The sequence below is a fragment of the Oikopleura dioica genome, chromosome 2, assembly GCF_907165135.1.
Source record: "Oikopleura dioica chromosome 2, OKI2018_I68_1.0, whole genome shotgun sequence".
NCBI lineage: Eukaryota > Metazoa > Chordata > Appendicularia > Copelata > Oikopleuridae > Oikopleura > Oikopleura dioica.
Window position 1 is genome coordinate 2,301,274 of NC_137292.1, and position 227,796 is coordinate 2,529,069.

General features: G+C 40.1%; 44 protein-coding genes, 8 long non-coding RNA genes and 2 other non-coding genes across 67 annotated transcripts; 19 read left to right on the forward strand and 35 right to left on the reverse strand.

Annotated features, from left to right (window-relative positions):
• Positions 1-1,994: 1,994 nt before the first annotated feature.
• On the reverse strand, positions 1,995-2,066 carry TRNAE-CUC (transfer RNA glutamic acid (anticodon CUC)). Its single transcript has one exon. It is a non-coding gene; the product is annotated as a tRNA-Glu (tRNA).
• A 630-nt stretch (positions 2,067-2,696) lies between these two features.
• LOC145697587 (uncharacterized) lies at positions 2,697-3,644 on the reverse strand. The gene is made up of 2 exons (XM_081774808.1): positions 3,412-3,644; positions 2,697-3,063 (listed from the first exon to the last, which is right to left on the reverse strand). The coding sequence occupies exons 1-2, from the start codon at positions 3,642-3,644 to the stop codon at positions 2,697-2,699; spliced, it is 600 nt and encodes a 199-aa protein (XP_081630934.1).
• Positions 3,645-3,707: 63 nt separating this feature from the next.
• LOC145697420 (meprin A subunit beta-like) lies at positions 3,708-6,922 on the reverse strand. 2 transcript variants are annotated; one of them, XM_081774622.1, is made up of 9 exons: positions 6,889-6,922; positions 6,359-6,847; positions 5,300-6,309; positions 4,995-5,222; positions 4,748-4,946; positions 4,377-4,705; positions 4,134-4,317; positions 3,890-4,071; positions 3,708-3,824 (listed from the first exon to the last, which is right to left on the reverse strand). In XM_081774622.1, exons 1-9 carry the CDS (start codon positions 6,892-6,894, stop codon positions 3,758-3,760), a joined length of 2,694 nt encoding a protein of 897 aa, XP_081630748.1. In that variant the 5' UTR covers positions 6,895-6,922; the 3' UTR covers positions 3,708-3,757. The 2 variants fall into 2 exon arrangements, with proteins under 2 accessions (XP_081630748.1, XP_081630749.1); XM_081774623.1 differs by lacking the exon at positions 3,890-4,071.
• A 221-nt stretch (positions 6,923-7,143) lies between these two features.
• LOC145696516 (L-rhamnose-binding lectin CSL3-like) lies at positions 7,144-8,240 on the reverse strand. The gene is made up of 2 exons (XM_081773564.1): positions 7,878-8,240; positions 7,144-7,800 (listed from the first exon to the last, which is right to left on the reverse strand). The coding sequence occupies exons 1-2, from the start codon at positions 8,188-8,190 to the stop codon at positions 7,217-7,219; spliced, it is 897 nt and encodes a 298-aa protein (XP_081629690.1). The 5' UTR covers positions 8,191-8,240; the 3' UTR covers positions 7,144-7,216.
• Positions 8,241-14,190: 5,950 nt separating this feature from the next.
• Positions 14,191-14,523, reverse strand: LOC145700100 (uncharacterized). Its single transcript, XR_014134153.1, has 2 exons — positions 14,429-14,523; positions 14,191-14,387 (listed from the first exon to the last, which is right to left on the reverse strand). It is a non-coding gene; the product is annotated as an uncharacterized LOC145700100 (long non-coding RNA).
• A 2,923-nt stretch (positions 14,524-17,446) lies between these two features.
• On the reverse strand, positions 17,447-20,425 carry LOC145697099 (uncharacterized). The gene is made up of 4 exons (XM_081774250.1): positions 20,098-20,425; positions 19,721-20,033; positions 17,638-19,679; positions 17,447-17,593 (listed from the first exon to the last, which is right to left on the reverse strand). The coding sequence occupies exons 2-3, from the start codon at positions 19,959-19,961 to the stop codon at positions 19,579-19,581; spliced, it is 342 nt and encodes a 113-aa protein (XP_081630376.1). The 5' UTR covers positions 19,962-20,033; positions 20,098-20,425; the 3' UTR covers positions 17,447-17,593; positions 17,638-19,578.
• Positions 20,426-21,994: 1,569 nt separating this feature from the next.
• Positions 21,995-23,136, reverse strand: LOC145697588 (UNC93-like protein MFSD11). The gene is made up of 3 exons (XM_081774809.1): positions 22,299-23,136; positions 22,175-22,248; positions 21,995-22,135 (listed from the first exon to the last, which is right to left on the reverse strand). Exons 1-3 carry the CDS (start codon positions 23,134-23,136, stop codon positions 21,995-21,997), a joined length of 1,053 nt encoding a protein of 350 aa, XP_081630935.1.
• A 184-nt stretch (positions 23,137-23,320) lies between these two features.
• LOC145696280 (glycogenin-1-like) lies at positions 23,321-25,151 on the reverse strand. Its single transcript, XM_081773283.1, has 4 exons — positions 24,693-25,151; positions 24,389-24,651; positions 23,772-24,338; positions 23,321-23,730 (listed from the first exon to the last, which is right to left on the reverse strand). The coding sequence occupies exons 1-4, from the start codon at positions 25,138-25,140 to the stop codon at positions 23,662-23,664; spliced, it is 1,347 nt and encodes a 448-aa protein (XP_081629409.1). The 5' UTR covers positions 25,141-25,151; the 3' UTR covers positions 23,321-23,661.
• Positions 25,152-27,291: 2,140 nt separating this feature from the next.
• On the reverse strand, positions 27,292-27,759 carry LOC145698741 (putative pterin-4-alpha-carbinolamine dehydratase). Its single transcript, XM_081775958.1, has 2 exons — positions 27,593-27,759; positions 27,292-27,551 (listed from the first exon to the last, which is right to left on the reverse strand). Exons 1-2 carry the CDS (start codon positions 27,744-27,746, stop codon positions 27,352-27,354), a joined length of 354 nt encoding a protein of 117 aa, XP_081632084.1. The 5' UTR covers positions 27,747-27,759; the 3' UTR covers positions 27,292-27,351.
• A 1,193-nt stretch (positions 27,760-28,952) lies between these two features.
• On the forward strand, positions 28,953-34,296 carry LOC145698550 (protocadherin gamma-B1-like). Its single transcript, XM_081775753.1, has 4 exons — positions 28,953-29,248; positions 31,727-33,817; positions 33,859-33,941; positions 33,986-34,296. Exons 2-4 carry the CDS (start codon positions 31,752-31,754, stop codon positions 34,282-34,284), a joined length of 2,448 nt encoding a protein of 815 aa, XP_081631879.1. The 5' UTR covers positions 28,953-29,248; positions 31,727-31,751; the 3' UTR covers positions 34,285-34,296.
• Positions 34,297-35,637: 1,341 nt separating this feature from the next.
• LOC145700363 (BAR/IMD domain-containing adapter protein 2-like) lies at positions 35,638-38,129 on the forward strand. Of its 6 annotated transcripts, none has more exons than XM_081777619.1 (11): positions 35,638-35,922; positions 36,364-36,486; positions 36,529-36,677; positions 36,778-36,875; positions 36,918-37,077; positions 37,121-37,253; positions 37,298-37,439; positions 37,480-37,509; positions 37,599-37,637; positions 37,789-37,970; positions 38,013-38,129. In XM_081777619.1, exons 1-11 carry the CDS (start codon positions 35,878-35,880, stop codon positions 38,019-38,021), a joined length of 1,110 nt encoding a protein of 369 aa, XP_081633745.1. In that variant the 5' UTR covers positions 35,638-35,877; the 3' UTR covers positions 38,022-38,129. The 6 variants fall into 6 exon arrangements, with proteins under 6 accessions (XP_081633745.1, XP_081633746.1, XP_081633748.1 ...); XM_081777620.1 differs by having other exon boundaries at positions 37,599-37,613; XM_081777622.1 differs by lacking the exon at positions 37,599-37,637.
• Positions 38,130-38,170: 41 nt separating this feature from the next.
• On the reverse strand, positions 38,171-39,406 carry LOC145700366 (store-operated calcium entry-associated regulatory factor-like). Its single transcript, XM_081777626.1, has 4 exons — positions 39,186-39,406; positions 38,846-39,140; positions 38,402-38,771; positions 38,171-38,356 (listed from the first exon to the last, which is right to left on the reverse strand). The coding sequence occupies exons 1-4, from the start codon at positions 39,327-39,329 to the stop codon at positions 38,275-38,277; spliced, it is 891 nt and encodes a 296-aa protein (XP_081633752.1). The 5' UTR covers positions 39,330-39,406; the 3' UTR covers positions 38,171-38,274.
• A 317-nt stretch (positions 39,407-39,723) lies between these two features.
• LOC145700362 (phosphatidylserine synthase 1-like) lies at positions 39,724-42,595 on the reverse strand. 2 transcript variants are annotated; one of them, XM_081777617.1, is made up of 7 exons: positions 42,437-42,595; positions 41,616-41,844; positions 41,397-41,574; positions 41,275-41,356; positions 40,660-40,975; positions 40,413-40,534; positions 39,724-40,370 (listed from the first exon to the last, which is right to left on the reverse strand). In XM_081777617.1, exons 1-7 carry the CDS (start codon positions 42,560-42,562, stop codon positions 40,113-40,115), a joined length of 1,311 nt encoding a protein of 436 aa, XP_081633743.1. In that variant the 5' UTR covers positions 42,563-42,595; the 3' UTR covers positions 39,724-40,112. The 2 variants fall into 2 exon arrangements, with proteins under 2 accessions (XP_081633743.1, XP_081633744.1); XM_081777618.1 differs by lacking the exon at positions 42,437-42,595 and adding an exon at positions 42,009-42,168 and having other exon boundaries at positions 39,725-40,370.
• A 2,014-nt stretch (positions 42,596-44,609) lies between these two features.
• Positions 44,610-50,624, reverse strand: LOC145700365 (hydroxyacylglutathione hydrolase-like). Its single transcript, XM_081777625.1, has 6 exons — positions 50,151-50,624; positions 49,596-50,106; positions 49,233-49,553; positions 49,103-49,191; positions 48,771-48,953; positions 44,610-45,020 (listed from the first exon to the last, which is right to left on the reverse strand). The coding sequence occupies exons 2-6, from the start codon at positions 49,784-49,786 to the stop codon at positions 44,875-44,877; spliced, it is 930 nt and encodes a 309-aa protein (XP_081633751.1). The 5' UTR covers positions 49,787-50,106; positions 50,151-50,624; the 3' UTR covers positions 44,610-44,874.
• LOC145700368 (uncharacterized) lies at positions 46,073-46,942 on the forward strand. Its single transcript, XM_081777629.1, has 4 exons — positions 46,073-46,212; positions 46,292-46,374; positions 46,508-46,670; positions 46,717-46,942. Exons 1-4 carry the CDS (start codon positions 46,180-46,182, stop codon positions 46,834-46,836), a joined length of 399 nt encoding a protein of 132 aa, XP_081633755.1. The 5' UTR covers positions 46,073-46,179; the 3' UTR covers positions 46,837-46,942.
• LOC145700367 (uncharacterized) lies at positions 47,133-47,862 on the forward strand. The gene is made up of 2 exons (XM_081777628.1): positions 47,133-47,360; positions 47,545-47,862. The coding sequence occupies exons 1-2, from the start codon at positions 47,227-47,229 to the stop codon at positions 47,831-47,833; spliced, it is 423 nt and encodes a 140-aa protein (XP_081633754.1). The 5' UTR covers positions 47,133-47,226; the 3' UTR covers positions 47,834-47,862.
• LOC145697589 (SCO-spondin-like) lies at positions 49,882-57,049 on the reverse strand. Its single transcript, XM_081774810.1, has 5 exons — positions 56,580-57,049; positions 54,940-56,048; positions 53,369-54,902; positions 50,151-50,577; positions 49,882-50,106 (listed from the first exon to the last, which is right to left on the reverse strand). Exons 1-5 carry the CDS (start codon positions 57,047-57,049, stop codon positions 49,882-49,884), a joined length of 3,765 nt encoding a protein of 1,254 aa, XP_081630936.1.
• A 227-nt stretch (positions 57,050-57,276) lies between these two features.
• On the reverse strand, positions 57,277-69,206 carry LOC145696515 (uncharacterized). 2 transcript variants are annotated; one of them, XM_081773563.1, is made up of 16 exons: positions 68,866-69,206; positions 63,860-63,944; positions 62,570-63,796; positions 61,549-61,841; positions 61,394-61,501; positions 60,990-61,244; positions 60,547-60,773; positions 60,398-60,500; positions 60,011-60,169; positions 59,727-59,966; positions 59,437-59,680; positions 59,161-59,393; positions 58,300-59,114; positions 58,134-58,257; positions 57,942-58,082; positions 57,277-57,900 (listed from the first exon to the last, which is right to left on the reverse strand). In XM_081773563.1, the coding sequence occupies exons 1-16, from the start codon at positions 68,881-68,883 to the stop codon at positions 57,679-57,681; spliced, it is 4,494 nt and encodes a 1,497-aa protein (XP_081629689.1). In that variant the 5' UTR covers positions 68,884-69,206; the 3' UTR covers positions 57,277-57,678. The 2 variants fall into 2 exon arrangements, with proteins under 2 accessions (XP_081629689.1, XP_081629687.1); XM_081773561.1 differs by having other exon boundaries at positions 60,362-60,500.
• A 2,101-nt stretch (positions 69,207-71,307) lies between these two features.
• LOC145697590 (cornifelin homolog) lies at positions 71,308-71,827 on the reverse strand. The gene is made up of 3 exons (XM_081774811.1): positions 71,781-71,827; positions 71,475-71,669; positions 71,308-71,432 (listed from the first exon to the last, which is right to left on the reverse strand). Exons 1-3 carry the CDS (start codon positions 71,825-71,827, stop codon positions 71,354-71,356), a joined length of 321 nt encoding a protein of 106 aa, XP_081630937.1. The 3' UTR covers positions 71,308-71,353.
• A 409-nt stretch (positions 71,828-72,236) lies between these two features.
• Positions 72,237-73,763, forward strand: LOC145699305 (F-box only protein 9-like). Its single transcript, XM_081776575.1, has 3 exons — positions 72,237-72,377; positions 72,591-73,103; positions 73,154-73,763. The coding sequence occupies exons 1-3, from the start codon at positions 72,291-72,293 to the stop codon at positions 73,607-73,609; spliced, it is 1,056 nt and encodes a 351-aa protein (XP_081632701.1). The 5' UTR covers positions 72,237-72,290; the 3' UTR covers positions 73,610-73,763.
• A 5-nt stretch (positions 73,764-73,768) lies between these two features.
• On the reverse strand, positions 73,769-75,260 carry LOC145699304 (uncharacterized). The gene is made up of 4 exons (XM_081776574.1): positions 74,988-75,260; positions 74,735-74,946; positions 73,990-74,696; positions 73,769-73,942 (listed from the first exon to the last, which is right to left on the reverse strand). The coding sequence occupies exons 1-4, from the start codon at positions 75,040-75,042 to the stop codon at positions 73,804-73,806; spliced, it is 1,113 nt and encodes a 370-aa protein (XP_081632700.1). The 5' UTR covers positions 75,043-75,260; the 3' UTR covers positions 73,769-73,803.
• LOC145699303 (uncharacterized) lies at positions 75,085-76,619 on the forward strand. The gene is made up of 3 exons (XM_081776572.1): positions 75,085-75,526; positions 75,569-76,205; positions 76,252-76,619. Exons 1-3 carry the CDS (start codon positions 75,331-75,333, stop codon positions 76,607-76,609), a joined length of 1,191 nt encoding a protein of 396 aa, XP_081632698.1. The 5' UTR covers positions 75,085-75,330; the 3' UTR covers positions 76,610-76,619.
• A 981-nt stretch (positions 76,620-77,600) lies between these two features.
• LOC145697493 (uncharacterized) lies at positions 77,601-78,508 on the reverse strand. The gene is made up of 4 exons (XM_081774705.1): positions 78,376-78,508; positions 78,059-78,323; positions 77,843-77,904; positions 77,601-77,801 (listed from the first exon to the last, which is right to left on the reverse strand). The coding sequence occupies exons 1-4, from the start codon at positions 78,500-78,502 to the stop codon at positions 77,683-77,685; spliced, it is 573 nt and encodes a 190-aa protein (XP_081630831.1). The 5' UTR covers positions 78,503-78,508; the 3' UTR covers positions 77,601-77,682.
• Positions 77,930-78,002, reverse strand: TRNAK-CUU (transfer RNA lysine (anticodon CUU)). Its single transcript has one exon. It is a non-coding gene; the product is annotated as a tRNA-Lys (tRNA).
• Positions 78,509-79,239: 731 nt separating the features above from the next.
• LOC145698197 (alkaline phosphatase-like) lies at positions 79,240-81,867 on the reverse strand. Its single transcript, XM_081775398.1, has 9 exons — positions 81,112-81,867; positions 80,700-81,071; positions 80,507-80,646; positions 80,235-80,467; positions 80,023-80,195; positions 79,932-79,982; positions 79,633-79,838; positions 79,448-79,589; positions 79,240-79,403 (listed from the first exon to the last, which is right to left on the reverse strand). The coding sequence occupies exons 1-9, from the start codon at positions 81,347-81,349 to the stop codon at positions 79,258-79,260; spliced, it is 1,701 nt and encodes a 566-aa protein (XP_081631524.1). The 5' UTR covers positions 81,350-81,867; the 3' UTR covers positions 79,240-79,257.
• Positions 81,868-85,143: 3,276 nt separating this feature from the next.
• On the reverse strand, positions 85,144-96,758 carry LOC145697591 (diacylglycerol kinase iota-like). The gene is made up of 12 exons (XM_081774812.1): positions 96,346-96,758; positions 95,972-96,249; positions 95,699-95,843; positions 87,741-87,843; positions 87,530-87,692; positions 87,170-87,485; positions 86,912-87,108; positions 86,547-86,779; positions 86,315-86,459; positions 86,009-86,199; positions 85,759-85,953; positions 85,144-85,716 (listed from the first exon to the last, which is right to left on the reverse strand). The coding sequence occupies exons 1-12, from the start codon at positions 96,402-96,404 to the stop codon at positions 85,555-85,557; spliced, it is 2,187 nt and encodes a 728-aa protein (XP_081630938.1). The 5' UTR covers positions 96,405-96,758; the 3' UTR covers positions 85,144-85,554.
• Positions 96,759-99,510: 2,752 nt separating this feature from the next.
• On the forward strand, positions 99,511-103,835 carry LOC145698196 (sodium/potassium-transporting ATPase subunit alpha-1-like). Its single transcript, XM_081775397.1, has 5 exons — positions 99,511-99,685; positions 99,976-100,624; positions 101,049-101,617; positions 101,688-103,259; positions 103,306-103,835. Exons 1-5 carry the CDS (start codon positions 99,554-99,556, stop codon positions 103,399-103,401), a joined length of 3,018 nt encoding a protein of 1,005 aa, XP_081631523.1. The 5' UTR covers positions 99,511-99,553; the 3' UTR covers positions 103,402-103,835.
• Positions 103,836-103,938: 103 nt separating this feature from the next.
• On the reverse strand, positions 103,939-104,856 carry LOC145699367 (heparan sulfate glucosamine 3-O-sulfotransferase 3B1-like). Its single transcript, XM_081776638.1, has 3 exons — positions 104,531-104,856; positions 104,276-104,488; positions 103,939-104,229 (listed from the first exon to the last, which is right to left on the reverse strand). The coding sequence occupies exons 1-3, from the start codon at positions 104,734-104,736 to the stop codon at positions 104,109-104,111; spliced, it is 540 nt and encodes a 179-aa protein (XP_081632764.1). The 5' UTR covers positions 104,737-104,856; the 3' UTR covers positions 103,939-104,108.
• A 2,053-nt stretch (positions 104,857-106,909) lies between these two features.
• On the forward strand, positions 106,910-110,740 carry LOC145696798 (uncharacterized). The gene is made up of 8 exons (XM_081773889.1): positions 106,910-107,037; positions 107,460-107,589; positions 107,682-107,806; positions 107,865-108,071; positions 108,167-109,426; positions 109,509-109,566; positions 109,607-109,829; positions 109,945-110,740. The coding sequence occupies exons 2-8, from the start codon at positions 107,550-107,552 to the stop codon at positions 110,681-110,683; spliced, it is 2,652 nt and encodes an 883-aa protein (XP_081630015.1). The 5' UTR covers positions 106,910-107,037; positions 107,460-107,549; the 3' UTR covers positions 110,684-110,740.
• Positions 110,740-112,447, forward strand: LOC145696799 (CUB and zona pellucida-like domain-containing protein 1). The gene is made up of 3 exons (XM_081773890.1): positions 110,740-111,804; positions 111,871-112,073; positions 112,134-112,447. The coding sequence occupies exons 1-3, from the start codon at positions 111,464-111,466 to the stop codon at positions 112,328-112,330; spliced, it is 741 nt and encodes a 246-aa protein (XP_081630016.1). The 5' UTR covers positions 110,740-111,463; the 3' UTR covers positions 112,331-112,447.
• Positions 112,448-113,074: 627 nt separating this feature from the next.
• LOC145696754 (stress-associated endoplasmic reticulum protein 1-like) lies at positions 113,075-186,382 on the reverse strand. Of its 3 annotated transcripts, none has more exons than XM_081773841.1 (3): positions 186,376-186,382; positions 113,391-113,479; positions 113,075-113,342 (listed from the first exon to the last, which is right to left on the reverse strand). In XM_081773841.1, the coding sequence occupies exons 2-3, from the start codon at positions 113,472-113,474 to the stop codon at positions 113,217-113,219; spliced, it is 210 nt and encodes a 69-aa protein (XP_081629967.1). In that variant the 5' UTR covers positions 113,475-113,479; positions 186,376-186,382; the 3' UTR covers positions 113,075-113,216. The 3 variants fall into 3 exon arrangements, with proteins under 3 accessions (XP_081629967.1, XP_081629966.1, XP_081629965.1); XM_081773840.1 differs by lacking the exon at positions 186,376-186,382 and adding an exon at positions 175,703-175,712; XM_081773839.1 differs by lacking the exon at positions 186,376-186,382 and adding an exon at positions 113,653-113,809.
• On the reverse strand, positions 114,476-117,546 carry LOC145697159 (uncharacterized). 2 transcript variants are annotated; one of them, XR_014133860.1, is made up of 6 exons: positions 117,499-117,546; positions 117,338-117,459; positions 116,953-117,296; positions 116,460-116,915; positions 116,077-116,417; positions 114,476-114,846 (listed from the first exon to the last, which is right to left on the reverse strand). XR_014133860.1 is itself a non-coding variant. In XM_081774319.1 (5 exons), the coding sequence occupies exons 1-5, from the start codon at positions 117,520-117,522 to the stop codon at positions 116,287-116,289; spliced, it is 1,077 nt and encodes a 358-aa protein (XP_081630445.1). In that variant the 5' UTR covers positions 117,523-117,546; the 3' UTR covers positions 115,217-116,286. The 2 variants fall into 2 exon arrangements, 1 of the variants encoding a protein (XP_081630445.1); XM_081774319.1 differs by lacking the exon at positions 114,476-114,846 and having other exon boundaries at positions 115,217-116,417.
• Positions 118,889-121,092, forward strand: LOC145696527 (carotenoid-cleaving dioxygenase, mitochondrial-like). Its single transcript, XM_081773576.1, has 7 exons — positions 118,889-119,048; positions 119,126-119,420; positions 119,464-119,788; positions 119,828-120,257; positions 120,330-120,541; positions 120,588-120,864; positions 120,911-121,092. Exons 1-7 carry the CDS (start codon positions 118,889-118,891, stop codon positions 121,009-121,011), a joined length of 1,800 nt encoding a protein of 599 aa, XP_081629702.1. The 3' UTR covers positions 121,012-121,092.
• On the forward strand, positions 121,408-122,690 carry LOC145700765 (uncharacterized). The gene is made up of 4 exons (XM_081778092.1): positions 121,408-121,611; positions 122,115-122,300; positions 122,346-122,490; positions 122,530-122,690. The coding sequence occupies exons 1-4, from the start codon at positions 121,516-121,518 to the stop codon at positions 122,616-122,618; spliced, it is 516 nt and encodes a 171-aa protein (XP_081634218.1). The 5' UTR covers positions 121,408-121,515; the 3' UTR covers positions 122,619-122,690.
• On the forward strand, positions 123,356-124,763 carry LOC145699451 (uncharacterized). 2 transcript variants are annotated; one of them, XR_014134020.1, is made up of 4 exons: positions 123,356-123,457; positions 123,720-123,873; positions 123,930-124,159; positions 124,671-124,763. It is a non-coding gene; the product is annotated as an uncharacterized LOC145699451 (long non-coding RNA). The 2 variants fall into 2 exon arrangements; XR_014134019.1 differs by having other exon boundaries at positions 123,930-124,757.
• Positions 125,854-139,110, forward strand: LOC145696703 (uncharacterized). The gene is made up of 7 exons (XM_081773782.1): positions 125,854-125,979; positions 134,786-134,989; positions 135,405-135,539; positions 136,489-136,560; positions 136,629-136,805; positions 136,976-137,451; positions 138,851-139,110. Exons 1-7 carry the CDS (start codon positions 125,950-125,952, stop codon positions 138,921-138,923), a joined length of 1,167 nt encoding a protein of 388 aa, XP_081629908.1. The 5' UTR covers positions 125,854-125,949; the 3' UTR covers positions 138,924-139,110.
• LOC145696887 (uncharacterized) lies at positions 139,885-141,188 on the reverse strand. Its single transcript, XM_081773993.1, has 2 exons — positions 140,278-141,188; positions 139,885-140,235 (listed from the first exon to the last, which is right to left on the reverse strand). The coding sequence occupies exons 1-2, from the start codon at positions 140,471-140,473 to the stop codon at positions 139,940-139,942; spliced, it is 492 nt and encodes a 163-aa protein (XP_081630119.1). The 5' UTR covers positions 140,474-141,188; the 3' UTR covers positions 139,885-139,939.
• Positions 141,539-143,328, reverse strand: LOC145697593 (uncharacterized). Its single transcript, XM_081774813.1, has 9 exons — positions 143,110-143,328; positions 142,910-143,070; positions 142,766-142,866; positions 142,580-142,724; positions 142,433-142,529; positions 142,297-142,373; positions 141,960-142,069; positions 141,704-141,894; positions 141,539-141,657 (listed from the first exon to the last, which is right to left on the reverse strand). Exons 1-9 carry the CDS (start codon positions 143,306-143,308, stop codon positions 141,539-141,541), a joined length of 1,200 nt encoding a protein of 399 aa, XP_081630939.1. The 5' UTR covers positions 143,309-143,328.
• On the reverse strand, positions 146,603-154,216 carry LOC145698815 (uncharacterized). Its single transcript, XM_081776035.1, has 8 exons — positions 154,179-154,216; positions 151,117-154,100; positions 147,719-150,809; positions 147,574-147,677; positions 147,310-147,523; positions 147,111-147,269; positions 146,949-147,069; positions 146,603-146,907 (listed from the first exon to the last, which is right to left on the reverse strand). The coding sequence occupies exons 2-8, from the start codon at positions 154,086-154,088 to the stop codon at positions 146,672-146,674; spliced, it is 6,897 nt and encodes a 2,298-aa protein (XP_081632161.1). The 5' UTR covers positions 154,089-154,100; positions 154,179-154,216; the 3' UTR covers positions 146,603-146,671.
• LOC145697594 (putative cation-transporting ATPase 13A5) lies at positions 156,582-160,555 on the reverse strand. The gene is made up of 7 exons (XM_081774814.1): positions 160,458-160,555; positions 160,278-160,412; positions 157,866-160,234; positions 157,472-157,828; positions 157,193-157,412; positions 156,854-157,148; positions 156,582-156,803 (listed from the first exon to the last, which is right to left on the reverse strand). Exons 1-7 carry the CDS (start codon positions 160,477-160,479, stop codon positions 156,602-156,604), a joined length of 3,600 nt encoding a protein of 1,199 aa, XP_081630940.1. The 5' UTR covers positions 160,480-160,555; the 3' UTR covers positions 156,582-156,601.
• LOC145696477 (putative malate dehydrogenase 1B) lies at positions 161,290-163,048 on the reverse strand. Its single transcript, XM_081773523.1, has 6 exons — positions 162,998-163,048; positions 162,196-162,824; positions 161,907-162,151; positions 161,732-161,865; positions 161,525-161,688; positions 161,290-161,480 (listed from the first exon to the last, which is right to left on the reverse strand). The coding sequence occupies exons 1-6, from the start codon at positions 163,046-163,048 to the stop codon at positions 161,291-161,293; spliced, it is 1,413 nt and encodes a 470-aa protein (XP_081629649.1). The 3' UTR covers position 161,290.
• LOC145697595 (uncharacterized) lies at positions 163,151-163,790 on the reverse strand. The gene is made up of 2 exons (XR_014133887.1): positions 163,396-163,790; positions 163,151-163,348 (listed from the first exon to the last, which is right to left on the reverse strand). It is a non-coding gene; the product is annotated as an uncharacterized LOC145697595 (long non-coding RNA).
• On the reverse strand, positions 163,532-165,527 carry LOC145697596 (glycine receptor subunit alphaZ1-like). Its single transcript, XM_081774816.1, has 12 exons — positions 165,468-165,527; positions 165,308-165,397; positions 165,102-165,202; positions 164,941-165,003; positions 164,825-164,898; positions 164,687-164,775; positions 164,566-164,640; positions 164,286-164,494; positions 164,158-164,200; positions 163,920-164,031; positions 163,788-163,874; positions 163,532-163,587 (listed from the first exon to the last, which is right to left on the reverse strand). The coding sequence occupies exons 1-12, from the start codon at positions 165,525-165,527 to the stop codon at positions 163,532-163,534; spliced, it is 1,059 nt and encodes a 352-aa protein (XP_081630942.1).
• LOC145700123 (uncharacterized) lies at positions 167,966-168,529 on the reverse strand. Its single transcript, XR_014134157.1, has 2 exons — positions 168,406-168,529; positions 167,966-168,362 (listed from the first exon to the last, which is right to left on the reverse strand). It is a non-coding gene; the product is annotated as an uncharacterized LOC145700123 (long non-coding RNA).
• Positions 172,403-172,959, reverse strand: LOC145696633 (fatty acid-binding protein, heart-like). Its single transcript, XM_081773704.1, has 2 exons — positions 172,846-172,959; positions 172,403-172,801 (listed from the first exon to the last, which is right to left on the reverse strand). Exons 1-2 carry the CDS (start codon positions 172,878-172,880, stop codon positions 172,444-172,446), a joined length of 393 nt encoding a protein of 130 aa, XP_081629830.1. The 5' UTR covers positions 172,881-172,959; the 3' UTR covers positions 172,403-172,443.
• Positions 173,392-174,772, forward strand: LOC145699146 (uncharacterized). Its single transcript, XR_014133984.1, has 4 exons — positions 173,392-173,536; positions 174,042-174,345; positions 174,385-174,456; positions 174,513-174,772. It is a non-coding gene; the product is annotated as an uncharacterized LOC145699146 (long non-coding RNA).
• LOC145699424 (uncharacterized) lies at positions 175,833-177,466 on the reverse strand. Its single transcript, XR_014134011.1, has 5 exons — positions 177,399-177,466; positions 177,261-177,347; positions 176,730-177,220; positions 176,337-176,638; positions 175,833-176,295 (listed from the first exon to the last, which is right to left on the reverse strand). It is a non-coding gene; the product is annotated as an uncharacterized LOC145699424 (long non-coding RNA).
• LOC145700369 (uncharacterized) lies at positions 180,144-180,526 on the reverse strand. Its single transcript, XR_014134196.1, has 3 exons — positions 180,452-180,526; positions 180,318-180,404; positions 180,144-180,270 (listed from the first exon to the last, which is right to left on the reverse strand). It is a non-coding gene; the product is annotated as an uncharacterized LOC145700369 (long non-coding RNA).
• LOC145699222 (uncharacterized) lies at positions 181,873-183,572 on the forward strand. The gene is made up of 6 exons (XM_081776485.1): positions 181,873-182,030; positions 182,080-182,303; positions 182,344-182,462; positions 182,830-182,934; positions 182,979-183,273; positions 183,316-183,572. Exons 1-6 carry the CDS (start codon positions 181,879-181,881, stop codon positions 183,558-183,560), a joined length of 1,140 nt encoding a protein of 379 aa, XP_081632611.1. The 5' UTR covers positions 181,873-181,878; the 3' UTR covers positions 183,561-183,572.
• LOC145696753 (protein disulfide-isomerase A4-like) lies at positions 184,062-190,371 on the forward strand. Of its 2 annotated transcripts, none has more exons than XM_081773837.1 (9): positions 184,062-184,327; positions 184,433-184,979; positions 185,021-185,214; positions 186,866-186,966; positions 188,511-188,607; positions 189,017-189,238; positions 189,300-189,455; positions 189,768-190,102; positions 190,150-190,371. In XM_081773837.1, exons 1-8 carry the CDS (start codon positions 184,073-184,075, stop codon positions 190,050-190,052), a joined length of 1,857 nt encoding a protein of 618 aa, XP_081629963.1. In that variant the 5' UTR covers positions 184,062-184,072; the 3' UTR covers positions 190,053-190,102; positions 190,150-190,371. The 2 variants fall into 2 exon arrangements, with proteins under 2 accessions (XP_081629963.1, XP_081629962.1); XM_081773836.1 differs by having other exon boundaries at positions 190,234-190,371.
• Positions 185,234-188,624, reverse strand: LOC145696755 (uncharacterized). Its single transcript, XR_014133824.1, has 4 exons — positions 188,495-188,624; positions 186,576-186,696; positions 185,420-185,503; positions 185,234-185,371 (listed from the first exon to the last, which is right to left on the reverse strand). It is a non-coding gene; the product is annotated as an uncharacterized LOC145696755 (long non-coding RNA).
• A 459-nt stretch (positions 190,372-190,830) lies between the features above and the next one.
• On the forward strand, positions 190,831-194,166 carry LOC145697100 (ras-related protein Rab-36-like). The gene is made up of 9 exons (XM_081774251.1): positions 190,831-191,076; positions 192,129-192,199; positions 192,300-192,367; positions 192,553-192,722; positions 193,058-193,117; positions 193,323-193,362; positions 193,469-193,641; positions 193,691-193,733; positions 194,021-194,166. Exons 1-9 carry the CDS (start codon positions 191,005-191,007, stop codon positions 194,074-194,076), a joined length of 753 nt encoding a protein of 250 aa, XP_081630377.1. The 5' UTR covers positions 190,831-191,004; the 3' UTR covers positions 194,077-194,166.
• A 986-nt stretch (positions 194,167-195,152) lies between these two features.
• LOC145696434 (uncharacterized) lies at positions 195,153-199,539 on the forward strand. The gene is made up of 5 exons (XM_081773470.1): positions 195,153-198,132; positions 198,200-198,588; positions 198,691-199,023; positions 199,072-199,242; positions 199,289-199,539. Exons 1-5 carry the CDS (start codon positions 195,189-195,191, stop codon positions 199,481-199,483), a joined length of 4,032 nt encoding a protein of 1,343 aa, XP_081629596.1. The 5' UTR covers positions 195,153-195,188; the 3' UTR covers positions 199,484-199,539.
• A 12,773-nt stretch (positions 199,540-212,312) lies between these two features.
• On the forward strand, positions 212,313-225,732 carry LOC145698925 (uncharacterized). Its single transcript, XM_081776164.1, has 10 exons — positions 212,313-212,538; positions 218,485-218,597; positions 218,969-219,229; positions 222,706-222,885; positions 223,007-223,072; positions 223,519-223,638; positions 223,710-223,969; positions 224,020-224,396; positions 224,533-224,694; positions 224,791-225,732. Exons 2-9 carry the CDS (start codon positions 218,490-218,492, stop codon positions 224,652-224,654), a joined length of 1,494 nt encoding a protein of 497 aa, XP_081632290.1. The 5' UTR covers positions 212,313-212,538; positions 218,485-218,489; the 3' UTR covers positions 224,655-224,694; positions 224,791-225,732.
• The last annotated feature ends 2,064 nt before the right edge of the window (positions 225,733-227,796 follow it).

Genomic DNA, 227,796 nt, shown 5'->3' on the forward strand with positions numbered 1-227,796 from the left:
TAGAGAGATAATTTGACGCAAACTGGAATTTTGAATAATATATTTCGACGATGAAATACAAAATGTACAAGATTTTGAGAAATATACAATGAATACATAATGAATATGAGTTTGTACAAATTATAATTCGAAATAAACTGGCAAATTTCTCGGATATTTCTAGGAGTTCATTAGAAAAAGAATTTTTTAATAAAATTAACCTTCGTTGCCAATCTTCAGGCTGATTCGAAATGCTTAACTCTGACGATTGACTTTCGTCGTCGATATTTTCCGTTCGCGAATTTGTTTAAATTTTCCACTTTATAGTTCCACACAATTTTACAGAACATTGTAAGACGAAAGTGTCTTTGTACGTTTTTGACAAGTAGAGATTCATTGCAAAATTTCGGGTGTGAGACCCTTCAAATATCCAGAAAATGCTGCTATTTATCCTTTGACCCGCGGTTATAAGATAGACAAGGGGGAGTGAGAGACCTGGTTTGAGTTCTCTGGCCAGTTTTTTGATTTTCTCTTTCACTTCTTCGTAAGTAGGAAAATTAAATTTATGCTTAGCCGCCATATTTTTTGCGAATAACGCTTGCACCGAAGAGATCCGTCTCGATTACGACCTAGATTACCATCACTTCTACCCCCAAGCTACTCTTGAACCGCCGCGCTAGCTCACAGCTGTTATCTCATTTTCAAATCTGTACCTATTTGGACTCCTCACCTTCCATAAACTCGTTTTTTTGACAGCTCGTTTCTAGTTTCTTCCATTTTCTGCAAGCTTGGAAGAAATCATCGTCCATCTTGGCAAATGAGTTTCTAAACAAGCCGATGATATTTTCGACATGGCGAGGAGTCGTGTTAGGTTGAGCACACGTTTTTCTAGCGCGATGCTGATGATGATGGCCGTGTTCGACAAATTTTTTAAATCGGATGCAAGGATGAGTTTTTTGATTTTAGAATTTAACAGCTCAGCAGAAATAAGAGAGCGAACTTTACCTGTTTGACGATTGGCCCAGATATCAATAAATTCAGCTAGAAAGGGTTGACTGCCTTTAACGAGCATCATGAGTTATCATGATAAAGAGGGTGAAGAAACATCGTCGGTAGTTTAAGTTTCATTATGAGAATGCTTGTTGCGGTACATCTTTTCTCATAATCGTCTGAGAAAATACTCAGAGAAGAAGTGTCCCCCGCTCAAGTACCCCTTGCCATGTCTGTCCCTTGCGACTCTTTTGACAAGTGCATACGTTGTACTTTTACAAATTGAGGGTCTCCTTTCTAGGTCATAAAGGAGCTTTTTCCTCTATAACTTCACTGCGGTCAATTTTATTTCGTTGATGTTCAAAGAAAATAGTCGGTAATTGAATCAGAAATTGTTTTCATGAGAAAATAGTTTTAATAGATATTTATTTGACAACTTCTGCTTATTGCCCTGGCGGATTGCCAGATTCAAGCAAGTGACATATCAAATGCCGACTCTTTTGAGACAAGACTTGTTCGACTACCCTTATCAACTCAGATTTCGAGCTCTAATAAGGTTGTCTCTCCATTAATTTTTTGATAAAAACTCCAAGAAAGATCATTTTGTACTGAATATACGTAAGTAACAGTCAGCTTTCATCATCAACTTTACGTATACGGTACTAAAAATAACAAGAATGTCAGAGGCATTCGGCTGATTATATGCAATTACTTATGTTTCCTTCCGCAACTTTGCGGTCTCCGGAAAAAGCAGAAGCAGCTACAATTGCTACCGAAAACAAACAACGTGCCTCTTGTCTGGTTCTAAAGACTCTTAAAACCATCCAGAAAGCGGTATCGCCGAGAGCACCCATTATGCAAAAGACGCGATTATTCAGCAGCCGTTTCCTGTTCTGTATAACTCCAGCTACATATCAACTCGCAAATATTTCCGATCGTGAAATTACCGCTCGTCTAAACAAGCAAAACGGTAATCATTTTCTTCAGAATTCGAAGCCAAAAATGGAGAAAAATAAGAAAAAACCCTCCCGAACCGGGAATCGAACCCGGGCCGCCGGAGTGAGAATCCGGAATCCTAACCCCTAGACCATTCGGGACTTGCCCCGAAGCGAGAGAACCTGGTCTTCATCGAGCTAAGATTAAAATTCGGCTAGATATTATCAATTCTTTGGTAAAAATCAGCCAAAAATCACATGAATCCGAGTTCATTTCAAAGTTTGGTTATTTTGTTTTTTTGGTTGAAAATTCTAGCGTGAACGAAATAATGACGAAAAAATTGTTCGTTGGTAAAAAATATTAACGTTACTTTTTCGCGAAAAATATTCCCCCGACCTTCAGAATTCCGTCCTTTCATTCTCAAATTCCTTCAACTTGCTCGTTAGCGTGGGGCGGCAACCGCGTTTACGTCACTTTTTCACCGCGAAATTGGGATGTGACAGGTCCTGGCTTTCTATGAAAAATTGAGTTCTTCCGGCAACAGCCTGGCTTTATCGGCTTAGATTTCTATTTTCCAACGCATAAGAAAGTTCAAGCTCTGAAATCAAGGAAGACTATCTCTGTGGGCCAAAGACCTTGCAGTTTTTTCTCTTATCTTTTTATAACAAAACTTTAATCATTCGCTTGTACAAAATGAGATCAAGTGATTGCTCTTCGTCAATTCTTTATCTTCTGCTGCTCGAACTAGAAATCTAAAAAAGCTCCTTGACCCATTTCTCTGTCGCATTTTCTCACCTCGCGACGTCTTTCCTGCTGATTCCTTTGGGCTCATTCTTGAAGGCTTCAATTCTATCTCCTGGTTCGACCAAAAAGTCTCCCCCTGTTTTTTCGCCATCATTCAGTCGAGCTGCGCAGCAAATGGTCCAGTTGACTGCCGTATCTGTTTGAAGCAAAATCTGGCGCATCTCCTCCATATCTTCGAAAATATTGGTGAGGAGGGAGAGACCAAGGCGCGTGAAAAAGGGCTCTACAGAAGAAGCGTTGTCGGTCATGAACCAGGCTCCAAGGATGAGAAGTCGACTGATGTTGTTGAAATCCGCGGCTTGGATTATATGAGGGATGACTTTCGCGTAACCTTCCTTTATTCCACCACAAGGACTGAACGAAAACCGATAAAACTAGGAGTGAAGAAATTTTATTCGATACATAAATCAACAAAGACGCGAGAAAAGTAGCAGTAGCAACATGAAAAGAAACGGATTCATTTTTAATGTCATGAATGTTAACACAAAATGTTTATGAAAAAGGAAAGAATGCTAATGATTCATTTTACAACGTTTTAAATTGCAAGCAACCAACGGCAAACTATTCGAGATACCTGTAGTTATGACTCATTTTATGAGAAAAATAATTCATTTCATATTTGATGAATAAAATCTCGGTCTGTCCCTTATATACCCTTAGATGGCCATTTGGACGAAATGCTATCGATAAGATCAGACGCACCTGAAAGATCCGGGAAAGCCGCCCAAAGTACTTATCAAGATCTCGAGATCTGCAAAACCAGCTGACAGACTTGCTGTATTGAAGATATCGACCGCTCTGACTTCTACTCGTCTGTCAAAATTAGTGATTCTCCCATGCCGGACAAAAGCGATAACTGTATGCTTCGACTCTAGAAGCTGGTCGATGACATTTCTCCCTGTAGCTCCAGTGGCTCCAAGAACTCCTACGATCATGATTTTTCTCTTTTAACAACTCTGATTTGAAGCGGAAATGACTCTTTAGAAAATAAATAAATTAAATTCGAATCAAGTTATTATTTCAAAATTGAGCTTTCAGAAAAAAAAAATCAATAATCATCAGGAACTAGTTCTTTTTTGCTTTCCCGCTTCGTTTTCATCTCAGTTCTTTGTTTCCTTTCAACGGGCTACAGTAACAATTCTCTAATATAACTCAAGAATCATTTCGTTTTTGCCCAAGCCTGATAGCACAAGAAAGGTAAATAAGCGCGATTATAACACCAATTACAGAAGCAGTAATCAAGCAACTCCAGAGAATGATCAAACTGTCATTTCCCTGATCGACGTAGCTTTCGATAATCATAAGTAACTCCGTGACGCGAGAGATTTCATTTGAATTATTAATGCCCACAACATTGTCGCCCTGAGTAAGGGTTAGCCCTATCGATAAAAGCGGTAGCTCTCTATGTCTCTCTGTAACCCTGCCTTGATAGTTCGAGCTTCGGGACATCGGCCAAAGGTCATTTCGGATCGGATAAATCTAGCGGTGGCATCTTCGTGGTTCACGATTTCCATGGTGATGTACTGTTGAACTCGACTGTAGTAGTCGTCGAATCCGATGTCAACGAGGAAGTTGTACTCGGTTTCGCCGCTTGGGTAGACTCGTTCTCTAGAATAATTTTATGATAAATTTCTCATTCAAAATCTTTAGGAAATGCTTCGTCATACCTGTACCAGGGGAAGACGGTACCAGCCTTGAACTCAGTTCCGCTCAAAATCTCTCCGGTAATCGCAAAAGTGATAGAGGTAGCGGTTGAAATGGTCACGGACAAGCATCGCTCACCGTATTGCGAGTGGGGGATTGAAGTGACCTTGGCAGTACCACGTCCAGTGATAGAGCCGTCAGACTCGATGTTGAGGTCGTCGTCGTATTCTTGTTTCATCATGCATCGGTCGTACTCGCCGACCTCGGCCATGTCGCACTCAAGCCATGTTCCAGTGGCTTCGGAAATGCCGACAGTGAAGATCATCGAGTTATCGTATACGTAGTTCCAGTCCTGAAATCAACGATGAGAACACCCCTTTTTCGACGATCTTACTCGGTAGAAGAGAAGTCCATGGCTGATGAACTTGCTGTATCCTCGGTTAGTTGAGCCATTCTCAGAAGGATTCTCCCAGCCGCCATGAGAGGGTACGGTCGTGATCATTCGTCGCTGAGTCAGTCGGTCCTTGCATGGTTTACCCTGCTCCAGAATTCCCATTGTGATTTGCTTTCCATGAGCTGGGAAGGCCAAGGAGCTAGAATTTTTGAATCTTGTATAATTCAGGTAACAGGGGGTTTCTAACCTGTCATAATCACCGGCAACCAAGTAAGCATAAATGGAAAGATGTCCGTAGTTGGAGCTTGATGGCTTTGAGTTAGGGTAGACACTGATTTGCCAAGTGTAACCGTCCTTGTCGACGAAAGTAGGGGATCGTCGGGAGTTGCCAGCGTCGAAGAAGGACTGCCAATCGTCGATTTTCCAGGAGAACATCGCTTCATCAGAAGGACAATAGCCGGAGGTATCCATTTCGCTGGGAAAAGGGTTAGAAAAAAGAAGCGAAATGTACGATAGTGATATACCGAATATAAGATTGATAGTTAATCTTACACAACAGAAGTTTCAACAGCTGGTTCGTCCTGAACATGGGGGGCATGAGCTTTCATGCTCGCTTCAAATCGCGGGTTGACATTAAAACTGTTCGAACCACAAGTCAATCTTGAGTCGAGAACTGTATCGTCAAAGGTACTGACGAACTTGGCAGAAGTCAAGTCGGAAATGCAGAAATCAGATGTGTGGAGAATGAATCCTTCGTGCATTTTGGTATTAAGACCTGCGCTAGCTGAGATTTCCCAGCTCTCGCCGTTGAAAAAGATCGCATAGTCCTCGGAGGCGTGGAGATAGTAGGGTCGGTGGTGGACTTCTCCGGCGGCGAAATAGTCGCCGTTGATTTCTGGGTAGCGAGAGTTGCGGTGCATCAAGGTGAGAGAGGGGCAGCATTTTACGCTATCAACGCATCTGCTGACGACACTTCCAGTTTCATACCAGTCACCACCACTGTATTCTCTCCATGTTTTCTCAATATTCTCCGGGCAAAAGGCGACGTCTGGTGCTTCAACACCTCTTGAGCTGCCTCCCTTAGTCGATCCAATGAACCACGAATAGCTGCCTCGTCGGTAGTAAAGCCAGTCGCCACGAGTCTCATGGCCGTATCCGTATCTATCACCGGAAAGAGATCCATTCGCGTCCTTGACGTAGACACCGTTTCTGCCGCTCTGGTAGGTCAAGCCTTTCATTTCGATTTTGTTGCACCCGCAATTGGCTAGGTCTAAGTCGGCATCGGAGTAAGAGTAGAGGTTATTGAGCAAATCATTATCCGCCTTAGTGTAACTCGCTCGCTGGCCAATGAGATCTTGGTAGAAAGGATCTTTTGTGACAATGGTTGGCTTGCTCTTGTCAATCGCAAATCCTCCCTGAGAGTAGTGCATCACGGACATGTATGGGTAAGGGATGCCGAAGGTGGTCCACTGGTCGTCGGACACTTTTTCGAAGTTGTTGTACTTAGTTGGGTCGATGTTGTCCCACATGATTTCTACGTAGTCATCTCGATCTGGGCGGGACTAGAATTGGGAATGAAAATAAGGCTTTACCATCATAATCAAGTGTTACCTGGGCGTGTTTGATTCCAAGAGCATGAGTGAATTCATGCATAATTGTAGCCATGGCAGAGCAACCATCGGCGAGGGAGAGACTTTGTCTTCCACCGATTCTTCCAACTGACGAAGAGCATCCTCCACCAAGATAGATTCTGATCCAATCATCAATTGTTTCATCCGCAGCGCGGAATGAAACCAGGGATTTGGCTTCCATCTCTCGAATCGCCTGGTGTAGGGAGCCGACGACATTCATCGCGACTTGGGGTTCGACTCCGATGGAAATGAGCCGATTGGGCCATCGGTAGGAAAGATCGAGCTGGGCGTTGCGGTCTTTGTTGAGCGTACCGGGCTCATCTGTGATGATGTCTCCCTCGAAAAGATCCAGCCCGAGAAGCTCGTTGAGCTGGAACTCATCGAGATTTCCGTATTCGGCCTCGTTGAGGGTATCGTTGTTTTCATCTACAAGTGCGTACGCACTGGTGGCCAAAAGGCCGTTCAAGAGCTAAAAACTCATGTAAAATAAATATAAGATGGTATACTTACTTTCATGTTGAGAAGAAAACTCTGTGTGATTGAGAAAGAAGACCTATGAATTCTGACAATTTCGACAGATGCAAAAACTCCCGCATGAAAACCCGGATGTTTTTAAATATGTTTCTTCTCATCAAAATTCTTCAAAAATATGTAAATCGTAATCATTTAGGACTTGTCTTCGCCTGCCCTCTGTTTAGAAATTCTTATTTTATCATAATTATTATTGTCATCATTATTTTTTTTATAAATAAAGTAAACGGCAAGTTTTTTTATGAATATTTATTGATTTTTGAAGTATTTTTACAAAACAGAGCTGCGAACAGAAATAAAAAACGAATTAAGCACATGGTTTGTTTTCAACCCAAACTGGATCAGATCGGTCGCAAGTCCAAATGTTTCGTCGGTTTCCAGTTCGGTTTCCGCTTGTGCAAGTGGCAATGCACTTCTTGTTTCCATTGGCTTTGGTTCGGCATTCGACTTCAGAGCCTGCTTGGAAAACTGGCTGGGCATCGAGGTGGTCGCACTCGTTCTTGCATTTGAACTGGACGGTGGAGTATTTGGTGGTTCCTCGGCAGGGATCGCCGACCATTCCGTTGTTGAGTTTGATAGAGCAGGCTCGTTTGCCGTTGCATCGGTCGGACATGAAATCAGTCGCATCTCGGTTGCAGCCTCCATCGGGAACGAGGTAGTGTTTGTGAGAAGAGCCGTTGGGGTTGCAAACGTCCTGCTCTTCTCGACCGTACCAGGCGTCAACGATTTCGAGGACCTTGCCGGCGTCGCAGCTGATTCGTCGGTCATTGTTTCCTTGGTGGGAGTGCTCGCAAGAGATGGATTCTTTGACTGCATCTTCGACTCCCTCAGAGGATTCGCATTTGTAGAGGACCTCGGTGAACTTGGTGGTTCCGACGCAGGGATCCTTGACTGAAAATTACCGTAAGCCATGTCTCTTATCAAAAAATCCGTATTCTTAATATTGGTGCTGGAAGAATTTCACTTACTTTCTCTGTTGTTGGCATTGTAGTTGCAAGATCGTTTGCCATCGCAATCAGCAGCAGCGTGCTCGGTCACATCCAAGGAGCATTCTGGCCAGTTTCCGTAGGCGTTGCCACCGTGACAGGTATCAGCGTCGTTTCGACCGTATGTTGCGCCCATGACCCTGATGACTTTGTTCTTGGGGCAGGAGGCGCCGCCTTCGTTGGTACCGGTGGTGGCGAGGTGGTTGTGCTCGCAGTTGATGAATGACTGAGTCATGAATCGCTCGACAGCTTGGTCAGCGGAAGCAGCGACGAGGAGGGAAGTAAAAAGCTTCATTCTTTTTATTATATTTTTTATCGTTGTATTCACGATTAGATGAATAACCTCGGATTCGCGTTCTTTTTAAGGGAAAGAGGTCAACTTCGCGAACGCGAGGTGGTGCTGGGGATGTGGCCAGGAGATAACAAGCGCCCGGGCGATGAGGGCGCTAGTACTCTACTTTTCACGATTTTGCATTGTTGTGACCTCGTTAGCGCGGGCACTGGGTTAACCGCTGGAGCTCGTTTAAGCGGTTCGAAAATATGCGATTTAGGCTTTAAATTTTGTCTCAGATTTAGCTGTTCGTGGACAACTTTATTTTAAGTATTGCATCTATTCACGTACTAGAAGATATCCGTAGAGCATGAAAAGTAAGTGTTAGAATAAATTGGAAATGAAACCGATCATGTATATGAGTAACATAATGTCACTAACCGCCATCAGTTGTCGTTGAGGTCGTTGAGGAAATTGTCGTTGAGGCCGTTGATGTTTTTGTTGTTGATGGTGTTGTTGATGTTGGTGTCGAATAGCACCAATTCTGCCATGATTTCTTTTTACCAAAAATTTTTAAGGGATGATTGTTATTTTCTGTTACGCACTCATTTGTAGACGCTGTCCTAAATTGCTCCGTTAATGTTGTTCTTAATTACAAAAAAATAGTAACCATGATGCGCTTGTAGAAGTAAACAGAGTAATTCCATCATTTGGCTAAAGTTTGGCTTTATAGCGCACTTTCCAACTTCCGTATATCGTCGGAAAAATTGTCGAGTTTTCGTATGCATCATCTTCTTAAAAATTATTGTTAACCCAGGCCCATCCTTCAGGGCCTGCCTCGAATCGTTGATTTTGGGATTCGATCCATGTTCCATTTCGATTGCGTCGTATCAAGATTGAATAATTTCCTTCAAGGCAATAATAAGTACTTAAATTCAACTCTTTCCCTAAAAATTGGTACTTCTAGCTCCCAAAATTTTTGGACATTATCATTTTCTGCAGGATCGTAAATATATGAGAGGTTAGAGCTGCTACAGTATTGATTCGACATTGCCCATTTGAAAGTGCTATCAATAATCGCTCCATATATAAACTGATTTCTATTACAGTTTCCTGAGCAAGATCGCTGGTAGATTGGATATGACTGGTGACAAGAAGTAACATCAACACCGGTTTCATTATTATCAACTCAACGAATAAAAAATCCAGAGCCAAAGCCAGCTTCGTCATCGCCCTGATCGAGTCCGATAGTCAAAGTCCTCGGCCAATCTCCTTCCGGCAATTGATTGTAAATTCCAGTAAAATTGCTCTCATCCAAACAGTTATTTTCAGTGACCCACAGTTATCTGGATAGCAATCGTATCCATTAGTTGTTGTCTTGTAATTCGGGGTTGGAGGATATTCCATTGTGTTCAAATTTTCTGGCTGAATTTCCCAAAAAAGGCTTCGATCGTGTGTTCTAGAGGAGGGATGATTGCCAGAAAGTCTTGTATAATTTGAGCTTAAAAATGAAAAAACTGAATTCCCTGTCCTGTAAAAACCATTAAAGCAAGGTCCGTAAATTGAGGGAAAAGGCGAAGATGGATCCATATAAACTTCATCAGAAGTCATCTTGTCCTTCAAAAGCATCCACCTTCCAGTCTCGATTTGAAAGCTGAAGTACCAGTCGCCCTCCTCTCCATGACGAACATAAGCGTCCGGTCCCGGTTCGAAGAATTGATTCTGCAAGTACTCTCGATACGGGACCTGATCATTGTACCGAGTCATCATTGGCCGCTCCACATCCCAAAAATTGTCAGGCTGATTATTGTATCCCCAGTAAGCGTATTGAACCTCATCTTCATATCCAAACGCGCAAAGCTTCGGACCAAACGCCGAATTTTGTAACTCATCATCGTCTTACACCGGATAGATAAAATTGCGATCATTGAAAATGCTCTCGTAGCTTGGTATTCCTAGGACGTGAGAATCCCAGCAAAATTCAGGATTACCCCAGTCCACTGTTGAGTGATATTTGGCGACAAAGGTTTGGAACCTAAAGCCTGAATGAGCATAACCGTCGTATGTAGAAATTGTAAGCGTTTTCGGGTATGTTCCGTTTTGGTGAGGAATTTTATGATATTCTCCAGTCCAATCGTAGGCGTCATAGTCGCCATTGCTTGAAATATGGATACTGTCATAGTTGCAGGTATGCAGCGGCATCGTTATGTTATCCCAAGAATCATAAAATGTAGTTGTTGTGGTCGTTGTCGTGGTTGTTGTTGACGTCGTTGTTGTTTGAGGACTGAAGTCTTGGTAGTAGAAATTTTTAAGCTGGTATTTTGCTGCATCATGAAACGGATTCGACACATAAACTTTCAGCGGGCCAGAGGTATACGCTTGCTGGATACGAGCCCACTGCTTTTTGAATTCCATCAATTGTTACTTCATAATGTAGAGTTTCATTAACTGGCGTGACTTCAAGAACATATGTGCTCCATTGTCCTTCAGTGCACATATGATTAATGTCTTTTGCATGCCAACCAGGGTTGCTTGGATCATCGATGTTGATAAGAAATGTATTTCTGTTAAAGGGTTGAAAAAAAAACTGAGTTAAAAAAAGTCTCGTTAATCTCTTTGATTTGCCCACCCTAGCCTGTGTGGATGTCGGAGCATGGCAAAAGTCCTATCACCCGGTTTTCCCCAGTTGCCGCCAGGTGTGACGTGAAAAATATTCACATAGTCGGCAAGAGGAACATCCATTGTATGATTACAAAATGATTCGGCTTCATTATATCCAAAAGCTTCATTTTATCCAAAGCTTCATTGTATCCAAATACTTCATTTGATCCAAAATTTTTTTTGGATAAAATGAAGCAATTGGGTCAAATGATGCTTTTGGATATAATGAAGCCCGATTTCCAAAAACTTCAGAAATTGGATAAAATGAAGCCTTTGTATAAAATGAAGTCATTGGATAGGATGAAGCCACTGTTTTTCGAATCAAAAAAGTGGATAAAATGAATCAAATGGATAAAATGAAGCCGTGTTTTTCAAAGAGTAAATAACAAAGCTCGACTGGTCTTTGCTTTGAAATACTTCTCGACCCCCCTCTCAGAAATTTTTTCGAAAATTTTTCTTTGTAAATTCTTTTGAGATTCATTTTGAACAATAATAATGAATCATCCATCATGAGTTCATTATTAAGAATTTACCAAGAGGCGTCGGCCGCCCTTTTTAAAGCTCGGGTCGGGTCACTTTAAAATGGCTAGAATTATGGTCGGGTCGGGTCTTGTGGAGTCGGCCATTTTTGTAAGAAGGATATTTATAAGTAGGATATAAAATCCTACATTTTGCTTGTTCAAAAACCCACGAACCTAGTCATCAACCCTTTTTCTTTACTGCCCCAAAATTTTTACTATTTAAAAACTCACCAGCCTAGTCATCACGAACCGAGTCATCAACCCATTTTCCTTACTGCCCCAAAATATAGCCCGATTTCAATACTCTGGCAGAACCCACCACGAACCTAGTCACACGAACCTAGTCCTCACAAACTTAGTCGTCATTCCCCGAAAGTGGTCAACTTCATGTTAGAATCGACACTGTAAATAATTTTCCCAGGTCGGGGTCGGTTGGTTTATGTTCGCTTGGTCGGTTTGAGATTGTTTATCACGAAAATTCAAAAAATTTGCTGCAAAAATAATTTTTAATCATGGGGTGTTTCTTTGAAAAAGCCATTTATTTGATCGGTCTCTGAGACAGTTTATCGAAATTCATATTCTCAGAAATAATGCTTCCGAAGCTTCATTTCATCCAAATAAGCACATGAGAAAAAAATTGTCTTCATTTTATCCAGAGGCTTCATTTTATCCGAGGCATCATTCTATCCAAAGCATCATTTTATCCAAAAGCTTCATCTTATACAAAGCTTCATTTAATCCAATGACTTCATTTTATCCAATTTCCGAATTTTTTGAAAATTGGGCTTCATTTTATCCAAAAGCATCATTTGATCCAATTGCTTCATTATATCCAAAAAAATATTTGGATCAAATGAAGTATTTGGATACAATGAAGCTTTGGATAAAATGAAGCTTCTGGATATAATGAAGCCAAATCCACCCGGTTTTCCCCAGTTGCCGCCAGGTGTGACGTGAAAAATATTCACATAGTCGGCAAGAGGAACATCCATTGTATGATTACAAAATACGTCGATTGAAAATTTATAATGCGGAGATGCATTAATAGTCTTCAAATGCCGATTTGGAATCGGATATGACGGAAACTTGTTGAGAAACATCGTACATGATTCTAGCTCTAGATAAGTACATGGGTCTGCAAAACTGCCTGCAAAACGTTCATTATTTTCTGAAACTCTTTCGCCGAGCACAAGTTGAAAAATAAGCCACAAAAATGATCGAAAAAAGGACATTTTTCGAAATAAAAAATGCGAATTTCTTAATCGAGCCGCGTTTGATAATTTGGAGAGCAAAAATGTCCAAGAATAATTCGATGAGAGAATCAAAAATTCTGATTTTAAGAGAGCAATTAATTTTATATTTCAAAAATCATCGCTCAAATGTTTAAAATTACCGAAAAAGTGACCAATTATCAAAAAACTAAAACGGTGTCTCTTAAAAAATGAATGTTTTAAGCCAAAATACGCTAACGGACTTTATAAGTTTAGAAAATATTGGCTTGGATAAGGCTTAAAATATTGTATAAGAGAGCCTGCACTCCCAATATACTTTCGTCCACGTCATTTTATCAAATACAAGTGTCAGAAAATACCTGATAAAGGCGACGCCACACCTCTATCTTGGTCATTCTTGACAGATAGAGGATACTGAAATATTTTAGATAAAAAATATCTGTCGAAAATGCCTAAAATTGACGGAATAGAGGTTTGGTTTTATCATTTTTAAATCATGTATTGAAAAAAATGTTCATAAGAAATGACTTTTTTCCGAAAATAAGACGTAACGAACTCATATGAGTTTACGTTTATTGCTTTCAAGTAGCTTTTGAAAGCACTATTCAGCACTTGCTGCATTTTCCAAGAAAAACCCTTCGTTGCTTTGAGCCTCGAATTACGCCAAGAGGTCGGTTCTCGAGGTCCAAAGCGCTTGTTTTTGCATATCCTGGCATTTTGAACCCAGCATCACGTGTCTAGTAGGATCCATAGTTTGACTCTCTAACGAGCCTGTTATTATACAACTAACGCGAGTGCCGTTCGTAAACTATCCGGTGTAACGATATCAACCATTTTCTAATCATATTTTTAGTTCAACTTCATTATTATTCAATAAATGTTTAAGAGCCAGAGAAGGCTTTTAGATAAACTGGAGACGAATCACTCAACAACTTACCAAGTTGTTTTTATCGGAAGTTATGCTTCAACCGCAGTCCAAAAATAGATTCTGCCCCGGTCATCGGAAGCACTTTCGAAAACCGGAAAGGGTTACGAAACGGAGGAAGATATCGTTGATTCCATTATAGTCGATATTTAAGGCGATAGCGCCCTTTATTCTTAACAGAAAATATAAGTAATTTATGCACGAAAGTATCTTCCAGCTCAACGCGAACACGTGACGGTTAATTTTTGAGCTCTCAACTATAAGTATCCGAAATACCGCTTGCAATTTTTGTAAGTACACCAAAACAACCCTCCGGACGTACCCGTTTAGTGCCCTGAAAAGGTTATGTCAGCGAAAATAAATTCAAATTGAAGAAAGAAGCCATCTTTTAATAGCTTTTGTAAAACGAATGGCAACGCCTTTAAAAGTTTAGTATCAAAATAACGCGACTCCAGATTCTCGTAAGAAGCACGTTTTCTAAATATAATAAGATTAACTAAAGCAACTCAAAGCTGATAATGTCCAAAACAAACAGTTGGTTAAACCACGGATTCTTATGGTTTTAGTAACGTTCCAGCATCATGTTAAAATTCAACGCTGGAAATAACTCAAATGTTGAGGATTGAATTTGACCACAATAATTTGCCGCTGCTGACTATCTTTGAGAAGAGAAAGAAAGCAAAAATTATTTCAATTATAAAATTTTTATTTCAGTATTGTTTTTCCTCAATATTTGTTGGCTGCTTTTGCCAAGATAGCTTCAAGAGGAAAGAGTCGTTTGGAAGGTGCAGGTTTGGCAGCAGCAGCTTGAGCAACAAGAGCGCCGATGTAATCTCGGAAGTCCTCGTCAGCTTCTCTGTCTGCAAGACCACTCGATCTCATCTTTAAAAAAATTGAAAATGAAATTTAAAAAAAAATATTACCTGCATGGTTCCAAAATGTGCGGAAACAGCGACGAAGCAGCTCAAAAATTTCAAAAATTGCATATTATAATTTTTTTCCTTTTCTTATTTATGCGAATCAAATGATGATTCCAGCCTGTGCTTTCCTCACTTTTATAGCTTTTCCACGCGCCTGGGGGCGTACAAGAGGAGGAGCCGCCGAGGAGGTACGTTTTTGCAACCGCGGAGATGTATTATTCACCGATCATTGGTAGATTGAATTTGTAAGAGCTGTCTCTCGTCCATCAATCCCTATTTTATTTGTTAAAAATTTAAATATGGGCGGAGATATGGCAATATCATGTAATGAAATACTGTCGGCTGCTGTGAGACAGTAATTTCTCCCCTGTGGTCTTAAAAAACAGACCGCTACAGTGTTCTTACGGGAAGGAGACCGTCTTGAGGTGAGAGAATTGATAGAAAAGGTACATCTTAACCCGTTTTATTATTATTCTTATTCTTTCGACAATCAAATTCAGGGTTCAGCCGATTTATGGAACTGATGTTATGGATCAGGGTTTTGATTGGCCGGTAGGCTTAATACATCAATCTTATTGATTATCCAAAAATGCACTTCATAAATTGGTAAAATGGTAACTTTCATAAAGGCTTAACCTTAGCCCGCCAAAAGTGGATTTTCTGGGGTACCCGCCAAGAACACCATATATGGTGCATCCTCTATTAAATCTCTGCACCATATTTGGTTTATCATGATTTTATTAAAAATCTTTGCTGGAAAATAATTTTTTAATCAATATTGGTGTTCCAATCATGATACCAAAGTTCATTTAATCGAAAATTCTCTCAGAGAAGTTCATAAATTGAGGATCAGAGAAGCTGACCAAGGTAAACTTTCGTCAAAATCGCTGGGAAAAAGCTGGGGTACCCGCCAAAAACACCATATATGGTGTAGCAACAATTGTAGCTCGACACCATATATGGTGCATGGGCTTTTCGCAAAAATAAGGGTCTACCAACGCTAAGGTCTATCAGAAACAGGCCCAAAATCCCTTAAACGATAGATAATCGATCAAGCATCCTCAGCGTATCCTTAGTTTTCGAAAAAAAAAATCAACGTCCAGCGCAGTGAACAAATACTTGACCGATTCCCGAGTTGTGGTGTACCTTGGCGGGCTAAGGTTAAGGGTGTCAACAACGATCCAATAAGGGTCTGTCTAATGATTCGACCAATTAATATCTTTTTATTCAGCCTTTTAGGATTCCAAATCTTTTTCAGATCTGAAATATCTCATCTGGGTCAGGAGATACGCACCATTCTATAGGCGCGCTAATGCACTAGCGCTCAGTAGAAATGCACTATTAGAAATGCCATTTTTCAACTTTCGTTTTTATATATTAACCAGTATATTTTCTGAAAGCTTAAAAAATTTCCTTTTCAATGATACCCATATCGATAGGATCAGGCAAGTTTTTCAAGGTCAAACAGCGCTACAAAAGTCGCAAACAGCTGCACTTTAGCGCCGGAAAAGGGGATTAAGGGATTAATCAGTACTCAATCTTTGCGCACCGGGGGATTGTGAAGGGATCAAACAATGATCGCTGCGAAAATGAAAAAAATCGATCTGCAGAAACTGCACTAGAATCGACTTCAAAATTTGGATAAATCTTACTTCAAGATAATGCATGAAAAAAGATGCATGCAGTGAAGTTTTCAGAAATCCCTCAAATTTACTTTGTACAAAAGTGTTTGAGCTTTCATATCGTGAAAAAATAATTGAAATTGAATTACGGGAAAGTACCTAAACTATTGTTACAAGTTTGGCGAAATCCTGCATTTGGAGTTTCTTTGAAGCCGCGGTGGGGATTATGGGATTAGTATTTCAAAATTTCGTCAAATTTTCTTTGTAAATTAGGGTTCAATTGAAAAAATGAGAGGAAAAATGAATCAAAAGCGAATCGGGAAGTAACTCAAACTATTGTTACAAATATGGCCAGAATCGTTGTTGACACCCTTAAGTCCGAAATTCACAAGAAGTTGACTCAAGACTTGACCTAGTTTTCACAGAGGAGCCTTTTTGTTATCAGCTTGTTATCTCATCATTGGTTATGAATATTCAACCCCTATGGTATGAGCGAACGCTGATGTTTTTTCAGAATGAACTTCATCATCAGATAACTTCTATTTTTTTCTTGTCAATAATTCTGAATTCTACAGAAGACGAGTGCAATGGATTTTTCCATTGTTTTTCGAAGCTGTAGTTTTCGTAGCGTTACTAATTCAGCTCAAACTCGAGGAAATGAAGTGGTTTGGCAAGTGTTCCGCGCTGACTTTCGCTGATCAGTAGGCATAAGTAGGGATGGGCTTGTCTTTGCTTATTCAGAATAAGACTGTAGAAGCTCAATTTGCGGCATTGGTGACATAAGAGCGTATAAGAGGCATAGTCCACTCGTGGAGGCCGACGAGTTCGAAACGTCAGCAATAAAGAATAATCCATTAGTGCAAATAAGTCTCGATAAAGGAATTAGTTCGGCAGAAAATGACGCAAATTTTTGTTAATAAAAACAATATTAATGGACCTTACTATGCAATCTCCAAAAAACATGATCTTTGATGCCTAAGATATCATTAACTTAATGATTCATTAAGTATAAAACCAGATAAATCAATCAGAAATGCATTACCATCTTCCTCCTTTTTTGAAAATTAATGATTGTAAGAAATATAGAATATTAGAATAATGTCGATTCAAGGCGCCGAGTCGTCGAATCGAACATGAATAGACAATTTTAACGATATTTTTTAACCTGAAACTAGCTTGCTTTGTACCGAAAATTCTCAAAGATTAGGGCAATGTCAAATGCCATCGTATCCTTACAATCATATGTTCACACCCATAATCGGCTCAAACTCCTTCTGGTTGATCCTTTTTTATGGACATGATTTGCTTTTTACATGTGTTCGATAATAGGGATTGATCATAGCCGGCAAGTTGGGATTTGTTTATTGGAGAATCTTTGTTTTACAATATTATCCAGCAATCAACAAGGAGTTCACTCAGTCGTCAGGTAAATCTGTTAATTTGCCGCTTTCTCATTCGTTCAGGATCTTTTTGGGAAAAGATCGGAGACAGAAAATCCATTTGTAGCGTTCTCCATGTTTCTTCGAGAAAAAATCAACATCAGCGTCTTTGAAACATCATTTAACCCACTCTTGACGGAAGCTCGCTTACCTGGAGACAGTAAAAAGCTATGCCAGTCAAAAATAGCTTCATGCATCCAAAGAGCAATCCTGCAATCATCGAGCCAATCGAGAATATCGTCAAAACAGCAAAAAATCGTATTGTGTATAGTAATCACGCATAAACAGATGTGGTAAGAGGAATATTCCCGAGCACGCGCGATAACTTATACTATGGATGACTCTTAGCAGCCTTAGAGTCAAGGTTATGGTTTGGGTAGTATGTAAGCAAGTGCTCATCACCTACACACTACCTAGGGGAAATATAAATGAGCTTATTCTAGGGATGGAGGGCGGGTGAGAATTTTGAGAGTTGCATAATTCTCGGCTTCGCGAGTTTGGATACTCTCAAAATTCTCTTAACTTTTCCCCTAAGAATATTATAGCCCTTGGCTATAATTTTCGGAACTGGTTTGCGTGAGTACCGGACAGCCGCTTAAATGACTCGCTCTCTTACGCCCGTATCACCTCCCACTTCTTTTCTGGGTCATGGCGCTGTCGTTTCCCTGGCTGCTTATCCGAGTCTACTAGCGCTTGCACTGATTATCCGAATCCTATATTCGTATAGTAATCACGCATAAACAGATGTGGTAAGAGGAATATTCCCTCCCCTACCATTTTTGTTATTCTCATCATTTGGAGAAATTTTCTAGCCTTTTTATAAAAAGGAATTTACCAGTTTAACTTTTAAGAAAAAGGTGAGAATGTTTTGTTTATCAAGATGCTAGATTTATTATTTTTTTTTTAATAAATCTGCATCTAAGGAATCGTTTCTAGTGCAGAGCATAGTCCTTTTTTCCTTAGTTGAAAATTCTTTGGCTTCGCCATCTTGCCAGCTCTGGCTTCCGGAAAACGGAAATCAAAATTTTTAGGCGATTTTCTAAAGTTTGCACTGCGTGCGCTTTTTGAACCTGCCTAGATGATGGGCGCTAGTTAGCAAAGAGTTCTCGTCTTCAATGTCACAGATCTTATAATTTGATCGAAGCATGATACTCGGTGAGAAATGCGTCAAGCCGAGTGCAGGGAGATGCAACACGCCCACCGCCAGGAGTTAACTCCTGCTAAGACAGCTGCAGGGCCAAACTCGAGTGAACTGGTGGCAAATCATGGAGCTTTCGGCGTGTGATGACTGAGCCAAAATGGAACTAAATGCCATATGGAGAGGCTTTGTACCTCCGAATTTCGAGAAAAATATTTTCAATCGGTTGTAAAAACCTTGAACTCGGATTTTTAGTTAAAGTCTGCGCAAATTTAACGCGCGACTCTTTTTTTTTGTACTTCACGACTTCTAGCGAGAGTCGCTTTGTATTGCGAGTCTTATTTTTCTCGTTCCTCGTTGAGAACTTCTTTCTACGAGTATCTTAACCGGCCGGAATCAGGCAAGTGGGTCAAGATTTATTTTACACAGTCTGAAAGAATGAACTTGGTGAAGCGGTTCTGAAGGTGTTTTAGAATGAGATTTTTAAATTCTCTTTTGCACCTTGTTCAGGAAGACCTGAAGTTTTTACTTTTTGCCTTCGAATATTTGAAACGAGGCCTTTTAATTATTGTCCCAAAGACTTTCTTTTTAGTCTGCAAAAGACTTCGCTTTCCAGTCAAGAGACTGTATAGTTTAAAGTCAAGAAGACTTAGGTTTAGAGTCAAGAGACTGTTCAGTTTATAGTCTTGAAGAGACTAGGGGTAGAATAAGCGGTAAATCCAAATGATGGTCTACCTAAGAGTGTTTTGAGAGTTGCATAATTCTCGGCTTCGCGAGTTTGGATACTCTCAAAATTCTCTTAACTTTTCCCCTAAGAATATTATAGCCCTTGGCTATAATTTTCGGAACTGGTTTGCGTGAGTACCGGACAGCCGCTTAAATGACTCGCTCTCTTACGCCCGTATCACCTCCCACTTCTTTTCTGGGTCATGGCGCTGTCGTTTCCCTGGCTGCTTATCCGAGTCTACTAGCGCTTGCACTGATTATCCGAATCCTATATTCTTTTAGTAGAATGGCATATTGTGCGGTTTCGTGAACAAATGGCATCACGTAGTCTATTTAATAGAGTTCAAGAAAGAAACTTTGAAAAGTTCACCTTCAGGTAAATCGAGGCCAAGGAACTTTTCCAACGGCTTGACTCCTTCCTTCACATTAAAAACCAACAACCGTTCTTTTGGAATAACAGTCTGAACGTATCTGACCCAGTTGATGTAGAACTGTTCCCAGTCAGAAGACGGCCATGCCCAGAAATTGTCGAGATCGGAAGTCAGCTGCTGATTTTCAGGGGCGGTGGAATTTCCCTTTTCGATGCCTTTGCCAAGCCAAGATCTTGCCATTTTTCGCTGATAAGAGACGGCGAAGACAGAGGCAGGATGAGCGGTAAGGTAGAAGATATTCGTCTAGAAGCCCTAAAATGGGGTAGACAAGCCTTTACGCCGACAAAATGATCAAACACTTTGTTTTTGATCTTACCTCTCTATAATGCTGCATAACTGTATTTTCAAAAGACTCAACCCATTTTTTCGGACTGTCGCGGATTCCGAGAATCACGCTTGCATCTGGAAATGCATCGGCCAGCTCTTTCACCATGAAGCAAGTCGGGATATCCGTGCTAGAAATATACCCTCGATCTTTTACGAATGAAATTATCGAGTCAACATCGTTGCGATCAAGGCAATCGACCCAGAAACCCTGGTCATTTGAGGTGTAGCATTGCGAGCCATGATAGCTAAAAGATTTTTAAAAAATTTGAAGAATATCTCTTACCTGGGAGCAGGGATGTACATTCGCAGAAATTTTTGCTTTGCGCTGCGCTGCGATTGCGGATTTTTTTGTGGGCGATTTTGCGCTGTTTTGCGCTGCGGAATCCGAAAATCGCGCAAATTGCAAAATTTTGCGCTGTTTTGCGGAAAATGGTAATTTCTTGATTTTGCGGAAATTTTGCGGATTTTGCGCTTTTTGTGGAATTGCGGATTGCGCAAAAACACGCAATTTGCGTAATTTTGCGAATTTTGCTGGATTTTCGCGCATTTTGCGGAAATTTGCGGATTTTGCGCTGCAGAATGAAAAATCCCGCATTTTGCGCTGTTTTGCGGATTTTGCGCTGCGAATGTACATCCCTGCCTGGGAGAAAGACCGTTGTCTTCGAAAAATTTGCGAGTCGATAGAGTTCCAGTTCTGCAAAGACCACCTCCGATTACTTTCATTTCTCTCAACTCTTTTGGATAATAGGTCGGGTTTGCATTTTTTACGACAATCAAGATTCAAAGATAATGAACTTTGGCCGAAGTGAGTCATTTTAATGAAAAAAAGCAGAAGAAAAAATTTAAAATCAAAAGTTTTTAATAAGAAGTTGAATCGATCTTCAAACGAGCATTCTTCCTTGATTTAAATAAGGAAAAATATCCCATAAAATTCTTTAAAGTACAGTCAATGAAATTTCTTTTATTATAAACGACATTCAAAGGCAAAAAAATCAGGGTTTTTCGTTTCATTTCATAAAATCATCAGAAAACAGGTTTCATTCACGAAGGATAGGCTGATAAAAAATAAACTTTTTATTCAAATATAATTATTTTTCTCTTAATCATTCGGGAAAAATCTCTATACTATTTGCTTCATTTAAAAAATAATTTCGAGCACATCCCTCATTCATTTATATAAGAGTCATGCAAGATGTTCAACTTTCAAAACATATGTCACTAATGACGGCTGCAGGTGCTTTTAGCTACCTCTATCCCAGCTTGCCTTAAGCGTCGGTTAGGGTAAAATATGAAGATAGCCAGATAATATTCGACGATTGATATTATCTCAAAAATATGTCCTGTATTTACAGAAAAAACTTAAAGAGCTTTTTGCTTAGAGATTTCTTGCTTTTGGTAGTCCTCTATTCCATTTGCTTGATGTTCTCGAGTGGCATGCTGCTGTAAATGATCATGGTGAGAGCTCCACACTTGTTTTAGAATACTTCCGATCACTAAAGTTATCAAAATATATAAAGATTTTTTTATCTCCTTACTTTTTCGCTCCTGCACCTTACTGTACTGCTTTCGCTCTTGAAACAAGAGATACAGAACGAGAGGCGCGATCAAACAAACCAAAAACAAAACTTTTTGAAACTGTATAATTTCTTCTCTCATCAAAAAAGTGAAATATGAAAAAGCCAATTTTAAGTTGAACAATGAACTCGATATCGATCGAGGGTAAATAATGTAGATCCAACAAAAATCCAATGCATTAGCGGCTCAATCTGCGCGATGCATGTTTTTAATTTTAAAGAAAGTTGATTGAAGTTGCCAAAAAACTGCGCACAATACATCAAAAAGCTTCGTTTACGCGTTTTCTTAAAAGCGGATTTATTTGAATACTATTAGGTTTCAGGAGTTTTTGAAAATCGTAGAAGTCTAAGATCAAGTTTTGAAAAGGCCAGTAACGCCAGAACCATCATCGACAACTGTATCAAAAGTTGATTGTAGAGTGTTACGTAACCAGTGTAGTAGAACATCGCAGTCTTAAAAAATATTCCCACTTGTTGTGAATAAAGTTTTACCTGTGCAAGACCATAGTTAACATTCCAAACAGTCATACCACCAGTTGTTTCAGAGCCGGTAGAAAACATCGTCGCTAGAAAAAATAGTTGAATTAGCAAAAATAACCCTTTTCAATAATATTACCAATAGCAGCTTCGGGGAGCATACTGAAAATGCTGTCTGTGATTCCAAACAAAAACGAGCAAGTTAAAATTATTCCAATTGTCGGATCAACCAGCGGATTTTCATAAGCGCTAGAATTCGTGCAATCATTTGGCATGAACAAGAATATCAAAGTGTTGCCCAAAAAGAACAGTCCTCCAGCGACGAGATACAGGTACGCCCTTAGATTCTGCACTCGATGGCTGAGTTGGAAGAAAGCACCGGTTACTTCTCCGACGCCGACGATGATGGAAGAAATGCCGATGAAATGAGGAGAATCAGAACCGAGTGATTTTGAAGCGCCAACACAAGTGGGGTAAATATTCGTTACAAAGCCTTGCTCGATTCCGCCGAAAATCGCTGCAGGAATGATCAGCTGGGCTCGAATATCTTTCCCGGTTTTGAAAGCTGCTTTAATTTTTTCCATTGGTTTCATTTCATCCTCGTCCGATTGAATCTCTTTTATCATCAGCGTCAAAAATGAGCCAAGAAGACTGATTCCAGCGGCGATCGCAATTGTAGAGATTTGCATCGACTTGGAAATCTCATCCGCTCCTCCCCAAGCAAAGAAGACGTAGAAGTTGCCAAAGAGATTTCCAGACTGAAGCCCGATCCAGAAAAAGCAGGTGTTTCGATGGCCGGTTGTTTCGGTGGAATTGACGCCGAGGGTGATTCCAGTCACGACCCAGATGAATGCGGCTCCGAATCCGCCAATGACAGACATGATGTAAAGGAGGATGGGTTGAGGACTGATGTAGGTGGCAATGTACGCAGTTTGAAGAAGACCACCGATGAAATAAGTGTTTTTTCGACCTATCATTGCTTTTCGAGGATTTTAGGATTATAGGACGAATGCCTTGTCTGGGAATGACAGCTAGTGCAACTTTGATTTGTGACTCGTTAGGCGGTTATTGTTATTTTGCCATTATCTTTAATTTGAAAAAGCATTATGGTTTCCCTGATTTGTTGAACTTAAATTTTTCATTTTAAAATCCTGGTTCCTACAACAGGAGAAACGAAAAAGCAGCCAATTGCATTCGCCACGCTGAGAATTCCAAAACTCAAGAAGCTGCTCACATTATCTCCCGTCCTCTCATTATATGCTCTGATAATCGTCTCGCTCGTACCAGCCATGGTAAAGTACCCGGTAAACATAACCATGGCACTTATCGACAACCATATTATATTTTTAAGTTTCTCGTCCATATTTGGCTCTCTTGAATTGAGAAGAGTTTTTTCGTTTATTTTGACACATTTTGAAGCACAAATTTGAAGATCATGAACAAAAGTTTCATAGAAAAGACAAATATCAGAAGGTCTTTATTTATTAAAAATCGTACAAAAATTAGATTCTTATATCAAATTTTGGAGCAGGTTCAGAACTCCCCAGCGCCATCTGAGCATCAAGAGCATCCTAAAAACTGATCTCGAGCCGTTTTCGAGGCGAAAATTTACCTGGACAAGGGCGAAACCGGATTTAATAGATCCATCTACAGGAGTCTGGGCTTCATCTTCAGAAATTTGAGTGATCGAGATTTCAGTTGAGTCTGTTGTTTCAAAAAGCGACCACCATAATTGCCAGTAGCTAGCAAATTCGCTTTGTGGTGCGACTCTAGAAGTCCACGGCTTAGTCGATCCAAGAAAGTGAACAACTTTGACTTGGTCTTTGAACTTCTGAAAAGCTGGTGCATAGGCATAAGTTGCTGCGGCATGGACGTTGTAACCAAAAGGGAGGATTTTGGAAGTAGAAGCGGTAGACCAGTCGGAGAAAAAATCATTCAAGAGGCCTTGATCGCCCCCGTCAAAGCTTCCCTGGTTGTTTGCGAAGTCAAGAAGAGCGGTGAACGTGTCGATCGATGGTTTGAAGACAAAAACGCCAGAGTTGAAGCAACTTGGCCAGCCACAATCAGCGACAGCAGAGAGCTCATTTCGCTGGAAAAGATCGTCGATGTTTTGAAGAACGAGGGTGTCAGCGTCGAGAAAGACCATTTTCGTGAATTGAGTTAATTTCCAGCAGTGGAGCTATCATGAAAGAATGGGTAAGTACAATCGTAAAAACAATCAAGACAAACCTTTGTTAGAGTAACTCCAAGTTCTGGACGCTTGAGAAGTGCGAGCATTGCATCATCATTTGAGTTCAAGACATCGACAATAATGACTTCATCGAATTCTTCTTCGAGTTGGGCTCTTGATGAAGCAGTAAGATTGTTGCTAACCAAGCAAACAAGCTCTGCAGCGGTTTCGACATTTCGAAGAGATCTAGCAAGAACCAAAGCGCCGGAGGCATAGCTGTCAGTTGTGGCGAGGGTAACAAAGCCAAATCGGTCAGGAACAGCTTAATTAGAAATTGTGTCTCTTTAATTTATAACGACTTACATTTTGAGGCCTTAGGAGCTTCTTGGGTATCTTGAGGATTTTGTAAAGACGAAGAAGGGATTACAGAGTTTTCTGGAACTACGGGAGGAGAACTTGGGTTTTCAGGGGACTTATTGTTGGTTTGAGAGGGTGAAGATGAGCTTGTATCTTGAGAAGGAGGAGGACAAATAGGGTCAGAGTTGTTTGTCGAAGAACTTGCAGAGGAAGGAACAGAGTTGTTAACGGAAGAAGAGGGAATTGTTGTAGGAGATGAAGGGGAAGGATTTGTTTGTGGAGCGGTTGGTTCTGTAACAGGGGTTGTTGGGTAGGGATTCGGGTTGGCTTCTTTTGGCCGTAGAGCTTCCGGAAGAACCACTCGGTCTCCAACTATAGTGAGAGAAAAAGGATTGCCACCGAGCTCAGTGATAAGCGCGGATAACTCCTTATTCAAAGCGATCAAGTCGTCCATTCTAAACAAAATGACATATTACATCTCTTAATTGGTAAAAATCTTTGTTGGATATGAAAAATCTCTTGTCAAATGAAAATAATTATTTACGAAAATAAACAACTAGATTTAATTATATAGTCCGGCTGATCGTTAAAAAGATTAGGTGAAACAAGTTGCTTGTGCGTAATTATGTAATCGGAGCATGCTGAAAGAGGAAAAAGATGGACAGCGCATGATATGTTTTATTGTCAGGACTAATTTTATCTCAAAAGAAGGGCAAAATGAAGGAGGAATTTGACAATGGTAAGGTCAATTTTGAAGCACTCCAGATTCCATTAAAATCTGATCCGCGAGCTTCAGACTTTGATCGGGCCTATTTGCATAGAGTGCAATTATCTGAATGATGATGTAGATCGTTGTTACTCCAACAAATATTCCGCCGGTAAAGCAATGCATCTTCTTGACGCCAGTATCGCACATGTTGTAACTTTCTTCAAAAACAATCATTAATTTTCTTGGCCATTATTACATAAAAATCATACCTTCAACTTCTGGACATGACACGGGCATGATCCGGCGATAAAGTGGTTTCAAGAACCTTGGTATTCTCACTGACCCATTTCCGTCACTGAGGTAGAGGTAGAAAATCGCTTCCAGAAATGACCAAAGGCAAATTATCGTAGCATAAACAAAGAAACCAAACAGAATCGGTTGTTTTCCAGTTCCAGATGGAGCCACTCTCTAAAATTGTCCTTGTTGATTTCAAAAGTTGAATCAGCTCGTTACCTGCTCAATCACGCTCAGAAGAACAAGCAAAGCAAGTTGAATAGTGACGACAACTCCTAGTCGCTCCCCATAAGTTGCTTCGATTGGATTTATTTGAGAAGAAGGAGCCTTGGGGCCGAAAAAATTAAAAATGAGATGTTTTAATGACTTATGCTCGCATAAAAATCGAACAAGAGATGTGTATGTTTATCAGAAAAAACTCGGTGTAAAATGTCTTTTCTCGCCATTTATGGTCCGCCCGTTTGCAAGCAAGACATTTTGTTCTAGAACTTTCTTATATCGATCCTTTTCCTGGAATCATAATCGAAACTGCAGCGATAAAGCCCAATAAGTATAGCGGGAAAACGACGTTTTTCATTTCATGGTCGTATAAACGCGCGGCGGAAAACCCGAACTCGAGAAAGTAATCTGTTGAGCCGACGAAATTCATTTGCTCCTCAGTTATAGGATAATTAGGTCGCGCAAAAGACAGAGGAGAATGAACCCACCACTTGTTGTGAAGAGTATTAATAGCTGCTTTGTTCAAAATCGTTTGATTTCCAGTAAGAGGAACGCTCGAATGATGATGATTAAAACCACGAAGAAACCTTTTTTCTACCTGTTGCCCCGCAATTCTAATATGATGGTGCAAATATTATCATCCATTGGATAAAACTGAGAGCGGATGACGCAATAACTTTCGATCGTAAATCTCTTCCAGGCCATGATGTCACCACTCGGCATCAATCGTATTTTCGACGGATTAAAATCATAAGAACTTCCGTCAAAATTGATCAAATTTGCATTAGGAAACCAGATTCTATCACTTCTTATATCAATAGGTTTTGTCGTGATATTTGCTAAGCGATTGTCTCTAAGTCAGTTTTTCAAATTGAAATTTCAAGAGAAAAGGGACTTTTTTCTAACAAACTAAACTTAAACTGTTTCCTCCAGTAAAAATAGATCTGAACAGATCCTTTGAAGGAGTTTTCTGATGGTAAAATGTCATTTATCCATTCCAATAAAGCAGTCACACTCAAGTCGGTTACGCCTGTTTCTTCATCTGAGTCGTAATTCGCAGGCTGATTTTATCTTTTAATTTTTTTCAAATATGTTCACTTACCATTTTCAAAGCAAGAACCGACATATAAATAAGACAAAGGCTTTTCATTTTATGGTTCTCTTGTTTATTGCACCTAGCTTCAATCCTCAGAGTCAGCAAAATAACTCGTAAAATATATCTATGGCAGCAAACAAAAGAAAATGTGAACGGAAGAGTGATAATTGTTCAATTATTTAGAGGTTGTGTGAAGAAGTTGAAACGAACAAGGCTTTTTTGGCCTTTTCAAAAATTCAAAAATTCTCAATAAAACGATGATTATTTATTAATGTCTTTTGATATTGAAACCATGAAAGTGGTAGAAGAATAAAGTCAGCTTTTTTTTAACAATTCATATTTATTTCTCAGCAGGAATCAATGAAAAGCGCCATTTCGTAGTCCAAGTCCGATAGTCCTCCAATGTCGTGAGTGGTTAGAATGACTTCGAGCTTGTTCCAGACGTTGAACCATTCTGGGTGGTGGACAATAGCTTCGGCTTTCAATGCAGCGCGGGTCATGCAGCCAAAAGCTTCGTTGAAATCCGCGAATTCGTGTTTTTTGAATGCTGAAATCGCTTTTTAGAGGTGATTTCTTTCTTTTCTGTACCTGAATCTCGACCATCAACAGCCAATTCCCATCCATTTCTCACCAATTCAGCTCTTTGCTCTTGCGAAATTGGCTGCGGAAGATTTCTAGTGCCAACTTCTTTGCAATTGGTACAAGCCTGGAGAAAAGCGGGAAGGGCGAATAAAAATTTCATTTTTTTCTGTGTGTTCTTTAGATGGTTCAGAAGAGTCAGTTAAATATGAACTTTTATTTGAGTTTGCAGATGCTTTTGTCTCACATTATGTTACGGCGGAGTAACTGATGAGGAAAGATTATGTGAAAATGAAATAAAAGTGGTCTTCCATGATTTCAAACGAAGAAAACTACTACAAAGTCTTCTCAAAAGGTCACTGGTAAGATACCAGTATTAACGGTTGCTGACAAATTGGCAGAAACAATGAAAATATCCGACTATCCCAAAGCTCTTCAAATTCCTTCTGACCTTTTCTTCCTCACGAGAAACGCTTCTAGTTTTCAGTTGAGAAAATAGAGTAGAAAAAAATCGAGATGGCCTATTTTACTGAATCTCCTCTTGATGGAAATATAACAATAACAATAAATACTGAGCCGACTCTCCTTCCGAAAATTCTTGGGAAAATTTTGTGAAGAGTTTTTCATCAAAAAAGATGACCACTTAGTTTGTTTCTCTCATTCACTTACAGAGCATAAAAAACTCGAGATAGCCATTCCAAGAACCGACTCCTCCATACATCTGGGACAAATTCACGAAACCACGAACGACTACAACAAGTTATCAATATTTTTATCCAAAAATAACAATCAAATTTTCAGCCGAATCCACCCTCTCCGATGAGGCCAAGAACGTCTGGATTCCCTCCATCGTTGGAACATTTGCTGCCCTCTTGATTGGGCTGATCATCGTCATGTTCGTCATGCAGTATGAAAGACAGAGTTTCTTACTGTTATTTTTGTTTCGACAAGTAAATTTGAGCTAGTGATATAACTCTGAAAAAGAATCCAAAAACGAAAAAGAAAGCAAAAACTGCTCAAGGCCAACATGATGGCAGAAAAGCTTCTTGAAGCCTAACTTTATGAAAACTCTTGCATGCTCAAAAATGAAATAAAAGAAAAGAAAAATCAAAAAAGGATATCAAGCGAGCATTCTAGCAAAAACCATAACGAAGATTTTTAAAATAAGTATATATTTAAAACTGATGACTTTTATTGAGATTCTATTAACTAAAAGTCAACCATGTTTTGGGTAAATCGTTGAGGACACCCTTAATAATAACCTTCAGGAAAGAAATCTACCGTGTAAAAACAAACAACATGTGTATTCTCAATAACCGGGTTTCCTCGGCGGCGGGTGGTGCTGAAGTATCAAACCCCAGCCGTGTCAATAATCTTCATCCCGTAATTGTGTGGTTTTGTGTGTGTTTTAGTAAGTGCGAGCGCAGCGCCTCCGTGCGCGCAGCCCTGGGGCACCAATTTTCCACCAAGCCTTCTCGGAGCACGAAAAAACACCAAAATACTTATTTTGGGTAATTTTGTTTAAATAACGCATGCGGTCAGAAAGAGCATGAACAGAACCAGATCTTCCTGTTTTTGAAACGTCGAAAAATCACGAAAAAACAGAGATTCACGAAGAAATCGCTCTTCATTTTCATACTTCTGTATAATTTATACAGTATAAAGGTACTGTTATTAAATTAGTTTTGACCATTTTTTAATAGAAGTAGACATCGGAAATATCAGAAAAGTATTGGAAAAGGGTCTTTCAGGCCGTATATGAATGTTGTTACTGAAAATTTCTAGAGCTTGATTTTCGACCATTTTTGTATATTGCTGCCACATTATCTTTTGTCTTGACCTTTGAGATAGATCTTTCCCAAGCATTGAAAAGTATCACTTCCCGCCGTATCAAAAATTCATTATCCAATAATGATCAACACTCCACTTTCAACTTACAAAAAGTTGTTCAATCCACATCGATTTTCGTAGTAATAAAAAGCGCATTATTTGATAAGATAACCCGCTAGGATTCAATTAATCCTTGCTGGGAAACTCCTTCAAGGAGAGTTTTTGTCTTCCTTGACGAAAATTAACAAAAACAGTGGAAGTTAATTTCGCAGTGAAGTGACATCAAGTGATACTCTTCACTTTTTCTCGTAGCTCCTCGAAAACGGCCAAGAAAGGGGGTACAAAAGAGGACGGGATTATGAAGTTAGGCTGCAGATTAAAAATGATAGCAGGGGAAAAACAGGGGCTCTCTTGAGGGATTGAGATTGATACAAATCAAAAGCAAGAGAACGAAATTGAGAATTTCAAATTTCAAGTGCTTATTTTCAAAATTCTTAAGGATATACCCACCTTTTGATTTCAAGCGGAAAAGAGGGGGGTACTAGTAAAAACTTCCATATTAAAAAACCTGATCAAGTTTTTTTTTCTTCGACTCGAAAATTGAGCGATCAGATCATCAAGTCAGTCTGGGTCAAATTTCATGGCTATTGCAATTTTCACATGTCACGCGTTCTCCACAGCAAAAGATGATTGATGCCAGATCAAAATTTCTAAGTTTTTAAGTTCGCCCCGCACGCTCTCAAAGAAAATCGCCTGCTGCATAAATAGAGCAGAAAAACGTGCTCCAAAAGATTCAAAACAGCGATTTTTGACATAGTTCTATACCTTTTAGCCGCTTCCGTGGTGAATCCAAATTACATAAGGGTGGAGTCAACGGAATAACATTTGTTGGAGATCAAAAGGGAGGGGATGAATTAAAGCAATTTAAATTTTGACAAGATAGCGTCAACCCGTAGTTTCCCGCGAATATCTCCTTTCTCGTTCTTTTTTTACTTCATGTTATCTCTAGAAAGCTTTAATTACACCCGGCGCACCTTCCCTCGATCTATTATCTCAGCCGGTAGTAGCTCTTTCAAGCTCCGCTTTCGGAAAAACATCGGACAACCGGTAATCCCGGGTAAGCGCCGCCGGGAAATCACCCTGCCCTGTATTTGTGTATGCAAAGGCGCTTATCAATACAAGATTAAGGTGGTGTTACAGTACCAGTTGCGGACACGCTACGATAGACATCAATTTCCAGGTGCAAACACACTCATACTTCCGCATTATCCGCCCGGAAAATCGTCAAAATAAACACCAAAATAATACTTTTCATAACTTACTAATACTTTAGTACTCATATGTTTTATGGTAAATATGCATGAGTGAGTGAGTGAGTGAGCAAAAAGTCCGTTTTTAAGACATCCGGTCCGACCCTTGAGTAGAAATTGAGTGCTCCAACTTCGTTTTTTTTTCAAGAGTTTCCCTCTTTTTTCGAGTAAAAACGAAAAAAGCGGATCGGATCCTCATTCAAAATTCATAAAACCGCCCCCTGCATACATGAACATATCGGTTTTCAAAAAATAAGAATAAATTGCGCATTTTTCAGGTCTCATTTATTCCAATTATTTTCGCCCTGGCTGACCGCAAGGTGACAATAATGCAGAATTGGTGCACATGCTTCTGGGCACGACGCCAGAAGCAGAACAAGGTAGTTTTGGGCGCAGCGATCATTAGCGGCTCCTTGGCTGCAATTTTTATGAGTCGAGGCGGGGAGCAGCGCCAATTAATAATTCTTTTAATATCCTCGAAAGTCGAAATGCCGTAGTGTCAGAAAGTGGTTCCTTTTATTGCATTGAAAGGGGTGCTTTTGAAATCGATTATTTTTAATAAGCAAAATCCGGTAGTCCATTTTTATAAGAAAAAATTGAAAGAACAAGACGCTGACTCCCTTATTTTATGAGAACAAATCGAGGGTATCCATCAAATCTTGTCACTTTTCCCCTATTTGCCAAACAACGATTTGTCGGCTATCGGGTTATTTCCCGGACAATTTGTAACTCAAGTATCGTGTACCCCGCGCTCTCTCCCACCGTTGCCACTCGATGTTTGTGGCTCAAATTGGATGTTAAATAAAAAATCTGTCTTTTCATGATGACAATATCAAGAGGATACCCTTGAGGCCTGGCAAAGTAATTTGTGGAGAGCTCTTGAGACTTGTCAAGTGAAAAAAAAGGAAGAATGTCTATGATGGAACTCGAGTTCTTTTTAAAAAATTTTTAACGGCCTTCCCTTACGAGCGCTAGAATTGAAATTAACCCTTTGTCTTTTCAGGGAATGCGCTAAAATCCGCCGAAAAATGCTTCTCAACATAGTAACATTCCTCGCCACGCTCAATTCCGCGGCAGAGCTCCAATATACAATTAACGATGGCACCACTCGCGGTTCATACATTGGCAACTTGCCCCAGGATGCGCAGCTCGGTTCGCCGCTGAATGTTGCTCAGCGGGTGTTTAAAATAATCGAAGGAGAGGAGTATCTGGACATTGATGCTTCTTCCGGCGATCTGTATACGAAAAAGGAAATTGACCGCGAATCGATTTGTGGAATCAAGGAAGACTGTTCCCTCGAAATCGAAGTGCTGTCTACTCCTCAAGAATTCTTCAACGTCTTCAACATCAAACTCCTCATTCTCGACCTAAACGACAATTCCCCGAAATTCCCAGAATCTCAATTTTTCCTCACTCTTCCAGAAAGCGCCGAAATCGGCACAATTCTTCGGCTTTCTCCAGCTTCCGACGCGGATACCTTTCCTTATCAAGTGAAAAAGTACTTTTTGGAAAGCGAACAAAAACCAAAGTATTTCGAAATTAAAGAAGAAAAAGGGTCGTCGATCCGAATTCCTCAGATTCAATTGACGAGAGAATTGGATGTCAACAAGCGATCAAGACACGTGTTAAAAATAATTGCAGAAGATGGTGGTGGCAGAAGAGGAGAGGCAGAAGTGATTATTGAGATTGAAGACATAAACGACCACAGCCCGAAATTTGAGTCGACTGAAATTGAAGTGAGCATTTCTGAAAACGCAGAAGTTGGAACAATCATCACCACTCTCCATGCTACCGACGCTGATAAGGGCATCAACGGGGAAATCGTTTATTCCTTCCAAGAAAACATAAATTCTCAATCCACGATGGACAAATTCAGCCTCAATAGCTCAACAGGAGAGTTGAAAATCGCCAAGCCTCTGGATTTCGAATCCGCAGCCGTTTACAACCTCCATATCAAGGCAGACGATAAAGGCGTCGGCTCTTCTCCTGCGTACACAACAGTAGTTGTCAATCTTATTGACGAGAATGACAATTCTCCAGAAATACGCATCTCCTGGCTTTCCAACGCGCCCGGGTCAATGCCTGAAGATGCGAAAATCGGGGATTTTGTTGCGCTGATCAATGTGCAGGACAAGGACAATGACGATGTTCACCTAGAAGTTCAGAATTCATCCGATTTTGAGCTTGAGAGCAATTCGAAGAACCGATACTTGCTCAAGACAAAAAGTTTTCTGGATCGAGAAAGAATCGACGAATACAATTTGAAGCTCATTGCTCGCGATTCTGGCTTCCCAGCGAGAGAGACGGTCAAGAACGTCAAAATCTTGATCACGGACATCAACGACAATGCTCCATTTTTCCGCCACGGGCAGTACAATCTTCAAATTGATGAAAACAATTCGCCGGGAGTCACCGTCGCGCAGATTTTAGCAGAGGATCTTGATGAGGGTCCCAACGCTGAAATTTCCTACAGTATCAACGATCCTTTGGGAATCTTTGACATCGACAGTGAAAGTGGAAACATTATTGTACTAGAATCAATCAACGCAGAAAGATTCAACGAGTCAGATTCTGATTTCCTCAGCTTCGAAATAATTGCGTCTGACCATGGTCGACCCAGCCTATCCGGATCTACGCAAGTGAAAATATTCATCAATGATGTTAACGAGTTCGCACCAATGTTTTCATCTCGAAATTCTAATTTCTCGATCGCAAAGAACGCCAAAATAGCCACTTCGATCGGATACGTCGAGGCAATAGATGCAGATAAAAGTTCAAAAATGATCTTTACCATTTCTCCTGCAAGAGCCGACCTGCCATTTTCAATCAACGACCGTACTGGTGAAATCTCCCTATCAAAGTCCCTCTGGAATCTTTCGGACGTCCCCGTTTACTATCAATTCCAAGTGGTTGTGTCCGACAGCGAGGGGTTGATCAAAGATGGCGATGTAGCTGAGGTAGTCGTCTATGTCTCCGAAAGCTTCAGGAGCTTGGAAAATATTGATGATGCTTCAAAAGCGGCGGTGGTTCTTGTTGGCATTTTTGCTGGTGCAGTGATGATTTTGATAACAATAACGATTTTTATTTGCGTCAGGTAGCTTTCTCAAAATCATTTCTTTGCTTACCTTTTGATAGATTCTACAAGACAAGAAACGAAAAACGAGGTCCGACGATTCCTCCGTCAAACTCCAAAGATGAGCTGTTTATTTCACTCCCTAGTAAGAAAATTTCAATTTTCATCCTTCTTACCTCCTACTTCTAGCTTGCAAACATCATCCCGATTCTCAACCCTACCCAGAACTCCACACAAACCGCTCAGACAACTCTTACAACTCCAAAGAAAGCTACTCCCGCGACTCTGGCGTGCCCGACTCAATCATCATCGAAAACGAAAATCAAAACTCAAATTCTAGAGCTGTTCATATTGCCCAAACTCTTTCACTAGAAAGGAAGAATAATAGTTGTACAGAAAAATTGCCGAAGATATTGGAACGGAAACCGACTTTTTCAACTTTCGTCGGAGATAGTGATAGTGAATCTGTAGTTGTTACTGAATATTGAAAATAAATTTGTTCATTGAATCAACGATTTTGTGAATTTAAAGAAATGTGATCAAAGATAAAAAATAGACAACTATAAAAGCGACTTCAAATCACCGATTTGTCAAAACGTAGTATTTTGTCTCAACTTGAGGAAAATCACCAATTGAGACTCTCAATTTGAGAGATCTTGAACAAAAATTGTGATTCATCTTTTTTTAAATCAAATTCATTTTTGCTCTAAAACTTGGGCAACCCGATAATTTGAAATTTCGACAGGGAGTTTGAAACGAGAAATTATGAAAATACACGTGACTCCGGTTCAGAAAGGAGCGGTTGGGTCATGTAAAAAAATAACTGGTCGGGATGTGTATAATTGCGGTCGTTATTGCGCTGGTATAACAGAGAAAATGGCAATTCTTCCGCAGGAAGGAAAAACTGTTTGTCTTGACTGACAAGGATTTTGAAATGTAAAGTATAAAATATACTCAATTATTCTTTATTTATTTATTCTATTCCTTCCGATAATAAATTAAATCTTACTAAATCCTTTCAATGTTTTGAAAAGGAATTTTCTAAAAAACAGCATTATTTTGTCTTCTCTGACGCAAAATTTGGATGTCCTGGTATGAAATGTGATGTTTCGAATCTTTCGCATCGTGAGTTCCTAAATGTTGCGACGCCGGCAAGAAAAATCAATCAGCAGGTAATGCAATAGATACAGATCAAATATTCTTTTCAATTATTTGCAGATAAGCCTCGTCATTTTTCACTGGTGTTGGACCATTACGAAGAAGCAAAAACGGATGTGGAAAAATTTACTGAAGAAATTAAGATAGCAACTGCGAATCTACAGCGCGCAACTGAAGTTCGTGACAGTATGAAAGACTCGCTCACATCTGCACTTGCCGAAATTTCAGATGATCTCGGAATAACTGGTATTCAACATTGATTTTATTCATTTTCATTTCAATTATTTTTTGCCGGAATCAATGTACCCTCTTGCAAAATTTGCTTCGAAGTATACAATAGCGCTGATCGTCAAGAATGTACCCTTCACTGTGGCCATCTTTCCTGCTTCAAGTGCTTGACTGGTCTTCCTGAGAAGCTCTGCCCGATCTGCCGAAAAGAATTCACAAAAGAGCGAATCATCAGACGCTTCAATAATTAAATTTCTCCTTGATTTTTTTAGATCTTGAATAAATGATGGAAAAACTGTGGTTCTTTTCAAGTGTTGATCAAAGTCTTGTCAAAGCTGAGAAGTTGCCCCTTTGTGCCTGTCATTGTTGATTTAACCATTGTGAAAAGTGTTCCGAATCCAAACACACTCTCGCAGGAAAATAAGGAGAATGATTCCATGCTTTTCTTTCACTTGATGAGTCAAGAACTTAATTTTTGCGGGAGAGAGTAACTAGACATGAGATAAACGCTCCTTCTGGGCTTGTAATAACTGCAAATAGTCAGTGTATCGACGACATCAATCAAATATTTGTCCATATAAACGGCGAGTCCTGTTGACTTTTAGCGAACTCGTTTTTGCGCTATTTTTCTTCCTCTGCAAGTTGCAGTTGCGCCGCGCTGCAAATTCCGAACGTAAAAAGAGAACGCTAGAATTATGGCTGCTCCTGTAAGTCAAATGAGTCACAATGCTTCGAAGACTAAGGAAGGTGGCGAATTGATAAGTGAGGAGATAGATTTAGAGCGCATATAAATTATGCGAGCAGTTTATGATTTGTAAATAGACTTAGTTCTCAATGACTTCATAACTTTAGTCTAACAATTTAGAAATAGAAAGACGCTAGTCCTTGTTGATATCAGACTAAAAAAGCAATCCCAAAATAGGCTCATCTTGAAATTATTAGGCTTATTTTCACAAAAGATAAAAATTCCCTAATTGAAAAATTTCCAAATCTATGATTTTTCATTTATTTGTTTGGTCTAGTCAGAACGAAGCATGAAAATAATTTTGTTTGAATGAAAAAATGACCCGGTCGACGTTTTCTGTTTGCCTAAACTTTCATTTTGTCTGCTTAGGACACGCGTAATTATTTGCAAAAGCGGCTCAAAAGCTTCAGAATTTGATCCTCAATAAGCCACTGCAAAGGACAATTATAACAACTTGCTGAATGGGTATCATCCTGCGTTGGAGCAGCTCAACTCGGCGTTCCGGCAGTATGAGACTGCAGGCGCGCAGATGATTGAGGCGCAAAATGAAATTGCAAAGGTCAGTTTTCAAAGCAAAAGAAACGATTCGAAGGTGTTCTAGAGCCTTGCAGTCCTGCTCAAACACGCAGAAGATTCCTCTGCCCGCTCCGATCTCCCAGACGGAATTTCCGCCGCCGAAGAAATCATCCGAAAACTCAAGGCCGAGCTCGAGCAATACCAAGAAGCCGCACAGGCAAACATCGTTGAACTAGGAAACGAGTTGAGCTTCGTATTTTTCTTCGCATATGAAATTTTACAAGCCGCGTGTCTGAGTTGGCTTTTAGCAAATATTAATCCTAAGCTTTCCTTGAGACTTGAAGATTTCAAAGGATGGAGAGTACCTGAACTCGGAACTGCAAAAGTTGAGAAAGAAGTGGAATGATGGGGTTGATGCTAAAGAAGCAAAAGGTAATTGAGCGCTTAAATGCTCTGCTCAGCTGGTTTATTTAGAAAAGGAAATCTCCAAGCTGGCAAAGAAAGGCAAGTCAAAGAAAGACGACCAAAAGCGGATGCAAAAAGAACAGGAGCTGAAGCAAATCACCAAGAATCTCGACAACTACGCCAGGGAAAGCTTGAAGAAATCAGTCTTGGAACAGAACAAACGCTACGGGTACTTTACATTCTATTTGTGTCTGGTTGATAAAGACTTTTAGGTTCGCGGTTGAATCGCTAAAGAAATCGATGACGAAGCTGTCACTATTCCACGCGCAGAATCAGAAGATTATTGCAGAGCACTTGGATGAGCTGAATCTTGGAAATACTGATTGGCAAGCTGCTGCGGATGCGGTAAGTACCAGAAGTAAAGAAAGGATACATCATCTGTCTGCTAGGCTGTTGAAGAAACTGCTCCAACTCCTCGAAAGTCAATTTATCAGATGCCAGACATGTCCGAAGACATTCACAACATGTCCGAACCATCGATTCCACCAGCCCCTGTTGTCGCAGCTTCTACTGCAGCTACAGTCACGCGAGGTATGGAACTAATAGTTGAACTGATTCTCGACTTGTTCAGATACGTTTTTGATTCCAAGAGCAAAAGAAGGTTAAAACGCTTTTGACAAAATATCTCCACAATCATTTTTTATCGTTTCATCATTTTTCAAGTACCAGTAGTCTCATGAAATCTTTCAGCTGTCTCGCCGAGCGGTAACTCTCCTGATAACTCACCAGGTTTTTGCCGTGGCATCACAATTCTTGATTTGCTTTTTTTCGCTTTTTTTTAACCGGGGCTGAAAAGTAGTGTCGGATCAGCGTTTTTAGCCCCGAGCGTGTGTTTTTTCAATTATTTTTTGAAATCTTCATTCTTACAATTCTATTCTAGCTCCTTCTAAAAAGAGAGTAAAGGCTACCCACCCTTACGCCGGGGATGGTCAAACTAAGCTCCAACTGGATGTCGGAGACACCGTCCAACTTCTCATCCCCCAACCACGTGACGGCTGGCACTATGGAGAGAACGAAAAGAGCGGCCTCCGCGGCTGGTTCCCTATTCAATACACAACCAAGGTGAGGCATTCTTTGTTCTTATATTCTAACTTCTGGATTTAGCTGATGTAGAAGGGATGAGTAAAAGATGCGCTGCTTCAGATTCGATTGTATTTATAAAGAAAAAACCGCCAAAATTGATTCTGCGACTTTTTGTATTGAATAAAAAACCATCAACAACTTGCTTTAACAATCCGTACCCCTGAAGGTCTGATTGCCAATTTCTTAATTTTAAAATAATGGAACATGTTGAACGCATTTTGATTCACATCGACAGTAAGGGTTATGTACAGAGATAGAAGTGACTATTGGCTTTACTTTTAACTCAACGGCGCTTTGTTCCGCCAAATCCAGAAGCTGTTTTTGTCGAGACAGGAGATGAGCTTCGTCGTGGAGAAGGACTTGATCTAAGAAAGAAGTAGTCAGAAATAAATAAAACGTCAGATTCTTACCGTCTACCATCATGAAATCCTTGAGAATAGCTGTTATTCGTTCCCCAATTGTTTCCGCCAAACCAGCTGTTTCCTCCGCCGAACCAGCCTCTATTTCTTCTCCTATTCGCACTCGCAGTTCCTGCTGCAAAACCGGTCGCTGCTCCAGCGGCAAAACCTGTTCCGAACCCAGGGCCATCAGAAGAAGAAGACGAGGAGCCACGACCAGGGCCAGAAAAGTAGCCAGTGTTGTTCGTTCCAGGATTGGTGCCTGCGGGAGGGATGAAATCGGGATTGTAAGGAGGGGGTCGGTCATCAGAATTGGCGTTATTGAAGCTGGTCACGAGGAGGTAAAGAACAAATGCGATTATTATGAAGAGAGCCCAAGAACCTGAATAAATTGATAATCTTCCGTTTTTATTGCAGTCACTTAGGGGCGCAGTCAGAATAAGTTCGGGTACAAACCTTCTTCAGAATCTTCAGAGCTGCTGCTCCAAAAGCTCGTTCCTCCAAAGCTCGAGCTAGAAGTCGATCCGCCAACGCGATCAATAGTGTACTCTAAGCCACAACTACCGGCGAGAATGTACGGGTCATCGGGGTAATCGAAGCCTTCGCCGGTGACTCGAATCTGGCCAAATTTGTACTTCATTTCCATGTCAGCTTTGCACTCCCATTGAATGTCCTGGCCATCTGTACCGCGATTGTAACATTGAACGACGGAGGGAACGAACGCTGAGCAGCCTGCAGAGCCTCCCATACACTGTAAAAATTCATTGATAAAGCATTTTTAGGGACTCAGACTCACCTGAAGCTGAGGAACAGGAGAAGATCTTCGCCCGGTGGTCATTTTACCAGCGTAGAGGGTTAAAACATCCACATTTTTAAGTTTAACCCGTTGCTGCGCGTCTGCAAACCCAAGGAGGGCGACTGTTAGAATTTCCGCAAGCATAACTTCTCTATTTATTTCTTTTGGTACTTGTAATTTAGAATCTGAAAAGAGGATTTTTGGTTTGATGATTTTAGACGAAAAATGGCGGGTTAAAAAGAAAAGGCGACGTGGCCTAAAGCTCCAGGCCTCGTGGCTCAAGTCGTTGATGATTCAGAAGGAGTAATTTCTGATGCAAAAATGAGAGCTAGAAAACGTATGAATCATCCTCTCTTACAAGTTTTAGCGAAGAGTTTGTCAAACTGATTTTTGCAAATATAATTGAAAAATACTATCGTGCTGTGATAATTTCAGAACACGAGTTTTTTCAGTCAAGTAGACCTATTGTTGTCTGAGGATCAATATTTGCTCATGAAAAATGGCTAAATTGAAATAGACACTAGATTGTTTCAACGGATAAATACAATATTTATTAACTTGCAATTCTATCAACAGGTTTTTCAAAAAGAACCTTTGTGGCAGAGAAAAGAAAGAAACAACCCTGTCAAGCAGTCTGAGAAATACTCACTCAAAAGTAGTGAGAAGAAAATCAACTAAAACTTGTAAATTTGGCAAACCAGTGCCTTCGATTTTGGTGCGAATTTAAGAAGTTTTAAACTTTTAATTTTGAAGAAGCGTTTGAGATAAATTTTTGAACTCTAGTGGACCTTGTTTTTGGTTTTTTTAATTATTGGAAAAGTCTAAATGATTATTTAATGATCTGAAATTAATATTATAATAGCGCAACTGTAACGAGAAGATTTTGATGGAGCTTCAAAAGGTAAAGACAGATTTTTAGTCCGAAATTTAGTCAATTTTCGCGCTTCTCTTTGAACTTTGCTGCTTGTTGATATTCACATCGAGCTCGATTTCGTCCTCATTAGCTGGGTAGCCCTTTGGATGGTAGTAGACGCCAGAGTAGACGTTCAGCATGAGACCAACGAAAGCCCCGATGAACATGATGACAACCCATTGGATGATGTAGCTGATGTTGGCGCGGGAGAACTCTTCGAAGCCGAATTTGATTTGGACGAGCGTTTCAACAAGGACAGTCATGATGTACAGCTAGAGAACACGATGAAATGGAGAGTTGTAAGGAGATCTTACCCAGCAGTGATTCCCAAGCCGTTTGCATCGAGGATCCGTGACGTAGATGTACCACTGCTTGATGGCAGGCATTGAGCAGAGGCCCATGAAGAGAATTCGACCCCAACACATCCAATTGTGTCCTGAAAATAAACGGTTAAGAGGTTTCTGATCGTTTTTAGGCTTTGATGGGCTCTGGTCATCGAGGTTTTTGAGGTTGAAAGAGTAAATAAAGACATTATTTCGTGTTAGAAAACAGTTGTCGAACCTGGATATCTGAAAAAGTGCTTCGAAAAGAAGGTGTTGAGCTCTACAATCTGCCAGAGCATCATGATGATAAACAAGGCAAGTGTTCTGCCGATCGGGTGGCGATAATTTCCATGGATCCAGTCCATTCTTCCCCACGATTCGGGCGTGAATTGAAGCAAGCAGCGTTTGAACTTTTTCTTCCGCGAGTCGATTTCGAGCACGCTCTCCCATCGGTAACGGCGTAGTTCGAGGAATTGGCCGACTATCATGCCGAGCCAAATGCCTCCGCCGTTGCAGACAACGACGTCGAGGATCCAGTGATCCCACCAGCATTCCTAAATTTTACTCTTTGAAGGATGTTGACTAATAATCAAAAGAAGCTAAAACGACCCGACCGTTGGCCCCGCTACGACTGTTGCATGGATAAATGCATCCATTGAAAATGGCTAAGAAAAACTACAAAGAGTCTCGTAAGATCAAGTTTATGCTCTTCATCTGTGTTACTATCATTTCAACCAATTTTCATGCGCATCTAGAACAAATCTAAACTTTGGACGATTTCATTGCTGATTACTAAAAACATGGATCTACATAAAATCGTAATAAATACATTTATTGCTACATAGCAATTTACCTTAAAATTTGGCAAAATATGCTGAAACATAACTTCGGTAATCTCCCACGTAACTGAAATAGTCCAACAAATTCCATAGTTCCTAAAACAAGCGTGAACGATCGCCCCAACCAAAATACTACCGAATCATAAGCGCCTTCATTCCCCATCCCCAGAAATGAGCGAAAGCGAAAATGTCTAATGAGGCCCAAATCGTCTCCAAAGTAACGTTTGAGCAGTCCTCAGCGTAAGCTTCGACCATGTCGATTTCCCGCTTGGCATCTTTTAACGAGGGGTCGATGAAGATCATTGCTCGGCGAACTAGAATTCTTTTATTAACATGTAATACTAAATTTTCTTACTTTGAGACATGCTGCAGAAGAGCATAAAAACAAGCGCCAGCATATAGCAAAATAGCGCCCCAAAGACGATTCGCCAAAGAATCGGATGCGGCCGGGTAAAGGGCCCGTTTGGGAAGAGCATGATCGAAATCGGTACTCCAACGACCAAAGCGCATGTTATCAGCCCGTGGAAGATGTTCGATTCTTCATTCTCGTCCGAACGGGTAAGGCAGATGTACCCAAGGCTCACCTAAAGAACAATTTTTATTCACAAGGAACAGCTTCTTGGGAGGATTATTTCTCGAAGCCGCAACGCGGCTTTTCATTCTTCGGAGTCCGAATTTCGACCCTGACTCAAATTTGCACACAGACAGAGCCGAGCTAGAAGCTTATAATAGCCTTATCCGAACTTACGCCAATTAAAAGGGTTGACAAAACGGTGCTTTGCGCAGAAATAATCTCTGCCACATCATTTTTACTTTCTCTCGACTCTGCTTCTTCCATATGAGAAGAAGTTTAGACAGGAATTAATTGATTAATTATATATATGGTCAATTATCTTTCATATGAGCGCTTGCTGATCAAACTATGAGCTGATCAGAAGAAAGCGCCCTGGGAGAGGCAGCTTTTCGCTTATGAGGAGAAAATGCGACAACTGTCAAAATATGGGTCTGTCTGAGATGAAAAAATAAGATCGAAAGTGAAAGTGATTCTAGAGACCTTCGATTTCGATCTTTGATTGTCTAGTTTTGCATTTTTTACAAGTTGACCTTTGACAGTTTTGTGAGATCGTCTGGTCGAAACAGGAATTATGGCCTCATTTTTGATCACCATTTACTTACAGCGATAAGCAGAAGAAATGTGACAGTGTGCGGCTCGTAGAATGCGTTGATGGTGATGTCCTGGACCTTCTTTTCCGAGGGAGTCTCATTTTGCGACCCCCGTTTCAGGGGCCGGTTTGGACTCATTGTCCTCTGAAAGAATATGGAGATGAGTAACAGTTGCTTGAGTTCAAGGAGGGAAACTGAGTTGAAGTAAAATTGAAAGATTCTAGTGTTGGAAAAGGTCGTGAACTGAATTGAGTACAATATCTGGTTGAACTGTTGAGTTATCAAGGTCAAAAAATGGGGTTTTTCCCGGCAAAAAAGCACAATTTCAAAGCAGCTTTTTTTCAACATGTTCATAGTGACGCCCTTATTTGATCGTATCAAAAGATAGTTAAGACACTCTGGATTGCCCTAACTTTACTTTGATAGAATAAAAAAAGGGTGTCTCCTGGTAATTTATAAAAAAAAAAGATTTCGTCGTTTTGCGAAGAAAATAAGCAGTAGTACTACTACTCAGAATTCTTCTAAAACGGCGATTAACTGGTCTGATCCGCGGCAGATCGCCTTTTAGAAAGATCAAAAATGAGAGCCGAAAAACCCGATTCCTTCTCTCTGCGAGTGGCCGGTGAGCACGAGCGCGGTATAAAAGTTTGCGTTTTTGCCGAATTTAATATCAGTTTCAAGATTATCGCCGATCATCAGAGTCGATTCGGGGGCGAGGGACTTTAGCGGCTCAAAGTCGCAGCCGAAAGTGTTCGGTTTCCCAAGTGTTATCTCACATTTCGATGCAGAACAGGTCCCGATCATCGCTACACAGGGCCCGACGTCGGGGATCAGCAGGTTACTTACAAAGCAGGTTCAATTTAGCGCTTTTTTGGGAAAGAAAAGGGAGCGGTCGCACTTTCTTGGTCTGATGTTACAGCTACCAGTCGTGGATACTGGACTTAAAGTCGGTATTCAAACCTTTTTTTACGCCGAAATCGGCTAAATTTCGAACCAAAAAGTTAACATTTTGATTGGCTAAAAATTTGAATTCAAAATTTTCAAAAAACCTTTTTTCCTGATTTTTCTCTATCTTTTCTTTTCTTAGAGATTAACTGATAGCGATAAAACCGCCATCATAGGAAGATATAAATTCTAAGTTGTGAGAAAATGCGTATAACTACTCGTAAAAAACACCCTATTAACGAGTCTTTGAACCTTTTCTTTGAGATGCAAAACCGAGTCCAAGTTCGTCGCCATAAAAACGGCTCCTCTTTTGACATATTCCGCCGCTTTGACAATCTTGTCTAGCGTCACATCTCTATCGAAACTGACGAGCACGTGACTGACATCTTCGTCAATTTCTATTCTTTCTAATTCGTCAAAGCTGGGCAGCTGGAAGGCTCGATCATCGAAAAGAACGCTTTTCTCGTTTCTCAAAAAGAGAAAATTAAAAAAAAAATAAATTATTCTAAAATGGGGCCATAATTAGTGGCCCGGGGTCGAAGTCCATTTTCAAATTGAAGCTATTTTTATTACAGGAAGTTGTATATTTCGAAATACGACAAGAAACAACTTGCACAATCCACATTTTTCTCGCTTGGATACCCTTATTTTCAAAAAACGAGCCTGATATTGACTGCCTCCAATTCTTCCTTCAAACATTTTGGTCCAAGAAAATAAACTTTCTTCCCCCTCTTCAGATTCTTCTCAAAGAACTTTTGCGCTAGAAAACTTGGACATATCACTTCTGATTCTTCAGCACTCTTATGCGGCTCTAAAATTATGCAGGAGAAATGAGAAGTTTCTCTTTCTCCTTCAAGTTTCTTAAAAATGTCATGAGCCGGTCCCTAAAGCCAAGAGATTTCAACTTGCCAGCATATTCCGCTCGCGTTTTCAAAGCATTGTTCGTGAAGAAAATGATTCTTTCGTTTCTCGTTCTCAAATCTTTCTCTCAAAAAGAGGATAGAATTGAAGAATTTTCTCAATAGTAGAGTTTCAAATCGATCGTCGAACGGTGCCTGACTCCGCGCCTCCTTAATTCGGCCACGGTATCGATGGCTCCCGGGAGAACAGTAGACGATTTCCATAAAACCCCATCGCAATCGAAAATCACTGTTTTTATCTGAAATTTCTTTGGAAAAAGATAGCGACTTAACATTTCAAAAACTAACACAAACGTCAAAAGAAGAGGACTCACTCATAATACAAAAAAAACGCTTCCTGTTTTAATTTAGATCTACTGTTTTAGTTAAAAAAAACTAAAAAATGCTAGACACATAAATGCAGCAAATCAATTCACAGTCAGATTTCATGCAAAACACAGATGCAATTACTCTTGACACAAAATTGTCAACCTGAGACAGAGAGAGAACCATTACTGTATATTTTTAATCTGAACCTAAACGATCATTTTAATAACAAGTAATCAAGAAGCAAAAAAATTAATTGGTTTTTTTGCAGAAACGGAATTAAAAGTTATCCTTCATTTGTCGCGTCTTTCCAATCACTTCGACGTCTGTTTTTCCTCCAGTAGCAGTTTTAAGGGCTTCCTCGCGATATCTCAAAAATGGATTGATTTTCTTTTCATCCCCGAATGTCGATGGGGTCGTTGGTTCTATTTCATCGGTTGGAAAATACTCCAAAGTCGATTTATTTTGAATTGCAAAAAATGACAAACGTCGAATCGGGGAATCAAGTGTATCCGATTTTACTTTCTGTCTCGCGCTCTTGGGTTAAGCCCTTGACGATAGTGTTTCGGATTGACCTAGGCCAGCGGCGGCTTGAACTCAGCCTTAGCGGGGCTTAGCAATTCACGTTCTTTCTATTCGAAATTGAGTAGTCAGAATTCAAGCCTTGGCAACTTTCATCAGCATCTTTTTCAATATTTGATGTTTGAAATTGAATACAATACAACTAGAAGAAACACGAAATAGTTAACAATCTCGCCTTCTAAGGCAAGACACGGCGAGGCTAATCTGCTCATGACGATTTGTTCTGATCAAATATCTTTGAAATAATATGGAACCAAAGCTGATGAATTTTCCCTTTTCAAAGTAACCCTACAAAATTATAAATACAGCGAGATGTTGGGTCCATTCCATATTCTGTTCAAAATCCGGGTATGGCAAGTCGAATGAAAATATATTAATCAAATTTAAATAGATACAAGCATTAATAGTTTTCTATAAAATTGGCTATCATAACATTGCTATAACAGTGTTAATATATTTTCATTCGACTTGCCATACCCGGATTTTGAACAGAATATGGAATGGACCCAACATCTCGCTGTATTTATAATTTTGTATGGTTACTTTGAAAAGGGAAAATTAATCTGCTTTGGTTCCATATTATTTCGAAGATATTTGATCAGAACGAATCTCGTCCAAGTCAAGGGTTGGCAATTAGGAGTCTCCTCGATCGAGGTAAATTGATGAAACCCGATGAAAGCAGGCCAATTGTCGTCGATCCCCAGGCTGGGACCCCTATCAATAAAAAAAATGTAAATTGATCCACTGCTGTTTATGCTTGCCTAAATCTACGATTAATACTCGTGAAATTTCATGATCATTGAAAACGTTTTCGCGCGAGCATTCGTGCGAATCCGCTGGTCTTGACATTAACTCCACCTAGTGCCTTGGCTCTCGAAAGATCCCAGCGTAATCCGAGCGCCCTCTCTCCTTTCACGATGCCGTATTTAACGCAGAATACGCCGCTCAGAAATCATACTACTCGAACCAACAAATTCGAGTTTTATAAAAAAAAGCTAGAAAATGAAACTTGTTGCTGGTCTCGTCGCCTTGGCTGTAAGTGATTTTTCAGAGAAGATTGATTCGAGAAGCAAAATAAAGATACCCGGACTTTCGAATAATAAATTTTCTTTAGTCGGCCAAAGAAGTTGTCACCGAGTTCTGCGGGGCTGACCTTAACGCCGCCTACGACACAACTGGTCTCGAAATCAACTATGTGTAAGTCTAAAACCCTTTATTTAAGGGAGTAGTTCTCAGTAATGTGAACTTTCTATGGGATTTTTTCCTTCGAAATTATGGCTACTGATAAGATCCTTTGATATTGATAGAAATTTTAAAAGATCCATTTCAGTTTGACAAAGAGAAAGACCTGGGACAACCGAGACCCTGAGAAGATCCAAAAGAAGCCACGAGGACCCTCTCACTGGCGAGATGTCGTCCGAGTTGAGTGTGCCGCTCAGGGCCGAGCTCGACCACAGAACCTCAATCCCCAGGGTGGTTATCCAGTCCAAAAGGTAAAACAACTACCTTATATTTTCACTCACTAACTATTTTCTGAAGGCTGCTCCAATGGTCAAATGCACCCGAAAAGGACCAAGCGGATCGCAAAAGCTCAAGCCCAACTCCCGACGATACGCCCGATCAAAGATCCTCCAGTGGTACCAGGCAACCTGTATGTAAAATGTCAAGATGAAAGAAAACAACAATATAACCAAATGACCAAATGAAAAATTATATATACGTATATTGATGTTTCATAAAAAATAAATTGAATACAAAACAAAAACCACTCCTTTCTTTCAGAAAAATACAACCCATATGTACATTCTTCATTGCCTTCAGCAGGAAATTAAACCTCTTGAACTCAAATTAAAGAGTAGATTCAGATAAAAGACGCATCAAGGCAGAGTTACCGGAGTTAACCTCTTACCCCCTCTCGCGTTCAAATGAGAGTCGAAGTCGTATCACTAACGGGTTAATCCCCCACCGATTAGCTAATCAGAGTATAAAACCGCTTGCATATACACATTTTCGGTAAACGAAGAAACTTGTCTTCGAAAAAAGAAAGCGATGAAGTTTTTCGCAGGACTCGTTCTTGCTGCGCAAGCAAGTACCAATATTGCACTTGGCACGCTTGTTGACAACTGGTGCGGATTCGACCTCCACGATTTTTACGAGACTACAGGACTTGCTCTTGAATACCGGTAAGGGGAAACTAGAGAATTCCGCCAAAAGAGAACATTTTTGTTATGATTTTATAGGAAAAGGAATGACATATGATATTTAAATTTCCAACAAGGAAAATGAGGGAAAACTTTGAAAACTCTTGAACGAAACTTCGAGATCTTGCTCGATATTGAGACCCCCCTTTGAACCTATCGTATTAAGAGTGAAGCCCCGAAAGACCTGGGAAAACCGAGACGAGGAGAAGATCGCCAAGCGACCACGAGGGCCATCCCACTACCGAGACGTCGTCCGAGTCAACTGCGCTGTCAACACCCGTGGCGGCAGCAACCACGAGAACTTCACTCCACTTGGTGGTTACCCAACCCAAAAGATCGCCCCAATGGTCAAGTGCACCCGAAAGGGGCCAAACGGCACCCAGAAGCTCAAGCCCAACGCTCGAAGATGGAGAGGAAACAAAATCGTCGACTGGTATCAGAAAAACTGCTTGTAACTCATCCTTTTACTTTCTACCTAATAAATATAGCCCTCAAAAAGTGCTCTTTATTCTCGTGAAGTCAGTTGTAAAACTCAAAAAGGAACACGTGAGCCGGAATAGTTAACTGGTCTTTGCTAATCCAGTGACACCGTAATTTAAGAGCTCAGGGAAAATGCAGGTGAAAGCACTTCTAATTTAGACTAATCCCCAGAACCTCTCGGTTTTCCAACGGGAATATAAAAAGCCATACGCGGCGGTTTCAGGAACTAAATCATCATCAGTCCGGGAAATATTCAGGACAGAGAAATATCAAAAAAAAAATGAAACTTGCTTTTGGTCTTTTTGCATTTTCCGTAAGTCTTTAAAAACAGGCAAAGATATGGCTGATATTCTTAATTTCAGGCTGCTGAAGTCATCACTTCCTGGTGCGGAGAAGATGATTTGAACGCATATTACAACACAACAGGACTCGATATTGAGTACTAGTAAGTCTGAAAGCAGAATATCTCCAACTATGAGCGTTTTCCTAAATAAAATCCTCTTAGCATGTCCAAAAGAAAGACCTGGGCAAACAGAGACCCCGAAAAGGTCCAACAACGACCAAAAACCCCTGCTCATTACAGAGACGTCGTCAAGGTCCGATGCGGTGCTCAAGCTCGACGAGGCTACAATTCTGAACCTCTTGGATCCTGGCCCGTTCGAAAGGTTCTTTCAGTAAACACCTAGCTTCTACTAACAACTGTTTACTAGCAATCACCAATGATCAAATGCACCCGAAAAGGACCCGGTGGTGTTCAAAAACTCAAACCCAATGGTCGACGATTCTTCCAGTCCAAGGTTCAACTCTGGTTCCAGCAGACCTGTGCTTAAAATATTCTCCTCTGATGGGATTCTGGTATTTCTCTCTGTTCAAAACAAATAAGAATAAAACATCAAATTTTTAACCGATTGCCTGAGATTTCTCGAAGATCGGACACTTCCTTCTGTCGCGCCTTGAGATCTTCGTTTGATGGATCGACAGATAGAGCGAATCGGATGTTTGAGGCGGAATATTCATGCGCAAAGTACATTTTGTCATCATCGGAAACAGAGGAGAGTATATGTTCGACTGTAGTTAACAGTTCTTCGGGCGTTCCTAAAAGAATGGTTCAAGATTTTTCACGTAGATAGAGGAGATGATTCCACTTATTTCGTAGTTAATCATGGTCAAAAAGGATTATTGATACCCAAAAACTTGAGTTTACTGAAGTTACTGAAGTAAACCTGTTTTTCAAATCCGCTCACCTTCAAATAATCGTCCACAACCAGCATTAAACAACGTATCTCCGACAAAAACAGCCGCTTCACCACTGCTTGACTGGACAATGTACGTACTAAATTCTTTTTCTATCTTCTATGCGGAGTAGTTATTTACCTATGGCCCGTTGTATGACAGGGAGTATGAAGAACTTTAACATCCAATCCACAAACGGACAAGTCCTGAACCGCTTTCTTCTCCAATTGATTAGTTATTCCGTGAATTCTTTCGTCCAAGCCAAAAACTTCTAGCTGTGGATAAAGTCGCTTCAGTGGAATGTTCCCTCCATCGTGATCAGCGTGATGGTGGGTGCAGAGGATTGTCTCAAGAGAAGTTCCGAGGCCGATGGTTTCGTGGGCGATTCGTTTGTGATCGACGGGGTCGATGGCGAAGGCTCGTTTCGAATTGACTGGCTTCACGAGGTACATGAAGTTGTCGCTAGAAAGATTGATTAGGCCCTTCCTTCTTATAGGAAAGAACCTGAGTGAGGGAACAATAGTGACAGTAAAGTCGCCATGATCGACAGTCTTGACTTTCGAGTGACCCTTGATCATATCTGTACTGCTTCGACGACTCATTCTATACTGACTCGTCACCCGTAGAAAGGAATTGGCGACGTCGGAGGCGCCGAACGTTTGAACTGCTTTGTTGCGCAAAAAGCTGATTATCATTTTACAACTCGATTTTTACTGCCGATTTCTTAAATTCTCCATTTGTTTGTTTTTCAGGAACAGGCAGTTGGGATTTATTTAAAAGGATGATTCTATCAAAAAGGCGCAGGAGGGGGTAAGCAATCAGAACTATCCTCATTGTAAGTGCATAAAAGTGAATCTACTCTTCGACAATCATCAGATTCGACAGAAACTAGAGCAGCGTTCACAATCGCGCCCAAAGAATCGCCCTGGCCGAGATCTCCAACGAGAGGAGAGGCAAGTTCTGCGGAAAATTCATCTTCTACTTCCACTGAGCCTTTTTTCTCGATCTTCTGCTTCTTAAAATTGGGTTAAAATTGCAATTTGAAGAGACCGGACGAACCTTTGATTTTCGCATGGGACTTCCTTCAAGATGAATTCGATGAATGCTGTGCTCGGCGTGAATTTCGTCCCACAACGCTGATTCGTCCCTGAAAATCGGCGACCCTGGCTTCTCACTCTCCTCCTCTTGGCCGGTCACGAGTTCTTCTCTGTACCAATCATACAGTCCCTCGACTCCCTTCCCTTTTTCTGGCACAATACCTATCTTTTCAACAGTCTTGTCCAAAATCGTCATGAAATCTTCTTTCTCCAGCGGACTTTTGCGTATTCTAGCGATTTTTTCACGAATTCTTTTGGCACTTTCGCCGAAGTTGTTGAGAAAGAGCTTCGTAAGATCGACAAGAAGGTCAACTGCGTCTTTGTGGACTTCTTCAAAGCCCTGCGCGCGGGCGAGAAGCTTGATCGAGTAGAAAAGGGCAGCGTCAGAGCTTTTTTCGTCGAGATAAAGGCTCTTTTAGGGGATGAAAATGACTGATTACATAATTTTCAAATGAAAAAGACAAAAAAAGCCCTAATTGATGCTCTTGGCTAGGCCTACGCGCTTTTACTTTCAGACTGTGATTCAGGTTTTCTATACAGTTTGCCGAGCGCAGATGCCGCTTGTACGAGACTTTTGTATCCCTAACTCTTGGACAATTTCTTCTAATTCAGACTTTTCTTCGGTGTCATTTTTCTTCTGATTCTGAAAAATCTCATCACGGCTGAATCGCTGAAAGTACTGATCCAATGAACTTTCTTTCGACAAATTTGGAACAGTGTTTTCTTCGTCTTCTTCATCGTCTTTTTCTTTCTTTGGGAATCTAAGTTGTTTTCTCATGAAGCGGCAGGAGACCGGTGGAAAAGAAGAGGTCTGAGGAGAACGGGTAGAAATGATGGTTTCTTTTTGTGGAGAGACTTCGCGGAACTTCGCAGGAATGAGGATTATTGGGACGGGAACGCGCTCGTCAGAGGGTGGTAGTTCTCCCCAATACGGCATTTCTGAATGTTAAAAAGTATTTTTACTGTCTACCAGAAACCCTTTGTGAGATTTTTATTCAAGAAATTACAATTTTTAAGGAAATTCAGTTATTATGAATCTTCAGACTGAAGACTTCAGTATTATGTAAGATGAAATTAAAAAACTTTTTGCAGGGAAAAAAATGACTTCCTCCTTTTTTGGGCTCATAAAAAAGCCCGTAAAATTTTGAGTCGAGTGGTCAAGATTTGGCTCAGAAATATAAGTCGATCACGTCACAGGTGACGCTAGAAGATGGCGAAAATGGCCATTTTGGGCAAACTTTGAGTCACTTTTTGAGCGACTTTCTGATGGAATTTTTCGATGTTAGATAGCTCAAACGAAAGCTTATCAAAAACTGAAGGTTCATTTTTGAGGGTTTTCATTTTCGATGAAATTTTTTTTTCGAAAAATTCTAGAGCCAACTTTTTATTATTTTTTTAAAAAATTCGTCAAAATGTACCTTCAATTTTTCCTGAGCTTTTATTTGAGCTATTGAACACTGAAAATTTCTAACGGAAAGCCTGTTAAAAGTCGACTCAAGGTTTAGCCTTTTTAGAACCTTCTGACGTCATTTGTGACGTCATGCTCTAGAAAATACCCACATAAATAAGGAATTTTCTACTCAGTTTTTCACGCTCTTTCTGATGAGCATAAAAACGGATAGTGTGATTTTTTCTGCTGCAAAAAGTTTTTTAATTTCATCTAAGTTATATAAAATATATTAATATTATTATCATAATATATTATATTAATATACTCATATTAACTAGTTATAAAATATAACTAGTAGTCATTCTAATTATTTTTCAGAAGAATTCAATAATAGACTCTCATGATTCATAAACAGTCGGATGATAGATATAAATGACTTTTGCGGAGATAAATCGTGACCTCCATCGTGCTAAAGGGAGCTAGAAGTAAAGTTTCTTCATTTCATCTCTAATTCATCAATTATTTTTTTTCATTTGTTTTCCTTGAGATAGAATTTTAAGTCACATCTAATTGGCGCGCCTTTTTGGAAGACTCGCGCTGCTGGAAGCTCTTCACATTTCATTTCTCTGCTTCAAGAACTGATCTCAGCGTATTGTTTTTAATTTCTCATTTATGTGTTTTATTTAGATAGTGTTTATTAAATCACAAGAGTTTAGCTTTTTCGATAGTTTGAGGTTCTATTCTTCCAAATGTTCTGGAGCACATTCGATAAGGGTGTCTTCTCTTTTTTCATTTCATACTGAAGTTGCTTGATAACAAGCCAAAAAAGAACCGTCAGAGTTATCAGCTGAACCATCATATATCCAAGAAAGCCGATTTCAAATCGATTCATGCATCGAAAAGGCGCTAGAATTGCATTCCCCTGATAGTCATAATCGAAACATCCTTCAAATCTCCTCCCAAATCTGTCACTGTTTGTTGAACTGAGTTCTTGTAGAGCTGAGGGATGAAGTTCTTGCAAGTAGTCTTGATAAATGGTTCGTGAAGGAACAAGTTGATCAGAAAGAATTGTCGAATTTTTCGTGAAATCGAATCGAGTGATTTTCGGGTTGAAGCTTTCGTATGATCCGGCGAACCACCAGTCAGCGATTGAGAGGACGAGAGTGACTGTATCGAAGCAAATGATGAGTAAGAAAGAAAGGGATGCAAGAAGATATATTCGCCAAAACTTCTTAATCTCCGCCACTGGTTCATAAAAGAACTCTTCTAGTCTTTCTCTTTCCATGATCAGCACGACAATATTTTGCAATGTATATAGCAGGTAGACAGCAATGCAGATATTGGGGAAGATGGTAACAGGAGGAAGGGCCCTTGTGTAGGATAAATACAGTAAGAAGGCTGCTGGAACTCTTGTAACCAACGAACTGCCGAGGAAGATCAAAAAATCAAGGATTGACGTGATTGTTTTGTTGCTTACTTCAAGTTTGTAAATTGTCGTGAAATAAACTGACCCGGAAATAGCCCCGAGTAAGATACACTGAAACGGATACATCCAGCTAAGACTTTTTTGCATTCCGATTAAGTCTGCAGAATGAATTTTCAGGTTGATTATGAAAGTTATAACCAGGCTCAAAAAGCATTGAATGATCGGAAGAAGTAGCCAGAAAATCTGCTTAGAATCATAAACTCGCCGCTGATTAACCATTTGAGAAAGATTTTCTTGAAATCTTTCGCAGACTGAAACTATGGTGAACACAACTGTTCCAAGAATAATCATGACAGAAACAAACAATAGGCCAACAAGAGCTCCAATTTTCGATTCTCTTTCGTAAGTTAAGAAAAAGGCTTCATCTTCGTGCGGGATTGAGAAGTCGAGAAGCTCTTGAACTTCCTCTGTGATATTCTTGGTTTTTGCTTGGAAAAGAATTTCAAAAGAAGAGAATTTCATCTTTCCAGGAGAAGTGAAGATGTTTTGGGCGAAATTTTCTTTTTGCTCCTTGACCCAATCAGGTCGAAAATCGCGGATATCAAGGAGAAAAGCTTGTGTGATATTTTCTGACGCATAACTTATTGAAAGAAGATTCACAGCCATCTTGATCAGTTCGGTTCTGTTTCTACTCTTCTCATTTCCGATGACAATCGAGTAATGCTGAAAATTTGAGGAAAATGGGTTTATTGTCTTTAGACATTTCTTGTTGCTCAACAAAATGTTAAATGATTTCTTCATCGGCTCTGGCGCAAGAGTGGTTAGACTGATATGAGAATCTTCTATTTCAATTTCTCCAACGGTCATATTCCATTCATTATTCAGAGGTATTTCATCAACGAGCAACTCTGAGAGATAGAAAAACAAGAATTTTGGTTCCTCTTTTTTCACATTTCTCAATTCTGCTTTGATGGACAAAGTCGGTTTCTTGAAGAACTGAACTGTCGGATTCCCTCTGGCAGTAAAAGGAACTTGCCACGAAATGTCGCTTTTGAAAATGTTCGCAAAACAAGCATCAATTTCTATCGAAGCCTTTTTGCTTCCAAATCCGATGAGTGCTGGAGCTGAAGGCTGACAGATGTCAGAGCCGGAAACATGATGGTAGTTTGTGTTACAAGCGCATTCGTATGACCCGAGTGTATTTTTGCACTTTGAAGTGTAGAGATTCAACTCGTCTCGGATGTTCTTTCCTGCTAGTTTCCACAATTCTGGCTCGGGACAATCCGCTAGATCTTCTCCGCATTCATCAATGTCAACACAGATTTCATCCTTTTTCTGATGAAGCCGGAAGCCTCTGGGGCAAATACAAAAATAACTTCCTTCAGTATCAACACACTGTGCCGGTGCCTCGCAAAAATGCGTTCCTTTTGTGCATTCGTCAATATTGCGACAGTTTTGACCATTTCCAGAGAATCCAGGGAGGCATTTGCAGATGGCCCCATTTTCAAGACAAACTGCATTTTTTGAGCAATCTTTGCAAGATTGATTTCTCTTGCAGAAGCCTCTTTCATCCCTTTCCGTCCAGCCAAGTGATTTATCACATGAACACGTCTTGTCCGGAACACAAGTTCCTCCCTTCTCGCAAAGGGGGAAGCAACTCTTTCTCTTCTCAACCGGCCCCAAGCAGCCATCAAGACCGACATGTCCATCCATACAAATTCGCCTGGTTCTTCTGTGGCCTTTCCCACATTCTGCATCACAAGATGTCCATCTTGTCCAGCTAGACCATTTTGGGCAAGATTGATTTTTGCATGAGTCTCGCTCTTCTAGTTTTTCTTGCTCACATCCTTTATCACCAGGCTCTCCATTCAAACAGGGTCGTTCGCGAAATCTTAGACCTTCGAAAATAACCAAAAAGAACTGTGATAAACTTACCTCCTCCACAAGTCTTTGAGCATTCCGACCATTCGTACCACTCAGCTGGATGCGGGCAGCCGTTAAAAACACACTCCCTCGTTTCCTCGTACTCCTCCTTGATATCACAACCATCATCTCCCGGATTCCCTCCAACACATGTCTTCTCTCTGAACTGTTTTCCCTTTCCAAGACATTGTGCTGCTTCGCAAACAGACCACTGATTCCAACTCGACCAAGTCGGACAGCTTTGCGTATTACAACTCGCTAGTTCTTCAGCATCTTCTTCTTTACACATATTTTTGTCAATTATTTTTCTTTTCCAGTTCTCCGGATCGCTAGTGAAAGCCTGGCAAGCGCGATACCGATATTTCTGCCCACCACCGCAACTTTTCGAACAAAATGACCACTTGGCCCATTGGCCCCAAGGAGCCCACTGCTTCGGTTCTTCTCCTGGACATAACTGGGTATTACAGTGTTTTGCGTCTTCATCCGCAAGGGGTGGGGGAGTCGGTTGGATGGGCTGAGGGGGTTGAGTTGGCTGCGCATCACTATCTTCTTCGCCTTGAGGAGTCATAATCTGTTTTGCGACTTGATTTGCTTGGATTGAAGACATAAAGGAGTTTGCGTACTGCCCTCTCATGCTCACTTCTCCATTTGCTTTTGCATTGTCGAGCTGTTTTTGATACTCTTCAAGACTCAATGAGCTACAACCAATGTCACCAACTTTTCCATCGATGCATTCTCGATTTCGTTTCATATCCCCTCCACCGCAAAGGTTCGAGCAAGCTCCCCACTCTCCCCATTCCGCCCAATAAGGACAAGGTCCTGTCGCGCAAGGCTCTTCTTCGTTCTTTTCTCCGTCGCATTCAAGAGTCATATCATCTGGCGAAGAACACTCCCTGCTTCTCGATCGAGTTCCACCAAGACATGATTGGGAGCAAATTGACCACTGAGACCACTCGGTAAAATATGGGCATCGTATATTTGTAGCGCAGAACATTTCAGATTCAACATCTCCGGTACATCCATTTTGCCCAATTTCACCATGCTCGCATGAGCGGGAGCGAGTTTTGACGCCATTCCCGCAGGTCACGGAACAATCGGTCCATTGCGTCCAGAAATTCCACCTGTTTTGAGGTTCTTTCATGCGTGATCAAAGAGAAATTTAAATAAAACGAACTTTCAAAACTTTCTACTTGTATTTTTGAGTTTTTTAAAATGAAAAATCTTTTTTTTCGTTTATTTTGTTAAACAAATATATATGATAAATTATCAAAATTTCGTTATCTGGGAGATTTGTAACCTCAACCTTGGACATGGATTCGTCGAGCAGAATTGATCTTCAACCTCTTCGCCGCGAGAACAAGTTCCACTTCCTTTATTAGATTTCTTGATTATGAAATGAGAACACTTAGGTTAGTGAGGAAAATCGGTGCGTTTTAAGCAACTCTTGTTCTGATTCTTATCAAACTGAAACCTTCCTACAGGACCGTGAAGACATTCTCTTCTTCTTACTTTCGAAATTCTTTATTCAATAAAATGAAAATTCTGTTTTTATAGCGGTGAAATTCCTCATTAAAATCGTTGACCTACCCGCATTTTTTAACTGTCATCAGAACATTCAACGCTAAAGAAAATAAAGCCAAATCATAAAGAACATTCCTTGTGAAGCTCTCAATCCCATCGGATCTCTGCAAGTAACGGGGCAATTTGTCCAGTCCTGCCAATGTGCCCATTCTGGACAAGGCCTCAGATTGGTGCATTCTTTTGTCCGACTAGATTTGCCTTCGCACAAGTTTCTTGGATTTTTCGCAATTTCATTCGTCTTCAAATCTTTGCAAACACGCACAGCAAGATGCACTCCTTTTCCGCAAGTTACATCGCATTGCGACCAGTACTCCCACTGCGCCCAGTTATGAGTACAGTCTTTCAAGCGCGTATTACACGGTTCCTCCTGAATTTTTCCATCTCTCGAGCAACTGTTCAAGCCAAAAATATCTCGCCTGCAATCTCTAGTTCTAGTTCTCACTCCTTTTCCGCAAAACACAGCCGAACAAGTTGACCAACTTTCCCATTCTTGCCATTCTGCTTTTGCGAATTGAAGTAAAAGAAGGAAAAAAGCTTGCATTCTCATGAGACTTTTTCATAGTAAAATTGTTATGAAATCGAAATCGGAGCGTTTTCCAGTGCATACCGCCGCCGGGAAACTGACAAAACGGAGAAATTCTGGAAGAATCTTGTTTCCTGCATTTTTTGGTTCAAATTTTCAAGATTTTTACTCGTTTTCATGCTTTTTGACAAATAAATATCGTTCATTTTTCCTGCTAAACTTAAAAACACGCATAAAAGACACGATTTTAATATTTTAGAGGCAGTTTATTGACTTGTTCAAGTTGCAGCATTCAATAAGTAACCTTTATGATTAGCGGTGACTACTAATTAGCATCATTTTCGACTTCGTTTTAGCACAAATGTTTGAACCCCGCTAATACTAACAGAGTTTCCCTGAAAGATTGTTTTTTTACCATAACAGTTTTTTTCGTTTAAATAAATACATCGTGAAAAATATATAAGAAAAGAAAATAAGGAAAAAATAAGAAACTTTTTAAAGTGTTTTTAAAGAATTACAAAAGGGATAGAACTTTGAACTTTGAGTTGAATTAGAGGACATTTAGGACTAGCAAAAAAGTGTTGAAACTTTTGTTTTTCGAAAGCTCTAGAAATCAAAAGGAGATCAAGAGCGCCAGAAAAAGGGGCTTAAGATTTCATCTTCTCGAGTCCGTGCGGATTGGAGGTGGTGGTGGAGACATGGAAGAGAACGTCAGCGATTCGGTTGTGAATGGTAGGCTGCATGATTGAGCTGGAAAAGAGCTGCGCAAGCTTGCACTCGAAGAGGAGAAGGGTTGGATGAGAGGCCTCGTCTTTCGAGATCTCGGCGACGATTTCACTCGCCATTCCTTTCGTGTGGCTCGAAACGTCCTAAAAGGCGAATAAATTCTTGAAAAAGGATGAACCATTACCGGAGAAAGAGTGTCGATGAAATTGACCAATGAAGCGATCGCGTTTGGCAGTTTTAGGACAAAAGTCGTCAGCTCCGTTTCTGGCACCAGGAGCTTGTGGAGCAGCGCTATCGACATTTCCGCCAGGATCAAATTGAAATCCTTGAAGAAAATTGTAACGACTTGATTGATAAATTAAGGCTGTTGATTTACCTGATTGAGGTTTTCAAAGAGCAACTCGACGATTCTCTCGAGCCGGTCGAACGGGCGGGTTGATAGAATCATCCCGACGTTGTCCTCGTTCATGCCGAATTTGAGCAGTGTTTCCAGCGCAAGTCTAAAGGAAGTTTATTTCTTATCCGAGTCGTTCTCTCCCTACCTATAAGTCGACACAGGCTCCGTGACATAATCCGTCAGCGATGGAATATCATTATCCATCGCCTTGTACGCCGCGCAGTTGAGGAAACAGGTGATGATCGGCTCTGGCGCGTCGAGCTCGCTGAGATTGAGTTCTAGCGCAACATTCGAGATGAACACGAGCGCGTCATCAGTCAGCTCCTTCATCAGTTCTTTCTTCCACGACACTTCGATCGGCGTCACGTGGGTGCTCTCAATTAGCGTAAAATCGCCGAAGAAACGCGACCAGTACTCGTCCGTTTCTACCAACCACTCTCGTGGATCCTCAGGAGTCGATTTTTCTTGGTCTTTCTTCTTGACTTCGAGTTTCGCACTTTTTGAACTTTTAGATATGTTTTCATCATTATCATTTTCGTTTTCTGTTTTTAAGTTGGCTTCTTTTTCGTCTATTTTGCTGAGCTCATTATCATTAGTATCAGTTTTAAGTTTCTCGGCAGGTTCTTCTTTGATTTGTTTCTTCAATTCTTCTTTTTCGGTCAAGTAATTCAAGTTTTCGCATTTCGCTGGAGAAGACGGAGTCTCTGTAGTCTCCTCGGTACTCTTGGTGTCGTAAGTTTTCGTCTCCGACTGAGTTTGAGTCTCTCGATCGAGAACGCTTTCGTCCCAGAAGTATCTTTCTGGAAGGACGAATTCAGCGTGGCGTTTGCATCGTCCACGGAGGGTGCGTTCTCGCTCAAGGAAACAGGAGACGAGTGAGATGATCTCTTCGCTCCGAGCCAGGGTCTTCCAGTTTTGAGGGTTGAAGGATAGGTTCCGCAGGATGGCGAAAAGGCAGTTCTATGATATTTTATTCATCATTCTGAATTTTTCGTCAAATTCTTACCAGTCTGGAGGTAAGCATAATCGGTGGCTGGGCGAGATTAAGCACCGGGTCTTCGTCAATCTCGAAGAAGTCCGCCTCAGTATCGTCGTCATCAACTGCCGTCAGAGTTTCTTGAGAGAGCGAGATCTTTCGACGCTTTAGATCTGCAGCCGCATATCCCCAGCCTCCAAGTTTTTCAAGTTTCTTGAAATCTTCTTCTTGCTCAGAAGTAACTGGGATGCGTTTTTCGCCGTCTGGAAATGGAATGAAAATGATGATTCTCTGTCTACTTTTTACCTGTTCCGAGCATGTAGTGTGTCGCTTTTTCCAATTGATAGGCGGGCTTGGTCCATTTTGGAAGAAAATCGGCGGCGACTTCTGTATCAAGAGGTAGAATAATGCTCCTGTCGAAGGAATCGTCATCATCTCCGTCTTTGATCCCTTGATCTTCCTCGTCCGGGAGAAGATGTCGCCCGAACTTTTTCTTTTTAACGCGGACCTGCTTCTTGGAGAATTTGGAGCCCAATTTGGATTGTTGAACCTAGACAAAACGCGTGAAAATGGATAATTAATTGCATTTCCCAAACCTCTTTGAAGTTGATTTTGTAGAGCTGCTCCTCCTCGGGAGTTAAGGGCTTCTGTTTAGGCTGGGCTCTGGCACGTTTGACGCCAGCTTGAGCCGCCTTTTCGGGGAAAATAGCGTTGAGGACGACGCGCAAGTGACTGGTGAGTAGGTTTAGCAGGCCTTGAAGAGTGTGTAGACGCAATTGTGGCAGTGTACAGTCATCCCGTGATAGGACGAGTAATAAATTAAGAGCAGATGATGTCTGAAAACACTTGTTAACCCACTGTTACATTGGAAGGAAAATACCTCAGCGGGTAAGCCAGATTTGAGCGGCATCATAATATGCCTCCAGAAGTCGACTTCCATCTGGCTGCGGCTAGACGTGACCCTGTAAAAGGGCTGCGCTTCCGTTCGCTCGATGCATCCGGCTGGCAGATTAACCTTTCTTCGCCCAGGGCGTAGTGCCTAAATTTTTCCATAGAATGCGGAAAGGGGGGAATAGAAAGATGATTTGAAAATTAAATGACTTGATTTTTAAATATAATCACCAACATGAAGGAAGAAGAAATGGTAAAGATGACAACACCTTATGTTTTTTCATTTGTAAATTGAAAGTTGTACAAATGACACCGATTTTCATGAGGAATCATATTTAACCTGTTCAAGTTCGGAATTGGCTGCAAAAGAATGAACCTGATGGGGGTTTTGTCGAGTTGGCGTGGCATGAGGTTGAGAACCGGCTCCTTGCTGGGGCGGCATCGCTTGGGGATGAGCGCTTGGTCGACGGTGTGGAGCACTAGAGAGAAGAGAGCTTTATGGGATCGAAATTGTATAGAAAATACCTTGGAGAAGCACCAGTTGGAGGACCAGCAGGACGCATTGGTGGTCGATAACCTCCAGGAGGCATTGGATAAGGTCCCTGCCCGTAACCAGGTCTGGGAAACGGACCGGAAGGAAAGCCAGGCCTCATTCCAGGTGGAAAACCGCCCATATGAGGCGGACGTTGGCCCATTTGCGCGCCATGCTGAGACACTTGAGGATAACCAGGTTGTCCTCCCCAGCCAGGGTACTTAAAAATCGGTTGAAAATCAAGAATCGCGATCTCAGAATCTTCATCTGACTCCTCAGAGTCGCTACTGATGATAATAGTTTCGCTTATCGTCAGGTGAGAAAAAGGGACGAGCAAACTTGTGATACGACCCGCGTTTTTCGACATTTTTTTGATAGAGAAACTGGTTCTTTGGCATGGAAACAAAGATTCTAGAGATGATGATTTCAAAATTACCTGTCCAGGCATTCCAGGCGGCCTTGGATACGGAAATCTCGGCGGAAAGCCTCCCTGCTGCGTTGGCTGCCCAGTGGACATCACTTGCGGCGGCGGGGTCATTCCCGGATTCGAGCCAGGCGAGGCCGTGTTCCGTTCAAGCGCATTTTCATCCGCCTTCTTGCTCCTTCGCTTGTCGCGCTTTCGCGTTGTCGATTCAACGATCTTTCGAATTTCTGCCTCATCAATTTGTCTGTGCTCTCGGCGGCATTCAACCTGAAATTCAAATGAAAATCTATCTTTGGCTTTTCTCTCTTTTGATACGTCATTTCTAATCGAACGCTTTTTCTTTCTTTCTCGGTTTCCTTTAGTTCTTTGCGTTTCTCGTTTCAAATTCTTCATTTCAAGATAGTTTAGGAACTCACCTCGAAAAGGTATTTGACGTATTGTTTTTTCAGCGTGAAGCCAGCGGAAGGAGACACTTGGAAATTCAACCCTCGGACGACATCAGTCCATTCCTTCTTTTTCGTTATCTATGGAGAGCGTGATGTTAATAGAGAGACAGAGAAGCATGTCTTACCTCATTCATTCCTCCTCGTTTCTTGACGAGGTTGTAGAGTTCGAAAAGATCGAGGGGTTGCTGATTGAACATTGGCGGGCCCTTGAGTGGCTGACCCTTATCTTCATGAAACTTAATGACAAAGTCGATGAATTCACGACGCTCCGGCGACTCGGGTTGATAGAGAACGGCGAGTTTCATCGTGGCCTTGGCCGTTGATTTACGCGCCACGGGCGTTTCTGATCCGTGTGAGCTGGCGACGCTTGGAGGACGCGGCGGTTGCGGCGAATTTACGTTATTTACAGAGTCATCGCCTAAAATGTACAGTGTCACTACAGTAAATCTGAGATCTATCGTCGTTATCAGGGTGTCTAATTTGGACGGACAAAATCGGATTGGATAGTTGGATTGGCCTATTTTGGAAAATAGCTGGAAATTGGTTGGATCTGGCCCCGGTTTTTGTTGGATATTTCGGATTATTGGGCATTATTGGATAGTTGGGATAAATTGGAAATCGGGGCTAAAAGGGGCAAATTGGCGGCCAAAATATATTTGAATACTGGAAAATTGTAGGGCAACCAGACGAATTAGCCCTTTTGATCAAATTTTTACCAGAAATACTCCTAAATTAACCCGAGTAATGACTACAATTAGTGGAATATGTGTACTTTTGGGTCCAAAGAGCAATTCTTAAAGTCATTTTTTAGTTTGTTAGAGAAGAAATAAGATAATATAAACCGGAAATATTTTTGGAGAGTAAACTTTGTCGGATTTTTATCGGATCCGGATTTTTATTGGAATCGGAAAATAATTGGAAAGTTGGCTAAATTGGGGAATTTCATAATTAGCAAATTATTGGAATATTGGGCTAAATTGGAATTGGATTGGATTTTGGCCGGATCAAACCCGAGAAAAAATTATTGGCCGGAAAATGGCCGGCCAGACCCGGAAATTTTGTCCAATTTAGACACCCTGGTCGTTATTGATCAAACACGCTACTGATTATTTGAGCAGCTACAAGTATTTTGCTTCTGAATCTTACCTAAAGAACTGGCGGGCGACATGGGTCCATTCTCCTTTGGTTCCGTGTTTTTACTTGGAGTGCCCATTCTTGCCAAAGGTGAGCTCATCGGAGGACCGTGTTGCATCGGCATTCCAGGGCGTTGAGAAGGATGACTTGCTGGAGGAAAGCCATTCTGCGCGGGGAAGCCTGGGCGCGAAGGAAACATCCCTGGCGGTCCGCGGTAAAAAGGAGGCCTCGGGTTCATCCCTTGGGCCTGTGCCTCGCGCACTGCGGCTTGCGCGGCGGCCTGTGCGGCGGCTTGTGTGGCTGGATCGCTTGAGCCAGCGGCACTTTGCTGCGAAGACGACGAAGGAGGATTACCCTGCGCGGCGCCTGGCATTCCTGCTCCGGGGTACGGTTGACGGTAAGCTTGGTGGCCAGCGTAAGGGTGTCCGGCTTGAACTTGAGGATGATAGCCGGGGTATCCCTGAGGTGGGTAGCCAGGGCGAGGAGGGTAAGGACCGGGATAGCCGTTGCGATAGGCCGGGTGACCGTGAGGATAGGGCATTGGCTGGCCAGTGGTCGGATGGCGCATGAATCCGTGCTGAGCAGCTCCTGGCTGTCCGGGACCGGGAGCAGAAGATGAAGGCTGCGCTGGAGCTCCTGGGCTCGGCTGGGCAAAACTCATCGGTGGCGTAGCCGCTGCCTGTTGCGATGCGGGCGGTTGCGCGGGCGAAGGCGACTGCGGCGGATGACCGTTACTCATCGGACTCTGTGGCGGAGCAGGAGAGGAGGCTGCTTGCGGCGTGGCCGGACGCGCCATCGGCGACTGCATCATGTGATTGGGAGGCATAGAAACTGTTTTCGGCGACTGAGCAGGCGGCGGTGGAGGGTTTATAGTGGGCGAGCCGTTCTGAGCCGCAGAAGCAGGACTGGATGTCGCTGGAGACTGTGGTCGAGGCTGCCCGGGCTGCTGGGCTTGTTGTCCATGCTGGGGATGACCGATCGGAGCTCCAGATTGACCGGGATGAGGAGCTCCAGGTTGACCAGGATGACCAGGGTAGCCCGGATGAGCTGGGCGACTTTGCATTTGCTCGTGGTGGGATGCGCCGTGATTGTAACTCATTGGGACCGGTCGGCTCATTCGTGGCGAGTTGAACATGTGTGCGCCCATCATGTGACCTTGATGTGGCGGATAAGGCATTCCTGGGTGAGCGGGATAGGCGGGTCTGTTTCCGGCCGTCCATGGCTGTCCAGGATACGGAGCTAAAGGAAGTTTAGGAAAGAGTTAGATACGTTTCTTAAAAGAGCGGGAGGAAGGGCACTTACGTCGAGGGTAACCATTTGCGGGCTGCTGGAGCAGATTATTGAGTGTTGGCGCATGTTCTTTTCCACCTGGCGGAAACTGGGCGCTCTAAAAAAGGATCAACGTTAAAAGTGGATTATGTAATCGACGTGTTTCTAGTAGCAGATTTTGTGACGCTTCTTTAAATGAACGTGAAGTGGGTGTTGTTTTGGTTAAGCGATAAGAGGGCTCTCTGAGGGGCGGATTATGTAAAAATTCCGCCGTCGCACGTTGCGCCGTGTTGGCCAAGCTGCACAGAGCTAATTTATTTAACCGAGGCCCGTTCAACCCGGAATTTATGCAATTAGACTAACATCATTCTTTCGCTCAAGGGGCCAAGTTTATGCAAAGACGAATTATGGTGAAGTAACGATTGGAATTGTGCTGTTTTAGGACAAAATAACAAACTGCTGAAACAAAAAGAAAACTATCAATATCGTCATAATTCCTAACTAGAACGTTTCTTCAATATGAGCGAATATTTGAAAACAAATAAGTAGGTCACTTTGTTCTTGAGTTGAAATGAGGTTGAAAATTTGGTTTTGACCCTAGCTTTTCAAAATTAACCAATAAAATGGTCATTTATTAACAAAAATCGACGTAAATCGAGCGAGATAGATGATTCATCTAATAGCGAACGATGAACTAGACGCGCTTTTAATTCAATCATAAGACTTTAGTATAACTGGACGAGTTTTCAGGAAGAATATGGGAAAGATCCACCAACGAAGGAGCTTTCAAACGATTTGAGATTGGTCTTGCCCTCGTAAAAATAACTCAGTAAAGCGTCTAAATACTTTCCCAAAATAGGAGCCCTCTGCGGAGCAAAATTGCTCAAGGGCCCCTCAGTTTTGGCATCAATTTTACAATATTATGCCTCAAACTTTTGCTCCAATGGAAAATATCAACTCTATAAATTTGTAATCATTTGAAAGCCCAATCGTATTCCTCTTGTATTTGGCTTTTAAACAGCTCAAAATTTATTATGAAGAAACAAAGTACTCGATGCTTTTATTGGAGAAATTCAGTTATCCAATAATTTATGCTCACTAATTACATCCATCAATGAATAAGGATGAAAACACTGTTCTATTACTGTTAAACGTATTTCTTTGTTGTTAGAAGTAACAACTTGGTACACATTTTAAAAGAATAAATTTGACCATAAATTAGGATTAACAATTAAAACCTTAATGATTATGAATCATAATTTATGGTCAATTAATTCTGTTAAAATGTGTATCAAGTTGGTAATACCAACAACAAAGAAATTCATTTAAGGACCCCCGTCAACAATTTTCTAAAAATCTATTTTCGGAACTTCAAAATTTTGACCCCGGAAATGGATTCTACGGGTCAAAAAACGATTTTGAGGCTTCATTTTTTGGGGGTCTATCTCGACTCTAACACCCTCAAAATCGCGTTTGAAAATCGGACTTTTTGACGAAAAATGACGAAAATGACCAAATTTTGGTTAAATTTTAGATTTTTATTGGTCAAAAAGGGCTTCGAACAAGTTTATATGATGAATGAAAGTTCCAGGCACACTTAGAAGTCAAAATATAGCTGTTTTGAAATTTTCGTTTTTTTAGGGAAATTGTTGACGGGGGGTCCTTAACAATAATAGAACACGATTTTATTAATAATGATGATAAAATTCATGCTCCATTAATATCTTGTTAGTTTTCTCAATAATCTATTTAATATGAGTTCTTTTTACTTGAAAATTAACTTAATTTGAGCCTTCTTTATTGACAAAACGATTCTCGACCAACTTAATTAGAGCAAATTTATCCAGAAAAATGTGTACCAGCAACAAAGAGATGATCTAATAAAACAACTCAACATTCAAAGAACAAATGTTCTGTCTTCGTTCGCTGCATCAATCATCTGCTAGGCGAGTTAAATAATGTACAATTTATAGTTCACGTTTGAGCACTTAATTTTTATCCCCTCTCTGACTCGTCTGGATAATTGATGGCTGGATTAGTGAGCCAAAAGAGGCTGGGTTCATTTGCGTTCAATGAACAAACTTGCGTTGTATCGAATTAACGACTTGTTTGACCCAATTCTGCTTGAATTATATAACTCAATAAATCAAGAGCTCATGTTCTCGTGTTCTTGCTGTCGTCTCAAGTGCTCTCTGACACGGAATTAAAATGACACAAGTGGCATTGAAAGTGTTCCTTACCAATTAAAGCTGCCCAGATTCTTGACAGTTGTGAGGGTAGCGGATAAGGTCAAGTGTCAAAATCTTTGCTTAGCAGGTAACGATTAATGCTCCCGATTGGCGTTTTTATGGCCCTGAAAAGAAGCGACATTGTATTTTTGGTAAGAACCAATGTTTCTTGTTTCCATTCAGGGGTAAAATTCATACTGTATAACGAAAAATTATCATATTTCACAGAAAAGAATATATACTAATGATAGTAAACGTATGATAATTTATCGATAATTAACATCATTTATGGCCTCCTTTTCTTGTTGTTGCGTCATAAAAAAGCTGTGGGAAAACTGAAAGAATCAAGCAGTATTCAAGTTCATTTCGGCTGTCGAAAAGTGAGCTTATCGGCGCGATAAGAGAGCTTCCACTTCAAACTTCGGAAGTGCTGAAATCCAAATACATGCTATCACCAATTTCTGAGCGTTTAAGTACGTCAGATATCTACACGTTTATTTGACAAAGACTTTTCCGGAGGAGACGTCTTCTCTAACCTGTTTACGAGAGGCTACCAATTCTTTGGCATTCTTTTTGTGACTCATTTTTAGCTAAACGGTCTTAAATTTGATTTGTCAAAAAAGAAAAGCCGCGGAAAGGCAGCTCAAATCAAATTTAAAGCCGCAAAAAAGAACTTCAAAATGACTCAGAAAAGAAGAACCAAAGAATTGGTTCTCGTTCACAAGGAGGTTAAAAAGTAATGCTCCTATTACTCAGTTGTTTGGCCAAGGCTTTTCGAAGTCATTTTACTCGAAATACAGTAGCTTTGTCTACTGACATTCTGCGACAGTATGAAAAATCAAAAATTTTTTAAAACCAGATTCTCGATAATCTTTTCGCTAAAGAGCTGATTTTATTGAGCTGCGAAAAAACGCGGTGAATTGAGAAAATAGATCAATTAAGCCAGATGCTTACGTTGAGAAAAGGTCATTGAAAAACATTGACCCACATTATCCGCCGCAGACGCTCATCTTGGGACAAAATCAGTCTGGAAATTATCAATTATCGCAGTTCAACAAAGCCACAAGTTTAAAAGTTAATCCCGGATAATGATCCAACCGAAACAAGAAAAGAAATGTGAAGTTTAAATGATCTTTCGAGCCATCACTTCCGGCCGCTTTTCCGGATTGGGCAATAATAATGTTTAAGGGCATCCAGCTTGAAAGAAAATTCGATTGCTAAAAATAGAAATAAGGGAGACCCCCTTATTTTTGAGCTTTAAGGACCCCCCCATCAAGAATCGCGAAAATAGGGCATCTTAGTGAAAGTTTTTCTCCAAAACTATCTTAGCTAGACCCTTAATTTTAATTGCATCCTTTAGATCGAACCCTCTACTGCAACCGTTCCCCTTAAGATGATCTCTCGATGCCAAATTTAAGGTTATACAGGCCGTTAAAGGTAAAGTTGCTTAGTGAACGTTTTTTTTGGGTTTTCGTTGGGGTATACCCTTAATTTTTTTTCATGGTGAAGTAAAGGCCCTAAGCTACGACCGTTTGCTTTTTGAGAGTTTTTTATCTACGAACTTAAGGAGGACAGCCCCTTTTAAATTTTATAAGTCGAATCTAAGTCGAATTTCCAGATTTAAATTTTCAGTAATTATTGCCTAAATTGCCATGAATTACGTTTTTATACTCGTATTTATGATAGAAATAGTTTTTATGGTTGGTATACCCTTAATTACCATTAAAAAATAGCAAACTAAAGATTTTCATGAAATGTACAATGTTAATTTTCAATTTTTTAAGCCAATTTCTGCCAAAATTTTCTGTAAGATCAAAAAAATTTTCTGAATAAAAGTTGTTCCTCGTGGTCTAAACTACCCAAAAATGCAAAAAAATATTGAAAATTTTGACTTTTTTCATCTTGATGGGGGGGTCCTTAACAAAAAAAAAATCGTTTCAAAGCATTTCATTTTTCGAAGAATTAACATATTGACACCCTTATTTTGGAGTGTCATGATAAAAGATGACAATTAATCTTTTTTCCTTTAAAAATATTGTAACGATTTGATACCCTTAGCAAAAAAAAAGTATACTTCGAAGAATGAATCTTCCAAGATTGATTTTCGAGCCAAAAATCGATTTTCCGAGAAATCCGGAAAACTTGACTCTTTAACTTTTTGACGCAAACGAAAGTCTTGAAAAAGGGGTTGATGGAACCTGCGATTACACGTTAATGGCAGCGTCGCGTCTATTACGATTGCATCTTACGGAATGCACGACCGAAATTCCGACCTTGGGCCAGACAAGTGCACTTTTCCAGGCTAACCCACTGCCCCCATTTTGAAATAAAGGGATTGTTAAATGCACAGCCAAATACTGATAAGCGGATTTGTCTTTTAATTTCGATAAAAAGAAAATAAACAGAAAATTTCGGTGAATCAAAAACTTATCAAGTTCATAAATAAAAAGTAAAAAGTTATTTTTATTTTTGAAGAACAAAACTTAAAAACAAAAAAGCTTCAAAATATTTTTAAAACCTCAAAAAACCATTTTTCGCTGAGAAAACATTAAAATAAGAAAACAACAGAAAATCTTGAGAAATTTTCCTTTAGAAATTTTCTCTATCAGAAAAAAAATTAAAGAGTGTGAGAGCGTTTTTAGGTCAAAACTTTAAGTTCAATTTTCGACCACTTCTTATTGATAAAATTATCTGATTTTCGGTATAATAAATGTTTTTATTTTACATTTTAATATAATCAAAAGAAAGAAAAGAAAAAACAAAGATTTTCGCGAAAAAACGCCTTCGAATTTTTCGAACAAAAACGCTCACCTTTTGAGTTTCTGCCATTTTTTCGTAAATTTTTCTTTTTTTCTATCTCTCAAAATCACTCTAGGGTACTCCTCGTTCCATTCTTTTCCAATTTTTCTCAGTTTTTTCTCTTTTCGAAATTTATTTTATGCGTTTTTTCGCTATTTAAAGCCTTTTCTTCTTAATTTTTCTTCGTTAAAAATATTCGCTGAGATTTGATCTTTCCGTTGAGCCCAAAATCGTATGGAAAAACTTAAGGGGGTAGGGCCCGTTTTTCAATAAGCGGGAGTTGCGCTCTTTTGGAGGACTTTTTCTTCTCGCAAATTTCTTTCTCAAAAGAAAAAGCCAAAACGCGCTACTCCGTCGCTGGCCGCTCAAGTCGCACCGCGGCGAATCGAGGCGGCTCCGCGGCCGCGCAAATCCGCGTTCCCGCCCGCGCGGGCCATTTTCGCCCGCGGAAAAAGCACGATGCTGCTGGCAGGGTCGGCCGGAGAGCTGACAGCCCCTCGTTGGGGTTAGCCAAACGATTGGGGATGGGGTAGGGGCGCGAAAATGCTCGGGAGACGATTTCTACTCGGCGGAGCGTTTTGCTGCTGCCTGACAGTGGGGTGTGGTGGCCCCTCGCCCGCCGTGACTCGACGCTATTGATTAGCACCCCGATCCACCCGCCCGCCACCATTTTAACACTTTTTTTCAATTTACACCCCCTTCCTCCCGCCCAAATCCTCCCATTTTCGACACTGAAAAAGCTGTTAAAATTCCTCATCGAATGATGCTTTTTGTTTCCCAAATTTCCACCTACTTTTCTCGCTAGAGCCTGACAAAGAGGTAGAACCGGTTCGTTTACGGTGTGATTACGGATCTACCTGACGACTGCGATTAACTGAGCGAGCTCGGGTGAGCCACTGGCCAATGACAAGCCAGGGATTACCACACCGGCGGGCACCGCACCGCGAAGCCGATTGCACCACACCAAAGCCCTAGAGGGACCAAACCCGCCACCGCCAGATTCGATCGAACCAAAAGAAAACGCGAAATAAAACGAAAATCGCCAAAACACCGCCAATGGCAGCACGGGTCAGCGCGCCAAACACTGACCCGCCAATGCGAACATGTGACTCATTCTATCAGTTTTGGAACTTGTCCCACTTTTCTGGAATTCGATTTTGGACACTGTTTCAACAGGCTTTTGAAATATATAAATATTTCGAAACTCAATTTTTACGCATAGTTTGAGGCTCAAAATCCTCAGCCTTTGCTCCTGACGTTTGAGCCTCAGACTCTGCGGAAAACCTGAGTCAGGTTCTGAAGAGCTTTTAGTGTAGCGACTTTTCATTTGAGCTCTTCAGAACCTGATTCAGGTTTTATTCTCAAGAAAAGTAACCTCATTTTCGGTCTTAAATTCGTTCTTCTGATTGAAAGAACATCTAAAAAAGGTCAATTCAATATTTAACCGCTATAAAGTTCATGGATTCTTCTGGTCACGTGATGTCCGACCTTTATGCATACATTTGCTCAGCGAATTAATAATTTTGGACCAAGACTTTTTGTCCTTTTGATTATTATTTTGTCTTCGAGTTGATTGAACTGACGGAAGACGCTCGAGTTGGAAGTCTTTGGACGCTCGCGAAATGTCAAGACGCTGTCAGCTTACATAATCAGTTCAACACGTTGGAAAGACGTGCTCAATCAACGGCACGTGGACACCACCTGTCCAAGATTACACCAAACACTACTGACTTAAAGGAAACCGCAATGTTAGATAATGATACTCCACCCTCTTTCTTACACAATTTTTGCTTTTTAGAAGAGTTGGTATTACTAATAAATCAAAACAATAAATCATGGATTGAAAGTGTCAAAGTTTAACGTGTCCTTGCCTCTAGAATTCGACCGGAACTAGCAACTTGGACATCGCCAGGGCTGCTGAGTTGCGGTGTCTAAAAATGATCCCCTCATTTTTGCTTGTTCGAAGTTCGAAGAAGGAAGATGCCAGGAGTGTATGTGAATGAAAAAGAGAATTCTTTTCTTGAAATCATGAAAATTTGCGGCACCTTCGTAAGTATCCGACTTGACGTTGGTTGAGACGAGTTTCACCGGCGAATTTGAAAGATTTGAGCAATTTTTTCATTGAGAAATGAGTTTAGATTCTTGTGAGCGTCATTTTTCTACTGCTCTAGGGTGGGCAAAGTCCTTATTGAAATTCAAAGATGAGGAAATTTGAACAAAAAAAATTTCGAGATCTTTTGCCGACCCTAGTTGATAGGCAAATTTCTGAAGAAAATCCTCTACTGCTGCCTTCCCAATCTCAAAGACGTTCAAAACTCAGGCAACCGAAACTCGAAATCTTCTAGAACACCTTCTACTGCTACTCCTGACAAATAAACAAACAAAAACGTTCTCAAGATCAGCAATTGCCGTAGATCTTGATCGAATACAGTGATTTTAGAAAGAAAGAGTATTTATTGAGTGAACAAGAATTGCGAAAATTCTTCTCTTGGGTCTTCTTTTAGCAAGGCTGGACATCCAACTGCTTGGCGAGCTGGAGCATGACGCAGGCGCCGCAGAACATTGACATCAAGAAATCGCTGGAAAAGAATTAGTTCGAGAATATAAAGCTTGATTCTTACTTTGCTGGGGTGCCTTCGATTCCTTGCGATTCTCGAACTCGCTTTCGCTGCTGGCACAACCAGAACTCGATGAGGCAAGGGCAGCAAATGAGCTTCAAGAAACCATTGCTTCCTCCAGAGGCGGTTTCGATCTTGTCGAAAAGACAAAGTCCACAGAAATAGGATTTAACCAAAAGACCGCAATCGTCAAAGCATCTTTTTTCGGATAAAAATCGTCGACATAATTCATAAAAAAATAATAGTTAAAAATTATGTAAATTCAAATTTGAATTTCTATCCGTTCATCCAGTGACGGGGGATTTCCACTGACCTCCCTGAGCAGAGACAGTTGGTTGTTCGGTTACGACGGTCATGACTTTAAATTTCAATGAAGAAAAAGTAAAGAATTATTTTTCGTCTTACCTGTAGGTGAGAAGAAATGCAACTGAGAGTCAAAATAGGATTTTTGCAGAAGTGAACAACAATTCTAGAGCTGATGTTTTTTTTCTTGGAATTTTTGCATTCGAGAGATTTTACTCGAAAACACCCTCAAAATAGCGCCAAAAAAGTGAAGTTAAGGAAGAAACAACCTTCTACTGTTGACAACACAATTCTAGACTCTAGAATCTAGAGATGATGTTGATTTTCTATTAATTTCGCATTCGAGAAATCTTAAATCGCTGAAATCAAGGAAGAAAGCCTCCGCCGGAACGATCTAACTTTTCGAAAACAGCGCCTCCCTCGCCTTAGCCAATAAGCGCTGTTTATTTTTACATTGCGCAAGGTCGCTATAATTTCAAAATCGAAAAATCTAATAATTTGTCAGAAAATTGAAGAATGACTTCGTTAGAGAGCTTCAGAAACGAGTGGAAGAAAGAATTGAGCGAGAAGAAACAGACAAATGCGATAGATTTATGGCTACAGGTAAATATCAACTCGTTTTTAACCTATTTATGAAGGTTAACCATTCGTTAGGTCCAGGTTGATTGATGGCTTTAACCAAGAAAAACACTATTTTTAACTTCGTACAGAAATAGAGTACCAAAAAACAAAGTAAATTCTAGAGATCAGACCCTTCTTCCACCCTTTATCATTTCAGTTTATCTGTAAACAGGTCAATTTCTAACTGTAATTCAGGCGGAAGCATACGAAGCAGATGGTGATCTCGGGAAAGCTATCAATTTCTACAGCCGCGCAGAAAAACTCGACCCTGACGTTTTTTCGAAAGTCCGTCAGTTCCGACCTGAACGAGTCAAGCCCGTCTTTGGCGGCGATTACGAAAAAGTTTCAAAAACAAATCTCGAAGAGGACCTCAACAAAAACCTCGAATCGCTAAAAATCTCCACCGGCGGGACAAAAAACACTGGTGCATTTTTCGACAATCCAGATTTCTTGGCACAAGTTCCAAGTCGACCAAGCCTCGTCGATTTTCCGACAGAAGTGATTGAAAAAGTCATGCGATGTTTGGCATCGAGTGGGCATTTGATTTCGATTGGGAAGCTCTCCCTTGTCTGTAAATTTCTGTACAACCAAGCTGAGGATGAAAAGCTTTGGAAAGTCGCCTGTAGGAACTTTTTTGATGAAGAAACGCTTACTGAACTTTTCAAAATTCATGGGAACTATAAGACATGCTATCTGAATACTCCTAAGGTACCGTAAAGACAGATTGAAAAAAAACAATGTTCATGATTCATCTTCAGCCAAATCTATCAGATGGAGTGTACGTCGGGAAACAAAGCTATTGGCGTGAGGGAGAGCAGCGAGGATGGACAAATATCGCTCAACACGTGACCTACCGGAGATATTTACGATTCTATCCGGACAATCTTGTCATTGTCGTCTGCTCTGCGGAAGAACCCAAATTCATTATGCGCAAGATTTTCTCTAATGACACGGGATACAAACGCATTATCACAAATTTACCATCTCTTAGACAGGTCTGTATCCAAAAGAAAGATGTTCGAAAACTAGCAGGAGTTAAATACGGCCGATGGCATTATTTTCCAACTGAGAAGAGGATCGAAATCGATGTTTCAGAAGAGTTGCTCTCAAAAGTTGAATATACGAAGATTATTTTTTCGCTGGAGAAAAATGGTCGACAACTAGGACCGGCTTTCGAATTATTAAAATTTGCCACTTACAAACTTCATTTCTAGCGCTCGTATTTTGAAAGCCTGTACTAAAGATTGGGTCTACTATCGCTGCACGGAAATGAAAAGTAATCAAGAGAATTCTATCGAACTGCCAGTATCTGAATTTCCCTCGCTTGAGCTTTATCGCAAATAAATTGAGATAAACATATAGCAACAAAAACGTCCATGGTTTGAAAATTTATTTCTTCACGGAAATCTCATGAAAGAAAGTACCAAGCTACAAAGCCAAGATTTGCAAAAATTCCAATGAGTCCACCGAAAATAAGAAAATAGTCGATTCCTATCCAGCAGTCAAATTTGAAGAGTTGAGGTTGAAGAACTGTTGCAACGTGAGAACTTAACAAAAAAGTCACTGACATATTCATATTGCTAGAATGATCAACCTGTCATCGATTTCTTCGATAGAATATTCCAAGCAGCCGTCGACATAACTTTTTCTATCATCGAGTTGATATTTCGTAGCTGCAACTCTCAAGCAGCTTATGACAAGTGGTAGAACAGTGATGAAAAAGTACTGTCCCAGCATCTTCATTTCATCCTTTCCAAATTTCACTTTACTTTCTCGCTGCTCTTTGATCAAATCCTTGTATCGAAGCGTCAATCTGATGAAGCTGAAAAGCGCGAGGGAAAAAGTAACGATTGAGCTCATCAAGATCGCTGAATTTTTCGTCGTCTCAAAGCCGTCGGGGTAGAAATAGTCAGTTCCACTGAATTTGTCGATGAAATAGTACTGTAAAATTGTCTCTGGACCATCGTCGAGCAAATATGCAATAGAAGAAACCAGCATTTTCTGCTGAATATCTTCGTAAAAGCCTTCTCTAGTATTCAACCAGATCAGCATCGTTGCAGCTGTCAAAGGAAATGCTATGATCGCGAAGATTTCATAGACAACCATTGCTGCTATCGCGGGTTTTTGAAGATGAATATATGTCGAATCGAGTGGAAAGTCGATGAGAAGAGCATTGATGTAGGCAAAGTCGGAGATGTAGTCGATGATGAGAGAGATGAGGGGAAAGAGAAGCGATCCATAAACTCGGATTCCCATAAAAATGTACGAAAAACGAGTGCTTGCGGCTGTTTCTTCTTCCCGCTAGATTTTTTTGTGTCAAACTGGAGGAGGATAAGTACCTGGCTTTTGATCTTCAAAACTTTCTCTTTCCCTCTTTTCATAAAGACCAAATAATAAATAACAAACAGTAGCATCAATAAGCACGCTGCCATCATTATCCATAGAAATATCAAGAATCCATTCACGAACCCTGGAAGCTCGGATGGTTTACATGTTGTCGAGTTTCTTATATCTTTAGGAAGAGCAAGATCGTTTGTACCATTATGACATGCTTGATGATTTTTGTTACCGGAAAATTTAGAAAAAAATTACCTAAAAGTCCGATTGATGTGTCAATTGGATAATTTCCTTCAAAATATTTCGTCATTTTGTCCGATTATCTCTACTGATAAAGTGGTTTTAAAAGAAACGCAGCTTATTTGTATTTATCTCTTTTTCTCAAACAAAGTCGCCACTCATGATCGTAAAATTTCATTGTTTCTCTTTTGCCCCGGAAAAGATATTCAAGAGCATCTTGAACAAGTTCTTTTCGATGCCTTAAACTTCCTTTAATTTTGAAACTGAACAATTTTTGCCCGAAGGCGATGCGCTTCGGCAATGATTACAATTTTCAGTCATGTTGATTCTAGCGTAGTTTGGAGTTCATTGACTTCGAATGAATAGAATCATAAGAATCAGCATTCTTGTTCCTTTATTCATTATTTTATTCATCATTTGGCGACGAAAACACGACGAAATAAGAGACCAATATAAAGAAGAAATTGATGTTAAATTTCAATATGAAGAGAATGATTTGATTAAAGACGAGTTCAGGGTTTTCAATCCTGGAATTAAATATATCAACGGATCAGGTAGAAAGCCTTTGAAATTTTGATAAAGACTCTATTTCTCAGTTCTCACCGTTTTACGAGTCAACTGGTTGTTCAAAGATTCGAACCCAAATTTTAAAAACGGCCGTTCCGAATGGCGCAAGAACAACTCCCTCATTCTAGCGCAGCTAGACAGAAATGGGCTTGTCACGAAACTTGTCCCCTTCCAGCCCTTCGAGGATTCCTACGACTGCGAAATGGATCCTGATTGGATTGATGGAGGCCACGGTCTTCAGGATCCAAGAATTATTTCTCAGAAAAATACGCTGAAAATACTCTTCAATGCTCGAAATCAGAACAAAGAACCTTTTCAACCGTGCTTTGGCGATATCAAACGGGGGCTTTGGATGGCAGAACTATCCAAAAACCTTGAAATCATGAATGCAGCTAGAAAATTAAGCGAAATCAGCTTGGGAAAATGGGATATTGAAAGAAATTGGACGCCAATTGATGATGAAAACGCAGAGGAAGAGATTTTTATTTACAGTTTTTATCCAGAACTGATTGTTGTGAACACAACAGCCTCAGAGGTTGACTTCAAAATATTTCCAACCGTTGGGAAATTCGAAGACACTTTCAGAAGCGTCGCCGAAATCGCAAAAATCGACGCTGAGGAAGCGAATAAGAAGATTTCTCTACATGGTTCTTCTCCTTTGATTAGGTTAGCCGATTGTATGAGGCAAAAGTAGGAATAAAATCTTTTTAAGATTGAACAACGAAGAATTTCTGGGAATCTTACACTGTCACTTTGCACCAGAAAATGACGATTCGCGTGTTTATATCAATTATTTCTTCAAAATGAGGATTTCCACCGACTACGAATCCTTCCAAATAACCAGCTCGGGCTTCAAACCCCTCCCGCTCGTATACGAAATCGATGAAAAATTTGAAAAATTAAATCAAGAGAAAAAGCAGTACAGAGACAACTATCTGTCGAAGAATAAGATTGTTTTTGTGTCCGATATGACAAGGGTTGATGATGAGCTTTGGATCACGTATGGAGCTGGAGATGCAGAATCAAGATTATTTATACTGCCTGTTCAAAATTTACAAAAATATATTTGAGATGCTCCTGACGCAGAAGGCTTTACAACAAAATTCTTTGATTTCAAGTCTTCACATGTTTTTGATGATTTGATATACGATTAGATCATAAAACTCGAACAAAGAAAAAGCTCATAACATTGTTTAGTCAGTCTGACTCAGGGCAAACATCGGCTCGATTTGATCGTTTATGATGAAAGAGTCGGAAGGACGACTTATTTGGCTTATTCTAGATTCTTCTTGATGAAACATCATTGTCTTGTAGATGTCGCTGTATATTTACATATATAACCGACTTTTCAGAGAATGTAGTTTCTAAGAGAAACGATTCTTGAGAGCAAAAAAAACGTATTTCTTTGGGCTTTGCCCATAGAAAGTCTTTTTAATTTTTAAAAAGTTTGAGGTAAGTAGCAGAAAAAAGTAGGACACTATCTGTCCGACAAATTCCGAGATTTATGACCGTCTGAAAATCTTGTTGATAATACACTATTCATTTTTCAAGCTTGTCTGCGAAATTTTGATTCATGCTGTTTTTAAAGAGACTTTTTCCAAAGAAAAGGAAAATCACTCCCGATGAAATGGAGAGAAGAAATGAGGCCAAAAACAGGCTAGAGAACGCAAGAGTCTTTCAGAGAAATGTCGATGAGACAACAATTGCTTCGAGATTCGCCATCGATTCAAACATACGAAAGAAGCACAATGATTCGGATATCAATTATCAGGAAAGATTTAAAATCAATAACTTTTGCAAAATGCTTCTATTAAATCAGTTGAAAATCTATTTCGAAGACAACGCCAACGACTCTCGATTTCAAAAACTTCATCCTCTCCTACTCTGAAACTCTTCAGCATCAATCGCAAAACATGAAAGTCATCGGCAAACTTCTCAAAGAAGACCATTTCTACGAATCTGGAGATCGAAAACGCGCTGAACAAAAGAATATCGTCCAAAATATGTTTGATGGATTTCGATACACAAACCCGCTGCTCAAAAATCTCGGAACACTAAAAATTCCCATTTCTGAAGGAAACAATTTTTTGCAAACTGAATAAAACAGATACAATGACAGAGAAATAAACATAAATATTCTTTTTTAATACCCAATCGAGTCAGAACTAGCTTTCAAGCAAATATTCTTCATGATTCCAACGACTTCGACCAACCACTCGATTCGCTTTTTCCAAGCTCCTTGTTTACCGCAATCAGCAATTTCTAGAGCAGAATTATTGCAAATATGACAGAGAAATGCATACCATCTGATTCAGTGAATTTCTCGACGAATTTACTGCATTGAGCTTGAAGTCTATTGATCAGCCTGAAAAAAAGGTTGAGAAAAAGTAAGCCTAATGCGGGGCTCGAACCCGCGACCGTTGGATTAAGAGTCCAACGCTCTACCGACTGAGCTAACCAGGCTTGCCCTGAGGCGAGTGCGCCTTTCATACGCCCGAGGGTACTTTTCTTAGTCTTACTTCAAATTTGAGCTTCCAGCTCGTTGCAAACCAAGCATCATCAAATCGTCCAAATCCTCCTCATAATCGATATAAATCTCCACATCGCTTGATTCGCTGCTAGTAGAGTCGCTAAAACTGGAATCTGCATCATCAGAACGTCGTTTTCTCGAAGCATCTGGCTCGCATTTCCCTCGCGAGTGGTGCCAAATGGCATCGTCGAGGACTTTTCCGATTCGATGCTTCATTTTCGAAGCCTTCGAGCTTGGTGGTTCACAGGAAAGAGCTAAAATAATCGATTTTTATTCGATGTTTTGGCCTTGAAGTACTGTATCTACCTGTATCAATGTAGCTGAAGCACTTCTCCTTAACATCCGCTACAATTTTCTCTAGCCCGTTCTGAGCCGACGGATTGTACTGCCCCGCTGCCAGGGAAGCAAAAACACCAAAAGTTGAGAGTCTCATTTTTGGCTCGTGTTACTTGGTTTGATTGAAATCAGCGAGAAAAAATGCCTAGGTTTGAAAAAGGTCGCGCTATGCTCTATGCAGGAGAGTTGGAATTCAGCGGTTTGACAGCACCAGATTAACTCACTTTAGAAAATCTGGGTTTTTTAGAAAGATCATCTAATCTTTGTTCAAAATAGCTTTATAGGTGTTATTTTCTTTGGAAAAAAATGATTTCTTACAAATCATGGTTGAAAATCGGCGTCAAGAAAACTCCAACAAGTCCTCCTCCCAGATGAATCGGCGAAGGGTCGTCGATTTCAAAATTTTCCAAGAGGTTTTTCGAGAAGATCATAAAGAGTGCCCCTAAAATTAATTTTTTGGACGAATACGGTAATGCATGCAGAAACTAATAACAATTGACTGCTCTCCTGATAAAAACGACAGTTTAATCGATAAACAAGACATAAAAAGAACGCATAATTTTGATCAATTCTCATTATTAAAATGTTCTGCCTATTATTTTCTCTTTTATACCAGACTTTCGCTCATGAACTATTGATTTCTCATTATAAGTTAGAGAAAGATTACGACCCGTGGCGGATATTCGATTCTACAATCATGGAGAACTACTTGGAATCGTTAGAACATCAGATTTTTATGCAAAAATATGTGATGGGCTACTGGCCCGAGAACTAAATAAATACAAAAACACATTATTTTTTTCTTACCGAAAGAGCCAATAAGCAGAGAACAACTCAAATTAAAAGCTTTTATTAATAGAAATAAGATAAAATCAAGAAGCAAAGGACGGAAGCTTGAGCAATTTGCCCTTCAGATTTACAGTGCTCTTCTTCCTGGTAGTTACCGACGCACATGGCAAATTCAGCGACCTCTGCAACCAAAGTCTGCTCGTTTACTCCTTCAAATCATTTTTAGCGAGAAAAATCATATAAAAAATCAAACCTGTAAGAAGATGAGCCCAAGGACCAGCCGCGAAAATTGGCACATCTTCTCCACCATGCGTTTCAGAATCGGTCTCCTGAGCTGTTGGCCATGTTCGCTCAATATCTGGAATTCTTCCATCTACTCCAACAGTGAAGTCCGCCTGCAATTTGTCTACTTTAGATAGGTATTCTAAAATAAGCTACCGTCATTGTTGAAGGAGGTTTCCGTTCGCATTGGCTGCTGGAATTTGTTTGTAGGTAGTCGTCAAATCCCGGACCGTTTCCGTAGCCGATAACAAAGACAGATTCGTTGTCATAAGTGTCGACAAAATCCGCTCCAAGGCCGAAGAGACTGGCTCCACGAGGAGCGTAGCCTCCAAAAGAGAAGACATGAGAATGATCAGCGGAGACTGAGAGGAGTTTACATCAAAAAAGGCCCTTGCTATGAAAAGGGGACCATTCTCAAAAGAGTACAAGACACCTTTGATAAAAAAAAACTCTTCCTGATATCAGGGTCTCATTTTTGTTCGTAAGCTCGATGGCTTTTCCGACCGCTAAATCAATCATTTATCAGAATCACTTTTTCATTTTAACCTCTATCGAAGGCAACCCATTCATGCAGCGCAAGAAATGGAGAGGCTTTATGATGACCATGGTCAATTTTTCCACCCTCGACGAAAAGATAGAATCCGTTTGGGTTCTTGCTCAGCTTCTTGATCGCAATTTCTGTCATCTTTTCAAGAGAGGGTTGATTTGTTTTCGAAACACTTATAAAAATGGTAAAAAGGGAGAAATCGTACTCTTACCGGTCAAGATCATACTCCAAATGCCCGCTGGCAAAAAAGCCAATGAGTTTCCTTCCGTCATCGAGGTCAACTTGATCTAATTGATCTTTATCAAAAACAATATTGACGCTTTCATCATTAATCCAATCTTGCGTGAAATTTCTACCGTCGTTTCGGTCCTCCAAGTATCGCTTTCCTCCTCCAAAGATGACGTCGATATTTGGTGATGCATTGTAGAGTTGCAAGGAGATATCCTGAAGATACGATTATCTTTTTCAACGAAAGCATCTTACATCGCAGTCTCCATTGATAAGATCTGAGTCCTCAGCCATTTTCTTATCAGAGTACCAGCTTCGATGCGCGATTTTGGAATAAGCAGCTCCTGGAGAAGCATGCTGCATGTAAGTTGTAGTTACGATTCCTACTGATTTCCCTACAAGGTCGATTGAATAAGGACTCCGACGAAAAGGTCAGCTGAAGCATTACCTGCTCTCTTCGCCTTTTCGAGAACGCTCTCGAGCTGATTTTCGTTCACATTACTGCAGTCCCTACGCGCCACGGCCGCATTCACCCCAAGGGTTCCCGCTCTTCCCTTGACTCCGCAAAGATACGCAGTAGCAGTTCCAGCAGAATCCGGTGTCTGCTGATCGACATTGTACGTTTTTATCAAACCAGAATAGTCCAACGAGTCCATTTGAGAAACATGCGCCTCGCCGTTGTCCAAAATTCGTCCGGCGGTCACGGATGGAACTCCCATCCCGTCGCCAATAAGGAGAATGGCATTTTTCGCCTTGGACTTGTTTTGAATCTTTCGAGCGTTTTCACGAAGAGTTTTTTGTGTAAAAGACCGCCAGTATTCTGAAAATAATGTTTAAAATCATCTCGCAAAGAAAACGACCAGATGTTTCCTCAACTTGAGGCCAAGTCTTTGTCGAATCAATTCTCGTTTCCGGATGCATTTTGGAGTCCTCATGGCCTTCTTTTGCCACGGCTAAACCGCATAAAAGAAGACCTGAAATCTTCATATCTCTTTCTCTGATCTGTGATGCAGAAAGTTGTACCAAATAGAGCTTTTTGGAACTGAATTTGCGCAAATACAACCGGCCCGAAAGACGTTCCACAAAAGATTTGAGCATCGTATAAATATGCAGAGAAAGTCATGAAGAGTCTTATTTTATTATTTGATCATAAAATTTGACATGAAATCATTTCAGAGCAGAGACAACGCAGCAAATTTAACTGAATAACTAAAAACTTGCAATTATATCGAAAGAAGAAAAGCCATCAAAATAGACAATAATATCTTGAAGGTTAAATTTTTTTGTTTCTTGGTCGAAGAGAAAGAAATTCGGTGGTGATTTTGGGCATGGATTTTGTAAGATGCAACTATCAGAAATTGTTTCCCCAAGAATTATTTGCCCTTGAATGAGAAACATATTTTCAAACACCGTTGTTCTGGATTGAAAGTAACTAAAACTCTTTCGGCGAAAAGAAGTATGGCCGAGATAGAACCAATTATTTTTGTAGAGTCGCTGAATTTGAATCATATGAGTGGTAATGCCATTAAAAGAATATTCCGAACGAGTTGCAAAAATGATTCCTTCGATGTCAGGAAATGCTGTTATAAGATGATCAAAGCCACCAGCCCCGAAATCTCCTCCTAAAATAAATGCATTTAAAAAACCACGTAAAAATAATTCATACGAAAATGAGAGGGAAAGTAATTCCTTGTTTCTGACCAAGCATGACCAGCATATCCAGCCACTCCATCAAAGGAATAGAGATAAATAACACTTGAAGGGTATCGTTTTGTTATCGTAAAAATATTCTTAATAAAGTCACACTCAATCACTCATTAAAAAGGGAAACACTCACAAAATGATTGTTGAGTTTAAGCGCAACATTTTCCGAGTAGAAGTTATTCCGATGAACTGTCCGAAAAGGTCGATTGTAGACCGTTCCAAGTGCTGCATTTTCTCCTTCAACCAACAGACTGTAACAAATATCATGGCTGTCATATACTGAGCAGAAGATAATTCTCTCTTCATCCTGCAAGACTTCATTTTTTACCACTCTCTGGTAGAATCCACTTCCACAGAGATCGCCTAAAACTAAATCGTCTCTTATTTTTATGACAGCGATCTTCTTCAGCTGTTCGTCTTTTGTGAGTTTCCAAATAATCACGTGACGGTCCACCACGTTATCGCTTACTTGTTGAATTAGATAGAAGCCCCCTTTGAACCAAACAATACACATTGACAATGTGACATTGTTGAACGAGAATTTTGGAGAGCATTTGTCAAAATTTGTTTTTCTTAAATCCTGGCTTTTTCAAATAAATAATAAGGTAAAAAGGTTTGTAGTTAAAAGCGGTCCTTGGAAAAAAAAAGTTTTATTGACGGACATCTTGTACAAAAATCTAACAGGTTCTTTTCCCCATTTAGTTTTTCGAGAACACCCAAAGAAAAGTCCGGTATATCTTCAACGCACTCGTATCCTGGACAAGGACAGCCATCTGGACACCTGCTCTCGAAGGGACAGTCATCTTTTACTTCCATATCTGCTGCAACCATGCAAATATCTAGGCATTCTTTATTTTCTTGGTGATTGTATGACTTCCAGGAACTGTCTATTTCTTTTGATTCAGGTGTGTATTTAAAGCGATCGTCGGCATAAGAAAAATCGCTTTCGAAGCACAAGTTTTGTGTGGGATGACTAAGTTCGTGGGGACTAGGTTCGTGGGACTAGGTTCGTGGGTGTCTGGCTGGAAAACGTGGTTCGTGGGACTAGGTTCGTGAGTTTTTGATTTTATATGTATATTTTTATTTGTAATGAGTAAGTGTTATTTATATGTATATATTTATTTATATATAATTGTATATATGTATTGTAATTATATGATCATATAATATAATATTGTTATCTAAATAAAGGTTCGGGGGTTTTTGATTGGTTAGAATTTTTATTCTATAAGGAAAAAATATGTGCGACTAGGTTCGTGGGACTAGGTTCGTGGGTTTTGAAATTTTTTATAAGGAAAAGGGGGTGCGACTAGGTTCGTGGGACTAGGTTCGTGAAGACTAGGTTCGTGGGACTAGGTTAGCTTGCTAAATAATTCCGTTATAGTTATCACCAACTCTTCTAAGGCAACCATTGTTATTCAGCGCTAACATAGAAATTCAGTTAAAGAGCCTAGCGGCTTATTTTGGGGGTGGGGGTGGGAAAGTCATTTTTTTACCATTCAACTTTACCCAATTTTACAACCCGCGAACCTAGTCCCACGAACCTAGTCTCACGAACCTAGTCTTCACGAACCTAATCTTCACGAACCTAGTCCCACGAACCTAGTCTTCACGAACCTAGTCTTCACGAACCTAGTCCCACGAACCTAGTCTTCACGAACCTAGTCTTCACGAACCTAGTCCCACGAACCTAGTCGCACCCCCCTTTTCCTTATAAAAAAAAATTTCAAAACCCACGAACCTAGTCCCACGAACCTAGTCGCACTCAATTGTTCCTTATAAAAAAAAAATTTCAAAACTCACGAACCTAATCCCACGAACCTTGTCGCACTCAATTGTTCCTTATTAAAAAAAATTTATAATTTTTATAATACTTGTAATACTTATAGAAAAATCTCTTATTTCAAAACCCACGAACCTAGCACCCCTACGAACCTAGTCCCACGAACCTAGTCGCACCACATTGTTCCTTATAGAGAGGAAACCATACCCCATCTTGCATACTTTGGCATAACCCCCTACGAACCTAGTCCCACGAACCTAGTCCCTACGAACTTAGTCATCAATCCCCAAGTTTTCGCACAAGTTTTTTGATAGATGCGCAGTAAGGAGACACATATTTCGATTTGCTGCGTTTTTTGAAGCATCGAATGATTTTTGTACTATATTCGGGTGTCGGAGCTTGATTGGCTGATCAGGAAAGGTGAAATTTCCATAATTTATGTTCGAAAAATCAGCACAATTGTACATCTCCGAGGCGCATGCATTCCAGTCACTAATCAGGGCTCATTTTTCTCAAAATATTGCGTTCATCATAAAACTTCTTGCAGGCATCGGATTCTCTTTTCTCATTATATATCAATAACGATTATTTCTATTTAATAAATATGAGCCCAGAACGATCAGATATACATGTCTTGAATTGCCGAACACAGAAAGAACCAACACCGGGCTTGAATCTTGTCCTTTCAAAATTGATAAAATTTGCCGAGAGAATCACAATAAACCAAAAAATAGATGCAGTGGAAAGATAGACTTTCAATTGTGTATTAGTGCTGAACCCATGCTCTGCCAAATTGAATGTCTTTTTGTCGTCCACTTTCTTGCTTTTTCTCGCGGTTTCTCGAAAAGGAATAAGCCATATTTTCTTCTTCTTTTGATAAAGTTTGCCGTTGCAGTCGCAATTTGCACATGTTGCGACAAACATTGAAAAAATTATTATACCTACTAAGTTGTGCTTAGACTTCAATACCGTATTGACAATACGAGCCTGGGTGATACTCTGACTTGACTTTCAAAAAATGACAAAGTATCTGCCAAAACTTTTCGCTCTTGACGGATGGGATCTTTGGTTTTGTCGTCTTTTACGCATCAACTCTATTTTCAGCTTTCGATATTTGTCCAGTCCAAGAGTTGGAATACATCCAAAAATATCCAACCGGGACTGATTTTCGATGCAACTTCTTTGAGTAGAAAGTCCTCGGGTGGAACATTGCTGGAACTCGTGCCATTCTAGTGTGGACAATCGCCCCTTCCGTGGCTGTATTCTGGGGTCTCAAAAAAAGCTCAAACTTCTTTGAGTCCCTGCTGTACTGTTCTGTCTGCATGCTGTTCTTTGATTGAATATATGAATTAGTCAGATTGACTGACAGGAAACAGTATACTTTTGCGTTTACTGGTGTTAAATGATGATACTGGTTTATTGAATGAACTTATGATTTACACAGAATCGAGTGGTGGCAATTAATGTACACTGTTGCAATAAAAAAAAGTATTGTTGTGGCGATGATGCTAGAATTTATGAAGTAAATCGCGGACAATACAGATTCAAGAAGCAAAAGATTCTACGGTGAGTATATACAGATCATTTCAGCTCATAAAAAAAAGATGCAAAAATCCATCACTTTTCGTCAAATGAAAAATAATTATTCAATTTAAGAAAAGTTTTGATAAATTTCTGACTCTCTAGAATCGAGCTTTAATACCGTAATATCGCTGAAATTATACAAAAAGTTATGGCAGTAGTTTTGTTTTATATTTCATTTTGTCTTCTTTTTTATAAATTATTTTCGGCTGATTTTCGGCTTTTTGCTAATTTTTCAAAAGTCTGGTTCTGGAACTCGTTTTTTGTCCTTCCCGCGGCGGCGCATCATGAGCCTGTGCTGGTTCCGATGGGAGATTTTGAAGCGAGCTGACGCCGACGGGTTAACTTTGATTTGAACTGGTTCTCCGTCGACTTGCAGTGCCAGAGTATGATTTAACTGAAAATAATGTCAGGAAAGAGAGATAAAAAGGCAGCTAACAATAAGCTCAACTTCTGAAAATTGGCCAAGACTTTCTCCAGTTCCCTTTGCAAGATACAGATTCACGAATTGATGATGACTGAATGCTAAAACTTCTATTTTCTCATCCGCCGTTGATGCTTTTCCTTTCGATTCATCCCATGGCTTGAACCCTCCGGAATAGCTTTTGATGTTGAGAAGCATGACGCAACAGGCCTTTTCGATGGTTTAATAATTGGCCTATAATTTGGCCAAAATTTTGGCCTTTTCAATTGAATATCTTAAACCACTTTTCCTTTATTCTTTCCAGTTTGGCCGTCATGTCCTCGCCGTCGCAAATAATATTGACGTGTTTGTACATTTCGCGACTGGCGCAATTGAACTTGAGAAATTCCATCACCCCGTAGTGCGTGTAGAGGATCTTGTTCCCCAGGCGGCTGTTGAATTTGTCAGGATTTTGCTCTGAACATACACGTTGCTCTTAATCCCCACGACAGTAAGTGCTCTTTGCTTTTATACAGTTTTAAAAAGGCGAAAGCTGCAAATGGTAATCAACGTACAAGCCATGGCCTCTTACCTCGCTCGGAATGAAATTTGAGGCAAGCTTCAGCATCAACCCCAACAGTGAAGTAATTATTCAGAACTTTCAGCGGAAGGTTAATTTCCTCATCGGCATCGATGTTCCAGCGGTCCAGAGCTGACACTTTGCCGTTTTCAACCGCCTTTGAAAGGGTAAATTCCTTTCGTTGACAAGTTAAAAAAGGTAAAATTTAAAATAAATTTTATGAATTATAAATAATTTTAAAAACCCGGTCCTTGAGAATTTTCGATAGATCGCCGCCCGTATAGCCGCCTCCCCAATCAAACGAGCGACTCAAATCGTTGCCCGTCCCAAGAGGGAGGATGGCGACGGGCGGCTTCACAGCAAAGCCGACGTCATCGATTGTTGACATCACCCAGCCACAAGTGCCGTCGCCACCTGCACACAAGATGCGCAGATTCGGAACGTCTCGAAAGAGCTCCAGTGCTTGCTTTGGACCGCCTGAAAAATAAATTTTTATTCATAAAAAATCATCGATGAATTTTATAAATTATAATAAGAAGCTGGTTTTCTATACCTCATGAATAAATTAAAGGCTTATATACTGTATATATTTGTGTATAATAAAATTGCCTTTAGTCAAGTCGAAAATCTGCCTCGGATTCAACAGATATTGCATTTCAGCGAGGACGTAATGGCCCTGATTGCCGCCAGATTTAGGATTGATGAAAACCAATAAAGGCGTTTTGTCGCCAACATCTTCGGGTATTATTTCGAAATCATCTGTCAAGCGTCTTTCCACGTCGTCGCGTTCTTCCATTTCAGAATCACTTAATTTGCGAATGAGAATTTATCTGAAGCCTTGCCGAATTTAGTGACCGTTTTTTTTACCTCTTTTTATGAATCCAACTTGGCGGCACAACGAGTTGTCGATGTTCTCCAAAGTCGCAAACGTCCTCATTCGCCAATTTCATCGCGCATTTGTAATGATAGCTTTGCTTGCACCAGGAGCACATTACAGGCGCTTCTTCTTCCGAGTGTTTCTTTTCCGTCGAGAGCATTTTCGGAAGCTTTGACTTGTCAAATTTCTCGCGGCAGTCGGGATAAGAGCAGCGGCCAGAAGCACGCGGGAGCTTTACCCACTTGTGCTCCGCTAAGCTGCTGGTCTGGTGGCCGTCGTTGAATGTAACGCGGCATTTCGGGAGAGCTAGGAGATTTGGTAAACAGAATAACATGATGATACCATTTCACCTTGATTTTTCTTCTTACAATTCGTATGGACAGCAATTCTACAAGCATTGCACCGTTCCCTGGAGGAGCTTTTAGATTTACAATCTGGCTGCGATTTCAGATAGCAGCTTTCGTTCGACGAATCGCAGTCTGTCCACAAGTGCGCGTCTGGCTCAGCAGATTGCTACAGGTACAGTTGAATAAAACTTAAGACAAAGCGAACTTTGTGTACCTTCCAAATTGGCAGTGGATCACGTGATGGCTGAATAGGTACGGGCGCGACGCGAGAGGGCTCTGTGAATCTTCCGATGTTGTCGCCGGTCGAAAGTCGTCGACTAAAAATTATGATTAATACAGTATGTTCGATTCAGTCATTTAAAAAGCAGCTATATTTTGGCTTACACTCAATAAGAGACTTTCAATAAAATCATTTTTAAGAAAAATAATGACTACTTGGCCGAAGGTCGAATAAGGGGACCCATGCAAGAACTAAGAGGATTATTTAAGGACCCCCCCGTCAGCTTTTTTTGAAAAATAAAATTTTAGAATTTTGAAATTTTGACCCCGGAAATGGATTCTACGGGTTAAAAGACGATTTTGAGGCTTCATTTTTTGGGAGTCTATCTGGACTCCTTCACCCCCAAAATCGCATTTGAAAATTGGACTTTTCGCCGAAAATTGACGAATTTGCCCTAATTTTGGCAAAAATACTGAGTTTTCTTGGTCAAAACTTCCCCTTATAAGTTTTTCTCAGCAAGTTTAACCTTGGGACGCATTGAGAACAAAAAATATGGGGTTTATAGAAATTTCCATTTTTCGAAGGAAAAAGCTGAAGGGGGGGGGGCTTAATTCAGCAAAAAAAAAGAAAAATAATTGCTCATTACTTTTTATTTTCAAGCGATCTTCTCAAAACTTTTTTAATCCAGTGACAGGAGATGCACATTCACTCTCTATGCAAATGCTTTCGTCTCTCCAATTGCAGAAAGAAAAAAAGAAAATGAGCAGGAAAAAAAATCAATCGGCCGCTTGAATGAACAAGGCCAAATTGTGCAAGGGAATATTTGCACTGCTGGACATAATCACTTTTGGCCGATAAAGAAAGAAAAAAAGAAGAAAAAAAAATCGTCACAAAAGATGGCCCTTTCTCTATTGCCTTGTGTAAATAGCTCAGAACGGAAAGATTGTTTTCAGCCCGCCCTGTAATTGTCACTCTACTGGGTATTCGATGACGACAGAATAAGGAAAAAGAAAGTGGGTAGAAGGGGAAGAAGGTTTAATTTTTGATTACTCTCGGTTGGTGTTCCATCAACTCTGTAGACGGAAATATCCAAAAAATACAAAGCTAAGAGTAAGGGTTAGAGTATGTCAAAGAAAAAGGTTTTCGAATCAAAACTTTCCATTGGGGTTAGGGTTGTTGCTTGGGCTAGGGTCTTAAGTAACGTTTAGACTTAGTTTTGGTCGAAAAAATTAAGCAAAAACCTTTCATTATGAAAAATAGGCGCCGTGAGGGAAAAAAGCGAGAAGCGTCTTTCTCTTGCCATGGGTAGGTTTGCAATGAAGAGTTTGGAAAACGAGGAGAAAAGAAAATTAGAAAATGGTTCACCATTTGAATAATGAAATCACGAACGAGCAACGAATCGAGCCGATTTGATCATATTCATTCTCGATATTGCTCTCTTAGAAGCTTTTCTGCTCGACCGAAGGATTATTTTTTTAGCTTTTTACCTTTCGAAACCATCATGTTTCTCAGCGGCCAAGGATAAAAATCTTATTCTCTGTTTCGCCATTTTTAATCAAAAAATCATGTTCGCTGTTTATTGAGCCCAAAAACTCAATTTCGGATACCGTCGCTCTGAGGTCAGTCATTCAATGAACGAGACCGATATTTATCGCTCTGAAACAAGCACGTAAAATAAGAGGATTACACATCGTCGTTAAAAAATATGCCCGAAAGAATTCTACAATGAAGAATCTGCGACTCGATCGAAAAGAAACATTAAGGGCGTACCAAGCTTAACTGATTCTATAGTAAGAATATCGTTTTTCATGAACTTATTAAAATGGCGATTAAATTGAGTAATAATGAATCCTTAATAAAAGACAGCAGCTTGAAATTCGACTTGGATGGCACCGTTTATACGTACTTATTATTACTCAAGATCAGAGTTGCAAATTTGTTGAGCTGAGTGAGCTGAGCTGGCTGAGGGAGCTGAGCAGTCGCTCAGCTCAGTGATTTTCGAACATGATGAGTTCTGCTCAGCTCAGACAAGTATCATTCAGCTCAGCTAAATGATTTGAACTTAATTTTACTACTAAAAATACAGTAAAAACAGCTCAGTTCAGCTCATCCAGCTCAGCTCAGCTCTTATTCGGCTCTGCTCAGCTCAATGACGTCTGAAAAAGGGCAGCTCAGCTCAGTGAGCTGCGTAATAGGTCAGCTCAGCTCAGAGAATTTTTCACGCAGGTCAGCTCAGCTCAGCTCAGCATAAACAAACCAAAATTTGCAACTCTGCTCAAGATGGTCATTATTCTAGTAATTTCATGGAGAAAATAGACGATTGAGTTGACGTCATAATAAATAATGATGACCGACAATTTAATAAATTTCTTATTTTAAATTTAAAAATTTTAGATAAACCATGTATATAAAAAATGAAACTTCTATTCCATTTTTTTTTTGAAAAATATAGTCTTTATTATATAGAGATTTCATCAATATTTATATTCTATTGCTAAGAAAATCAGACATAATGGGTGTAGGGCGGCTACGTTACAAATAGTTAAAATTGTAACAGCGTTACAAAAATTCAAAATCAAAATCATTGAACGAGTGGGCGCTTCGCGCCTGAATTAAAGGAAACTACACTTTGGCACACCTTATCGCTTATTCTGTCCAAAATAATAAGAATTACGGAATGGAAAATAATTTGTATTGCGAAAAAAATCTGAATTCTTGTAACGGCGTTACAAAATTGTAACGGCGTTACAAATTTGTAACGTAGCCGCCCGTCCCCCGACATAATTTATAAAAATATAGTCTATTGAAATGCCACTTGGCCTTTTTTTCAGCAAGATATCAACTCGTCTGAGTTATTATATTTTCTGACGTGGCGTCAGTTTGATCGATTTTGCGAATTATAAATATCTTTTTTTTTTATATAAAAAGGTTATGTTGATTTCTGGCTCGTTCCTTTTTTTGAATCAAAATTGAATTTTCTCTCAAATTCGAATTTACCCTTCGATCTCGCCCAAGGGCGGACCTGCTTTGCCCTGGGGGCAAATCAATCTAATTACCACTCAGATGTAAAACCCTTAGCGTTTTCAATCGCGGCCAATTCTAAAAACTGACCTTTCATCAGCATTCTGATCCTGCTGTAGATATTTCTTCAGCGTGGCCCTCGGGTCAGGTGAAATCCGCCCCCAGGAAAAATTCGATTCCGCGCTTTCTTGCGAGCTTTTACGAGCATTGGTTCGTTCATCTGCCGACAGAGTGCGGTACTTTTCTTTTTTCTCCATTTGGGCACAAAAGAGTGTCGCCCCGAGGGGCGTTTTTCTCTCGAATGAAGCGGAGGACGAAGAAAAAGATTTGGGCACTGCAATCGGCGACGAAACCCAATGTGCGTGCCCATACGTAGATGAGAAACAAGGCTTTCTCTCGGCTGCACGCTAAGCGACCGCAGATCCGAATCTTGCGATCGATCGCAAAAGACTTTTAACGCAGAAAAAAAAACTGCAGAAATATTGTTATCAACAGAATACTCCCTTTTTCAATAATTAATTCTTGAAAAAAAAATTATTTTAAAACAACCCTTTGGTTGTCAAAATATAATATTTTCTCACGTTTTTATATAGTGACACCCTTATTTTGTTTTCAATAAAAAGTCAAACCTGCAGTCTAAGATTGATTTCTCTGAAATTTGCTCCAGAAAATCGATCAAAAACTCTTCATTTTTCATTTTTTCGGATTTTAAAATCTCTAAATCATCTCGTTTTGGCGGTATTGGGACTTGAAAATTGTCAAAAGAGGATGATTCACCGGTCGGTTCCATGTTAAAATACTCATGAGTTTCGGAGCACCGCGAAATCGCTCTAAACTCAGGAAGAGAAAGAAATTTAGAAAGAAAATAAATTTGATTTTCGATAATGCAATTGCCTTGAATAGAAGAATCTGAAAAAAGGGCTGAAAACTTGCCCTTGAGCTATCATTTCACACTTTTTCTTCACTCATTCTGTATTTACAAAGTTAATCTTACACAAGAAGGCTTTGGTCATCATCATCTTCATAAAACGAAACAGTTCGTTTTCTCAGCAATTTCGCTCTTTTTGTCAAAACTGGCTTCATACTTCTTTTGAATAAAAGTCTGATACAGATTGACAAGAAGACAAATGCTTTTAAATGGACCTCGACCCACGAAAGCGCCTTTTTCTCGGATCTAGCGCGACTGTGAAGCGGGATCAGAGCAGCTTAGATGGAAGAAGATACATTTTGAAGAATAAACAACAGAAGGTTACTGGCAAAGGCGGCGAATGAAACGTTGTTTTTGATATTTTTCAAATACCCAATGGCTTATTTTTTCAAACACAAACCATCATTTTATCAAAAAGGAGCCGCACGCGGCTATTCTTTATTTAATATTTCGACGGAACGCCAGAAAGAAGGAAATTCAAAAGAAAACGAGTCAATTTTAAGAGTCGGCAAAAGCCGCGAGCGGCTTACTTGATGTTTTGAAACTCAAGTGTGGTAGCCGCCCGCGGCTTTAAGCCGTGTTTTTGAAAATTGATGTTTTCTTTCGAGTTACAAATTTAGTTCTTTTCAAATTTCTTAAGCCGCGCGCGGCTCATTCTTCTTGTTTTTTTTTATAAAATTTCCTACCTTAGAGTTTCTTTTATTTTGACAGTAGAAGTCAAATAAGCTTGAGTTTTGTTTCTGGTCAGATTTGTCTTTAAACTCTGGTTTGGCATCTTTTTTCTCACTCTCTGTGCTTTTTTCGCAAAAGAAAATAATAAAAAAAGGAGTGGTAATTCTGGGTATAACTATGTCACACCAGATAATGCGTATCAGTTCGGCTATCGGAAGACTTAGCGGCCTCAGTAAGCTGATTTTGCTATATGGCGCTCGTAGAGCTTACTGTGACGTTTTCCCTCACGTCATGAAACTACTTTATGTACTGAGGATTATCCAAATTATTATTTTTACATTTTACACGAATTGTAAGAGAACGTCATTTTCCGTCCTGCTTGAGCGGTCAGAATAATGTAAATAACTTTGGAGAATTTATATAAATCAGATTTTTTGTTTTTAAAAAATGTTTACGAAAAAAATGCAATAAATAATTCTTATTCTGCATATGATTGGCTAACCAATTGAATACGGAAATCTGATTGGTCGCAATTGTTCCGAGAGACAAAGTCTTTGAAAAATGATACGACTTACGCTCTTGGCCAGGAGAAAATTCTCCCGACATTCGACCTATGATTTTCTGGATTTTGAGAATTTCTTTGGTCTTCGAAATTTCTTTCACTTCGAAATCTATTTCTCGTGAATCTCATCTCTTTTCAAATTCTCTTTGTTCTTGCTTCTTTTTTTTACAAAAACGGGAGGGCTATAAAGACGCAATTTGGAACCATGTTTGTCTCTCGTAAACTCGTCTTATTTACGTTTTCACGAAAAATGTCAAATCATAATTACGTGTTTCTTCAAACACTTTTTCTGACGATTGGGGCTTTCGTTGATTATTAAGTGACTCAGATCGGAAAGTCAAATATTACGATTTTTACCTACTAACTTCGATCGAAGCTGTTACCACAGACTCATTAAAATGTACAAGAAGATAAATTATAGGGCTTGTTTACGAATAGAACATAAAAAAGGAAGAAAAAATCTAAGAAAATTAGTCTGTCGGAAATAGAATTCGTTAGGGGAAAGAAAATCTTCATGAAATAAAGGAAGAAAATAACCAGCTCCGAAATCTGACTTTCTCAGAATGCGACAAAAAGCGAAAACTCACAAACCACATGTTGACTCGAGCAAAACAACGGAGCTTCTGATGAAAATTTCCATTCCAGCAGAGATTGAAAATGAAGAATCATCGCTTCTTGCCCGCACTAGAACTCGTGAATCTTCATCATCATGGCATTTTCGCGTATCCTCAATTATTTCATCGAAAGATCTTTCAAAGGATTGAATTTAAGCAAAAAAACTCGTGAAAGGCGCGCTTATTGGGAGACTGCAGTTTTTATTCAGTTCATATTTTATCTTCAACTTGACGAAAGAACCAAGCCACGTCAAAATCGACTTTTCACTAGCAAGAAATAAAATCGTCGCCACTACAAATCATATCAAATGTCAATTTAACAGTAAAAAATTATTGTATGCTCGTCCACTTTTTTTAAAATTATGATCCTTTCCTTGACTGACCGATTTGATACAATGATGGTTTTGGCATTTTCGCGATTGGAGATAATGGAAGACTCTTTGCAGATGCAAGGGGGTGGTGGAGCGGTAAATTCTATTTTTCATTGAAAAAGGCTGTTTTCAATAAAATTTACGACAGAGATACTGTCGCTCAGTGGCTTATTCTGGAACACAGGTTAGGAACCAGAGTCAGGGTACTTTGAGCAGCTCACTTTGAGCACCCTGGGTTTCGACTCAGATTCCCGATTTATGACTTTTTTCCGATTTCATTCTCCGAAAAACTATTTCAATAAATTCCTTTGGCTTCTTTTCCACTCCTTCTTTTTCCTCTCTTTGCCCATCTTCGACGTCATTGCTTATTTCGTCCATTTTCGAACGCGTTGATATTTCCTCCGCCCTGCGTGCCTTCTATTCACTGCTCTTCATTTGTAAATGAGATTTGCTAAGAGCTCGGTTTCTTCTTTATATATTTTTTCTCGATTTCTCTCTGTCAGATTTCGTCTTCTCGTTATGAAAAATTCAGCGAGAGAAAGAACGAAAAATAAATAAACGTCGAATTAATTTTTTAAATCATTTTGTCGCATTCTGAGAGACCATGAAGAGACCCTATCAGCAAATGGTTCTTTCTTTTTGAGAATGGATGCATATATATTTTTTGAATTACTGGAATTGAGAATGATCTGTTTAATTAGTTGTAGAACGCTTCATATCGATCAGTCTTTAGTTAAACCCAGAGATATAAAAAGTCTCGAAAAGATTTATTCTTGGGCAAATGTTAGGGTTTGTTCCACCAAGAATCATGGTCCAAAAAACCTCAACCCATACCGAATTTTTTGGACGACGAAGCGACAAAACTTCTGTTTTTCACGAGAATTTTGGGGATGGTGTCTGGAACCGACAAAAAAGTTTCGACAAATTTTGCGTAGGCGGCTACTCGGCTGCTGATTGGCCGGTTTGCCGAATCCAGGCTTCTGATTGGTTGAAAATTTCCACGTAAAATTTGTCGAAATATTTTTGTCGGTTCCAGACACCTCCCCGAATTTTCGACTCAAATAATTGACCAAATAGCTGCCCAATCAAAAATTGTCGGAAATTTTGTCGCTTCGTCGAAAATTCTTTGTTTTCCTTTTGATTTCTGTTATTTACTATCCAGATTTTTGTCTCTACGGTAGTTGCTTAAATTACTTCGATTCAAAAAGTTTCACAAAATAAGCATCCATCGCTTTGAAATTAAGAATATTAATTCAAAAAAAAATCTTTCTTTTTTGATTGAAAAAAAAAATCGGTGCGATCAAATATTGATGACGATCTAAAATTTTCAGATCGAAGAAGGAAGAGTCAGGATAAGCCATATGTTCTGACGTACCATCACATTAACATAGAAAAATATTGTCAAAATTAACATTTTCGATTGTAAAAATTAACTGTAATTACATTTTATTTACCCCCTTCTGACCGCATTCGCTCTTCTTAGTAATGATTCTGATTCTCTGAATTCTATCTGCCTGTACTCTGCTTTTTCTGACTGTGTTATTACTGTAACAGTCGAATCTGAGTTTCTTCTTTCAGAATTCATGAAAAAACTAAGGCTTTTTTCTTTCTTTTTTTTCGAAATTCGCGCTTGAAGGAAATCTGTGGCGGGCTTGGATTAGCCTTTTGGCGCTAATTCCTTAACTCGCTTATTCTGAGATCAAGAAAGCGAAAGAATTAATTATGTATTCTTCAAGCATACTAATAAACTGACCGACCTAGTGGCGACGTTAGTTGGTAAGTACCTAAGCTCATAATTCCTCCACAACGCTGCAGATTGGAGAACTGGATTGTCGGCGGCTTTGAGAAAAGAAGATCGACGATTTTGGGTGAGTTCCCGGCGAGTCTTCGATTGAGAATTTCGACGATTTCGCGATTGAGAATTTCGCCCTTGAAAATAATTGAAAAAAAGGAAGTTTATAAATGAGTAAATAAAGAGTTTTGGGATTTTTCACAAAGCCACAAGCGGATTTTTTGTTTATTTTTTAATATTTTGAATTCAGCAATAAAATCATTACCTTTTCTACTGCTACTTCCACTTCTTCTACTCGCTCTTGAGCGGATTCTCCTTGAGCTCCTCAAAGTTGCACTGCTCGGCCTGGAGGAATTTCTGCTCATCGACAGACTTTTTCGCTTTTCCTCTTCTTTTCTCCTGTTGACAGAACTTTGAAGCTTTTCTTTGAAAATTGCCACTTGGACGATTTCAGTCATCGTTAGCCCTTTTACAGCGGGGCGTTTTTCGACGATATCCGTCCATTCTTCATCTTCTGAATTCTTTCTATCACGGGGTCGAAGCCTGAAGCCTTATTTGAAAGTTTTGCATCAAATAAAAAGGTTTTAATAAAATTTATTTGAAGTTTTCACGATAAAAATTTTTCAAAAAGAAAATTACCTTAATTTTCTTCTTGATCTCCGAATAGCATTTCTTCTTGGCATTATTTTCGTCTCCATATTTCCCGATTCCTTTTTCTTTCTTTCGCTATTGCTGTGGCTGGGCGTCTATTTAAAACTCTCGTGAATTTGACGATTTGATGATTTGTCGTATTTTCTGTTTTTCTGCTCAATGGAAACAAAGAGAGCTAGCTTCGATTTTCTTTGTCTTCCTTCTTTCTCTCGCCGTTTTCGTCTCAGTCTCTGTAAAAGTCAAAAAAGAAGCTGGTTTTTAGTTGAATCGAGTCTCAAATCACGACGTCATGATAGTTTGTTGCCGATAGTCTAAATTGTCATGGCGGTAATTACAGCCTCGCCCGACCCACTTTCTCGTAGAGAGGTGAATTTTTAAAATATCCAGTTTCACTAGTCTTTTTTGACTAGTGAGCTCGCGCTCGTTAAAATTATTTTATCGAAAGGTCAGAAAGTTTTTGAGATCTCTTTTGGTTGAGAATCGCCAATGATCGATAAAGATTTGCCGTTTTAAGAAGAATCTGGCACTTCAATTAATGACGTTTTCAAATCAATTAAAATGCTATTAAAAATATATGTTTTGCAAAAACTGCGTCATGGAAGTCGTCACAGAATCCACAGTTTTCAAGAAAAGAATATGCAGTAGAAAAAAGAAAGTCTCTTGGTAAAAAATAAGCAGGTTTTGGAAAAGAGTCAGACTCGTAGATTATCTGCTCTTGATAAATAGAGAGAGGGGCTTTTGTTTAATTGTTGGAATTTGAGCCGACTCAACGCATTTTTTTTATTCCTATTGCTTGCTTACTCATTATGTTTTCTTCCTTGATTTCAAATCGATCAAATAAAGACACACTCATCAGTCCTGACAAGTTTCTCAGTAAGCTTTGTTTAGTCACTGACTTAAAAAAAATTTAAAAAGAGCACTCTTTTTCCTTTGTTTCTTGGCTTGGCAACCTGTGTAAGAAACCTGAGTCTGGATCCAAAAGAGCTGTTTTGCTGCTTTGCTTCAAAAAAGCCGAAACGCGGCTTTTCGTTGAAGCTTTTTTAAATCCTGACACAGGTTTTCTACACAGGTTTACTACACAGGTTTTCTACACAGTAAATACCTGTATTTAGCCCCAATAACCGGCGATTGAAAGAGTTCTTCCTGGTCCAAAGCCGGTTGCGATCTCAGCAGCGTTCTCATCTTTGAATCAAAACTCAGGCCGCTTCTGTTTTTTCCTCCAGAAATCTGACGTTGAATTCCCTTCCATGATTCTTTTCCGTTTTTCTTGATCTGAAGAAGATGGCTTTTACGGAAAGACGCGATGAAGTGGTAATTGATCGAACGTCACGGATTCTATTTTTAACCGGAGCTATTTTCACTTTTTTTAGCTCGTGGAATAAAATGACCACCGTTCGGGACGTAACAGGATAAATGATGGAGTTATTTGTGACCACGTTAAAAGTTCATCTACCTACCGAGTTAGCGAGTTTTTTCGTCGTGCTTGGAACTTTTTTCATCATTTGCCTGGTTCGCCTTCTTTCTCTGTCTCGCTTTCTTTTTCACCTCTTTTTTATGTCCCTGAATATTAGCCCGTCACATTGTAGCCCGTTTTTCTGATTGAACGTTATTTATAATTTACAAGGAGCCAAAGATTGAGAAAGATTACTCTGAGCGTGAAAACGGGGCGAATTTCTACTTCGCTGCAACTGAGACCAAAGTAGTATCGACCAAGATTATGTCTGATTTTGAGACAGGCTAATATTTTAGCGGCAGATTCGTATGATAAAAGAATACTGCTATAGATACCGCAATATGCGATTTTATTTGAAACAAGTGGATTCGATATTAGCTCCTGGAAAAAAAACCGGCTCAGAATAATAATTTGCTTGACGAGTTTAATGAGGATCTAATGGATGTTTCTTCTCAGAAAAAACTGTATATAAAAGTTCAAATGTTGCCTAAAACAGGTAAAGCAATTTGGCTCGACAATCTGTAAAGAAAACCTGAGTCAGGGTCTGATAGATCCTTAAAGAAAAGCCGTAGAGCCCCTGAGTCAGGCTTGGCTCGAGAACCTGTGTGGAATATCTGAGTCAGGGTCTAAAATATCTCTGAGGACGAGACCCTGACTCAGGTTTTCTACACATGTTCTCGAGCCCAGTTCTTGTCTACCCTACCAAAAAGATACTATCTTGTTTGCGTTTCCAAAAGTCATTGACGTAAAATACCAAAACCGCTTCTTGCGAATAGAATATTGAATAGTTTATTGACAGTAGATTCAAAGAAGGCAAATAGCAAGTTGAACTCGCGGGCTATTTGGAATGAAACAAAATTTCAAACCTGGCAAGAAAATAATCGCATTGATCGTTATTTTTATCGACAGAAAAGAACAGTTGCTTCTGATCGGGCCCCGATCATCGGAGATTTGGGAACGGCGAAAATCGATTCCTAATTGATTACTGATCCTTGCGGCTTTAAAAAAGAGTTTTTTTAGCCCAGATTTTGGTCGAAAAAGGCCCTTGCGGCTTCCAAGATGCGATATTTATAGAAGCAAGAAGCCGCACGCGGCTTTTGAGCAAGATAGAAGATCTTGATTTTGGAAAAATTTCGAATCGGAATTTCTAGTTTTTGCTGAAAAAAACAGTCTCGAATGATCAAACCAAATGCCTTGAAAAGATCAAGAAAGAGTAGGGTATATCAATTTCACTCGAGAAAGGAAGCGAAATTCTTATGCAAATATGGAAATTTCCCAATTGTTGGCCGAAATTAAAAATTGAATAAGAGCGCCGCGCGTGGGCGTCGGCAGCTGATTCCCCTCATTTCTCAGCGCTCCTCATTTTTGCCGATCGCTCGATACGCATCACTGCCACTTTTTCGTGATTAGAGAAACTTCTGCCGCTTCTATAATTTTAAAAAATTATCAAGAGAAAATCTTATTAAATTATAACTCGAGCCCGCAGGGCGAGTTTTCTTTTGCCGATGGCGCGATAATTGATAATTTTCTCGTCTATATATTTTCAAATTTCGACGAAGCTGCTTGCGGCTTTCGAGTCAAATACAGCAACATAACAAAATCTAATCTGTACTCCGGCAATTCTCTTCACATGTTGCCGAGCCCAGACCTGTGTGTCTGTTTTAAACTTTTCCTTTTACCACTTCCTGTTTCCTTTTATTAACAAAAACGTTCCTTCAGAAATCGGTTTAAAAGTAACAGAGCATGGGGAAGGGTGAAGATGCCGATCTCCGTAAGGAGGTCGAGATGAACGAGCATCAAATCACAATTGAAGAGCTCGCCCGTCAATACGACCTCAACCTTAGCTCCGGTCTCAGCGATGCCGAAGCTAAAAAGGTAAAGAGAGAGCACAGTTGATGAAACTTGGCTGTCAGCAGCTTTTCGCGTCTCTTTTCGGAAGTGATAAGCGCGGGTGATAAGTGTCAAGGGCGTGTGACCAAAATTATTTTAGGGAAAAAGAACTTGGGTTGAAAATGACCCGAGATATCCGCAACCGGCTCGCTTGCGGGTTTTTTTCGCCGATTTTATCGTTAGACTCGATAGCCGCAAGCGGCTATCTGGCAACATTCATCGCCCCAAATGTTCATCTTTTTATAAATTATGTGAATCTAAATCAAATTTTCTAGCGACTCGAGCGCGACGGCTACAACGAGTTGACTCCACCAAAGACCACTCCCGAGTGGGTCAAGTTCTGCCGCAATCTCTTCGGTGGTTTCTCCACCCTTTTGTGGATTGGATCAATCCTCTGCTTCCTCGCTTACTCCATCGAGTGCATCAACTCTGAGGACCCAGTCGAAGACAACCTCTACCTCGGTATCGTCCTCGCCACCGTCGTCATCGTCACTGGTGTCTTCCAGTACTACCAAGAATCCAAGTCCGACGCCATCATGGAATCCTTCAAGAATATGGTCCCCCAGCAAGCGCTCGTCTTCCGAAACGGCGAAAAGAAGAACATCACCGCTCGAGAACTCGTCCTCGGTGACATCGTCGAAGTCAAGGGTGGCGATCGAATCCCTGCTGATCTCCGAGTCATTTCCTCTTCCTCCATGAAGGTCGACAACTCCTCCCTCACCGGTGAGTCCGAGCCACAGACCCGAGACGCCGAGCAGTCCACCGTCGAAGTCCTCGAAGCCCGCAACATCGCCTTCTTCTCGACCAACTGCGTCGAAGGATCCGCTCGTGGTGTCGTCGTCCGATGCGGTGATAACACTGTCATGGGCCGAATTGCCGCTCTTGCCTCCAACGTCGACTCTGGTGACTCTCCTATTGCTCAGGGTAAGTTAGAATTATAAATTTATTTTGTTATGAGATGTCTAATGTAAATTATATGTCTCAAAACCGCAAGCGTTTTTTCGCATCTGTAATGAACCTTTTTTGTAATCAAAACACCCCAAAATTAACCAAAATTGCTGCGGTTTTTCATCGGCAGATCGATAATTTTCGCCACCTTTGCGAAAAAGAAATCGATTGAACAAGCAAAAGCGCTTCAGTTTTAGTTTGAGTGGAGTTAATATTTGAACAGCGAGCCGGCGAAAAATAATCGAAATCACGCGCAAATATCGAGCCAAGAATTTTTGTCTGTTTGCCGGTGCGGCTCTATTTGTCAAATATGAAATGCAATTCGGAAATGTAATGACGTGCTTCTTCTCTTTTAGTGTTAAAATAGAACGGGCCAGTCTCTTATGAATTTCTTATTTAGAAATCGAGCATTTCATCCACATCATTACTGGTGTCGCTGTTTTCCTCGGTGTTACCTTCTTCATCCTCGCCTTCGTCCTCGGCTACTACTGGCTCGAAGCTGTCATCTTCCTCATTGGTATCATCGTCGCCAATGTCCCAGAAGGTCTCCTCGCCACCGTCACTGTCTGCCTCACTCTTACCGCCAAGCGAATGGCCAAGAAGAACTGCCTCGTCAAGAACCTCGAAGCTGTCGAAACCCTCGGTTCCACCTCCACCATTTGCTCCGACAAGACCGGTACTCTTACCCAGAACCGAATGACCGTCGCCCACATGTGGTTCGACGACAAGATCCAGGAAGCTGACACCACTGAGAATCAGACCGGTGCCAACATCACCTACAAGGACGATGCTACCTGGCGAAACCTTGGACGAGTTGCCGCCCTCTGCAACCGAGCTGTCTTCCTTGCTGGCGAAACTGGACCCATCCTCAAGCGAGAAACCGCTGGTGATGCCTCCGAATCTGCTCTCCTCAAGTGTTGCGAAATGATGATGGGCTCCGTCGAAGGAATCCGAGCCAAGAACCCCAAGGTAAAAAAGACAACGATTCAACCTTGAAACCATAGAAGACTCTCTTCGCTTTTACTTATTCTTCTCATAGGTTTGCGAAATCCCCTTCAACTCCACCAACAAATGGCAGCTTTCCATCCACGAGACCGAAGACACCTCCGACCAGCGATACCTCCTTGTCATGAAGGGTGCCCCAGAGCGTATTCTCGCTCGATGCTCCCGAATCATGATCAACGGCGAAGAAATCGAAATGACCAAGGAGTGGGAGGCCAAGTTCACCACTGCTTACGAAACTCTCGGTGGTATGGGAGAGCGAGTCCTCGGTTTTGCCCATCTTTACCTCGACGCTGCCGCTTACCCCAAGGGATTCAACTTCGACACTGACGAAATGAATTTCCCCAATGGTAACCTCGAAGCCGACCCCGAATCTGGCCTCACCTTTGTTGGTCTTATGTCCATGATTGATCCTCCCCGAGCTGCTGTCCCCGACGCCGTCGCCAAGTGCCGATCTGCTGGTATCAAGGTCATCATGGTCACTGGTGATCACCCTATCACCGCCAAGGCCATCGCCCGATCCGTCGGTATCATCTCCGAAGGCAACAAGACCGTCGATGACATCGCTGAAGAACGAGGCATCCCCGTCTCCCAGGTTAACCCACGAGAAGCCAAGGCCGCCGTTGTGCACGGTTCCGACCTCCGAGACCTTGACGATGCTGCTATCGATGATATTCTCCGACACCACTCTGAAATCGTCTTCGCCCGAACCTCGCCCCAGCAGAAACTCATCATCGTCGATGGTTGCCAGCGAGCCGGTCAGGTCGTCGCCGTCACTGGTGATGGTGTCAACGATTCCCCTGCCCTGAAGAAGGCTGATATTGGTGTTGCCATGGGTATCGCTGGTTCTGATGTCTCCAAGCAGGCCGCTGACATGATCTTGCTCGATGATAACTTTGCCTCGATCGTCACTGGTGTTGAGGAAGGTCGATTGATCTTCGACAACTTGAAGAAGTCCATCGCTTACACCTTGACCTCCAACATCCCCGAAATCACCCCTTTCCTCGTCTTCATGTGCTTCTCAGTTCCCCTCCCTCTCGGTACCGTCACCATCCTCTGCATCGATTTGGGAACTGATCTTCTCCCCGCCATCTCTCTCGCCTATGAAGAAGCCGAATCCGACATCATGAAGCGAAACCCACGAGACAAGTTCGCCGACAAACTCGTCAACGAGCGATTGATCTCCATGGCTTACGGTCAGATCGGTATGATCCAGGCCCTCGCCGGCTTCGTCTGCTACACCGTCATCATGATGCAGAACGGTTTCTTGCCCGAGGATCTCATGGGACTCCGAGTCAACTGGGACGACAAGGCTGGTATGGCTCTTGAGGATTCCTATGGACAGCAGTGGGCTTACTCCCAGCGAAAGATCGTCGAATTCACTTGCCACACTATGTTCTTCACCGCTATCGTCATTGTCCAGTGGGCCGATGTCCTCATCTGCAAGACCCGACGATTGTCGATCTTCCAGCAGGGCATGAAGAACAAGATCCTCATCGCCGGTCTCATGGAAGAAACCCTCCTCGCCGCTTTCTTGGCTTACTGCCCAGGAACCGACGCTATGTTGAGAATGTACCCACTCGAGTGGACTTGGTGGTTCATCCCAATGGTAAGCCAATCTAGCCCTGTTGTTTGATATTAACTGTCATTTCTAGCCATTCTCCCTCATCATCTTCACTTATGATGAAATCCGAAAGATGCTCATCCGACGAAACCCCGGCGGTTGGGTCGAAAACGAAACCTACTACTAAACAGTTTTCGAAACGGATTAGATTTAATCATTCTCCACTGTCCTCTCTTTATTTATTCCTGAAGCCCTGGCCCTCACCTATCTTCTTATCAAAGAGGGTTCCAGGCTCTAGTGCGTACTATTTTTCCTTTTGCTAAATGTAATTTTTATATTTTGATCGTGTTTTCTCCTTGTGCTAGCTTCGGCTAAATCTTCAATAGCTTGGGATTCAAATTTGAAAATAATAATTACGACTTTTCAACCCTCTTTTCCCGATTTTGGAAGAGCCTTTTATTTCGGCCCTGGGCGAGAAAAGAATTAAAAACACTGTAAGACGCAAAATTATTTAGAGTTATTAATCGGGACAATCACTTATCTCTCTCTCATTTGTCCCTGGGATTGGGAAATTATTTGCAATTCTCTCTTCAAGTGTTACTGTTTTTCTTCAAATAAACTCGCGGAAATTATCATAAAAAAAAACTTGAATTCAATTAGTTTTTGAGTATTTATTTATTTTTATTGAAATCATGAACTGGTAGAAGAGATTGTAGTATTGAAGTATCTTTGTTTTGAAAAGTCTAAGGCTGTTTAGTATTATACAGAGGTATTTACAGTCTTTTGAGTATAATTTCTATTTATCTGTCTATTCGCAGGTGTCCCGCCAACTTGGCCAATCGAGGTCCATCATTTCAAGCATGTAGTCGTCTTATTTAGAGATTAATTTCGTTATCAACGATACTTTATCGAGCTGTATCGAATTGATCCCGTTCCGAAAGGCTTGAAAAATTCACATATCCTTGTTTTAATTTCTGGGTCTATTTCGATTCCAAGCGATCTTCCTTTTTCATCCCTAAAAAGATTACTCATCATCAGTCCTAGCCGGTCGGTGTTCTTACGTTGGACAACAAGGAAGCCCATTTGAACCTTGGAGACAAAGAATTCCTCGATTTTGATGGAAAATGAAGTTTTTGTAGCTTATTTCTTTGCTGAGACCAAAGAAATCTTGCAACCGCTCGATTTGGCCTGCAGGATCTACGTTCAGCATCGATCCATCAATGGTGATTATCCGGTCTTTGCCGAGTTCACGCTGCCAGTATTTTAAAAAGACGCTGAATTTTGCTGATTTAGAATTTCTATAAAAGTCAACTTACGGCCAAAGACCGTCTGCGATCATAGATGAAGCGGGCGCCCCTCGGATATTATTTTCAAGGCCTCTTCTGAATGGCGGGATGACCTTTTCAAATTTGTCTACTAAGCCGTCAATCAAAAGGTGTAATTTTTCGGGATTCTTCCAATCAGGGTATAATCGCTCGAGGTATCTGTCAAACATGTTGATGTTTTCAAGAGCAGCGCGCATAAATGATGATGTAGTTGTTCCGAAGAAATTGGTAACGCGCGACTTTTTCTGATCATTTGTTTCGCCTTTCGTGGGCTCATCGACAGATTACTTTTTATGATCTCGTGTTTTCAAAGCCCTTTCCTGGTCTGTAAAGGTGAAGATATCTGGACAGCAATCGCTTGACATTTCGACAGACAACGAGTGCCACCTTCATGTCTGGATTAATCTGTAACATTCTTTTAGGCGCCGCAGGGCTTCGATAATAAGTGGGACTCTTTTCCAAAACATATTGGTCCTCAAAAACGCCGGCTGATTTCGACTTGATCCAATCTAAACATAAATAATGAAGGAGAACCTTGAATGAAGTCGACCAAACCTGATCCTTTGGCCCATTCGCGTGAGAAAAAATACGTCTCGCCGATATACATAACGTCAGGATGATCTGAGAGGAACTTTCCCAGAGCTGAGGTGCCGCACTTGTCGGCTCCTTTTTTGGGTTCAACGATTAGCCGCAGAATTTCTTAAATCTAGCTTTTAAAAGACTTCCGCTTAAATATTTTAATCACTCAAAAATGATTTTCTCATGAGTACGATTTCAACTAAATTAATGAACCAATGCCTATGATCACAAATTTGGGAATCTTTCCCTCTTTGACATGCTTTCTTTCCACTGTTGGGTCAATTTTCTTCATGCAAACTCGATCATCCCTTGATCCAGTGTAAATTTCATATTTATTATTCGGCGATGTTCGCCCTGATGGCTTTTGATTCAAGTCTTCTTGAATGTATTCGCTTGAAGCCTCACTTTTGTAGTCGTAATCGTTCTGTACATCTGGCTGAAAACCTCTTGGAAGCTGTTCTGGCAGTGGGTTGGATAGAGAGAGGCTTTGTTTGTTGATGTTTTGGTTTTCGAATGCTTTCTTGGTAAAGGTTGGAATCAAGTGCTATCTCAAACAACTGTATGAATTGAAAACATGCTTTGTATGAAAAATAAATATTTCATGATCAAATTGACTGTCAAACTAAATTTGCAAAGAATAATTTTTCGAAATAGTTGTACAATTGTTCCATAAAAAAATTTTTACGGCTGAAAATATATTATTTAACAGTCGAATTTTCAACAAAAAATAAATAAGCTTGGAGATATTTTATCTGACAAGTCATTCATAATTTATGAATCATAAATAAATGGAATATGCATATCTTGCTTTTCAATAATAACAAAACAAAAAGGTTCTTTTCAAAGATTTCAACCTCCTTCCCTCATACGAGATGGTAGTACTATCTTCTCTGGCGAAGCGCGTCACACTGGTGTATAATACGACAATCCAAAGTGCAACGACGACGGTCAACGTTCGCGTAAACCCTTCCTTCTTCGCCTTTTTCTTCTTCTCATTCTTGGGCATCTCTAGCTTTTAAAACCGAGATCACTGGACCATGGAATTCGGATTTTCGTGCAGTGGAGTTCAAGACTTCGATGAGGATATCGCTTGTTGCCGGAGTGCATGAAACTGCCGCTGGGCGCGACGCTACTTTCGGTGCTCTGGAAGGGGATTTTTTTAAAAGAAGGGAATTTTTCACGCGGTTTTCTCTTCTAGCACAAGATAAGCCGCTTGCCTCCCTGTCCGCAGCAGTCTCTTTATTGCCTTTAATCAAAGCCGATTTATCAAAATTATAAGATTTTACTTAGAAGAAGAAAATAAAATCCAATTCCTTATCTGTGAAATCATTAATGATCCGCAAAAATGGAGAAAGAATGATTTTGCCGTGTTAGTATAATTATGATAATTTGTTTCACACGGATCTTTATTTGCCTTAATTGATCTTCTTCAACGCTTTACCCTAAATTTCCACATCAATTTTAACATCTTGAAGAATGATTCTTGAGCCTTAATGTCGTCACTCTGAATCAAGACGACTGAGTATCTTTTAATAACCAATTTGCGGCAAAATAGGATGATTTTCTTCATAAAATTGGCTGTGATCGAATAAGTCTGAAAATGAAAACGTCTTCCTGCTTAGACATCCACGTCATCACAAAACTACGCTTCCCTAAGGAAGTTCCAGATGGTCATGAACTTAATCGGCTGACCTGGTTCACCGATTTTTCACCGGGAATGATTCCAGGTGAAAAGCGTTCGCTTGGTTGAATTAACAGGTCAGAAGATCAGAATATAAAAAAACGAATGAAAGCAATGATGACCAGTCCAACTGAAAATCGAGAGAGCTTTCAATTGGAATCGTAATAACCCTAATTTATTTTTGAAAAAAAGCTCAGCTTTTGTCTGCGTAAGCAGGACGTGAACGAGATTAATCGAGGTAATAAAGAGATGAAGCGACCGACAAATTACTATTTATTATTTGTCCAATTTTATGTGAGAGCATAGTTCATTTTTTTCCATTACATGTTTTTCTCGAAGAAAATAGCAAGACAATTTTTTCCAGGAAACTCGTTGGAGACTTTTTGATCCGTCAATCATTTTTTGTTTAAATTATTGGCAATAATTTTATTGGAAAAGCTTTAATTAGCGCTTGAAAATCTAAAAATCATCATCAATCAAGAGTATGATGTTTTAAATTAGTATGCTTTCGATGATTTATTCGTTGGTTGCCAAAACATCATTAATAATTAAGTAGAGAATAGAAAAAGTGTCATAATACCTAAGCTCTAATTACGGAAGAGGTGAGCTCATTTACGACAATGATAGCGCTCTTTAAAAAGTCTTGATCAAAAACTTTAGTAACGACGGCAGCATAAAAACCACGGCAGAGCGTCGGAATAGCTTCAGAACTGATCTTGTCCTGAAAAAGCTGGGTCGATCAGTAAAGAGATGAAGATTCTAGCTTCGCTTGCAGTCATAAGAGGGATACAGGAAAAGTTCTGAAGAAAGAGACCAAAGATAGAACACTTTTTTTCTTGAAGAGTATTGATATCTTAGTCAAGTCATTCTCCGAACTAGAAAAGGCTCAAGAATTAACGGAAGCAACTGCTCCTGAATGGACAGGAATACAAGTCAACGCTCCATCTGACGATGTCAATATCGGTAATCAAGCTTATCTTACTGATTACTACCTGAGACCATCTGATGTAAGTACCTTTTTCTAGTATCATCTTTCCTTCTTCTTAAACTGATCCCTTTGTGTAGGCGGTTGCCCTCGCTGAAGCCGGATTCACAGCTGAGAATGCTCGAATTATGACCCCCGAAGATGGATACACTGAACCAGAAGACAACGGATCGGCTCCTCGAGGATTAACAAACTCAAACAAATGGCGGCCTCTAGTTCAAGGCGGACCCGTGACAGTCCCATATTATGTTCACAGCACCGCAATTAACTTTCATAGTCTGATCCAGGTGAGTTTGTTAATCTTTAAATTTTTGATTCTACAGCTTGCTTTATCCAAGCTGTCAGCTTTTCTCCCTTCGAATAGTGAATTGATATTTTTAAGACCTCTCTGGCGTCCTTGGCCAATGACCTTGCATGTTTTTCGATGCCTGAAGTCACTGACGGGGAAATCGGCTCAACATCTTACGAAAATGGAATCGTTTTCGTCGGTCACAATGACGGTTGCTACTCTGCTCTTGGTCTTGCCCCAGGTGCGCATTTTGGAACACTGGGAGTCAGTAGCATCGCCTCTTTCGGCGTTCCGTCGACTTGGCAAGTCATTGCGTTGGACCCTGGTTGTACTCCAGATAATCCGTCGACCGTCCAGCACGAAATGCTTCACGCACTGGGAGTTCTCCACGAGCACCAGCGGCCTGACAGAGATACGTATATCATCTTCGATCCTTCCGCAACCAACATGCCGAGTCAGTTTGATCTTATCTCGTCCAATCAGTGGTTTGACATGGGAAGTCCCTTGGAAATCGAGTCCGTTATGACTTATTGCTCTTTCTGCGGCGCAAATGGCAACTCTCCAGTTATGACCATCAGAGCGACTGGAGAAACTTTCAATGATCAGTACAGAGTGACAACAACTGATGCGAAGCAGTTGCAACATGCATATTGCGAACTGGACCCAGAAAACTTTCCCGGCTTCACTTACAAGGAAGCAATCAGTTGTACTTCGAATGACAAGCTCGGTTTCACCCGGGAAATTTTCACCGATCGCCTGTGTGATAATGTTCCTGACTGCGGTGGCGGAGAGGATGAAACTGGGGAACTGAATAAGTGCAATCCAAAAACGCCAAATACAAGCAATGGTTGCTGCGGCTCCATCAATTTCCCTGCACGAGGAGAGTGTGTTTCAAATGGTGAGGTTTACAACGGCAAAGATGTCTGGGAGTGCGCCAACAATGGTGTGATCGCTTATTTCAACGGAGCATGGTACGTCTTTACTGCTGATTCGTGGCCTCTTGCAGGGGGATACTCATACTGGGATTACGCAGTAAACGACAATGTATGTCCTCCCATCAACGAAGGGTGGAACAGTGGCACTATTGCTACGTGCGTTTGGGCAGGTGCGGATACCTCAGACGAATGCGACCCGGACCCTTGCGATCCAAATGCGACCTGTACAGATTTGCACGAAGACTATAGATGTGAATGTAATGAGTTTTACACGGGAGATGGTGAGACTTGCACACTTATCCCTGAGGTCGATGAATGCTCTGATGGAACTCACGAGTGTGATCCCAACGCGGTTTGTACGGATGAAAGAATCGACTTCACTTGTGAATGCGCTGATGGGTTTAAAGATAGTCACCAGGTTTTTTTGACTATATGAACATATATAAATGATGATCTGGTATTTCTCTGGCTTAGATCTTTCGACTTACCATTTATTAAAGGGCGACGCTCCAGGAAAATCATGTGTTCCAGACGATACTTGTTGCGAAGTCATCGAAAGTAAGCTCGAACAAAAATATCTTTGAAAATATAATTTCAGTCACTATCTGGTCTGGCCCCCTCGAATGCACACAAAGCGAGACTCAGACACAATATGACCGTCCAATATGGGAATGCGAGGGAAACCAATTCTTCCTCAAATATCATCCATCCTTAAACCCTCCATTTGCTCTCTTCGATAGTGGAGGAAGTTATTATCCCAATTATATGTTTCCAGCGACTCAAGATGGATATTGTATCGACACAGAAGATCCCGTTAGCACAAGGACAGTTTCTTTATTAAAAGAGTTCAGAACTTATTTATTTATTATTATTTATACTTATTTAGATGAACTTTACAGTAGTTTTAACAAAAAAAGCAATTTTGGAACTTTATGAAAGTGTAACCTGTAAATTATTTCCAACACCAGAACCTTCATCAACTGAGGCTCCGACTGAGGCACCAACTGAAGCACCGACTGAAGCCCCAACTGAGGCACCAACTGAGGCTCCGACTGAAGCCCCAACTGAGGCACCAACTGAAGCACCGACTGAAGCCCCAACTGAGGCACCAACAGAGGCTCCGACTGAAGCTCCTACTGAAGCTCCGACTGAGGCACCAACTGAAGCTCCGACTGAGGCTCCGACTGAGGCTCCAACTGAAGCACCGACTGAGGCACCAACTGAAGCCCCAACTGAGGCACCGACTGAGGCTCCAACTGAAGCTCCAACTGAGGCTCCAACTGAAGCACCGACTGAAGCCCCAACTGAAGCCCCAACTGAGGCACCAACTGAGGCTCCGACTGAAGCTCCTACTGAAGCTCCGACTGAGGCCCCAACTGAGGCACCAACGGATGCTCCAACAGATGCACCCTCAACCGAGGCTCCTACAACCAAATTTCAGACAACAGCATTTTCCACCGCCGCACCAACACGACCACCTCCAGTCTGTCTCGAAAATACGAATTTTGGTGACGTTTTCGTCTGGGAAATCGAAAATGGAATGGACAAACCCACACCTGAGTCAAATTTCGAGCTTGATATCAACAACTTTGCCGGTGATACTGAGGATTGCCAACGAGATTGCGCAAACTACGCTGGCTGTTACAAGGGACGGACTCTTAAAAATAATCTTTAGTTCTATTAATTACGCGTCTTCAGAAATTTGAGAAGAGATTAATGAGTCCCATAAAAGCTTCATCACGATGTCGCCAACAACATTTGCGAGCTTCGCGGTGATGAAATTACTTTCTCAGGCGCTAATGATTTTGCGGTTACTGGTAAATCATGCGATCCCGGATATGCGTGGACAGATTACGCGGTCTCACTAGAGTTTTATTGTCTGTTCGGGACCTCCCAAACTCCGGATGATTTCCTGGCAACACTCAATAGCAATAATCCCCCTGGTTGGACGACTTTTACAACTGTTGGATACGCGGACTCGTACAAATTTGCATTCGAAATAGCTACAGATACAACTGGACTTCAGCCAGCAGGAGCTTATGAGATTTGGATTGCGTTTGTCGGAGAGCTTCATTTGCGATTCGAGAATTTTGACGATTCTTCTTCTCGAAAACGGCGGTTTGCTGTCCCCGAAATCGACATCGACGCATTCGTCCAAGACGTCGCCGCAAACGCTACTGCTGACTTTCAATCATCCATCGACGCCGGAGACGCTACTGTCGCTGTCACAACAGAAACCACTGTGGAAGTCGAAGTAGTTGCTCCAGTTGAAGATCCATTAGATCCAACTCAGCCACCAGCGACAACTACGACGCCTGGACCGACTACTGCCGTTGATGATTGCGTTTTGGACCAGTTCACGGACACGATTGTCGTCTGCGACGGGGGAATTCTCGAAGTAGCTGTCCCTGTTTGCGCGATTGTCAAGGGCGGTTTCGACCCAGCAGCTGTGTTCATGGGCGAGGACACCTGTACCGGAACCATTGTCGGTGGCGCACTCGTCTTCCTCGCAGATAACGACGGCTGTAATGTCATGCCTACTGTCAATGATACTCACATTGTCTTCGAATCGACAATCATGACTTCCGGTGGCGGCTTTTCGAATTCCGTCATTTCTCGACGATTTGGACTCGAAATGGACTTTTCTTGCTCCATCGAGCGAGAAGTGGTAGTTTCTATAGAAAATGGAATTGAAGTCAACGTCAATCATTTCATCGTCGATCTTGGTGAGAAGCTGGGAACGTTTGAAACATCAATGGGCGTTTTTACCGACGACACGTTTACAACTCCGATCTCGTATGTACAAATAAGTAGCTTTGAAATTAGTTTTCAGATATTTCTCAAAAACTTATTCTTATCTAGAATGAACCATACATTCAACGTTCCAGATATGGTCTACATCGGCATCTCTCTCGACAACTCCGACTCTCTGGCAGTCTCTCTTGACACTTGCACGGCTTATGTCGAGTCTGACACTTCAAGATCAGCAGGATACGATCTCATCGCTTCTGGTTGCGCTGTCGATCCAACAACGAACATATTGGCTGTCAATACTGGCCCTTTTGGTAAGAGAATACAACTGCCTCCGAGTTGAAGGCTTAAACTTATTTTTAATTTCATTTCAGCCGATTTCGAATTTGAAAGCTTTCAATTCGTTGACAGCAGCGATCCGATCATTATTGAGTGCGACATCGTCATTTGCGATCCTGACCAGAGCGATTGCATAACCTGCGCTAGCAGAAAAAGACGAAATGCAATGCCGAATCTCAATTCTTTCACAGCAAGCGTTACCATCAACACGCAAAATAAAAGCAACCCCTAAGCACGCAAAATTATTATAAACTACAATAAATACGTGAGAGTTCAAATCATTCTTTATCTTCTTTTTTAATAAAGATTTTCGCAAGAATATTTTCTTTATGTTCATAGAATAGAATCAATTATCGTGATTTCAAGTCAGAGAAAGTAAGAACAATATATTTTGAACTTTGGTTCTATACCCAAACTTATCAGTTTCAAGTGGACCATCAAAAAATAAGATCGGCTCCAATACTCTCCGATGAAAAATCACATAAATTATTGAGAGATCGCAGTTAGTTTTTTTAAATATTGAATGAAAGATTCGATATAAATTAAACTTACACGTCCTGATTCAAAGAAGATGTTTCTCATTCTTTTTCTCTTCTTTTCACGGTCTTTTTCGGATAGAGTTTTCTACCACAAACCTCTCAAACAATTCTACAACCTCTTGCAGTCGGCGAAAAACAGTACCCTCGAAAACCATGCACCTGTAGCTATTCCAAAGTATCTACAGGCTCTTGATCTTTACAGTCAACTCTTTCCAGGAAAATTTCGAATGGTAACTTCCTCCACTTGTTTTGATTCTTTCTCCTTTTAGTTCCTCATCAACAGGAGGGTAAAGCTTGCCGCTACGAAAAGGTCACTTTGTCGAAACTTTCTGCTTTATGGGTTTTATGATTTTTATGAACATTACTGCTACCAACCTGAATTGGGACTCGTAGAAAACCCTGACACCCCCAATAAATAATAAGAAATTCAAAATTGCTTGAAAGTTTTTTCTATTTTATTGTTACAGAAAATCTGGAGATTGCACTAGTAAAGTAAGTCGTTTTCTAAGAGTTTAAAGTAAATCAAAGTTGGAAGATGAATCGGAAGATAGTATTAATACAGTCACAAAGCTGTAGCTCTTACTGCTGGCCAGCAAAAGCCTGAACCTTCATAATGATTTCGAAAATTGCCGAGCCGCAGACAACGAAGATGAAGAGAGCGAGGAGGTAGGGTCCGACGGGAGCTTTGTTTTCGTTCGTCTCTTTCTGGGCAGAAGAAATGGTTATGGGAAGGAAAGATGTTGAAAGGCTTACCAAGCTAGTGGGGACGTTTCCGCGCTTGAGAACCTTCTTTTCGTTGATTTGATTTGCAACTCGCATTCGTGCTCCTCCAGCCATTTTGTCTGAAAATTTTGATGGGTTCGGAAAAAAAAGTCCTCTATGATATCAATAAAAAGTTTCTTCAAATAGAGGTTTTCACTATTATAGACACTGGTAATCTTTAATTTTAGAAAGGAACTAGGCAGAAAATCGGGCTGTAAATAGCAAAATTTGAAGTTATAGCAAGCTGATTTACCTTTGTTGATAGATTTCTCTTGAAAAATTCGAAAAACTTTGTTTGTGAAAGTTGGCAAATTTGAATGATCTCAAACAGCGGACCACCGCGCTTCGTGGCTAACCGTCAAGTGCGCCATCTCATTGGCCAGTTGGCGCTTTTGCGGAGGCAAGGTGCGACCGACATGTTCCAGGTCACTGTTTTTTTATGGCATCCGATTGGAATCAACCGCCAATCTGAAAATAACGGAGCGTGAAATCGGGGTCAATAGCATTTTCTTTACAAAGCATTAAATGGGGGGAATCAGGCTAACTGTTGCAGTTTTGTTGAATCCTTCAAGGAATGTATTACTGTAGTTATTCTCCTTCTCATCAAAAATAAGCTTGAAATATTCTTCCTCGGAGTTGGAAAAAAGAATAATATCGCCGTTTGATTCTATTTTTGGCTCATTTCTTTCTCATCAAATAGCTTTCCTACTTATGATGAGCCCGTTTCTACACCAGTAAGATCTTTCATTACTGGTCGATTTAAATTACTTTTGTAAGGTTTGTATTCATAGCTGAAATCAGTTTCCATTTTTGAGACTTGAAGAAAGCGGCCGTGGCTGTATCTGTAGAGAATAATGAAATAATTTGCTCGAGTCCAAATTGCATAGTGATCATTGAGAGATTCACATTTTTTTCTCGGGAATTTACATCCTCTTTCGAATTCTCGATGTCGGAAAATTGCAACAAAAAGAATACCCTTACGATCTTTTTTTGGCATAATTTTTGCTATAAAATGTAGAAGATAAAACTATGTAGTACATTAACTGATGTAATTTCTGAATTTGCCATTCCTGGAATTGGATAGAAATCATTCAAATGAGTATCATAAGCAAAATGCTCAAGAAATAATGATTCTCCATAAGCGTAATCCTTAAGCTCCGCAAATGTCTTGTTTCTAAATTCGTACTCCCATTGGGGGTCTTCGAATGTCCAAGAGCTCCAGTCTATATCTGGCGACTCCATTGTGGTGAACTCTATGTTTCTTGAGACGAGATTCAGGTTCAAAATAGTAAGCTTTTTCTCCATGATAAACATACGTCTTCTCATACCGTGTCCGATTGTCGTATATTGTTCCCGACGAGCTTTGCCCTTTGCTTCGAAAATACTTTTTTGTCCCCGTTGTTTTAAGTCCATGAAATAGCATGTTGACGGATATTTCATCGTTCCACTTCGAAAACAAATATTTTAGGGGACCCCGTATTAGTACTAACTGTATTACCCAAACACGTTATTGATGAGTACAACATGTATTCACCAAAACTGTTTGGCTAACGCAGTTTTGATTGATCAAGAATGTAAGAAATTGGGCGCTCCGCGCCCGTTATATATAGAGAATAGAAGAAAATATGATTTTATGGGAACATTGATCAACCAAAACTTTATTAGCCAAACAGTTTTGGTTAATACATGTTGTACTCATCAATAACGTGTTTGGCTAATACAGTTTGTACTTATGCGTCGGCCCCTATTATATTAAAAAAATTAAAAAAAATAAAAAAATAAATTTTTTTCAGAGTAGACAGTAATGTCTACTGGGTAACCCTCATTCTCCCAGAACCGTCATCTGCCCAGACCCTCATTCTCCCAGGACCTTCATCTGCCCAGCCTGGGAAAATGAAGGTTCTGGGCAGATGAAGGTCTGGGAGAATAAAGCTTTCAATTCCGTGGGCGAATTACGCTGAGCGTTGAATGGCTGAGACAGGCCGCGTAGATTTTCGAGTCAAAAATATTTTTCAAGGTCAGAAACAACCGTTTTTACTTCGGATTCTGACTTCGTCAAAATTTCATAAAATGCTACAAATTGGAAGTTTTTGGCTGTAAATCTACGACAACAAATATGGGGAAAATTTATGGGCACTGGTCTTGGTTCTTATTCAAGTGTTTGTTCGTGTTTCGGTCAGTGTCCGATAATTTGAGCTCAAGCTAAACCTCAAGGAAACAAAGCTTGAGAACTCAAGTTTATAATTTGAGTTTTGAGAACTCAAAAATCTCGAAACCCTTATTTTTTTCGGCAATTAATTTTCTATACTAATAAATTGAAACCTTAGGAATCGATCGCCTGAGCAAGTCCAGCAGAACTCCTTCGGAAAACTGCGCCTCGCAGTCTTGAGTCTAGTAGACCTGCTCGACAACTCATAATTCTCGTGAATTCATATTGAAAAGAACATATGAATTATCATTTTATTCAGCTTTATTTTTAATTAACATGATTAAAATTTTTTTCAGAATATTTTTGCAGAAAAAATGAAAAATCTAAAAAATGAGCTTCATTCTCCCAGAACCTTCATCTGCCCAGAAGCTTCATTCTCCCAGGCTGGGCAGATGAAGGTCCTGGGAGAATGAGGGTCTGGGCAGATGAAGGTTCTGGGAGAATGAGGGTTACCCAGACATTACGTACCAAAACCAAAATTTATCGTCATAGACACCAGCGACACTTAGACTCATATGTGAATACCAGTTAAAAACCCCGGAAAAGCCATTACGTCGAAGAAACAATTTATGGTCCGTGTCTTTGCAGAGCGATCACTCTGAGAAATTCAACTGAGTCGGACTGAACTATAACTTATATTATATAAAGGGAATATTTCTCATATTTTCTTAGATTTTTTTAAATCGCCGTTCCGAATTCTTGAAATTCCGTGCTACCTGAACGAAGTACAAATGTTCTTAGATGACCATCGATTAAATAGTTTTCTCCGTTATAGAATAGCGGTTTCATTTGTAAATCGAAATTATCAGCTTAAAAATAATGAAGATAATACAAAGAGAAGAAGAATTTACTCGAAATAATAAGATTATTAGTATTCTTTGGCAAATGAATCAAATCTGTTACTACCGCATGGTAACCCATCGCAACAAGTATAACTCTTCTGTAAACTTTTAATTTCTGCTTCGACTTCATATCAAAAGAAACAAGTCGAGATAGATGACGATATTTTGGTACTACTGGGGTAAACTGATCGGCTTCTCTTTCTGGTTCCTTGGTCAGTGGAGCATTCTTTTTGAGTTCAAACAGTGGATCTGTTTCATTGTAATACCATCCAAAGGTCATCTCTCGTGTTTCTACACTTTCACATTCGAAAAACGGACAAGGACAACCATGAGGGCAGGTCTTTTCAAACGGGCAAACTCCATCAATTTCTCCACCATCACTTAACAAAGCTCTGCACAAAGTTTGACATTTCAAAACATCTTCTTCGTGAATTTTCGGACATAGATCAGCACAAATTTTCGAATCTAAAAAAATCAACTTGTGAACAAATTGAATCTTTACCATAAAAAGCAAGCCTTTTGCAACGCTTCAAATTTATTTTCTGTTCTTCCTCGGTATATGTCCTATTATCAATAATCTCTTTCTCCTTGATAACAATCATTTCTCCCGAAGGAAAGTCAAAATCCCCAAATTCTTGCATGCAACGTTTGAACCTCGGATAACATTCATTGAATGAAAAGTCAATCATACAATCTTTGTAGCTTCTCCCACAACTCAACGTTTTGAACGTCAGCGTTGGCCCAAGCTTTTCAAGGCCGGCATAATTCGTAGCGAGAATAATCGTCTGCCAGAATAAAAATCCGAAAAAAACGTAGGTATATTTCTGCTTGTCTGTTGATGATCCGCTAGAATAGAGTAAGAACGAGACTAAGGATCGTTATCTTACTGAGGTTTGAGTTCGAATTTTGCGACGTCATGATAACGGTAGAGTGGTTTTGATTTCTCTGGAACCAGGATTGCATTTCCTTCTAGCCTCCGCAAGACGCCAGTACAATGGCATTCCATGCACTACAAGAATATTTGAAAAGTAAAATAGAGAGTCTCAACCTGAATTTTCTCCTGATCCCTCATTTCAACGAAGAAAATAAGATTTGGTTTTGGTTTGTACGGAACGCAACGTAAAAAAGGCGCCTCGGAAATGCCAAAAAGTGAACTTTGACAAGTCTGATCTTTCAAGCTCCGTTTCGACGCCAACCTTGCTATTACATTGCATTTTTTCTCAACAAGTTGGAGGGTTCGTCAAGAGTTTGCACTCCGAATGTCGTATAATTTTCCATTACGTAAAGATCGTCTTGAATAGCAGACGAACTATTTGATCAGTTTTACGTCCTGATAGATCAGATTTATGGCCCAATAAAAGGTCTATTCCTTATATGGAAAACGAAGCTAAGTGGGAGTATCAATTCGGATGGAATTTTTCACCGCCATTTGAGTTCAATTTTCTATCTAGCTAGTCACAAAATTTCATTGACTTCAAATAGCTCTGGCTCCGGAAGGACACATCGGGAGACGGTATCCTGTTCTTTTCAGACTCTCGCATTGTCTCAGTTTTTCAATGGATTGCGTCGAAGCCTCCTGGGAATAGAAGTGCTCAAACTTTAGAAATCTCCGGGGTGAAGAAATCACAGATTAGCTTAGGTCGTCTGTGCTTGTGAAAGGTGTAGAAGGCATTGACGTAGAAGCGGGAGAATATTTCCGTTGGAATAATGGAGCTTATCCGCCACAGCTGTTGCCACCTTGCTAATCCATCTCAGTGAAGGCAGACTACTAGTTACTAGACTTTCGCTGATATCAGGCAAGTTTAAACTTCCCTCAAATATTGGTTCGCTCAAGCTTCGAAAGAAGCTTCGAGAACAGTGTAAGATGTTTCTCGAAAAACAAATGGTCTCTCAAGTTTAAAATATTGCTCTGCTCTGTCTCATTGCTCAAATATCGCTCTTATCTCTGTCGAATGAGAAGCTATTCTTGAATTTTTTCAATCTTCGTCAATCCTACCATTTTCGATACACACTGCTACGGTCACCAACTATCGATTAAAGACTATAAAAATTATATCGAATATCTATATTAAATCGAATAAAGATTTATAGTCTTACATTATATTATTTTTCTTCGTCGTTTCTGTTTTTTAGTTGTCATCGTCTTCAGGAGGCAAAAATGTGTATGTAACATACAGTATGTTCGATTGAATAAGGCAATTTTTGACTATGCGATCTCCTTACTTTTCTCGCCAAGACGAGGATTATGAAATTCAAATAAGAATCGCCCTCGATTTCATCATACTCGTGTCTGGGTTCTCCTCCGGGTTCACAAAAAGAATAGAGTCCTGGTTACCAAGCAGGTAACTTTCTTGCGTTTGAAATTGCGCCATCTTCAGTAAACAGACCAATCACTTTATAAGGCGCTGTAGTGTAGAACTTAGTTGCTCAAAGGTCAAATGGCTCTCAAATTTTTACTTTTTGTCTTCCTTGATTTCAAGGGCAACACTTTTGCGTTTGAACCAGAAGCGATCAAAGATGATATCACAGGATTCATGGAGTTTTCCCCGTATGGACTCGAGAATGTCTTGAAAACGACTGAAGATTCTGAGGAAATCGGTGAGCACATATTTATTTAGAATTTTAGAGAAAATTCTTTTCTATGAAGAAAGTCCAAGATAAAGATTTGTATTAAGAACTCGAGGGCGAATTCGAAAGTGAAACCACTCAAGCCTTGTTTGCTGAACTCATCGATGGGGTTATCTACAGAAATGGTCCTGGAAAGTTCGAGTTCGGCAACACCTCCTTTGGCCACATCTTCGATCCTTCTGCCATTCTCTCAGCAACACGAATCCGGGATGGAAAGGTTTTCTTCCGACAGAGATTCGTTCAATCTTCCAATTTCAAAAACAACACGGAGAACAGCCGGATAATTAAGCCAGAAGTTGGAACCTATGCCGAACCTGATGATATTACTACGGATAAAAATGGGTACGGTCGACAATCATTTCCTGTTTTTGAGAAATTATTTCAGAAATGCTTATGGCCGCCGCGAAGTGTTCAAAAACAGACGAAAATTTCTCTTTGAGGAAGGTTTATCGACCGACAATACAGTCGTTAACGTCATGCATGTCGCTGGTCATCTTATGTCGCTCACAGATTCTTCTTACCGGCATCTACACGATTTCGAAACCTTAGAAACTAAAGATCGAATTGACATCAACTACTCACCAAATATTCCGCACGGTATTTTCTGCATGACCACTTCTAGTCATCCGGTCTTGGACAAGGAAACAGGTGATTTGTGGGACATGGCTGGTTGCCTCGACTTCATGACAAACGAGTATAACATCCCAAAGGTATTAATTTCCCTTTGCTTTGAATAAAAGAGTTACTAGATCCATATTCACCCAATCGTCTGGCGTGGAGTGGGACATCCAAAATCTCAATACCCCACTCCTTGGACCAAAGAGCAGATTTTGTCTTCAATCGAATTCGGTCCTGCAATTGACAGCCCAAAATGGCCCGATCATCCCTCTGCAATGCCATATTTTCACTCCCTCGCCCGCGCCGGGAAATATCTCATTCTTCCTGTAGGCGGCACCGTCCTCGACATGATTCCGATGCTCAAGAATGGCATAAGGAAGAAAAAACCAATGATCGAAAGTTTGATGTTTTTGAACACCTCGCCTGCTAGATTCTTGATTTTTGACCGCGAAAAGATGGAATGGGAGAGTGTTCAACCTCTAGCGCAGGCTTTTTCGCATTTTCACGTGGTAAACAGTTTCATTGATGAGCAAGATCAATTAAATATTGATATCATCGAAGGTTAGGGTTAAAACAAATTCGACCAATTCTAAGTTTTCTGTAAATATTTTCGCGTTTTTAACCCTGAAAAAGCAAATCCAAACGTCATGCAAGCTCTAGAACTCGACAACCTCAAGACCACCAAAAATGAATACCTTGAAATTTGGTCAAGTATCATTCCTTCTGGCAAGCCTGTGCGCTTCATCCTCGGAAAGAGAAGAGAAGAGTTTCTTCAATGGGCTGATGTAGTTCAGAGTCCTGGAATAACACCATCACTGAATTTTCCATGCTTCGAAAACGGAGGGGTAAGGATCGAAATCAAGGAAGATAAAACCATCATTGAATTTTCAGATCGACTTTCCAGTTTTGAATCCGTTGCATTATGGTAAAGACTACAAGCACTACTGGACGTGCGGCTTCGGCGAATTGCTGTCTGATAGAATTTACTACGTCAACATGGAAACTGGAGAAAGAAAAATCTATCGAGTTCCGAACTACCATTTCTCTGAACCGGTTTTTCTCACGCCGGAAAAAGATGACCTTTCTGAAAATCAAGGAGTAATTGCTTCAACAGCAAGTCCTTTGAATCCGGAAGACAGGGCTTTTATTGTCTTTCTCAACGCAAGCAGTAAGTTTCAGAATCTTTCAACTACCCTTCTCATTCAAATTTCTAGCGATGAAAGAAGTTGCCCGGTTCTACTTTCCTCAAGGATTCAAAGTCCCGATCAGCTTCCATGGAAATTACTACAGACGAGAAGAAACAACTATAAACTAGCCTTTTAAACAATTTAAATAGCCCATTTTTACCTCCTCAAGTTCAAAAATATACTTTTGTTCACATGTTCACATGAATAAACCCAAAGTTATAATCAGTGTGATATCTCCTTATATTAAATTATTATACACATAATGCGCATTTGGCAAAGAACCCAGGCCTCGGCGAAACATGAAAACGCATTTAGCTACGGAGTCTCCCGGGAGAGAGCCCGGGGCGCGTACTTAGAGACTAACAAACTCGCGTCACTTCTTACTGTCTAAAATAAACAAACAATCACTTCATTTCGCCACGAAGCCAGAAAAATCCGAAAGAAATTTTTTATTACAAAGAAAGAGAAAAAATGGATAATATACAGCCAGTTCAAGCATTGACGAAATACAAGCTCGTGTTTTTAGGAGAGCAGGGGGTCGGAAAAACGAGTTTGATCACAAGGAATTGGTTGAGTTAGAATGATTGAAATCAAGGAAGAGAATTATTGCTGGTCAACCAGTGTTAAGATTTATGTATGACTTATTTGATCAGCATTACCAGGCAACGATTGGGATTGATTTTCTTTCAAAGACACTTCAGATTGATGATAACACAGTTAGATTACAGGTAAAGAAATAATTTGGAAGAAATGAATCGACTTTTGTAACCTTGTTTGACTAGTACCTACGATCCATCATAATGAGGATAAATACGAAGTAAATATAAAATTTAATGAATTCTTTAAAAAGAAATTTTACCCATATCCAAATCTGCGAGTCCTCTTTTCTGAAGTGACTATTCTGATCTGTTTCTGAATGATATCTCTTGTTCGCTGGGCGCTGACTGTCATAGCTTCTGCTTGAGAAGGAATTTCCAACAAAGACGAGTCTATGCTCGCAGTTTTTGCAAAATATTTCGTAGTAGTTATATCCTGTCATGCGCTCGTAGTAATCGCAGTTGTCACAGTAAAAAGTCTGCGTTTTGATTTTCATGCTCAAGTCTTTGAAAAGAATACCTCTTTTTGTACACGACATATATCATTTTACGACTTTTGTACTATAAAACTGCTAAGTCGTTAAAATAGCTTAAATTCAAGCCATAAACAAAATAACTAAATCGATTATTTTAAGCTCTGGGACACAGCTGGGCAAGAAAGATTCCGATCTCTCATCCCAAGCTACATCAGAGATTCTAATGTTGGCATCATTGTCTACAATGTCTCGGAAGAAAAGTCTTTCGCGAAAATTGACACGTGGATAAAAGACGTCAAGGATCAAAGAGGCGAGGACGTCATTATTTTTCTCGTAGGCAATAAGGTTCGTACCTTAGCTGAAAAAAAGAAAATATGAGCATTTATTTAGACAGATTTGGAAGACAAGAGAAAGGTAGAGACTTCGACGGCGGAGAAGAAAGCAGCTGAGCATGGGGTTCACTTTATTGAAACAAGTGCGAAAAGTGGCTACAATGTGAATACGCTGTTTCAGCGCATCGCAAGGGCAATCACAGGTATTATCAAAAGAATGAATAATATCAAACTTCTCCTAGTGGTCAATACAACAACCCAACAAAAGGACATCCTGATCGTCTCTCAAAAAGGACCGGACTCCGAACAATCCTCATCCTGTGCCTGCTAGTATATCAAGCTTTATTTCTCCCCTAATTCGCAGCTTATATTCATGATCAATAAAGACTTCTCTATTTCTGTTTATACTCTTCTCCCTTGAGCTGGAATTCCAGCGACCCGGGCAGCCCATAATAAACAACAAGTAGTTGGGATTTTAGACTTTTCAAAATTTAAGCTGAGCCACCACACTAAGCGCGAGATTACATTTGTCCTAGATCGGTTAGACTAGCGGTTTTTTTTTTGCGAAGAAAAGGACTAATGATGAGAAGTTTCTCGATAAAGAAAATCAGATTTACATAAAGAAAACTTAATTACAATCGCCCGAACCCGGGGCCGCCGTTCTAAGTAGAGTGATTGGTAAAGCAAAAGACAATCGACCAGAAATAACAAGTTGATCCTTGAAATAATCCCCCTTTTTGAAAAATGAAAAGTCAAGATCTTCCAGCAAGAGATGAATCTATCGCCAAAAAACGCATTCATCTTTACCGCGAAAATCTGGCAAAGGAGAGTTATATCTGCTGAAAAAGAAGCTGAAAAAAAGTAATCGCTTGACAAGTTGACAAGCAAGGGCTTACCAGGACCATTTCATTTAGAGACTTTCATTGATTCGCGGTCACTCTCGACGGCCGCATTTTTCTGATTTTCAATTCCTTCTTACTTTTTTTTGAAAAGAGAGAAGTGGTTAAATATTTGCGTGTGGCTCATTATCGGCCCCCTTCTGTTACCACCTCGATTAAAAAAATGACGTGAACACAAAGTTAAAAAATTCTAACTCAAAAGAAAGAGAAAACCGGCGAAAGTCGAAGTGGTAACGGAAAAGACCAAATTAATGGTAAATTGCTCTATCAGGTTAGTTTTTTATTAATTTTTTTCATAAAACAGGTATCGTTACTTTGATTGAAAAATACCGGGGCGGTGTCCCGGATTGTCAAATAACTCGAAAAATTTTGCGTGGGCGGCTACTCGGCTGCTGATTGGCCGGTTAGCCGAATCCAGGCTTCTGATTCGTTGAAAATTTCCATGCAAAATTTGTCGGGATTTGTTGACAGTTCCTGATAAAAAAGAAGAACCCCCATTTAAAATATAGATACAGTAATACGGTGTTTTTTAGTTGTATCCATGGAGAATGCATAGAAAAATGGAACGGGCACAAATGTTTGTGCGATCCTTTTTGGTCTGGTGAAAATTGCGATTCAATATGGAAGTTTCTCATTTGCACTGCAGTGTTTTTCACGGGCTTCTTTGGAATTCTTGCGACACTTTCGGTGAGCATCTTGAACCCCTTTTTGAACCCGTTTTCTTGTTAAAAAAGAAGATTTAGTGCACGTTTGGAAATGACGCCTCGAATGTTTTTCGGAATAATCCGTTGTCAGAGTGTGACAGGAGTCGGCTAAGCTAAACAAAAAAAGGGGTGTTAGCATAAATATGAAAATGTTTTTCGCTTATCCGCGGGAAAGCGACGGCGAAGATTGCGATGCATGGCGGCCCAAAGATCCGAAATACGATCTGGCGCAGGATAAGGACGTCAGGGATCAGATCGAAAACGTCAGGGTATGTTCTAATATTTTTAAGATGAACACACGATCCTCTGAATTAACCTCGACATGCATTTTGCGCAATTTAAAGTCGCTAGAATTTAAGAATATTAAGGGGGTAGAACTAGATTTTTCGAATTTCCGTGATTTTCGGGAGGCACACTTTAATAAGTAAAACCTGTTTTTACTTATGATATCGCATTTTCCTCAAAAATGTTGCTAGATAAAGGGTTAAACTATCTTAAAATGAGATTTAAAAATTTTGGCTAGTCACGTGACTCGAGAAATTTGAGGACGCGAATACGCTAAAATTGCGACTTTCGAAGAGGTGGGTTGAAGTTTCGCTCTCTAACGCCAAATTGTCTTGACGAAAAAAAATTTTAAGAAAAATGTTGTTAGATCTAGGTTTGATCTTTCTTCAGCCGAAGAGAGAATTTGAAAATCTTAGCTCTCCTGGCTTTGAGCGCCGGTCTAGAATCGGCTATTTTCGAAAAACCTAGTTCTACCCCCTTAAACTTCTTTTTTAGAAAGATGCGATACTAGAATTGAAAAAGATCACGATATGAAAAATTAGGCTTTGAAAAATTTATGATTTTTGCCAATAAAGAAAGAGATTGAAGCCTGAGAATTTGCTGCTTTCTGGTTTTGAATAAGATGAGCCTCTAGCGTGGCACTTGGAACGGATTTGAATTTTTGCCACGCCGTAAAACTCAATTATGAAAAGAAGCGAGTCCCTAGTTACCGTCTGTGTAACTTAATTTTATTTTAGCGGATTGCACAAAAAGCTCAAATAATCATTCAGAAAAGATTAATGATGTTTTCTTTTTGAAATATCCCATTACATTTCGGGCACCGGTTGCTCATGTCAAAGTTTGCCTCAATACAGGCCTTTCCGAACATATGACCACATGTTGTAATGCATGCTTTCCGGTGATTAGTTGTGTTGTAGATGCGTAAACAAATGTCGCAGGAAGGAAGCAGATCTTCGAAGAGTTCACGCTTTAAATGGTCAGTATCTTCGAAGGATGACAGTTTCGCTTTGATGTTTTTAATTCTATCAAGATTTTCATTCCTTTCTGCATCAAATATTGACAGTTTTTCTTCACACATATCAACTCGGTTTCTAGCCCAATTTAAATTTTCTCGCTTGACAAAATGCAAGTGCTCTCTTCCACGTAAAAGTTTATCAATTAAATCGGGATTCTCTTCGACGAACTCGCAACCCTCTCTCATAAGAGTCGCAATTTGTTCCATGATGTTTTTGGCTTTTTTGTTTTCTCAATATCTTGACTGATATGATCATCATTTTCTCGAAGAGTTTTCAGATCAGCTTTTGAATCGGTCAAAGTTGATTCCAGTTTGTCTCTTTTTTCTTCGAAGATTTCGGTCAGCTTTTCGTCTAAGGACTGTAAAAATTGCTCGTCTTCAATATTTGGCTCAGTCATTTCGAAAGCCAAAAAAATTATAAGATTCTAAATGCGCTCACAAATTTGCCGATGATATTTACACAAGAAGAAATTGCTTTTGCGTTTAACAAATTCACACGTCAAAAGAAAAAAACCAATCATTAACTTTTTAAATGGAAGCAAATATAGAACGTTTTCCATAATGAGAGTGATTGTAGTGTATTCACGCAGTCAGCGCAGCGCGCGGAGAAACGATGGCGGTAAAGAGCCGCGCGCGCTCTTCGTTGTCGCGATCAGCAAGCTGGAAACTTTTTGAGTTTTTGAAACATCGATAAGAAAATAACGAAAGACTGTTTTACAAGAGAGATTTAATTTGATTCACAGAGATTGCGAAACCATCATGACCGAATATTTGCGAAGACGAATTCAGGTAATTTCTTTTTCTAAAAAAAAAATTATTTTCAATCCATATTTTTTGATAATTAAATGAGGAATTTTATTTATTCAAATTTCGCTTTTAACTGGATGAAATGAAAAAAGAGAATCGAAAACTAAGCAAAATGATTTTACTTTTGAGAAACCAAATTAATGGCTTATATCCGTTGACGGGTTAAATGTAGGAAAAGAACTTTACGGCTGAAACACTCATAAGGTCCTAAATTTTGAAGTGTTTTTGCAAAATTTCAGCCTGATTCTCAGAAAGCATAAGAAATGTCCCTTTTGACAGGTCAATAATTTATGAAAATATATTCAAAGTGGGCGGGATAATTTTGATTGCTCATCACTTTAGCCCCTTCAAGTGTCTGGTGGAAGAGGATGATCTGGCGAGTCTGTGTGAATTAAGTGAATCGTTGGAATTTGGTAATTTTACACGCAAGATAGGTTTTTTGAGTCTTTGATCAAATTTTCTGTGGTTAGTGATTTTAACCACGTGGTTCGTGGCCGACGTAATTGACGTTTTTTCTCATTGGGAGCGGTTTTTAGGGTCAATTCAGAAACCGCCTGGTTCAAATAAACTCCGCCAAGATGATCAATCTTTGGATTTATTTCACAAATATTCGTGTTGAGAAAGAACTTTAGAGAAATAGTGACGGTGGTTCTTCTTGTTTGGCTCAAAATCGTATTGGAAAGCGGATTCCAAAACGTATATTGTGAAAAAAGTGACGGCTAAGAAGCTTAGCTAGGATACAAAAAACAGGGTGGAGCCTTATTTTTGAGTTCCAGCGCGATTGTTGACAGAAATTCACAGAAATCGACCATTTTGAATGATTAATTTTCTTATCTTCTTTTTTTCTTTTCATAACCAATCAGGTTTTTTCATCATTTTTAGTGTCAAATCAAAAAGAATAAAATTTAATCTTTTCCATAAAACTGCCTTTATTTTGGAAAAGCATAGTTTTTCTGCTTTGATCATCATTTTTTATGAAAAGTCGCTGCCCAAAATAATCAAATTTCAAACAAGAAAAAAGCAGAGCCATGTTGATGATCTTTTTCTTTAGCGGGAAAAGAGGAACCGCGCCCGTTTTCCGTAAAAATAACTTGACATCATCGGCTTGGGATTGTTTATTGTTACGAACAGAGGCCTTTTCTCCCTAATGATTAGGGCCTAATCACAGAATAACTCGAAAACGAACATGCTCTCTTTCCCGAAAAAACGCTCTAAAACGAAATTGAACAGTTTTGAAAATAACAGTCTAAGTAAGGTGTAAATATCCTCCGAAAACGCTCCGACGCGGAATTAATTGATTTTGAACATTTTAAAAATTCGACGAGCTGCTTTTGGCAAAACTGTCGGAGGCGTTCAAGAGAAATATGGACGGCGTAAGGGGCACCCTTTACTTTATGCAGAAAAAGTTGTAATGAAAAAAGATACGACGGGATTGATTCTTGAGGATTTCGTAAGCTGGCTTTGGGATTATCACGCTTTTAGACAGTTTAAAATTGTATAATCTTATTACCGAAGTGGACCGATTTTCTAGTCGAAAGGAGGAGACACTCGGCAACCTCGGTTCGGAACCCTGTGTAGACATCTGAGTCAGGGTTTTGAAAGAACTTCAAAATTTAGCCTTTCCCAAACCCTGACTCAGGTTTCTACGCAGGCTCTCGAGCCCATGGACAAAATTACAGTCCCTTTCTTCCGGGCAGAAAAATTCATGGAAGCTCTTCGTTGGAATCCGGACATCCGGCTCCACCTTCGAGCTACCATCGATCCGACGAGATATTTTACAAGAAGTGGTCTTTTACGATTAAATTATAATTTTCAAGCCGTCTCTTCGGGGAAAGACATTTTTTTCTGAAGGTCGGCCGATTTAACGCGCAAAGGTTTGCCACCAGCTCACGTGACATTTTAAAAGACAGCTAAGAGTTGACAATGCCACGAAAAATCGGTCACAACAGCGTTCTAAAATCAGAAAAGGAAAACAAATTCTCTTGGCATTTTTAGCTGCTAGGCTCGGCTACCTGTGAGGAATTTCTGAATCAGGACTTTTGAGTACCCTGACTCAGGTTTTCCACACTGGTTCCTGAGACTAATATTAGTGTCTGGAGTTTTTGAGTCGAAAATTTAGACTTTGAAATTCTTAAAACGAGCCCATTTGGGCGTAAAAAATTCCTTAAATGTTGTGAATATACTTCTCTAAATCAGAAGTATTAAAAATTGACACCCTAAGGTTCATGAGCAAACTCATTTTTACAGTCTTATGGCTTTGGTTCTTAAAAATCTAGAAAGTTACTTTTCGATAAGCCCTTCATAAAAGCAGGGGGATTTTTTATGAAACACGGTCCGATAAACTTCCCGCAGTCCACTTCTAATATTTGACGCTAGGCTTAGCGATTTTTTGAATCCTTGTTGATAAGCTTAGGAAACGTTGATATAAGCAATTCGACAACGCGACCTCCAGCTCGTAATAATAATCCCGCTATCTCGCTAAAACCATTAGATTATTTTAGTCATGGTTTTTTTGATGCACGATATAAAATATTTTCAAAACGAGAAATGTCGAAAACACGTGACTTGAAAAAATTGATGCATCTTGGGAATGGCCGAAATTACGATTTTGGCGAAAATGACGCGAACATGTTCACAATATGATAATTGCAGTGCAAGTCGGCTGACCCCGTCGCGCTTCGCAAGTCCCTCTGATGCATTTTCTCGCTCTGTCTTATGCAGAAACTCACACGGAGGAGATGTTAAAATTAAATAACTTGGGTTAAAAAAGCATCAGACAAATTCTGTCAAAAACGAACTTCTCTCGAATTTACCGAAGTATCTTTCTCCTGGCTGAAATGTGAATTATGTTTATAATGCTCTCTAGAATAAATTGACCGCAGTAATAATTTGGTCGAACAAGATAGGAGCTGTTTCCAAAGCAATTATAAAAAGTTGATGGTGACGTTGAAACATTGCTTAGCATCAAACTCATAATCAGCAAACGAAGAGAAGATTTTTAGCCAGATTTTGGAAGATTTAGCCAATTCTTCCGCCAAGAAAAGAAATCGAATTGACCCATTCCAGAGAGAGAGAGGAAAGTTTAATCAAGTCACTTTATTTTTTTTCAGTCCTCTTTTTTTTTGACTCGCGGGGCGAAGCCAATTTCGCGCAAATTCGCGTTCACCGTGTTCACCTTACTCGAAAATAATGGATTTCGGTCTCGAACCAAAATACTGCGGCGATAAACGGACGGCATAATCCCTTTTCGAAAGCTGTCAGCTTTTTTCAGATTTCTCGACTCGTATTTTCATCACATCATATCAAAAAGAAAGACATCGTCACATTTTTGCCATCTGTCTGTTAGAGAGTGACTTGCAGGGAAAGATACAGAAATTTACAGGCTGATTATTACAGTTATAAAAACGAGCATTTTTGAAACAGAGGATTGTCGGTAGACCTTATTGTTTTTGACTGACCACAGATTGAAAGGGCACTGACTTCTCTGACTCGGTCACTTTTTCGGTCACGTGGCTTTCTTTATTTGTTGCGGCAGTTGTTTGGATTAGAAACGATTTCTTGGCAAGCATTTTTCTCAGAGCAAAAATCGCTTTAGTGATTTTCTTGCTTTTTCATTGTGACACCCTTATTGTGGTTTAGCAAATTGCTGTTTGAAACAGAGAAAAAAGAAAGATAATTATCTATTCCGGACGTTTGGTTTTCTTTTCAATTACAGATAGCGTCGTTAGAGAATCTCTTTCTCAAGAGCACTCTGAATTGAGCAGCTAGTCTGATAAGGATCACGTGCGCTAGCTCCGTGAATGGTCAAGTATTCCAAAATCAAAATTGTCAGTCTTTCCGTTTTCGTCCCTTTTCGTGAACGTGTGTAGCACTCGAATCGTGTGCCTGATCGGAATTAATAATAAAAGAAGAAAGTGAGACGCCAGGGCGAGGCACCGTGGTTGCTTTCTTCCTGGCTTAGTGGTGGGCTCTCTTCGGGGAAGGAAATTGTAATACGCCGGTGGAATGTCGATCTCAAAGTAGAGACACCTCAACCACCAACTGTTCCTCCAGCAAGAGCTGTTGGCATACAGCAGAAAATGGCGAAAAGGGGAGATCAGCCCTATGAAGCAAACAGGCTTTATAAAGGTCAAATACAGCGAGTCAAAAGCGGTTAGAAACGCATGAGAAAGTACGTGACGATGCGGTATGTTGTCGTAGCATCACATCAAAAATCTACAGATGTCGATTTTTACCTCCGCTCAGCAACGTTTTTTTCTTGAGCCCTCTAACTACCGCTTTTTTTGATTTCTTCTTAGTTGATCAATTAATTGACTTCTACGAGCTATATTTTCGGAAATGTTCTGTTTGTTGTATTGATTGTCTAATCTCGGAAGCACGGGACATTTTATTTAGAGAAAGGATGTTATTACTATCAGTTTCCTAGATTAGGAGAGACGACCCACGTATGCCTGTGTGTTTGGAAAAGAAACATGACAGGAAAGAAAAACCGCCTTGCGCATAAAAAAGTTATCTCCAAATCGCCAAAAAAAGGTGAAGCGGTTTTTCTTCGTTATATTTTCTTTCTAAAAGGAAAATGACTGTACTTGGTATCTGTTTTGATGAAACCATCGTTCGTCTTCCTCCATAATATAAGTCAGCTCAAACCTTCTTCTAGCTACTATCTCTTGATAGCCTTAACTTGGTTCGAGCTTCGTTGTTATCGTGAATGTTTAAACACGATCGGCTTTTTTTCCTTATTCTTCATTCCTTATCTCAAAATTCGCAGATTTTATGCCTCACTATAGAGGCCGAAGATGCTCAACTCAAACTCAAACTTAAGGAGTTTCAGATTTTTACGATAAACGAATAAGTTTAATTTGTTTGTCTATTTTCAAATCTGGACGGGGCTCTTGATATTGTTGAGTTACAAAAATTGACAAAATCTTGAAGAAATTTTTTTTTTAAAGTTGATTGGTCTATCAGCTTTTTAACTTCAATTGAGAGTTATCAACTGAAAATCTTTCCTGTTGCTAAAACGGAAGAATAAAAAGATTGAACAAAGAACAACTTGTATTTGAGTCGGTTATCTTAAGTACCCCTCGAGAGCGTAAAAATTCACATCTAATGATCTCAGCCTGAGACCCCTCCATCCGGTTTATGCAAACCGGCGACCACCGAAGCGGTCATTTTTCGACAAACGAGGGGCGTCAAAGCGACCGGTTCGACCGTTCAACAAAGCCGCCACTGGTTTTGTCTAAGCTCAAATCGACTCCCTTCAGATTTCATGCCACATTAATTTTTTATTTTATAAATTTGGACGGATCGATTAGCCTCGACCACGTTTTTTTATCCAATTTTTCGAGTCTTTGAAAGTCTTTTTTTAAACTTGGCGGCAAAAAGCTCTTCCTTTTTGAAATAAAGCTTCTGTATTAACCGCGTTTTAAGAGACATCCGGGAAGCTTGAGATATCGTCAGTATCGGAAATTGACTCTTAAAGCGCTCCATTGAGATATCCGCTTTGAAAATGCAAGGAAGGAATTTTCCTTCCGTCCTGTGTCTTACCCTAACGTGTCTTCAAACTCAAAAGGCTATATTTTTCCGTCTTGACGAGTGAAAATTCGAGGGGCACTTACTTTTGCCACTTTTATCAAGATTCTTATTTGTCAATTTTGAAGTTATTTCGATTCGAAATTGTCCAAAATCAAGGCCAATTTTTTAGAAAAAAAAAGGGCTTAATTGATAAAAACTACTCCCTGGGGACATTTTTAGCCCTGTTGGATGATTCATAACTAGCTTGACTCGGTCTTGTGGTTGGCTACAGGAATTTTCGATAGCACGCCTCGAGTCAAGCGGCCAATGGGCCATGGTCCATGGCCCATGGAGCGCTCAGAAATATAATGGGTGACTCATAGGGCTAAAAATGTCCCCAGGTAGTAGACTTTCTGCGGCTTGATTTTTTGGACGCAGAATCCGTTATGATTTTTACGCTGGATGACAGGCGTGCTAAGTCAATCACGTTGCTCGGTACCGGGGCGATAGGAGTTACCCAAACGTGGATTAGATTTCAGCGGTTGACACGAGCGAGATTTTTCCACGGATTTACTCGGTTCGTGTTATTATATCAAATACTCTTCCCTAAAACATTTTTCATGACAACATAACGGGCGAAAATTTTGAGCGATTTTGGTTTATTGGTTTGAATAATGATTTGACAAGAAATTTTTCTCTTTTTCAAAAAAATCATCGATGAAAGAAGTGTTACAGAGGAGAAAGCTCGCGGGACAATTTTCTGGCAGAGTGTTACTAGAATTCATCATGACTGAAACAATAAAGATCCTTAATTTACCGGGGAGCCAGATGGATATCATTGAAGATCGAATAGAATGACATAATTTCTTTGTCGTAAAATTTGATATCACCGAGTAACTGCCAGATAAGAGGAGTGGTTTTGATGCTGATGAAGACTTTCAACTCGTCGCCGGTGCAATTCGGCACGAAAAACGACTCGAGTTCTTTATCATATCTCTTTATTATTTCGTTCATTTCCTGGAGATCAACGCAGCATCGAAATCTCTCTGTTGATTCGTATACTTCGTATTTTTTGTACTTTAGATCGAAAATGCTCGTGGCATTTTTAAAATCGACGGTATTTGGTAACATAAGCAAGCTTTTGACAGCGGCGTCGTAAAAGCTCATCGAAAAATTTTGAAAGTTTGGATCGATCAATGAATAATCTTAAAAATAAAATCGAAAAAATAAAATTGTCGGAAAAAAATTAATAATTTACCTTCCGTGAGCTTTGAGTCATCAGTAAAAAAGTCCTTGGAAAGTCGCTCGTATGAACTGTCGTCAATATTGAAGAAAAAGCATCCCAAATTTAATGAAACGCCAATAACGACTGAAATAACCATAAAAACTTACGTTTATCAATTTCTTCTAAACATACATTCCTCGTCATGATCTGAAACAGCTCGAGTCCCGAACAGTTTTGAAAGAAACGAGTTTCCTTCCCTCTCAAAGAACAGTTTGTCGTGGAGAAAAAAACAGTAGACCAATAAAAGAAGAGAAACAATCATGGCTCCAAGAGCCATTTTAAATTTAAAAATCGTATTTTCTAAAATAAAAAATGGAACAGTTTTTCAGCAAAGTCGGTAAGCGCTAATCATTCAGCCATGTCAGTTTATTCAGCAGAGGCTTGGAAAAAATTGAATTTCCAAAATGTACATATGGTGGAACCAAGAGGGGCAAAAGCGCCGTTGCCGGGGTCGATTTTATTTTAGAGGTGTTCTGGTAAATGTCTACTAATGGTGTTCTGGGGTCGCCTGCTGGCACTTCGGCGACGCAAATCTCCCACCGTCACAGGCTAATGACCGGCCCATCCGGCTCTTTGGCCGAAAACCACGGCACAAAAGCCTTTTCTCCTCCCTTTTTCGAGGTTGATAAATTGCAGGAGCCGCATTTTTTTCTGGCTCAGCAAACAAGACAAATGGCCTCTCAAGTCTTCTCGTGAAAATATCTTTTTGACTTTCGGTTGGATTTTCGACATTCTTGCGTTTCTTTTGCGTTTCAAACTTGTATTTCTCAACTGGCCTGGGAGAACTCGCTCCTACTCTAAACTCGCTTTGAAACGCCATTTTGAAAAACAAGTAGAAGAAGCCGCATTTTCGCCTGTTTTCGAGATTGACCGGAACAGAGTACAACGCGCAACGGAAGGTTAACAAGAGCGCTTTCCCAGCGTTTTGATAAGGACACAGCGTTTTGAGTCATAAGAAAAAGAAAGGAGCACTTTTTGGGACGCTGATTTTGTGGTTCTTGCGGTTTTTCGCGAGACATACCAATTTCCTGTTGGATTTTGAAGGAACTAAAGAAGCGAGTTTTTTTTTAGTTTTTTTTTTGATTCGCGGTAAATCGAAATCGAAGAGTTCTTTAATTATCTTGAAATGCAATCAACGATCATTTAAATTTCATAAGAACGTATTCGTGGTTCCGCCCAGTCGCAGGGCCGGCACGTGATCAACATTCCAGGTCCGGGGCCGAATTCTAAATCAAGATTTAGAACATGCGCACATAACTATCTTGAGCATAAGTACTTTGTTAAAAGAACGCTTTGGAAAAAAAAAGATTCATTCCCAACTCTCGCGGAATTCATCAATGTTCAAATTCATTGTTTGAATCATATCTCGGTTGTATTTCTAACTCCCGTGAAAGTCGTTACCGCCCGCTTCGTTTTTTTATCAATGTTCAAGAAACCGCTCCTTTGAAGAACCCCCAAATTGAAAAATTGCCGCTTTCGCTTTCGTAAAAACGACGCTTTTGTTTATCAAAAACGTGCCCTTTTTTGAATGCACGAAATTAACGAAAATTTACAAAACTCGATCGTCGAGTCCGAGTTTACGAAAGCTTCAAAACAAAGTGGATTTTCACGAAATTCGGAATTTTCCGAAAATAAGGAAAAAAAAAGAAAATTTTAGTTTGGAAAAATTTCGTGAAAATCGATGTTTTTCTCGGTATGAGAAAAAATTGCACGATTTCTAAGCCAGATCGGAAAAAAATAAGATAAAGTCGAACTAAAACGGTAGACACGACTTCCTCCGTGGATTCTAGAGGAGGCGTAAAAACGCGAATGTGGGCTTGAGCTTGAGAGCATGGCAGATCGATTACCGCAGATGGATTATCGAACCGGTGAATCCACGAGGCTAATTTCGCTAATTTTCTAATCAAATCCGTAACTGTCGGTTTCTGGCCACGAATCAGCGAATTTTCAAGCGCCAAAAAGTTCAACTTCTTTTCTCAAATTGCTTTTCAGGAAATGGACTCAGACGACGAAAAACCCGCCGAAAAGCAGATTCAACTTGTCAAAGCTCTTCACAAAGAAATGGTCGATCGGAGAATCGTGCTGACAACAGTCAAGAAGAAAAAGAAAACGAAACGGGCGAGAAATCTGACCGCTACTCTCACTCTTCCAACGAGCAATTCTTCTTCTGGATCGGAAGGAGGAGCAAAGATTTCGGTAAAATTTATTTTTTTAAATAAAAGTTTATATTTAATATTCAAAATTTGACCTAAAAAAATTTCTTCATTTTTTTTAATTCTATTAAATTATTAAATTGATAATTTTTTAATAAAAAATAATTTTACGAAATCTCGGATTTTCAGAGAAGTTTGATTACCCCTACGACATTTATTTTAAAATCCGCTCATTTTCATAAAATATTTATTCAACTCGTCTCATACGAGAAAGGGCGAAACGTTACGTCGTCTGTCGGAAATTACCTTTTCAAAATAAACTCTTTATAACCGCCAAATCCTCCTTTTTGCTCTCCAATTAATTGGTCATTTAGAAGTTTCAAATCGAGCAAGCTGTGTTCAATTAAGATCATTGCTACTTTGAGCTTCTTGCTTCTTTTTCTAATGAATAATTTTAGAGGGCGAAGAGAGAGTTGCGCTCAAGATCGGCGACTCGTGATGACTCCTATTTGACGACAAGGTGGAATTCAATTGGACTTACGGCCAGCTCGGATTCGGAGCTGTCGATGATGGATGAAGATAAAAAAGAACAGGTAAAGATAAATTTATTTCGAGGAGTTAAGGGTGTCAACAATAATTTCGCCAAATCATTCCAAAAAAAACGGTGCTGGAAATGCGAGTTTTTTTTGGTTTATTCGATAAAATTTTCATTTTTATTAAATTTGATTGGCCAAAGGGCCGAATGAAGACATCTCATTGGTCAAAAATTCCTGTCCGATCTGTCAAATGCTTTTGTTCATTTTTGTCTCTTCCATTTTCTAAAAACATAAACAAAAAACGACGATAATGAAAAACCGACCCTTTTGAAAAACGAACGTGTTCCAGATAACCCTTTTCTAGAGGCCTCCTTATCGGAAAACCCTCCACGTGACGATAATATTTTCCGCGGCTTAGAAGGGCAGGAATGAGTTTGGCTTTCTCTTCCGTCATCTTTGAAGCCGGGTTAATTCAGTCGCTAATTCAGTCGGCTCAGCATAAACGGGCCCGATTTCAATCAAAAATATTAAGCCAGATTAAAAATATTTAAAACGGGAGTGGCTGAAAGTAAATATTTTAAACTTCCGAAAAGGATTTATTTTTTTTGAATTTCGATATTCTTTCTTTGAACAAAATTTGGGTCGCCCTTTGTTGCTCGAAACAAAATTCAGATGAAGATACCGTCTTTCAATAAGGTGCGGCCAGATGGGCTTGGCTGGTAGAATACGAAATTGACAAAAATTCCACCCAAAAGCGTTTGCGTTCGCTGACGCTTTAGGACAACTAAACCAGCCCTAAACCACCTGGCATTTCCGCCCCACGCTGAGATCAGTCGAAAAGTCTCCTTTTTCGGCTCAAAAACTCGAATATAAGAAAAAAGGGAAAAGAAGTTATTCTTGATAGTTTCGAAAAAAAAGTCTCAATTGATTGCTTTCTCGGAAGAGCTCAGCTACTTCCGTCTGCAGGACCTTCTTTTGCCTTCTTTGTTAATTGGATTTGTTCTAGAGCTCAGCAACGTCGATCGCCGCCGTTACGAAGAATCAACTGGCCGCGGCGCGGGTCTCCTCCACCGAGATTAAGGAACGGGTCATCTTTTCTCACGCAAAAACGTTTTCTCAAAATTGAATTGAAAATTGACCTGGATGAAGCTTCAAACTTTCTCTCAAAAATTAACTCAAAGAAAAGAAAAACTTGAAGAGCTACATGGAAAATTAAAAGTGAAGAAGGAAAATTTAGTAGAAAAAGAGCGAAAATTGAGGGAGTTTGAAAAATCAGTTCAGGAGAAAGAAAATTTGATCAAAACAAAAATGGCGGCCATCAAGGTAGAAAATTGATAATGACGAAAATTTTCAATTTATTAATAAACATCGACCTATCTGTCCTAATTGTCGTTTAATTTTCTTGTCCATCTTTTAAGATGCTTAATATTTTTACGAAGAAAAATCATAAAATAATTATGGTGATTATCTGAAGTTATCTTGAATTATTTCAGGCGAAGGATGATAAATTGAACGCCGAGCTAAAACGCCTCGAAAAGCTGGAATCCGACCTGTCCTCGAAGCAAAAGCTCGTTTCTCAAAAACAAGCCGCAGTTCAAAATGTTTCTCCAGCTCCGAAACCCGCTTCTCCCGAAATACCTAAACAAGTTAATAATCAGAGTGCGCCCCTGAAGTCAACCCCAGCCGTCGTGGTCGGCAAACAGCCGCAAACAAAACCACAAGCTCAAGCACAAACAAAAACAACAACGACTAGCGTCGCCGCCGCCTTGCCGAAATCAGGGAGTAGTATCGTTAATCAAAACAAAATTCAGATTCCGGCCGCGAGTTCGAAGCCAGTTTCAGTTCCACTGAAAAGCATAAGCAAACCAAAACCGATCCTCCAGAGCGCTGAAAGACGCGCTAAGGATCAAAATAAACGGATTTCTTGGGCGGACTCGGCCATTTCTTCGCAAAGTCCGAGCTCAAATAGGTGAGAGAATTTCTTTATTCGGCTGGAAGTTCATTTTTGATGAGATGTTTGATTTCCGTCACAAGATGATGATGCTCTTCTTCGGCAGAGTTCCAGTAATTGGATAGATAGGGGAACAAGTCATCAAGTGTGTGCTCTTCCATCTTAAAATGAGTTGATAGAGCGGTTCTTAAGGGTATCCCCTATTTCTTTTTGCTCTAGAATTCTTTTATAGATACATTTCAATACCCCTAAGGGTTAAACTTGGGACCCCTAAGGGTATACATGCAGTGAACGCAGTTTGAAATTTGCGAGATAAGCGGGAGGAGATCCTTAATAAGAGTAGCTTCCTGGAGACTTACACTTTGGTAAAGCTTTCCATGTGCAATAAAACTGGCTGTTATATCTTTAAGGAAAACATTCACCAACGAAAATAAAAATCTCATGATATCCCCCCTTTCTAAGAAAAAGGAGCTTATAAACCGATTCTTGATAGATGATTTAATAATTCAAGAAGTGCAAGTCTCTCCCTTACGCACTTACTGTCAGATTCTGTCAGCTCAAAAGTCACAGTCATGCATTCTATATGATATAGACTATATCTTTCTTCTTGGAAAAAAGCCTTGAAAGCTTCGAGGTCCATAACTTACCAAAAAGCAAATCTGTTCCTCTCTGGTCATGTTTACACGCACCACACCTCAGATAACATCTTCAGAAGCTCTTTCTAACCTAACTATCCCTGCCCCCTTTTTCGCTCTTCCAAACGCTAGAATGATAAAATACCTGGACGAAACTAGATCGAGTGCTGATCTATTAGGTCATGTTTTGCGGAAGAGGCGAAAAATCTGCAAATTTGAAATGGAATAATCAGCAATTAGGATTAAGACTTGACCGTGAAAGCGGTTTGGGCTTGATTTCGGGACACGCTTTCTAAAATGGTTAAAATGATAAGAGCTCTAGAAGAAGCGAGGCTCGATTTCAAACAGAGCAGATTTGAGTGAGGCACGTGCTGGATTATGATTACAAAGGGATGAGTTTCCGCTGCAAAAATAAAAATCGAAGTGGGTTTAAAATTGACCACTTGAGATCAATCTCAATGAAGATTCCGTACTTTCCGAATAGGATTAAAAATTCCCTTAAAATGACCGTTTTTGATTGGTCAAGGCTATTTTTTCTGAAATCTGATTGGCTCACCAGCCGAATGTGGCCATCTGATTGGTCAATAATTTGACCAAAATCATATTCAAGTTTTTCTATTTCTTATCATTTTTGCCCCTTAAAAATCTCATTAGTGCTTAGTGCGTTGTCCATAATTGCCTATCTCCTCCCTTTTTCGTGCTTCCTTAGCCGCTGTCTCCTCCCTGACCGCCTTGCATAATCGGCGATTACCATTTGCACAACTTTAACAAAAAATATTCAGCTCTGACGATGACGTCTCCAACCTGTCCGTTCGCGCTCGACTCAAACGCTTTGAAAATCGAACGATGCTATAAATTTTATTTTCGAATAATTTATTTCAATGTTCCATGTGCATTTTTACCTTTTTCATAAAAGCGAAAAAGGAATTGTAAAAACTCCAAAAGCGAAAAGTCAAAGAAAAAAACAACGGTGACGAATGATAGAACTGTACATACGATTCTTTTCTGTCGAACAACGAACGTGAATAAAGCCTTTCTGTTCTGCTCTTTTTTAAAAAACAAAACAAAGTGTTGTTTGAAACTCAGCAAAAAACACGTGGAGAAGACATGATGATGCAGAAAGGAACATGCTTTTCATGCTGCAAAAGAAACTAACGAAACTTATAGACACCAGATTTTTTGACCCACTTTATCTGAAATAAGGTTTCGGAGACAAAAAGGAAGAGGATCGCTTTCTCGATTTGACAGAAAAATTAATTTTTCGCGACGATTTCAGATGATTTTTGAAGATAACCCAGAAACAGAAGCCCGAATAAGCGACACCAAGCGGGCAATTGACTTTTTCTTTTTTTGCCTGGAGGACCCCTCTTGCTGGAAGAATTATCAGTTTAAAGAAGAATAATCTTAACACTAAGGACACTATGATTCATAGTCTATGAACAAAACTGTATTTTAAGTGACTTTATTTGACATTATTTTAACCTCTCTCTCCTGTTCCTTATCACTGTCAGGTCCCCTTAACGTGTATGCGTGACTGCGGAAAAAAGACTTCCAAACGAAGGTGTTAACAAAAAAGAACGGGAGACAGGTGCACTTCAGGCTTATCTTCGTCCTAGTGGCACTAGTGCTCTTTTAGTCGGAGTACGCAAGTTAGAGAATTCCGCTTGCGATAAATATTTGGTGATAGTCCTCGGCTGGACCGGGGTTATCTCAAAGCCTCTAATCGCTGCGAGGAGGTCACGTGGCTACGTGGACCAAATTCCGTGCGCTGAACTGAACTATTTACTCAAACTGTAATTACAAAACAACAAAACACTTAGACGATGAATGCTGCGCAAAACAACGAAGCAAATTTATTGTTAGCAATCAAGTCAGCGCCCATTATTAACTGTCACTGCCGATGCCCACCAGGCAGATGTCCACCAAGGTTGCGTGGTAGTCGTAAAGACAGTAGTTGTTGTAGCTTCAGTTGATCCTTGGGTCGAAGTTTCAGGCGAAGTTGTTTCCTCAACATGACCATGGAGAAAGTCTTGTCTGCATGGAGCACGGGTGATTTCAAGATTGTATCGGTAAATCATCCTTTTTCGACGAGCAATTTTTCGGCTGTCTTTTCGACTGTTCCAGTTTTTGTCGCCATAATTCGTTTCAAATCGCTCGATAATCGCGTCTAAAAACCAAATATTTTTCATAAAAAAAACAAGAAAAAAACCTTGGCAGCCAAAATTCTGAAGCCAGAGTTCAGTCCCTTCAACCAAATTGCTCGCAACGGTGCAAGGATGAGCATCAAGATTGGAAAACCATGTGTTCATGGCCGTAGAAGGATCGATTAACCATGGCTTTGCGCAAGTATCAGGCCTGTCGAAGCGATCCATTCGTTTCTTGATTGCGGCAACTCGTTGTCGCATTTTCTTATCTTTTCTATTTTGAGGAAACGAATTATCACGGGATTTTATTTATGGAAAACAAAAAATAAAACGAGTTTCACACAAATCGATGATTGAAATTTATTTTTGGGACGCGTTTCGGCCTCAAGGGGCCTTCGTCAGCCCTAAGTACAGATTTAAATGAACGTTCAAAAACAGGAAAAAACAGTCTCTCACCTAGAGTGGACAATTTCGAATGAAGGCAAAGATTGAAAACATAAAAACATAATTCGCTTTCGCGGGCAGATGTAATGGAGCGCCAGAAGAAAGCGAATTACAAATGCTCCATTACAGAAATTTAAATTTTCCTGTTTTTGAACGTTCATTTAAATCTGTACTTAGGGCTGACGAAGGCCCCTTGAGGCCGAAACGCGTCCCAAAAATAATTTCAATCATCGATTCATGAGAGGTCAACTTTGGCAATCTTTTACACAAATTTATAATCTTGATGCATTTAGAAAATATTTTTTAACAAAAAAAAAATCAGCATTTTCGCACTTGAAAATAAGTATCCCCTTCTTGTAACCCCATTTTTCTCTCCGAATCGGTGATACTCCCAGAGAAGCAAAAAATCATCAAGATCGGATACAATCAGATCTTTATAATACCCTCTCTCTTGAGCAGACGCTACCGCGGAAAAAGACAGAAGCTTGAAAAATCGCATGATTTTTTCTCAAAGAAATTATCTTCTATGATGCAAAATGGAATGAGACGGTCGCTTAAGTATCCTTGCACTCTATGTTTAGACCAAGTAGGTAATTATAATTCGAAGGATTGTTATTCAAATAAACGATCTCAAGAAACTGTTTTCCCTCGAAATAGTATGGTTCTTGGTCATTAACCTCTGATAAGCTCCATTCGCTCCAATTTTACATTTAATAGAAAAAGAAGAAAATTCTTTGAAAAGTCGGCGAGCTCGGTAAAGATGATCTCATAATTTGACCAGAAAGAATTCTTCAAAACATGTTTTTCATGTCAATTTTTGTGACACCTTTGAGCATTTCTGACAGCGCATTTTTAATCCAATTTTTAAGACATTTATAAGTTTCAAAGGTTCATTGAAAATGGAGATCTTCGAGGCTTTGGCTCAATTGTTATTTCTTCATCCCTTCGAGTCAGGACGATTCTCTCGTCGATTTGTCTTTCGCCTTCAAAAATACATGAAGCTAAAATGGCCCTTAAAAGACCCTGAAATAGAGAAAATGAGATTACCGATATTTTGCGGGGCGAAAATGAGCTTTGGAATTCTATACTCTTCTTCGTCTTCTGCCAAAAGCCGATCGCGGAAATTTTTTCGCGCTTCCTCCATCATTTCCGCCTGTTTCTTCCATTTCAGCTGATTTGCCCGAATCCGCCGCTGCTCAGAAATAAGCAGCAATTCGTCCGTCACGTGGCTGGGTCGTCTGATAAGATTTTGACGGAAACGATCAGAAGGTAAAAAATGAACAAACAGAAACGAAGGTATTACTTGTCGGTCCCGACTCCGAAGATTTTCTCTGGAGAGTCGCCATCTCCTCGTTTGCTGTTGAATCCTCCTTTGATGAAGAATTCGATGATGCGTTGACCGAATGTCAGAATCTATTTCCTTTTTTTAGTATCTTGGTCTCATAACTTATGAGTCATAAGACTTTATTTTGTTATTGATTGTTATTAATAATTTGCTTTAATTTTAAGCTGCGCATTATTTTGCATTTGAAATCATTGTCAAAATCAAAATTGTTAATCAAAAATTTACAAGTTTTATTTTTATAAAGAAAATTATGGTTTCTGAAATTTACTGATAAATGATTCACGATCAACCTTACCGATAACATATTGATTCCAAGAACCAGTCCAGCAGAACCACCAACGTCCGAGATAAATTGAGGAGTGGTATAAGTTGCTAATTGAAATTGAATGAAGTAAGCTTTATATTGTTTGAATAACTCTTCGTAAGAGTACCTTGTTCTTCTTCGAGAACATTCGTTTCCTCCGCCAAATTGATGACAATGGAATTCATGCTCATGTCTGGGTCGTTTCGTTTTATTGCTTGGGAAATCTGAACGCGAATCATGTTTGAGGGGAAAACCCGCGCGCGAATTGAATCACCTTAGTATTTAGCTGAGCGTACTGAATGGACTCTTGAGAAAAGGAGAAACTGTCACATGCCGGGAGACAGTCAGTAATCCACTCACGATTGTTGATCATTCTTGAGGCGCAAGTTGCATGGCGGAAGAAGGTGCATTTTTTCGTGCTAGAAATTTGATAAAGAAATGATGGGAAAAACTAATTGACCAGTTGAGCGGCTTCATTTCACGGGCGATAGCGATGTAGTTCGGAAAGCATCCACAAACGCTGCAGATGTCCTTCAGAAGATGTTCCATTTCGCATTCGTTCTTTTAAACCTGTCATTACAAGTTTGAGACGAAAAAGGGGGGCTCTCAGTGATAGGCGGATTAACGATGTTAACTCAGTAAATAGTTGTTTGATGACGATTCCCTGGGAGTAAAACTCATGATGTTCTCGATGCTCAAAATGATGTTCCATGTCGCTGAAATTGTTAGTCGCCAAACTTGGCTTGCACTCCGTGAATGGTTTATCTAGAATTTTTCCAAATAAATTAATAAAAAAAGGCTTACTTAAAAACTTTCTCTGGACATTTTGAAAAGTGACAATTGGCGTAACACTTTCCGAAACAAGTATTTCATGGAGTTGATCTTCAACGTTATCTGCAAAGTGCATGTAATAGATTCCGTAGCCAGTAACGTAGCCATTCCAGCCGTAAGTGATGTCGCTTTCGTTTTGGACGACGGAGAGGCTGAGGGAGACCTTTCGCATGTTCGACGAGGCGATGAGTGGATTTGGATCTTGGAGGATGATAGGAAATATAACATTAATTTCAGATAAAGGAAAGGGCAAAGGGTTTTGAGAAAAGGGACAAGCTGAAAATATTCCAAAAGAGGGAACTCAAGATGGCCAAAACACTAGTTTCCCTTTTATACCGGTAGTTTTCCCGTCACGTGTCTTCTCTTCAGAAAATAACTAATCATCCTTTCCGAAAGCTAGACAATGTCCAATCAGCGACTTTTCGAATCGCCAAAAGTGCTTGCAATCGTAGCTGTTTAACTTACAAGTCCTCAATCTAATTAAGCTCATGTAATGAAAATTGAAGCTTTTCTTACATGTATTCAGGCCTTGTATTCGCCATGAATTCATCGAGGTCAATTTTGTTCAATGTCGTCCAGGGTTCTTGAAGGTTTTCCTCGATTTCGAGGATTTTACGAGGATCTTGGAGATATGCCATTGCATATTCTTCTGCCGACATATTCTCGATTTTATCTAAAAGCGGACTTACAGAAGAATGGATGACTAAACTAACGGAAGATGCCATAAAGCTGGATGAGTATTTTAAAGTCGATATTTGGATATCTCGCTTCCAGAGACCGCCTTGCAGTGACTCCTCGAACCGGGTTTACATATATTTGAATTATCCAGTGTATGAGTCATTCCTAGAATGCATGGATTGTGAGCAAAGTTTGATTTTCGGAAAAGAAATCGATGTTGTTCCAGGAGACCGACGAATCATCGAGGGGAAGCTTTTGTAGTCTTTGTTGATATCACAAAAGAAATTAAAATTTTATTTTATTATGCAAGTTAGAATGACCTTTTATTTGATGATTTTCGCAAAAATTAGTGTGTTCAGATCCGCATAGAAGATAATTATTTATCATACATTTGAACAGAGATTCACGCGCTCAAATTCCAGCGATTATTAACGATCGTAAATAATGTTAATCTCTTTATTGTTTTCCCTTGCTTGAATCTAATCAGGGGATTTTCCTTATAGAAATTTCCCCAAAAAAAGGAAAATCAAAGACCTATATAAACGATGATAGGTTGCATAAATTCACAGAAAATATCGTGTTTAGAGAAAAAAATACTCGAGAATATTTTTGTAAAAAAGATAAACGCAAGACTCGATTCGATAAAGAAGAATATCTTATTGAGAAATTTACTTTAGTATTTTTAACAAATTACACGCAAAACTCATGCATCACGATGATGGAAATCCCGATGAAAACTCCCAAGACTTCTACCGAGATATAAATGAGTACGTCGATGATCATGAGATTTATGATAACTCTGATAGATGTAGCTAAAGAACACGAAAATTAGAAGACCGCCGGTCTGGCAGTTTTTTTCTCTGCGTTTTTCTGCCTCTTCAATCATTCGTCCTGTAGATTCTTTGCTGTTCATTCTTTATTATTTATTATTATTTATTTATCTATTTATTTCAAGAGTTTGTTGAATTCAACGAACTCATTTTGGACCAGTTAAACTTAATAAAACTGTAAAAAAACATTATTGAGGCTTTCTTCGATCAGGGGAAAACAAAGCAATAACATTTTTCGTTATGAAGAGACAATTGACTCGTAAATAATCAAAAAAAAAGCTTTTGTTATAAAAAGAAATAAAATGAGCTGAACGCGAGAAGAGTTACTTTTTCTTGACATTTTCAAAGGAGAAAACCTCGAAAACTCGGTTTTTAGGTTAAGGCTCTAGGCGCCGATAAGCATAAGGGTAAGGTTTTAACTTTTACCTAAAATGAAACAAGATAAAGGAATCTACATTTATTGTTTACATTCGTCATTAATTATTCGTCGATTTTAGAGCTCATCCTTATAATAAAATTGACTTTCTAATCGCCCAACTTCGATTGACCGTGGTTAGACTTTGAGAGAATTTCCTCGAACACGAATCGAGAACTAGAATTAGACCTTATTTATCACGTGATCGTATTATAAGAATCACAAAAGGGTCAAAGAAACCAGTGCAAAAAAGCCATTTTGAGGTTGACCCCATAAAAACAGATTTTTTGAGAGGAGAAAAATTTTTTTATCGAAAATCCGCACAATTTTGCCATTTTCGCTGAAAAAATATTCCGGAATTGGGCGTAAGAACTGTTTCTGAATGACGCTTCTGACAAAAATGAGTGTCATGATTCATGAGAAATGCGGAACTTTTTATTTTAAAAATGAATACTGTCTTTTTTATATTTGCGTATCTTCTGACTAGATAAAACTCTTCTTTTTCTTAGAAAATAGTAATGTGATGACTAGAGTTCTTAGTGAGTGTTCAACAGTATGATGAAGTAGAATCACATTGAACATTGGAATCATTCATTGACAATCATTAAGTTCCTTGGCAAAATAAATAGTTTTCCTTTTTCCCTTAAATTTCTTTTATCCTATAAATTTGAAATTCCAATAACAAACATAAACGTCAAACAAAAGGAAAACCATTGGGATTCCTTGTTTGCGAATCATAAAAATGCGTCATTGAGTCTATCTTTCAGTGACTCCGAGCTCAACTGAGCGCCTTAGCTACGCATTTATGTTTGTCTTTTTTCGCGGCCCATCAAGATGATGAACAAAGAGATCCTTTTCCCTTCGAAAGCTTTAAATACTCCTCGCGAGAATGTTCCTCATCAGAACTCAAAAAAAAAATCGAGAAAAAAGACTAAGATATGGACGGCGAAGATAACGGTACTTTTTATGAAGATCTTACCTCAACGGCTTATGGAAACGACGTCTTTGACTCCGATAAATGTGCATAAAAATATGAAAAATGAAAAATACGAATATCCTGGCTGGAGATAATGAGAAGAACGTAAAATGAAAACATGAAGAAGTGGACACATTTAATGATGCAGAATCGGCTGAGTACTAATAAATTTAACTTGACTATAAATCTGCCACTGCTATTTTTGACTGATTATTTTCCTTAGTGCGAATAAAAATTGTGATATTTTAACTTCCTGAAAGACTTCCAATAATTGCAAAAATCGTGTAGCATATTCCTAGCAGGTAGAAAAAGTACCAAAAAATACGGATCGAGCTGTATCTCTGAAAGTCCATCTTCAAGTCCGGCAAAATGACTTTCCCGAAGCGAGAAGAGCCAATTATGCCGATAGAAAGTAACAAGTTTTGACATTTTAAGTGCAGGATTTGCCGAGTCTAATTGACAGGAAAAACTGGATTAGAAGGACTTATTGATTTCGATTGGTAAATTTCTCGTGTTGAAGCAGAAACCTCAATATCTGCGTATAATGTTCATATAAAATCAAAGAGATAAGAATCGGCCAGAACAATTTATTAATATTTAAAAGAAAAGAGTTCTTTGCTTCGAACAGAAATAAAATTATTGTCCGTTGAGTCGAGCTTGTCGCTTGGCCTGCTTGGCAGCCCATTCGCCCTTGGACATCTTCTTCTTCTTCTGCCACTTCTTCTTCTTCTGTGGCTTGGCCGATGGTCCCTTGTTGGCGGGCTTGGCGGGCTTGACTGGAGCAGAAACTGGCTTTCGGTGAGATCGAAGAGATGGGTGGAACTTAGCCTTGTCGTCGAGCATGTGGTTCAAGCAGTTGGAAAGACCCTCGACTAAAACACTTGGTAGAGATAAAATAGAGTACAAAAAATACCAGTAGTAGTCTGAAGATCATTGTAAGCGTCTCGCCAGGTCTTGGGGACCATAGCGATTCGGAAAACAAGGAGATCATCGATATCAGCGGCTTCCTTGGTGTGTCGGATATCAAGAACAACCTAAAATTGAGGTTATTCGAAGTTCTAGAAATATTTCTTACCTCAATGTTGCTAGTAGTTATATCTCGAGCAGTACCATCTCGGAGGACAAGTGGGTTGTAGTGAGTCTCCCAGACTTGGACGGCACCATCACCGAACTCAGAAGTGAATCCTGGGTCGACGTAGTCTCCGTATGGGTAGACGGAGAGAATGTTGTTATCCTTATTTTTTCTTATTTTTGAAGCGATATATATAATTTACCTCAAGAGTGGAAGGCCAGACAACGACCAAGTAGTGACCCTGGCTCCAGTCCCAGTCAGCAGACTCGAAGTTGGCAAGAGCAGTGGTCTCGATTCGGCCAAGAACCTCAGCCATCTCGAAGTCCCAGAGATCGGCCTGGAGAGTGTTGTGGAGAGGATCGTTGATGAAGCTGTTTCGGAGGAATTGGAGTTCACCGGTGTAAGTCTTGAACATGCTGAAAGAGATAATTGAGAATCGAAAGAATACATAAGAATGAATAAGTACCTGACTGGGCATGTTGTATCCGTAATGCACATCTCTTCTTCGGTGAGTTCTCCGAGGAAGTCAGGTGATTCCCAGTAACAGTCGGATTTACCGTCACAGATGCACTGAAAGTCAAACTAATTTTCGTTTTGAAATAAATTCTTACGTGGATAGCTCCATCAGTTCCTCCAGCGTTGGTGGCTGGGATGGCATCTGGGTCAGCACATCCAACTTGGTAGGATTTAACCTTCTCTGGCTCACCAGCGAAGGGACCGAGAGTGGCAAGGTTGGTGAGGAATCCGTCAGCGTTGAGGCAAATGTTGAAGTCAACACAGGAAGTAGAAGTAGCGACGCATGGATCGACATCCTTGACACAGACAATTGGCTCCTGATCGACCTGGCAGGCGTAGGCATGAGTGGCGGTAGCGCAATCAACAGATCGCCAGAATCCATCAGTATCGACAATCTGGCATTCGAAGCCAGCGGCGTCATTTGGATGACCTGGTCCCCATCGAGAGTAGTCAACATTGGCGGGGTTGACAAAGTAGCCGGTAAGACCGAGGTTATCAAGCCATTGCATGTAGTCGCCATTAGGAACTTCGACGATTCGACCAGTCAGGAGCTGACAGTGAGCTTCGGCATTAGCATAGGTATCTGGAGCAAACATCTTGATGCAAGTCTGTTCGTCGTTCTCGCAAGCCCAGGAAGTGTCAATTGGTGGACCAGCAGACCAGTCTCGAGTGTAGCCGTAATCGCAAACGCACTCACAGGCGTAGGTGCTTGGGTTGTACTTGATATGAGAGTTGGGGGACACGAGAGCCTCTGGCTTGGGGCATGGGTTGGTGTATTCGATTGGGCAGCAGAATCGGACCTCGAAGTCGGCGCAGACCTCATCCTTTGGCTGTTCATCATTGATGCACCAGAAACCTTGGTCGTTATCAAGATGAGTGACAGCAGTGGAGCCGGTGGAGCCAGTGACGACAGCGGCCTCAACAGCGAGTGGGTCCTTGCAGACAATGTAAGCTGGGAAACCATCCTTGTTCTCCCAGTCACCAGATTCAATTGGATCATCTCGATCAAGCCAGACAGTCCATCCATAACCTTCAGCGTCGCAAGCGACCTCCTTCATCTTAGGGCAGCAGTATCGGACCTCGAAATCAGCGCATTGAGCACCATTTGGCTGCTCAGAGTTATCGCACCAGAAACCGTAGGCAAGGTCGACGTGAGTGAAAGCGGTAGAACCAGCAGTTCGTGCTTGAGACTGGATGGCAATTGGATCTTCGCAGACGGATCCTTGTGGGTAAGAGAATCGTGTTTCGTAGTCTCCTTCTCCGATTGGATCATCTCGATCAAGCCATTCAGTCCACTCGTAACCCTCTTCGTCACACTCAAAGTCGTCATAAGTTGGACAGCACCATCGGACCTCGAAGTCGGCACAGTCGGCAGCGTTCTCCTCATTGAGGCACCAGAAACCAATTTCGACATCGATGTGAGTGTTGGCAGTGGCACCAGCACTGGCTGGGTAGGCCTGGATGGCAGTTGGGTTGCTACAAACCTTGAGTTCGGACTGAGACTGAATAGTTTCCCAATCACCAGTTCCGGTAAGTGGAGAATCTTCGTTCATCCACGGAGTCCATTCGAAGCCCTTGAGCATGCAGTGATCATCGCCGTTGGAAGAGTGTCCCCATTTAGGGCAGCACCATTGGACCTCAAAGTCAGAGCAAGTATCGAACTCGTCGTTCATGCAAACAAATCCTTCAGAGACAGAAACTCGTTTCATCTCGTCGGGGGAGTCAGTACCGTTGATGCCCTGAGCAATAATGCCAGTTGGAGCGTCGCAGACTTGGTATCCGGTGAAGCCGTTAAGGGTCTCGAAGTCACCCTGTCCATCTGGATCATCAGAATCGAGCCATGATCCCCAAGTGTGACCGTATTCAGTGCACTCGCCCTGGTCAAGCTCTGGGCAGCAGAAAGAGACCTGGTAGTCGTTGCAAGCTTCTGGCATATTTTCCTCATTGATGCACCAGAATCCAACATCATTGTCCATGTGGATAATGCTGTTAAGTGGGCTTCCATCAAGAGTTCGGACCTGGAGAGCAGCTGGCTTGGCGCACATATCGTCGCTTCGCATTTCCCAGTCACCAGATTCAAGAGGATCGTCATTGTTGTACCAGTCGGTCCAGTTGTAGCCAGTTGGGCAATCGCCAGTGGCAAAGACTGGGCAGCAGACCTGGATAGAGAAGTCCTCGCAAGCGCCACCGTCCTGCTCGCTGTTGACGCACCAGAAACCGATGTCAAGATCGGCATGGACTGGCCAGGCACCAAGACCAGTATCGAGAGCCTGAGCTCGGAGACCAGTTGGATTAGCGCAGATCTGATGGGCATCGAAGCTAGAGAGGAGCTCAAAGTCACCCTCAGCATCAGCAGTGTCAAGAGAGAACCAGCTGGACCAGGCGTGACCGTACTGAGTGCAGGAACCCCATTCCATAGTGAAGTTGCCATTGATTGCTGGGTAAGGAGAGACATTGGCAAGACACTCGCCATCCTCGTACTTGGTGAAATCTTCGCTGTCTGGGTCGACGGAGAAATCATCATCACCACATTTGCAGACTGGGCCGTCTTTGGTTTCGAGGCACCACTCGTTCTCAGAGCACCATTCTTCTTCGGCAGTCTCACAAGTCATGGTCTCGTCGGTTGGGCAGCAGAAAGAGATTTCGAAGTCAGCGCATGGCATACCACTTGGCTGTTCCTCGTTCAAGCAGTAGAATCCTTCAAGAGAAAGATGAGTGACAGCATCGGAAGTACCGTAGTAGCCGGCCTGTGTATCTCGGACCTTTGCTCCCATTGGGTTAAGGCAAGCCTGGTTTGGCTCAAGGTTGTGGAGCATTTCCCAGTCACCAGTTCCAGAAGCATCATCAACGTTGTAGAAGGGAGTCCATTCCCATCCCTTGACGTTACAAGTACCGACCTGCATCTTGGGGCAGCAATATCGGACTTCGAAATCAGCACATTGTCCAGTGCTCTGCTCATCGTTGAGACAGTAGAAACCAATGGTAGTGTCGATATGAGTGTACTCAACAGAGCCATCATCAGTAGCTTGTGCCTGAGCAGCGATTGGGTTGGCGCAAGCTTCGTTGCCGGAGTACTTGGAGAGTGTTTCATAATCACCAGCTCCAGATGGAGTGTCATCGTTAAGCCAGTCGGACCATTCATAGCCATCTTGATCGCAGGATCCGTAGACAAGACTCTGTTTTTGGGTTCACGGACTGGATTTATGAGCGTATTTAGAATGAATGGATCAGAAAACCCCATTTTATAGCGACAATATAGCGATAGCCACCAATATAGCGTAAAGCAAAATTACGATCTAAAACCAGTTACAAAGCGGCAATAAAAAATCTAACGCTGTTTTTTGTAACTTAGCAGAAGCAGATCTAGTGAGCCCATGAAAATGATTTGAAAAAGTTAAAATCAGGTCAAAAGGTATCATATCTTTAAATTATTTTTTCATGATAGAAATATCTATTGACCCTGCCCTCTCCGTTAACCCCAAACTGTTCACAGCAGAATCTTATCTCCATATCGACACATTTGTATTTGCCACCAGCTGCGGTGTCGAGCTGCTCGTCGTTGTAACATCGGTATCCATCGAGGTCAAGATGCTGGATGAGGTTCAAGGAGTAGTCCCACATGGTGTTCTGGAAAGAAGTTGATCCAGTTGGTCGGACTCGGACTTCAGCGCCAGTTGGTGACTTGCAAGCTCCACCATCACCGTAGATCTGGTTGAGTTCGAGTTCCTGCTTGTTGGAAACCCAGAGACGCTCGTTCTTCTTGTTCCATTCGTCGTTGTACCAGCCAGTCCAGGAAGCCTGTGGGCCTTCACAAGTTCCAACTCGGAATCGTGGGCAGCAGAATCGGACTTCATAGTCAGCACAGCCATCATCAGTGTTTTCGTCATTCACGCACCAGAAGCCAGACTCCAAGTTGAGATGAATGGCATCGGTCTCGTTAGATTTAGTTCGGGCCTGGACACCAGTTGGGTTTCCGCAGACATCCAATCGGTTGAACTTGGCAAGTGTTTCGTAATCACCCTCACCAGCTGGATCGTCAGCGTTGAGCCAGTTTGACCAGCTCATAGTTCGGTCAGTGCACTCACCTTCATTGACAACGTACCAACCATCAGCATCAGCTTCAGTGCTGACAGCTGGGCAGCAGAATCGAGCCTCGAAATCGGCGCAATCAGTTGGGTTCTCCTCGTTGATGCACCAGAAACCTTCTTCGGCGTCGATGTGAGTGATTTCAGTAGAGCCAGTAGTTCCAGCAACTGGTCGAGCTTCAACACCGACAGGCTTGGCGCAGACATCAGCTTCTCCCCAGTAGGTTGGTGTTTCGAAATCACCGAAATCGAATGGAATATCTTGGTTAAGGAATTCAGTCCAGGCATAACCATCTTCAGTGCAGTCGCTTCCAGCGGAGTATTTCTCGCAGCAGAATCGGACCTCGTAGTCAATGCATTGACCACCAGCTTGCTCGTTGTTGATGCACCAGAATCCGAGTTCTCGGGAAATATGTGCGACCATTGGGGTGGTATCGGAAGCGTCGACTCGCTGAGCTTCCACAGCCTTGGGGTTGATACAAGCCTGGGTCATATCAGCCATTCGGAGAGTTTCCCAATCACCGTCATTTTGTGGGTCATCCATGTTAAGCCAATCTCCCCATTCGTATCCGTCAGTGCAGAGACCGTCGTAGAGAACAGAGTCGGTAGTGGTGTTGAGGCAGGATCCATCTTCGTATTTGGTGTAGCCAGGAATGCACATGCACTCTGGGCCCCAGCCAGTCATAACACAGAAAGCATTCTCGACACATTCGACGTCATTGCAAGATGGGACAACTGGGATACACTCAACATTGAGCTCGGTACCGTAGACACGGTTGGTCCAGTTCTTTGGAGCGAATTGTGGGCATCGCTCACCAATTCCGTCAGAGTAGTAGGAGTATGTGAAAGTGTTGGCGCCCAAGAGCCATCCAACATCTTCCCAGTAGTAGATGATACCCTCGCCGAAGACGTCATTGCCGCTGTCGTCCTTGCCGAGAACTTGTCGGTAGGTAATGGCGTCGTTGAAAAGGTCGGTCTGGAGCTTGTACAGACCTGGGTAGTTCTCATAGTATTCAATGAGCTCTGGTGGGTTGTCGTCTCGGGCGGTGACTTCGAGGAGTGGGCAGCAGTCTTCGCAGCAGAAGCTGACCATGTACTCGTGACAGAGATCAGAAGGATCTTGGTTGGCGTTATCACAAGTTCCAGATCCGGCTTCATAGTCGATATCAATGACTTGGAAGGTCTCGGTGAGATCAGGGTCTTCGAGATCCATCATCTTCATTGCGGCAATCTGTGGGTACGGGCATTGCATGATTGAGTTAGAATAGAGTTCCTGATCGATTCCGTCATCGACAGTGTCGGTGTTCTCCCACCAGGTCCAGTTTCCTGAGTAGCAGGTTCCAGAGTAAAGAGGGTATTTGATCGGATCAGCAGCAACTGTAGTGGTCGTTGTTGGTGGTGTAGTGGTGGTTGTAGTGGTAGTAGTGGTCGTTGTGGCACCACCCTTGTTTGAAGGATCTTCGACAACGCAAACCCAGTTGACGGCTGGTCGCTGCCAGTTGGAACCAGTAAAGCCGAGATGCATGTTACCATACCAGTTTCCGCCGCCGCCTGATTTGACAATGTTGTAGTCGGCATCAAATCGGAAGAGCCAGACGTTCTCGTTGGCAAGATCTCCGACCTGAACGACTTCCTTGAAGGGAGACCAGAAGTCAATGATACTGATTTCACCATCGAAAGAAACAAGGACGTAATCGTTCTCTCGGACGGGAGTAGCGCCCTCGACGGCAAAGTGGAGGGTCATAGATCGTCGCCAGGTGGCAAGAGAGTGGACGTTGCCCTGAGCGTAGCCGGGATTGAGCTCGGCCTTGATGTCTTCTGGGGTGGCGATATCTTCGGGAGAGTTGGTGGCGGTAGTACCAGTGATGGTTGGAGAAATACCCTGGCAGACCTCGACAAAGTCGACAGCATCGATGTAAAACCAACTGACGGGCTTGTTGAGGAGCTGGAACTCGAAGTATTGAGATGGGTTGCCATTCTGGATATCTCGACCTGACTCGTCATCATCGACTTCCATGTAGAGAACCTTGGACTCGGTGAAACCGTATCCACATGAGCACGTAGCGCAAACGCAGTCGGTACAACCGTTAGTGTTCTCTTGGCCAGCTGGGACGCCCTGGAGACAATCCTGGTTGGTTGGGTAGTGAGGGTTGACGGTCAACATGTTGACGTCGACAAGGAAATGGACCAGAATGTAGGTCTCATCGTTGAGGACGAAGTTTTCGAATTTATTGCTGTTATCGAAATCAATCGCGAGCTGGGCCTGTTCGGCTCCTCCCCAAGCAGTGGTGATTCCGGTTGACCATCGAGATTGGTCAATAGTACGACAGGTACCGGCGTACCCATGGGCAAGCCCAATGAGTAGTGCTGACAGCAGCATCTTTGACTTCGACTGAAGAATATTTTTATTAATAAATACAAATTTTTTATCTCGATATTCGAATTAAATATCTCTCGAAAATTCACTTACTTGCTGGACGCACCGACTCAAAGATTAATCCTCTCTCGCCGCGCGTTTCTTTTTATGCGCAAAGTTTAGGTCAAATTCAGCATTTCGAATCGCAGTTTTTCGAATTTGCGGTTAGCGAGCGATATTTCCAAAAAGTCAGATACCGAAAAGGTGCGATTAAATTTAATCCTGGCTGGAAATCATTCTTCTTTTTATCTGGAAGAAGCTTGAAAGTTGCACAAAACATCGTTGATTACCTAGTTACTCGTTACTTGGTATGTTAGAAAATGTCTCGAAAGGTTTTCAGATTATCGAAGGATATGGTAACACGAATCGAAAAGTTCAACTGGATTTCAGTCATGAGTAAGTAAAATAATGACACATGAAGAAATGAATGAGGAGAGAATCTGACATTATGAAACAGTCTTAAAAGTATCTGCCGACTAATCTCGTGGGGATCGAGTTGTAAGTCATATTCTAAAAATAGATCGCTTCGACGTAAAGATGTTCTGTATATTTACAAAGAACATAAAGGTCTTTTGCGTTCTCGTGTATCGTCCTGAATCCAGGTGGAATTATCATATCTGTGGGATTATTTGTTTCTCATGATTCAGAGCTGTAAAATCTTTGTCATATGCTGAAATTATGTTCATGACATGCTTGGTCATCAGACGTTTGAATATTTTCGTTTATAAAGACAAACCAAATATGCTCCCAATTCTGCCGAGAATCGCCACTCGCCATCCTTGAACCCAACCGATCGAGAGTAAGGACTTTTAAGGCTAACGTTTTTGATTTTATCTCAACCTTGCTTGACAATTTTTTTTTTCGATGATTTTAGGATGATGATAATCGCTATTTTTTCGAAAATTCTCGAGAAATCGTTATTCGAGAAATTTCCCAACAAATAAAATAGACAATTATATAAGATAGCTAATCTTGGAAGTCAGCACTTTCAGCGGATATTATGATATTTCGTCTCCAAATCCACGCGAAATCAGATTCAAATAAAACCAGCGACAAAGGTTGTTGTATGAATTCTGAGCGCACGACCTTGTCAGCGTTGAAAATCTAATCTGATCGTGCCGGCTGATTTTAAAGGGTCAGCCTTTTTCTTCCTCCACTAAATGTTTCCTTTCATCATTTACGGTAAATCGATGATTGCTGTCAGTCACAATGACTTTTCTGCGAAAATCCCACCATAACTCCCTCGTATCTAAGCACCTTTCTTTTTGACATTTTCAAGAAAATCGGCGGAGGAATAACTCCGGCTTGACTAGAAAATCCGCCAGAGATGGCGCTGTAAAATCAAGTATTTAACCAGTCAATGCTAGTTACGGAGCAATCAGACTTGTTATCTTCTCAAAAAGAAACATGAGATTTATTTGCATTCAAGGATTCGCCTTAGTAGCAGCTGTCAGAAGTCCTCTAAGACTAAATGAAGAACCCTCAATTTCGGACATCATTTCAAACTATCTTCTAACTTCATCCAGCAAATCGCAAAATTCAGACGGTTACATACTGATACGCACTTCAAGAAACAACCACGAAGGATGTCGTCTAGAAAAAGACAGATACACGGAAAATCAAATCGTAGAAGACCTTCTGTGTGGAAACGCAGTTGCGAAAATGTGGCTCGAGCGGAAGGTAAGGAGAAGATTTTTAACTCTTCATTTTCTTGATTGATTCTTTCTTTCAACCTTCGAGTCTTAAAATGATTTCCTTTGTTAAGGTTTGCCCTGGAAAAAGAGATTGTTTCAAATGCGATAGTTCAAGTATACGCATCCCACTAGCCGAAAACGGACTCGATCTGAACACATGCATTTCTCCAGTAATCAACAAATTTGATCGAATGGCCTCGAAGTACCTTTGCCATGACAATACTCAAGCTCATTCATGGGGTCTCTGCTCAGGCCCGCAGCAGCTAATGAATTCGCCACGATGCCCAAATTTCTTGCTGTCTGATCTTTTTGGTAAGAAATGAGGTTAGAAATCTTGTGCTTAAAATGAGACTCAGATCATCGAGCGAAGCATCTGGTCTTGTACGAATGCTGCAAAACAGAAGTTCATGAGTTGGAACGACCAATAAGATGCTATCCGAGCCAATACAGAACCATAAACATGAATCTGTAAGTAAACGATAGGTCTCGTCCATGAGTTTATTTTTTGTTTTGAAACCCAAATTGACCAAAATATCTTCAGATACATCTCATTATACAACGGTGCGCGAAAACATGTCTCCTTTCCGATAAAAACTCCAACAGCCTGCTGCTTAGATCTCTAGTCCTTGATCTTGTATGTAACATACAGTATGTTTCATTTTTCACTCTAGCTTTGCTAATTTTTGTACATCACTGTCTAAATCCGCTAACAATAAACCGCTGCTATTGAAAAAGTAAGTGTTAGTAAAATATATTCTGTAAGTAAGCATAAGTTGTAAAAATCTAAATCTTCGTTTCATTCTTCTCAGTCAAATATGGCCAATTTTTGGCAGCTGCAACATCTTCGTCGATTCGCCGGAATCGCTTTCCTTTGTGCCGTTTTCGCTGGCATCGCTTGACGAAATTCCAGAGCCAGTCGCGCGAAATGAAAACTTCCTCGAAAAAGTAAGCAATGACGATTTGAATCGCAGCAATGACTACCAATCTGAATATTTCGTTGGTCAAATCATTTTTAAGATATTTTTTCAAACTTACATCCATCTAAATCCACCATAAAAGTCATCACCAATCGTCGGAATCGGCGGATAGTAAATGTCACCCGTCGCATTGGCTGACAAAAACCCAGATTCCTCATCGACGGTGAAATCCATCGCGAATGTTTCGTAAATTCCCTTAGAATCAATCAGCAGGAGGCAGAAAGTAGCTGCGAGGAGCCCGATACAGACGAGAATAAGGATCCAGTTCGTAAAAACGGGCTTCCGGAAGGGGGCGCCACGGGAGAAAATGATGATGTAGAAGAGGTATTGGAAGCAGGTCATGTAGAAAAGAGCTGAAGGAGAGGTATTTAAATAATAAAAAGAAAAAGAAACTCACATTGAGTGATGTAATTAGCATTTCTCATCTCGTAGTCATAATCTTCCGGGTCAAAATCTTCGCATCTTTCCATGTCCGTATTCAACGAAATATGTTCGCAACTTCCAGCCCTTTCGCATACCGGGTCACCGTTTATTCTTTCATAGATGCCCAAGATATCGCCATCGTTATCCCGAATGAAGCAGTCTGGCTGATCAGAAGAAATACTGCAGTACCATTCCTTTTATTTGGTTCAATAAAAGTTGACCTTCAACAACCATGGAGAAAATGACGTAGAACCTCATTGAGAGCTACTATCATTTGATACAGTTCCTGTACCGGGCGCTGTTTGACCCTGTTCGCAGTTAAACTTTTGAACCGTTCCTGATTGACTGTGTACACATAGACGGCTGCTTGCGCAATTGCAACGAGCAGAATGTGTACTGCTGTCGAGGTCATTGTGCGCGCTGTCAAAAGACGGGCGTCTGGAATTCTTTTCGATATGGTGTCATAAGCTGCTGTCAGACCAAAGGTCAGCGCAAGCGGTTCAAGCATAAACAGGTCAATGTAGAGGTAACTCCAGTCTGATAGGTTGGAGAGGTTCCAGTAGGAGATGAGGATGGTGATCATTTGGATGAAGGAATAAAGCGCGATCCACTGAAAGTCTGAGAACAGAAAACAAAAGAAACTGTACCTTAAACATTCCGACCGTTGTGACCAAGCTGCATCTCCCCTCCTTTATCAACTCCTCCACACATCTGATATCTGCTACCTGAGATGTAAATGGCGCAGCAACACTGGCTTCAAGCTCTGACAAAGAAATTCCAACACTTGCCCGCTTCAGCGCCGCGACATCATTCGCCCCGTCTCCGCAGAAGCTCGCAATTTGATCCATATCCTCGTATTTTGCGACAATTTCAGCTTTTTGATTCGGTGACACTCTTGCGAAAATTGAAGTCTTTGCAAAAATCGATTCGACGAGATGAGGATACTCTGCAAGTAGCTTTTCCAAGTCCTTTCCAGTCATGGCGACAGTAAATGAAGATGATTGAGTAACATCAATGCTCTGGACATATTCTTCTTCATTAGACGCTTTTCTCCAAATGAGCCGGTTTCCTTTGTATTCTTCTTTGCTGTCAAAGCTTGGCTTGATCACTTCTAATTTCTCATCGAAGAGATTGCATTTCTTGGCCACAGCGATTGCCGTGTTAATATTGTCACCAGTAACCATCAAAGTTCTTATTCCTGCTTCTTGAAGGTTCTTCAAAACGCCAGCTGTTTCCGGCTTCAAGTCATTTCTCAAAATCGCGAATCCTTCAAAATTCACCTTGTCCTCCACGATAAATCTATCTTTTCCCGCGTCTTCTTCGCTACCTTCCTTTTGTGCATAAGCAATGATTCTCAATCCTTCAGACGTGAACTTTTCCAGAACTTCATCGAAATTCTCCGGCAGACTCGTTTCATCGCAAAGACCTTTTATTACTTCCGGCGCGCCTTTTACCACAATTTTTACTTCTCCTGTCGCTTTGTTTTTCGCGATCACTGTTTGCCTCGCCGTTTCGGAAGTAAAAGGAAAGGTGTTGATATGAGTCCATTCTTCAGAAGATTTAGGGTCTTTGACAACCAAGTTTGTTGATTGAGAAGATGGGAGTTCCCACCCTGTGGCTTCGAAGAGCGCGACTTCCAGGGGGTCGCCGGAGAGCTTCTTCTTTATGATTGTTAAAGTGTGGCATAAAGCTAAAAGCGGCATCATAATCGCCTCCGTGCTCAAAATTCTTCCATCTGTTCCTTTTGGAACAACTCCAGCAAAATTCAACCCGTCTTCTGTCAGCGTACCCGTCTTGTCAAACAAGCAAATGTTGATTCCGCCGCCCAAATTAATCCGATTCGGTGTCAAAGTGAAGATTTTCTTCTGAACAAGCCTTCTTTGCGCGTGAATAGAGCCAATCGCCATTGCCATCGGCAAGGCTGGTGGGACAGAAATTGTGACCAAATCAAGACCTTTGACAACAATTTCACCTCCTGGAATACAGCCGTAGTAGTGGGTGATAACGGTGTAGACAAATCCAAGCAGGGCGACGAGAAACATTCCAATCACGAACCAAAATGCATCAGACTCGAATTTAACCTTTACCGGTTTCGGGAACAAAATCGATCGGACCAAGTTCCCTCTGGTGGTTAAAAACCCGGTGCGGTAGACCACAGCTTCTACAGATCCCCTGGTCTGGAGAACGATTGTGCCTGAGGAAAGCATCGAATTCTTGAAGAGGTCGGGAGTAAAGTAACTATCCCCCGCGGGAAGTGGCAATTTCACGACAGGAACCGATTCGCCAGTAAGCATTGCTTCGTCAAGGACGACTTCACCACTTATCAAAACCAGGTCGGCTGGGATGACGTCACCCACAGACAGTGCTATTTTGTCGCCTGGAACAAGGTCGCCGGCTGAAGTGGAAACTTCCTTCCCGTTGATGATTTTTGTCACTCTGTCAGCATTGTTTTTCTGGACCATTTCAGATAACCGGGTTCGATTCGTCTTGATGTTATAAATCAAAATCACGACGGAGATGAGCGTCAAGATCAAAATCGACATTGCATAGGCGAGGTACTCATCGATGCTCCACAAGATGACGCTGAAGAGCTGAAAGACGTAGAAGAAGTTGAAGACTTCTTTGTAGAAAATCTCGATGACGCTTGGTACTTTTACGATGATCTCGTTTCGACCGAAGATCTCACGCGATTCTTCAGTATTGTTGATTTCTTGTCCGTTGGTCAAGTCAGATGTTTTTGAAACTTGAAGGGAGTCAACTTGTGTGAGGGTCTTTTCGCCAGTCAGAAAGAATCGTTGGGCCTTGTGCCGGAAAGAAAGAAGATTTGGTACTTCGACGAGGGCATTTTCGACGGAAAAATGACGCTTGATCTTGTTCGTATCCCAGTAATGAGCGCTGTGGATAAAGTACTCGTCATACGATCCAGTTTTTTCGTGGATAAAGATTGTATCGGCAGAGAGCAGGTCGACTCGTTTCTTGTTGCATTTGATCCACCAGTTTGGTTTCCAATGCAGCGCTAGAAAATGAAATATGGAACAATGAACAGCTGGCTGATTTACTTAAGAAACTGATGCCAGCCGTGAGAAAGTAAGAAATAATCGTCAGAGTTCGCTTGCACTTGTCAGTAGCATAGCTTTCAGCAGTAAAATCAGTATCGTCTTTCGTGAAGCTCACGGATGACGCACTAACAGGCGCTAGAATGAACTTTGTTAGAAGATTCAAAAAAGAAAAGTTCTTACATGGAGCGATTTTGCCTGTCATCTGGGTTTGCGGAGATTGTAGAAAATGAGAATTATTGGTGTTCTTTTTGGTTGGCTCTAGATTTTGTCAGAAAAAAATAATAAACTCGGAGAAGGAAGTTCCCTTTTTCTCTGGATCCGTGACCGCAAGATTGTCAATCAAGGATTGATGATTTCCGAAGATATGACGATTATGGCGTCCTTTTTCTTCGGAACCAGATGATTAATGAAAGGAAACACTATTATTTTGCGGTTGAAAGGTCGTTTATAAAATAACTAAATCTTGCTAATGAAAGCAAAAAGAAAAAATGAAAGAGCCCAATAGAGCGGATACACGCTTGAAAAGAGAGCTGTTAGGTTACTACGGTCATTTGATAGTGAAAAGAATTTCTAGAGCCCGCCTGAGGCGCATAAACCGCCGAAAAAAGCTATCTTTTTTAAAACTTTTCGATAATGGCCACGTTCTAAAATATCAAAATTAATTTTTTATGAAGATTTTAAAAGTTGAATCGTTTTTTCTTTCAGTCGTGAAGAAAATTCTCTCGTCTCTGAAATAGTAGCCTTGATTACAAGGGGACTAAGCTTTTTTGCATGTCGCAAATATTTGCTTCTCGGACAGACTTGCACAAATTTCGAAATGTGAAACTTGCCGGCGCTGGCACCAGCAATTTTCGTTCTAGCCTGACCGATTTCATTTGAAGAAGAATGCAATTTAATCAAGCAAGGACCTGTTTTGTTGCTCGAGGACAAATCAGATGACAGCATGCTAGAATTATGTCAAAGCAATGAATCAAGCTTTTTTTTAAAGAAATATATTTGTAAAATTGAAAAGATCAGCATTTGGAATAGAACTCGTTTAAGATATCGAGCCGTTCTTCTGTAGGAGTGTCGATAAGTGTTTCAAAAAGCATCAATTTTGCCGAAATTTTACGGATTTTTTCCTTATCTTCTTTTTGCAGCTCCATTTTACTGACTTCGAACTTGCCTTGTTTGAAAGAACCGGGAACAGCGAAAAATCGCATGCTTTAAAATCAGAATTGATTTGTCGTGAATCCATGATTAGGTACCTGAGATCAAGTTCAGCATATTCATCTGGCAAATCCGGAGTCGGCTGGACAAGACTGAGAATTTTCTCCTCGTCATTGTCGATGAAAACTTTGAGGGTCTCGACAAGTCCTTTTGTTCTTGCTAGGATACCTAGCTTTTTCGAAGCGATTGCGCTCTCAAAATTCTAAAAAGACTTCAAGAACAAAGAGATAACAAAATGTGATAACCTCGAGAAATTGTTTCTTGTAAATAATTGGCCTCAAAACTCGTCTGAATCCTGAGGGTCCATTTATGGAACTGTCAATGTCGTCAAGTTGGATTGAATTCACACCAACGTATGCTTCACTTGCGCTCGTGGAGCCTTAAACATTCTATCACTTATTACCAGAAATTGAAGCGAACCGAAGACTTTGATATTCTTGACTTGGTTTGTTGAAATTTTGCCCTCGCTTTCCCTCGCAATCATTGCGCGAATTGAGTTCTGTAAATCAGAAGCAGATGCAATTATCGTTCCCTTGAATCCTTCAGAGTCTAGAATTGCGGCAACGACAGTTGGATAAACGCTGGAGAGGAGAACTTTACAGCGAGAATGATTTTTGAGCGAATTCGCGATATTGACGTAGTGATCTTTATTCTTCCCAAGCCAGCTTATTTTGGTGGTAAAATGGATATTATTAAGGAAATCACTCACCCGAGAATTCCATCAGTACCATCACCTTCTTCCTTATCGAAAATAACAGCGAATTCTAGCTCGTCCTCCTTGATTTTGACATCATCTAAGATTCTGCCGCAATGTACCATCTTCAGCTTTCCATCAGCCGTATCGAAAAGCTCCAAAGCCAAGCCCTCGCAAGTTTCCCCAATCAAAGTAATTCCCAAACCATTTTTTAGCTTTTCCTGATGAAAATTTTCGGCGATGAGGAAGTTGCAGAATTGATAGGCAAATTTTGAGTCGGCGTTAAAAATCGCGATTCTCAGAGGGCGCTCTTCATTTACTCGCTGTCTTTCTCTTTTTTCTGATTCTTCGGCAGATACTTGATTTTCTTGTGTAATCTTTTTAATCATTTCTGAGCTCATCTTCAGATTCTTTCCATAGTAAAGATTGGCATATTCGGCGAAGTCAGAATAATTGCCAATCAGATCCGCTCGACCTCCGGTATCCGCAAGTTCTCGATAAACCAGTGGTGATTCTGCCCAAGTAAACCGATTTTTCTTACAGACGGAATTTACCAGCTGAGACCATGACTCGGGGGAGCATGATTTTTTCTCCACGGTAAAATTTGGGTTATCCGCTCGGACAAGTTCTGCCAAGAGCTCACACTTTAAAATATGATAATTAAATTCTTAAGTTCATCAGCTTTTGGCGAAATATATTTTGTAAGTAAACGGTTTATGTTTTTGTATTTTAATTCTTTAAAAACGATATTTTACAATTTATTATGGTTTCCGGGACTTTTCCCGTTTACCGGATGTATTCCTAAATCACTCATTACCTTTGTGAATCCATGACAGTTATTTTTCCCTGAGACTACTATTCTCACCATATTTTCTCAATCTTTATTATGATTCCCCGTTGCTATGGTAAAAAGCTCCCCCTCCGCGCGGAAAAACAGACTCTTTTTTTGTTCAAAATTGCGTATTTTCTTTTATTCATCTGCAGTTTCATTATAAGCTGTCATTCCTTGCATGACTTCCACGGAATCATCCGTGATGTAATAGTAATAGACAATGTAGCAGATGAGAAATCCGAAGAAAGACAAGGGGAAGAGAATTCGACATTCGATTTCTAATTTTGTTGACAGCTTCTTGTAGTACTCCTGGGCTTCTTTATTCTCCTTTTTTGCCTGAATTTAGATTGATTACTGATACAACTATGAATTGTTGATGTGACCTTTGCGAGTTCAGCTTCGATCGACTGTTTATTTTCCTCTGGACTGTATTCTACGTAGTACTCTTCCTTGTTGTCATAATACGGATCCATTTGGTTGTTCAAAGAATACTTGTCGATATGTCCATTCGAATAGAGATCAGATCGGTGCTTGTAGTTGTTCCGCTCTTGTTTTCGGTGGTTTTTCCTTCGCCGCTTAGAAAAATGTCAAATGTGAATTTTCTCATGATAAAATATGGATAAATTTGGCAGTTGCTCGATAAATAAGCCAATGCTTCTGTAACAAGCATTGAACAATTTTTCATTCGATAAACATACATTCACCGCTTGTGAATCCTTCCCTCCATTTGATCGACTGACAATCTTATGCAGCAACTGCTTGAGTTCATAAGTACGGATCGAGTTTTTATAAAGAATTCCATTTCGCTGGCGACTGAGATAATTCGCCACGGCGTATTCTAGCAATGCCGCGAAAACGAAAGCTGAAATAAAGCCTCATTCGAGCTCTTCGCACTTGAAAAACTTACCCATACATAAAGAGAGCCAAATATCGATAGCTTTAACGTACGAGACCTTTGGCAATGAACTGCCGGCCTCGCTACGCATCGATGTTATCGTCAGCACCGTTGTGATGCCGAGCTTTTTACGGGCTCATTTTCGATTCAGCCGTTCTATCGACAAATATGACGACAGTTCCGTCAAGTTACTAAATCACAGCTAATATATGGAGACCTGAAGATCGAAAGAATGAGCCCGTCACGAGACGCGAGCTGGCGTCGCTTCAACTGCTATCCAAAAAGAAACCCAGCTTTCCTTAAGTTGAAATCTATATTCTTTTTCCCCCTAAGGCCTAACCATTCTCTTAGTTCTATATTTTCTTCCTTGATTTCAACTTTTTCCTGAGAACGACGATTAAAAAGCTGGGAATATATATTTGAATCATGTAGTATCCAATCTCTCGCTTGAGGACAAACGTCGCCCGCAGGCACGTGTATTGCCCGGAGGTATATGATTTGGTACAGTCGGCCAATTTGTGGCCCATAATCTTGAACTGCGGCAGGGCTATTCCTCCTGGCATGTCGATTGGTTTTTCCTCTGACCACTAGTATAATTGATTATTGAAAAGTTCGTGGTCAATGGGGAAGGAAAACGACAAAAAAATAGGTCAGTTACCTTGAAGGCTAAATCATTCATATTGTAGCCGAAGGACTCTGCCTGTATGTAACACTGCTGCATATCCATCGGAAACTAGACAAACAAATGTTAAGTTCAGTCTTTTACGTAAATTCTCGACCTTTTCAAGCTGCATATGGCAGGAAAGTACAATAGAAATCCTAATTGACACGTAAATCGATCCATTTGGAGAGATTCGTAGCAGCCTGTCTAGAAATTAGTCCATAAATTTGACATCAGGCCTTTCTTTAGAATATACTTTGCGTGATGATTTCGTGAAAAGCTGCTTTCTTCTCGTTGAAGAAGAAGAGGTCTGGAATCCAAATACCGTGCCTTATCTTTTTGTTAATTTTTAAAATCGCTAAATTTACTTACGAAGACTTTCCGTCAAGCAAATCTGGATGAACTGTCAAACTTGTAGTTCCCTGGTGGGCGAGGCTTAAAATTCTAATTATCCTTTGAATCGATAGTAATCCCCTGTTGATCGTGTTTGAGATGTTGCAAGTTCACCGAAAGTAATTAAGTGCATTTTTTACCGAGGGTCGATCCATCGCATGCGAAGAAAAACAGTCAGTCGATAGTCCATCGTCGTCTCCGTAATACTGTCGATCGAGGACACGTAGAGCGATACATTTACCTGAAACCAGTTTAATTATGCAACATCTAATCTTTCAAATGTTCAACGAAATACAGAGTTATTACAAATGTACAGTTACTTCAGTGCAAAGGAAAGTGCACTTACATTAGTCGGAGTGCCACCAGCATTAGGCCGTATTCTCCTGTCATAACATGTCGGGTCTTTTAGCTTTGCGTAGATGAACTCTGTTGGGTCCTAGAAAAATCCAGTTTGGATTGATTTCTAGCCAGACAAACCCCATAATTGTTGATAAAAGAATTTCCACAATCAAGCGACTGGGCGCCAACAGAGCGAATTCCATCAAGAATCTGTAGATGGGATGCATTTTTTATCTTTCAAAAACGAGCAAATGATTGCCAAACGCAAAAAATAGCACTTGTCAATAGTTGATGGAATAATTAATCAGCTGCTCTTTCAAGAAAAAGTGTTTTCATTTCCTTGCCTTAGAGGTCAAGCAAGGGAAAAGCAACAAAATTAATAGTCTTTGACTTTCTTATTGACTCTTTTATTAAAAATCGAATATTACTTATTGAAAGCCTTTATTCTCGACTTTTTGTCTAACAGACAATTTTGGCATCCCAAAAGAATTTTTAATACAGACTGGATATTTTAAGCCATTTGATTTTCAGTTCGCAAATAATTTTTTAAATAGATTTAAAGCTTATGAATTCCTTTTTTTTTAAATTGAGGCCCCTTATTTAATTATAATAAATTGGTATAGATTGAAAAATAATCAAAAAAAACTCGCTCTTGTTGAAAAAATTTCATCCCTTTCGCAGAAACCAGAGCATTTTTTACTTCTTTTCTTCTTCTTTTTCAATTTTTCTCTGTGCCCGATTTTTCTTCTTCAAAATATTAATCTCGTTCCTCGTGTAACATGATTAAACTAGGTGATTATTGCTTTTCATCGGTTTTTTCTCCACTCAATTTCACCTCGAGCGCGGCTCGGTCGCACTGTACTTTCTTTGATTAAAAAATAAAAAAGGTAGATTCAGAACAACGATATTTTTTCGATTTTGTAATTGAAAATGGGTTGAAAGGGAGGTCAAAGCGAAAACAGAGTTCGCGTGAATAAATCCTCTATTTTTGAATAGTAAATTGCAGCTTGTCGGGCGGCTCGCTGGCGAAATATATGCGCCAATCCATTAATTTATAAAAACCAAAGCCGACAGTTGGTCACCCGAAGAGTTGACATAATCTTGATAAAGCATACTCAATGCCAACCAAAATCACAAACTTTAGTAAAAGACTATTTTGGAACTTCCTCTTCTTGCTTTTTTGATGATTCAAAGCAAAGTTCATGAATGAAAAATTTTAATTTTTTATTTTTTTCTTCTCAAAAAAATCTAATAAAATCGAGTTTTTACGAAAAAATTTTTTAATAAAAAGGTAAAGAAGAAAACTGTTAAATAGCTTCCTCTGAGTCATGCCCTAGTTTCAGAAATTCAAATTTACAGTAATGCAGCTGGGAAAACGCCGGAATTCAGCAATGCAAAAGTAATTCTTTATCAACTTAGAGAAGCACGTGAGGTTGCGCAAAAATGCCTAGTATTCTCGAAAAAAAACGAACAACATAACAGTTTGTTTTCCAAGACTTATCACGGTCAGCGTAAGACTCTTGCGGTAGTTTCAGTGCGATTTTCGGCACGACTCTTTCGATTATCCGTGTTTTTCGTCAGGAAGATACGTCGCGAGATTTAGAATCCGGTTGCGGTTAAAAAAAAGATGTTCTTATAAGACCGAATGACGGTTTTTAATGCCGCATTAACTCACTTTCCTTTTTTGACAAAAATCGTATTTCAATAGAAATCCTTTTTTTGCACGTTTCTTCCTTCCTGCACGCATTAACTAGGTCTCCGCGTAAGCCTTCGTTGACCTAGGCCGCATTAGGCTTTTTCTCCGTCTCACGGAGCTACAATAATAAATTTCATAAAGAAATCGCTTAAGGAGGGAGTCGACGAGAATCGGGATTTTTCAACCAAATTTCCGAAGATACCTGCTATCATATAAAATTTCTGATTGGTCAGGATTCTCCGCTGAAAAAATCGCGGCTAAATGCAAACGCTCCGAATTCAGCAGCCCTGGCGGGTAGGCTAAAAATGACAATTTGGCGGGGTAAGGTTGAGCGAATTTGTTTATTTTTTGGTTTCAGCTCTCAGAATTTTTACATACAGGAAAAATCGGAAACGTGATTATACATTATCTACAGGTAAATTTGCCGCTATTTCGGCAGTTAATCTTCATCGCTACATTCGATCATGATCGTTTTTGACTTCCACTTGCGAGGTCCTTCTTTCCGCGATATGATAACCCGATTCCTAAAGAAAAAAGGTTAACGATAAATCGTTAAAAACGTCGAGTAATTACCAATTTCTTGTGTTTTCTTTAATTTGCATGCATTTTGGCAGGAAAATGGAACCCCCAGGATTGCTCCAATGCGAAATCGCTCAAAAAGGCTCAAGGATGAGAAGACTCGCGAATCAAGTATAAATATGAACCTTTCCTTTGCAGTCTTCTTCGATATTTTCCGCGCGATCAGTGAGTTCAAACACGGAGTCGTTTGATGTGACCAGGATTCCGCTTTTCTGGCATTCGAAGTTGTAATCAATTCCCAATTGAAAACTTCCCTGAGATTTGCACACAGGGTAGTCTACTGATGCTTCGAACTGATATGGGTCACAATTTTTTAAGAACAATATTATTAAAAAACAATTAATTCGAGTTTAGCTCAATAAAGCAAAAATTGTGACCACCTCCCTGTGGCACCCATCCAACGCCATGAGGCACAAAGCGCACTTCTCTCCACCCTCCTTCGAAGCATCCTACTCTAAAGTTCGTCGGGGTGCTGATGCTTGGCTGCTTGTGGCATCGAACTTTTGAACACTTTTTCTGTGTTTTGAAAATTTTTAGATTAACATCAAATAAATTTTATATATGCGAGATAAAAAAATAATCATTTTGCCTATCGACCACCTGAGCTAAATTCAAAACACTTCCGGGACATATCTTTGTCTCGAAAAACTGACGGAGCTTTTAAATGAAAGCTTTTCGGAAGATCCCGGAATTCTGCATCCGGTATAATCCCACAAAAGCTCTTCGTCTGGCTGCATTCCTTCTAATTTGCAGCCTGTTTTTCGGGCTTTCTCGCTGATAGCAAAAGCTTAAAAAAAGAGTTAAAAATAGAAAACTTTTTTGGAAGTTACCTGGCCAAATGATTGAAATCTTCATATTTTTTTCTTTTGAGCCTTCTCTTGCTGCGATTTTCTTTCGGAGCTCCTTTATCGGAGACCCCTAGTTGGGAGATGAGAAATTGGAAGCCAGTCTGCTCGTTATATAGTTGACCAAAGGGCGCCGAAGGAGAAGTTCAGGACTGAAGATAATTAAGTATGGTTTATATGATAAATTATATATAATTATATAATAATTATATAATATGGATATTACTCAAATTTAAAGCTATCTCTGCGCTTTGCAACTTAAACGCGATCGGTCACCTTAAAAAGGCGGTCGACGAGAAATTTTGTTTGCTTTTTCAAAACTTCAGTTATATTTTTGGATTCCTTAATAAAAATGGAGCGTTTTTGATCGTGATGGTGTCTGGAACAGAAAAAAAATGGACAAATTTTGCGTAGGCGGCTACTCGGCTCCTAGTTGGCCGGTTTGTAGAATCCAGGCTTCTGATTGGTTGAAAATTTCCATCATAAAATAGATCAAGGGTGGTGGCCCAGGACGAGAGTACATTGGGTTCGTCTTATAGACTAATCCCAACACCCTCGACTTCGGTAAAATTCTCTATGAAAAATAAGCAAAAATGACGATTTTAAGGAAAATCTCATTTTTAATGGGGAGGTGTCTGATACCGACAAAAAATCCCGACAAAAATTTTTAATTATTAATTAAATTAATAATGGTCCATTATCTTCTTGGCTGACAAAACTTTCCCAAAACTGCCTAGAAATGTCCAATTTCCAAAGCCATTTCTGTACAGTTCTAAGAAAAAATTTTTCTCAAAAAATTTCTAGAATTTTTTTTCTGAAGCGTCTTTTTTCAAAACTTTTTGTCGAGATTTTTTGTCGATTCCAGACGCCACCCCTCTTTAATTTATAGAAAATTATAGGAATTTCAAGAAAAGCATCCCTCTTTTTATTGTCGCCGCTGTATTTTCAAGGGTTTAAAATTACTATTTATATTATTTGATGGAGAAAAAAAATCTTTTTATCCATAAGCTTCGCTCTCAAGTCTTTTAGGCACAGAGATGATAAGAGTGTAGAAAAGTACAGTGGAGAAAAGTAAAACAAGCTGATCTTCACGGCTATCGCTGATGCTGATGGCCCATCAGTGATGGGTGATCCACGGCAAGCTCCTTCGTAAAGAAGTACCTGTACATGTGTTTCATCAAACAAAAATTGATAAAATCAATTCTTCGGATAAGATGAGGCTCTTTGAAAAATAAAGCCGAAGCGCCAAAGAAATAGACGGATAAATTCTCGTTTCAACGATTAAGGGCCAAATTGCCAATAATTGAATAATTCTCAATTATTTTCTGACCACGTTATATTTCATATGTCTAAAAAATTGAGCTCAATTCAATCGAAATTGATGTTGTTGTTGGAATGTAGTGGAAATAAGACTTCCGGAGCTACAATTATAAATCATAAGTTAGAAGAACGAAAATAATCTTCGCTTGATCAGATGTAGCAGGGTTCGTCGCTTCCGTTGCATCATGAGAATTGGCGTCTTTGTAGTTGTTGCAGAACTGATCCGTCATTTTTAGCTCCTCTCGAATTTTATTGATGACTTTGTCGCAGCTCTTCCAGGCAGCGGCAGCATCGCTGATGCCTGTTTTCATTCCAGAAACTTGGTTCAACAGCTGATTCGTGATGAGATGTTCTTTTCTCCCGCTTGAGCGACTCTTTCATCGAACGAAGTTCTTCGATATCAGGTCGGCTTATGTCCAGCAAGTCACTCATCTCCTTCGCTGAGGACTGTCTGGCGGCTACTTCTAATAAGAAAGCTTCGACATGGCCAGTTGTTCGCTCGTACTCGCGGCGGGAAGTGATGAGTTTCTCTGTCATCTCCGCTTTTTTCGCTGCATTGGCTTGTATGCTTATTATAATTGAATGCTGGTATTAAAAATTTTACTTGTCAAGTTTTTGTTTTGACTTTTTGATCCGCTCTTGAAGAATGTTGATTTCTTGAGGAGGACTTGTGTCTGAGATCTCGTGGGCTTTGGATTTTACTGTTCGGAAAAGATTTGCAATTTCGGGGATTTCGCGTTACTGCCGATCGTAATACGAAAAATTGTACCATTCGACTCCTCAGAACCTGCGCTACAAGATGAGCACAAAAAACATTGGGGTCCCGATTTTGCTCCGCAAAAGTCATTTTCTTCGGCTTAAGAATCAGTCGATTCAATCTCTTCTTGCTCAATGTTTGAAAAGCCAAGCTTCACTGCTGCTAATTGATTCTGCCGCAGTTGCTTGAATTATGAGTTGAGTTGAGCAAGCTCCTGCTGCCCTGCAAAGCCTTACTTCAATTCAGCGATTGAAGAGTTTTGCTCGACGGGGATCGTAATAAAAATTTGCTAATATGAATTCTTTGGATAAGATGAGGCTTTTTGAAAAAATGAAGCCGTATCATCAAAGAAATGGACTAATTAATTCTCGTAACAACGATAAAGGGCCTAATTGTCAATAATTGAAAGATTTTTTTTCTCGTTTATTTGATAACTACCGGTTTCGGATAAAATCCTTCATCAGGCTTAACAGACAATAAACAATTATTCCGATGTAAAGTAAGTTACCGTGAGGCGGCAAAAAGCACGACTGAGTTAGCAGTGTAAAAAGCGAAAACAACAAAGATCTAATCGTAACAGAAACGGCAAAAGGGGCGCCAAGAATGGATTGATGTATGCCCCTTTTACAGAAAATTGACACTTTTGCTCTGAATTTGACGGTTTAAGATCGGGTCTGACAGCTTAATGTGGAAAGCTTCGCCAGTTTTTCGTTCATGATAATTATCGAGGGAAGTTTCAGTGATAGAAATGAGATCAGATTGAAATGCGAATTCACAAAGAAGTGTAGCGAGGGAAGTGTTTTTTCTTCTGAATTTAGCCAGAGTGCTTGGATCACTTTGAAAATTATTAAATTTGTCCATAAATTTCTTACAACCCATCGAGTGTGACCTAACAGGCAAATTAACTGCAGGTAAATCGAAATGTTCATGGAATCTTTTTTCTAAAGGTCTCATAGTTTCTCCTTGATATCTTATGCCACAAAAACATTTGTACTCATAGATTACGCAAGATTTCTTTCGAAGTGGAATTTCTCGTTTCAACTTTGGGTAAATAACAGATTCGAGGCGAACTGTTCGCCAGGCCATAACTATGCGAAATGACGGTGTCACTTCCCTAATAATCTTTTGAATCTTTTTGCCAATAGAATCGCACCTTGCTTCAGTAAAAGTAGCTTTGAAATAATGGACGACCTCCGATTCATTTGATTGAGATGGCTTAGTAAAATTATTACTTCGCATGTATCTTACTTTCTCATTTACCAAACTCGGAGGATAACCATTATCTATAAATTTACTTTTAGCTCGCTCAAGGCCCTCTTCGAGCGCCTCGGTGCAGGTACAGGCATTATTGATACGATTTAACTCTCCAGTAAGTAGTGCGATTTTCTGTGATTGTGGTGAAATATTTTCTGTAAAGTGGGGAACACAATTGGAATTTGATGGTTTTATATAATGATAAAGATCGAGTTTATTATTTACATATCTTATTTCACAATCTAAAAATGGAAGTCTGTTGTCTTTCATTTTCAATCCATTCTTGGCGCCCCTTTTGCCGTTTCTGTTACGATTAGATCTTTGTTGTTTTCGCTTTTTACACTGCTAACTCAGTCGTGCTTTTTGCCGCCTCACGGTAACTTACTTTACATCGGAATAATTGTTTATTGTCTGTTAAGCCTGATGAAGGATTTTATCCGAAACCGGTAGTTAACAAATAAACGAGAAAAATGCCAATGGTCAACTAGAGATATAATTGAAAGATTGTTATTTATTTTTTGACCACGTTTTATTTTATATGTCTAAAAAATTGAGCTCAATTCAATCGAAATTGATGTTGTTGTTGGAATGTAGTGGTAATAAGACTTCCGGAGCTACAATTATAAATTTAGAAGAAGAACGAGTATAATCTTTGCTTGATCGAGGTTTTTATTTTAATCAGTTTTTTCAAATCAACATTTCTTGTGAGTTCGTTTGCAAATGACGCCTTCGCAGTTGAGAGTGAGGACAACTTCGCCGTTGATCAGTTCCCACTTGAGAGTGGTCTCTCGACCGTCCCACTTCTCGGTGATGGTGAAGCCGTTCAAATCACCGACAAGGGTGGACTTGACCTTGCGCCCGTCCATGGTGGTGACGTCCTTTTCGACGCCAGGCATGAAGAGCTCGTTGGCGGACTTGACGGTCGACTGGGTGTTGACTCGGATTCCATCGCCTTCCTGAGTGATTTCAGTGGTAGAGCTGACAGTAGCACCGGCTTTTCGAAGCACCCAGCTAACCCCGACCTTCTTCATGTACTCGTCGAAGTTCTCACTGAATAACTGTTTTATCTTCTGAATTAAAAATCAAGGTTTTACTTTTTATCGAGCTTCCATTTTCCAGCGAGCGACATCTTGACTCTCCTTTTCTCAACTCTATCAAAGTCAGAATGAAGAAAGAACCAACTCTTCCCGGCAAAAATCAAGAAGGTAAATATTTTACGCAAATAACGATTTACCAAAAACTTTTCGCCTCGGCAAATATCACCATGTTTTACGAACAGATACACCCAATCTATTTGACCTTGATTTTCGTTACCGACCTTCAGTAATTCAAATCATTTATATTATTTGCTATTCTATCTTTATTAAATTTTTCATAAACATATTCGGTGCATGCTTACATGTTACAGATCTTCTCGCAAATCAAATATGTAACGTCTCTCATCATCAATAAAATTTTTGTCACACAAAGAAATAACAGTATTTGAAAAGGGAAAATGAACTCAACTGCAAACTTTATTCTTATCTTGAAAATATTTGACTTATTGACAGTAGTCCTGAAGAGTAAATTTGAAAAAGGATCGGGCGGATCCGATCCGCATGAATTCATAAGGCCACTGTATAACTGCACAATCAGCTCGAGCATCTATGAGCTACAGTTAGCTTACGAAAATTGTGATTATCAGTATGATCGGCCAGGTTCTGGAAGGCCACTATGAAGTGATGCATGAGCTGAGAGAAACGAGAGAAGGAAAGCTTTATCATATCCTTGAGGACCGACAGGATGGTGAGCAGACTGTAAAAGTGCTAAATAAGATGCTGTTAATCTAAAATTCGGAGTGGGCTTCCTTCTTATTGAGGGAGGGGGGGGGGTCGAAGAGAATCGGGATTTTTGTAACCAAAAATCCAGGAAAACCTGATTAGATAGGTAAAATATGAAAAAACTGGTGAATAAAAAAGGGTTGAAACAATCTATCGGCGAGGGCTAGAAAATATTTCGGCCAGAAAAAGTCTGTGAAAAATCTTGTCAAAGTAGAGCCATTTTCGCAAAAATCCACCAAAAATGACCATTTTTTGACAATTTTCAGCCCCTAATTTTTATTTTTATCAAGTGATTATAGGCTCAAAAGATTAAGGAGGATCTGTAGATTCCAAAAATTTGAATTTCATATGCAGACTGTGTGTATACGCGAAATTACGATCAATCCTGAAAAAATTCTCGTCGACCCCCCCCATAAACCTTCTAACTAGGCATTAGAACTTGATTATTGAATATCAAATCATATTTTCAGAAAATAAAAGGAAGATGTTGAAGGGAATTGCACTTCTTGGACCAAGAGAAGAAAATGATGCGATTTTAGAAAGAGATACTCTTCAAGAACTAGAAATGGATTTTTTTTTTCTGGAAAATTTGAAAATTGAGAATCTTAGCTGAAAATAATAACGGGAAACCGAAAAAAGATCACGAGAACGTTATAAAAATGCTTGACCATTTCGAATTCTCTGCTACTAACGGATTCCGATATTATGCCATGATACTTGAATACCTTCCTGGTGGAGATTTAGCCCATTTTTTTCAGCGAATGCAGAATTATGGTAAGCCCTTTAAAATTAAATCGCATAAATATTGAAAAGATGAACAAACGGAAATGCTCTGGACTCAAAAGGGTGCTTTGCGAATTGCTGCCTAACTAGTTTTTGGTCTGAGTAAGTAAAAATTTTGCGATGCAACTGTACTTGTTGTTCACTCAATTCCTTGATAGGTTATATTCATGGCAAAAATATCAAGCATAGAGATCTCAAGCCTGAAAATATTCTTCTTACAGCTGATAGGCTGCAGGTTAAAATTGCTGATTTCAACATCTCTCGAACATCCGAGGAAACGATTGAGACAGGCGTCGCCGGATCGATGGAGTACTTGTCACCAGAAGAAATCAATGTTCAAGGAAATTCAGTTCCAGTCACCTTCAGTCAAGACATGTGGCCGCTTGGGATCATTTTTCAAATGTTGTGTACTTTTAGGAATGAGCTAACTTTTCTTCGATCCAAAATTAAATTCAACTTGTTAGTTTTCATAAGACATCCGTTTGCGTTTGGAAATCACTATCAGACGATGACGAATATCATAAATAATAATCGAGAACCCGCGGAAGTTGATTTCCCAGAGATGGAAGCCCTCATTCAACGATGCTTGGTTGTCGATATAAGCGAAAGAGCCGAAAGTGCTTCTGCATTGATGGCTCATCCTTCTCTATCTAGCCTTATACAACAGCTAGAAGCAGGAGTTCGACCGGCCGATTTGATTTTTCCATCGTCACGAGAAGACCCACTTTTAAACACGATCGAGTGGCAACGCGGGGAAATCGAACAATTAAGAAACGAGCTCGCAGAAACACGACAGATGCTACATACAGAGACAGAGGGACTTGGCCATCTTACTGGAACCGAAAGGCGTCGACGTCCTCATGATACTGAAGTCGTGCGACGAATTTTAAGGGCGATGGCAGCAGGGGCGATCAATTTCAATTTTTTGGAATGGGATACATGTCACTTTTTCAGTGAAAACATACTTTTCTTGATATTATCGCACTTTATTTATCCTAATGATAAAGTTTAAATACGACAGAGAATTGAAAGTAACAGAATCTGGATGGAGACTCGAACATTCAACAAATATAAGAGGAAGAGACAGCGGCTTTTGGAAGTTGTTGCTTACTCACAATGGTTTGCTTAGCCAACTTTTCAATATAATACTGTATTTGATTTAAATTATCAATTTTCCTTAAGGCAGACGAAAGGAATTCGAAGCAAGTGGAGAGGACATTCGCCGTGGAACTGGGAGGAGCGAAAACTTGAAACAATATTTGACTCCGGACAAAAACGGTATTGTACGAATTGAAGGAAGGCATACGTTTATTAGATGGAATATAACAATGAAGAAATAATTTGATACTTATTCTGATTTTTTTATTATTTTTTTTTCCTTTTTAAATAAAAGAAAAGAGCTTAAAAATGTTGCTTATGATGATAAGAATACTCAAAATCTGTATGATAAGCTTTATTGCATCATCTGTGAAGGAAATTCGAAAATCGTCGCATAATACAGATCCAAATCACATTTTCCATTTTCATCGGGAACGACAACCGTTGTTGAAAACTTTCCAATAACATCAACCTTTTCTAAGCGACAGCTTCCTGTGTAGACAAAGTGGCCGAGTTGTATCGCCGAGCTGAGCCAGACACGTGACTCGTTTAGCTTCCCAAGCGTGGTCCACCGGCCGCTTTGATATCGTAATACATTTTCGGGAGATCTTCGTTGTCCGCCAAAGAGGAATATAGATTCTTGATCGGTGGTTAGAACATGTCCGGAGATTTCAGCCACCGAAAGATCCGGCCCATAAGTCCAAGAGCTATTTAATGATTCGAAAGAAGAAGATATATTGCAAAAACCCTTCTCAAAATCAAGAATCAATTCCTTCCGTCAAAAAACTCCATCTTATTATGACAAATGCCGCCAGCACAACCACCAACAGTGACCAATTGGTTCTTAAAAAATCTTTTGCGAAGCATTTCAAAAAAGCTTATACCTGAAACGTGACCATACTTGCCCAATCATGAGCAATCTGCGAATCGTTTTCAAATTCTTCTTGAACCTCTCCTGGCCGCCAAGAGTTGCAAGACTTGCTCAATCCTGTATAGAAACAGAGGCTCACTGCGTCGGCAAAAACGCTGCAAGATCCATAGTATCCATCAACATGCGGAATCGAGAGCTCTTCGTCCTGTACTTCTAGAGCGTTTCTGCCGACGATCGCGATTTGTCGGTACTGGAAATAGCTTCCCAAAACGTATGGCACTCCTCTGAAAACGACAGAGCAGGAGTCCTCGATGTCTAAAATCCTTTTAACCAAAAGCAAGGCGGATTAGCAACCAAGTTCGTTCAGCTTTGGTTCGTAAAGTGTCAACAAAGAAAGATTACTTACTCGCCGGATAAGCGTAATCATAATCCACGGCCGTGTATGTTTGGGAAAATGTGTCGATAAGAAGGCCTTTGCCAATGCCGGCCTGTCTTGGGTTCAGGATAAGGAGGTCTAAAAGGGACCAGAAAAATTCGCTCAAGTTCAATAGAAAATGTTCCAGAAAAAATATGCTATTGACTGCTACTTAATTTCGGAAGATCTTTTGAATCCAATAGCACCTCTAAAAGTCACCTAATTCAAGCCCCACAAGCTGTATCAAAAAGCTCTTGTGGTAAGGTGTTCGACCAGTTTGCGGTAACACGCTCTTACTGAGTGTTTTCTATTTGAACAAAATCAACAGTTACGTAGCTATTGAATTCTGAATTGCTTCTGTGTCTTTTCCTCTGTAAGAACAAAATTCATTTTCTGGACACGAGTCGCATATTGGACAATTCGGCCCACACGGACAATTTTGAGTACAATCGAGGAATTCGCCCTGGCATCTTGTAACACATCTAAGACACTTATATACTTTTTCTCTCTCACGAAGCTTACGAAAAATCACCATCTTGGCAGTTTCTAGAGCAGTAATCTAGATCGCCTGAACACTTTGATTGGCACCTCTCTCCTTTGCTCAAATCTCTTAAAAATATTTTTCATTACAGTAATGACTGTGAGCTTGGGACTTCTTACGGGCAAACGTCAGCTAATGACTTTGCAATAAGGGCGGGGAGTAAATATCCAGTTCTCATTTTTGAGTAATTTTTGGGAGAAGTTCGGAGCGGACCATTTTCAATTTTGGATAATGAAGCAAAAACACGTGCCGCGCTCTCAGATGAAAATAAGTTCGTTCTACTTTGTATTCCGCTCTTTGTGTTCGACGCTAGAAACAGACTCTAAAACCTAGTTGACCGAAGTGCAGGTGAAAGGAAAGAATGAATACAGCTTATTGGAAAGTTGAGGAATTTTAGTTGAATAAGAGTGGGGGAAGCGGTATGTGGATAATGATACCGCACAATATGTAACTTACGTACAACTCTAAGACGATTTTTCCTCAAAGAAGAGGGGCTTGAGATAAGAAATTATGCGATAAAAGGATTATAAGACCGAGAAAAATACCCTATCAAAAATTAATTTAAACTTTGGCAAAAAAATAAACACGAAAACGACAGGAAATTCAAGATAAAAATCGAGCAAGAGTACGATTTGACAGCTGATTCTAATCAAGCGCTTCTTTGAAATTCTAGAAAAAAAGTGTTGTCCCACGCCAAGATCAATGGACTGCCAGCTGGCAGATTTTCCGACAAGCTGGAAATTGATATGCATCTGTTTCACTTCCCCTGCCACTCGAGGGCTGTATCATTCCAGTGGAAGCGAATAAATACGAGGAGAAGAGGCTCAAAAGTCATAATTAAAACACAAATCAACAAAATCACCAGCAATGATCTCCAAAACAACCATCAAGAACATCTTCTCCAGCAAGAAACACGAACGATTCGGGACTGAAGAAAAAGCAATGAAGGAATCTTTCAAGCACCAGAAATTCGACAATACTGAAATTCAACTTGCTTCTGCTACGAAGAACGACAAGCTCAAGAAGTTCTCTTTTGTGCGAAAATATGAACAGCTATAAATAAATAAAAAACACAAAAAGCAAAATCAAATTCTTTCATTTTCAATTATTGAACGGTTTTCAATATTTTTATCAAGTGCATCCGCTGATAAGCAGTCAGCACTAGAAATCTTTCCATATTTACTTCCGGACTTCAAAATAATCAAACGTTGCCACGAATCCTTTTAGAACTTGACTGGATATTAAACCAAAATCACTTTAGGTCGGCCTGAACGTGGCATTCCCCAAAGCCGACCTCGTCCTTGGAAGTCATTTTCAGTAAATCTTATTTATTTTTCCCTTTCTTGCACTTTTGAGTCAAGTTTACCTATAATAATTGATCTCTCCTTTGAGATTATAAACATCTGTTTGATCGTACATTATATTTAAAGTTTGTAGTGCCAAGTCGTTTCAAATCATCAAGCAGCCCAAAAATGAAACTTTCTTTGACCTTATTTCTCGCTGCTTCGGCTCAAGATTTGGCCGACCAACGATGTGTAGATTACAATCTTGGTCAACGATGCAAATCCGAATGCAATGGCGCTCTCTTCACTTGCGAGTCTGCTTGTGATCCCAATGACTACACGTGAGTTCGTTTTTTTTTCTTTCGACAAGTTCATGGCTTATTTTTCTAGCTGCCAAACTCGGTGCCAATCAACCCACCTCGATTGCACCAACACCTGTCCTTGTGGCCCTGCTTGTCCTCTCGGGTGTAGTTCTAGCGATGGCTGCGCTCTTAACAGTTTCTGCTCCTACAGAAGCGTTCTGTTGATCAATCACGAGTGTGTAGCTGCTGCTTTCGTCATCAACACGGAAGATGATAGTGTCAAGGGGGCGGCATTCGACTATAATGTTCTCGGTAATCGAAGATCGATAGGTGCCAATGAAAACTTGTTTAGACATTGAGGACTCCTGCTCTGTTGTGTTCAGAGGCGAAGCCTTGATCATCGGTGGTTATCAACGACCAAGGCAAATTTCGAAGCTCAATGAGTCGGGAACGTGCGGCATCTCTCACATGGTAATTATAAGTTTCATGGTGAAAGGGAAAAATACACTATAATTTTTAGTCTATAAAGATTCATTTTGAGAAGAAATATATATTTTTTTTCTAGAAATTGTTTTTTTAAGAATCATTTTTGCAATTTTTTTTCTAAGATTTATAGATAAAAGGAACATCTTAATCCTTACAGTCGAACACATGGATGGTATGTACTGCAAGATCCATAGTATCCATCAACATGCGGAATCGAGAGCTCTTCGTCCTGTACTTCTAGAGCGTTTCTGCCGACGATCGCAATTTGTCGGTACTGGAAATAGCTTCCCAAAACGTATGGAACTCCTCGAAACACGACGGAGCAGGAGTCCTCGATGTCTAAAATCCTTTTAACCAAAAGCAAGGCGGATTAGCAACCAAGTTCGTTCAGCTCTGGTTCATAAAGTGTCAACAAAGAAAGATTACTTACTCGCCGGATAAGCGTAATCATAATCCACGGCCGTGTATGTTTGGGAGAGTGTGTCGATAAGAAGGCCTTTGCCAATGCCAGCCTGTCTTGGATTCAGGATAAGGAGGTCTAAAAGGGACCAGAAAATCAGCTCAAGTTCAATAGAAAATAGTTCAGAAAAAATATGCTATTGACTGCTACTAAATTTCGGATGATCTTTTGAATCCAAGAGCACCTCTAAAAGTCACCTAACTCTAGCCCCACAAGCTGTATCAAAAAGCTCGTGTGGTTAGGTGTTCGACCAGTTTGCGGTAACACGCTTTTACTGAGTGTTTTCTATTTGAACAAAATCAACAGTTACGTAGCTATTGAATTCTGAATTGCTTCTGTGTCTTTTCCTGTGTAAGAACAAAATTCATTTTCTGGGCACGAGTCGCATGTTGGACAATTCGGCCCACACGGACAATTTTGAGTACAATCCAGGAATTCGCCCTGGCATCGTGTAACACATCTTAAAGCGCGTTAAAATTTTTACATTTTCTCTCTCACGAAGCTTACGAAAAATCACCATCTTGGCAGTTTCTAGAGCAGTAATGAAGGTCGCCTGAACACTTTGATTGGCACCTCTCTCCTTTGCTCAAATCTCTAAAAATTTTCATTACAGTAATGACTGTAGGCTTGGGGCTTCTTACGGGCAAACGTCAGCTAATGACTTTGCAATAAGGGCGGGGAGTAAATATCCAGTTCTCATTTTTGAGTAATTTTTGGGAGAAGTTCGGAGCGGATCATTTTCAATTTTGGAAAATGAAGCAAAAACACGTGCCGCGCTCTCAGATGAAATAAGTTCGTTCTACTTTGTATTCCGCCCTTTGTTTTCGACGCTAGAAACAGACTCTAAAACCTAGTTGACCGAAGTGCAGGTGGAAGGGAAAGAATGAATACAGCTTGTTGGAAGATTGAGGAATTTCAGTTGAATAAGAGTGGGGGAAGCGGTATGTGGATAATGATACCGCACAATATGTAACTTACGTACAACTCTAAGACAATTTTTTCTCAAAGAAGAGGGACTTGGGATCAGAATTACTCGATAAATTACTCGATAAATTGATGATAAGACCCAGAAAAGCACTCTATCCAGAAATTTCCAATGCGAATTCATCGAACTTTTCGATCATAAAATTAATACCAAAATATCTTTGCCGAAGAAAAACCACGAATACAAAAAACAGGAAATTCAAGATGAAAATCAAGCAAGAAAAGGATCTGACAGCTGATTTCAATCAAGCGCTTCTTTGAATTTCTCGAAAAAGAATGTTGTCCCACGCCAAGATCAATGGACTGCCAGCTGGCAGATTTTCCGACAAGCTGGAAATTGATATGCATCTGTTTCACTTCCCCTGTCACACGAGGCGGCATTACACCACCGGATGCAAATAAATACGAAGAGAAGAGGCCTAAAAGTCATAATCAAAAAACAACAATCAACAGAAAAACCAGCAATGATCTCCAAAACAACCATCAAGAACATCTTCTCCAGCAACAAACACGAACGATTCGGGACTGAAGAAAAAGCAATGAAGGAATCTTTCAAGCATCAAAAATTCGACAATGCTGAAATTCAACTTCTCTCTTCTACGAAGAACGACAAGCTTAAGAAATTTTCTTTTGTGCGAAAATATGAACAGCTCTGAATAAAATAAACACAAGTAGCAAAATTCAATTAGTTTCATTTTCATTTATTGAACGTTTTTCATTATTTTTATCAAGTGCATCCGCTGATAAGCAGCCAGCACTAGAAATCTTTCCATTTTTGCTTCCGCACTTCAAAATATTCAAACGTTGCCAGCTCTCGTGCCACGAATCCTTTTGGAACTTGACCAAAATCATCTTTAGTCGGTCTGAACGTCGCATTCTCCAAAACCGACCTCGCCCTTGATCGTCGTTCTTCAGAAAAGCACGTTTATTTTCTTTCCTTTTTTTGCCATCTGAGCGAAAAAAAATCTATTATGCTTTAATTATAAAACTTATTTTCCTGTGAGATTATGACCATCTGGTCGATAGTTCATTATATTTATAGCTTTTGGTGCCAAGTCGTTTCAAATCATCAAAACGCCCGAAAATGAAACTTTCCATGACATTTTTTCTCGCTGCTTCGGCTCAAGATTTGGCCGACCAACGATGTGTAGATTACAATCTTGGTCAACGATGCAAATCCGAATGCAATGGCGCTCTCTTCACTTGCGATTCTGCTTGTGATCCCGATGACTACACGTAAGTTTGTTTCTTTTTCTTCCAACAAGTTCATGGCTTATTTTTCTAGCTGCCAAACTCGGTGCCAATCGACCCACCTCGATTGCACGAACACCTGTCCTTGTGGCCCTGCTTGTCCTCTCGGGTGCAGTTCAAGCGATGGTTGCGCTCTCAACAGTTTCTGCTCCTACAGAAGCGTTCTTCTGATCAATCACGAGTGGGTAGCTGCTGCTTTCGTCATCAACACGGAAGATGATAGTGTCAAGGGAGCGGCGTTTGACTATAATGTTCTTGGTAATCGAAGATCGATAGGTGCCAATGAAAACTCGTTTAGACATTGAGGACTCCTGCTCTGTTGTCTTCAGAGGCGAAGCCTGGATCATCGGTGGTTACCAACGACCAAGGCAAATTTCGAAGCTCAATGAATCCGGAACTTGCGGCATCACTCACATGGTAATTACAAGTTACATGGTGAAAGGGAAAATACGCTATAATTTATAGTCTAAAGATTCATTTTGTGAAGTTTTTTATATTTTTTTTCTAGAAATTATTTTCTAAGAATCATTTTTGTAATTTTTTTCTAAGATTTATAGATAAAAAGATTATCTTGATGCCGATTCTTTTGAACAAAAAAGTCCTAAGGGTGGATATTCTAGGATAGCTCACTTAGTGAGCCTCACTATTTTTTGGTGATCACAGTAAACAAAACTCATGTCGGCATTAATAAGGGGTTTTCCTCCGTAAAGAATTTTTAATTTTTGTCTGATGATCGCGCTTTTTTGAAAACACGGTTGGTCAATCATAGTTAGAGAATTTATAGAATGAAATCCTAACTGTTGAACACATGGATGGTATGTACGGCTCCTGTGGCGTTTTTGACGGAGCGGTCGCTTTATGCTTCTACGAAAACTCTGATGACAACAAGGTATTTCCTCTTTCGTTTTTCGGAAATTCTAAAAATGTCACCAGGCATGTTGGACTTATCAGCCAGGGGAAGAGCAGACCCAGCTTCCAAGTTCTTCTTTCGGCCACGATTGGGCCGAAATGGTTACCTTCAAGAACGAACTTGTCACTGTTGGAGGCTGCGATTCTACTCTCGTCAACAACTGTAACAGCAACACTGAGGTTCTGTACACCGGAAGCGACAGTTGGGTAACTAAAGCTCCAGCGCCTTTCTCTGGATACATTCGAGGACATACCATGACAGCTGATGGCGCAGCTGTTTATCTCATGGGCGGCAGAACTGTCACTGGAACTCAGAAAAGTAAGCAAAATGTCTTCGCATCTCTCTGTATCCATTTTTTAGACGTGTTGATGTACAAAGACAACGTCTGGAGCACCCTCGGCGCGCTGAATGAAACTGGCGCGACAATCAGCTCCGCCTTCCAGTTCGGATACAACTGGTACGTCGGAAACTGCGCGATCGAAAGGACTACGTATGAAGATGGAAGCTTTAATACCACAACGATTTATGGTGGAAATGGAGGCTGCAGCCTCGATTTGTACTATGCTCACTTTGTTGAAATTCCAACTGGAACTTGCGCAACTTAAAATTTTAAATAAAAGGCGAAATTCGTTGACAAATTATCTCATGTATCTTTGTTTAAAAACTCAAAAGAAGATAAATTGTTTATTATCATTCATTAGATCTCGAAGTTTGAGACTGAAAACCTATTTTTTTTCATTTTTAGAGTCTTCCATCAAATCAGTGATCTTCCGAAAGGATGGGTCCTCCGGATGACCTTGAGAATAGCCCGGAGCTTACAAGCTTGCAATGAGTCTCCATTTTTCGCCTAGCTGAAAATCGAGAAAACTGTAATGTGAACATAACTTTTCTGTTAGTTTTTCAATAAAAAGGGGATCGTCCTCCGAGGAGCGCGCAGTTGAACACGTGTAATACTCGCACCATTACGTCAGCAACGCCGTGAGAGAAACTTTCTTCCTCAACAACGCCCTAGAAAAGCTGTATTTTTTTAACAGAGATACTTATGCGAAGATTTGGAGAGAAAAAATCTATAAACTGTTCATTTTTAACAATTTGGGTTAAGAAATTTTGCTCTAGAATGTTGCGGCTCTTGGGTCTCGGCTTTCTGGCATCGGTTTCGGCCCTGTTGACCGAAGCAGGAGTCGTCGTCCTCAAAGACGATGAAACTTGGGACAAGTACATCGATCCAGCCAACAACAAGGTCGGCATGATCGAGTTCTACCAGCCCTGGAGCGGCGAATGCCAACAATTCAAGCCAATTTACGAAGAAGTTGCCGCGGAATTGTTGGAGCACGACATCCGAGTGGCTAAAGTTGACATAACTGAATTCAAGGCTAGGGTTCGAAATCTTATAAAAGCTGAAAAAAATTCTCTACTAACTTGGTAGTACCAAGAATATCAATAAGTTTTTTGAAAAAATTTCGACCCAAAAACAAAGCTGAAACAAAAAATCGACGAAATGGAAGTGACCGAGTACCCAACCATCTTTTCCGTCAGAAAAGGCGAACTCATGCTCTACAACGACATCCGAGACGTCGCTACAATCAAGCAGCATCTTTTGGACATGCGAAGTTCCAAGTGGAAGAAGCCAGAAGAGCTCGTCGTTGAATTGACAGACGAAAACTTTGAAGACTATGTCAACGGAGAAGAATTCACAGTCGTCGAATTCTACGCCCCCTGGTGCGGCCATTGCAAAAAGCTCATTCCAGAATACGAAGCCGCCGCAGCTGCACTTGCCAAAGACGGAATCAAGCTTGCCAAGATCGATGCGAACAAGTACACTGAGCTCGGTCAGCAATACGGCGTCAGCGGTTACCCTACTTTGAAGATTTTCAGAAGAGGCAAGGAATTCGACTACAATGGGCCGAGAGAGCGAAAGGGAATCATTTCTTATGTCTTGGATCAGGTCTCCCCGCCGAGCAAGGAAGTGGAGGTGAAGAAAGAATACAAGAAGATTTTGGAGAAAGGCACTAAGAAGGGTCCAGGTAGGCTTTTCTCTGTCTTAATCCGTCACTTTGGCTTCTAGGATTGGGCTTAATTGCCTTCTTCGAAAACCCCGAAGACGAACTGATCAACAATTATGCCGATGCCGCCAACGATCTCCGCGAAGACTTCGCTTTCTACCACGTCAATGGCGAAAACGTCGCCGCTTTCGGAGGCAAGAACGGACACCTCCGACTCAGCCAGCCTACTCATCTTCAGTCAAAATATGAGCAAAAGGTATTTACCTTAGTATAACTTTAGTTATTCTTGAAGCTTTATCGTTTATTGATCAATGAATTTCAAACAGAAGGAGTGTTAACAGTAAAGAGGAGTACTTAGCAGTTGTTAGAGCGTCAAATTTAACCAGCAATCATTGCAAGATAGTAAACAAACGCTATAATAATACAATTTTGGGGGAAAAGAGCTTTGAATTTCTGCTTACCTAGTATAAAAATGACAAACAGCGCGAAAATCGTATAGGTCATGCATCTTTCATAACCAGACCAGCTTTCCTGCTCTTCTGCGTCTGAAAATTCTTTAAAGTTTCCATTCATTTTTCGCTTGTGTTTTGGTTATTTTTATATTATGGTGTTTTTGAGGGTTTGGGCTCACATTTAGGGCGTTTGTATTTCAAATCATCCTCGGGGACGAAGTCGTAAATTGACACCTGATTAGGGTTTTGCTTTGGAGCTCCTTTTTGCTTCGATTTGTGAGTATTTATGTCGGATTAATTCGAGACAAAATGAACCTAGATGCCCCTTACTGTTCTTTTTCGAGCCTATATTCTGTAAAAACTCCCCTTTTCTGACTCAAAATCTCATTTTTATCATTTAAAATCAATCGAAATTGTAAGTTTACCACATAAAAGTAGCGCTAGAATTTTCTATGAACAATATTTTTAATCCATAACTTTTCCGTTGTCATTCTTTAAAAAGATTCTCGATTGTTGTTTTTTCTCTTTATTTTTTCCAAATAGACTTATTGAAAATTAAATTCCTCGTCAGTCTGCCGACCACAGAAAGTAATCCTCGCTGTCAATATTTTCCTGATCCTCAGCCTCGGATTATCCAGCGAGGACATATTGCGAACTTTATCGTGGATCACTTCAAACGCCACTTTTTCTTGCTCATTTTGTGTGCAAAGCTCTTAGAGCACAAAAAGCTCATCATTTCTTCATCTTTTTTGGCCCCGTAAGCTGCGTAAAATCCACGTTTTTTGAACGAGCGATGTTATCCCACGAAAAGATACATTTTTCTTGTTCAATTTAACATCGTGTTTATTGAAACCAAGGTTTTGAGCCATCAAATGTTAACTAGTAAGTTGGGGTTCGGGAAACTCTGCATCAACAAAAGGATCGATCGCGAGCGACTTGTGATTCTAGAGGTCAACAACGCTCACCTTCTTTGATTTTCTAAATGGCAAAAGTTTTCGCTAAGATCGGAGATTAAATCCGATTTCGAAGAAAAAAGAGCTCTTTTTCGAAGCGGGAAAATTGAAATGAAAGGGGGTTTTTAATTGCTCGGTTATGAGACCCTTCTTTTTAGAAGAAGCAAAAATTATGCATAGATTAAATACGTGACTCAGCAATTTAATCTCACCTGCATAAATATTCGCATCGACGGGCGGAATTGCAGGGCCGTTCAAGTCTGTTCCCTTTTCTAATCCTCTTACAAGGGAGAACCAGGTCATCTTTTATTCGTCTTTCTGTCTTCTTAGCTCCTTAAAATTATTCTTATTATTGTAATTTTCAAAAAGCAGATGTTTCGCAATGGAGAATTTGGGCTCCGAAAGCAAGCATATTGTCAAAAATCATCAATAATTACTCCTTTCAAAATGAAAATCGATAATTGAAAATCAGAGGGGAAAATCTTAATTGTTCTTTTTTCAGTTCTTGGATTTGGACTTGTCCGGCAAAAGCGCAGAAGACATCAAAAACTGGGTGATTGAGCACACTCTTCCTCTCGTCGGAGCCGTTACTCCCGCCACAAGGTAAAAATTATCGATAATCGTTGCTGATGTACTCGGCGGAATGAACGTCATTTTCGACGTAAATTCAACCGCGAAATGATCAAAGTGAAACACGCAAGATCATGGCTGAGTTCAATCTGCAGCACTTACACTTACCTGTGTCTTTCGCGTGATCCCCTTGGGTATCGTCGTTGGGTTGAAAAAAGTTAACTTAAAGTCTAGCGGGAATAATCAGACAGTTCAATGCTTCAGTATTATTAAAATAAATCGATGTGATAGACTTACAGTACAAAAAAACCGTCAAAAAGGAGACCATATTAAAGGGTAGTAGGCGGTTATCATTCGAGCTATCCCTAACCCTAAACGTAACCCAGGGGGCTACGCCCCCGGGACCCCCCACCAAACGCCCAAGCCAAGGGGCTTCGCCCCCCGGACCCCCCCAGTCCCTAATCCTAACCACTAGCCCAGATTCTAGGGATATTGGATGGCTCGAGTCATAGGCTCGAATGATAACCGCTCTCTACGTATTAAGGTCCTCTCTTGTGTATGAGTAGGGTAAATCACTAATAATTGAGCTTTTTTTTGGGCTAAGAAGGGTAGGCATATAATACAGTTTTAGAAAGCCCAAAAGCTGGGGATCATTTTGACTATTGATACCGGGGGGTGATCTTGTACCCTGAGGGCATTTAGGTACCTCCAAAGTCCCAAAATCTGGCCAATTTCAGAAATTTGAATTTTTGAGTGCCTGGACTGGCCTTTCAGAGCCAGTGACTATGCTAGAATTGTAGCCCAGGCTCTGACGGTCATTTTGAGATACAGAAAAGTACTGACACCCGGGGGTTCCTAAGGAGCTAGAGGCTCTTGAAGTTGGGAAACTCGACAAAAAGTGAGTACTTTTTCATAAAAAGTTCACCATTTGTGTCACAAATGCCTTCCAAACACTTTTTATCTATGTTTCTTCATTGAAAAATGTTAAAGAAATCATTTGGGATCATCTGAGGTCACTTTAGGTCAGAAATTTTGAAAAATTTAGAAAACTGTCATGAGTGACCTAATTTGACCTCTGATGACCCCAAATGATTTCTTTAACATTTTTCAATGAAGTAACATAGATAAAAAGTGTTTGGAAGGCATTTGTGACACAAATGGTGTACTTTTTATGAAAAATTACTAACTTTTTGTGGAGTTCCCCAACTTCAAGAGCCTCTAGCTCCTCAGGAACCCCCGGGTGTCAGTACTTTTCTGTATCTCAAAATGAACGTCAGAGCCTGGGCTACAATTCTAGCATAGTCGCTGGCTCTGAAAGGCCAGTCCAGGCATTCAAAAATTCAAATTTCTGAAATTGGCCTGATTTTAGGACTTTGGAGGTACCTAAATGCCCTCAGGGTACAAGATCACCCCCCGGTATCAATAGTCAAAATGATCCCCAGCTTTTGGGCTTTCTAAAACGGTATTATATGCCTACCCTACTAAGCCCAAAAAAATGCTCAATTATTAGTGATTTACCCTATGTATGAGCAAATTTTCAAATTAAATCAGTTGATCTTACCTTTATCCCTTTTCAGCAAATTCTACGAGCACCAATATCCCCGCTGCTTGGTATTCTACTCGGTGGATTTCTCTCACGCGTACATCAAGAACACGCAATTATGGCGCGAGAAGGTCAGTGCTCTCTGCTTTTTATCTCCGAAAACACTCAAAATATTATTTTCACTTTATCTGAATAGACACCACGGGTGCGTGCTCTTCATTCCCCCGGGGCATTGCTCGCGAGAAGCGGATTATGTCTCGTTCGAGAGAGTTCCAGTTGTAACCCGACAGGTGATCAACCTTTTTCGTGTCTGGGACTCATTATTTCCTCCTAATGAAATAAGTATTCGGTCATATGTTATTGGTCATGCTTATTTTTATCAATCATAACAAAGAAGCTGAAAAACGAGCCTGAAACTCAAAAGGGGCAATTAGTGACCTTATTTATCCATTAATTTATTCTAAGTCAGGGATCGCAAACAAGACTTTTTCAAGAGTTCATCCCTTTTTTCCTCGAACCAGCATTGATGCTTTTCTTTAGGTGCTCAAGATCGCAATCGACTTTGTGAAAAGAGGCGAAAACGTCATCTTTGCCGTCGCGGACGAGGATCAGAATAAGGAGCTTTTGAAAAAGTTCAACTTGCACGATTCTGGTGAGGAGCTGAATATTGGCTACATTGGAGCGGATAAACTTTACTACCCGATGGAGGAATTCGATGAGTGGGATCACGACGAAATCAGCGATTTTGTCAAATCTGTTCTCAAGGAAAGAGTTTTATTTTGCCATAAGCGGTTAAATTGCGTAGAATTTTATTAAACTCAAAAAGGGAAAAGCCAAGCCCTTCATCAAGTCCGAAAAAGTGCCAAAAACCCAAGGGAACGTCATTAAAGTCGTGGGAAAAACCTTCAAGCAAATCATCGACGACGACTCGAAAAATGTCATGATTGAATTTTATGCTCCTTGGTGTGGCCATTGCAAGGTATGAACAAATTCTTCGTGTGCTTACGAATTAAATTGTCATTTGAACGTGGTTTTGTACGTCAGCTTCGAGCTTGTTCAAGATTCGCGTACATGAAAGATTGTCCAAAACGAACAAGTACTTGCGTAATCTTACTTTTTAAACAACAGTAAGATAAAGAATATTTTTTGAAGACAAAGTTCGCTGCATCTTTTGTCCTTTTTGCAGTCCAAAGTTTAGACTGTAAACTTTTGACTTGACAAGCTTTCATTTTTCATCGCTTTCAGTCCAAAAAAGAGGCGTGGTCCGACAAAAAGATAATCGGATTTTCAGCAATTGGCTCCAATTTATGACGAGCTCGGTGACGAGTTCAAAGCCGACGAATCTACTGTCATCGCGAAAATGGACGCCGTCGCCAACGACATCACCAATCCAGAATACATCGTCGAGGGCTTCCCGACGATCTATTTCAAGCCAGCTGGTGGAAAGCCAATGATTTATGACAAAGGTCGAGAAATTGCCGATTTCATCACTTTTATCGAGGAGAATAAAGCCGGAGCGGAAAAGAAAGAAGAAAAAACAGAGGAAACAGAGGACAGTCCAAAAGACGAGCTCTAAGAGAAGATGAACAATCGAGCTTGAAACGATAAAAACCGCTGCCAAATTAGGTAAGAAACGCGTCAAATTTCGAAGTAGCAAGCTTAACCTACTTTAGTACTTTTGGAACACTAAGTGGCTCCTTCCAATCGAATCATTTCTCGAGTACCGTGAGATTCCTTTCAATAACACTGCCATTTAGTATCTTCCTTCCCCAATTCTTCAGACCAGCCAGAGTTGACAATAAGTGCAATATTTATAAGAACAAAGATTTCGAACAAAACCTGTTTTTCCTGTACAATTTCTTGAATTGCCTGATTATTATTATTTGAATAAATTATTCATAGAACCAATCGTGTTTTTCAGCTTATGGTACGTCAAGTTTAAGAGCTCCCCGAAGGAACGGTTCCACAAGTCCTAATTCTATGTATACAGCGAATAAGCCACTTGGCACGAAAGACCTAGTCTTGTTACATTTCCATGTTGGAATTGCTAGCTAGCTGTTATGTTTATTAGATTAGCGGTATTGGAGTCATCGTATAACCAGAAAAAATTCATGGTGCAAGAGTTTATTTTCAAAATTAAGTTTTTCATAAACTCAAAAACCGGATTTTATGTTCAAAGTTCAACAAATCAAAAGCCAGCTGTTCATTTTATGATATATTTCGCTTCATAATTTGCCCCAAATAACCAGTCATAAAATCATGGGAGATGGTAATTGAGTCATAAACTCGCTGCTCTTGAGCGAATGGAACTGATGACGCATGGCTAAGCAAAGTGTGCTTGCTCGGCTTGTAATCTTTATTGTTCTTTTTGAAAAAGAGTGTCTCCCTCTTTTTCTGTGAGAGAAAAGGGAAACTGGTCAGCTGGCTTTTGTGAGTCACGTGATCGATTGGAAAGAAACGGATACTGGAATTTAGACGAAGAAAAAAATCCATTGATTGAATTTGAAAAAGAGAGAAAAGAAAAAAAAATGCGGCAAATTCACGAATTTCCAAAAGCATATTCGAAAAACGCCCAAATCCCGATCGAAGATTTTTCAGAAAGGAAAGGAGGAAAAAAGAAGCCAAAATTTAATTTCACTATTTCTTGAGCTCGGACCGCAAAAAAGCTGCATGAGTAGCTGCCGAGTATTGCTTATCTTGTTAAACTTTACTCACGTCAGTCTTATTAGCCATTCTTCGACACCTGTGCGGTTTTTGGTTAATCAAACCAAGAATTTTCGAATTCTACGCCCTCTTTTATGCGACTGAGATTGAATTGTAAACGCTCAAATTTCAGGCGTTCTGACTCGAACTGAATTTTTACAGTGACCATTAAAGTGCTGTCAATTTCGTCAAGTTTATTTCAGCTAAAAATCAGCTCCAGACTCAATCAATTGAATACAGAAATGAAAGCAGGAAAAGATTAGACCAGCGATTGATGTGAAAATAAGGATTATGAAAATTTTGATGTGGCGGAAGAAACAGCATTGTTCCGTGGTCTCCTCTTCATTTATCTCTTTTTCAGCGTTAGAAATGGGAATGGAAGTGTCAGTTCTCGGCTTTTCCGCTTGTTTTTCAGGCTCTAAAATGATTTTTTCATAAGAAATAGGAAGAAAGCTGATGATCAGAATTGTTTTATGAAATTTACCCTTCTGAATACAGGTCTTATCAGTAGTACGGCCATCAAAAGATTCATTTTCGGGTATTATTCTCGCCATGCTTTCTTTTTATCATTTATAGACGATAAATTATAGTTTCTGAGCTAAGTTCCGAAGCTGTGAATTATTTTTTACTACTTTGATCTTTCGAGTGATCTTTTGAAACCTTCTCTGTTACACATTTTTTTTGAAATTATGATTCTATAAAAAAAATTCCTGAAGTATAAGGTCAATAAATACGCTCTATCACAAGTACCTGAAAGTAACTCAAAAGTGCTCTAAAAGGATTGTCCTCTAGAATTTGGCAAAAGCACCTAGTGATAAGATAAACTTTCGAGGAGGAGGCCACGAGTTTTACGTATCATTTTCTTGCGGTTTCAGTTTTATTCCATGACGATTCTTGTTTTCTCAGCTTTGAAAAAAAAACGGCTCTGAAAATTTTTCACTCCAAAAACAGTGCAAAAAGGGCTGCTCGTGAAGGGAGAGCATCTTCTACTCTTCGATTGGCAAAAGTCATCGTCATCGGGTAAAAACTTATTAAAATCATTCTTGATCAATTCTCGCTAGAAATCGCGAAAATATGCGATTACAACTCGTAACAATCGGATCATAATAAAGGGCTTTAGAGATGCTGGGGTCGGCAAAACGTCACTTGTGATGAGGTACACCCAGGATGTTTTTGACTTGGATTACAAGGAAAGGGTCTTGTTAGATTCTCTAAACAGATACGTAGTAAAATATTTTCTTAAAAGTTTTAACAGCTCATTTTGTATTTTCTCAACTTGAGCTTGAATGGGCTGTGTAGCTATAATTTAGCTCTTGAGGTAGAAAAAACACCTCAGTCTACCGACGAACAACTGAATAAACAAGACCCTTGTGAGGCCACAATCGGAGTGGATTTCGAAGTGGAGAAGTTCGACATTTTGGGAATTCCCTTCACGTTGCAAATGTGGGACACTGCCGGCTCCGAGCGATTTCAAGCAATTGCGGCGAGCTATTATCGAGGAGCGGCGGCGGTGGTGATTTGCTTTGACTACTCAAAAATCCAGGTTCAAATCGAAAATTTCTCTCGTCAAAATATTTGAGTCTAAGCTATTGCATACTTTGACGTACGTCAATCTCAAGTTGAAGATAAGCAAGAATACTTGAATAGCGATAATGTCAAGCTTTTTTCCATACAAAAGATACTTGGGGAAAACGTGAGGTCTTGTAGGAGTACCGTAACGTAAGCTTTGAATAAATAATAAATGATAATCAAAAGAAGGCAGCAGGGAACTGATAAAATGTTAATTTATGGTCGGAACAAGCATAACAACGAAAGGGAACTTTTGATGAAAATCTTTCTTCTTTCCTTTTTCCCGCAATTTTTAATTCTCGTTTTCAGACTCTTCAAACCGTTAGAAAATGGCTCGACAACGCAATTTCCGAAAATCCAACTCAAAAGGTATCTAAAAACTCGAAAATCTCTCCCTCACTCTATTTCGATGATTCTCTTAATTTTGAACTCAAATTACCTTCTTACCCACTCGAGGTGCTTTTGGTAAAAAATCACAGATCACGAGAGAGTGCGGTAATTTTCTCCTCGTTGTCTTATACAGTTTTTTCCGCGTATTGCAAATTTTTATTCAATCATTTTCATTCTGCTCTAGTTTTGTTTATTCCTGGTCGGGACGAAGGCTGATTTGGTCTCAGGAAAGGTGTTCATAAAACCGCTTTTTGGATTGATGAAAACGTGTCATTAAAAGGTAAATATTTATTTCGGAGCTAGAAAAACGCAAGAATGAACATTCCAAAACAGCATCAGTCGCGAGAGAAATCGAAGTTGAAGCCACCAAGATCGCAAACAGCATGAACGCAGAATACTGGAGCGTGAGTTCCAAACAAAACCAAAACGTGGCGGAGATGTTTGCTAGAATCGGCAGCGTTTGTTTCGATAAAGTTTTATCTAAAGAAGACGGAATTTCAACGGTGAGTTTTCAAATCACCGATAGAGCAAATTGATGAACCAAATTTTTAGCCAAAGAAAACGACTATGAATATTGGACCAAAGAAGATTTTAAGTAAGTTTTTTTTCGAGGAATGTCTGCCAGACACTGTCTGGTAGACAGTTATGTCTAAATTTGTCGTTCAATCTCAGAAAAAGATTTTTTTCGCTTATTTTCTAAAAAAGAACTCGTTTTCGAGAGAAAATGGTATCTTGAGATTACCATATGGTCCTTTGGAGTTCATTTTTGCGGGCAGATATAAAAATGATAATACTTATCGAGCTCGAAATTGTACCCTGCCGAAACCGCCGCGTGTTCATTATCACGTGGATTTCCTTAGCTGCTAAAATATGTATTTCTAGTTGATGAAGATTTCAACCGCCGAACGAAAGAATCCAACTGCCCCTGCCAGACATAAAATCCTTCATTGAATCGTTCTATTTCTCTTTATTTCTCATTTCTGAAATATATTTTGATAGTCAATTTACTGGACTCATTGATGTTAAAAGGTGTTAATATATGCAAATTTAATCATCTTTATCGAACACATTTGTTTTGAAAAAACAAGTTTAATTGGCCCCGTTGCGTAAATTCTTTTAAAAATCGTCACGATCCTTATTTTTTCTCCTGTTTTAACAAAAAATACCTTCAATGGTCTAATCCCGTCAAGATAAAATCCGGTTTCTATCCGACTGGGACGTCATTTTTCTAGATTAAATGAATGTACGACTTCCTTGAACAGCAATTTCATAAAATAAATCTCCCTCTAAATTTTCGGTTGCGTGTAGCGATCATAAATACGGTAAGGTTTGACGTAAAATTTGATCATGGATTGAGTTTGTAGAACCAACAGCTTATCGAAAAGGAAGTGCATGTGAAAGTCACCTCCATTTTATTTTCATTCAACAAGACACGTTTATTTTTGGGCTTGGAATCGAAGTAGATGATGTAATAAATGTGACAGTGGTGCAAACAAGATGTTTTTAGAAGCTGAAACAAATTAACTAAAAAAGACCTATTTGTCATGACAAAAGAGAAAACGATTATCGATGTTGACACCCTTAATCATTCTCTAAAGAGAATAAATGACAGAAGGGGTATTAATTTACAAGAAACATGTAAAAAGTTACTCAATCTTATCTTTACCTGAAATACCCTTTCACGGTAAGATAATGAAAAAATAAAAAAAATATCTTTTTGTTTTTTCTATTATCAAAATTTTTTTCTGAAAAACTAGAAAATCTTTTTTATAATTGCAAATTAAACAAGCATCATCAAAGCTGCGTCATCATTTTCGACCCAATTTATCTTTTATGAATGGCAATGCTTTCCTACAAAAGTGGTGGTCTCTCTGACTCCACCTGATTCAGCAAAAATTTGAGCGACGGTGAGCGCGTACTGATGATAAGCACCCGCCGCGCGCGGCTCTCGAACGCCACCGCGCAAAAAATACAGCGCGTATAAAAGTAACGATTTTTCGACTATTTTACTTTCAAAAAATTTGCCTCTCATACTTTTGCAGAAAAAGAAATGAGAGTCGCTGGTCTTGCCTTAGCCGGCTCGGCCGTGGGCTTGAAATTTCCAAAGCCCATTTACTACGACGATCCTGACTATACTTTTGATTTTCCAGAGACAGAAACAGAAAAGGCTGCTAATTGGACTCTAGAAGACAGATGTGGTCAAGCAGCGATTGCTGGATCGGCCAATGATCAAAGAAACGACATCAACTGTCCGAATGTCATCGTCATCAATACCGACGACATGTCCTGGGCGGATGTGACCATCAACAATCCTTCGAAACTCGTCCCGACACCGAATATTGATAAACTCGTTTCGAAGGGAATTAACTTTCGCGACGGCCATTCCTGTACTTCCCGATGCGCCCCATCCCGATACTGTCTCATGACTGGTCGGTACCACTTCCGCCGTGGTGACTATCATTACAAACCAATGAAGCTCGAGTATGGTCGAAAAATCCTCCCTCAGCTTTTCAAACGAAACAACTACCACACGATGGTTGTCGGAAAACCTCAGCCAGTCGAAGAAAAACTCGAGAGAAACGGCTGGTTCTTTGTCGAAGGAACACGATTCTGGGGCTACGACAAGTCGTTTACCTCTCGATCGTATTGCTGCCTCCCCGGAGGAGGGTACTTCGAAAATGACTACCCTCTTTCTCCATTCGATAAGTGGGCGATTTTCACTGAGTTCAGAGATGAAAATGAAGATTCTCTCTGGGTCCAGGACGAAGAAGCCGAGTGGGAGTTTTTCCGACAGCCAGAGAACTGGCACTTCCTCGATGGATACTACAAGGATGGTCAGGAAGAGAACGGCCGTATCCAAAACGCCTACAAGGCGTACTGGAGCGCAATAGATCAAGGGCTCACCTCTGGCCTTAATGATGATGAACAGCCGTCGCGAAAACGCCGAAGACGATTCGCGAATGGCACCCTCGCCGTTCGAGACCACCGAAATCATCGAAGAAGAAGAAACGCAGAAAAAATCAACGAGGGTCAAAAGCCCCGAGAGCTCGGAAGAAAGAATTTCCTCCGATTCCGAAACGTAAAAAATGGAAAAGTCGTCACTGCAGAATACAAAATTAGCGAAAAAGCGAAGAAAACGATGAAAACTCTTGATCAAGAACGGGCAAATTACGAGTTTGCTGTGAACCAGATCATGTTTGACAGTCCTGAAGAAGCGAGAGAATACAAAGACCAAGTCCTTGCTGAGCTCGTTGCCAATGGCATGTCCACTACCGATCCTCTTTACAAAGACATGAAGCGAGCTGGACCAAAACGTACTCAAATCGGCTTCGACTCGAAAGAAATCATGTACACTTTCCACTCCAAAGCTCGAGAATACATCACCGAATCCGTCTCTGAAATGAATCCAATCACTCCAGAAGGACAAATGAAAGAATCCAACCGACCATTCTTCATGTATCTTTCTTTCCGTGCCCCTCATCGTCCAAGTTCCCACAACTTGACTTTCGACGAAAACAATCCGATGGAATACTACCCTCACGCAGCCCAAGGAAAACAAGGAGAACAGTTCTGGCAATTCGACAAACTCGTTGGAAACGTGATGAAAACTCTTCATGATATGGAAGTTGCTGATAACACGCTGATCTTCTTCACTTCTGATAACGGACCAGATCAAGGAGCATTCAATCTTCTCAACCGATTCGGCCATGTTCGAATGGGAACTCTTCGTGGCAAGAAGGCTTCTGTCTATGAAGGCGGACATCGAGTCCCGTTCCTTTCCTGGTGGCCACTTGGAACTCATCGATCTCTTTGGGGTACCAACTATGACCTACCTGTCAGCCAGATCGATCTCTTCGCTACTTTCGCCGACATCATGAACTACCCACTACCTGGTGGCGACAAGTGCACCTACGCATACACCGAGGAAACCGCTACTGAAGAGCAAATGAAGCGAATTGGCCGACCAAAGCGACTTTCAAGTGAAACTCCTTGGCGATACAACCGACGAGTGAGCACTCAAATCGTTGATGGAAAATACGTCGGGCCAGATACTGGCTACTCCGCGGAAATCCAACATAATGGCTTGACCGGTTATTTGGAGGAGAAACAAAACTTTGGCTATCGAACTTCCGAGACTTGGCTTACCATGGAATCCGGAACCGGATTTCTCGTTGGTTGGGACGGATGCATGGCTGAAGATTCTCAGTCCTTCGCCGCTGCTTTCCGAGCAACTCGAGTTCGAACAACGACCAATGAGAATGGCGAGAAAGTGCATCATTTCATGAACGACCAGCAAGAGATGCCCGCCAAGATCTTCGCTGGTAAACTTGGTGATCTTTCACTTCGATTCGGAAGATACAAATTCGTTCGATTCAACGCGCCGAAAGATCTGAGAACTGGTATCACAAGACAACACGGAATGATCCCCAACGAAGGTGATGCCTGGCACGCAGCTGAGGGTACTGATGCTCAGTGTCTATACAATGCTGATGGAAGTAAAATCAACCCGTCTTGCACGGTCGAAGCGGAATGCCGAGAGCACACGACGTGGGGCAGCACTTTCTGCATGAGAGATCATTACTACCAGCTCTGGGATTTGGAAGAAAACTTTGGCGAAAAGACATTCTGCCATGATGACCGTCCAGATCGAACGAATCCAAATATGGAAATCGAAGCCGCCATCTTGGGTGGAATTCAAGAGCGAAAGTTTCAAGTTGGAAGTGAAGAAAAAGAGCCCGAAAAGCCAACGGATCCTTTCGGCATTGGACTTGGCGTTGAATCGACTCCAGCTGGACGAGACTTGAACGACTGCTGTATTCTGAACTTGGATGAGAGACAGAAATTCATGCAAGCAATTGTGATGATTGGCAACAATGGCAAGCCAAGATGGAATTGTGCTACAGCAAAGATCAAGATGTACGGTGTAGAGATGGACGGAGGAGATTGCAAAGAAATTCCAGCCTATGTGCCTGGCGCGACCCGATTTGGACTTCGTAAGACTCGTTTTATTTTCTCTTGTTTTTAAAGTCTAGAACAAATAAGCTTAATTTCCATTTCTAGAGGACGGATCTTGGGAAGGACAGCAAAGCTACTTTGACCGTGTCCAGCGTCGAATGCTGGGAACCCCGACTCGGCCTCAACTCAACTATGCGGAAGACTACGGTTGGACTCCGGAAATTTACTTCAAATGGCCAAAGGAAGGAGAATGGACACCCGGATACGGCTGTTCAAACATGCTTCCCGGCTTGATGAAAGGAACGGATAGACAAGTTAATCGACTGATTTGGGACGAAAACTTGGAAGGAGAAGACAAATGGCGAACCATCACTCATGCTGATCGACTTTGCTACAAAGGCAAGGATGGTACCAACTGGAGCGATGAAGAACTTGAGGGTGATGTTTTGGACAATTTTACTCTTGGCTGCAAGGTTCCAGCTCATAATGGTCCTCTTGGTGAAGGACAGGGTTCTAATTTGCTTTTTTAAGTGATCATTCAATTAATTGGATTTATATTCGTATTTATTAATTGTCCAAAAAAAACGATTCTGAACCCGCTATCAGGATTTGAAGGAAACTCAAAATACCACTCTGACACTCCATCCCGCCATAAACCGCACGTCGCCGACGGAGATCTCGACCCAGACAACTTCGGAAAATGGTTTGACTTCGCAAACTGCCTCAAATCAGTTTTGAACATCATCGAGGGTCAAGCCTTCTTCCCAGAGGCCAAGAATGTCAAGAGCTGGAACGGCAAAATTGGATACAGTCAAGATCTCAAGTGGGATGAAAAGCCACACGCTGATGATGGAACTGAGGAAGGAAATGAATCATCTAAGGATGTCGTTCTCTCGGGCCAGGCGATTGGAGCATCAAAGCTTGCTTCGGTAAGAGAACAAATCTCAACGCATGAAGTAACTTTCTTTTTCTTTCAGGCTCGACAACAAGCTCTCCTTCAAAACGTCATGAATGCATCTGAAGCCGAGTCACTGCGATACCACGGCGCTGGAAGTCGCTTTATCGAGCCAACAAGTGGTGTCGGATCACTCGTCTCTCGATGCGCTGCTTTCTTGCCCGATGATGAGGAGAAACCTTACAACATCAAGGTAGATTACTTTTAAAAATTTTCAAACCTTTGATCGACAATTTAAGCCCGAGTATGACATGGAAATGAACCTGATGGGCTATTATAATACCAACGACAACACCGGCGGAAGCAATCAAAAGACAGAGCATAAGCTCGTCTTCACTGGTGAAGTCGACGGAAAGAAAACCTACAGAGATGATCGACCAGTAATGAAGTACTACAGCGAGCCATTCTTGAAGGCATTTGAGCCAAACTACTAAAGCCCAAAAAAATTCTTCCTGTACAGATGATAAAAAATGTATGCAAGTGTAAATAAACAAACTTATAAAAATAGGTTTTCCTCCTTGATTTCAAATTTCATCAAAACTCATTTTTAAGCGCTTGAAATATTTTTCTTTCTTTTTATTCGAGTATGAGTAAAAAAAACTTCGGATAATTGAAAAATAGGTTAGTTACATGTGAGAGTTGAATGTAGAGAAATTCGTTATCATCGTCAGGATAAAACTTGTAAACTTTTGCTTACTTTTAGTAAAATCAACGTATGTAGACTTTCCCGAGATTTTCTAGCGGTGCCGTAGAGACACTTCGGGCATCGATGAGAATTTTGCATTCTCCATCGCAAACATGGAAGAGTATTCCTTCCTGAATTGGAAACGCTGGGCAACCTGAAGAATTTTGCATGATTCTCACTCGATCCCCAATCGATGGTTCTTTTTCAAGATCAATTTTACCTTTTCGTTGGTAAATAATTTATATAAAATAAATATTTCATATCTTTTAAATCTTTTCCTGAAAATTGCAACTCACTTGGTTTCATTTCTTTATTGAGCAGATTATTCTTATTAATTGTCCCTCCTTCATCAGGCATAACAACTGCGACTCTATATGACGACAGGTTGTTTTCTCTCTCTTTGATTTTGTTTATAATCAGCTTTTCGTTTGAAATTAATTGTGTTGCATACAATTGTTCTTCTTCTTTCCGCTCAATCTCAATATTTTTGAAGAGTAGATTTCTATCAAACTTTGAAGTCTTTTTTCCAAGATTGTCAAGAAGCTTTTGAATGCTCAATTTTAACATCGGAGATGGCGGTTTTCGACTATGAAAATTTTCGCCGGCGGTTTCATCAATTTGTTGCTCAAGTTGGGAAATTTTGTCAGCCTGATCCTTTATGAGTTGATTCAATTCATAAACATCTTTTTGAAGGATTCGAAAACAGGTTTAATATCATAATGCAGCTCTACTAAAACAATCCTTTTTGGCTTTTCCAGGCGTTATGCTTCAGTTCAAGAAAATCATCCAGTTCAACCAATTCGTTGATTTTCTCTTCGAAGCAATTTATTCTTCCATCAATATTCTCATATTGTATCTCCAGCATTTCATGAATCGATGAGATTTTACTCTGGATATCTTCACCAAATAGCGAAATTTTTTTGTCGAACTTACTTCTGTTGGCGATGATTTTCCTCTGACAGCTCATGAAAAGTTGATTTGTGTCATTTATATATTGTCTGATTTCCGATTCAATCTTCCCTTGCCGTTCTTCGATCTGATCAACTCGCTTCGACAAATTCCCATATGAATTCTCAATGTTTTTACAGACAACTTCCACATAGGAATTGACATATTCTTTGATATCCTCAGGAATATCAGGCAGAGGACTAATAACTCCTGACGGATATTCCATTTTTGGTGAAGGAATCGTCGATTCTGAAGGAGTTGACATAATGCCATTAGGGACTTGTCCGGGAAGGTCTGCAGGCGGCGGACTTTTATTTATTTCTCTTTTTATTTGGCTCATATCTAGGAGCTTAAAAACTTTCTTCTTAATTGCCCGATGGTCTTCTGACTTCCAATAATACAATAGCGAGTCTTTTGAAAATCTGACGATAAAAAACGCCTTTTGAAAAACGCTCATCCATTCAGAATCATAAACACATGGCCAACTTATCCTTTCTTTTCTCAGTTTTCCTTTCGATCGTAAAACAGGAGGTATTACGGCGAAAAAGCAAGAGAGCTGGCCGCAAAAATGTCTGGAACGTAACCAACCATGGAACTAAAATTAGCGACTTTGCGCTTTAGAAGATTGCAGTTTCGAATACCCCAGATTCTTATCTCTTCTAGAGCTCGGGAGAAAAAAGATAATTATCAAAATCTTAAGAATTCATAGATTCAAAGTCAATTATTAATAATTTTTATAATTACAAAATCAAAAGCAAGATAAAGTTTATTTTGCGTCGACCTTGGTCGGCCCCTCTTAATTTTGCAAATTTATTGAATTTGTCAAACATCCGAGTGAATACTTGGTCGAACCGTTGCTAGATCGGAGGTGATTATTTATGGAACATGAAGTTTATCCTCAATCGTTTAAGAAAAAACGGGTTGATAAGGACAAGATAATTTTGTTCCGAGCCAACGAGGGTGAACTCTTAGATGGGTTTACTGAGTTTCTGGGCCAATAAAAAAGACCTGATAAGGAAAGCCTGATATGTAGTCGACCAGCTTTTTATGAAGATAAGAAAGATACAGAATGCCCCCTGAAATTCAAGAAAATCGAATTTTTAGAATTTCTAAATGATCAATTAAAAAAAAGATTACACCGTTCGCTTTTTATTTTTAAGAAAACAAGGAATTCTAATCGACGATTTGTAATTCTAACATGTTATCCACCTTTTACAAGTCGCGCTAAAATTTTATTATCTTGTAAAATTTGTCAAATTAGCACTTTCTTAGAAGAAGAATTAAAACGGGCCGAACTTGTTCAACCTTATTTGGGTGCGTTCTATTTTGGTAATGTTTTGCCGCTCGAAAACGCTAGAATTGAGGGGATTACTCTATTTATAGGAAAAGTTTATAATAAATTGAGGCTGAAAATAGGAGCGATGTTGTTTGATTGCAAATCAAATCGCCTGCTTGATTGCTCGATGTTTCTTTTGTAGAACATTACGAGTTTTGTAAAGACAGTGTTTTCAAAATAGAGTCGGAGGGTTTCGAGTCTCTGAGCATAAACGGGCGATTGAATAATTGATATAATTTATAAGATTTTAGAAATAAGTACTGATGAAAGAAGGGGGTTGCCCTTGACGAAATTAGCGACACCGTGTGAGCGCATTTCGCTTTTTCATGCAAGGTGGAGGACCCCGCCTGCTGGAAGACTTCCTCTGTATAGGAAGAAATCTCTTCTAACTGAAATCTTTCATTTCTGAATTATTTTTCTTGGGGAAATATCTGACTAAAAGGTTTTTTCAAAGTTGAAAGAAATAAGGAAATGAAATTCAGCGAATAATAAAAACGCACTAGCTTTACTAGATTAATTAAACATGAGCGCTCTCGCCGCCTCTGATAAGCGCTTGTTCTTTTTTTGTTTTACTCATTTTTTCAATGTTACGCAACCGCAAAGATATGATACTCTAACCAGGTGAATTTCAACCACTTGAGAGCGGTGAACATGAAAAGTGTGCCATTTTCTATCTCTCTCAACGAATATCCAGTTCAAAAATGAAACGACTTTTTCAAGTTCCACACTTCCAAACTGCATTTTTTTCTAACGACTCCGAGTCGCGAAAACGGCCTTTTTGAACACTTTGAAACGAAAACAGAAAGCCTTTTGTAAGTCGACTAAGAAAAATAATGACTGATTCATTTAAGGGTCAGCTTAATTTCTTAAAAAGTCAAGAGGCGGAGCCTTAATACAAGTGGGTTTGATTCTTCTATGAAATGACTCATATGCACTCTTGAAAATTTTTCTTGGGTTTTGAATTTTTTGAAATTTTTGAAAATTTTTGAAAATTTTTGAAATTTTTGAAATTTTTGAAATATTTTGAATTTTTTTGAATTTTTTGAAATTTCGCTTGCTTTTTGCCAACTGATGAGTTCTTTTCTTCAAAAATTGAATTACCATTAAAACAATTATTTCTCAAAAGACGACATCTTTTTTGTTTCCTAAAAGAATTATCATATGTTTCATTTTCTCCAAAACATTGTCCAGCTAAGAACCAAAACACTCAAGAAACCGCATTTTTCGTTTTTACGAGAAACAACGTATTCTCCTTTTTTTCGCTGAGGATGACAGAGAAAATGAGATAGAGAGCGAGTTGTTTGATAAGATAACCCGTGCGGCCTTGAGAGGACCCTATCACATTTCGGAAATGCGTTCTCCTTGGCCGCTTTGGCCACATGCAGGCTTTGGCATCATCCCACTTGATTTGAGATTAAGCTGCTGTATTAAACACGTGGCAAGGGTTTTATATATAATACAAATGTGATATAAAATTCGAAAGTCGGTTTTAGCTTAAATCGAAGGAAAATATCGATAAAATACAAGCTTAATCATCATTGAGCTTCAAGAATTATAGAAAAAACCGGTCAAGACTGACAAGGCTGGGTCACTTTCAGGGTTGGTCTTTCGATTTCGCTTTTTGTTTGTATGATGCTTATTCTGACCCAAATAAAGAACTTTTCGCGGAAAAGTAATAAAAAAAAATTTTCATCCCTCATTTTTGAAAAAAAATATGTCGAAGAACCGGTTTTTCTAGAATAACACCTGAAGACACTCACAGTACACGTGATCTTACTGTATCATCTTAAAAAACTCGTTTCCCCGGGAAATGACAGGTATTTTGAATGCCCGACTACAGCAAAATTGAGCAAAATACGACCCAAATTTCGCGATTTTCTTAAGGGATCCCCCCCCGATTTCGCCAACTTTGACCTCTATCTACTTTTTTTTGAGCTTATGTTTTCATGAGCACGAATGAGCATGCTCACATGTGCTCATGCTCACGAAAATTCGAGCACCCCCGTGCTCACGCGTGCTCATGCTCACGAAAATATGAGGATCACGTGCTCACGCGTGCTCATGCTCACTGAAATTCGAGCAGCCCCGTGCTCACGCGTGCTCATGCTCACTGAAATTTGAGCACCCACGTGCTCACGCGTGCTCGTGCTCACGCAAAATTTTCAGATTTCAAACCCTGGTAGGAGGCTGGTTTTGGGCGCATTAGAAAGCCCGCATCGAAATGAGCAAATTCTGGTAGAATCAGCTTGCTAGCAAAAGATTCGCTTATGCATTACAGGCCGTCAAAGTGATTAACATTTTGAAAAATGGCCATTTTAGGTCATTTTCAAATCGTATCTACTTTTTTTTGGCCTTTTTAATTACAGATCTTTTAGCTGGAGAAGCAAGTTTGGACCCTAAACTTATTATTCTGGTAGAACCAGCATAATCTGATGAGCGAAACAAAATTTAGATAGTTGTAATACTTTTTGAAGCGATTTTCGGCATTTTTTGGTATTCAATTGCTCTTCAGCGCCAGCAAATGGCCAAAAATTCTAATGCGGTTCTTATATTCTTAATCTACAGATTCTAAGCTTTCGATAGACCCCTTATTTGTCCTCTTTTAATGACATTGAAAAATCGAAAAAATTAACGATTTTTACGCTAAGTACAATTTACATGCATTTTCCCGAACTTTGCAAGGCGAAATTTTGGGGATGCATTCATGTAAAAGAGTAGTATAATATATCAAAATGATCCTTAGAACACGAGGAATCTAATTATAGGCGATAATGATCCGCGCAAAAGGTTTGAAAAATCGGGGGGTGATCCCTTAAGTATGTAAAAGTACTTTCCAGGGAGTGCACAGAGGTGCTCGGGTGCTCAAAATGATCATGGCTCGAAAAATGTTTAAGGGACCTGGGCGAGCAGCGCTGAGCCAAACTTCACGCGCTCGCCGTTCTTGTTAGAAATAAGATTTTTTGAAGTTTCTTTTTGTAAATTCTATCTCCCAATCTTCAGCTTTACCCAACCCATCCTGACTGCTGAATCATCAGAACTTACATATGCATTAAGCATATGGTATAAGTGTTCCGTGGTGGTTACTTATATGATTTTAAAGTAACATCCGTTGAACCTCTGGTGTTAATGAAATATGATAGTCATCGCACAAATGTCATAAGAAATATAAATACGGACGAAGGATAAGTATGCTTATGGTTTCTTTGAGTCACGCTAACTTGCCCAAGACGCTAACTTCCCCAGACGCTAACTTCCCCAAAACGCTAACTTCCCCAAGGTTGTGCAAATTAGCGTCTGGGGAAGTTAGCGTCTTGGGCAAGTTAGCGTCAAAGCTTCCCGTTAGAGAAAATAATATTTTTTCTCGAAATTTTTCGAAGCCTCAATTTTCGGAACACTTAATACAGTATTCAGAAAATATTAGTAGGAGCGATTTTTTATAAGTCATTTAGACAGAGGTTTGAGAATTCAGGCATTTTTTGGGATTAATGTTCTAATAATAACGCTTCAAAATAATCAAAGATATTATATATTTTAAATAATAAGAGCTCAGATTTTATTATTGACTGTCAAAATAAGTGTACTCCCGGAGTACAAAAATATTATTTCAAAACGTCAAATTAAATTTGCTCAAAAGAAATAGAAAATATTCACGAGGAAAGGTCGAGGTTAGATTCTAAGAGACGACTGTCTACCAAACTAAGACATGCTGAAAGAGCCATTCAACGTTCAACGGATCGCCCACGCATTTAAGACGCTAACTTGCCCAAGACGCTAACTTCCCCAAAACGCTGAAATGCCCAACGTTGGGGAAGTTAGCGTCTGGGGAAGTTAGCGTCTGGGGAAGTTAGCGTCTTGGGGAAGTTAACGTGACTCGGTTTCTTTCTATAATTCTGAAAACTTTTAAGAAATATGGTTTGATAAATTTTTTTTGCGTGTTTATTTCGAAACCTGAAATTTTTGTTTCAAATAACAGCACTTTCCAAATTTTAGAAATTGAAAACGTCTGAGTTGTCGGCTATCGTGTTGGATTGGATCGGATTAATACGAGAGCGGGTTTGGGAGGCACGACGGGCCCGCTGAATCTACGGCTAAGCTTTTTGCCAGAAAAGAAAAAATACTTCCTCCTCGCGATCAAAGAGAGTCATTTTCTTTTTGGTTGACATTTCATTTTTTTATGCGGAAGGACGGTTTTAGAATCCGCCGCAACTAAAACAACCACGTTTTTTGGTAATTTAATTGATTTTCGTTGATATTGAACATGCTCGAAAATAATCGAGTTTTTCAATAAGACGAATTTTACATATGATTCATATGAATCATATGATATGATATGAACAAATTAAAATTATTGAACAAAATCTTGCAAAAAAAGAAAGAGTTTAACCTGACAACATCAAATCGCGGGAACATGACGTTCCGACACGACAAGCGGCTATAATCATCCTTCGTGTTTCCGGAAAAATGAGACGAGAAATGAGCTTTCCAAAGCGCCCACCGGAAAATTTCATATCGCACTTTTCTCTCAATCGAATCATTTTTCAAATAAAACCTTCATAAGCGACTTTCAACGAACGTCTAAAAATCACGCGCTGACCTGATTACCTTGGCTTGGATAAGCGAGGTTAGAGCGGTAGAACTTAATCGAATGAAAATCATGGTGATTTTGGCCGGCCAGGCTCGTGACCTTTTTGCGCTAAATTTTCACTTCGCTCGAATCTGATCAAGTCACTCTTATCACGGCAGCTGCCCTTTCCCGCTACATGCACTTTTACATTGCTCAACCAACTTTCCTGGCATTCGTTTCCGCCTAGCTTTCAGGTTATGAAGAGCAACTTTTTTCGAACTAAAAAACGTGAGGTGCAGCGAAAAAAATATCTGAGATAGCCACAGAACACTTGTCACACCATCACATAATGACTACAGTGGTTAGAGGTCGCCAGGGGTGGATCATCTTGATTCTCCGCCACTTCTTAGAATAAACCTCGCTATTGCGGGGTTACTCCAGGTTTCTTTCCATGGATTCGAAGCTTAATTCCAGTCTGAGTGATTTCAAACAGAAAAAATTAAGGGTGTCAATATATTAGCTTTAGCACAAAACCAAGTCAAAAAATTGGAATTATGTTGACGAAGCCCTTAAGTTACCATTATTTACAATCAAAGAAATGCTTTATTTTAGTCAGTTTTTCATTTAAAAAAGCGAGATCAAGGGTGTCATTATGAAAATTCATATTTAAAAAAGAGGAATTATGGTTTACTCAGGATGACTTGTTCTTCCTTTTGAATGTTTCTCTATTTATAAGATGGCTTTCTAACATTTTTATCAACTAATTCTGAACTCTGACTGTGCGCCAAACTTGAGCTGCTGCGAGTCGCGAATTCAATTAGGGCTTTGTTCATAACAAGTGATTACAAGCGTTATCGGGCGCTTACGTGTATTTGCTTCCATATCATTCTTTACGGACGTGGCTGTTGTAGGGCAAAAGTTAAGCTTGGTAAAGGACAGGTTCTTCTTTTTAATAATTTATTGATTTTCTTTAGACAAAAGAAAATTAGTTTCTATCCGCTTAAATGCTTCATGCAAACGCAGATATGCTCGTGATCGTTATAATCTAAAAAAATCATGAAAAATATTCGAATAAGAGTCTTTATAAATACCATGCTCTTTGCATTCTTTCCAGTCGCCATCAGGTTTCGCCTGGAAGTAATAAACAATTGGATCATCTTCATCTTCAAAGTAGTCGCAGTCAATATTTTCTGACGTCGCTACATGTTCTTGTGGGACGGGTTCTGAGAATTCTAGATTTTCATCCAACCAGTAATGCTTTTTAGGGTTCCGCACGATTGGGACAGAGACTTTAAATTTACCAAAATTTTTTTATTCTACTAAAAATGACTAGTAGAATCCATTTCCGATCCTAGTTTCTCCTAAAAGCCATTTTTTCTGTCATTTTAAAGCTATTTAAAAATACAAAGTTTAATTAGCTTCTGCGCTCTGATTGGTCAGCTGCGCAAGGGACTTTTTCTAGACTGAAGATTCTTCCATCTGAACAACACAGTCAGAAATTCGACCAATCAGCGCGCGGGAAATGAAAATGTTAATGCTTATGAAAACTTTAATTGATCAGCCCACAAAAAGTTCGCTGAGTTATAATTTCATTTTAAAACAAAAACTAAAAAGCATTGCTTTTTCTTCTCGGTCTTGTATCCCATCCACACTTTTTCCTCGTGACAATTTGCAGCAAGAAACTTTATTATATTCTCAGCCGTTTCCTCAGACTCGATTTGAAGTGGTTTATCTTCATATGAGCGACAGTAGCTAACACATTCGTCGAATTGCATCCAGGACTTTTCAAAATCGTACGCTGGAATCGATGATGATGTCGTCGATCATTTCGTTGTTGTTGTGAGGAGAGTTGCTGTTGTTGACTTCGTAGTTGAAGTATTTGATGTTGGGGAGGATGGTGCTGTAGTTGTTGTCGCTGATGTCGAAATCGCTGAAGTGGAAGTTGCCGAACTTTGTGAGGTTGCTGATGACGAACTAGATATTATTGAAGTTCTAGTGGAGCTTGAAGTATAAGCTGAAGTATTCATAGTGGTCGAAGAATGTGTTGTCGCTGATGTCGAAATCGCTGATGTGGGAGTCGGTGAACTATGAGAGGTTGAAGTTGTCGAGCTTGATATTGTTTGAGTTCTTGTCGAGCTCGGAGTATTCGCTGATGTATATTTTGTTGTCGAAGAAACTGTTGTTTCCTCAGAAGCGGCAGTTTCTTCTAAAAGGACAACATCTTTCTTTTCCATATAAAGCGGTTCCAGTAAAACTGTTCCAACAAGACAAAATCAAATTGCGTACAAAAAAATCTGTAACCATTTTCTCTTTTTTTTCCGGAGACATTATTTATAATACTTAAGATCAGGTCATTCGAATGTTTTATCCTTTGCGCTTTATTTGTTTATGCGGAAGAGCAGCTGCCTAAGATACATTTTCCGCGAGTATTTATCAATGATTTTATGCGCTTTTTGTCAGGCAAGAGCAAGGTCTTTGCGAATAAACATCGCCTTTCGAATGGTTGTTCCTAGAAAACAATCAAAGATTTCAAATCATAAAATTTCTTTCAATATTACTCCTCAAAAAATAATCTCTTTGAAGAGTTCGCCTTACATCTCGCAAAAACGGGAAATTACAATATCTGACATGCGTCTAAAGAATCCGGCTTATCCTTCCTTACCTTATTTTCTCGCACCTCCACTCTCTAATGGACGCGACATTTATATAATCGACAGATTTCCGTCTTTCAATCAGAATCGAAGTCCGAATAAAAAAAGGAGAAAGGATAAGAAAATGAACTTTTTAAAACTTTTTGGTGTTTTCGGAACCATGGTTTCTGCAACGGATTTTTCGCTGACTGACATGGCCAATGTCTATCAGGTAATAATTTCTAATAATCAGTTATAATTATGAAACCTTCTAAATTAACCTTAATTTCATCAAAAACATAATTGAGGTGCAAGAAATAGACTGAGAAATGAAAAATATTTGAATACAAAACACTAAATGCTCTTAATTATGACTCTATTTTGAAACAAAAAGATCAATTTAAAAAACATGTTTTCAGAAACGCAGCGGCTACTCGATGCCCTTCGTCAAGCGGGCCAACATTGGCGACCCGATGCTACGACGATTCATTGCGCTCATGGATCAGTTCGAAGCAGAACAGGCTGCTCGAAATTGAAATTGAAATTTTTCTTTGAATAAATGAATTTTTCTTCTCTTTTCTTTTTTTGCTTGAATAGTTTCTAAAAATTTAAAAAATTAAGCGTTCTCTTTTTTTTTGTTTTCTAAGCTTCGCTTATCAGAGTGTTCTAGCTGTGAACACAAATAGCGATAGAGCCAGGGCCCGTCTTTCGCGTAAGAAGAAAAACCGATGAAGACAAGAAGATATTCTAGAGCTTCTAAAAGAATATTTATCTATCATTTCTTACCCATCGAAAATGGACGAGTTCAGAAAACCTCGATTCAGATGACGCCTTTTTCCAACAAAGCCCAACAAAAGAGGGTCGAAACAGAATTTTTGATGCAATGACTTTTATCAGTAAAACTTCACCGTCGAAGATTTTCCAAAAGCGATCTTGCCCTCTTTCGACTCGTAAACTTGGCCTTTTAAAAGTCCCATTTTCAACTTCCCGAGTTTCCAGTTTGAAAAGTGATCATTAGCGAAGTTCTGAAGCTTTACGAAGACCGCGATAGCTTATCGATAGATAGGGCCTGAAAATTATGGTCGCGAATTTGAACCCTATTTTGACTTGTATAACGATAACCGTAGCGGTGGTCGCCAGTCGAGATTTTGGCAATAAAAATGCTCTTCTGTATCTCTTCCTCGGATAATTGCTCTTCTGGAAAAGAGGTTGAATCGGTACGACACTATTTTACCTAACCCTAACACAGAACGAAAAAAATGATAAAAAACGAAGAAAATCCAATTTCAACCAGCTCATCTCCGGGTGACTTCTAAAGAAGCGGCGAGTAAAGGTCAATTCCACCGACCGCAGCTGGGTGAAGAAAGCACCAAAAACAACCTCACAACCGGAAATGAATGTGTTGCATCAACCTTTTTTCTTGCAAGAAGGATAAGGATACGGATTAAGTTGACAAAAAGATGGGATAATTATGACCAAAATTTTGGTCAGATTTTAGACCAATAAGATGGTGGAGTTTGGCTGACTTTAATAATTGGCCAATAAGATAACGAGTCGTCGCAGAATTTCAAATTTTTTTATAGATTTTGTCGACTCGAAAATCCACCCAATTCGTAGCTTTTTATCTCTCTCCTCAAAATTTATTACTCTCCAAATTTTGGTCCAAAATTCACGTTATTTCTAGTTTCCTTTCCGCAAACACATGTTTGCACTTTTCTGGTTCTTTTTATCCGACGTCATGTTTCTTCAGAAAAGCGCGTTTGTTTTGCGTTTGCGATAAGCTTTCTCCTTTGCGAACCGTAAACTCGCCCTCAAAATACCAAATCTTTCCAATTCTTCTTTCTGCCAATCAATTCTTTGTCAATCAAGACGAAAAATACGAGTCATTTTTAATTGTCGCGAAAATAAAAGCGCGGCCACTTGTCTCTCTCTTAGAAAGTGTAGGACACGGATTTGAATATGTCAAAATCAAAAGGCAATTATCATCTGCTTATCTGACAAGCTGCATGAAAGATAGAAGCCGCCATGTCAAGCGACATTTGAATTGAAACTGTCAATTTTTAACTGCAATATTTTTTTGTAATAAAATAAATTTCTTGGTATATATAAGTCGCTGGATCTTTCTATGACGACTTGAAAAAACAAGCAAACCGAGCGGGCTCAGATTGAGACCATCTGCGGATGTCATGATCATTGTCAAGCGCTGACAGCTTGATTTGTTTGAGCACTTGTACATCCATCAATAACACAGTGGCTTTAGCATCACAGGCGACGGAAGGTTACGAGATCGTTGATTCAAAAACAGTCTTTTTTCGTTGACACCCTTAATGAAGAAACCTGTGTCAGCGTCTTACTCAGGCTTCTACGCAGATCAGCATTGTATTGCTTCTTCATAAGTAATGAATCATAACCGTCATTTTCAAGTTCACGGTGTTGATTTTTCTCCAGAAAAGACGAAGATCAAACAACGGAGGTCTCCTTAGTGGAGGCTAAGTCAAAGAGGAAATTTTTCGAACACAGTTCTTTTGAGCTTATGTCAGCATGAACTTGAGCTCAAGACTGGCTGAAATCGGAGCGAAGCGATTATCCTCAGAACTCAACGGGAACGTTTTATACACGCTTCTTGAGCTTCACAGTTATCGTGAATTGTAAGAAGCCTGGAAGTGCGGGGGATCAGGAAAGATCAGTCAATGGCAAAATCATTTCAGTATAGCTCGAGGAAACTCACTAGAAGTCTGAGAAAAAATAGGCTCCTCACGAAAACGAATAAATGATTCGAGCGAAAAGCAATGGAAGTCTTTTTTGTCAGTTTTATTATCAGATTCATTGAATGGAATAATTTGATAAAGAAATAAATTCGATCATAACAACTCCCATTTTGCGGAAAAAGTTTATCGACAATACTCAGACTCTCAATTCAGTTCAATTTGTCCCTGTCTGCCCGTTTCCTCCGCGCTCAGAGGGCGCTCCTGAGCCACGAGCGCGCGTTTTCCGCATCCCTTTTTCTTCTGATCGTGACTTTGAGGCGGCGCCAGAGAGCGCGTTTTCAGCGGGTTGAGGCGAAGAAATAAATTTGAATTTCTCTCGCTCTACTAAATTTTTTGCCATCTTGAATCAGAAACAGAGGCGTTTCGGCATCGAAAAAAGATTGCATCAAGTTTTGCTTTTTGACGTTTTGAAGAAACAAAATTTTCAGAGAAAATCAGATTTTGAAAAAATAAAGAAGATTTGAATAGAAAACGAAAACGACCGGTTAAATAAAAATCGAGAGTGTAAATTTGAATAAGAAGAAAGAATTCTTTTACGAAAAAGCTTAATCTAAAAAGGTAATTCGACAAATGATTTTCAATTCTGAAGAACTAGAATTTTGCTAAAACAATCAGTTTTTGACGGGAAATTATAGAGGATCGGAAAAATAGGGATTCAAATTTAAAGAGGTGCAATTTGTTTTTGATTGGTTGACTAAGACAATAGCGCGTTCTGATTGGCTTAGAAAAGCCCTATAAGATCTTGGACCAAGGCGCTCGAAAAACGAAAATCAGCATGAAAAATCTTTCCGCCTAATGAAAATAAGCATCAATCCCGCCAAGCGATATTAGATTCTCCGGGAACACAATTCAATTAATCTGATCCCGCGCGACGCGCTTTCGAAATTTCTAGAGCTCCCGTAGCGAAACTAAAAACCCGCGGAAAATCAAACATCTGTCAATCTTCCACTCTCTTCTTTTTTAGAAAAATGAGGCGGCAATTGAAGTACCATAAAATTTTAGGGTTTTAGGAAAATCTGGTTATTATTTTTCTTAAAAAAATTTAAAATGGTCGTTATTTTTTCTTGATTTAATGTATTATAATTTAAGGGCATCATCGTTATAAATTTCTCTGATCAAAATTATAGGAAGTCCCTTAAGAATTCGTTTTTTTTTATTTTGAAAATCAAGCGTTAGGAGCCTAGAAAATGCCATGTTATCCCAGACGGGTTAAAAAGACCAATCCAAGGTTAGAACCTTATTTTGAACGTGACAGTCGGCGATGAACTTTTGGTAAATCTGCGTAAAGTGGATTTCTCCAGAATCACAATCTCGCTCTACTTTCGACCGCAGAATCGACATTTATGGGTCCTGTCCCTTAATTTCTGCCTCCCGTGGCAGATTTCTGTCATCAATTTATTATGCAAAGCAGCCTTTTTAGAAATTAAAAAAGGAATGAAAGAAAATCGAGTTATCAAACTGACAGGTGCTTGATTTTACGGCGGGATTATCCGATTTATGAGTCATTACTTACGAGAGTCGCAGTAAAATTATCGATAAGGTTTCGATAAAATTAAAACTCAATCGAAATCGGCTGATTTCTAAAGGGAAATGGATTAGATGAAAGATCGTTAATTTTTTGAAGAGAACGCGGTTCGTTTTTGGGAAAACATAAAATGTTCGATTATCGCTTTAATGAGTTGGTTAAACAAGAAGATAAAGTGTCGCTGTACTGACTCAAATCACTTTTTACTGTAAAAGAGCGCATCTTAATTCAGTCTTACTAGAATAAAGGGCTTCCTGAAAAACGAGTTTAAGGGAGTCAATCCGTTAATCCTAAAAATGAAAGCCTTTCCCCTTGCCAGTCGCAAGTCGCAAGTTGGAAGTCGCAATTTGCAAATCTGAAAATCAATCCCTTCAAACTCCGCAATAGCGAGTCAGAGGAAACGCGAGAGAATAATGCTTACGTATGTGGTCTTGCGTTTCGTTTCTTATCAGGGTTGGAAAATGACCACGGTCGAGGGGCTTTCCTTTATCACATTAAACTACTTAAGATAGAAGCCACTTTACTTATGACCTATTTTAAACGGAAAATCGAGTCGTTTTTTGCCAGAAATTTTGTTTTCTCAAAGAAGATCCTCAAAAAACTTGTCCTTTTTGAAGCTCATTTCTTCTCCCCGAAAACGAGCGCTTTCGAGCGCGCGGGGCCGTCAAGCTGCATTTTCATTCCGCGCTGGCGGCTGGTGGATATATTTACACACCTAACTGATCTATAATTTTCGCCTCTCGCCTACTCCTTAACCCCTTAGCGCGCCTTCTAAAGCGTGTCCCGCGCGGGCCGCTGTTCAGGCCGCTGACGCCGGTGCGTCTTCGCTACGCGGAAATGACCAGTTGCTCAGTTTCCTTTAACACGCATCTCAAACATGCCTGTAGCAAGCTTTTTGAACTCGAAAACCTACAACCATCCTCCTCGTCAGGTACTAATTACTACGAAGCAAGTGCAACGCAACAAACTTATCTAATCATACATTACTTGAGGCTCTTAATTAAAATTCAGTAAAACAAAGTTTTCGAGACAAAAAATAAAATTCATTGAAATCGAGAAGCCGCTTGCGGCTTGGAGATATAAACATTTTAGCCGCGCTTCACGCGGCTTTTTGGTGTTATACTCGAAGCCGCAAGCGGCTTCTCGATTTCTATAATTCTTATCTTTTTTTCGAAAAACTTCTTTTTCGAGGTCTAGATCCTTAATTAAGTCGTGCTCAATAAAAGCCAACATCTCACATTTCAAAAAGAAAGCAACGTTTTTTTGAAAAAATCGGCTTTGGCCGTTGATTTTTATCCGCAGATCGGAAGCGCAGTCTGATTTCTCGCAAAATCGCGAAATAGAGGATCAAATTTATCCCGGGCTGATCCGTTGATACGACCGCCAGAGTGGCGCAGCACCTTTCAGATTTGCGCGGTCGATAGTCGCCCACAGAACAGACCCAGAAACATTGGGAATAACATAATGATAAGGTACTATCGTTCGGGAGGGATTCGATGTATGGTGTCTGATAGTGGACGTAGTTCCTACATTGCAAATTGAGGGGCAATTGAGGCCAGTTAAAGAAGATCAGACGAAAATTGACGGCAATTTTGAGTTGTTAATTTTGGTGTAAGACATTTATTGAATTGAGGAATACGGTAATTCGCTCAATTAAAGAAAGATACATTTTTAAAAGAAAAAACTTGACAATTTAAGTTCAAAGAATGGTATTCCGAGGCGTGTGGCTTGGAGTAAACATACTTGTCAAAATTGCGCGGTGAAATTCGCGCGCTTTCTCTCATTTTTCGCGCGGCAGATACATTTTCCCGGCGATAAGCAGCAGACCACGCCCGCTGAGACCAGGAATCTCATTTCTGGATTATCCAAAAAATCATGGAAGAATTTCATCTTTTTAACGCAAAAATGAATTGAAACCGCGGTTGGTATTGAAGGTGGTCTCGAATCAGACAACAGCTTGTGGTTACTGTATCTTTCAGCAAAGGTTAATCTGTTCAATGTCTAAGAAAATGCTCCCTGAGCACCAAAATTATTTCGCGAATGCTTCACATTAGTTTCCCTCGATTCAGCAAGAAGTAAAACATTGTAAACCCAACTTGCGGTTTTCAAACGACTGGTCCTTTTTCTCATTTCATTTCTAAAAACAGAATCGAGCCGACACGTGTAGCGAAAAATTTTGCAATGCAAGCAAGCGCAAATATTTTTCAACCTTATAATTTCGAATTGAAACATGCACGTTTTAAAGTTTTGAACTGACGTCATTAAGAAAGATTTTCACCATTGAAACTGGGCTCGGCAACCTGTGTAGAAAACCTGAGTCAGGGCCTGGACGACAAAAAATTTAAAGCCGCGTAGCGGCTTTTTAAAAAACGAAGCCGCTTTGCGGCTAATTTAAAAAAAAAGCCGCTACGCGGCTATTCATAACTTGTCCTTCAGACCCTGACTCAGGTTTTGGACACAGGCTGCCGAGCCTAGTTTTAACGGGGAAAAGCCTTCAAAATATTTCTGCGTCTGAAAATCCGGCTCTAGAATTCGCGAATTGCAAGAACTTGTAGTGCGGAACTTAAGACAGGTTACGTGAATATTTTTGGTTACGAAAGCAACTTATTTCAACTCCCGTAGCTGCGCGAAATTACGAATTCACATTTTTTTTCTTTTTACTCTTGAATTTCAAATTGTTCATGAATAAAACGAAATTCATTAAAATTACTATTTCGCTTTCGCGGGAAAATTATCCCAAGCGACGACTAGTAATTCTGCGTTCGAGCAAAAATGCAAAAACGCTGGAATTTTCAATTTTGAAAAAACACCCGCGACGTGGCGCGGTTCACACGTTTTTGAGCGCTTTTTGGAATTTTAATTTTACAAGACGCACGTTCCGAGAAAGCGCTTTTTGAATATTGTTCTTTGATTTTTCAGAATATTCAATTTATTGAAAAAGAAGGAACCCTTACTCATTTACTAAGGAAAAGCGAGAAGCCGCTTGCGGCTTCGAGTTTCACAAGAATTAAGCCGCGCTTTGCGCGGCTTTTTTGCTTGTTTCTCTTGAAGCCGCAAGCGGCTACTCGCTTTTCCTCAGTCTATGAGTAAGGGTTCCTTCTTTTTCAATAGAAATGATATTTTGATAATGAGTTCAGCTTATCGCAACCCTCCAAAAATTTCATAATCGCTCCATAAAAAGCCTGCTAAGGGGGTAATGCCGCTCTGAAACGGGCGCTCCTTAGCGGTCGGCTAAAATTTCGCGACCACAGCGGGCGGTCATAATGAGCTACTTTCGCTGGTCGCTCTAGAAACCGACCAATTGCGGTGGCAGTTCAACCTATCTGGAGTCGATTCCCGCTTCTCAATCATTATCAGACTGAGTCGGAAATCGGTAAAATTACGCATGAATATTTATGAGACGCTTTCTTTCCCGAGGAAAAACGGGAATTTCTGGGACTGTCGAGAGTCGTTTTTGCGGCTTTTTGGACGGCGACAGGTTAAAACCCGCACGTTTAGGGGAAGATTCATGGAAATAGGTTAATATTTCAATATTTCAGCCATTTTCCTTGGCGAGCTATTTTTGCGAAGATTGCGATTCCGTGAAAAAAGCCTTCTAAGAGACAAACAATCACGTAAAAACATTAGAGGGCTAGATCCTTCTGGCCCCGCTTGACGAAAATATTTATGTCCTTGTGATTCAATTTCAAGCCCGCGAATTTGTAAACAGGAACGAATCGAGGCGCTATTTTTCCACGTTGAATAATAGAACATAAAGTGCGGGCTTTTTTTGGATTTTAATGAGTTAGCCAAATTTTAACCCGTTCTGTTTCTCTTGCACAAAATTTGCGTAATCTCACTAAAACTCAAGTATTTACCCTGAAAAAGAGTTAAAAATAAATCAATTAATAATATCTATTTAAAAATTTATTATTAAAAATATCCCGAGAAAATAAGGGTGAACCTGTAAGCTAATTATGCCAATTATTTTGATTACATTGATTAAATTTCACGCAAGGAACTCAAATTATTTTCATGTTTTATAACAAAAAGTATTTCCAAAAATAAAATGACACCGTAAAAAGTCAAATTTTCTGGATCTTACTAATAACTTAAATTTCTAAGGGCTTTCTAAATCTGTATTATACTCCCACCCTACTAAGCTAGAAAAAACGCTCAAATATTAGTGATTTCCCCTACTTATAAGTATCCCACCCTTTTTCAAAACAACAAACAACCACTGTCTTCTGGCTAGCAAGAAACAAACGTCATTGTTGAGTTTTGTCCAATTCCTCGGAAATGCCCAAACGACTTTATTTTTGCAAAAATGTCAATATCCGATGCTCCAAATTCTGATCCTTTTTCCAGGATCAATGAGACACCTCAGAGTCTTTTTTTCTCGAAAAATGAGTCAGAAAAACTGTTCTACAAGAGAAAAAAAGATGCTTGGAATTGCACAATTTCAAATTATCCTGATTATTTTCCCGCCGCTAATTTATAATTAGCCGCGGTAATAACTCGCAAAAACACCTCGTTCCCCCGTTCCATGTTTTCAATTTTGACCGCCAAAATATTCTCAAATTTTAAAATTAAAAATTTCAAATTTTCAGCGGCGAAATTATGAAAACAGCTCAGTCCAAGTTCTCAATAAATCCTGAGCAGCGAGGCGAAAGAACCCGCTGCCAAAATACCGCTGAGGGTTCACCCGTACCACCGAAGCTCGCATTGACAAAATACGTTACAAAACATGTTTCATCCCTTTTAGGAGGATAACAGTTGTTTGCTCAAAATGGTTTTTCAGGAAGCAGTTTTTTTCTCACTAATCTTTTTCAAGGTCAAAAGAAGTAGGTCGCTTTCGAGTCAAAAAAAAGCGAAAAGGGCGGCTATGCGCGGCTTTAATTTTTTTTTGACTCAAAGCCGCAAGCGGCTTTTCGGCCTTACGCAATAATAGTTTTTGTTTTTTTCTTTGTAGAATCAAATTTTTAACTGTTTATTTTCAGGTTGAATGAACCCACTCCTCGTCAACGCAAACTATGCTCCGACGACTCAACAGCAAATCCTCCTCCAACAGCAGCAACTTCTCCTCCAAGAAATCGCCATCAAGCGAGCCCAGGTAAGACCAAAAGCTACAGTAACAGGAAACGCAAGTAAGAAAAGCTCCCTTACGCGCTGGCGAAAAATTTTTGAAACCTAAGGAGCACTTCTAATCCTTTCAAATCCGATCTGTTCAAGAGCCCAAAGTATACCAGCTTTCTATCGTGTTCTCTCAAATCCTAGGTTACAGGACAGAATGAGTCAATCCTTTCGGACCTTTGTTTTTCTTGAAGCTTTTTTGACTGTTAAATATAGAGAAGCCGCTTGCGGCTTCGAGTTGAAATAAAAGCTGCGCAAAGCGCGGCTCCTTTTGTTTTCTACTCGAAACCGCAAGCGGCTTCTCGATCTTATACTTCCCTTCTACCTTTCTTTCCCAAACACCGTTTTCAGCTCCTCCAGCAGCACCAGCAGCAGTTAGCACAAGCTCAAGCTTACCAGCAAGCTCAAGTCGCCCAAGCCCAAACTTTCGCAACTCACAAGTCTGCCACTTTCCAGCCAACTTTCATCACTTCCCGAAAAGCGATTTCCAGCTCACCCGAGCTCCAATCCTCTGGAACATCAAGTCCGGTGACGCATCACTTCAAAACCTTCGATTCTATCGAAGATCATGAAATTCCGTCGCCTGAGCTTCAGCGAAAAATAACGCAGCAGGTAAATTTTGTTGAAAATAATCAAAATATTTCTTTCACGCTGTGAGATAACACGAGAAACACGTGATAAACGAATATCGCGATTTGATCGAGAAATTATTTTCAAAATAAACTCTTTTCGATTTAACCTGTCAAAGAGCAAATTTTGACGATTAACGGAACATGAATTAATTTGGTCATTTTCTTGATAACAACGGTTGGTTAACCTTGTAACTCATTTTTCTTTTTGCAAGAGGGGCTTGTTCTTATTAACCCTAACTAGAAATTAGGCCATATTTCGAATTTAAGTGCCGACTTTCTCAAGTCCCTTTAGCCCGTTAAAGAGTCTCATTATGGCTTAACCTGTGATAGGAGTTATTAAGGCTCTCCGCCCTCCTTTTTTTGAAGGAAACTCGAAACGGTCTGAACCCTTCAAAATCGCTCTGAAGAATGCATAATGAAACCTGGTGTTTACAAAATTGTACTAAACTAAATTCGTGTTACAGAAGTTCGAGTATGAGTAAGGGCATAGCACTTGAACGATTGAGAGGCTCGTGAGGGTTCTGAGGAAGTTTTAGGCTTCGAGCTTCAAGTGTGGCACTTTTTCTAAACACTGTATTTTGCTTGTTTTTGTAATTGATATTTATTCAGTGGATATTTTGGCAATAAATAATTGAAGATTGAAACTGATCGGCTATTCATTTTCTTCGAACAGTTTTCCGTGAATTACGTTTCGATGAATTAAGGGTGAATATAGTCACTATATTACAGTAAAAACCCAAAAATTGGCCGGTTTTCAGATGTAAATTCCCGAAAAAAGCGGCCAAATTTTGGGTTTTTTTTGCCGGGTAGCCAAGTTTCCATTTCAAAAAGCATAGTCTCGAAATTTTCGAAAATCGGCATGATTTTCACATTTTTGATAAATTCTATTCAAATTTTTGCTTGTTTGAAGACATTTTTTTGAGAATTTTGTCATTTAAAATGATAAAAACACTCTAAGAAAGCTAAAAATGATCAGAAATAGCATCATTTTGGCCCAATTCGGATTCAAAATTTTTTATTTTTGAAAAAGCGGCCAAATTTTGGGTTGATTTCAGGTTCTAAAAAAGGCGGATTTAGACAAAAAACGGCCAAATTTTGGGTGGGCAAATTTTGGGTTTTCACTGTATAGTGATGAATAAGTACTATAAGTCCAATCCCTCAAAAAGCCGGTAATGATTTGATTTTCCGCGAAAACCAGTAAAACCGAACTTAAAAATGATAGAGTTTGCATAACTCGCTGCGGTGCGGAACATTCCACCTGCATTCTAGAGCAGCCGCTTTAACTCTTTTCATACCTCTACTCTTTGTTTCTAATTTTCGCTCAATCTATGCTCAACCTTCACCAAACCCATGTTTTCGCCCTTGTTAGAGAACAAAAAACGATGCAATTTTCTGGTAAAAAATTTTCGAAAAAACTTCGAAAATACTGGTTTTGGGAGGATAATTTGTTGAGCGAAAAATTGGTTGTTACAAAAAAAAAATCCTTGAAAGCATAAAATTACAGTTATGAAAGGATGAAATCAAAGCCGCTTCGCTAGAAAACTTCACAATAACTTGACTTCTTAGAATCAGCCCTTTTTTTGTCTGTTTCGAAAAAGCCCCTCCGGAAGTTTTCGCTTCGTCTCTGTCGTTTTTCTGTTTCCAGCTCGATTGTATTTTGGCTTCAAACAGGAAGACCGCGTTTTTTGAGTTTGTTCAAGTTCCGTATTTATTTTTGCTGTACTGTCGGAATCGATCTCATGTGAGCGATAAGGAGGAACGGGCCCGGAAACAGAACGAGTAGTCGTGACTGTCAGTTGATCGTTGGTTATTACGTTTCGAGAGACAGGCATTGACATCATGTCAGAGGAGGATCCGGTTTGGAGGAACCTGAGGAATGCTCTGAGCAAATCGGACCTCTAATTTCAAGATTTGAGAGTCTCTTTTGATCGATTGATGATCGATGATGTTTAGAATTTCAAAAATGATTAATTGATCTGAACCAAAATAGTCTAAGACAGAGTTAAATCGGTAGATTTCCGCGAATTTCGCAGAATTCGGCAGTCTGGTCTGACGAAATAATTGCAAGACAATATTCGGCGATTATGATCCCAGCTTGGAACGTAAAAACTTTTCATTGATCGAGAAAATAAGCTCAAGGCCAACTTTTGTGGCAGAAATTTTTTTTCGAAAAAAGCTTATTATCGGTGAAACAGCGCGGCTTTTGCGGGAGATTTATGGAATTAAATAACGTAACTTTCTTCTTTTTTTTCTGCGTGGACAAATTTCAAAGCTACTATGAATGCAATCATGAATGATAAACTTGAAGCATTCTTCGAGCCGAATAGAAATTGTATTAAAAATTATCCGAAACGAAATGTTATCAAATTTGAAGAAGTCGCGGTTAACCGACGTCCGTCCTTATCTCATCCAATCGAAAGCTTGTGGTTTACGCCCAATCTTTTCCAAATAAACTTCAACCCTCTTTTAGCGACAAAATTTCCATTAGAATTTTGATCTTGATAAAATCAACTAATTACTATCTCTATTCAGTTGAATCCCAGTTTTTTCTTATCGAAAATAATTACTATCGATTCAAGTTCTTCCTTCTACCACAATTTACTCGAGGAGATACCCTTATCTACTGTTCAAAGACGTGGTCTTTCTTTCAATCAAAAATCAAGACATTCGCTGATTCTTCAAAAATTCAGCGATGGATTTTCAAAATTCTCTTGGAACTCGAAAATCCGGCTCGCTTTAGAAATCGCCTGTCTTATCATTTTATCCTTTCTGATCCGGATTTATATATTTCGCGCGCTTTTGCAAAAAGCTCTCTCTGAGCCGCCTTGAATCCGGATTCACAAAAGTTGCATGTTCAATTATTATTCATTTATTCCAAAACCAGCAGCGCGAGTTTAGAAAAATTCAGCGCGCAAAGTTTACTGGTCTGATAAGCTACTGCTGATAAGCAGAAGCAAGCTACAAAGTATTTTTTAAATAGTCAACAGTTTTTTAGAGCACTAACTGTTTTACAGACAGAAATTTTTGAATCGAGAAGCCGCTTGCGGCTTCGAGCGCACAAAAAAAAGCCGCGCAAAGGCGCGGCTAAATTGAACAAATACTCGAAGCCGCAAGCAGCTTCTCGTTTTTTCGGATTCATTAATTAGAGAAGGGTATATCCTTAAGAAAGAGAATCAAGGTCTTTATTTAACCGTCTTAAAAGCTTAAACCTGCAAAAAGGTTCTTTCTTTAACCCAGACTCTTAATTTTTCTGACATTTTTGTCTGAACATTTAGAACGTCCAACTTTCCATAAGGGTATCCCATTGTGCAAAAGGGCAAAAAAGCCTCCCCCGCACTGGCCAAGAGTTAAATCAAAAACGTTCCGCCCAAATACCAGTTACAAGTCCTTTCTGTCTGAGTCTGACTCAGCGGAAAATCTTCAATCTTCGATCGAGAATTAATCTTTCAAATTTAGGTCGAGTATTATTTCTCAAATGAGTATTTGACTCGCGATGCGTACTTCCTCCGCCAGATCCGCCGCAAACGGGAGGGATATCTGTCGATGAAATTGATTACCAACTTCAAGAAGGTCCGAAAGCTCAGCAAAGATCCACGAATCACGAGCTTTTGTCTTCGAAAATCGAAACTTCTTCAGGTAAAAAAAATAATTTTGAATTCTACTGACGCTTCTCGAAATAAGAAATTTTCCATCAAGCGCTCTGATTGGCCAGTTTTGTTATCAATAAAATATAACAGATTTTAACCTTCCTTTCTAGGTAAACGAAGAGGGCTCAAAGGTTCGCCGAATCCAGCCAATCCCCGAAGATTTGCGACTTCACACGGTAAGTCGACAGATCCTTAAATTTTACAAGTTGTTACCGGACGGCGTCAGATTTTAAGCCCAGCGTGAACTTCCTTATCTAAAGAACACGGCTTTTAGTAAATACTAACTCTCACTCTCTTCGGAGGAACAGGAATGTCAATGTTCCAAACACGGAATTGATGAGGTGACATTCCTTCCGGTGGGCTCCTCCTTAATTAAGGGGCTCTTGGGGGAGATACCTTGAAAGTTGAAATCAAATTAAACATAACAGAAATTCTTGAGCCGTTTTGGGCCGGCCTTCTTTCTTAAAGAATTAACACTCTGATACCCTTATTATTTTGCAAGTTTTTGTTCAAATTTCAGACTCGTGAAAAATTCGAGCCGAAGTTTCCCGCGATAGTTCCTCCCACTTATCCGATAAAATTCCAGTTTCCATTTTCCATATCTGAAATTCTTCATTTCTAGCTCACACGTTCCATCCTCGTCTCGAAAATCCCGAGTAATCTGGCAACGATCGATTCTTTGATGAATGTCTTTTTCAAATTCGGCGAAATCTCGAGCGTCCGAATTCTCCGCCCTGGAAAGGTAAAATTCAAAAATTCTGGATTAAAAAATTCTTCGATCAAAAAGATTCGAGTTCACATTTTTAAATTCAGGAAATTCCTCACGATCTGCGCGAGTTCTTCGGAAAGTCGATCGAGCACGTTTCTGGAATCTCAGCTGTCGTCGAATTCGAGACACCTGAAGGCGCCGCGATGGCCTACAATCAAGTCAGCTTGGGCAGCGCGGAGAATTTCAGAGATTCTGAAATCTTCAAGACGATTAATGTTGTGCTTCTTGGCGTGGATGGCTTCTCGTCTGAAGATGATTCTGGTTGTGGAGAGAGTTCTGGGGCATCGGGGGATGAATGCGTCAGGTGAGAAAATAATAGTGTTGAAAGAAGGCCCTTTCTTTACCCTGTTTTAGTTCTTATGTCAAATCTGGCCCTTCCAACGTCCAAATCCCCGACATCTTCGACTGCGACCTGGACGACGACTACGAAGCGTACATGAATCAAATCCGCCAAGAACGACAATCCGAAGCCAAGACCGCCGTCCCATCCGTCATCGCTTCGCTGATGGACGAATACGGCGCCTGCTCGTTGGAGACGCAATCGCGAAGCCGGACAAACTCGGTTTCTGCATCGAGCAAGGCAATTGGAAGTGGTAATCGACGAGCAAACTCGTCCACCCTTTGGTCGAGCGGAACGACTTGGAATTCGACGGAAGAGAAGCAGCTGAAATCGGTGTTGAACAACTCGGCTCTCAGTGCTTTTGGACAAATGAAGCTCGAATCTGATGATGGTTTTAATTTGAAAAAATATTCAAAAAAAAATCTAAAATTCCAAAAAAATGATTTCACTTTCCATGATTTTGGAAAGTGAAAGATGACGAAAAAAGCCCCCCTTTCTTCGCCCAGACCGCTAACTAATGAGTTTAGTCTTCGCCGAGAGCAACCTGATCGCGCCGGCGCTCGATTTTGACCGCAACTTGCGACCGGCCAATCTTCCCAATTTCAACCAGAATGGCGCCAAATGCTGGGCTGATGCTGTTAGAAAGTGAACGACTCTGCTGATCCAAAATTTGACTGATCCAACTTTGTGTAAGATTTCGACCAATCAGAGCGTAGATCAGCAGCATTCGTTATCTGGCGACCGAAATGTAGAAATTTTTTTTATTTAAACCTTTTTTTCTTCAGATAGCGAAATTTCTAAAAATCCGCTTTTCTGCTTTGGCGTCGCTTCAAAAATCCACAACCAAAAATGCAAAAAAATGTAAAAACTCTTCTCCGTGGCTTCTCCTGTACGAAAAAAACGAACGCTCATGTTAAATGTAAAAACGAAAAAAGCGAAGCTCGCGAATTGTAAAATTAAATCACAAAAACGAAATTCACGCAATTATTTTTCACATAAGGTCTCTCGCTGAATTAACACTTGTTTTATAAATATCACGTTACACGCGCCGCAATTTTGAACATAATGAATATAAAATCATGCCGAACTTTGAAATTGATTTACAGTTTTTTTCTTTTACGACTGAATTTCGCCGTAAAAAGCTTGTTTTTCGAAATAAAAAGCTCTGAAGGTCTTTAAAATTTATTTTTTATTAAGGGTGTCAATGAGTTATTTGTCAATTTCGTCATTTTGATCGTTTTCGACAAAAAATTAAGGGTCTTTCTTTGTTAAATTTTCAGAAAAGCCTTTTTTCAAAATCGATATCGATTAGATACCCTTAATTTAAAACCAAATTCAGCTTTTTTTTTCTAAAAAACTGTAAAATCAAAATTTCATTGTTTAAAATCTAAGAAAATCATTTTTTTGTATAAATCGATGCATATCACCAATATCAGGATATATAAAATCATAACTTTCTGTTATCTATCTTTCTGTAAATTCTTTTATAAAACATAAATGTTTTGTCGCCCCTTTCTTTTCGCACCGACTCACGCCAGATGATCTCGAAGACGGACGAAACTCGACTCAGAAACATCTGACGAAGAATATGAATATAAAAAAAATCACACAAACAAAGGTTCTCACTAAAAATCACTCTTGAATAGGTGCTTTTTCTGCTGTTTCTGCTCGACAAATTTGTTAGCAAGTAGAAAAATATAATGATTGAGTTCTTTATCATAATAATAACCTCGATTCTCTGATTCGCATCAACAGTTTTTTGAGCAGGTTTTCTGCTAGGTCGCAAGTGTCCTGTGAAAATAACTCAGTAATAAGTCAACTTCTTTTTAGACCATGACTTAGTTTTTTACACAGGCTATCGCGTCCTGGGCTCGGAAACCTTTGTAGAAAACCTTGATCAGGGTCTGAAAGACCTTAAATGGAAAGCCGCGTAGCGGCTTTTTTTAAAACGAAGCCGCAAAGCGGCTTCGCTAGAGTTCAATGATAGCTTCAAATGTTTTTTAGGCGAAGCCGCCTTGCGGCTTCGTTTTTAAAAAGCCGCTACGCGGCTTTCCATTTAAGGTCTTTCAGATCCTGACTCAGGTTATCTTATCAGGTTTGCCGTTTAACGATGTTAAACGAGATAATTACAGTCAACTAATAGCACCCGGTTTTAAGGCTTATCAATAATTTCTTCCAGCGAAAAATGAATGTACATTCTTCGCCCTGCTAAGTCCTCAAGATCCGTCGATAGTGCTTATCCACCACGGTTTATATTGGCAATAAGCGCTGAAGATCTTTCTTTCAAGGCGGGTTTTATTGCCAAAACCGAGGTAGAATTATTTTTGGGGAAAATTATTTTCATCCGCAATTAAGCTTTTTTGCGCAGTTTTCAAATGAACACGTATGATACCAAAACAAACGCCCGGGCACGGTTAAAATTAATGCTTTGCAGACGTGGATTTTTTCAGGCTCTAAATTGGGAGTAAACGAACTGATCAGATTTCCAAAATAAAATAAGAAGGGTGGAGGGAAGGGTTTGTTTTCAAAAGCACGGGAGGGACGGAATTTTTTATTGCTTTGAAATCTCACGTGGGAGCGATCCAAAAATGATTTTCTAGCGTTTTAAGGGCGCTGAAAGTGTTGACTCAATCTTCAGGCTTTGAGGTATTTTCTAGAGATGAGTCTTCTTCTGCAAATTGAGAATAAAGTGACGGGCTGTTGAATTCTCCTGGATCCAAATGAATTCCAATTTTGCTCCTCACTGACCCAGTTCACCGCAAAAATCAGCAAATATGAAAAAAGACTTCTATAAAATATTATTGAAAGGGTTTTCTAACGAACAACCGCGAACAAAAATGATTAGATAAAGAGCTTTGAGACTCTACTATCAAGCTTCAAGCAATTATTATTAATTGTCAGTGTTGACCTCTCATAATGATTTGATTCGTAATTTATTTGGGATACGCGTTTCGGCGACTATTGTGCCTTCATCAGTCCCTAGTACAGATATAAATTTCACAGCTCAGAAAAAAGAAAGAATACTCTCACCTAGAGTTGGACAATTTCGAATGAGATAGAAAGTTGAAAACAAAAGATGAAAACTCGCTTTCGCGGCAGATGTAATGGAGCGCCAGAGAAAACGAGTTTCAAACGAGCTTTGAAACGAGCTTTTTTGACCAATTAATTGGGGAAGGCCGAGCACTTTATGTGGCTAGGTACGTCGATGATTGTGTCTTTTGTGTCAAAAAATCTGAAACAGACTTTATTTTGTGTGAGGCAAATAAGCTTCATCCAAATATAAAATTTACTCAAGAACTGATGGTGGATGGGAAATTGTCTTTTTTAGATACCGAATTCCGAAAGCACGGCGGCGGAATTGAAATGTTTCATTTTGAGAAAAGTTCGAGTAAAGATTTTTTGCCGAATTTTCGAACAAATGTTGCCCCGAAATCCCAGAAAATAAGTCTTTTGGTCGGTCATCTTCACAGAGTCAGAAATGCCTCATCTTGTGAAGAAGCAGTCCAAATCGGATTTCGAAACGCAAGGAGGAAATTCATTCTAAATGGATATCCACCAAGTCTCATTGAAGAAAAGATAAAACTCCTTGAAAAGCCAAAACCTGAAATTAAATCTGAGGATGAAATTTGTCATAACTTTCGAGCGGTTTTCACTGGTGCGAGGTGCGACAGTATTGGCCGCAGAATGCGTGCTATTCTCAAGAAAGTAACTCCAAAATTCTTTCTTAGACTCTGCTGGAAAACAGTGAGAATAGAACAATGTCTGCATCCAACCTGGAAGCGTCCAGTCCC

What these genes read in the sequence shown, in the direction of transcription:
- LOC145697587 (XM_081774808.1), bottom strand. Translation starts at nt 3,644, where the DNA reads ATGATCGTAGGAGTTCTTGGAGCCACTGGAGCTACAGGGAGAAATGTC. An exon ending in GGCTTTCCCGGATCTTTCAG is followed by an intron (nt 3,064 to 3,411) that starts GTGCGTCTGATC and finishes GTTTTCGTTCAG; the next exon opens with TCCTTGTGGTGGAATAAAGG.
- LOC145697420 (XM_081774622.1), bottom strand. An exon ending in GTTGCCGGTGATTATGACAG is followed by an intron (nt 4,947 to 4,994) that starts GTTAGAAACCCC and finishes CAAAAATTCTAG; the next exon opens with CTCCTTGGCCTTCCCAGCTC. An exon ending in TACCTTTCTTGTGCTATCAG is followed by an intron (nt 3,825 to 3,889) that starts GCTTGGGCAAAA and finishes GCCCGTTGAAAG; the next exon opens with GAAACAAAGAACTGAGATGA.
- LOC145696516 (XM_081773564.1), bottom strand. Translation starts at nt 8,190, where the DNA reads ATGAAGCTTTTTACTTCCCTCCTCGTCGCTGCTTCCGCTGACCAAGCT. An exon ending in CAATGCCAACAACAGAGAAA is followed by an intron (nt 7,801 to 7,877) that starts GTAAGTGAAATT and finishes GGTAATTTTCAG; the next exon opens with TCAAGGATCCCTGCGTCGGA.
- LOC145697099 (XM_081774250.1), bottom strand. Translation starts at nt 19,961, where the DNA reads ATGGCAAGATCTTGGCTTGGCAAAGGCATCGAAAAGGGAAATTCCACC. An exon ending in TGGCCTCGATTTACCTGAAG is followed by an intron (nt 19,680 to 19,720) that starts GTGAACTTTTCA and finishes TCTATTAAATAG; the next exon opens with ACTACGTGATGCCATTTGTT.
- LOC145697588 (XM_081774809.1), bottom strand. Translation starts at nt 23,136, where the DNA reads ATGATAGGTCGAAAAAACACTTATTTCATCGGTGGTCTTCTTCAAACT. An exon ending in GCTCCCCGAAGCTGCTATTG is followed by an intron (nt 22,249 to 22,298) that starts GTAATATTATTG and finishes TATTTTTTCTAG; the next exon opens with CGACGATGTTTTCTACCGGC. An exon ending in TTAACTATGGTCTTGCACAG is followed by an intron (nt 22,136 to 22,174) that starts GTAAAACTTTAT and finishes ATATTTTTTAAG; the next exon opens with ACTGCGATGTTCTACTACAC.
- LOC145696280 (XM_081773283.1), bottom strand. Translation starts at nt 25,140, where the DNA reads ATGGACGACTTGATCGCTTTGAATAAGGAGTTATCCGCGCTTATCACT. An exon ending in AGCTCCTAAGGCCTCAAAAT is followed by an intron (nt 24,652 to 24,692) that starts GTAAGTCGTTAT and finishes TTTCTAATTAAG; the next exon opens with CTGTTCCTGACCGATTTGGC. An exon ending in TTGGAGTTACTCTAACAAAG is followed by an intron (nt 24,339 to 24,388) that starts GTTTGTCTTGAT and finishes CTTTCATGATAG; the next exon opens with CTCCACTGCTGGAAATTAAC.
- LOC145698741 (XM_081775958.1), bottom strand. Translation starts at nt 27,746, where the DNA reads ATGAAATTTTTATTCGCCCTTCCCGCTTTTCTCCAGGCTTGTACCAAT. An exon ending in TGTTGATGGTCGAGATTCAG is followed by an intron (nt 27,552 to 27,592) that starts GTACAGAAAAGA and finishes AAGCGATTTCAG; the next exon opens with CATTCAAAAAACACGAATTC.
- LOC145698550 (XM_081775753.1), top strand. Translation starts at nt 31,752, where the DNA reads ATGCTTCTCAACATAGTAACATTCCTCGCCACGCTCAATTCCGCGGCA. An exon ending in ACGATTTTTATTTGCGTCAG is followed by an intron (nt 33,818 to 33,858) that starts GTAGCTTTCTCA and finishes ACCTTTTGATAG; the next exon opens with ATTCTACAAGACAAGAAACG. An exon ending in GCTGTTTATTTCACTCCCTA is followed by an intron (nt 33,942 to 33,985) that starts GTAAGAAAATTT and finishes TCCTACTTCTAG; the next exon opens with CTTGCAAACATCATCCCGAT.
- LOC145700363 (XM_081777619.1), top strand. Translation starts at nt 35,878, where the DNA reads ATGGCTGCTCCTGTAAGTCAAATGAGTCACAATGCTTCGAAGACT. An exon ending in GTCACAATGCTTCGAAGACT is followed by an intron (nt 35,923 to 36,363) that starts AAGGAAGGTGGC and finishes TAAGCCACTGCA; the next exon opens with AAGGACAATTATAACAACTT. An exon ending in CGCAAAATGAAATTGCAAAG is followed by an intron (nt 36,487 to 36,528) that starts GTCAGTTTTCAA and finishes AAGGTGTTCTAG; the next exon opens with AGCCTTGCAGTCCTGCTCAA.
- LOC145700366 (XM_081777626.1), bottom strand. Translation starts at nt 39,329, where the DNA reads ATGCTTGCGGAAATTCTAACAGTCGCCCTCCTTGGGTTTGCAGACGCG. An exon ending in CTCCTGTTCCTCAGCTTCAG is followed by an intron (nt 39,141 to 39,185) that starts GTGAGTCTGAGT and finishes GAATTTTTACAG; the next exon opens with TGTATGGGAGGCTCTGCAGG. An exon ending in GGATTTCATGATGGTAGACG is followed by an intron (nt 38,357 to 38,401) that starts GTAAGAATCTGA and finishes CTTCTTTCTTAG; the next exon opens with ATCAAGTCCTTCTCCACGAC.
- LOC145700362 (XM_081777617.1), bottom strand. Translation starts at nt 42,562, where the DNA reads ATGAGTCCAAACCGGCCCCTGAAACGGGGGTCGCAAAATGAGACTCCC. An exon ending in CATTTCTTCTGCTTATCGCT is followed by an intron (nt 41,845 to 42,436) that starts GTAAGTAAATGG and finishes ATTGTTCTTTAG; the next exon opens with GTGAGCCTTGGGTACATCTG. An exon ending in CTTCTGCAGCATGTCTCAAA is followed by an intron (nt 41,575 to 41,615) that starts GTAAGAAAATTT and finishes AAAGAATTCTAG; the next exon opens with TTCGCCGAGCAATGATCTTC.
- LOC145700368 (XM_081777629.1), top strand. Translation starts at nt 46,180, where the DNA reads ATGAAACTTGTTGCTGGTCTCGTCGCCTTGGCT. An exon ending in CTGGTCTCGTCGCCTTGGCT is followed by an intron (nt 46,213 to 46,291) that starts GTAAGTGATTTT and finishes AATTTTCTTTAG; the next exon opens with TCGGCCAAAGAAGTTGTCAC. An exon ending in GTGGTTATCCAGTCCAAAAG is followed by an intron (nt 46,671 to 46,716) that starts GTAAAACAACTA and finishes TATTTTCTGAAG; the next exon opens with GCTGCTCCAATGGTCAAATG.
- LOC145700367 (XM_081777628.1), top strand. Translation starts at nt 47,227, where the DNA reads ATGAAGTTTTTCGCAGGACTCGTTCTTGCTGCGCAAGCAAGTACCAAT. An exon ending in GGACTTGCTCTTGAATACCG is followed by an intron (nt 47,361 to 47,544) that starts GTAAGGGGAAAC and finishes TATCGTATTAAG; the next exon opens with AGTGAAGCCCCGAAAGACCT.
- LOC145700365 (XM_081777625.1), bottom strand. Translation starts at nt 49,786, where the DNA reads ATGATAATCAGCTTTTTGCGCAACAAAGCAGTTCAAACGTTCGGCGCC. An exon ending in ACTATTGTTCCCTCACTCAG is followed by an intron (nt 49,554 to 49,595) that starts GTTCTTTCCTAT and finishes CAATCTTTCTAG; the next exon opens with CGACAACTTCATGTACCTCG. An exon ending in CGATCTTCGAGAAATCTCAG is followed by an intron (nt 45,021 to 48,770) that starts GCAATCGGTTAA and finishes CCGATGAAATAG; the next exon opens with AACCAACGACCCCATCGACA.
- LOC145697589 (XM_081774810.1), bottom strand. Translation starts at nt 57,049, where the DNA reads ATGCAAGCTTTTTTCCTTCTTTTACTTCAATTCGCAAAAGCAGAATGG. An exon ending in CTCAAAGACTTGTGGAGGAG is followed by an intron (nt 54,903 to 54,939) that starts GTAAGTTTATCA and finishes TTATTTTCGAAG; the next exon opens with GTCTAAGATTTCGCGAACGA. An exon ending in GTCCCATGCGAAAATCAAAG is followed by an intron (nt 50,107 to 50,150) that starts GTTCGTCCGGTC and finishes CCCAATTTTAAG; the next exon opens with AAGCAGAAGATCGAGAAAAA.
- LOC145696515 (XM_081773561.1), bottom strand. An exon ending in AATCTGGCTTACCCGCTGAG is followed by an intron (nt 59,967 to 60,010) that starts GTATTTTCCTTC and finishes AAGTGTTTTCAG; the next exon opens with ACATCATCTGCTCTTAATTT. An exon ending in TCATCGACACTCTTTCTCCG is followed by an intron (nt 57,901 to 57,941) that starts GTAATGGTTCAT and finishes TTCGCCTTTTAG; the next exon opens with GACGTTTCGAGCCACACGAA.
- LOC145697590 (XM_081774811.1), bottom strand. Translation starts at nt 71,827, where the DNA reads ATGACCGTCGTAACCGAACAACCAACTGTCTCTGCTCAGGGAGGTCA. An exon ending in GTCTCTGCTCAGGGAGGTCA is followed by an intron (nt 71,670 to 71,780) that starts GTGGAAATCCCC and finishes ATCCGAAAAAAG; the next exon opens with ATGCTTTGACGATTGCGGTC. An exon ending in ATCGAAGGCACCCCAGCAAA is followed by an intron (nt 71,433 to 71,474) that starts GTAAGAATCAAG and finishes ATTCTTTTCCAG; the next exon opens with CGATTTCTTGATGTCAATGT.
- LOC145699305 (XM_081776575.1), top strand. Translation starts at nt 72,291, where the DNA reads ATGACTTCGTTAGAGAGCTTCAGAAACGAGTGGAAGAAAGAATTGAGC. An exon ending in CGATAGATTTATGGCTACAG is followed by an intron (nt 72,378 to 72,590) that starts GTAAATATCAAC and finishes ACTGTAATTCAG; the next exon opens with GCGGAAGCATACGAAGCAGA. An exon ending in GCTATCTGAATACTCCTAAG is followed by an intron (nt 73,104 to 73,153) that starts GTACCGTAAAGA and finishes ATTCATCTTCAG; the next exon opens with CCAAATCTATCAGATGGAGT.
- LOC145699304 (XM_081776574.1), bottom strand. Translation starts at nt 75,042, where the DNA reads ATGACGAAATATTTTGAAGGAAATTATCCAATTGACACATCAATCGGA. An exon ending in TTTTGAAGATCAAAAGCCAG is followed by an intron (nt 74,697 to 74,734) that starts GTACTTATCCTC and finishes AAAAAAATCTAG; the next exon opens with CGGGAAGAAGAAACAGCCGC. An exon ending in ATCGAAGAAATCGATGACAG is followed by an intron (nt 73,943 to 73,989) that starts GTTGATCATTCT and finishes TTTTTTGTTAAG; the next exon opens with TTCTCACGTTGCAACAGTTC.
- LOC145699303 (XM_081776572.1), top strand. Translation starts at nt 75,331, where the DNA reads ATGAATAGAATCATAAGAATCAGCATTCTTGTTCCTTTATTCATTATT. An exon ending in TAAATATATCAACGGATCAG is followed by an intron (nt 75,527 to 75,568) that starts GTAGAAAGCCTT and finishes TCTATTTCTCAG; the next exon opens with TTCTCACCGTTTTACGAGTC. An exon ending in GGTTCTTCTCCTTTGATTAG is followed by an intron (nt 76,206 to 76,251) that starts GTTAGCCGATTG and finishes AATCTTTTTAAG; the next exon opens with ATTGAACAACGAAGAATTTC.
- LOC145697493 (XM_081774705.1), bottom strand. Translation starts at nt 78,502, where the DNA reads ATGAGACTCTCAACTTTTGGTGTTTTTGCTTCCCTGGCAGCGGGGCAG. An exon ending in CTTCAGCTACATTGATACAG is followed by an intron (nt 78,324 to 78,375) that starts GTAGATACAGTA and finishes CGATTATTTTAG; the next exon opens with CTCTTTCCTGTGAACCACCA. An exon ending in GAAATTCACTGAATCAGATG is followed by an intron (nt 77,802 to 77,842) that starts GTATGCATTTCT and finishes ATTCTGCTCTAG; the next exon opens with AAATTGCTGATTGCGGTAAA.
- LOC145698197 (XM_081775398.1), bottom strand. Translation starts at nt 81,349, where the DNA reads ATGCTCAAATCTTTTGTGGAACGTCTTTCGGGCCGGTTGTATTTGCGC. An exon ending in TCAAGTTGAGGAAACATCTG is followed by an intron (nt 81,072 to 81,111) that starts GTCGTTTTCTTT and finishes CATTATTTTCAG; the next exon opens with AATACTGGCGGTCTTTTACA. An exon ending in AACCTCCTTCAACAATGACG is followed by an intron (nt 79,590 to 79,632) that starts GTAGCTTATTTT and finishes GACAAATTGCAG; the next exon opens with GCGGACTTCACTGTTGGAGT.
- LOC145697591 (XM_081774812.1), bottom strand. Translation starts at nt 96,404, where the DNA reads ATGGAGACGAAAATAATGCCAAGAAGAAATGCTATTCGGAGATCAAGA. An exon ending in TGGAGGAATTATGAGCTTAG is followed by an intron (nt 87,844 to 95,698) that starts GTACTTACCAAC and finishes CATAATTTTTAG; the next exon opens with TCGACGACTTTCGACCGGCG. An exon ending in ATCCACTGCCAATTTGGAAG is followed by an intron (nt 87,693 to 87,740) that starts GTACACAAAGTT and finishes CTGTACCTGTAG; the next exon opens with CAATCTGCTGAGCCAGACGC.
- LOC145698196 (XM_081775397.1), top strand. Translation starts at nt 99,554, where the DNA reads ATGGGGAAGGGTGAAGATGCCGATCTCCGTAAGGAGGTCGAGATGAAC. An exon ending in GCGATGCCGAAGCTAAAAAG is followed by an intron (nt 99,686 to 99,975) that starts GTAAAGAGAGAG and finishes CAAATTTTCTAG; the next exon opens with CGACTCGAGCGCGACGGCTA. An exon ending in TGACTCTCCTATTGCTCAGG is followed by an intron (nt 100,625 to 101,048) that starts GTAAGTTAGAAT and finishes TTTCTTATTTAG; the next exon opens with AAATCGAGCATTTCATCCAC.
- LOC145699367 (XM_081776638.1), bottom strand. Translation starts at nt 104,736, where the DNA reads ATGCGCGCTGCTCTTGAAAACATCAACATGTTTGACAGATACCTCGAG. An exon ending in ATCGCAGACGGTCTTTGGCC is followed by an intron (nt 104,489 to 104,530) that starts GTAAGTTGACTT and finishes AGCAAAATTCAG; the next exon opens with CGTCTTTTTAAAATACTGGC. An exon ending in GGGCTTCCTTGTTGTCCAAC is followed by an intron (nt 104,230 to 104,275) that starts GTAAGAACACCG and finishes TAATCTTTTTAG; the next exon opens with GGATGAAAAAGGAAGATCGC.
- LOC145696798 (XM_081773889.1), top strand. Translation starts at nt 107,550, where the DNA reads ATGAAGATTCTAGCTTCGCTTGCAGTCATAAGAGGGATAC. An exon ending in TGCAGTCATAAGAGGGATAC is followed by an intron (nt 107,590 to 107,681) that starts AGGAAAAGTTCT and finishes CCGAACTAGAAA; the next exon opens with AGGCTCAAGAATTAACGGAA. An exon ending in GGTTTAAAGATAGTCACCAG is followed by an intron (nt 109,427 to 109,508) that starts GTTTTTTTGACT and finishes CATTTATTAAAG; the next exon opens with GGCGACGCTCCAGGAAAATC.
- LOC145696799 (XM_081773890.1), top strand. Translation starts at nt 111,464, where the DNA reads ATGGGCGAGGACACCTGTACCGGAACCATTGTCGGTGGCGCACTCGTC. An exon ending in ACGTTTACAACTCCGATCTC is followed by an intron (nt 111,805 to 111,870) that starts GTATGTACAAAT and finishes ATTCTTATCTAG; the next exon opens with AATGAACCATACATTCAACG. An exon ending in TGTCAATACTGGCCCTTTTG is followed by an intron (nt 112,074 to 112,133) that starts GTAAGAGAATAC and finishes ATTTCATTTCAG; the next exon opens with CCGATTTCGAATTTGAAAGC.
- LOC145696754 (XM_081773841.1), bottom strand. Translation starts at nt 113,474, where the DNA reads ATGGCTGGAGGAGCACGAATGCGAGTTGCAAATCAAATCAACGAAAAG. An exon ending in GAAACGTCCCCACTAGCTTG is followed by an intron (nt 113,343 to 113,390) that starts GTAAGCCTTTCA and finishes TCTTCTGCCCAG; the next exon opens with AAAGAGACGAACGAAAACAA.
- LOC145697159 (XM_081774319.1), bottom strand. Translation starts at nt 117,522, where the DNA reads ATGAGGGATCAGGAGAAAATTCAG. An exon ending in GGGATCAGGAGAAAATTCAG is followed by an intron (nt 117,460 to 117,498) that starts GTTGAGACTCTC and finishes ATATTCTTGTAG; the next exon opens with TGCATGGAATGCCATTGTAC. An exon ending in AAATTCGAACTCAAACCTCA is followed by an intron (nt 117,297 to 117,337) that starts GTAAGATAACGA and finishes ACTCTATTCTAG; the next exon opens with CGGATCATCAACAGACAAGC.
- LOC145696527 (XM_081773576.1), top strand. Translation starts at nt 118,889, where the DNA reads ATGGCTCTCAAATTTTTACTTTTTGTCTTCCTTGATTTCAAGGGCAAC. An exon ending in TGAAGATTCTGAGGAAATCG is followed by an intron (nt 119,049 to 119,125) that starts GTGAGCACATAT and finishes ATTTGTATTAAG; the next exon opens with AACTCGAGGGCGAATTCGAA. An exon ending in ATTACTACGGATAAAAATGG is followed by an intron (nt 119,421 to 119,463) that starts GTACGGTCGACA and finishes AAATTATTTCAG; the next exon opens with AAATGCTTATGGCCGCCGCG.
- LOC145700765 (XM_081778092.1), top strand. Translation starts at nt 121,516, where the DNA reads ATGTATGACTTATTTGATCAGCATTACCAGGCAACGATTGGGATTGAT. An exon ending in TTTTTCTCGTAGGCAATAAG is followed by an intron (nt 122,301 to 122,345) that starts GTTCGTACCTTA and finishes GCATTTATTTAG; the next exon opens with ACAGATTTGGAAGACAAGAG. An exon ending in CATCGCAAGGGCAATCACAG is followed by an intron (nt 122,491 to 122,529) that starts GTATTATCAAAA and finishes AACTTCTCCTAG; the next exon opens with TGGTCAATACAACAACCCAA.
- LOC145696703 (XM_081773782.1), top strand. Translation starts at nt 125,950, where the DNA reads ATGACCGAATATTTGCGAAGACGAATTCAG. An exon ending in AAGGAGGAGCAAAGATTTCG is followed by an intron (nt 134,990 to 135,404) that starts GTAAAATTTATT and finishes GAATAATTTTAG; the next exon opens with AGGGCGAAGAGAGAGTTGCG. An exon ending in GGGTCTCCTCCACCGAGATT is followed by an intron (nt 136,561 to 136,628) that starts AAGGAACGGGTC and finishes TTGACCTGGATG; the next exon opens with AAGCTTCAAACTTTCTCTCA.
- LOC145696887 (XM_081773993.1), bottom strand. Translation starts at nt 140,473, where the DNA reads ATGCGACAACGAGTTGCCGCAATCAAGAAACGAATGGATCGCTTCGAC. An exon ending in TCAGAATTTTGGCTGCCAAG is followed by an intron (nt 140,236 to 140,277) that starts GTTTTTTTCTTG and finishes TTTGGTTTTTAG; the next exon opens with ACGCGATTATCGAGCGATTT.
- LOC145697593 (XM_081774813.1), bottom strand. Translation starts at nt 143,308, where the DNA reads ATGCGAAAGGTCTCCCTCAGCCTCTCCGTCGTCCAAAACGAAAGCGAC. An exon ending in TAATCCGCCTATCACTGAGA is followed by an intron (nt 142,867 to 142,909) that starts GCCCCCCTTTTT and finishes CAGGTTTAAAAG; the next exon opens with AACGAATGCGAAATGGAACA. An exon ending in ACGCTCAGCTAAATACTAAG is followed by an intron (nt 142,530 to 142,579) that starts GTGATTCAATTC and finishes ATTCGCGTTCAG; the next exon opens with ATTTCCCAAGCAATAAAACG.
- LOC145698815 (XM_081776035.1), bottom strand. Translation starts at nt 154,088, where the DNA reads ATGCTGCTGTCAGCACTACTCATTGGGCTTGCCCATGGGTACGCCGGT. An exon ending in GATATGGAGATAAGATTCTG is followed by an intron (nt 150,810 to 151,116) that starts CTGTGAACAGTT and finishes CAGTCCGTGAAC; the next exon opens with CCAAAAACAGAGTCTTGTCT. An exon ending in GAACTGATGGAGCTATCCAC is followed by an intron (nt 147,678 to 147,718) that starts GTAAGAATTTAT and finishes TTTGACTTTCAG; the next exon opens with TGCATCTGTGACGGTAAATC.
- LOC145697594 (XM_081774814.1), bottom strand. Translation starts at nt 160,479, where the DNA reads ATGACAGGCAAAATCGCTCCAT. An exon ending in TGATAGTAGCTCTCAATGAG is followed by an intron (nt 157,413 to 157,471) that starts GTTCTACGTCAT and finishes ACCAAATAAAAG; the next exon opens with GAATGGTACTGCAGTATTTC. An exon ending in TGCTAATTACATCACTCAAT is followed by an intron (nt 157,149 to 157,192) that starts GTGAGTTTCTTT and finishes CCTCTCCTTCAG; the next exon opens with CTCTTTTCTACATGACCTGC.
- LOC145696477 (XM_081773523.1), bottom strand. Translation starts at nt 163,048, where the DNA reads ATGGTGAGAATAGTAGTCTCAGGGAAAAATAACTGTCATGGATTCACA. An exon ending in ACTGTCATGGATTCACAAAG is followed by an intron (nt 162,825 to 162,997) that starts GTAATGAGTGAT and finishes CATATTTTAAAG; the next exon opens with TGTGAGCTCTTGGCAGAACT. An exon ending in ACAAGAAACAATTTCTCGAG is followed by an intron (nt 161,689 to 161,731) that starts GTTATCACATTT and finishes AAGTCTTTTTAG; the next exon opens with AATTTTGAGAGCGCAATCGC.
- LOC145697596 (XM_081774816.1), bottom strand. Translation starts at nt 165,527, where the DNA reads ATGCATCCCATCTACAGATTCTTGATGGAATTCGCTCTGTTGGCGCCC. An exon ending in TTGGCTCTCTTTATGTATGG is followed by an intron (nt 163,875 to 163,919) that starts GTAAGTTTTTCA and finishes GCTTTATTTCAG; the next exon opens with CTTTCGTTTTCGCGGCATTG. An exon ending in TCTTTATAAAAACTCGATCC is followed by an intron (nt 163,588 to 163,787) that starts GTACTTATGAAC and finishes CATTTTTCTAAG; the next exon opens with CGGCGAAGGAAAAACCACCG.
- LOC145696633 (XM_081773704.1), bottom strand. Translation starts at nt 172,880, where the DNA reads ATGTCGCTCGCTGGAAAATGGAAGCTCGATAAAAA. An exon ending in AAATGGAAGCTCGATAAAAA is followed by an intron (nt 172,802 to 172,845) that starts GTAAAACCTTGA and finishes ACAGTTATTCAG; the next exon opens with TGAGAACTTCGACGAGTACA.
- LOC145699222 (XM_081776485.1), top strand. Translation starts at nt 181,879, where the DNA reads ATGAAACTTTCCATGACATTTTTTCTCGCTGCTTCGGCTCAAGATTTG. An exon ending in CTTGCGGCATCACTCACATG is followed by an intron (nt 182,463 to 182,829) that starts GTAATTACAAGT and finishes GAGAATTTATAG; the next exon opens with AATGAAATCCTAACTGTTGA. An exon ending in AAAACTCTGATGACAACAAG is followed by an intron (nt 182,935 to 182,978) that starts GTATTTCCTCTT and finishes AAATGTCACCAG; the next exon opens with GCATGTTGGACTTATCAGCC.
- LOC145696753 (XM_081773837.1), top strand. Translation starts at nt 184,073, where the DNA reads ATGTTGCGGCTCTTGGGTCTCGGCTTTCTGGCATCGGTTTCGGCCCTG. An exon ending in ATTTTGTCAAATCTGTTCTC is followed by an intron (nt 189,239 to 189,299) that starts AAGGAAAGAGTT and finishes ATTAAACTCAAA; the next exon opens with AAGGGAAAAGCCAAGCCCTT. An exon ending in CTTGGTGTGGCCATTGCAAG is followed by an intron (nt 189,456 to 189,767) that starts GTATGAACAAAT and finishes TCGGATTTTCAG; the next exon opens with CAATTGGCTCCAATTTATGA.
- LOC145697100 (XM_081774251.1), top strand. Translation starts at nt 191,005, where the DNA reads ATGCGGCAAATTCACGAATTTCCAAAAGCATATTCGAAAAACGCCCAA. An exon ending in TTGACTACTCAAAAATCCAG is followed by an intron (nt 192,723 to 193,057) that starts GTTCAAATCGAA and finishes TCTCGTTTTCAG; the next exon opens with ACTCTTCAAACCGTTAGAAA. An exon ending in AAGAAGACGGAATTTCAACG is followed by an intron (nt 193,642 to 193,690) that starts GTGAGTTTTCAA and finishes CCAAATTTTTAG; the next exon opens with CCAAAGAAAACGACTATGAA.
- LOC145696434 (XM_081773470.1), top strand. Translation starts at nt 195,189, where the DNA reads ATGAGAGTCGCTGGTCTTGCCTTAGCCGGCTCGGCCGTGGGCTTGAAA. An exon ending in TTCCAGCTCATAATGGTCCT is followed by an intron (nt 198,589 to 198,690) that starts CTTGGTGAAGGA and finishes ACGATTCTGAAC; the next exon opens with CCGCTATCAGGATTTGAAGG. An exon ending in GAGCATCAAAGCTTGCTTCG is followed by an intron (nt 199,024 to 199,071) that starts GTAAGAGAACAA and finishes TTTTTCTTTCAG; the next exon opens with GCTCGACAACAAGCTCTCCT.
- LOC145698925 (XM_081776164.1), top strand. Translation starts at nt 218,490, where the DNA reads ATGAACCCACTCCTCGTCAACGCAAACTATGCTCCGACGACTCAACAG. An exon ending in AGCGAAAAATAACGCAGCAG is followed by an intron (nt 219,230 to 222,705) that starts GTAAATTTTGTT and finishes TTTCAAATTTAG; the next exon opens with GTCGAGTATTATTTCTCAAA. An exon ending in GAAAATCGAAACTTCTTCAG is followed by an intron (nt 222,886 to 223,006) that starts GTAAAAAAAATA and finishes CTTCCTTTCTAG; the next exon opens with GTAAACGAAGAGGGCTCAAA.